Source organism: Electrophorus electricus, chromosome 1, assembly GCF_013358815.1.
Source record: "Electrophorus electricus isolate fEleEle1 chromosome 1, fEleEle1.pri, whole genome shotgun sequence".
Taxonomy (NCBI): Eukaryota; Metazoa; Chordata; class Actinopteri; order Gymnotiformes; family Gymnotidae; genus Electrophorus; species Electrophorus electricus.
In genome coordinates, this window is record NC_049535.1 from 19875924 (window position 1) to 20102626 (window position 226703).

Genomic DNA, 226703 nt, shown 5'->3' on the forward strand with positions numbered 1-226703 from the left:
ACCAGTATTCTTCTACACAAAGTTCAGGACTCATTAACAGGACTGGAGCTGTTCTGAAGATAGAAGTTGGCCCAGTTTTTTAACTAGCCATTGGAAATTATACCTCTTTTCTAGCCTTTGTTTCATTTTCTTCTCCAGCTAGCTCACCTTTACACTGACCTGCTGTCAGGCCCCAGTTGGAATCCAGCCAATGCTCAGAAACCACACCTACCAATCACAGCACTCATTCTCTTCCTTGGTCTCAATCACCCATTTACTGAGCCATCACCTACACCTGTTCCTCAGGTGCCAAAGCTCAGTGCTTTGCTTTGAAGGCATAGAGACTTTGCTGAACCTGTTTCCTGCATCTGTTAAGACCAAGCCTTTGTTTCTCTACTTTATTTGCTTTCGCTAATAAAGTACTTATAATAAATTCACAATGTCACACCTGCTAATTCCTGACATTGTGGCCTTTTCTATTCGCACAAAAAACCCCAGTAACTCTTAAGTCCTACATTAAGAATTGGCCCTTTTTTTCTTCTTTTTTTAAACACCAAGAATCAGTTGTCTTTGGTGAGGTGTGTCTCCTCTAATGCTAAGAAAGTGTTTGCAGTGGGAAAGTCTTGGGGTTTATTCATATAAGGCTTCAGAGAATCACATCAAGGTAGTGGTATAGTGCGTGTTTCCAGGAAATAAGGAGACGACGGGGTTCTGTGTGGGTTTACCCTCTAAACCCACACAGCAACATCATCACTGTAAAATATACTCAACCAGTGCTGGACTGGGTGAACTCCCACTGAAGTTAATTTGAGTAGGCCCTTGTGAACTCTGCATTGGACATTTTTTGTTGTTTTTTTGTGTGTGTGTGTGTGTGTGTGTGCGCGCGCGCGCACACACACACACACACACACACACACACACACACACAAAATCTCTCTCTATATAGATATAGGTTTCCAGAGAAACAGGACATTTAGGACAGAGGTCCTTCATCGGTTGTACAAAAAATATAGAAAATATAGATATATGGCATACATAGATTTATTCTTAACATTCTTTGCAGCCCCCACTGAAAATCGTTCAATATTGTTGGAGTTTCTTGTGTGTGTGTGTGTGTGTGTGTGTGTGTGTGTGTGTGTGTGAAACATTATACCTTTATATTATATTAAAGAGTTATTACAGACATAAAAGTTATTAAAAATATCTCTTAAGATATGTGCATTTGTGGGGCTTATATATACTTACATTATTATTTGCATTATACGCATATATATGACTATACTTTTTTGATTAGTAGTGATGGCAAAATAAACAGTTCTCTTTTTTAGTTTCTCAAGTTTTTTACCTCTTGTTTAATATAATTCATATGTCTTGTCAGTGTAGATAAATGACTGTGTGGAAGAACTACAACTGTGTCAGGAGAGCTATGACTGGCTCAGGCAACAGGGCCCATCACTGGGTGTCTCTTGTGTGACAAAAGCCTCTCAGGACTTTCCAGGTAGAAAGTTCATAGTAGAAACAGGGTTTTTGTGGTCCACCCACGAGCAGCGTTAGCGTCAGCCGCCTTCTACTTGCAGTTTAAATGAGTGGGTGGGTACACAAACAGGATGAGTACAGTAACTATCAGAACAGCTCTTCTGAGTGTCACCCAGCCACCTTCATCTCACCTTACAGTCACAGTGTCTCCCTCGCCAGCACAGGCTGAGTGTAAGCTATGTCTCTCCCAGCTGGCGATGGCCATGTGGAAGTCTCACTGCCTGCTCTGCTGCCAGAGAAGGAATGCAGGCTTGGATGTGGACAGATGAGTGGATAGGAAGTGTTTCCTCATTCAGAGTGAGACCATCAACTTTTGTTTTGGCCTTTAAGTGTTGTTTATGTCTCTCCTGAATAACTTCATGCTCTGCGAGAAACAACACAGGTTTCAATAAACCACTAGAAAATTATATTAATTCCAACATGAATGGTCTTAGTTGCAGTTTCCCCATATTTCATTATAGCACAGAGGATGCCTGACAGCTGTTGAGGACACCTCACTGGGTCAGGCTGAGTGGAGCTCCATAAATGCATGTGTTGCAAATGGCTTCCTGTAGGACACTGGCACTGGTACACCTGCCAGCTCCATGGCTGTCCCAGCCAGCTCTGGAGTGGACTACGTCATTTCACGTGAGAGAGAAGGACCCCAGCTGCCTGTGATGAAGCGCAGATTACAAGCATCCTTTCAAGGGTTTCCTGATAACTCCAGTGAGTCACATTTCTGCCAGAACACTAATGCTTCCTAGAATAGCTGTTACAAGGGAATGCTGCTCCTCTCCCCCTTGACAACACCTGTTAGACAATTTACAAGCACCCCCACCCACCTACAAGCTCCACTCTCCCATATACCCACACCCCCACTCACCTGGCCACACCCCCCAACCATCCACCCAATAGCCCCCCCCCCACACACATTCCCAACAGCATTGTTCACAAAAATTTTTGTGAGACTGTTGACAAAAACACACTATTATTTGGCAGTCATAGAGCTCTAATCGATCAGCCATCATGTTCTCATAAAAATGACCTCTGGAGTTTGGTTTTAAAATCTGAAAGAATTAATTCCAAATTTGTCACACATAGCAAGCGCAATACAGAACATTCAGACCTACCAAAGAGAAAACAATTTGACCCTTTTCCTGGTAAACAGGAATGGTTGGTTTATTTGTTCTGTCCCCAAACCTGCTGGTTCTCCCCTCTCACTGCACAACATATGCTGGGAAGTGTCCAACATGCAGCCCCTCCCCTGCAGATTCCCATCTTCACCTCAGTGTACAGAGGAGCACAGTGATGGGGGCCACTCCTATCCCTGGGCCCCCAGGGCCCCTGCCTCGGGCGTCTGTTTGTCAGCGCAGCTGTGCTTCCAGGAAAAGAAGTTGAAGAGTCAGAGAGGAAGTGGCGGTAGGCAGGTGCTGCGGTAGTGCTCTAGCACCTCGGCTGGGTTTGCTGTGCAGAGCAGCATATGGGAGTGTGAGGGTGAGCTGTACAGTAAGGGTTAGTGGTGAGAATGTTTCAAAGGCTGCATCAGACAGCATGACTAAAGGTGGGGAAGTGAGGGGGAGGGGAGCATAAGGACCTCCCTAGGCTGACTGCCGATCATTCGCTTTTTCCAGGGGGTTCCTGTCTTTCTTAATCTTTAATCTGTCTTTGTTTACTGGTAGTGTGAAGTTTTCTCAATACAGAACAACAGTGAGAGTAAAATGCTGGGAGATCATTAATTTATTAAGGGAAAAATGAAAGCCTTATGTATATGGGGCATTCCTGAAAAGTGTGTGTGTGTGTGTGTGTGTGTGTGTGTGTGTGTGTGTGTGTGTGTGTGTGTTTATTTATATAAATTTCCATGACAAAAATGTCCTGACGTAGAAAAAAAGAGGCAATATACCTTGTTTTGTTGTTTTTTACAAAGTCTACATGTTATATTTTTGGTTCCTGTTGTTAGGGTTAGGATTAGGTTTCATATTAGGTTAAGATTATGATTAGTTTTAGAACATTTTTATTACGTATATGTTGTTACACATATATTAAGTAAACAACATACATATGATCCCCGTGTCTGAAAACATACAACAAACATGTGTGAGAAAGAGACACACATGGGTATGTGTGTGTGTGTGTGTGTGTGTGTGTGTGTGTGTGTGTGTGTGTGTGTGTGTGTGTGTGTGTGTGTGTGTGTGTGTGTGAAATCAAGGCAATGGGAGTCTTGGCATTATTATGATCAGGATAACTGAAGGATATTTGTTCATACACTCACACACATGCAGACACACACACACACACAAACAACGCCTACTAACTATAACACCAAGCCCACCTGTATTTGTAGTTCCTGTATTTGAAACTGACAGGTTGCTAAATCCGGTAAGGTTGCAGTTCTCTAGGTGGTCGACTCATGCGTTGTTGCAGGAAGCAGTCTGGGTCTTTGTGGCGTAATGGCTAATGAGTGTGTCAGTATGACATGTTCTAAGAAAGAAGAAGTTTGGCCACACCAGTCGAGATATGGGAACCATATGACACTCCTTTAACAAGAAATTCACAGTCTAAAGCCACATTCTTTTCTGCCTTTCTCTGAAAACAGAGTTTAAAATAGTAGCACTTCACACTCTTAGCTTGTTCATTAGTGGAAACAGCTTCAACTAAGTAGCACAAAATGAAAATTAGACACTCTTCAAAAAAAAAGACCAAGCAATTATAACATGGCTAAATCTTGGGCAATCGCTTTCTGTGACAAAATGATATGCTATGACCAGAAGTGTTCCCTTGCGTCTGATTAAGCAATGCTGTTTCATCCATACCCGCTTGATGGGTACTGTATTGCTTCACGGGATTTACACACTTTACACATTGTCTAAGATGTTGTGTCTTAACCCAAACACTGACATACTGTGAGTCCCTTTATTTGGAAACCATGAGCCAGCAGAGAGAAAGAGGACCCTTTCCTTTCTCTGCTCTATAGAGAGGAGAGGAGAGTGGGAAAGGGAGGGTCAGCCAAGTAAAGTGCTGTCCATCAGTGCAGACACACTTATGTTCAGCACTTTGCGCTGCAGCTGCACCTCATGTTGGTATTGGCAGGGCAGCTTGAGGATGCAGATAGCTACACATTCCTGTAGGGGGCAGCATTCAAGGCTTCTCTCTCTCTCTTCCCCCACCTCTCCAAACATGATTCTAGCCAGAAGACACATCAAAGGAGTCAACAGCATTGGTTCATACATTTATCAGACTGTTTTCATACAATTATCATAAAGATTAGTATACAACTGTATTACATACCAGAAATCTAGTTTAAGGGGCAGTTGTAATAGTAATTATTTTAATGTTCAGAGAACAGCTGCCAGTTTGTGACAAGGTAATTGGTAACAGCACCTAGAACTAGCTGTCCTAGAAATGAAAAAGCTTTTTTTGGCAATAGCGTCATAATGCTCCCCTCAGTGTTTCCTGGAACTGGCGCTCCCAGTTGGAATGCCTCATTCAGACATTTACGGGCATGTTCAGTCTTTTTTGTTGTTGTGGTTCCTTTTTCAAAACATAAACATGTATCTCTCTGGTAACCAGCAGAGAGACCAATAATCCCTGTCATTCTTAGAATTCCCTCAGGCTCACTATGCAGCATTTCGATATCGTCATCTGATTGCAACTTTGATTAAATAGTGTGGTTTATGGAATTTAAAACCTACGTTATATTACCCTTTCAACTATTTGATTAAAGGCTTTACATGTGATCATTCTTAACCAAGCACATCAAAGCAAATTGAATTCTAGTAACTGCTAACAGTGAACCTGTATTAGCTCGTTTCTGCTAAGTCACACCCCTCTTTTATGTGTGGTTTCCAGGCAACAGTACAGTGTGTACTGAAAGGGTTTTCCACCCTAGCTTGCCTGGGTTACCATGGAAGCATGGCTTGAACTTGATGTCAACGCTTTGGTTGTTCTCTGCAGTGGTTGCTATGGAAGCAGAGGGTTTTTTTCTTTTCTCCCATGTCTGGGAGTGCTTCCAACTTATTTTCAACTTTCCTTTTTTTCTGTGAGTTCTGGGAGTGCTTCCAACTTTTTTTTCTGTTTCCGCGGACTGATTCTGAGTGTAAAAGCTTGTTTCATTGTTAATTAATTTTTTAACAAGGCTCCATGCCTTCAGTATTGAAGGCAGGTTTTTGTTGGTGGTCATTTTGTGCTGCCATTGTGTAAACATCTTCAGTCACAAGGAGAATAAAAGAATCTGCTGAGCTATTCAGAGCACTTACCAGCTTAATATCCTTTCAAGGTGATTCCAGAATACTAACTAGATCTTCAGCTGTCTGTATGGAAATCAGTTCTGAAGATGTACATGTGTTCCAGTGAATAATGGAAACTAAAGCTCAGGAAACGGGTGTATCGCAGAGATGTGTATCATAAATAGAACAGCATAGCAACGTAACATCTGATGACCTCTCTATTAGTCCTGCTCTGATGCAGGCTAATGGGATACATACAAAAAGTTTTGGCATGTTTATTTTTAATATCTCTAATGTTTGCATGTCTCTCATGTTTGTATGTCTCTCTTCTTTATAACCGTGTCTACTTTGCTTCAGGCCCATTTACAGTAAATGTTTTCCCTGTGGCTTCAAATCAAAAATGAAAGCGCTGACATGCACGGCCATGGAAAGGTGTCTGCTGCAGTGATCTTGTTCAGTTAGGCTGTGAGTGGTTTGTGACTGGAGTTCTGCACTGCCTAGTTCTCTAGTGTTTCGCCAGGAACTGGGGTCTGTGGGTGGAGATGGACAAGAGCACTTCATTTGGCCTCAGAGAGGTTGCATCAGAACACACTCTGTCCTGGATGCAGGAAAAGGATGCAGAGAACTGATTTGTTATGAGAGCCACATTTAATCTCATTCAAAGAGCACTGTGATAGTGCGAGAAATGCAAAATGTTTTTAAAATGCTGCTGGGGTAAGATGACCCAACAGGTTACTAGTATCAGTGTGTTCTTGGTAGCGAAGGCATATGGAAGTGAGATCCTTATTCAAAGCAAGTGAAAAGTGGATTCCTTCTGCAATTTGTCCGTATTTTGCTATCAATCCTAGAAGGAATTAGTGTACTGCATATCACAGACTCAGCCTGACCAATCAGAACAATTTCACATGACTGTAGACATTCCAACCCTGCTTCCTTGACCTGGTTACGTAGCACTGACATCATCTGTGAGATCTACAAAGGTGTGTGTGTGTGTATGTATTTCCTTGTCTGCCTCCGTGCCTGAGCTTTTGCAGTGCTGCTGATTTCTAGTCCTGTCCGGACAAGTCTGCTGGCATAAGAATGACACTAACTTTCGTTCATCTAATAGACTTCATCAAGAAGACCCACCGGCAGAAGGGTAGCACAAGTAGACATTTAAATACTTACATATGTGCTTCCATTGTCATTTCATGTATAACATTGTCTTCACAATTAAAGCGATAAAACGCCCGAAGAACAACAAATATACTCGGAAATACATTTTCTGGGATAGGTGATTAGCAAAACATTTAACCTAACCTTCGACTTTAATTAGACTTTAATTAGACAAGAATGACTGCAAAGCATAGTGTCTCACATATTAAATGTTCCCTTACGTACAGATTATTCATGGCATAAAGGTATGATGGCTGGAGTACAAACTAACAAGTTTGCAAATTTGAGCCATAACTGCTTTAATTGATGTGAAAGCATCCACACTGTCCCCGTCATACGCTTCCTTCAGTTATAAAGAACTAATTAGTCAGCTAAGTTGCTTTATTGTCAATTTCGTTTATAAACCCATAAGCTGCAGTTCCCATTACAAGTGAAATAGCTCTGCTGTGCTATTCGACTTCGATGCTTTCCAATAAATTCTGGAAGCCCGTTTGGTTGCTAGGACTCAGAGGCAAGAAAAGAATGCAGAACAGTAAGCAGCATTTCAGGATCAGGACTGGACATTCTCTCAGATTCCCTGTGTAATTCTTCTGAATAAGGCTGCTCTGTGGATAAGGACAGTTCTTTTGAAAAGCATTCAATAGGAACCACCTACTTTACAAATACCTTTCTCCTTCTTCTTTCTTTTTTGCACACAAACTGTACAAAAAGTCATGCTTACCTTGGCATTCCACAGTAAAGAAACTGTGACCTTGTGAATCAGATGTAGAGAATGTTTAAGGAACAATATGTAATAGTTATGTAACTGTTGGCAGTACTACAAAATGGCATTCAGTGTGTGATCATAAGCGTACCAATTCTATGTTGTGGAACATGCTTTTCAAATGTGTATAGGCCAGCTCAGTGTCTAGGCAGCTGTGGAGCGGCGAGGACGCGATAAGCTCTTACATAACAAGATGTGTGTAGATGCAAGTCATGTGGTGCACAGAGCTGTGGTTTCTGGGGTTTTTTGTCCCTTTCATTTCTTTGTTACTACCTTGACATTTTCCAGTCTACAGACCAATCAGTGGGTGTGTTGTCCGTGCTCCTCTGGATGCTTTTGAGGTTAACTGGATCAGACCCAGATCTGAACGCTACTGAGCTTTTATCAAACTTTTGAAAGGGTCCCTTTTGCACCTTGCTGGCATTAAAGGTATTAATGATGGCACCATAGTTTTTCCACCCATAGTTACTAAGCTTAAAGGAAAGACTGCTGGTGCTTGCAAGCGCCCGGGTGTCGTGTGATTGTGCATACCATCGTGAGCTGCGCCAGGCGGAGGGAGAGTAAGGGGTCGTGAACCCCTGTGGAGGGTGTTACTGTAGCCTCTGGAGCAAGGCAAACCATGGCAGCAAAAGTACATTGCCTGGGTACTTTCTGGGAAAGCATTGTCCACTGAACCGGCTTAAAAGGTCTGCTAGTGAAATACTTGAGTAAATACCTGCAGGGATAATGTCTGTTTCTCAATACAGAACACTACTGTAGTATTAGCTAATCCTTAGTTATGTTTTAAGTAGCATGATTCTAAACTTGCGAAATACAGGAGCAAACAGTTGTAGTATGCCAATAGTAATGTGGCATAAATTACCCTGGACACTGGACATATTCCATCGAATTTCATATCCTCTATAAGAGGAAAATGTTGGTCTCATTACAGATGATTACAGCACCACCTCATAGACCATTCATTTGTCACTTTGTTAAACAACCTACATATCTAACTTCTCACAGTGTTCAATGAGGGGTTCTCACTTATGTCTGTTTATGGTAAGGGTCTGTGTTTGAATCAACAGGGAGACAGACAGACTAGTATTTAGAGGCCTGTGGAGTATTTTACAGTGAAGATGTCAGCTCCACACGGTGGGCATATTCAACTGTTTGAACATATGCAAACAAAGTGGGAGTGGGGCAGCTCCAGGCAGTGGGGGCATGTCCACTGACATACTGTCAGCTCCACTTACTGCTACAAAGGAACCAGTCTGAAGGTGACTAGTCAGTACTGCAGAGTAAAACACTCAGCACGTTTCCCTATTGTCACCACTGTTTCCCCGTGTCAGCCCTGAGGTGTTAATTACTGACCCCCTGACCGATCCATCTCCTGATCTCTATCTCCATCACTCCTGATCTCTCCATCTCCTGATCAATCCATTCTGGCAGTGAGGTTGGAGGTCCTTCTACTAGACACAGTTACATTTACGGCATTTAGTTGACGCTTTTATAAAAAAAGAAAAAAAAAAGCAACTTACAATTATGATTGAGTACAACTTGAGCAATTAAGGGTTAAGGGGCCCAACAGCAGCAAGTTGGCAGTGAGGGGGCTTGAACCAGCAACCTTCCAATTACAAGTCAAGTACCTTAACCACTGAGCTACAGTTCACACATTCTGTCTTAGCATGTTGAACAGACTATTAGATACCTGGATATAAGTGGATAGAAAGCAGAGGACAGTTCAATATGTCCTCAATCGATTAAAGGTCTTCTCCTTTAATCTCTGTGTTGCTGCTGTTTACAGCAAAGTTCCTGAAGTCCTACATAATGAGAGTCTCTGTGTGTGTGTGTGTGTGTGTGTGTGTGTGTGTGTGTGTGTGTGTGTGTGTGTGTGTGTGTGTGTGTGTGTGTGTGTGTGTGAGTTAAAGAAAGAGAGAAAGATAGTGAGATAGAGGGTGAGCCTCCTCTCTCTTGGTCAGGGTCAGAACTGCAAGACAATGATATCTGTGACACCCAAGGAAGCAGCCAGTATGCTATGCTCGTCATAAGTTCACAGAAACACATTCACCATAGCAACAATCTCCAAGGTTTGGCGCCATCTCCCCATGTTTCCCTCATTTTTAACAGCTTGCGTAATTTCCTTAGACATATGCAGAGACCGCATGCCACAGATGCAAATGACGTCACATAATGACAGGCCACTTGTTTTGCTGGGGAGAACCCTTCACTGAGGTGAATGTTGCTTCTTCACATTTCTGACCTTTTTTATCACAAAAGTCTCACAGAAGTCAGAGATAAGCTTCCGAGAAGCTGTCGTTTAGGAAAACTCTCAGATCTGTATTATAAGATGAGATGAAAGCACCCAAGAACTGGACATCTGTTTCCACTGCTAGTCTTATCCTTCTCCAGGTTATCATGGCAAGAATTTTAGATATTGATGTAATTCGCGGAAAAGTGTTTGATCCTCTGATACCATGGCCATAAGATCAAATTTGCTTGTCTGCTAGTCATATCAAATCTGTTCACGGAAAATTATATTTTGCAAAGGTGGTATTTCGGGTAGCATGAGTTCACCATTAGTTTTAATTTAGAACAGCTGTCATGTTACCAGTGTACACACAGCAGTTCTTCAGAAGAAACCCGACCGAGGGTGGTGTGTTTGTGTGTCTCTTAACAAAAGCAATGTGGGTTCTCAAAGAGGAGGGGGGCGGGGGGAGTAGAGAGAATCATGCTCACAACAGCTTGTGTCATTACAGAATCTCCTCACTTCTATGGAATGTTACGTGGTTACTTCGGAATTTCGCTGTAGTTGATGGATAGATACCGAGGAACAATATATCTTGCACACAGTGCTGCCGTGATACTGTGAACAGTACTGATTCCAGAGATGTCAAACTTAAACTAAATCTTTCTTTAAACTAACATCTTTCTTTAAGCTATGTAACTGTATAAATACTTCACAAAATAAAGGTAAACGGAATAAACGGAAAAGAATTCAGGTGAAGAATAGCTCCATGGTATTGTTTTTATCGTATACGTGTAATTAATATTATCGCTTATATACATGTAATCAACATGATCACATTTTAAGATTAATATTAGTGACGTTTAGTACACTTATAAGTAAAATTACTGTTGTGTGAAGAGACGTGAAGTGAATAGCCTGTGTATTTCAGCCGGTCCATTTTCACAACAAAGAACTCGCATCCCAGTCTTTCATGCTACGCCAACCTCTCTAGACTGTCTCCGTGATAAAGGAGAAGTCCCAGTGCACGTGAATTTCGCTGTAATGGGAGCGGGAAAAAAAGCCTTCAAATCAACAACTGTCTCAACTGTCGCAGCGTGACTGCCACGATTCAGCTTTTTTTTTTTTTTTTTTTGCGAATCTGGTTGTAGTAGGAATGCAAGCCCGTTGGTGCTACACCTGTTTCCTGATGAGAGAAGCTCACGTGGTTTTTGACACGGACTATTTATGTATGTCTGTTTTTCTTTTGGTTTACTGTAAACTACAGCAACAGAAAGAGCCCACCGAGTGCAAAGCATGTGTAAGGAAGAGCCTGAAGGAATACACATTCCTGTGCAGCGAAACGGCCTTCACATAAGTCTGCACGCAGATGTTAAACATACTACAATGTACAGAACTAGCTGCTCTCACAAAGATGCATGTTCTAAGAGATCAGTATTTTGTCTCCCAAAAATACGTCAGCTGACACACGTGTTGCGCATTGATTACAAAAAAGCTTTGTGCACTCAAAACGGAACAGCAAGTGGTAAATTCATCCTCTGTTAAATGTCATGCAGTAAATAAAATTTTGCTGATGCCCACAGGGAGAATACGATACTTAAATTTAGATGTTATTTACATAGTTGTGTGCACCTGCGTATACACGTTTCCAGAGGGTCTCAATGGCTCGCGTACACACGACTGAGCACGTGAGCGTACATTCTGTTCGCCCAGACGTCAAAGCCACACCTCGTGAAACACTCCGGCAGCGTCACGTGGTTGTGGACACCCGGATCACTCGTGCAGTCTAACGAATGTACACGAGCCAAGCAATTCTCCTACTGGCGGGCGGACGAGGTTCGCACGCCGCCCTGTCCCCGCCCCTTGGGGTGTGGGATGGGTTTGTTTACCTCTCTTTTTTTTTATAGCATTTCCAGTTTAGTGCTGAAGGACAGGGTGCAGTTAATGAGAAGTCTATTATAAAGAAGGCAGTTCTGTCTCAGTGGTAAGAGTCATGGGCAGTGAGTATAAATGTATAACCTTACAGACCAGCATTACATTTTAATATATAAACCATTAAATATTGCGAGCAGTTTATTGTGTATGTACTATTTTGTCCATCTTCATATTAATAGGCAAGAGTTTGCCCTGATGATAATCCTGTTTAAATAATCGGTTAGTCATGAATGTCAAAGTCTTACTGGAAATGCCAACTCAGAGACATGGGGGGGCGGCGGGTACAATTCCCACTCTTAAGAATGAATATCACTGAATCAACCAGTTCCGGCTCAGGGATATTCTGATTCATCCCAGCAGGATGTGCTACTTTGGGATTACGCATGTCCCCTGTCCAAATATGTTCACAAATATGCTCCAGACAGGAGTTCAGTTTTGGTGAGTGATGTGTGTGTGTATGTTTGTTCATCTTATTTTGACACATTTCACATAAAAAAGGCTATTACGGTTACGAGTGGATGAGCCAGTCAGCCCTCGTGTCCATGACAACGGGCCTAACCTAGCTTTAATTCACTGTTACTGAGGTTTGTGCTTATAGTTCCCATTCCCATATGTTGAAGGAATCACCACGAATACACAAGGATGTTGTTTTTATAAAAAATAGTGCTCTTTAATATAAATTACTGAAATGATTTATAAATATAAATATGTGCAAAGTATTTTCAGTCTGCTTGCTTTTGATAGTTTCTTGTTTTGTTTAGTTTCATCTTCAAGCTTTTTCAGTGGGTCATATGAGCAGACATAAGATTGAAACATCTTTACAAAAGACAGCAGATAAAAAATTATCTTCACACATGTAAACGGTGTGTTGTTAAAGTACAAGAATAAGATGGGGGTTGAAACTTGGGCCCTTCCTTTGACAGACAGGAGGGTTAGGTTCCCCTATCTAAATACATTCATAAATGGCCACCTTCTGCTACTCTGTACCTCACACAAAGGCACCCCTCCTTCAGAATTAAGGGAGGCTTCTGATTAGCTGTCTCACATCCTCAGAACACACTCTCAACAAAGATGTTACTCTTCAAGTAAAAACAACAACAAACATCATTGATTCTTGCCATCTTGGATATTTTTTGTTTTCTCTATACCTTTTTGATCTATACCAGTTTATGGAATAAAAAACAAGAAACAACAACGATCAGGTTCTGTTTGCTTGTGTTATTTCTTTTTCTCATGCCCTGTTGTCACTTTCCCTGAAGTAATTTCTCAGAACTATCTCTGCCCCTGGGCAATGCTATTACTCACTGTTTTCCATGAAAGGCACTAATGATTACTTGGAAGAAGACAGTGGCAGGTTCCCATTTGCAGGAAATGTGGGCTCTCTGCTCCCTGAAGCGGGTGGGTGTGGTCGGGAGGGGCCCACGGTGGGGCCTGTGAGTACAGGTGGAGTTGATCCCTGGCTCCCAAGGCAAGCAAAGGTGTGGGGCAGCCAGACGTCCACAGCCGGATGGTCACTGTTCTGATGACAAGTCATGGTGCAAATAAGACTGTTCAGTTGAGATCCACTAGTCCATGGCTCCAAGGCCAACCTGGTCAGTGGGACCAGTAGCAGCACTTAGTTCATGTTGTTTTGTCTAAAACTGACATTGAGCTTCTCTCCAAAACTGTACTCTCTGTGGCCTGAAGCTTGGAGAGCAAGAGAAGTGAAGCAATAACTGTCCGTGTGCACGCTTGCCCGTCCCATAGTCTCGCTGCAGCAAACTCCCTGCTTTACTTCATTTTATTCAGTTCAGCAGCTCTACCCACAATCCTCTGGGGCAGCACACCTGCACTGAGCTGACACAGTGCTCTAAATGGCAGCGTCGTACTCCTGGAGGAAGTGGCTGAGGTTCTGGGGCAGCTGCTCCCTGGCGCTGGAGATGTCCAGGTGGCTGTTCACGGCCTTCCTGCACAGGTGCTGCAGGGAGGACATGGTGCAGGAAAACGGTCGCAGCAGCTCCAGCGGGATCTTCTCGCCACCCGAGTAAATGTAGTAGGCACAGCGGGCATTCCCGGCGCCCGCTGGCGCCCTTGGCGACAACATGTAGTGGTGCACGAGCTTCAGAACGCAGTCGAAGCGCGGCACTGACTGGGAGCTCTTAGGGTCCGTCTGGAGGAAGAAGGACCTGTTGTCGCATTGCACACGCAGGTTCTTGGTTCCTGAGTCGGTCTTGACACTCAGCGTGAAGAAGTGGCGGTTGTCAGAGCTGTCACGGATCAGGAAGGTCCCACTGGGCTCCGGCGCCAGCATGGCATTGGCCTCTTTGCCACTGATCGAGGCCCAGTAGAAGCCGCTCTCCTGTAGCTTCCGGACAGCGAGCTGCACCAGTTGGTACTGCACCTTGGAGCTGAAAGTCTTGAAACGGTGAGGAGCCAGCCGCACGTTGGCATCCAAGGGGCAGCTGCTCATGGCGGTGTCAAACTTGCTGTGTGTTACCATGGCGCTGCACACGCACCCTGAACTGGCATAAGATGGGTCCAAGTGTCACTCAAACACAACAGGTACCTAAGGGGGACAGGGAGATAGATGTATTAGAATTATAATTATACACAGTCTAAGATGTCAAATATCCTGTGCGAAATCATTACTACAGCGTTCAACAGTACAAACAGTGTTTGGAAATATTAGGAATTTCTTGAACACACCGATATTTTTAATAGGTTTCCCAAACCGTTAAGTAAATATGGTGAACATTTATCTGCATTAAACTAAACCACAGGCTCACCGTTACAAAGGGACAAACTTTCTGACAAGAGCATTTTCTATCGTTCTAACGTATATTTTGTAATCACCGGTATATTTGATATATGGCATAAATAATAGACTACTATATGGGAAATAACCTATCCGCTTTATCTGTAAAGTTAGACTTTATTCATTTTAGGTAGTTTTTTTTTTTCTCCAATTTCAGCTAGATCTGTCTTAAAAACGGCCGATGACATGCGCACGTTTAGGTCAATATTTGTGCATTCGATGCCTCGGTTCCTTCCTCTAGTCGATATAATGTATAGTATATGAATCCGAATGTATGAAATACTAGTTAGACATTCCTTATCTCTATTACCTTTATAGGTCCTTCTGCCAGACAAAGAGCTTTGCTATATCCACAGCAACCGTGAACGCAGACAGATCCGTTGGTCGGGCGTTCCCAGTGTCATACGGCTGTCTAAAAGAAGCAGCAGAAGTACATTCCCTCTTGCAAACTTTGTATTCCTCCGTGCGCGTCGGTGTACGCTGCTCGGCGCACGTTCTCGTTGTCTGGCTGTGCCCTGCAGTAAGCGCCGAGGCTCCGTGCCGTGTATAATGTAGCCCGCGGAAGCTCCACCCCCACCGCACGCCACACCCGAAGCCATTCCAGTAAGGGTAGGCTGTCAGTAACTTCTTTTAAAGCACGATTCCTGGTATTCGCACTAGCCCTCCCCTCCCCCTCCCTGCCTTTGTTCTTCCAACGAGGAGAAGTTATTTACAGTAAGTTTGTGTCGCGCGAGACCGCTCCTAAACTGATAACAAGACGTTATTACTAATCCTACGTCGTCTTTTCACATTTGGGAATCCGTTCGTAGTACAAACATAAATTAGTAGGTAACATTTGGTCAATGCAATTTGTCGGTATGTAGTTAAAATTCTCTGCGGTTAACAAAGAGGTACAGTTGCTATCCTGATTGCGGCAAATCGTTAATATTTGTCAGGGATACTCTTATTTTACCTTGTTTTACTCGCAACTTTAACATCAAAACCCCAAAGAAACCTTGACCAGATTAAAACGTGCATTTTTAAACACAGGAAACCAAAAACGCAGCAGTGACTCCTATGCTGCTCATGCACATGGGAGTGATAAGTCATTGGTACTACGCTGAATCGGTTTGGCTTGTCATCAGTCATAAACACGAATTCGGGGACACCTCCCTCTTACTCTGAACCGTCTTAACATCATCGAGGAGGCCAATAACAGCTATCGCTATTAATGCACAACTTTCCTGAAATTGCACTTTAGTTTCGAAAAACCGCACATAAATCACGAGCCGCTTTGGGAAAACTCCAGAAGTCTGTATTTAGTGCGTGTAACTGAGCTTGTCGAAAGAATTCAGGTTTGAATGTTGAGTGAACTGCAGCGTGTGTGGTCGATTGTGGACGAGCGGTTATACGCGGGGACAAGCAGCTGTGCTCGGAAAGGCGCGAGGAGCCTGGGAATGACGAAAGAGGCTCAGGCTCGGGCGCTGACGCCACAGGTGTGAAAAAGTGCGTGCTGCTAATTTCAGGAAAGCGGAGCGTTATTGTGATGAAACACGATCACTCTTGGTGTTGTCACAACGCGATACTCTGTGGAATTACCAGTTTTTAAAAATAAAATAAAATTAGCACGGACGCGGAAGCGGAACCGAAACACGGTCTGTAGCGATTGACACTGAAGAAAACAGTGAGAATAGTTATAAGCGAAATCCTCTAGCAAGGATTCCGTCCACCCACTCAGGGAAAGTTACACTCTGTTCGGCAGAGCTGAGCTGGACTTTCCGTAACAATTTTACAGATAGTGACTTTAAAACTCTCAGATACTCTTAAGGTCCCAACCCGAAACTTGTTGACCAGTGACCCATACTGCCTTTGGGACCTGTATGCTTTTGACCTACCTTTGCTATTAAAAAGATTTCAAGTCAGTCTCTCTCTCTCTCTCTCTCTCTCTCTCTCTCTCTCTCTCTCTCTCTCTCTCTCTCTCTCTCTCTCTCTCTCTCTCTCTCACCCTCTCATGTATGGAATTTTTTTCTGGAGATCTACATTATAGAAAACACACACACACACACACACACACACAGAGAAAGAGAGAAAGAGAGAGAGAAACAAATATTTATAACACCCCTGAGACAGCTCTTCCCATATTTCTAAATGAAATGAGTAACTCATTTACTGATTGCATGAATAAAGCAAACATCCAGTAAGATGTAGTCTTTCCCAGACTTGCTGCTTAGCATTATTTAACTGTAACCTATTTGCTTTAGATAAATGTATATTATTTGCCATGGGAAACAGGAAGGGTGTGTATCACAATTATTCAAGGCAGTTCACAGAATTGGAATTTATCAAAGAAATCATGTACATGCACAAACACACAAGCATTTTTAACAATATGACATACCATTGCATTTATAACAATGAGATAATGAACTGAAATCACCAATAGCGGCTTCTGAAATATCTATAAGATGTTCATCTGTGATGTTTGCAACTGATGTTTGAAAGTGCTTTTTTTAATTAAAAAATAATTCTACCTGCAAGTAAATGAGTGAAAAATATGCTCTGTCTCTCATTCATGGATCCCTTTGTGATGACCCGTTGGGGAAATAATGACCCCCACTGAAACAGCCAATGAATGTGTAGCAATGATCTAATCCTTGCCCCAAACAAAAGAAAAGCGAATGATCCAGGTTCTTCCTCATTAGCTGTAAGTGTTCTGACACCTCAGGAAGCGGCATAGTGCCACATTTTGGGGCCCCAATGCAAGAGGCAGGGTGGGGGCCTTTTTAAAAATTTGTATTATTAAAAAAAAAAAAAAATTAGAATCCCATCTTTGGGGTTTGGGGGTGCGTTCGAGTCTATCCCCAGAGTGTGTGGCCTGTATGCCCCTCGCCTATGTCACTTATCCTGGGAGCTCATTGGGCTCTTATTTCCTGCTCCATTCCACTTGTTTACTCAGGTTATCAGCTTTTTTCCCCTGTAAACCGATTCCCAACCATTACAGGAACAGGAGAAGAACACGCATCCACAGCAGTATTACTACTCTGCAAACGAGAACAGTCATGATCAGGGCATCTCCTGTCTTTGGGTTCCTGTAATGAGAGGTGTTCTGACAGGCCCAAGTCAGCTATTGTACACCTGCTCAGAGTTTCTCCTGGTTCTTTCTCCTGTACTTCTAAGCCGCCTGCCCGTGCCTCTTATGTCGAAGTTCCCACAGATCGTCTACTGTTACAAATCAACCTGCTTTAAACGGTTTTGGTCTGGATGCTTATGGCGACTCAGCAGTTTTGAGAATGAAGAGCAATTTGTGCCAGGGCAGTTTACTGAATCTGTAGAGGACAAAGGCAGACCTCAGTGTGGCCAGCCTGACTTGGCAGGAAAGGAATTTTGTCTTTCCAAATGAAATAACATACTGCACTGCATACCCAGCTGTGTTTGGCTTATCATGTTAGCATCTTCTATGAATGGAAAATAAAGACTTGGGTTCAGCAGCCAAGGATAAACAAAAACAGATGCTGGGCATTGTGAGAGCGGAATATCAAGAGCTTTTCTTACCAGGCCATGCGTCATCTTAGTTCCTCTTGGAGAAATTCCGCTTCTCGCTTGCTTAGAGTTTATACTGCTTATTTTGTTTTTTTAAATTTGTTTGACCTTCTGCTTGACTGACTGGTTTGTTCCTTCATGGGTGCTTGATCTCCTCAAAAGTAAATCCTACCACTGGGAGTCATGAATGAAGTCAAGTTTTCCATAACACTACATGTGTCTCTGTTTTCCCTAAAGTATGAACCAAGAGCCTGGATGGCACTGTATTCAGCTAAAAGTGCTAACCAATATCTTCATGGGCACTGTTACAATCAGTTCAATCAAATATATGCACATATGTAGAACCAGGACATTTTACACAGACAGCAGTGAATATCTCTAATCAAATAGAGACTTTCTCCCTATTTACATTTTCAGACCCTGAAGCTTGTTTTCCAAGTTTGTGGAAATTACTTTGTCTTTTCTGTCCCTTGAAATGTCAATAACGATGTTTCCCTAGGCAACACATGCAATTACACACCTACCCACACATACAGGCTGTTTTCCTGTAGATTTACTGTAGAAGATGCCTGTGTGGGTCTTTTATAACAGGTACTATGAAAGCACAGCAGAAACAAAACCTTGTGAAAGCTTCCCACACCAACAGACATTTTAAACTGGAAATGTAATCCAATTACTAGACTGCCGGCTGCATGACACTTGTTATGAAGAACATTTTCACCCTAAACCAGTTACATGGCATAAAACACGTCACCATAATTCACTTATTCCTTTGCATTGAGCCAGCTGCTAAGAAAATAGAAGTCTGATTTATCATAGTTTTCCCATAATCGCAGTCTAGAGAGTTCTGATGAACATGTCCTCTAGTGTTGATTAACATTACAGATATTACTGATATTCTTATTGTTTTGCTTCAGATTTGATATACTTTGGTGATAAATGCACCACAACAGTAGTTACAGAAAATGCTGGTTTTATAAAAAAAAAAAAAAAAAGACATCTGGAAAAGAGTTGTAATGGAAGTTTCCATTTAAAAGATCAGCAGAAAAAAAAAAGATCATTAAAAGATCGTTAGATCATTAGATTTGTTGTTTTAGGAATAGTATGATGACCATATATAATTATTTCTGTCTCATTATTAAGATATAAACAGAAAAAAATGGAAATACATACCCCCAAAAATTGTGTTTAAAATTAAATTAAATTGTGTTAAATTAAAGGACACAATTTCCAGAACAAAATGGCTTCTATAGGCAAAATTTTGTATTTAGTGTGACATCCTTTGGCAAGTACTTGAACTCTTTTGGCAAGACTGTCCTGAATGTTTGTTATACCAGGCTTCTTTTGGGATTTTTTCAGTTGTTCGTTAGATTTAGTGTGTCTTTTCCTGCTATTTCTCAAGTACTTGCCAAAGGAGGTCACACTAAATACAAATTTTTGCCTATAGAAGCCATTTTGTTTTGGAAATTTCTCAAGTGTTAGGGGAGGTCAGCCTGTAGAAACTGTTCCTTCTGATTTTTTTTCTGTTTTTTTTTAATATGCATACTGGCTAGACAAGAATCAATGACCATACCTCATTTTAAGTCACTCAAATCACTCAAATTTCCCATTATTATGAGAATTCCCATGATGAAACTTATTAATATTTTATTTACACATTGACTTGTGTGTGTGTGTGTGTGTGTGTGTGTGTGTGTATATATATATATATATATATATATATATATGAGAGAGAGAGGGAAAAAGAGAGAGATATTCAAAATTGTAATGAAGTGAATAAGGTTTCCAGAGAAACAGGATGTTTCAGACAGAGGTCCTTCATCGGCTGTGCAAAATGACGAAGGACCTCTGTCCGAAACATCCTGTTTCTCTGGAAGCCTTGTACATTTCATTACAGTTTTGAATATCTCTACATCTCTTACTAGAGCCTAGCCTTTATGGGGTAATACATCTTAGGAATGTTCTAATGCTTTTCTCTTTTTGTTTCTATATTTTTTTTAAAAGATTGTATTAAATTCATATTTCTGTTTCATATTTTTGTCTCATATCTGTTTCTTATTTTCTCATTAGTAAAGCACTTTGAGTGAAAGCAATATATGAAAGGTGCTATATAAAAAAAATTATAAACGTTCCTTGCCTTACAGTACACTGCAGTTTAAGATTCACCTGGAATCTTCTTTGATGCATACACCAGGATACACCATAGCAAAAATGCAAGCTGGCAGAGGTAGTGTGATGTTCTGATGCTCTAGACAAGGTTCTGCTTGGAAATCTTGGGTTCTGGCATTCATGTGACTGATACTTTGACATACACCACCTATCTAAACATTGTTGCCACTGGCTTGCTCATTAGGGATCCAGAGCAAAACATTTGTAAAGCTGCTCTCTAATCAAGTTTAATCGAGCACCGGTGAGAGGTGATACCACAGGACATCTGAACTCTGTGATTTATATATATATATATATATATATATATATATATATATATATATATATATATATATATATATATATATATATATATATATATATATATATATACACACATATATATATATAAATAAAATATCTCTACATCTCTTACTACAGGCTAGGAATGTTCTTTTTGTTTCAATATTTTAAAACAAATTCTATTAAATTCATATTTCTGTTTCATATTTTTGTCTCCTATCATTTTATTTGAAAGTTCTTTTTTAAAGATTATAGATTATAAATTATGTAAGAATCACAAACAGTTTACGAGGTACTTAACCGTGCGCATTCATAAGTATTACTGTAAATCCTCTACTGTACATCTGTTTCACTGACCTAAATAAACATTTTTCTTGGTTGAAAAATATGGTGGAAGAATTATGTCTGTCATGAATTATGTTCTGAATTATGTTCTGTCATGTTTTCTAATGTAGGCAGCCCACAAAAAAACCTTTTCACAATAATGTTTGTGGATCAGTACTCCAGATATATACATGTATGTGCACAAGGACGGGGAAAAAAAAATAATAATAATTTTTCATAACATGTCCCCTTTCATGCCTGCTAATTACAGAAAAATTAATTTATTTTAAGTGCCATGGTGTATGATGCCACTAGACATGTACATATTCCTTTGCATACTAAATACAGAATGTCATTGTTTATTGTTCTTTGTGGTTTTACAATATGCTATTAAATGGTCTCTACTGCAACCATAAAAGTGTCGCTGAGGGGAGAGACCGACGACATGGGTGGAACTCCCCCAACCCCAACCACCCCCCCACCCCAACACTGGGCTGTGCACGAACCATGAAGGTGCACAGAGCCCTTCAACCTCCTCACGGTTGGCTCGTGAAAACGGAAGCGGTGTTGTGTTTCGTTTTGGTGCTTTCTGCTCAGTGGATCTGATACTGTCCTCAGCTGAGATGTGAGAGCTGAAATGAGAAAAACTACACTAGAAAAACATAATTGAGAAACTGAGAATATCTCAGAGTTTCAGAGTTTAATCATATGAGTTGAGGTACTGATCACTCACTGTAGAGTGTGGCCTGATCCACTTCTTAGCAGGGCCTTATTGTTATTATTGCTGGAAGGAAGTGAATATAACCAGTCACGCCTTGTCATTATCATTATTTTCCATTGTATTACTTCAGGATGTAGTAAATGCAGTAAGAGCAGATGAATTGTAATTATCTTTAATAAATAAGATGTCTTTGGCTGATTTTATCGGTCTGTAATGATGATAAAGCGTATTATGAAATAAAGTAAGAAAGACAAAAAGAATTACTTACTTTCCTATTTATGAATACATTTGCTTGTGTGGAATGAAGACAGTTGGTTGTGGGTTTCTTCAAACCTCAATAAGAATAATCAAATTTAATGACCACTGAAAGGGAAATTAAACTAGCTTAGGAGGCACCTGGACTTTGATCTTAACAGAACCCAGCAAGTCTAATGATATTACCTAGCAGATGGTAGCTACCCACTCCAATCACTATAATAGCAGTCTGTACATTTCTCATACGGTTTGGCAGCTTGTAGTCTACCTAGCCACCCCTTTCCTCTCAGCAAGCAGAACTGCAGCCTTGGAAACTGTTGGTGTTCAGGCCCAGTGACATGTTTGTGTTGCCATAGTGACCCAGGTTCATCTGCTCAGCTCTGGAGGTCTGGGCTTCTGCCCAGTGGAAGCTTCCAATACCTGTTGAGGCTGCCTTGTAGTTTTTGGCAGCTGCCATTTCCTGGTTCTGCCCCCACGGCCCCAGAGAACAGCGCAGTAGTGTTCAGTGGGCTGGCCTGATGTTCTCCCTGTGGAGAAGCCCTCTCCCTTCCAGAGTGAGCCTTTCTTCTCCCCAACTCCATCCTCTAGCATGGGTAGGACAAGTGCCGGAGCCTCTTGCTGCTGTTCGCCAGTTCCTTATTTGTTTTAGCAACATCTTACCTGCAGGACATTCCCCTGGAGGGCATTTGTCTCACTCTCCACGCTCCCCTGTGCCATAACTCCCAGCATCCCCTTGGTACAGAACAGTGTGTCCTAGTCTCACTCTAATAAAAACAGCCCATGTAGTCCTTCCAAAGAACATTCTCTACCTTGTTATTACTGCTGGTGTTGCTTCAGTAGGTTTACAGCATCAGCCAGGGTTGGTTTGGGGTATTACAATTACAGCAAAGAAATTGTTAAAGGCCAAAAACCATCAAGGAGTGACAAAGATATTAGAATTTTGTTTTCTGAATTTTAGTTACCTACATAGAAATGGTTCCCATACCAGGATTATGGGCTACAATGGTGTATGAGACCAGTATTTGTGTCAAGTAAATTCCGCAAAACGTATCAACATATATAACATTTTCTAGCTGAATTCAGCATCTGTTCACTACCTTTCAGATGTTTTGTAGTGGCAATTTCATATTTAGGGCTTTATCTTGTGTTTAGGCCCCATATTGTGTTTAGGCCTTAATGTCATGTGTAGGCCCCTGTAATGTCTTTAGGCTCCAGTATTGTGTCTAGTCTCAGAGCATGTACAAGCTTCTGATGCATACAGACCTGCCCAGTATTTATGATTTAGCGAGTACAAGCAAGTGTTGTCAGCACTGATGTTTTACAACTGTTTGTCAAAGCTCGTGCTAAATATGCGTTACTGTGGTATTATAGGCCAATTTCATTCCTCTTCCTGGTTGAAGAAATTTTGTTTGTAGGTTTGTAGGTCTTATGTGCATTCCGGGAAAACTATTTCAGATGACTGTGTCCTCATCATCCCATATATGTAAATATAGGTCAATATTGAGCAACCCATTCACTGAGCTAACCTCTTTTATGGTGTACAGTAAACATTTACTCAGTTTCCAAATGTGTTTAAGGGTGAGTGTTATTAAACACAGCTGATCTGTGCTTTTTACTGTGTTATCGGGTGTTTGTACACGTTATGTTTCCAAAGTGATAGTTAAGTGGTACTTTTCAAAAGTATTAACTACTAGAGCCAGAATGGTTTTGTCATCTTAAACTCTCTCTCTCTCTCTCTCTCTCTCTCTCTCTCTCTGTGTGTGTGTGTGTGTGTGTGTGTGTGTGTGTGTGTGTGTGTGCGTGCGTGTGTGCGCAAGCGCGGAGAGCGGCGCAGGTGCTATTTAGCGATGAGGGTTCTGTTGTCGTCGAGCTGTTTAGCTGATGGCTCTCACTGCTGGAGTTCCTGCCCAAGTTTGTTTTCTTTCAACTGAAATGACTCGGACAGAATGGAAAAAGCTACAGGTCCCTCCTACATGGTCAAATTACAAATGCAAAACAAAGACTTCTTCCAGGCATTCTCTCTCCCTCTCTCTTTCACGCTCTCTCTCTCTCTCTCTCTCTTTCATGCTCTCTCTTTCTCGCACCCTCTCCCTCCTCCTCTTCCTCTCTCTCCCTCTGCTCCTGCAGACTTAGTGGAGGTGATCCCCCCCCCCCCCCCCCCCCCCAACCCACATCTTGATTTCTCGAAAATCATCCAAATGCCCTTGTCTTGTGTAAACAAAGCCATACAATCCTCTCCAGCCTCACAGCCCGAATGTAAATACAGGAATGTGGGCAGTGATGTTCAGCTCGTTCACAGCTAGGTCGAGCATGAAGCCATGCTCATTTCAGTGGCATCTCCTAAAACCAGCTCTACGCAATGGATTATTTTCCTTTAATACAAAAGCAAACCAACAGCCTCATCTCAGTGTGACATATTGTTACAATCCTGTTAAGATTACACCGAGACAACGAGAGGCGGCAGAGGACAGGAAGTCGTGGCATTTCGTTCTGTGGTTACTTAGCTAGAACCTATCTCTGAGCAGAATCTGTAATATCTGTAATGTTAATCAACACTAGAGGACATGTTCATCAGAACTCTCTAGACTGCGCTCATGGGAAAACTATGATAAATCAGACTTGTTTTTTCTTAGCAGCTGGCTCAATGCAAAGTTAGAATTTGCATTTTTTCCCCCCCTTTTGCTATCATAGATATTCCTCTCTGGTCAGTTATAGCTAATCAGTCTGTACTGTTCATCATCTGTCCATGTCATGTTCCATGGAAGAAAACCTCATTTTCCATGAAACTGCTCATGGTTGTGAATTATCATCCAGTAGTCATGATGGTGTTGTCAGCAAGGATGAGAGTTTATCTGTTTCTACTGCTGTGACCTCCAGGTAGCAGAGTCTTGTGTAGTCCTGAGACTCGGTATGAGCTCCAGTTAGTATTGCCTAGACCTGAGACTCGCTATGGCCTCCAGTTAGCAGAGTCTCACGTAGCACTTAGACTCGTTTGAGAGGCAGAGGGCCTCTCCTTATCAATCCTTATCAAACCCTTCAAATCAATTCTGGTTTGCTGGCTTACAGCTTCTCCTGCATAAACAAAGTGTGTCACCTCAGTAGTTTACTGGCATTATGTTGGCAAGAGCAGTTATATGTAGACTTCAGAGAGCATTTAAATGTTCTGCATCCTGAGCTTGCAATAAAAATGTGTGTGTGTGTGTGGGGGGGGGGGGGGGGGGAGGCAGGGGTTATCAGTTAGGTTTCTTATAAATGAGCTTTTATAGTGGAATGGACTTTTTGTTCTCTGTCTTCTGCTATGTCTCTGCCCTTAACCAACACCAGAGCTTAGGTATCTTAAAACTAACTTGTCACGCAATGACACTGCCACCTCTTGGCAGGTTTTAATATTGCATAATGTAGCATGATGTTATACAGTATGATGTTATACAGTAGTAAATGCCTTGGGAAATGCTGTTGTTGCTTAGGTAATTAAAATACAATATATGGATTTTAGTATCATTTTAGCTCATTTAACCAGATTTTGTTCTAATAACGGTGGACAGCCACATTGATCAGGTACCAAATACACAGACATTAAAAGTAGATTTTTTTTTAAATATACTGTAATATTTATTTTAGTATGAATTTTTAAACACTTTAAACAAAAAAAAAGAAATTGGCACTCAGCTAATATATTTGCTACATACACATTTATATAAAATGGAGAAAGATATTTGCTATACAGTTTAGTATATACATCCTTGATAAATAAACCAATACTGCTCAGATTTAACGTTTTGTTCAGAGAAGTGAATATATTGAAATCGCTCACGTTGAGAAAAGCTCAAAGGCAGGGGCAAAGCCAGGTCAAAGAAACAGTGATGTGTAGCTGATGCATTCGTGGATATGGAACTCAACCTTAAAGCTGGAAGAAAATGTAAACGATCTCCCTACCATTCTGTCTTAGTCACATTTTCACCAGCTCTGAGCGCTAAAAGGCCTCAGGCAGGAAGGCAGATTGGAGCTGCCTCCAGTTCTCGAATCCGGTCTTGCCTCATAAGAACACAATAGTGGGTTTAAGGGACACTTCAACGTCCTAGTGTCACTCCTCAACAAAAGCTAGCTAGCATTACACAACATGAGCTCTCTCAGGTGTTCCTGTAAACCTAATCCTAATCTGAACCTAATCCTAGAGTTGGCTTTTCACTGGAGTTGGTGTAACGCAGCCTGAGTTTGGGCTTTTGTGCATGTCCGCAAAAAGCTTGCTTTCTGCTGCATTCGTTCATGATGTGAGTCAGAGCATCTCAGACATGCAGATTCTCCAGAACAGAAGGAGCACGACAGGGCAACTCCTGCGAATTGAACTCCACTGCAGATGTTTGAACGGGTATGGCACAGCTTGCTAGACGAACCCTGGTAAGTCCCTGGCCCTGTGTGTTTTTTTTTTCCTAAGTACTTTGATGTTGAGTCGTAAATGTTTGTGATGATAACCCCTAGTACACCTGAAGTTGGAGTCTTATTTCAGAATGTCTGGGGTTTTTTTTTAATTAAAAACAATAACTTTTTGGAACTCGATATCATGTATGCTTACTTGAGAAATTTATGGTGGGAAAACTTTATGTTCAGTAAAAAAAAGGGCAAAAGGTAACCAATACAAAAAGCAGTAAGACACATGACTAGGTATCACCACAAACTTCCAGCATGAGTGGTTATTTAAATAGTTAAGCCCAGAACTATGGGTAAACTCCGGGATTTTTCAGAACAGGTCATAGCATTGCTGAAAAACATATTTGGCAAACACTTCTATGCAGTTAAATACATGAACAGCTTTGCAATATTCATGTCATTCAGCACAAAATACACGGTAGCATTCATGGAGAGTCTCACAGTAGGACTGCCGTTTCTGCAACAGTTTGGCCTTTTACCACACAGTAAGGGGGACCAGCACAGATGCTGGGGCATCTGATCCCAGATCAGAGAGGCAATGCACTTTTGAATCTGGCCATGTATTAAACATCACATGCACAGACACTGTCTTTTTCATCCCTTATGCAAACAATGTAGCAGTTTACACTAGAGAAAAAGAGAATATACAGAGAATAAAAATGTAAAAATCCACTTATTGCCTGTACACGTTAAAGCATAAAAAGAAGTCTCTGAATGGCAGGAAAACATTTTTGGTAAGCCACATTCTGTCAGACCCGCTGATTAAACGAGAATGCATGTTTGCGTATGTTTAAGACAGTGGGGGGGGGGGGGGGGGGGGGTTACAGAGAGGGGAAGAGAAAGAGAGCGAGAGTTCTATGAAAGGAACAGGAGACAGAAACAGAGGCCATGGTTTGGTTTAGTATGAGGACAGAATTGACTCTTTGGGGGTTTGAAGAGGGGAGAACGAAATGCCCTCACCCTCCTCAACAACACACACACACACACACACACACACACACACACACACACACACACACACACACACACACACACACACACACACACACACACACACACACACACACACACACACACACACACACACACTGAACTGAGGGAGAAGACATTCAAACAGAGGGGGTACAGTCCAGACCTTTTTTTCTCTATCCAACTTTATCCTCAACCCTCTTCCGCCCCAAATAAGAACACCCCACATTCATCCTCTTCATATTCCAGTCCTCTCCACTAAGGAGCACTTTCACACAGCCCTGAATCTCCAGAGTGCAGCACCCTGAGCAAATCTAATGCCTCTTCATGGAGGAGACCTTCTTCTTCCTGGCAGCCAGCATCTCGTAGAAGGGGTCTCGGCTGATTGCTGCCCTGCAGGCAAGATGGGACAAAATACTATATGATAAATAAAGTGTCACAAGCTCTGGGACCACCCATCTCTTCATGTTTAAGCATTTTGGTAAACTATTTAAGATACTATAAAGGCCAACATCAGAAATGACCAAAATCAAGGGCGGAAATGCCTATAGCCTATATAAAATACATTTAAAGCCAGAACACACTGAAAAACTGCTGCCAATCAAGACTGTTCAGGTGCTTTAGTTCAAACAAGAGCAGGCATTATACACTGCAAATGGACGTGGATCTGATTTTCAATTCCATATGTGTCTCATTCACTGAACCTCTGGGACATTTTTTTGTTTGTCTCTCAGAACAAGTATCTGTGTTGTCTTATTTGATGTTTCAGGCTTCTTAGTTCCTGAGGTGTTTAGTGCAGGTAGCAGCAGAAGGTGTGTATTTCTGATGTCCAGGGACGGGCTGTCCTGGCTGGCTCCGCCCCTTACTTGATGCTGTTTATCCACTCGTCCTTCTCCTCTGTGGTGGGGGCAGAGATGCGGTAGAACGTGTGATTGCCCTCCACCACCCGCCCATCCGCCTCCGTCTTGCACGCCTTAATCACCTGGTCCTTGTTGTCTGGTATGAAGAGCTCAAAGCAGTTCTGAAGAACACATGCATGAATGGTCACATATTCAGCCACAAGGGGGAGTCAGTTCTGCTATTGGCACGAGGTCAGGAAGAAAAGGAGTCTCACCGGCTTCTTATCTTCCACTTCCCGAATACTCAAGTTTTCCAAAGGAATGATTCCTCTGGGCTCTTTATCCTACAAAGAGAGAAAAATGTTTTTTTTAAAACAGACATAATACATCAATCACTGGGGCCAAGTGACTAAAGGCGATTAAGATAATGTGTAGATCAAAGGTTCTCATTTCCCATGGTGAATGGGACATGGCCAATACAAGTCCTTCATAAACACAGCCATATGCTGTAAATACTAACCTGGACTGGCACTAGGAACACCAGGGTTATAAAAATATCATAATAAGTTCATTTTAATGATCTGGACACATCAAATGTGATTGCAGAGTTAACATTCCATCAAGGACGCCGGTGGTGGAATTGCACTTACAGTAGTGTACTCGAAGTAGTAAAGGCAGTTATCTGTGAGAATGAACCACCGTCTCTTCCAGGTTTTGACACGTCCACCTACAGGCAGAAGGTGCAGAGAGTTAGTGTTAGGCGTAGCCCAGGGCAGGGCTCAGCGCGTCCTCCAGGAACCACGCAGTCAGAAGGTGGAACGGCCGGCAAGCAAGACAGACGAATGAGCGGGCAGATGATGGGGGCGCTTCTAAATGACTCCACTTCCCATGATCCTCCCCCAAGCACAGCATTCCTCTCCAGCCCCGCACCATGCTTCCAGCAAGCTTAGCAGCATTCTGCCATTTATCCGGACTAAACTAAGAATTACTGATACGCCTAACCTAGGGCAAAGAAATCCCACTCCAGGTTCTCTAAGCATTTGCACTGACACCAACACCAGGTTACACAGTGCCTTAGCCTTACCTTAAAGGAATTGTGGGGGCTACAGCCTTGCCTTAAGGGCATTGTAGTCCTATAGTCTAGGCTTAAGAGCCCTGTAGTACTTTAGCCTTGCCTTAAAGGCATTGTAGTACTTTAGACTGACCTTTAAAGCATTGTATTGCTTCAGCCTTGTCTTAAGGACATTAGAGTACTTTAGTCACTGTTAAAGATAGACCTGCCAAAGAGCATATACTGTGCTGTGATGAAGTTCTCGGTGAAGTAGTGCTAAAAAAGCAACCTTGGAGTTTTACAGCATTCGATTTTATGCTTCAATAAAACTGTCGTTTCCTCGTCACGTACCAACAGTTGCTATCCCACTGATACTTCTAGTTTCAACAAGCCTGCATGTCTGCATTTGGGTCACTGGGCTTGAATACAGACCTAAAAGGCGATTGTTTACACCTTCAAACACACCAAGGTGTCATACTCATACTGTGATCACACGTGTTTGTTTGTTCAGAATCTTCAGTCAGGATGTATCCAAGAGAATGGATTTCTGAAGTCATTTAAAACTTCACAGTAAGCAAGCTTTGCAGAATGTCTTTGGTAGACTACCCAAAGATTTGGGAAAAAACATGTATTGGGGATTATTATAAGAGCCTAAGAGGCAGCCCAGCTGTGCGATGTTTATTGGTGATTATTCTAAAAGACTGAGAGGCAGCCCAGCTGTGTGATGTTTATTGGGGATTATTCTAAAAGCCTGAGAGGCACCCCAGCTGTATGATGTTTATTGGGGATTATTCTAAAAGACTGAGAGGCAGCCCAGCTGTGTGATGTTTATTGGGGATTATTCTAAAAGCCTGAGAGGCACCCCAGCTGTGTTATATTTTGTCACAGTATGGCCCTTGCCCCCCATTAATGAATGTCTGTTTCAACGTGCTTCATCCCCAAATCCTGTACACAGTAACTGTGCCGACCGAGAACTAATAACAGGATAACAAAGCCAGTGGCTTGTATAACTGACCTGAGACCAGCTAAAGTGCAGCAACTGTGACAAGCACTCTTCATGGGCTGTAAATACCCGTTCTGTTCCTAGAGCTGCTCATTTATACAGTGCACCCTCAAGAGTGGAATGCCCTGTGCTCTCTGCAGGGATTCAGAGGCTAACACGGGTGCTCAGTGGTCTGGAAGTGACCTCTGACCTCTGGCTTGCCTGCTTCCTCAGTTGGAAACCTGATCTGGGTTGAATGCACATTCCCTATGGTGTTGGGAGTCCCGAATGCTGAGGACTGGAAACAGACCACACATCCTATACCAGCACTGAAATGTGCCGCATTGAGCACATGCTGGCAACCCAGGGGTCTTTTGATCAACTACCCTAAGCAGACCTAAAACTGAATACATGTAAACACTTTCTTGTCTATCTTTCTTTAAATGTATATATTTATTCAATTTTTTGTTTTACACTATTGTTATAACAGGGGGAAAAAACTTCTTACAATCTTAGAGGCTGGTAGCAAATAGTCTTGACCTCATAACACTCCCTCGGAGACTACAGCACTGCATCCGCTTCCAGGCTCCTCTGTTCCTCAATTCTCTTACAGTAGAAGTGTTTAGGTGAGCAGCAGACAAACACACGCAGGCATCAAATCAACAAAGAATTGCCAGTTCCCTGAGCGAGATGATTGGTTGATTGTAGTGGTGACCAGGATTAATGATCACTTAAAAGCACGGCAATCGACGGGCAGAGCCTGAGGGCGTCTGTGAAGGGGTTGAGGTGGTGCTGGGGCCAGAAAGGAAGCCAAAGCACTGGCTAAGTGATGGACAGACACAGGCACAGGGGACATTTTATACCGGAAAATTTTCTCCACTACACAGCAGGCACATATGCAGACCGCCGAGAAGGAGCTGCTAAAATATGAACCTTACTGGTAAAATATAGCCAGTAATGATAACCTGTCCCTGTATACTAGTGATGAGTCCACTCAACCTGCCCCAACACACACACGCACGCGCTCGTTAACTCCCACTTCCACATGCTCTTAATGCAACTACACTGCAGTCCAAAACCACAGCTCATCAGACCACAGAAACACACATGAACATGTGAACACAGGCACACACAAGTGGGCATATGAACACACACACACACACACACACACACACACACACACAGCGACACAACTGGACATGCGCAAACACACACACACACTTGTGCGCACACACACACACACACACACACACACACACACACACACACACACACACACACACCCCTCTGCTTTATTCAAAGCATGAAGCAGAGCAGCCCAAGCCCATTGGTCCAGGTGCAGTACTCCGCATCAGTCCAAACCAACCACCAAACACCTCAGAATGCACATCCCACCCCCCCATCCAATCACACAGCATGACGACCTCAAAAACAGTACATGTTTTTGTGATAACCTTGTAATAATCTCCCTGTCACTCCTACACGCACATTATACAGTTTTGTTTGTTTGTTTGTTTGTTTTTTTTGCTGTTGATTTATTGGTTTGTTTTGACTCATTTTTGGTGTTTGTTGGTACATATCCAGACTAATGATTAACACAGAATACTGCAGCTTCCAACATGAAAAAACAAAACAGATCCCCATCTGAACACCACAGCAAACAGTGAGAAGGAAAACTTCCACTACGGTGGTCACATGGAACCCCAAACCCAAGCACCCGGCAACCGCCCAGCAACCACAAAGAGAGAGCGTCAGACAGACAAACCACCCGCTACATGGAAGACATTACAACAGACAAACAAAGATGTATAAATATGTATATATGCATATAAATAAACTAGACCAAACAGATGGGTGGACAAGCTCAGCTGAGAACAGAAGCCCAGAGAGGCCCATAAGAAGAGAAGTGGGACGATGCACGGCAGACCACCAGAAGCACCTGACAGTGGAGAAATGGGCTAGTCTGGGGGTTTGGGGAAGAAAGAGCAAGTGTACATACCTCCTGAGGGAAAGACAACAGCCAAAATCATGGGAACAAACAAACAAACGAGGAAGAACAGAACACAAAAAGAATCAAATTAAATGGTAAGAAATCATATGGACGCTGCTGATCAAAGGAGTTGCATAATTGTTTCCCCTTTCGGAACGAATCGGACTGCTGGTGAGTTTAAGTTTTGTATTCGTGCCGAAAGGGAAAACGTTTCGGTGTACATAAAATCATTCTGACCACCGGAGGGCGCTCGTGTGTTATAACAGATGACGGCATCTTGGCTCAAAAGGCACACAAGCGAGGATAGATGGCCAAATTACGATCCATCTCTGCACTCCTCATCTCAGCGGCAGGATTCTGATTGACAGCCCAACCGATTGAGGGGATCAGTTACTCCACTCAATCAGCTTACACCATGACAGAACAAAATCATTGCCCTGTGATTTACTTTAAGCTTGAACTGCTTTCAGGGTAATCCAGGACACCGGGTTAAATCAGCCTTAGTGATCTGTGTTCTACTGTATGTCAATAAAAAGATGTTCACTTCACACACAGCAGAGCACAGCTCTGGAATCCCACATATTGTGTGTGTATGTGTGTGTGTGTGGAGAGTTAGAAAGACAGAGAGTAGATACAGTACCAGTCAAAAATGTGGATATATTTGAATGAAAATGTACCTTATTGTTTATATTTGTGTTTTCCCTGATTAAATTACATTTAAATTTTCCTGATTAAATCCGTATTTCCTTTCATTTCTAAAGTGTGAAAACTGTCACTAGAGCTGTTCTGCCACATTCTCTCATTAAACTGAGGAAGCTGAACTCAGAGCCTGTACTGATCACACGCCAGGCAAGACTTATTGCGCAACAGAAAATAAGGGCATATCACGTTCCAGGATGCAAAACCGGGCCATTTGCGGTTGTTGGCCATTGTTGATCATATATAAAGTATGGTTCATTGGTAACTAGAAATCCCAGTCGGACTGAGACTGGTCGGACAGCTATGACTGCTGGTGTTAGTTAGGTGGGTGGATTTGCTACTGGCTAGCGGACCAGATCATGTAAGTCGGTAATTAATCTCACCACCGTCACACTTCCCAGCAGTAGCTGGTTGAGGCTCAAACAGTGGCTCTATACACCAATTTGCCAGTGGAGGGGGCGGGCACATGTAGTGTTAGGTGCGTTGCCGATTTGCATATTCATAATTTTATTATTATTATTATTCATGTTATGGTCCACTACACCGATTTGCATATTCATAAATTTTTTATTATTATTATTTTTAAATGTTATGGTCCACAACATGTAGTTATTTTCTAAACCTAAGGCCCTCAGCCAGCTAGAACCTTCACGAGGCTGACTAAGGGAATGCCAAGAGTGGGATAAACTATCAAGAAAGGCAACCAGTGTTTATAAAGAATCTAAAATCTAAGATTTTACATTTCAACACCTTTTTAGTTAATTTTTGTATGCATTATTTTAATGTTTTGATTAATTCAAATTTCTAAAAATAAAAACAGTAAAAATAAAGGTGCTTTGTCCACACTTTTGACTGGTACTATATGTGCTGTGTCTCTGTGAATACAATATACATTCATGTAGATCGGTAAACAAGCTTCCATTTGAATGTCTATGCAGTACATCATCTCTCACACATGACCGTATAACAGACCCACATATAGTTAATTCAGTCAATTCAGTCAAATCCTAAAATCAGTGACACATCACAACATATCATTAACCCATGAATAACCACTGATGTCTCTGGCTCACTTCCAAATCTCTTCAGGTAGAAATAAATGGTGATAATACAGATATGTAAATTATTCACAACCCCATGTAAACGGCTGCCATACCCTTAGATAGAAATGGTAGAATCCATACTACATGACGCCGGACGTCACCGAGACAACTCACCTTCCCTCCAGAAAGGATATTTTGAAGGGATACTCCATCTAAAGATGCTAATGTGTCTTCCAATGAGCAACAATTGAGTAGGGTGCAGTTACTGTGGCTTCCAGACATGTGTAGTGAGATTAGCGCTCTTGGCTGGAGTGTTCTGGTGTGAACGTGAGGAACGTGCAGGCCACTGGACCTGAGCTGGCACTAGCCGTAAGCATTGGACTCACCCAGCTTGAGAAGCCAGCCCTCTCGGTCCGGGTTAAAGAACGTGTGTGTGAGGTCATTCCCGTCATCCTCAGGGATCTTGAACGGCTCGTTCTTGATGCTCTCGTACAGATTCTGTCAGGGCATCAGATGAGGAAGATGAGGGATCCCAGAGGGGGAAAGGTAAAAACCATTAGGGATGCACCCATGGAAGAAACCTGCTCCTGATATCGAACTGATATCAGCACTGATGCCAGCACCAGCACCAACACCAACACTGACAGCAACACTGACTCCAACACTGACACCAGCACCGACGCCAGTACCGACACGAACACTGACACCAGCACAGTGATTCCAAACAGCTGCCAGTGGTGAACACATTTAGCCAAGACGAAGGCGATCTGTGGGGGGGGAACAGTGGGGAGGTGGAGGGAGGGATGGAGAGAGGGATGGAGGGAAGGGTGAAGGGAGGGGGACAAACCCGGAGCAGCTCCTCGGGGAGGTCTCCACCATCGTTGATACCCCGGTTCATGGAGATGAAGCGCTCCACTGCAGGCTTGTCCCTCACGTTGGGGTTGTGGAGGCTGGTGTTCAGCATAATGATGGCGAATGACAGGATGTAGCATGTGTCTGCATGGAGAGGGAAACGCGTCACTTCCTCAGGCTCTCGGCCAATCCCACGATAGTCAATGCAGGTATAAGACGGCAGGAGGAATGCATTAGGAATGTACTGACGTTAATGGACCTGTAATGGGCTGTAACTGGATTGCTTTATGAAAGTAAGCTGTCGCTGGAGACTATGCCCTAAACTATATACAAACCATACAGAAGGTTTTCATATGCTTCCAAGTGTTATAGCTCTTGGTATGCTTCAGAATGACCTTAAATTCAAAACATTTCAAAAACCTGTTTTTGTTGTGCTGTGCTGTTGTGGCCTGATGTGAAAAAAAGAGGTGCAGCTATTTTAAGATGAGTCTGAAAAACATCACGGAGTGGAAAACTTGAAATGGCCGGGACAATTTCTGTATTTTCCCTGACTGTCAGCTATGATGACACTTCCTGTCAGACTGTTTAGTAGAGCTGCATTTTGCCTGTACTTAGTTTGCAGTTTAAATGGATGCAAATCACTTCAAGCTGTATTGAGAGAAAAGAGTGAGAAAAATGTGATGTGAGACTGAAGAGGTCTGGGTCATATTTGCATGTATTGAGTGTGTGTCTGTCTGTGTGTGTGTGTGTGTGTGTGTGTGTGAAGCTGACACAGCAGGAATTTACTTGGCCTGTGTGTTTCAGTTGAAAGCACATAAATAATGCACATCAATCTGTCCCCTTGTAGGCCTGTCAGCCATAAACACTCAGACCTAATCAGACACAACAAACTGTAAGCATACACACATGCACACACACATGCACACCCATGCACATGCATGCACACACCCACCACATGCACACACACATAAAAGATAAACAGATGAACAGCACTGCACTAAAATCATAAACATATTGCAGGCCTTAAACATATGTTCCCATAAATAACTCAAAGGGTTCAGCTTAATTAACAACAATAGCAAATGTCTGGAGGTCTGACGCCCATCTCACCCACCGGTGGACTGGAAGACTCCAGGGTTGCACTGGCAGTAGCGCTGGGCAAAAGCCTCCATCATCCTATCGATCTTCTGCGCCTCACCCGGAAGCCTGAAGCTCCACAGAAACTGCCTACACACACATCACAACATCAGTCAGACCAGTGTGTGTGTGTGTGCATGTGCAATGCAATAGGTTAACTGGATGGGTGCTGGGCGCAGATCCCAGAGACCGGGTGAGGATGGGTTTGTGCCTCACCTAAGTGCCTGGACCAGGTTCAGGTCTGTGAACTCATGCAGCTCCACGAATGCATGCAGAACCTGGATGTTGAAATCGTCCCTGTCGACCGGGGGGAGAAAACAGAAACCCTCCATCATATTCCGGTTCTGCCGGGAAAGTCATTAGCTGGGCACCAAGAAGCCTGTTGGCCACCAGCATCCACCTTTCTATGCTTCACCAGCCAGCTCCAACCACACACCAACTGCGTTTATGAGCATCGACATCCATCTCTAGAATTCTTGCTGGGGGTTTGTCCTCCTCGTTTACTCTGTATCTCTCATATGAGTAGTTGATACGAGTGGAACTAGCCTGGTAGTTAAAAACACACAAATCCGACTAAACAATGGTCCAGGAAAGAGGGCTAGGCTGGAGTCCCAGCACTTGAATGAGTGAAAGCTTGTGAGATTCAGATCAGGGCTTTTGGTTCCAGGACAACAATAGCTCTCATTTAGGAGCAACACTGCTGTAAACCTTTTAAAAGTGCAAAGCGAATGAAACCATCCATGCCCTCAGCCCCTTTAACAAAAAACATGACATCATATTTGACCTTTGCTGTGATATTCCCCCAGGGCATTGTGGGAAGCCACAGTGTCACATGTTGTGTTAAGGTCCCGGCTCTCAGTGGACACCCCCCCCCCACCAAAAGCCCCCCATTTCTGCTCGTATCAGAGGTGCACGTCTGCTCTCAGAGTAATCAAGGCAGAGCTCTCACTCCACCTGTCATGCCTGATATATATCTGATCTGCTCTGGAAATTAAAAGAGAGAGGGATGGAGAGGAACAGAGGGAGCAACATGGAGAGAGATGGAGGGATAGAGAGAGATAAAGAGAGCGACAATCAATAATGTATGTAACCTACGATCCTCACAATTCTCAGATGTTGCTGAAATAAGACTTAAAAAACCCCAGAAACAACCAGACAATAACTAAAAATGAAAAACAAACAAACCCCCCCCCCCCCCCCCACACACACACACACACCTCTCTCCAAGGTAGTCCCCTATGGCTGTCTTGTTCAGGCCCTCGCCCTTGTAGAGGAACTGAGCGATATCATCGCTGGTGTTCTTCAGAAGGTCATTTTCAATCAGGAACTGGATCCCCTGTGAATGGACACACAGTTTGCACAGTGCAGCCTGGTCCACAGCTACAGAGAGTCTACCATAATATAATCAATAACCAGCGCAGACTGGTCCACAGCTACACAAAATCTACCATAATATAATCAATAACCAGTACGGCCTGGTCCACAGCTACAGAATCCACCATAATCAATAATCACAATAATCAATAAGCGGCATAGCCTGGTACATAGCTAAAGAGTCTACCACAGAGTCTACCACAATCAATAATCAATATAATCAATAACCAGCATGGCCTCGTCCACAGCTACACAGTCTACCATAATCAATAATCTCTATAATCAATAACTGGCATGGCCCGGGCCACCGCTACACAGAGCCTGTACCCAGAGTGCCACCCACCTTCTTGGGGTCCATGTTGAACTTCTTGCGGCCCATGGCTACCTGCTTATTTCTCTGCATGTTTTTTCTGCCAACAAGGAAGAGATTCAACAAAAAACATCAAAGTTTTGCACAAAAGATGGTCCAAACGGGCTCCTCGAGTCAGATGTGAAGAGTGTCATGTGGAGTGTGACAGGCAGAGAGAGGCTCGGTCCGAGACAAACATGAAAGTGACTCGGGTCATAACTCCGCACACAGCTTTCTCACGCAGGCTGCTAGCGTACAGAAAGCGGCTCACAACGGCATAGAGGGTCAGATCTGCATGAAGAGACCCTGAAAAATGGACAGGGCTGCAAGGATCTGCACTCTCGACCTGCACTCGCTGTCCCTAGAGGCCACCACTGGTCATTTTACCAAAAACCAGTATGGATTATACACTGGGTTCCCATGGGCTGATGAAAGATTCCGCAGGTCCTAAATGTATGTCAGAATCCAGGTCCGCTCGAAGCAGAGCTGGAGACACTTATGGTTTGACGTTTAAACATTAAGGAGGCGCTTGGAGATGACAAATTGGGGTAAATGAACTGAGAATTAGGTGGGATGGTGTTGGGGTGGGTTTGTGATGGAGAAGTGGTGGCATTGCGTTGCGGTGTGTGAGTAAGATCGGGGTGGGGAGGGGGTGTTGCCGTGGGTGTGTGTGTGATGGGGGCAGTCCTCCACCTCTCCTCCGTTGAACCCAGGTTCTCGATCTCGCTGGTAACCTCGGCTATCTCATCCTTCAGGCGCTGTGGGGAGGAGAGGGAAGATGATTATTCTAGAGAACATGGCTGAGGGACACACACACACACGTGCAACAAAATGGGTGGCCGGTTGTCAGTGTGTTTGAGACAAAAGGGTATTGTGCAAAAGATGGAGGAGCTAACAAACTCCAATCACACATTCCATCATCCCTGGAACTATTTCATGAGGCCCTGCTACCATATAAACCCGTCATGGTGTAGCCATCATATCATATTGTACTGTATAAATGTGTCATAGTGTAGCCATCAGGATGACTTAGGTAAGCAGTGGTTGCGGGTTTATGAAAGAGAACGGTAATTCCGTCACAGACCTGGGAGTTATAATGGTTTTGAGAAATGACTCCTTAATCAATAAGCTATTATCAGAGTAGGGGAGGAGCTGGGCGGAGGGGGTTACTGAGCAAGATATTATGATGTCGTTATTATTTAGGAAGACCGAACACTCGGCTGTTCCTGCTGGTTTTGCACCAACTCCTTTCAGCTCTTCCAGCCCTAAGCCGCAGTTTCCACCCACTTCCAGATCCATCTTGGGCTTTCCAGCTTCATACTAAAGTCCTTGAATCTAATGTCAGACGGCTGGATATCTGGCCCCTCCACCAGACTCCCTCCTTCAGATGTCATTTACATTATCATGAGGACGACTGCCAAAAGCCCCAGATTAAACATAAGAGACAAGGAAATTGGATTTGTGTATGTGTGTGTGTGTGTGTGTGTGTGTGTGGGGGGGGGGGGGGGTCTTTTCAGAAATCAGATAGTTCTGTTACAGACTGAGTCACATGATGCAGCAAGACCTCCCTGTAACTGTTACATTTTATAGATGCCTGATCTAGAATTATTGTGAATTAAAACTCTACAACATAACTTTCTTATTTTTCACGCAGATTTGTTTACAGAACAATAACAGAAGGAAAAACAGCTGTTTTTTTTCTGCTTCTTTGGCTCAAGGTCACAACAATCACAGCAAATTCCTCGGATGTTTGTCCCTGCAAACAAAAGCCGTGGTGGTAAAGGAAGACCTTGAATGCAGAGGGGAGGGGGATGGGGTTTCTGGGGTGAGGGGGATGGAGAGAGGGAGGGGTTTCTAGGATGGGGGGGAAAACAATGAAGATGGAGTTTAGAGCTAGTAAGGGAAAAGTTAACCCTTCAGGCACCTCATAACCCTCGTGACTAAATGAATGCATGGTTTTGACGGATTCTATCAAGCAGCAAGGAACATAAGGTTCAGGCTAAAATATGCAAGGGATTTCATATTGGATCGAGATGGTGAAAAACCAGGATTTTGTGTGTGGGCGAGTCTGATGGAGTGTGAGCAGGTCTACAGAGGGCAGAGCTGATGGAGTGTGAGCAGTTCTATGGTGGGCGCAGCTGATGGAGTGTGAGCAGCTCTACGGTGGGCGGAACTGATGCAGTATGAGCAGCTCTACGGTGGGCGGAGCTAATAGAGTGTGAGCAGCTTTATGGTGGGTGGAGCTGAAGGAGTTTGAGCAGCTCTAGGGTGGGAGGAGCTGAGGGGATGTGGGCAGTTCAGGGTTGGGTGGAGCTGACGGAGTGTGGGGAGTTCTAGGGTGAACGGAGCTGAACGAGTGTTGGCAGCTCTGTTGTGGGAAGTGGTCGGAGCTGACAGAGTGTGAGGAGCTCTACAGTGGGTACAGTGAGGACTGGTACCTGAATGTCCTCTAGGAGCTCCTGCTTACGCCGGCGGATGTTCTCCAACTCCTGCTGCTCCTCAGGCGTCAAGTCGTCTGGCACTGGGGAAACAGGAAAGAGACACACGCCATCATTAGCAAAATGGCCCAACACATCCATCAGGCCTAAAGGAATCACCACTGACACTAAAGACAGATGACTCCTGAAATCCGACCTAGCAAATCTGACCTATCCTGAGTAAAGAAAAATGGTTGCTTCCTACATTCAGACTCCAGGCTCTTTATTTTGCTGTTTCCAAAGCATTTTATTTGCACTATAAATTACTCAATAGTTAAAAATATAAGTCTAAAACCTTGCACATGTAACTGGTGTGTAAGTGGTTGAAATGGTCCATTCTCACAGAAGGATCACTGTCTTCCATTCTTGCCATTTCAGTAGGTTTCTTGTGTAATGGATTGCGGGTCACATCACCACTACACAAGCACCAGTGCTACCATGCCTCACCATTCCTCACTTTGGTGCTGCTGTACATTACTTTGATACGTCACTGTATTAACGGTGCGGTTCCATCGCAATGGACCTTGTTAACTATATCTGTATACAATCTCTAATAAAACTGGATGTACTGCAGGCATACCTCTAATAAAACTGGATGTACCTTTGGGGAAAATCCACAGATCCAGCTATCATACCATTTTCTGTTTGTTTGTGAATGTTGCTGCTCTATTTGGGGCTCGAGGTGGCAATGGCCAGTTGTACTTGATCTAAAAAATGGGTGAGCACTATACAAACCAACAGGCAATAGCACAAACCAGAACACGCTAAATGTAGGACATGGTGGTAATGAAGTCCAAGCCCTGTCAGTAATTTATTCCTGTATAATCCTGTTTATCTTTTTATTAAGACTTATGTTTCATTAGTAAGGCAAATTAAGTCATCCTACAGGTCTGCTAGAACATCTTTGCTTCATGTTTGTACAATATTACCAGCAACATGCTGCTGCAACAGTGCACAATTCCCTGAAAATGCCAAAACCAATAGAACATGCTTTCAGTTATACAATATGCCAGATATCCCTTAGTCATCACAAACCCTTCATATGGGACACACATGATTATAAGTGCGATGACTTATGGTTTTAAGTGTGATGATTTATGCGTCTGTCCTTCCAATGACCGTCTCTTGCTAACTGTTCACAAGAAACCTTCCTGCCATTTCAGTAGGCAAATTACAGCCAGAGGTCAGATATCTGTCCAGCAATTTGGCCATCTACTCAGAGGGGATAGATGTGGCCAGATGTGAAGGTGGAGGCACATGAGTGTGGAGGAATGTATGGGTGGATAAATGTTTGGGTGGAGGAAAGTGTGAACACCACAGTGAATCATAGGCCACTCATGAATCATATCCCACAGCCTCCCGGAACAATCTGAGAATGGTATGTATCCCAACACTCCATTACTGACCCTCGCTCTCCCAGAGGGAGTGGACCCTTCACCCACGCACATGGAATTTCCTGATGGCTACACACTCTGCCCTTTTCCACGGTGCACAGTGCAGAGCTGTAAGAGATGGTCGGAGGAACGTGGGTCCTTGGTGGCCTGGGGTTGAAAACTGGCACGGAACTGCGGATTACTCAACTGCTCAGTTAATTGTGGATTAATTTTCAAATCCATTTTATTTTCACTTGGCCATGAAAGACATAGCTGACAACCATAGGCCACATGCAGTGGTGAGACCACATCTATGGTGTTAGGCTCTTGCAATACAAGTCAGTGACTCTGGGAGAACCTGGCAACCTACCAGATTAAGCATCTGTTCCCTGAGGACCAAACAGACTGGATTACACAAAGTTTCAGGAAACATCTAAATGATGTTGCATTACAGGCCAACTTCAGTTAGAAGTGCTCCCCCTCAGCTCAAAGGAAACAGTTTGGTCACAGAGGGAAGAGCTGCTCTGACTCTGGTGCATGTCTCGCCCACGGACCTTTTTTGAGACCCTGCTGGTGCTGATGGACTGCAGGCTGTAACTAATGAAGGAGTGTAGCCAGCTCCTTGCCGAAACTGATTCGCACGCCCCAGAGTTCTTCATAGCTCTCTCGGGAAGGTGCTGATATCTTTGGCCCAATCCCACATCACAGCTCCATATCACAGCCCGGTCACAACTCCACATCACAGCCCCATATCACAATCCCATGTCACAGTCCCTTGTCATATCTCCACACTACATCCCCACATCACAACCCTACATCACAACACCATATCACAACCCCACATAGCAGACCCTCATCACACCACAACACCATATCACAACCCCACATCACAGACCTTCACCACACCACAACACCATATCACAACTCCACATCACAACCCCACATCACAGCACCAAACCACATGTCCACATCACAAAAATAAGTGTAAATGTCTATCTGAGAATATAGGAGGACACCTACATGAAGCAAGACGGCTTTTGGACAAGATATCACACTAGGGCTTCTTAAAGAGTTAGAACTTCTCTGTCGTCAAGATGAAACTAACCAAACAGCAAAATCTTGGGTATAGATTATGTGAATTGACTATGTAAATTATGTAAATGAAAGTGATGGAATATTTAGAGACTGGAACTGGTTTCAATATCTTTTTTTCTCATATAGTGCTCATATGTTCTCAGGCATTCTACGTTACAGCTCATGGGCAGATGTACATCACTTCTAGTAACTGATTTAGCTTATAGTAACTTCTAGATATGTGCTTAGATGGAAATCCCCATAGAAGCAAAACACACATCAATCTTCTTTTAGCCATCTTTCTTTTTTCAGTGTGTCACCAATGTGGTAAACACCTACGGACCTCAACCTCAATGCTTTTTCTGCCTAACACAGTGAGCCTCAAGAAAAGGATCTGAAAACTCCTGCGTCACAGTCAGCCAGGCATTCCCCTGTGTCTCTGCTGAAGATCTTTAAGCATTGGCTAGTTTCAGTGTCAATCATCAAGATCTAACATTTTCACTGGCCAGTTAAGGTGTCTTTTTAAGCCTTATGGCATAGTCAAAAGTCTGACTTTAAGAGAACTGATAAAGTTGTCTTTCCAGTGAATAGCATAAAACCACACAAAAATTAATATTTGTTACACATATTTGTAGAAAAGTTAGTCAAAGCTAGTACCAGAACATTCTCCACTGGTTCTGAAACCCAAACTGAAACAGCAGGAAATTCAGCAGAACACAGAACATATTTTTTAGCATACACAAATAAACACACACACACACAATCACTACATCCATTAATTAATATCTTATCCATTGTTCCATGTCCCTGAAACTTTGGACAATAAACTAACATTTGTAGATAAGTGACAATAATGTTGGAAGTTTCTGAAGTTAAAATGAAATTCCATGTACAGTTATAAATATCTGAATACCAAAATCATACAACTTGTATCAGGTTATCAGGTTATAAGAGTTATAAGTGATTTCTATGAAAAGGACATGAATAAATGAAGAGGAAAAAAAAAACATGGAGAAATTATGAGCATCACTGTGGCACCCAAAGCTACATTCAATGTTTGGAGGGCTTTCTTCATCACATAATGACCACTCCATCAGCTTCTAGAGCCCCAGAGTTCTCTGCTCTCTCACACTGTCCAAGGTCTCACACACAACCAACAGACCATCCCATACTCCGAGAGTAGGGACACGATCCCGACATTCCCTAAACTGTTAGAAAACCTTTTGTTATTAATCACTTTCCTTCAGTCTACTACTGTTTTGTTCTACAGATGATTGATAACTACACTTACACTTTATTTTCAGTTTTATATTGACCTATTTTTAACTGTGTCCTATAAAGTTATTTGGTGTATGGGTTGCACTGATAATCAAACCCGCTAGAGAGAGAGAGTGCTCAGCGTTGGTCAGTGGTTGTGTAGGCTGGCCTGACTGGTGAACACACACACGGTAGGCGGATCAGAGCCAGAGAGGGTGGCAGCCTGAACAGCACTGATCACTATATTCATTACAGTCAGTGAAGGAAGGCGAGACCTGGCCTTTTGACCCCACCTCCTGGCCCTTTGACACCCGCCCCCCCCACACACACACACACACATCGACAGCACCTACATGCTACACACTGCAGTCTCTTACAGAGAAACCTCAGTCAAAAATGGGAATAACTGAATAAGAGTCCTTTCATAACAGTCGGCTATGAACCTCCCACTTGGTCACACAACATATCTTATGCAACTATTTTAAAGGCATACTAAACTACTTTAAAGGCATGCTAAACTGTTTAAACATATACTAAACTACTTTAAGGGTATACTAAACTATTTTAATAGTATACTAAACTACTTTAAAACGCATGCTAAACTGTTTAAAGGTATACTAATCTACTTTAAAGGTATACTAAACTATTTTAAAGGCATACTATACTACTTTAAAAGGTATACTGATGCTATACTAAACTATTTTAAAGGCATACTAAACTACTTTAAAGGCATGCTAATCTACTTTAAAGGTAAATTAAAGTACTTTAAACGTATACTAAACTACTTTAAAGGCATGCTAAACTATTTAAAGGTATACTATACTACTTTAAAAGGTATACTGATGCTATACTAAACTATTTTAAAGGCATACTAAACTACTTTAAAGGCATGCTAATCTACTTTAAAGGTAAACTAAAGTACTTTAAACGTATACTAAACTACTTTAAAGGCATGCTAAACTATTTAAAGGTATACTAACTACTTTAAAGGTATACTAAACTATTTTAATGGTATATTAACTACTTTAATGGTACACTAAACTACTTGAAAGGATTTACCCGACTATTGGTCATTAGATGGCATCAGGCTTTTGCAAGTTGTCTGACAGTCATAGTGCAGTGTGTTCCACACCACTGATTTTAGTTGGTCACCATAAGCGCTGGTTTGGCCGATGTTGAATCAGCGTCAGCAGTCAGACATGAGGGAGAATTCTGTTATTTGCTATTCAGTCTAAATTTGACTCGAAACAAGATAATATAACTGCATGTTTTTTTGTGGCATTGTGGCGTGATCTACCGAGGCAGTGTGCTAGGCTAACATTATATTTTGCTATATGAATAGTAGTTTTGCTAACTTTCTAGAGAGATTTAGTACAAATAGATTTGGAAAAAACAAAACAGAAAGTTTTAGTGCTGAAACATCCTGGCCATTAGGTGTCGGCATAATTGCTGTTTCATAATGTGAACAAGAATCATTTAATAAATTACTTCTCGCGCCTGTAACTGGTATCCATTAACGCTGTTGTCTGCCATTGTTGACTACCCTGCCCCTTATTTGCTGCCTTTAAAATGAAGTGGCATGCAGCCACTGTGTAAATAACAAACATGTGGCTCGCAATGGCTGCGGTTCACAGATCTCAGCTACAGCTTGGATCGTTTTACAGAGCAGCCATAAACTCACAGCCAGTCTGCCTAGTGGTTCTTGCATTATTACCTGAGCATGAGCCTATGTAGTCAAAATAAACACACACACAAAGTCACAAAAACCCCTCCCCATCACACATATATGCACAAACATATGCACACAGGCCCAAACACATGCACATAAATACACAAACACACACATATGAGCAAACAAACACATATATAACAGCACATACACCCACGCGCGCACACGGGTCCAAATACACCTGGATGCACACACACACATACACACACACACCTCATATTAGAATGAAAAAACATGTTCTGGACCAAAGCCCTATTACCTGCCACAATAATAAAATTTCAAATGTAAAAAAAGTTGCAAAATCAGCATCGACAGAAAGAAGCCACTGAGTCTGTCTCCACAGACAGAGCAAACTGTCCAAAAGCCAAATATCATAGAACTGACCTGCTTCTGATATCCCTGGAGAACCCGCCTGCTCACCCTGAGCTCCAGCGAGGGTGGGTTTGACACTTGAGACGCACCAGAGAGAGGGCAAGGGCGCATGTCAGAGGAAGAGTGCAGACGCAGGCGGACAGTGAGGAAGAGGAGGGTGATACAGCCCGGCACCACAAAGCTGTCGCTTAGAGGCTCACAGCAAGCAAACTGCTTCAGCCCATCTGGAGACAGCATTTCCTCTGTTCTTCTCCTTCACTGTCTCTCCCCTCCCTCTCTCTCTCTGTCCCCCCTCTTTTACCTTCCCTCTCTCTCCCTCTTTTTTCCACTCTCTTGCCCTCTCTCTGCCCCTTCTCTCACCTTTCTGCCTGGTCCTGAGGTCTCTCTGTTCCTCTGTCATTAGCATGGGGGCTCCCCCCAGTGGCCACTGTCTGTCATTCTTCTTTCAGCCCACACTATTCTTTCAGACAAAGCATATTTTACCTTTATGAGTCTTTATTGTAAAGAGCCCTTTGTGTTCAAGGCTACTTGACAAGGAAATGAAGCAGATTCTGCCTGAATACCATTTGTTGTCCCCAGTTTGTGTGTGTGTGTGTGTGTGTGTGTGTGTGTGTGTGTGTGTGTGTGTGTGTGTGTGTGTGTGTGTGCGTGTGCGTGTGTATGCATTTGTGTGTGTTTAAGTAGAGGAAATGCCATCAAGATTCACTCAGATCACTGAGTCATAAACACATAAGCTCTCTTTCAGCTGCGGGTCCTCTAGCCATTCTGTCCCCTGAGGTTTCTCTCCCACCATTTTCCCCAACACACACCTAAACACACACTTAATATGACACTCATCAATAACACTAATGCACAAAATCCCAAAAGTCAAGGGATCACTCCAGCCCAAATGAGCCAGCATGGGCTGACATCAGAGCGACACATGGGAGGGTGACTACAGCCAGAGGTCACCATAGGAACAGCGTCCATGGAGGATGACACACTTCTTAGTCATTTGCTGTCCCTTCCTCAATCAACCTCTTAGGCCCATAACACACTGCTATGTTGGGCTAAGAGAAGGGTGTGTGTGCCTGTGTGAGCAGAGCAAAGCTGTGAGGGTCAGGTAGAGATGATGTTGTGTAGGTATCACGGACTTTCTCACAAGCGCCATTCACTCAGATCTCTACTTTACTCACACCATCAAATGACCATCAGTGGAAAAAGGAAAAATTCTCTAGAGGTGTTACATGTAAGATTATACCATCACATCATGAGTAACATTACTGCTTTTTCTGCAGTCTCTGCTGCTGCCATCTTTAATCTATAGTCAACTACCTGTGGACACTGACCAGAGTGTCCTGTCACTTGTCCCTGTGTGCTCAGACCACCCGTGGACACTCCTAAGAGGAAGGACACTGCCCCTCACTGTTTTATGATAAACCAAAAGCTGAAAACCTCAGCAATTTTTATTTATTAACATGAACTTCATGCTGGTGTATAACTCTCATCTAATGTATTCGAACTCACTTATGGCAGTCTTACACTAATTATTCAATCAATATAAATGTAGAAATTATATAAATGTATGTATAAAATATAAATTTCACCTGTACGTTCTTATAGCAGTGAGGCCTACTACATAAAGCAGAAAAGACTAAATATTAAACACCAGTGTTCTGGGTAACAGAAAGTGTTGGGTTAGTCTGTGAAAATTACTTTTTCAGGAGTCTCCATACTGTGTATCTATCATCACATTGTCCACAGCAGAATCGTAAGAAACCCTCCAAACCGAACACACATCTGAAAGGGTCCTCATCCACATGCTAGCAGAGCGCCAACAGAAAAAAAGTCAGCGGAAGTCATAATACCACAACAGAGTACGAACATACATACACACACCCACACCCACACACAGAGAACAGAGTATGACACACAACATGCACGTCAGACACACACACAGGCTCTCCTACCCACAAACACTTTCTCACACACACAACACTAAACAGAGGACAAACATCAGACACACTCTCACACACACACACACGTTCACCTAAACACACACATAGAGATACATGCATACCCTTCCCCCTACACAATCAATCCTATCTTATCCCCCAGATGGCATGTCTCTACAGCAACACTGTTTGGCAAAATCAGCGCCCATCCCCCACAATCCCTTGCCGCACTGTGGAGTTTTTTTCAGGGTGCTGAGGGGCAGTACTTCCTGGCCCAGATGAAATACAAGGCATTACTTCCTGTTGAGGCTTTCCGCTGTGTTGTGCTGGGTAACAGACCAAAGTCCACAGCAGGCATATGACGACAGCACGTCACCAAGCATCCTGATTCTTGCCAGGCCCAGAGCAACTGAAGGCCGCTCTCCTTGAAATATCAATCATTACCATCCTCTCCTAGTTCAATACTGTATTAATACATCAATCTGGCAAACAGTCCTAGTGGCATTTCAGTTCACTTAGACAAGCACAAGCTCTATAGTGCTGTGTGACATGGAAACAGGTTTTAGAAAGAGCTTCTAGGTGGGGGAAAAAAAGGAACCTAATCAGCCTGCTGAACTCTTTAATTTTGTTACAGATGACATGCTATTGGTGTGATGTAGACTCTCTGGTGCGTTATTAGTGTGATCTAGACTCTGTGGTGCATTACTAGTGTGATCTAGACTCTGGTGCATTACTAGTGTGATGTAGACTCTCTGGTGCATTACTAGTGTGATGTAGACTCTCTGGTGCATTACTAGTGTGATGTAGACTCTGGCACGTTATTGGCCAAATGTAGACTCTCGAGTCCTTTTCAGAGGCTTTCTTCCACCTCGTCCCTGTCACAGACAGCTGTGCTCTCGTGCTCTTACTCTCTCTGAAGAGAGCACAAAGGCGGAGCTCTTACCCTTGAACCAACCCTCTTCCCCCCCCAAAGTCCAGACAGGCTCCACCCTTGTACTATGGGAATGTTCCCAAGCTTTTCACAGCACAGGCAACCCTCTTGTTACACAACACATGTCCCTGACACCTTAGGATGCTTTATCCTTAGTATGGTACTGTGTATTTATTTTGTGAACATAACTGTGTACTTATGTTGGCACTGGTGAGATTACAGGTGAGTGAAGGCAGCACAGTTACAGAGTATTATAACATACCCTGTTGCACTCTATAATACTTTTTTAATGCATTTTCATTCTGGTGATACATAATTCTCAAAAAAGCTCTCGACCAATCTGGTATCGCGATAAAAATACCACATCGTCATATTACCCAGCCCCAAGAAGGACGGCTTTTTAAGAAAAGAAACCACAGATCCAGGCCAACCCTTTTCCAGCTGCTTCCTGCTTTGCACTCACACAAATGATGTGCAAACTATGCTCCTGGGAACCTGAGCCTGGCCTGGTGCCTCTCAGTTCATGTCAACGTGAGTGCATATCAAGCCAAACCCAGAGGCAGTGAGCAGGGTTGGATACAATGCTCTTACTGTTGTGATCGCTAGGTTTCACTCGGTAGGGAAGCTGAGTGAGTTGGGACTTGCTGCTAGCGGCTTTGGGCCTCGATGTTAAAATTCGGCTGAGGACGAGTTTTTCGGCTGAACAGGGAGAGTGAGGTAAGGGGGGAAGTGAGGGATAGACAATATGAGCAAGGAATTAAAGAAAGTGATCAGTAGACGGAGAGACTCTCACACCATGCAAGCAGAGATCAAAGATCTCTCGATCGCCAGCCAGTCTCAAGCTCTGCAAGCAGGAAACGAGAGTGAGTGGTGGAGCAGCCAACGGGCCCGTGTCTACCAAAACAAGCGACTAACAGCATGAGGGGGACACGCGGAGAAAATGAGTGTCTCCGCCAGAGTGGGCACATCAGGCCAGAGCAGAACACAGTACTGGGCGGTACCGATCCTCACCAGGCTCGGTCACTCCAGGCTGCACACCACCTCAACGCTGAGCCACTTGGCCACGGCAGCTAACCGTCTGAATCACGCGCTTCACGCCCAGAAGGTGGCACGGCAGCTTTCGCAAGCTGATCTGAGTCATAACTGTTTCCCAGTGGACAAACTCGCACTTTTACATTCACAACTAACCGATCATTAACCAGCGAGATGCAGCAACAGAGAGCCTGGCCCCAGCGCACCAAACGAGATTACAAAGTCTGTCCAAACAAAGCACTTTGCGCACTTCAAACGCCAATATACTGTGGCGTACAGCATATTACGTATTATGTTAATATATAAGAAATTACATGCTATATTCAGCATGATTTCTTTCAGTATGGTTTAGTCTGACTGACTCTTATTTATACTAATCTGAATCACAGGCACACCAAACAGGAGTTCTATGCGCGCGAGAAAAACAAGGGACCACGCAGGCACGACAGCTCGACGCAATTTACGACCATTACCTTCCAAGACCTTGTTCACTGGAAAACAGCGATTTGTTTCATTGGTTCGATTCTGTTAAGACCATGCCCTAAGGATGGACTAAAAAACGAATGTATGTTAAAGCATTAATGTATGCCATTAAAAACAAATGTATGTTAACGCATAAAAAAAAACATACATTGTGCACTCTACACAAATTCATAATTGCACCCAGTAATTAGGTTCGAAACCATACACATGTTGTTGGAGCATGCATCTCCCTGTGTACTTCATAACACTTGGCCAACGTGCCTATAAATAATTAAGTTGTGTTGAACGAATGATAAAACGGAACTGGTGAGCCTGCTTCAGAAGCAGTTTGAAATAATTTAATATACAAATTTAAAAATCTAAAAATACAAAAACAATAATGTAAAAAGTAGAAAAGATAACAAATCCTGTATGTCTTACATTTCAACAATAAAATGTCCAGATTAGTAATGATATTAGTGATTAGTATGATATTAGTGATTACTAACAGGGAGTAGACAACTAAGCACTTATGCAACTAATGCAACTTCTTAACTAAAATGTCATCCACCAAGCAAAGGGCCTTTTCTTTGGTAACCGGAAATTAGACGACGCGACCAATGACAATTAAGTGAACCAGACATCACAAAGCAGACAATTAGACAATACTTTACTGTTTTGACCAGCCAGCCAAGTCTGACGTAATGAATAAGGCATAAGACCATAATTAAAGCAATGCCCGGGTGCAGAGGAGTTTTAAACTTCTAGATGGCTGCGTTTTAAAAATGAAAAGTGCAAGCCTCGCAGCTCATTCAACATCTGAATACCTTGGATAATTTACGTTGACGTGGAAAATGAATCATCTAAAAAACAGGCAATATAACTGTGTTCCAACAATGCACTTGATTTCAGCTGTGCCGCTGGTCATTTCAGTCCAAGAATATTCATGGTATCTGCCACTCTATTAGTGAAACGATGTTATTAGCTTTGAATTGCCTGTTTTCTCCTGGCTCGAGTGAAATAGGTCCCTGGGTATGCAGCAGACTACAGTGGAAACCAGAAGGTAATATTCCCAGAAACATAAAGGCCCTAACAATGAGTGGTCCGACATAAAGGCTGGTGCTACACAAACAACCTTTTCTCGGTTCAGCTTTGTGGTATTCCGAGGTAGGTTCTCCGGCTTGTTTTGTGTAGAGCACATAAAATATTTGCTTCAGTTGCTCTAGTTTGCTCCACGGACCCCGCAAATGTTTCAGAAACCGTTAAACCTATGTTACTTTAGAACATTTTAAAGATAGTTTTAACAATCTTTACTGGTTGATCATTTTAAGATGGGCGGCTAAGGTAGCTTTAAGGGTTAAGTTGACAGTCCACACTTACCGACACCGTCCTCTGATTTCAGCACCATAGCGTATTGTGTGGTAACCTTCCGACTGTAAATAATCACAAACGTTTAAATGGGTATACAGAGAGATACTGCTCAACTTTTGAACAACTTTTGTAGACTAAAAATCTGCTTTACATAATACACAACACCGGATGAGTATCTGTTAAGGAAGGGTTGTCGTCGGTGCATAAGGGCGTGGCCTCGTGGCCTTAGCACGGGCCTCGCGGACCAATCACGTGCGTTGCAGGAAAGTGAGTCTTGGGCCAAATGGCTCCGCTCAAATGACGCGCTTGCACCCTGCGTGATTTTAACTCAGTCCTAAACCTCTACCGGTATTCTGTTTCACAAGAACATAACACACCCTGTTGCACATAAAACAGACAGAGAGAGGGGGCAGGGAGAATGGTTGACAAACACGGTGCGCAAAAACTTCACCGCACCCCCTGCTGAATTTTACGCTAGCTCTGACGCGTAATTAAAGAAGAAAATATACGGGCATTATTCAAATCTTTATTCAAATTTAGACCAAAATAAATACTTTTAATAAATGTGAGAACGTTATAATGCATCGCTATTTTGTCTGTCGTGGTAGTCTTTTTTTTCATTTGGCAGTTTAAATAGGTTAAAAGCGATAGGACGTTATGGATTTAAATCTGTCTCAGTAAAACTTGATCCCGTCAAATGGTTCTTTGATATAAAAGCAGTACTGTCCACAGGTTATCCGTATAGAAGCGTGTCCCTGCCAAAACAATCCTCTACTCAGATGGGACAACTGGAGAGAGGGTAGGGGCGAGAGAAGGGGAGGGGCTTGAGGAGGGGAGCGGCGGAGAGGGCGAGGCTGAGGAGGTTTCTAATTAAGTTGTTGTTACATTGTGATTATGCGGCACAGCAGCAAATTTGATTTGGTAAATCATGAAAAATCAGTCAAATGTTATTTGTTATCACTGTTATTGCATAGAGCAGGCTCATATACAAAGTACAATATCATTAAATTCACCCTGAGGAAAAAATATTTCAAGGCCATTTCGTGAGGAGGAAAATAATTCGATTGATTCTCTCTCTTTCACATACACACACACACACACGGGTCTAAAAGGGTGCAAAATAATACATTACACCCCAGCTGAGCTCTGGAGAAATGCAGGCAAGTAGCCTCTAGGCATAAGATAAAAATGAGTTTCATAGCATGCACGCTTTTTACATGCCTCAAACACTTCGTATCTCCGTGGATCCTTGCGCCATCTAGCCTCTGGCAAACCCAGCACAAGTGAAAGTAGTGCGCACGCGTAGCAGCAGTCCTGCCCTATTAAATGGCGCTGCTATATTTAAGCCTTTACTTGATCATGAGCCGCCCACTTTGCGCGTTAGCTGCACATAACCAGTGAAAAGCAACACCTATATATGTGCTTCACAATGCAAACGTCCAAGTGCAGAAAACAATAAAAAAAATACACTGTGTGTTTCAAAATGTGTTGTTAGAGGTCACCAGTAATTTAAACTCAGTTTGGCTAATAGGTTTTGTGGATTTTTTGTTGTTTTTGGTTTGTGCTTGTGTACAACACTCACTGTGACGACGTTTGCATGGTCATTTTTTCCTGACTCTGACCTAGACCTGCGCGCACACACAGGCCACACAACTGGACTTCGCTTTATACTTACTTGCTGTCCTTTCAGCTCCAGCACTTCGGATTTTAATTACGTAAAGATGGACCGTTTTGTTGCACCATAAAGCGTTTGCCGCAGCCATGCATGACAGCTTGCTTTCTGAGTAGATAAAAACCATTCCAAACTCCGGCCTGATCACAGCAGACCTGTGGGAAATGAGGGGTCATGTCTGCTCACACTGAAACCAGAGCGTTTCCTGCCCACTGTACATGTAAGTGCTCAAACCAACGGAACGGGGCCGTCCAGAGAACTACTCAAGAAGAAGAAAAGCACGACTTTAACGAGCACATTAAGACAATTTCGTGTGGTTCACAAAAGCGAGCTTTCTGCTTCCCTAGGGGCGCTCTTACAATGAGCCCTCTGTGGAGGAGGCGAGGACTACAACAGTTCCCGCAGGATTCTTAACCCCCGCAATACACCCACTGACCCATATACTGAATGGATGTAGACCACACTGGGACAAGACTTCCTAAGATCCGTCTAAAGTCATGCTTGCGCCGTTACCCACTTCGTGCGACATATGTAAATCTGAGCCTTCGACTGCATCTGTTTACGCAAATATCACGCAAACGTAGCTGTCATTCATGGCGTGTGTTTAAACAGGTTACATTCACAGATAGCTCGTGTGATGTTATACAAAAGATTCCTCCAGTGTACCGTAGAAAAGTGCCTGCTTAGTATAGTCTGTTTGTCATTGAGTAAAATATTAAACACCAGTATTTAACCCAGTAATATTAACATTATCGCCATTGATGCATAAAGGTTGTAAGGCATAGTGGAAATAATCACGCTAACGCTCTAATAGCCTGTTGTGTTACCTATGTCAGCATTTAGTATTAGCATTAAGTGTTTGCATTGCTGCTGCCAAAAATGTTTTTTATGACCAAATGTTAGTAATCCAAATCTTCTTAAACATTCCTCTCACTGGTCTTTGCTTTCTTCTCATTACGGTGCACACATGCCCATGGCTATTTCATGGCTGTGTTATTATTTTGATGTTCCTCGTGGCAGTGTTAGTATTGTGCACTCATGAACTGCACTCTGGCGTACAGTACGCTCGCGTATGCTCCCGTACTGGTGTGGAGAGTTTTGGAGAATCATCAAAACTTATCACACTTCAGAAACATGGCACAGCTCAACAAAACAAAATACCATCCATATATGCTGCAAAATAATTCTAATAGCTCCAGGGTACAATTTTTTTAAAAAGTCTGATTTCAGTCAAGTATATCATTGATATACGTGTTATCATTCACAGTAGGTAGGTGACTTGTATGATTGTAAGAAGAGATTTAAATATCCTTATGTGATTCGAACACTGATATTAAGAGTTACAGAAGGCTAAATACACTGGACAACAAAATCAGAACTTTTATTTTTAATAACCGGACATTACATGATGTTTTGTATTGAATTTGGATCTGTTTTTAGAATATTTCTATAATGTATGGTTTTTAAGTATGTAAACTCTCTCTCTCTCTCTCCGGTGTGTGTGTGTGTGTGTGTGTGTGTGTGTGTGTGTGTGTGAATATATATATATATATATATATATATATATATATATATATATATATATATATATATATATATATATATGACCTATTCATAAATAAGGCTGTTATTACACTGTTATTACACTTAGTTTTGCCTATATATATATATATATATATATATATATATATATATATATATATATATATATATATATATATAAAATGTAACGGTGAGCGGTTAACAAACGAAGGCTCTGAAACAGACGGGTTTTCAAACAGCCACCAAACACATAAACGCAACCATTCAAATACATTAAACAAAACACAATAAACAGCCAAGACAAAGAAACCACAACAGGGTTTAAATATATAGACTTAACAAGGGGCAAAGAAAACGAAACTGCGGCATGGAACTAAAATACACAAGACAGGGAAAACACGGAACACGGAAGATGTGAGGGACTAACTGTGACAATTTGGCGTCAGGAACGTCCCTCTTCAGTGTCCAGCAGTGCTCTGCCAACATAGAGCGCATCCACTTTCCTTGGTACCGTTTTACTATTTTCTATACTATACAAGTATACACAAAAAAAAAATATATATATATGGCTGATAGATAAATTCTGAAAGCATAGTATTTGTTTTGCAGGAAGCAAAATCAAATAGATTTAAAGTGGGCAAGAGCTCTCAGTAAGAGAGTAATTTGAATCATTTTTAGCTCCTTAAGAGAAGGAAAATGACAAATAGATTCGTTTCTAAAGTTTGGCCAGACGAATATGATTTAATCATAAAGCCAAACAAAGGCCATTTTCATTGTAAAACGTTAGAGACATCATTCTTGAAAACCCCCCCAGTGGTTAATTGAAATCACTGCAATTAAATTGGTATAAATATAAATCAGTACTTTGAGTTGCTGTAGAACCTTTTAGTACAAACAGATCCTCTTTTTGTGATACGTTTGGATTCAAATAAAATGCAATACATATAAATATAGGTATGAACAGAAGCAAAGAAGTCTAGCTGTTGTTCATTCATTCATCTTCTAAACCTACTTATTCTGATTCAGAGTTGCAGTGTGATAGAGCATATTCTTGCAGCACAAGACGCAAATCAGGGAGCCCAGATGCTGTCATCAATAAAATATGTTGAACATAAAAAAAGAAACTAGCAAATATAATTGGCTAAAGTACACCTGACTAAAACAGTTTTCACACAAGCGTATTGGACTATAAGTAAAAGAGTTAGAATTTGCAAATACTAAAAAAAGTAAAAATTTTGCAGCATATGTAAACAGATACTTTCCACATCTGACAAAGGATGCAGCATTAGCAGGGACTCCAGCTGAGGCCGTCCCTGCCATGCGCAGGACATCAATGATAATGTGAAGTGGCACAATAATAACAGAACAGCCAATGCCTATCTGCAGCTGAACGAGGCACAACATCTCCCTTCCTGTCCCAGCAGCCCTCGGTTGGAGCATTACTCAGCCCTCAGCCCGTGTTGGGTGGGGCATATCTCGGCCCTCGGCCCGTTGGGCGGGGCATATCTCGGCCCTCGGCTCCTGTTGAGCGGGGCATGTCTCGACCCTCGGCCCCTGTTGGGCGGGGCATGTCTCGGCCCTCGGCCCCTGTTGGGCGGGGCATATCTCGGCCCCTGTTGGGCGGGGCATGTCTTGGCCCTCCGCCCCTGTTGGGCGGAGCATATCTCAGCCCCTGTTGGGCGGGGTAAATCTCTGTCCTCGGCCTCTGTTGGGCGGGGCATCTCTCGGCCCTCAGCTCTGTTGGGCAGGGCATCTCTCATCCCTTGCCTCTGTTGGGCAGGGCATCTCTTGGCCTCTGATGGGCTGGGCATCTCTCAGCCCTCAGCCCTGATAGGCGGGGCATCGCTCAGGATAGTGTAATGACATAACAGTGTAATGACTGGGTTCAGTGCTAATACAGAGGACAAGTAAGCATAGCGAATTCAGTTCTTCTAGCCAGAAAAGAGAAGGAGCATCTGCAGTGTGGGAAGAACTCAGTTCAAGGAACTATATGACTACCAACCAAATCATATGTATATTGCATTAAGTTAAAGTTAAATTACTTAATTGTCATTACAAAGTTGATCTGATCCAACAGATCCTGATACTCCTTATGAATTTCACTGAATACAAGCCTATGCTTTAACCCTAACCAACATTAAGATGTTGTTTTTCACCATTACCATTACTAAGATGCATCTAATATCCAGCCAGATTCCACAGAGTCAACAGGACCATACTAGTACATGAACAGCAGCCCATGAGGCAGAATGACTAAGATAATAGCAGTTGAGAGGTTTAGATAGGTGTTCTGTGTTTGTGGCAGTGATGTACTGAGGCATGTGTGTGTTCTGCCCTCCTCACTGTCTCTGACAGTTAAGCAGTGAGAACGTTCAGACCTCTTCACTGTCTTATATATCTTATAAATAGACATTTTCATATATTTTAATGGAATTACTTTCATGTTTTAGCATTTTAGAGTTATAAATAATGAGCATATCAAGTATGAACGATGAGTTTAAAAACAATTGTCGGTTTGTCAAGCGCAAATGTGAGTGTGTCTGTGCATAAGTGTGTCTATGTGAAGTTGTCTGTGTGAGTGTGTCTGTGCATGAGTGCGTCTATGTGATTGCATGAGTGCGTCTGTGAAAGTGTTTGTGTAAGTGTGTTTGTGTGTGTGTCTGTGTGAGTATGTCTGTGTGATTGTGTCTGTGTAAGAGTGTGTCTGTATGTGAGTGTGTCTGTGCGTGAGTGTGTCTGTGTGAGTGTGACCCAGTTGATCAAGGCTTTAGGCAATGGAGTGTAGAATACGGTGTTCTGATGAAGAGGGCATAACCCATCCCAGCCAGAGACCAACAGTTGTCCAAAATTCTACACCACAGTTTCATCATACACATACGCTACCCAATGGTTACAACAAAAGCCTACCCAATGGTTACAACAAATGTCTATACAGTGATACCCACCCTTTCTCTACACCTATCTGTTATCAACCAACACTCTTTCTTCAGTTCACACTGCTCACACTGATCCTAAACAATGGACAAAGAAATGACAAAGATAATAAGGTTATAGACCACTGACCTATAATAAATCTTTATTCTAGAGCAGTGGTCCAGACGCAGTTACCATCATAAGAGTATAGACCACTGATCTATATGAGATCTTTATTCTAGAGCAGTGGTCCAGACTCAGTTACCACAGTAAGAGTACAGAACACTGATGTGTAACAGAGCCTTATTCTTGATCATTGATTCAGATGCAGTTAGTAAACAGACATCATAGTTGCCGGAAAGATGGTGAATGCATGCATGTGACCATCATTCAAACTGACAGGATGACACGCCAACTGGTCAGCACCCTTTCTGAATGTCAGGACACTTCTGGACTGTGTCAAATAAATCACACTCTCATTTGGTGAAGGTAAAGAGGGAGCGCCTGATATTCTTTAATTCCCAACACTTGAAAGAGGGGCAGGAAGAGGGGGGCAGCGTTTGGAGTCGAGGCAGACTCCAAACAGCCTCGCCTTTGAAAAAGTCGGCTTTGAGGGTCCCCGTCTGGACCTCCCACTAGTGGAGTCCCTTTGAAGTGGCTGTCATAGCGACTGCACCCCACAACACCACCCCAGCCATCCCTTCAGCACACCCTCACACAACCCCATACAGTTCACGCCATCTTTCCTCCACCAGACAGTTTCTATTTTGATAGGTCTGAAGGTTGCAGGTTTGAATGGATTCAAAAAGTGGCTGTTTCACATTGGGCATTTGGTGTTTTCGGAGATGGATGCTTTTGTGGATAACAGCAGGGTCGGAAGGGCCGGGGGGGGGGGGGTGATTGTTGGGGGTGTGTTGCCTGACACCAGCGTCTACACATCGTGGAGCAGCTGGAGGCAGTCAGTACCGTGACATTCCTGCTGTCGAATACAAGCATGTCTGACTGCTGCTCTTCCTTAGGGCCGTTTGTAGTAAACACACCTCCTCCCGCTGTTTCTAATAAAGCTGTGCAGACAATATTGACACTAGAAAGCAGTGGATGGCAGTGGATGGCAGGGAGTAGCAGTTATGCTGGCATTTCTGTTCTGCCCTGCCCTGAGTGGTGAGGAATTCCATACAGGTGCCTAATTGATCTGCTAATTACTCCAACAGATAGATAGGGGATCAGCCAACTGGGAAGCGGATGACCCAGTTCAGGTGTCCCCTTGTACTGAATCAAAGTCCCTGCTTCACTTCAAAAAGGGACCTGGAGAAATCAACTTCACCGAAACTGAAATACCATGGAAAGTTCAGCATATCACGCCTCAACTCAATACGCCTTAATATTGGTCCCTGTAGCACCCCACTACCCAAGGCCTTCAAACCCTCCATAGCCAGTTCTATTGTGCTCTGGCCAATCAGATGAGATTGACTCTGTGAGTGCAGGAGCATTTGAGATAATTCTAGATCAGACATGCCTGTTCTTGGTCTCATAAACACCCCCTGCGTAAGTATTGCACTCTTCAGACCCAAACCAAACCCCTTATCAACACACAACACAAGCAAAGCAATCACACTGGCCCTAAATTACCACTCTCCGAGGAACGGTGCCTCCGCTCCCGTCTGAAAACCCTCCGCCACCTGCTAACCTCCCTCCACTGCCTCTGTGCTTATTCCACTCCCCCCTCAATTGCCTGCGTCGCCATTAACTCCCAGCTTGTTCGTCTGCACAGCATTGGTGTCGGCTTTCAAACTGTGAACGCAAAACTATGGCAGCAGCTCACCCGCTTGCGCCAACAGACCACTTCCTCTATTATTTGCTGTGGAAAAGGAGCCATTTTCGTTTCAGTTGAGCAGGTGATGGGCAGTAAACGCCCCATGCCTTTTTTTCGCAAATCTGAAACAGCAGGCATCACACATGCAAAGTGAGAAAAAATAAGCAGGTCTTCAGATTAAAGGTAAGATAAGGAGGTCTTCTGATTAAAGGTAAGATAAGTAAGTCTTCTGACCGTAGGCATCAGCAAAGAGTCTGAAAGGATTTCTTGACTGCTCTTCAGGAGTCACAGTACTTTCAAGGCAAAGAAGTGAAAGCACGCATCAGAGACAGAGACCACCTGGACAACCTTTACCGCTATCCTGTGAGAGGAGGAAGAATTGTAGCTGACCAAGGTGAGAACAAGTTCATTAGGTAGGACAAGCTTGCACTGGTGCTGCTATCATGTTGTTTCCCCAGATTTGTATATCTCTCACCATCTCTTTAGCTCTCACTCAACTCCTTTTTCTCTCTCTCTCTCTCTCTCTCTCTCTCTCTCTCTCTCTCTCTCTCTCTCTCTCTCTCTCTCTCTCTCTCTCTCTCTCACACACACACACACACACACACACACACACATCTCACACATTTGGCTGCCTGACAGTAGCCGTAACACACACTAATATACCATATTGTTATGATTAATTATACACCATCAAGACCCACTTGATAAAGTAGAAGACACTGTGGAGTGCTCTCAAAGGGATGGAGTCACACTATAATAGAACTGAATATATGCTAAAGAGACACTTGTTAGATTAAACATCTACTCGTATGCTTAAGGAAGAGCTTTGTACGTCACTAACATCCTGTGTTCACTATTTCTTAATCAGCCTTATGTTCGCCATGTTCCAGCATTCAAAATGCATGCAAGATTACCATACATGATTATCAAGATTATCATTTAAAACTTCAGCTGCTTTGTTTTACATGTGTGTGTATGTTTGTGTGTGTGTGTTTTTATAGGTGACATCATATATTTCTGATCTGTCCAGTCCACAGGATTTTAAGAAGACCAACTAGCCCTGGAAGGCGTTAATTTTGGTCTGCCACTAGTAGCCCAGTTTCATCGATATATATCGCATTAATAGGATGACATGAGATGAACTACATCTAATCTAGCTTTAAAACAGAGCAGAAGTAACATCACATAGGCTCTATAGTGTGGATGATCAGCAGAAGACATCCTCAGCAGACCCCCCAACCCCGATCCGGACGGTCGTACCTTGAGCGGTGCTGGGCACAGCCGGACACAGGAAAGCCTGGAGAGTTGACACACACAGCTCGTTTACAGTCCCCATCGCTGCGCTTTCAGAGCGCTCTGACGGCTGGCACCAAACCCCTAGCGTCTTGCCTCTCCTGCCACTTCCTCTCTTTCCCCCACAGTTTCAGAGCGACAGAAGATGAGCATATGTCCAAGCCAACCCAGGAGGCATTCCTGGGGCTTTCAGGGCAGCGATCTGCAGGGTGGCATCTGGGGCTATTCCTAATGCCCCATGTATGTGAGAGTGTGGGTGTGTGGGAGAAGGGGAGAGGGAGAGAGAAAGAGAAAAAGAGAGAAAGAGAGAGAGAGAGAGAGAGAGAGAGAACAGGTCTCCTGTAGCAATCCCAGCACGTCTCTGTAGCAATTTTCTGAGACATTGCAAACGCAGTCAGGTTTCCTCATGTGTTGCACTAGTGTTTTAAAGTCAACACTGCAAACCCCATTCCTCCTTTTCTACCGGTATGTTTTTGACCTTCTACCACCCTCCCCCCCCCCTCTCTCTCTCTCTCTCTCTTTCTTTCTCTCTCTCTCTCTCTCTTTCTCACTTCTCTGCTATTTTTCCTTGGTGACTATATAAGGTTTTAATAGATCTAACAGACCGCAAAAACAAATACAAAGTCATCATAAAAATCTTACAGAAACAATTGTTTTTACACATATTCCACTGTTGTTTGGATTATTCTAGTCTTTCACTGAAATTTTAAAAAATTTGATTCTAATTTTTGATTTCAGTGTTCTTAAATAGTTCTTTCCACAGTTTGGACTCTACATAATAATTCTACATATTAATCAAGATGTTATTGTTGCTTAGCAACAAGGTGCAGAGGTGATTTGCAGCTGTGCCATAATAGATGACGTTTTTTTCAGGTTTATGTCTGTTATTGAATTTCCTGAATGGCACACTAACATTTGGTGAATTGCTGCATATGGAAGCAATTATCTCTACGTTTCTCACAAACACACACACAAACTTTCTGACACATACACATGTTGACACATAAAACACTTAGTCACACATACCCACGCACAGCATACAAGCTCTCTCTAGCTGTCCTGCTTCTCTCATACTCATACACACAGTGAATTCTACAGCCTTCTATTCCAGTAAATAAATTATGTGCACTGTAGAAATACTCCCCTCCGGTTCTGTATACTAGAGGAATACTCTCCTCAGACTCTTCACACTGGAGGAATACTCCCCTCAGTATCTGTATGCTGTAGGAATTCTCTCCTCAGACTATGCACACTGGAAGAATACTCCCTTCAGACTTTGTATACTGGAGGAGTACTCTCCTCAAATAACACAAGGCCTGAATAGCCAAGAACTCAGAAAATTCAGTGCACTTCTCTGTTTAGTACACACTTCCACTTCTGTACGAGCTCCTGTGCTATTTTAGGCATCTGTCTGCATCACAGTACACAAAATTTGACCAAACAGTATTTACAGTATATGTAAATAAGTTTATAGAGAATAAATATTAAAAAATAAACAAAAAATTACTAGAACATCAGTAAGAACCAAATACACACACACACACACACACACACACATTTATATATATATAAATGTGTTATTTCAGACATTAGATTATAATCTAAATAATTGTGAATGTATGTGTTATAGCATTTTCTCTGATCTTACAGTAGTTCTGTATAAACTGCCCTGTTAAATCTGGTGTTTCTGTGTTTTCCCAAAGTAATATTTTCAGTTTTTCTGTACTGGTCAGTGTGTTGAAGGTGGGGATTTTGTTAGTAATTCTGTGCAGAAAAGACAGTTGGACATGAAAGAACTGACTCTCAGTTTCAGTCTCTCCTGACAAGCAGTGGGTGCAGACTCTGTCATCTCTGGCCATTCTGGCTATTTCTGTCTTCCTGTTTCATTGGCCATCTTATGGTCAGTTATTCTGTATTTTGCTAGTAGTTTGCGATCTTTAATTTTGATGTAAATTTACAATTAAGTTGCTAATTTGTATTTGTGATCAAGAAATTCATTACCTTTTATTTTGCTCTCATGTGTAATTTCATATTTCCAGTACAGGGTATAATTTGCATTGTTATTGGCTTCAGTTTCTTTCAGTGTAGAGGGTTGAGTTGGGCAATTCTCCAGGTTTTCTTCTTGACTAGAAGATCCAGTGGGTCATGCGGATCCTGTTTATTGCTGATAGTCCCCCCCCCCCTCTCTTTTTCTTATTCTCTCCCCATCAATTCAACTCAGCTGATCAATGCATTATTTCCATGATTGAATACAATTTGCATTATTGCCAATCCAAATCTATATAAACAAAATAAAAAGTGTAGGGTTAAGAATAGAACAGAAGAAAGTACTTTTTTTCTTCTTTTTTTTATACAAATAATTAACATTTATTAATTTAAAAAATAATCAGATTAAAAAACAAAAACATTTGTGATATGGTGCTACGAATCTAGCTGCCTGCCTGATCAGTTTATATATCTCCACATACAGAGCACTTTCTCTTTATTACTGCACACTAGAAACTCGGCAGATGCTGCAAATGTTTGTTTAGATTAGGATTAGGATTCTTTAGTATTTGGAACACTCGGTTCGGAAGTTCAGCTCGGTCTCCACCTCTCTCAGGTGGCACTGGGAGCATAGCATGTCCTCTCTGGGCAGCCAGGCCTGCCTACGTGCTCACTGAGTCACTTGCCAAGGTTTTTCAGACTCTCTCAGAATTTTTTTGTGGTAGGGCCCTGCCAGCCCCTCAGTGACACTGACCAAAAGGTAAAAACTGCTGTCTCACTAATGCAGCTGACGAATTGATATGAGTTCTTCACCCACCATGCTTAGACCATGTCAGTGTTAATTCTGTGTTGAGAACTGTCCCTCACCTGAATAGTATCCAAGCAGCTGTTTTGTTAACCAGTCATGATGAACTGTACATGCTAATAGACTGGCTACAGTCTGTAATCACACAATGATGAACTGAACATCAGTGTAGTTCTTATGGGCTATGACACACATAATTTAAAAGGCACAGGAAATTATTGCATTAAAAACTGTGGTATAGGCTATTTGGTTTAACACTTAGATTTTCTAGGTGCTTACATTTCTTTTGGAACTGGGTTAATCTGACAGCCAAAACTATACTATAGTCACCCCCTAGTGGTCATTTAATGTAACATCACAATGCATTCATCGGCATCTTCCACGACTCTCACAAGAGAAGGCAAGTGCAGCCAACGAAACTGGACGAAAATGAGCCTGCACGAGAGATAATTAAAGAAGCGCCTGACCAGACGTCAGTTGTCTTCTTGTTGTTCACACACAACCACTCCGAAGAACAAGTGACTGGTAGCATTTCTGTTTCTTACCTGGGGGAGAGAGGAGACTTTCACTGTGCTTGTGCTATTGAAAGACCTACCCAGCCTCTCCTCAGCTCACTTACCCAGCCAGTGTGTGAAAGCCTCTAAAGTCTCTCATCTCACCACACTGGTGATAAACAGGAGCTTTATTACATTATAGTTAGTCCAAGTAGCCACTTCAGTGTAGATGTAGGAGTCTCAGCTACTCTGGTGGGTCTAGGGGGGATGAACTGTTTCTGCATCCATTAGAGTGACTAGATGGATCACACACACACCCTACTGCTTCTCTCCATTTCCTCACACTCTCACACACACACACACACTTGCTTGAAGGAAATGTTTAACCTCCGCTGTACATCCCAAGGAATGTAATCCTGGTAAGGCTTTGCTATAATGGTAATTCACAGAAATGTTAAATAGGCTCATTTGTTTAGAATGTTATTTACCCTTTTAAACATTTTTCCTTACTAAATACTAAAAAACATGCTAAGCATACTAAAACATAATAATGTGAAAGTTACTGCTGTGTATTGCTGATCCTGGTGCTGAACCTGCATGTGGAAACAACAGAAATTTGACTGTGTCACCTGCTTTGATAAACAGGCCTTCAGATACAGAAAAGGTCTGAGTGCAAATGACAGGGCTTCTTCCCTTTAAGTGAGTTCACTGCATGTCTCAGTACTTTAGTGTGAGCTGTACGTAGGAGTGTGAGAGCTCACAACATCAGAAGCACAGGTGGTTCACACTCACAGCCCACACCCTCGCAGGACGTCTCTCTCACACTCACACACTTCCAAAGAAACCGTGCAGCCTCATGAAAAACAAGAGCTCAGACTTGCAGCATTATTTCTGAAATTAGCGCTGCACTGAGGTTCAGACGCTTGCGCTGGGATTAGCTGCTGTGAGTCAAAGAGTAAGATCCTTGGTCAGCTCTGACACTTTCGGGAACGCTGAGATGACTTCAGCGACCTCACAGGTGAATTCTCCACTTGCCCATGCTTTTAGTGAGCAGGCAGCAGGAGGAAGACCTCCCATCACTCAGACACTAAAGCTGAGCATCCAGTAGTGTTCAACATACAATCTTTCATTTCCAGTGTCTCTTCATACTCCCCCACACATCAAAACATTCTAACCAGCAAATTGCCTTTATGGGAGTTGGTAACGGATAATAAACACACTAAAACAGTCCATACTATCTGTTCACCATCAGCCACATTGGCACTTTTTGGGTGAGCTGCTCCATTAAACCAGAAAAATAGGGTACCCACCAAAGAGCAGGTCTCTGAGCTAAATGATGTTTGTGCTAAACGAAGGCCATGTTCCATGGAGTAATGTGCCTCAGGAGATTACAGCCTGTCTGTAACAGAGTGCTGGCTAACACATAAAGGCTTAGAAAAGCTCAGACAAAGGAAGTCAAAGGTCCATCTGATGAGACAAGCAGAGTGTTCAGCACACTGCTCAGATCAAAAGGCTTTTGGAGAGTTCAAGACATTACTGCTGGAGTGATTTCTAATGGTTGAAACGCATTGGATTTCAACTGGTCTGATTCCTGATGTCTGTGTCACATCCAATTCCTACAGGACTAATTTGTAATATCTGTATCACATTGGTTAAGATGCAGTACACTTGCTTGACTTGCAGTGTTGACGTGGAATGTCTTCTGCCAGGCCCAAGCGGGGACGCGATTTGTCCATGTGCAGAACCAGAGACCCTGAAGCACTGCTGTGTGAAGTGCATGGTTGTCAGTACCACTCATCAAGCTCATTACTACAGCTACTTACAGTCTCTCTCCCTCTCTATCTTCCACCTTTTGCTTACTGTTTCACTCACTCACATGCAAATTACTTCCAGTCAATGTTTTCTTTATGCAAAATTTCCATCAAACTGCTAATCAAACATAAACACTGTAATTTCTTTTTTAAGGTCCTGTGACAGGTGCTGTCCTGCAGCGGGGATATCATGACCACGGCTCTATTCTGAGATGCATCATGCACTTAGCTGAACGATGAATAATTAAAAGAGGCTTTCCATCGTCCTGAGCAAGACCTGTACAATAGGTCTCCGCTGTCGTAACATTACGAAAGAAGCCCTGGCTACAGAATGATCTCATCACGTGTAATGCTATGGACAAATGGCATGCATTTGCAAGGGATTCCTGTTTATAACCCGTCAAAGATAACGACTTGCATGGAGTACTTCCAAAAAGTTCAAATGGTCCTGACTAACAAAGCGAAGTAGACGCAATACGCAGGAAATCGACACGTTCGACTCTATGCTATAAATGATCAGTTATCAAAAGTGTGAATAAAACAGAACTAGGGAATCAGACAGAACTAGGGATTAACACGGTCACGAAGGAACGGCCTCGACGGTGCAGCGCTTTAGGCTACAGCTGTGAATGATTCATAGCTTGCGCGTTTTCATAAGCGACGAGATCCAACGCTACCTGTTCATCGCGCGGAGGCTTACCGCCCCAAACTTGCACGCGTCACGCGCTCCGTAGGGACGTCGGATGCGTTTCGCCTACCCAGGAGATTTCACCAGAATGACAGCGCGCCTCGCTACAAAAATGATGCTGAGGCAGTGCCAGTTGGGCCAACGCACGGTACTATTTCGCATCGCAAATGACTTCAAATATGCTGCAAAGGAAGTGTTCCGAGTAAATGTCTATCCTACCGTATCTTTCTTCGTTCATGTCGAAAGACGGACAACGCAGGGATATTCTCCGCAAAACCGTTCCCACTCTCGGTCCACCGAATGGCTGGGAGCAGTGCCTCCCCCCCGCCCCCGACGGCTCAGAGAGCCCTGCCTCTCATTGCCCTGCCTCGGCTGTTGTCGGCCACAGATACGGTCAGCCCCTGCGGCAGTTCTGATAGGGAATCTTTATGGGTCCTGGGTTGGGCACACGCGCCGCTGACAAGACTCCTCCTTTGCGATATGATGTCACGCCCTAAGTATTAGGATATGCATTGCAGAATGTGAAACCCTTCTTTCAACAGTGGTCCTACAAACACTGGGAGTCAAATACACCTCCAGTAACATAAAGCCTAAACTCTAGGCTGTCTGACAAATGTCCCTGTTCAACCCGCATCCTGGAATACGTGTGGTTACATGTATTCGAAGACTGGTCACTTACGCTGGGTGACGCTATTGATGCTATAATTGATTATTCCAATTTAAGTTCCGGAAAATGCACAAAACCAACGTAAACAATGGGCTACTGTTCCCTCTTTTATTCGTTTTCATGGCTCGTGCAGTGTCAAACACAAAAAAATGAAAATAAAAACGAAAGAAACTTCTTTAGAGAATTCGAAACTCGAAATTCGTTAAATGCCGTCGTTCGGTATGTCGTAAAGCAAAGATAATTATGAGCAGTGTATTGTTTCAATATTTATTTTCAATAAAAATGTCTTGGACGCACCACAGCCCCGCCAAACAGTTACTTTTTGAAAACTAGCATATATTTGTTCAGTTTATAGATACTATGAACAGACTGAAGGAGACCCTTTTTTTTTTTTCACAAAATCACAACTTTATTGCACCAGTATATTTATATCCATGTATGCTCAATACTGAACGTCTCATCTTAGTCTTGAAAATACGGCATAAAGTTAAAGAACTAGGCGCTCAAACCATGACGTGAACAGACGTATCCTTTGGCGTCTGATTGGACCGCGAAGTGACATCACTAACAGAACAAACACACACTACGCAACTCGCGTTTTTTTTTTGCGCCCTCTGACGTCACGTACCACCCATCACAAAATATAAAAGTCTGGCTTGAGAAGAGCACGCGCTCTCTTGCGCAACATTCACACATCTATCCGCTGAGAAGCTTTTCCTCTTCAACTACCCTTAAATATATAAGGTTTCATTTGTGACTCTTAAAATGCATTTCTTTTACATTCTAAAGTAACTTCAGAGATATTATTATTTTGCAAAATCAATTCAAGGCAACTTTTCTAAAATGGAAGTATCATCAAGGGGAAATCATTCTTGACTACTAGGACACTAGGAAGTCACACAGAACACAAGTGGGACTGTACGATGTTCTATTTCAGGGAAACGTCAAGTCTTACTCTCACTAACTATTTGTCCGTGGTCAAATATCTGTAGTAAAATTATTTTGTCCCAAAGCATTATAGTACAGTTCCAGAGACATTTTAATCTCTGCATCATGAATGACTGCTGAAGATGACAGGGTGAAGGGGGGGCATAGCTCAGGCTGCTCAGGAGGTTGCGTAGAAGACAGAGGTGCGACATTCTCCCACAGTCAGCTTCTGCAGGTGGACCTCCAGAGGGGAACCCCAGTAGCAGATGGGGCCTGTGACACTTGCATAGAGAGTAGGAACACTGGCATCAACGTGTGATGTGGGATTTGCACTCCGACCTTCCCTGCAGAAGTCCGGGGGCCGGAGCGCAGCCCCTCTCAGTGAAACGGGCGGACGCTTGTTCGCAAGGTGTACTGTCCCTGATGCGCGTCTCGCTCACGGTGCAGACAGACCAACCGTTTACCCCATCTGAGGGGAGACCCAATAAAAGGTGCATTAAATGTGTAACCTTTGGGTATGCATTGCTCTTAGAGGGAACGGACATAAACAAAAACATAAGCGACTATCCCATAAAGGTTGCTCCCATAAAGGTTGCATAAAGGTTGCAAGCATATTGTCATAATATGCTTGCTGAACGAATGCTGTAAACTCACAGTAAAACACTCAGGGGCTTGACGTGACGCTAAGGCCACTGCTCTGAACAAGGCTGGCTGTTACATTTCAATGCCGAACATTCCATTTGGTGCAGAACTGTCACAAAGTCTGAAAAAATAAAGAAATAAAAAAAATAAAACAAAAAGCCAGCACAAGCGCAGTGTTCAGAGCGCCACCACTGGAACTACACAGCATGGATCCTGGCTTCACATGTCTGGCATGATCATTACTCAGATCAGCTATTTGAGGGCTGAATTAAACTAGCCTCTCTTATAACCTGGGCCATGGTCTCCTAAATGTCCAGTGTTGTACTTAAAAAAACAACAAACAAACAAAACAAAAAAAACACCACCACACCTAAAAAGTCTTTAAGAAGGAAAAATAGAACTAAAATACAATTTCATTCTGAGAATATGGTTTAGCTTCCGTGGGAGGCAGTATGATAGAGTGGTTTCTGGATCAGTGGGCCGCTAACCCAGAGTGGCCCCATTGCCTTGCAGTGTGTGTCAGTGTTCATTTTACAATGTGTCTGTCCTGATCCATACCGGTGTAGGTTCTGTAGGGCAGTAGCTCTCGTCACAGACATTAAACCATTAACGCGGACCAGTGTGGCTAAGGCCATTTATTACGCTGATTAGAACCCAATGCCACAACGAACACAGAGTGGGTTCAGATTTCAAAACCTGAAACCAAGAGATGCCCAAAGCCACCCCTGGCCCTGCCCCCCAACCCCTGCCCTACACCCAGCCTCGCCCCCAGCCAGCCTATTGCTTCACAGTGCTTCAGATGGTGCACTAGATACTCCAGAACATTCTTGGGGAAACCATGCAGATCCTTGTCCAACAAGTTGAGCGGTCTAGCCCAGGAGCGCACACACAAGATCACCATCTCGAAACTGCAAGAGAGAGACAAGGCAAGTTATAAATACAGCTTTCTATTCTTTGACATGGCCTAGTTACGAGGTGCTGTCCTGATAAGAGTGGCAGGTCTGGCAGCTGCCAAAGGGGAGGGGCTTTCCAACCAGTCTGTTCTGCAGCATCATGGTGCAGTGATGGAGTCAGATTTCTCTGGCTTGCACAGCAATAGCTTGGCAGGCTCACACTCTCCTGTTGATGTATACACATGCATGTCTGATGTCTGCCTGTGCGTGTGAGTGCATTTGTGAATGTGTTCATGCATGCGTGTGTGTGAGAATAGCCTGAAGGCCACTTTACTCCCACAAGGCCCAATAATAGTGACTTCAACAGAACAAAAGCATTGGTTCTTCAGATTTCTCTCAATGCCTCCACCCTTCTAAGATACACAAGTTCAGGTTTATTAGTCAGGACGATGAATACAAAAGCACAACAGAGCATGTAAAAGATGATTAAGCCACAAATAACCTTCCTTGAGAGGCCATCATCTTAATTATGCCTAGAATGTCCGTTGATACGGAAGCAACCAACCTTTGACCCCACCATGACCAAAAACCTCACCTGTCAGTATCAGTAGCGATATCCGAGACTGCTCCGCCTTCCTCCGGGGGTGACGGACCACATGTTGCGGTGGTCCTGGATCTTCTGGAAGACATTGACGCTTCTCTTTCTCTCTCTCCTGAACTTCATTTTCTTCACCTATTCATTGGGCAAGGGAGAGAATGTTGGTGTACGATGAGCCGGCAGGTCGCATAGCAGTCAGCCGCACGTGTACATTGCTCGCGGCAGTGGCGGATTGAAAATCGGGTTTGGGCGCGCACCTTGCCGCGGTCGAACTCTTCGTCCCACTCATCGATGACTGTGTGGTGCTTGGAGCTGGCTGTGTCCTCGATGGCATCTCTACTGACTGCAGAATGCTCTCCCTCCCAAGTGAGCACTGATCAGAAGACGCATCAGTGAACAAACACTACTAATCCCTCATCAAGCCATCAAACTTCAAAACAGGCTTGTTAAATGAATACTGCATGCACTCTGAACCAGAGGATGGCTTGGAGGGAAAGGTGTTTCCAAGTCCTTGTGGTTCTGCTTGCATTGCGCAGTGTCATAGCTGCTTTAACACACAGGACTTAATTATGATTTATTAATGGCTTAATTACGTTTATTTCTCAGCACTTCATGAGATGAGCCGAACTAGAGCACAAGCTGTGGCAAGAAACACATGAATGAATGAATGAATGAATGAATGAATGAATGAATGAATGAAGTTATATTTTTCTAACAGCTTTCAAGGAACCCAAGGTCAATTCATAATTATCTCACACAGCTTTTACATCATGACACACACCGGTGAGAAACAACCAATTGTGCCCTGGGGTACTGAATCTGGTGCAGGGAGGGGAGAGAGGACAGCCTGGATAGATCATCATGCACCACTGGGCATGCAGACACACGCAGACACACACACTAGGACAACTTTATTAGGGTAGCCATCACTGAGCATTCACACACAGGACAATTTATCATTAAGATGGCCAATTGAATTAATCTACATGTATTTGGACTGTGGGAGGAAACTGGAGAGCCTAAAGGAAACCCACACAGACACAGGGAGAACACAGAAACTCCATCCAGATAGACACAAACCTGAGACCCTAGCGCTGAGAAGCAAACGTGCTAACCACCAAGCCACCTGAAAATCACTCTCATCTGTCACACAAATCATCATATGGGTGTTGATCATTTCGTGAGGGCGTCTGCATTCTTATTGGACAATGTCTCCTCATACGGTTGAATACCAGTGCTTTAATTTGGGTTAAGTTCCTACTCCTAGGTTAAGCTAACCAAAAGCTGAGAATTGTGTGTAACATTCTATATATTAGAACAATTAAATAAGGCCTATAAATGTCAATAAAACAATAAATAAACATCAAGATAAACAGTTGATAATGCAAAATGTTTCAACTGAAATGCAACAGTAGTAGTTATGTATATAGAGAAGTATAAGTTTATTTGTGATGGTCAAATTTAACTTTGAGATGATGGATGTTTTGCGATGGTTGTTTTCTGAACCACTCTAATACACTGATTTACTGTGAGAAATGCTTGATAATTGGACTTTGTTAAACTGTACCACAAAGCACTGGGTCTCAATTTTGTACTCAAACAAAAGTTAAATTTTGCCCCCTTTTTCAGGGGTTGTGCTCGACATTTTTAAAAGTGGGGTTAAGGTAACGGCCACCTTTGTGTGAACAGCAAGCTTCGGGTGGTCTCTTATCCATTCTATGTTGTTTAGTGTTTTGGAAAAAAGTAAATTGTGAAAAATGGGAGCTTCAGCAAATAATGCACACCAGCGATGGCAGTATAAACAATGAGGCCAGGAAACACTAAGCAGCTAATGAAAGGAAACCATGCCGTCAACAATGCTAGCCAGGACTGGAGGACCCTGAAGGGGAAAGGTCACCTGTGACCTTATAGGGCTTCTGCGATAAGCAATGAAATATCTGATGTACAAAGAAATCAAAAGGGACGAAGACTTACTCAGATAATCTAGTGGAGACTAGCATTAGAGAACATGCATTTAGAGTAGGAACGTAACGAAGATATCTATCACCATTTGGAATACCTTGCGAGATGTTAAACACTGCTGAACTCTTGATGCAACAATATATCTAGCTTTAGTTTGTGCAAAGTTATTTACAACATGACGATTGTGAGAATAGTGTCATTCACCAGAATATCAGAATATCCCTCTGGAAAGCCTGCGATTGGTCAAGATCTTTTATATTGCGATAATAATTAACAAATGACATATCGTACAGGCCCTGCAGCAGCTCAAGCTCACCTTCAGCTCCATATGCTTTATCTGTGGCGTTCTTGAGGAGCTCTTCCACCACACTGGAGCTTTTCCTGCCATCCCAGGCCACGGGGGCAGGACGAGGACCGCTCCTGGCCACCTCCTCTGACTCACACAAGGCCTTGCCCCTCTTGCAGCCATCCCGAACCTGACCGTCCCAGACTACCACTGCAGCTGCAGCAGGTTGCCACGAGACAGTGCAAACAAACGTCATGACTTCAAAAGTGACCAGAGCATTACATACAACTGCAACATTGCTAGCAGTTTAAAACAGCTGAAATGTTGTAGGCACGTGTGGGTGGTATATGGGCTGTAAACAAACGCCACTTGTACTGGTACCTGTACTTGCTTTGCAGGCCTTCCCTGTCTCAGCGTCATTGGTGTGACAGGGCTGCTCATCACCACTAGGGTCCTCGGGAGTGCCACTGGGTCCTTTACTCTGTGCATCCTCTCTTTTCCTTTTCTTAGCTTTCTTCTTCAGCTCCTTGTCAGGCGGCGTCACGTTATTCAGCTTGGCGCTACTGGACAGGTGGCAGAGAGGGGAAAAAAAAAACAATTATTTTCTACTGTGCCAATGACGGGAAAAGAAACCCAAGCTGTGAATATGAACAGAAAGGCAAAAGAGTGTGTATCCAACCTGCTGGAGATGCCAAGTTTGCTCTTGGGCTCATCCAGCTGTTCTCTGAGCTTCTTCTTCTTGCTCTTTTTTGGGGCGCAGTCTTGCTGGCCTCCTCCAGCCTCTGGCTGTGGTGGGACAGGCGGTGGCTGAAGCTGAGCCCCGGGGTGAGGTGGCCGAGACTCTGCAGATACTTCGGGCTGCTTTTTGGCCCACCCTGCACTGCCTTTAGCATCCGGACTAACGCTCCACAGCTCCGAGAGGCCCCAGTCTTCATTGGGAGGGAGTGCCTTAAGGTGTGATGACACGGCCTCTCCCCGAGGGTCGAGGCCTTTGGCTTCCTCCTCCCTCGCCCTCTTCCTCTTCTTCCTCTTGTTCCTCTTCTCGCAGCTGTACTCCAGCTCTGCTGTCAGGTTGGTGGTAATCGGCTCGCCGCCGCCGGCCGCCTCGCCCTCAGACCACCGCCGCTTCTTCTTCTTTTTCTTCTTCTTCTTCACACTGGGACAGACGGGTTCCTCGGCCAATACTGTGCCAGAACCTAAGGACTGCTGACTTGGAATTGGTTTAGGGCCACTGGAAGGGTGGGGTTGAATCCCGTCAACTGACGGAGAGCGCATGGGATTCTTTGAGGCATTAGAGGGCTCTTTGAGAGGACTTGCGTTTTTAAAGAGATGACTGGTTGGTGGAGGCTGCAGCTTGGGTGGATGGAATGGAACCCTGAGAGAAGATGAACAGCCATTGGAAGGAGGTGAGAAATAACCACCAGCACCGGCAGAGTGAACCTTTATTTAATATTAGAAAGTAATTCTTAACCAAAAACCACTAATGCGACTGGAGATACATAAAAGCCAGTGAGCACACTATTTCATAAGTGCATTAAGCGAAATCGTGCAAGCATTTTGAAGTGAGAATTCCTTTAAGCGTTGTAGCCATGGAATCAACAACTTCTGTCTCCCACAAAGACCATGAACAAATGTAGACTGAAGACTAAGATTGTTTTGAAACGTAACAAATGTTGCCTTCTGAGGCAGTGTTCGGACGCAGGAAGTTAGTCCTGTCCAGACCAGTTGATAAAAGGCTGGCTGCCAAGACACCGCAATTAAAGTGTGGTTGTGTCCTTTGCTGCCTTACATTTCCTATGCGAGCACCAGCAGTTTTGTGGATTGTGATTTGCATCTTTACAAACACAAGTTGTCTGTGAATGTTTTAGCCACATTTATTTCTGAGAAATAAATCATATTCAGATCACCTTTCACCATGTTTTTGCCAACGGTTTTCTGACTAACTTGGCTAACGTTAATGTAGCCTAGCTGAAATTAGTTTGTAACATTGTTCTACACAGTTGCCATTTAAAAGTGCAGTAGCCCAGATCTGAAGTTAGCATGTAGTGCTATTCTTATTTTAAGAAACTCAACCAATAGCCAGTCATATCCTGTTAATGTGAAGATGAAATGCAGCAGTCGATGCATTTCACTAATGTGGTTAAGTTGCAGGAACCTGCCCTGTAAGCTCAACAGCAGCAGCAGAGTAGTACGGCAGTACCTGTGGTGCTGGGGAGGTGTGGCAGGGGGAGGCAGATGAAGCTGAGCTGGATGGGTGGGGTCACGGGACTGATGATGCGATGAGGAAGGCGGAGCCTCAGGGCTGCTGCTGCTCGGGCTCCGGCTGGGCCTGGCCTGCAGTTATTGACATAAATAAAAACTTGGTGGTCGAAAAAAAAGAAATTAAAAAAACAAAAAAACCAAAAAAAAAAAAAAAACCAAAAAAAAAAAAACCCATAGCCAACGGAATGTGACGAGGATAAAGGGGTCCCAACAGGAAAATCAAGGCCAGAACACAACAAAAACAGGGAGGGGGTGGGGGAAGGAGAGTATGGCAGAGAAGAATTAGAAATGGTTAGAAATAAAGAATCAAAGCAAAGGAAGACAACGAAATTCTAAAAAGGACAGCAGTGGCAACTGGAGTCAACGGTACAGACAAGAGAGCAGATAGAGAGACCCCACGGTAGCACTCCAAGTAGCAGAAGTGCCAGTAATGAAGATCTGCCAGAAAAGAATGAAAAGGAAGGCAGCAGGCAAACACAGTTCAGGGCTGGGCAAGGAGACCCACACCCTTATCGCAATACGGAGATCAAAGTTTCTGGGTCCTAGGCCTGCTTCAGTTGCATACTGATGGCCCTGGCTATTACTAACTCTATGTGATTGTTGAATATGCATAAATGTTGTTTGAAGTTTGTTTTTCTATCGTCAGTCGTACATTATAGGTGTTTTTGAGATATTGAAACCATAGAAAATATTCAGACCACATTGCCCAGCCCTGTGCCAAACCCACAGCTCTACCGGACATGCAGCTGTGCAAAGGCACTGCGCAGCACTCACCTTCTTGGCGGACAGGGCCAGCCTCTTGGCAGGAGGGGGCGACATGGTGCTGGTGGGTTCAAGCGTAATGTTGGTGAGGGCCGGGGGCTTCAGTTTCGTCGACTTTGTGTCCTCCGCAGCACCCCGATCTGCGCTTTTGGCCGGGGAGGAGGTGCCGTTCACAGCATTCCGGCCGGGGACGGACACATCTCCCACAGGAGCGCTCCTACTGCCATTCGACTCCTTGGGGTGAGAGGTGGGAAACTTTCACCATTGTGTTGTAATCCACACAGTTTACAATGAGACGACGGCAAACACAAAGGTCAGTGTTTCCCACAGGCTGAGAATTTTCTTGTGGTGGTAGGTGGCACAGCATGTGTCCAGCTCATGCAGTATAGAGCAGAAGAGTGCAACCCTATTGATTTTCTGTAGCTACAATTCACAGAAGTCCCCTATACACCTCACAGTAGACTTTACAGTTTACGCACGGTCCTATAACACCTCCCGTCACGTTGGCTAGGTGGCTACACGCAGAGAAGCTTCCAGTCCCCACTCAGTTGCAGCAACGTGTGTAACTTGGACAAATATTAGTTTAGAAAGAGTGAAAAGGCATCCTCATGCAAGACTTACCCAAGTTCAGATTTTATCTACCTGGGGAGGCCACTCAAGTAGATTCTATGTATGGGAAATGTGGAACGTTGAACAATTTCCCAGACTTTGTTTACATGACTGTGTGCATTTGGTCTGCATTTTGAATAGGTCTATTTATTTTGATGGGCAATAAGTCAGCAGATGAAATATAAATAATTGAACTAAACATGTTCAGAAACAGCAGGCCAAGTTAAGCAATGACCTTTCTCCTCACTAACACACTGCATTTTAAAGGGTTGGCGTTTCCCACAGGCTGAAAATTTTCTTGTGTTTGTGGGCGTTTGTGTCAAGTTTAGGGTCATTCAAAACCCTACAGGCCAACAGCCACCAAAGCTGTTTGTGCACATGGAGAAGGTCATACCTTGGACTCGGAGGAGACGTCCACAGACGAGGAGTCAGACAGGGACTTAAGTGAGGTAGACGGCGCAAGTCTGCGGCCCTCGCCGATGCTCTTCCTGTCGGGGTCGGGCTTGGTGAGCCCGTTTGAGACGGGCGCATTGGCACGGGCCTGGGGCTGAGACACAGGCTTCTTCGGCTTCTTCAAGGGCTCATCGATGGTCGTGGGGCCGGCGGACGTCCTGGGCGGGACGGGCGTGCCGTTGGCCATCTTGGGCGACTGAATCCCCGAGCCATTTCGGGACACTGGCATGCCGAGACCACTATCCACAGACTGGATCTTCCTCAGCTGTGCCGTGTCCAGCTTCTGAAGGACAAAAACCAAAACCAAAGTCACGATCATTACCATCAGAATCATGTCACATTTTATTTAATACCATTTCATTAAAAACAGATACAATGTAGATCTAAATAATGTAATCCAGATTCTAAAAGGGTATTTACATTTTGTTATAATTTCATTATAATTTCTTCTCAAAGCATCAGTCTTAAGATTTGATCTCAAATTTTCAAAAACAACTCATTATTCTTAATCACCCCTTCAGGAGTCAGTGTCATACATCATTCTAGAGACATCTAAAGTTTTATTTATACAGAATCCTACATTGATTCGAAGTGTATGAAGTTGTACAGTTATATTTATATTATTTACACACACACACACACACAAAGTATCTGCAATCTACTTCTGCATCATCATCAAAATGGATTTGGTATGGCAGTGCACATCACTGTTTCTCAGAGTTCTTGGGACGCACCTGGGTTGAGGCAAAAATGCGCTCCAACACACCTGAGCCAATTAGGAACACTGAATACATTTACAGCCGTTGCATTTTGCAACCACACTTCTGCAGAGTGACTTACCAAAGTGCCCTTCAGTCCTGCCTGGTGCAGATGTGCTATGAACTGCGTTAGAGCAAAAGAATCTGCACCATCACATGGGCCCACAGGACTGGGCAGAGAAACACAGATGCACGTCGCTCATAGTCAACACTCAAAGTCACAAACGCTGCGGACTCTGAAGATACACCAAGCCGAGTTGCAAATTTTGAGTTCGAAGCATCTGCTGAACAGTTTCATGTAGGACAGTGAAGTGCGAGAACATTCTGGAAAGCTCTTGTGGCTCAGATAGTCACGAGGCTGTGCCTGCAGAGCCATTAGCTCACCAGCAGGGGGCAGCATGCCTACCTTCATCACTTGGGGAGAAGACAATGGCCCGTTCAGCAGAGTTTTCTTCACTTGCTCAGGGGTCACATGACTTCTCGCCGAATGCATCACGTTCTGCTTGACGTTTGGACCATCTGTGTTCTTTTTTTCAGGGATCCTGCAACACAAGGACATGTTGTTCTTCTCCGCTGAAGCACGTGGGAGACGACATGAGGGGAGAGCCCTCATCGTACCTCAGGTAAAAGAGAACGTAGGCCTGCTGATTCAGCACCACCTTGATGTTACTGGAATGAACCATCGAGTCGTTCATCTGGTACCACTGCCCATTGCTGGCCTGCATAGATAAATGGCATAAACAAGGAAGAAAGGAAAGAGGGGAAAAAAAAAAAGACCCCCCCCCCACGATTAAAATTCTTGTAAATATCAATTACGTTTTGGCTATAGATATAATGTAATATAGATATAAATGTTATGACAATAATGGAATTAATCTACTCAAATTAGGCTATTTAATGAAATAAAATGTGGTTGCAAATGTTTCAAATTCACGCGTGCACGTAACATTTTTATAGAACTTTTACAACTTGGGGTGGGTATGTACACAGAGGAGGATATAAAATTGCACTGAAGTACACAAGGTTTCCAGAGAAACAGGACGTTTTGGACAGAGGTCCTTTATCTGATGTGCAAGCAAAGTACTTCTGGAAAGCAAAGTGCTTGCTTGCACAGCTGATGGGGGACTTTGTGTACTTCACTGTAATTTTGATTGCATCTACAGCTTTTACTATAGGACACTGCAGTTACTCCCTTTATCATCTGCAGAGATATTTATAATATATACATTTTTTATTTTATATATCTGTCTATATATCTATAACGATTACAAAAAAGCCTATGATTCAAAGGCCCTCACAAGGACCGTGGAATGCTTGAGGTTCTATAGCTGTATAGACTCTAAGAGCCTTCATCAAGAACTCAATGGGGCTGTGGAAGACAACCCTAGAGACCATCTTCAGACCAAGTTCAGACTAACAGCATGAGTCACCATCAAGTACAGGATTTACCAAGGAGATGCACTGTCCTTGTTGTGGTTCTGTACAAACCCAAACCCCTTCAGTGAAAATCACCACCAAGACTGGCTACAGATACCAGCTATGGAATGGAGCAACCATCAGCCACCTCCTCTACAAGGATGACACCAAATTGTATGCCAGCAGCAAACGAGGCATCGACTCACTTATCCCATCTCACCACGAAATACAGCAACATCAGAATGTCGTTCGAACTAGATAAGTGTGGTCGGATTGTCATGAGGAGAGGGAAGGTAGCTGACTGAAGGGATCGTACCACAGAAGGTAACAGCAGATGTTGCAGCCAGCAACAAGTACCGTGGAATTCCACAGGCAAATGGGAATCAAAAAGAAACTACGAGGAAAGCAGCTACAGCCCACTTCTTACAAAGAGCGAGGGAAATACTGAGAAGTCAGGTAACGGAAAGACTCAGCCATCAACACCTATGCTCTACCAGTCATCACAGACCTGCTGGCATAATAAGCTGGCCTAAGGAGAAGACAGAAAACGCTGACATCAAGACAAGGAAACTTCTTAAAATGCACTGGGGGTTTCATCCTAAATCCAGCACTCCGAGACTGTACACTAAGCGGAAGGAGTGAGGGGCCAAGGACTAGTGAGCATCAGAGTCACTATTCAGGATGAATAGAGTACACCAGGATGATGGCCCCCAGTGATGAAGTGCTTAATGAATACCTCAGACAGCAGGAACCTGAGTATGGGAATGGGGAGGAGCAGGAACCATAACAGGAGGATAAACCCTTGCGCGGTATTGTACAACTGGCAAATAGTGGAAGTGACTGATATGGAGAAATCTTACCGATGGCTGGAAAAGGCTGGACTGAATGATAGTTCGGAGGCACTAATTATGGCACCACAGGAACAAGCTCTGAATAAAAGGTAAATAGAGGCTGATATCCAAGCAGAAGCCCAGATGCAGGCTGTACAAAGATGCCCCTGAGACAATCCAGCACATAACAGCAGGTTGCAAGATGCTAGCGGGCAGAGTGGAACTCCATAATCAAGTGGTTGGCACAGTATACAGAAACATCTGTGCCAAGTTCCAAGGTCTAAGATCCCCAAAGGTGGGATCCTGTGGGACTTCCAGATATAGACAAACAAAATGGTAATGGTTAAACCAACCAGATATAGTAGTGATGGATGAATAGCAAAAGAGGGCCGTAGAGATAGATGTAGCAGCCCCAAATAAGAGCAACATCAGCAACAAGGAGTATGAAAAGTTTGAGAAATACCAATGGTTGAAAGAAGAACTAGAAAAGATGTGGAAGGTGATAGCAACAGTGGTTCCCATGGTAACTGGACCACTAGGGGCTGTGACCCCCAAACTGGGAGAGAGGCTCCAGCAGATCCCAGAAACAACATCCGAGATCTCTGTCCGGAAGAGCGCAGTGCTGGGAACAGCAAAGATACCACGCAGGACCCTCTAGTAGAGGACCTGAGCTTGATGGAAGAAGACTATCTGGAGGAGGTGGGGAAATTGTAAAAAAACCAAACAAAACAAAATAAAAAACAACAACAACAACAACAACACACACTATCTATCTATATTATTTATATATATATATATATATATATATATATATATATATATATATATATATATATATATATATATATATATATATATATACACACACACACACACACACACACACACACACACAATATTATATAACAAATATAAATCACCTTGACATAGCAGTAGTAGTGACCAGCATGGCAGCTGTACCCAGAATGCACTAGGACCGCATAGAGGCCATACATCACTGGGTCTCCTGAGCTCTGAGACATGTACGGACGAAGGTTCAGGAATTCTGGGTAGCCAACATCCTGTAAGGGAAAGCTAAGGGTTCATTGCCTGTTATAGCTTTTCAAAAGCCACGTGTGCGTGTTCGGTGCGGTACGAATGCCAACCTTGGTGATCTTTCCCCCACTGAAGTTGGCGAACCGTTTAAGGGACAGTGTGAGCACATTCGATGCTCGATGGACCGTGAACCGCTTTGTCGCTGGCACTTTCTTCATACACCTAAAAAACAAACAAAAAAACCCCCCAAAAAACACCTTACATTAGAAAACGTTGCTAAATTAAGCCTTTAAATCTTAGACAAGCAAAGTTTCACACTGAGCACTGTACACTTGAGACACCAGAAAAATTACTTTCCTAGGAAAGATTTTCATGGGAAAGGCAAAGCTCACTTGGCACACATGTAGGCGTTCTCGCCGCTCAGGACGTCAGGCTTGACGAAGAGTTCTAGAGCTCGAACGATGTTAACTGCTTGCTGTGTGAACAAGACACAAGAGAGTCTCAGAGGCCAGTACAGACAAAACCCACAACCAGCATTGGTGCACTGAGCCACCGGAGAACTTGGAAGGGCCAACTTCAGAGCCCAGCCAAAGAGCACTCACCCGGATTTCCACTGCTATGTCCAGGTAGGGGTCATATGTGTCTGACACACTTTTACAAATAGAACACTTCACTGCAGGAAGGAATGGGAGAGAACAAGTGGGGGGGGGGGGGGTCAAAAAAAGTTACTTAGACAATGCCTTTAAAACAATTTATAATTTTTTTTTTAAATCAATCAGTCATTTCATGCTGACTGTATCATGCTGGCCATCTAGAATGTTAGACACTGATTATTACTATTTGATTACCAACTCCTGACACCACCAGGCTGTAAGTGACAGCCTTAAATATCCTCACAATCTGATCATGGTCTGTGGCTACAGCTCAGATTCCACTCCACTGTACCCTGGGTCGATATGGATGCAGCTATTGCCCGCCCTCCGACACGCTACAGTGCACTGGTAACCTCCCTGACATGAGAGGCTGGTAAACAGACTTACCTCTGGACCTCAAGTAACCGCCGAAGATTTGATGCACCAGTGTGGTGGCCTGTGTCTGCCTGTCCAGCCTGGTAACCAAAGGAGGAAAGGTCAGCATCATAACAGGCACAGCAGAGATCTTCTTATACCACGACCTCAGAAAGTACTTGCTTCCAATTGGCCGGCAGGTGTCTTACATTCTAATAATGGGACACATAGCAATACCCTCTGGGACATTACCATAACAGTGGCATAAATGGTAGCCTATTAACAGACGGGGGTGGAGAACCATGAAATAAAATCATGTTCTGCTTATGTGTAACAAAACATTTTAAACAGTGTTAAGCAGCACTGGTATGAACTTCGCTGAGCAAGGTCTCCTTTAATGGATGGGACATATATAAGGATGGTGGCTGGTCTTACTTTGGGTATCCATTAAGACATGCTTTCTGCATGGCGTCGATGGTGTAGCGCAGAAACTCGTGAGCGTCCTCCTGGCTTCCAAAGCGAAAGTGCCGGGCAATTTCTGCAGGATGAAGAAAAATTAAGTTACACAGGAGGGAGAACTAACAGAATAAAGCGAGAAATTAATATAAACACACACACACACACACACACACACACACACACACACACACACACACACACACACGCACGCTTTCACAGAGGGCTGAGTAACCACAGTGAGTCGCATTTACTTGCAAGCAAAAGCCACTTCCCCTCGTGTGCACCTGCAGAGGAGCAGTGGGGTCTTACTTTTCAGGTCGCGGATGAAGGACACAGGCTTGATGGCGTTGCCTGTGTTGGCGAAGGCCTGGATGATATGGTTCTGCATGACGCAGATCATACAGAAGCCTGACTGGTGACCTGGAGAAGACCAGAAGGATCACATTAGGCACTCTTGTGGGCTAACTGTTTGGTTTTCCAAGAATATGAAGAAAATAGCATTCCTGGTTGAATTAAACATTAAAGCAATGTTTACCAGGAACACTGGTAAACATCGGTATGAGTATTGGCTGAGCATCTGGACCCATACATCTATAAAGAACTAAATGAATAAACTTGACTTTACTTGACTATATGGGGTATTTGGCTGGCATGTGGGCATTGGAAGAGTATACACGAGTATCAGCCAGATCCTGTGGGACTTACAGGCACGGCTGTGCTCCTTGGACAGCAGGTAGTTGGCCAGTGGTGGTGTGTAAGTGAGACACTGCACGGTAGAGTTGAGGAAGCAGGTGTTTCCCAGGTTGTGGAGGCCTGCTCCAACCCGGTACACCCGCTCCCACTTCATGGAGAGCTTGTTCCCTGGGAAGAGCAGCTTCTGCGGTGCGGGGATGCCGTCGCCCTGGCCTCCGCCAAGGCCTTCTGACCCTGGAGAACAGAAGAGCCGATCTGTTTACCGGCGTGTCTGCTGTCTGCTGTCTGCAAACGCAGGCACAAGACCAGAGATGACAGCCTGAAAGGGTGGGGGACGGGGACGGTGGGACACGCACACGCACACACACACGCACGCACGCACGCACACGCGCGCAGCAGAGGGGACACATGCACACGGCCGACAGGGACGGACACGCACACGGCCGACAGGGACACACACGCGGCGGCCGGGAAGGACACACCCATGGCAGACGGGGACAGACACACGCACACGGCTGACGGGGACGGTGGGACACGCACACACACGGCGGACAGGAGACGCACACCTCGGCGGACAGGAGACGCACACACACGCGGCGGACGGGAGACGCACACACGCGGCGGACGGGAGACGCACACACGCGGCGGACGGGAGACGCACACACGCGGCGGACGGGAGACGCACACACGCGGCGGACGGGAGACGCACACACGCGCGGCGGACGGGAGACGCACACACGCGCGGCGGACGGGAGACGCACACACGCGCGGCGGACGGGAGACGCACACACGCGCGGCGGACGGGAGACGCACACACGCGGCGGACGGGAGACGCACACACACGGCGGACGGGAGACGCACACACACGGCGGACGGGAGACGCACACACGCGCGCACGGCGGATGGGGACGGACGCACACACAGCTGACGGGGACGGACACAAGCACACGGCTGACGGGGACGGTGGACGGGGGGACACGCACACACACATGGCAGATGACACACACACACGCACGCACGCGCGGCGGAGAGGACACATGTACACAGCAGACGGGGACGGACACGCACACGGCCGACAGGACACACATGGCGAACGGGGGGAGGGGGACACACGTGGCGGAGGGGGGACACACACACACGGCAGACGGGGACAGACACACACACACACACACACACGGCAGACGGGGACAGACACACACACACACGGACGGACAGACGGACAGGGACACACACAACATACCCTGCCGTTTTATCGGAGCGGGTTCAGCGGGCCTCTGGACCACCACACCGTCGCCCTTGGGGTTCAGGAGCACATACTTGGTCTTGAGCGTCTCCAGTTGGTAGTTGAAGCCCTTGCTGGCCGGCTCAAACTCTATCTTCTGCAGTAGCACCTTCTTGGCGGAGGCAGCCAGCAGCTTGTTCAGGTCACCCTCCTCACCCGAGTCCCTGCGGCCCGGTTTCAGGGCCTCCTTCAGCTTGTCCACTATGGGCATCGTGCATCACTGTGGGCAACAAAACAGGCCACCATCAGTCACCAGCCCCATTCTGATTAAATCACCGGACTCTACAAGCCTGACAGAGACCAACACCCCTTGGTGCATTTAATAGTTGATCTCAGCTGAGAAGTAGTGCTATTTAAGAGAAATTCTGCAAAGGTCTACCAGCGACTTGGGACACAGGTGATTTTATCCATTCCGTTTTTAGTCATCTGAACAGCATGCTTTACAAAGGATGGCAGTAGTAGAGTGCCTGTCGGCTAAACACACCAGGTAGCGGCGTAGAACCCGTCTCCTCCAGTTAGGTAAGGAAGTAGCCAACAAGCACAGGGCTCAAGTGCTCATCCACGGTCATGAACATCAAACTGAAGGAATAAAAACCTGCCACACCAGAGAACAATGACCTGAAGACAACTGCTGTGCCTGTGACCCAGTTATCACTGCCCATTCAACTGAAAACAGATGAGCACAACAGACTTAGGCTGTTTATGGAAAGAAAAACCCAGAAACGAGCACAGCTTGCCCACGATTCTCACTGCCGTTTGGAAGACTCATCACACAGGTCATTTCCTGTGCTGGGAAATGAGCAATCAGCTAATTCGTTCTCGGGAAAAGCGATGACTTTTTTTTTTAGTGGTGGACGACACTGCCTCATAACTACATTGCAATAAAATTTGGACAATCAAACATACCTCAAATCAAATACCATTGGCAGTCCGATTTAGAATGAAATATCTAAAACTTGACCTTATACAGACCATTATTACTTATAAGAATATTTCAAATTTATATGAAGAAGTGGAAGTTTGAAAGGCATCAGCAGAGCCAAGGAGGAACAGGAGGAACTGTCACCAGCCACAAGGGTGTTCTGCCATCTCCTCCATCAAAATGACATCATCTGTGTTGCCACAAGTAAACTGAGAACACATTCTTTTACAGAATCAACTTGTGCAAGTAAGAATATTACTGGCTTCTACTAATCAATGTCTCTTGCAAGCTTTGTTTCCAATAACCCTTTTGCCTTAGTCTAAGTGCATGAACATGGATATCATCTGTGACGAGGCAAATACATTCCTTCCCCCTTAACAGTTTTGTAGTAATAAAATCTGTAAAGCGAAGAAGAGAAGTTCAAACTGGGCTCCACAAAATTCAGACATATGGCGGGATTGCAGCTGCCGCCAAAGCCCTTCCCCAGCGTTACATCATTACAAAGCATCTCCCATGATTTTTTTTTAAAGTCCCTCAGCATGCGAGCGCGCTCGAGTCAGAAGTCCCTCTGGGGACAGAGGAGTGAGCTATAGCACAGACCGCAGGCTGGCTCGTCAGCTGCGGTGGTGACGCGCGGAGCTGCAAGGAGACCGCACATGCATCAAACGCCACAAGGGCAGCCTAACCTTCACGTGCAGCTACCGAAGCGACCGATCGCGACATCGGGCCCACAGCCGAGCGCGGACGCGGTATCCGTTCTTCCGATAGGATGGATTCTGCATGTCGGTCTGTGAGATGACCGAGTAAGCTTGTAATGTTGCCGATAATCTTGCGATAAAACGGGAGTACAAACTTTTCATATTTTGTTTTTGAGGACACGTTGAGAAACCGTGACGTTTCCGAGGTTACACCGATCACTACATCGAATGCGACTTAATATGCATAAAAACATATCCGTCATGCACTACATTGGTCATCGATATATCGAAACTTCTCCACCAAAGCAAACATTTCAAAATCATTAACGCAACACTGTCTAATCCATCATAGACAATTTACTGAAGCCCCGGACGACACGTGACGGCTGCACTTTGAGGGCACGTGCCAAAAACGGATAACTTTCCGTGAGCTGGCAAGGATAACTTACTTCAGGACAATAAATGAGCCACTATAAGAGATAAATCATGCGATGAAAAAAACAAACAAAACGAAGCCACTAACAGGGAATCGAGTTTTCAACATTCTGTAAGGTTGGTCATTACCACGACGTTCTCGAGGCAACACGGGTTACATCACATCACTGCAATGGTAGCGGTAATCTAACCCTGTCATTGGAAGAAATGTCATTTGTTGGCGATTAGATACCCCCTTAATCATCGGAACGACGATGCATACACTAGCTACACAACTGTAAATAAGATCAGTGTTTAAAGTAATCCGCAGTGGTAGTTGTATTTACTTCGTGTAAACACGTCAGTGCGGGTAGCCTTGGTAGCTACCTCGCTAGTACGGACAGCTAACCTAGCGCTAGATAATTTCATCTGCTCTTAAATAATACAACTGAAACGTGGATAAATTTATTATAAAGTCATAGGTTGCATACCGGACACACAAAATAGATATCACAGGATTCTGAATACAACAACTAGTAAAAAGTGACTACGTTGCCATGCAGCTAACTTGAACCCGACCACGTTTACTACAGATAATGTAGCTAGCTGGGTAAGCTACCTCGGATAAGAGTTAGCTAGTTAAATTTAGTCATGTAGGGGTTTTAACATGTACTGAACTAACGATCTTAGCTAGCTGGATGTGTTACGTGTATGCAATCAAAAGACAGCAATCTAACGAACTCACCGACTACCATGCATACCAATCTATAGCACATTGGTAGATGGCTACTCAACTACATAACAGTAGATTAGACAAATCACTAGCTAGTATATAATCTTAAAACGTCCAACAAGCTCTCCAGTTAGCCACGGTCGTTATCGTCTGTACACTTCCATTTGTTGTATAGGCAGTTTATGATAATATGTATGTTAAACGCTGATATAAACAATGTAATATTTTAGATGTTGGCCTTGTACGTTAACCCAAGTGAGTCGTATTGCATTTTACTCTGCTGCAATATCACCACCCTAAATCTTACGATTTCCAAATAATTATACATGTGATACAAACTGGTAAGTGGCACTAATACATTTAATTCACATAAAAGATATAATGTATATACTCACCCGTGAATCATTACAAATAGTTTAATGTACTTCGCTTTAAAGACCCTCGATTGCCACGAAGTCCTTCATTTTGTTACATTCTATCCTCCATGCTGCATTATCAGAGGGCGTGAACACGAGTGACGAACTGCACCGAGAACCAATCAGCTCTCACCAAAAGACTGACGACACACTTCAGACAACCAGTCAGATGGCAAAAACAAATCCTTCTAACGTAGCTTTTTTATTCACGTTTTGTTTACAATTTCTAAGGTCAGAATTCGTAGAATTGTTAAGGAGATGCCTTGATTAAATATAATGTTATTGCAGTTACGCTTTAAATATTAATTATTTTAAATGCTAAGCGTAAGATAAGTGTCCACGAGTATTTTGGCAACTTATTTTATTAATGAACATACATGGAATCCTGATCATGTTATTAAAACCGCATTTTACCAATTTAACGCTGGCGCAGTATATCTGTATATATAGGTTGCAATGCAAAAAAGACCGTAGCACATTATGTCCGTAGCACATTAATCCATGCATTCGCTAAGTGAGTGCTGTTAATCTTTTGAAAAATCTCCACTCTCGAGCCACTTTATTAGAAACACCTACCCTGTACTTATGCTCAATGGACACTTCCTTTGGTATTCATAACTTAGGTATACCCATCAGCTGCTTTTTAGAAGTATACAACCACAGAGGTTAACATATTGGCATACACAATCTGTCAGCAAGCCTCTAACCATTCACAACACAGAACTAAAGCTCACATGGGAGTGGCAGGGTTGCTAGTTGAGTTGGAGCAATCCTATCAGGTAAAGCACTTTTGCAGTTGTTTGTAGGTGCTTTTAGTAATGTTTCTGGAAAGTAGGCTTTGTGTGACCTTGAATGAATGGTTAGTTTCTTGTAAGAAGCAATAAAGATGATCAGAAGAGTTTAGTAAGAAACAAAGCAAATGTCTACACAGAGCCAACATCACACAGACACCCAGGGCAGGAAGACACAGCTGGACTGCGTTTCTCCTCCTTTATTTATGAATACTGAACCGTTACAACAGTATGAATAATTCAGGAGTATGGAAGACATGCACAGTGGTTCCAGCACTGAAAATCTCATACTGCTTCTTTCCTGCTCATGACACATATAAAAAGGTATTTCATGAAAAAAAAAAGAACCTCAGACACACAACCACACAAAACAGGTTATCATACAAAATGACTATTTTAAATGTAAGACTTCATGATCTTTTCTACATGTAGTAGGTGAATAACCAATTTCATGATTCCAAAGGTCAGGAATACAGGGATCTATAGTGCAAAACACCATAGTCATAAATTTGCTTCAAATCTTTGCGCCAAAGCATTAGGAAAAAAGTAAATCCAAATAAAAATAAATGCACTTTCTCTCCTTTTTTGTGACACTAGTATGGTATACTTAGATATAAATTAAAAATGTCTGTATATATTACAATATACATAAATTATTTCAATACGCTATTAGTCTATCAACAAGACCTGGGATAGTTTTTTTTTTTTTTTTTAATTGCTAATAATTCCTCAATTCCAGCAAAACTGGACTCATTCATTCATTACATCATTCCTTATTTTCAACATAAGTGGCCAATGCTCCCATGTGGAGGTGAAGTCATGTTTTATTTAGCTAAGCCTCAAACTAGGAAAATTAACAGTGGTAAGAAGGCTGTAAACTTCTTTCTTTGTGTTTCATAAAGAGCAAGGGTCACAGCTAGGTGCTATTGGGATTCAAAGTGCTTAAGAAAGTCAGACTTCACCTCTGCTGTATTCTTTCTTGGTCAGACATCACCAGAAGCACACTATGGCGTGCAGAATGCAGGTGAGTAATGGAGCAAAAGCTTTGGGGGTCTGGAACAGTGTTAGGAGGCCTTTTGCAGGGGGGCAGTGAAGTCAGACACATGCAGATTTAGGGGTCTTCGATGTCCATGAAGTCTTTCTTAGGTGGGACAGCCCCGCGGTACCAGGCACAGGAGCTGTCACTCCGCTGGATGCAGGCATAGTTCTGGGCCTGTGGGCCATACACTGTGCTCTCCACGATCCAGTCAGTCCACAGACACTCCATGGGATGGTTAACCTCACAGGGGACGGAGGGGCAACGGACAATCTGGATAAACACATGTTGCAGGCGCGAGAGAGACATCCAAGACATTAGTAATCAAGACTGATCCTGGAGCAGTGACATTCTTCATGTGTGGGTGATCAAGAGTAGGTGAGATATTACTGGTCATGATCTTAGAGCAGCCATTTGGATGTATGCTTATATAATGATCAAACACATACCCGGCACTGGCAGCCCATGTCATAGCGTGACTCCAGTCCCTTCTTCTGAGTGATGGACAGTGATTGCCATGGCTCAATGAAGTCGCACAGTGTCACGTGTGTGGTGCCATCAGACTCCAGCTTACCTATACACGGCAAGTGTACATGGGCAAATCAGTGGATGTAGGCAATCTTGGTACTGGGGGAAAACCCAAAATGCAGTGTGGCTTAGTGCATCACCACCATCATACAGTCACTATACCTGTGATGAGGTATTCCTTTTGACCACTGCTCTCAAGGTTCACCCCGCACACAGCAGAGGAGTCACCAGTGAAGATAACATCAATCTCCTCTTTAGGTCCCTTGTACATCTAATGGTTGAAATGTATTGAGATGTCATGGTACATTAAATGTTACTTCTTGAATGCAAGATAACATAATTTAGTTAATAATACAATAATGCCATTGTAGGTTCTTTATTACTAGGAGTTCTTTAAATAGTGTTTTAATTATTAAGAATCTATCACCATTATGCCTAGTAAGTAATAAACTAAAACCCATTCACTTTGTGTCTATTATTGTCTATTAAATGCATGAAACATCAAACAAATGTATATATCTACATCCTCTATTGATCAGTTACTGACTTTGAGTCAGTTAAATAGATATACACTAAAAAGGTGCATAAAAATATACCACCACCCCAACAACAAAAATAAAATACCTTGATCTGTTTAATATCATACTGGATCCTCTTGATTGGATTGCCATAGTTGTCGTTGCCTGTGACTACCTGTTTCTGACCAATCACTTTGGCTCTGAGAACTACAGAGAGACAAAGGAAGACTTATGAGACGAAGAAAATCTGGATCTGACCCTGAATGAAATGGCCCTGGTGATTCCCATTTCATATATGACCATTTCCTCTTAATCAATTAGCATCTTCAATCCTGCGCTGAAGAAGTGCCTCATAAAGAGATCCCGACCTGATACTCAGGAAGTCCTTTCTGTTTTATTAAAAGAAAAAAAAAAAAAAAAAAAAAAAAAAAAGGCCGCTCTTGCTCCTCAGAGCTGCACTTTAACTATAACATATGTCAGTTCACTACATCCAACTCCATGAAGGGAGAGTGACGTACCCTTACACCCTCAGTGATCTCTCTGTCCTTCTAACACATTCCTCTGGAGGTAGTGGCAGTGTGTTCAACAAGAGAGTGCACATATCCCCTTCCCAAAACATGCTCCCTGAGCACAGAGCGCCTTTTCTCTGGACCACACACGCAAGCATGGGACGCCAGCCATGCCCGCAGGAGCCCCAGTGATTAAACACACACACAATCACATCCACACACCCCAATATACACAAGGCTGCAATGTTTCGTTCATGTGCAGCTTCTCGTTTCAGCTCACACATTCCGGGCCAGGTAGAGGTGAAGGGTACAGAGCAGCTGCTGTTTTCTGCCCAGATGAGTGGGTTTGGATGGCAGTGTAGATAAGAGGGTTTGGGTGGGGTTGTAGGTGGGTTTGGGTAGGGGTGTGAGTGGGAGTTTAGGCGGGTTCAGGCATCTGGCAGACAGGGAAGCCTAAATGAGGGAATTCCACATTGCCTGAGAACTCATTTCACTGTCGTAAGACACAGGCATAGTCTGAACTATGTTAAATACTGCATATCTATGTAAGGGGTAAATCTAGGAGGTATCCCTAGATATGGAAGGTCTATTGCAATTGGTTATGAATATAATTAACTAAAAAGACAGATAAAGAAAGCCCTGCATGCTGTGTAAAATTCTAGGCAGCAGTGTGCTCATCCATGAGAGGGGGCTGAACCAAACTCCTGTGGTTTCAGCAGACAGAAGGCCGGATGAGGGCTAGACATTTCCAGTTTACACTGCAAAACAAGGATATCGGAATAGCTTGTGGAACAATTTGTATTTCAACTTTCATCCCAAGCTGATATATTAAAAAAGGCCACTGTAATAGTGGCCTTTAGTATACATTAATAACAAATACATAATTCATTCATAAACCCTATAGATATATACAAACAGGTCACATGCTTTTGCCTGTGGTTTTGTATATAACCACAGGCAAAATATATGCATTAAGAAGTTATTCAAACTAAATGTAAAACTAGTATTGTATTAGTAACAAAAACTAGTTTAGAAATGAAAAGTTTACTTTGTGTGTCATAATAGGGAACATATGAGTCTGTTCATGTTCCTCTTTTATCTATTAGTGAAATTCAGTACGTGATTGGAGATTAGCTGCTTACATCATTGTAACCACAGAAAAGCATGATAATGAGGCAACCCTTCCATATCTCAGGTCACATAGGGACATATGGCAGATAACCCAGTCATAGCAACTAAAGCAGCCAGAGTGGGGTCTGTGTGTGTGTATATATACATACATACATACATACATACATACACGCACACGCACTTGAACAGCAGTTTTCATTTGATCGACCCTGCACCGAAAGCCCTACAAGCTAAAACACCCATGTTATTTTTTAAGATAGTTCGAGCATCTAAACCAAGACACAGCCTTTCAAATGTAATAGCAAAATCTTACCAACATCCGCGTTGCAATAGGCTTGTTGGGGATGTGCAGGCGAACAGCTGCAAGCTTCTGCGACCTCTCCCATCCGCCAGACAAGCAACACCAACACTGAAGCCGAAAAACTACCCAGCTTGGTCATTTTGCAAAAATAAGTATACAGAAGGTCCAAAATAAAGGAATCTAAATACGGCGACTGAATTAACGGATAATGTGGGTGTTTTCCTACAGCGCAGCTGGAACGGAGCAAACTTTCTTCAAGCCAGAGGTTTTAAAACAGCGAAAAGTACAGCGATGGAGCAGTTCTTGTTCCAACTCTCACTTTCTAGAACAGGAACAGCCGCGTTTTATTGGCAACCAAGCTCCTCCTTTTAATGCAATATGTGAGCACCCATGACCTCCCGCCATGTCATGTAAGTGGGCTTTCATATTTTTACACACATTTCACACTAAATTCAGGCTAAATGCAGTGGGATAATGCCACGTCTAAGCATTTGCGGGAATTCCTTGCGGAAGCCCGATGAGCAAATTTATTTAATATAGGCCTTGTCAGAGTAATGACGTAACGTTTTGCGGGTATAGCGCATGCGTGGGGGTTACTACAACAGCACGGAAACGATATATTTAAAGTGACATACAGTGAGACTGCGGGAAGTGGCGGTAATTTACACACCCTGTAAGCTTCGAGCATATACTTAAGTATATATAATTATAAATTATATAATTTATAGAGATCATTTATTTGCCATAAAGCTGTCAATACATGTACCCGTGGAGTAGTATCTAGTAAACGTTTTTTTTTCTATTTTACTCTGAATATATAGAGCGTAACTGGTTTGCATAAACAATCAGGATAAGTATAGCCAGCTGGTGTCCTATCGCCGAAACTTGGCAATAAGTTTAAGCCTAGACATAAACAAGCCATTTAAAACTGATGCAGGGCAGGCAGCCACAATAATTTCTTACTGAAGCATTACTTGGCCCAAATGTACGGTAACTGAATGACAGAGCTTGTGCGTAGGCAGAGGATCTGATCTCCACCCACAATTAATTTATAAACAATGAATAAACAGACATTTACAAAAGGAAAATATCATGAGTTAATACATTGACGCTTTAATAGCTTATGGGAAAAGAGGATTCCGGGTCGCAAAACTTATCCAAACAGTTTCCTGTTTGAGTATATTAGCCATATGTTGTTCCTCTTTCTCTGGCATGATCTAGACTCTGCGTACCCCGCCACAACTGACTTCCTGGGTCTCGTGAATGGATTTTAATTAAACTGGAATGGAAAAATTTGAAGAACACACCCACAAAATAAGCAAATAAATAAACTAAAACTAAAAAGCACTTAAATAGATTTACTGCCAATACAAAGTCATGTCCATATACATAACATTTTTTTGGAATTACTATTGGTAGGCAGTGGGGGAGTTACTTGCATTTAAGATTGCACTATAATTACTGACTTTTTAACTGCTAGTGACAATAGACCCTGGTGACAAGCTTTTCTGTTTAATGTCTGGTTTTCCTTGCTTTCCAAAAGTTACAATGGGTTTTACCTGTAATGGTCCACCCATATTTAAACTATCTTTGGAACCATCAAGTTATTAGTTGAAGTTTCCTGCAGAAAATAAATGTCTTCTAAAGAAATTACTGAAGCACTGGCTGGATAAGAAATTGCCTGAGGTCAGAGGACTGTCTGGTGTATGAGTAAGCCACTTAATTCCTACAAGTCACTCGTGGAGTGGTTACTACTTAGACAATGATGCACAGTAAGAGATACAGTAAAAGCAATACACACTGGATTGTTGCGTGCTGGAAGTGACAAACGTTCAAATCACATGTGATATGAAGAAATGTGAGATCCCTGTAGAAAACAAAACAGAAGACTGAGTAATTATCTACACAAGGGAGAGCACAGTGTTGCACAAGCAGTGAAACGTCTCGCTGAGGACTGGCCTCATAATGGATTTCACTGCTTTGGGATCACATTAAGCATGCTGAGGCAAGAAGAGATGATTGAGAAGGTCGATCTCTGTCTTAACATCAAAGCAGATGACCTGAATGAGGGAGATTTAATGTTCATTCCGGTATGCTCTGAATTCGTTGTTCCCTCCTCTGACCTAAAGTATCATCAGCGACATTCCTTAGGTTTCAGTCATGGTCTGTAACAGGCTAATCCACCTATCTGAGGCCTGCTCCCTGCCTAAGATAAAGAGCTCCCAGATGTGGCACATGCCAGCGAACATGGAGAAGTGATTCTGTGCAAGACCAGACTTGATGCTTTGACCCTAAGACTTACGTCTGTAATTGTGAAACGCATGTAGTCATACACACCTTCACGCATGTGTAACTTCCCCAACAGTGGTAATGTCACCACACAGTCCAGGGCAATTCGTGTGTCTTACTAATTGCTATTTGATACATTGATTCAGCCTGAACCCCTACAATACTGACACCTTAAAATAAGTCTACACATTGTCTTTCACTATGTGTTCTGAAAACTGTCAGAACAAGACAGGTTTTCTTCTTATCCTATTCCAAGCATGTTATTCCTGGATTCTGTATTATGGCATTAAAAGACCACAGGAAGCGGACCTTTTCATTTACGACTTCTTTAAGCACTCCAACATATCCCCACTGGTAGTAAGATGGTAATTTCACCTGTTGGATAAGAAGCACAAAATACACACAATTTCACAGTTAAAAATTCAGTATTTTAGCTGCACTGGCATATATCAAAACAACAAAACAAATCAAATTAAATCAAGTCAAATTTATTTATATAGTGCTTTTTACAACAGATGTTGTCACAAAGCAACTTTACAAATGTCCAAGTCCAAGCCCCCAGTGAGCAAGCCAAAGGTGACAGGGGCAAGGAAAAACTCCCTAGAGCATGAACATCAGCACTCCACCACTCTTAGTCAACAAACTTGAGTGACAAAAGAGAGGTGAGGTGACAGCATCATAACATCCAAGTTTACCAGAACTCTCAATGCCCATGGACCCCCCGAGCTACACCTTTACCCAAGATGGGAAGTAGTTAATAAAATGCCTGACTGTAAAGGTGTTCAGCCTAGCCTTAAATATTGAGACTGTGTCTGAGTCTCAAACATTTACAGGAAGGTTATTCCATAGAGTGGGAGCTTTACAGGAAAAGGCTCTGCTCCCTGTGGTAGATTTTCTTTTTCTTGGTACTTGTAAAGAGCTGCACCTTTTGATCTAAGCAGACATGGTGGGTAGTAATGCACTAGGAGTTCTCTAAGGTATGTGTCAGATGTGACCACAGATCACGGATATGAAAGGTTACAATACATTTAAAACATACTTTAATAAATGGTTTGAACTCTTCTGAAGAGAAATGTTAAAGCCTCATGGTCAACATAATATGCCTTTTGTTTTCTATTTGAAGTTTGCTGTATTGACTTGAATGTAGTTCTATACCATCCCAGTAGAGGGCCGACAAACCTCAGATGACAGTTCAGCTGTTTCCTATTTCAGGCAGCAAGCAGTGAAATTTCTGATGTGGAATTTCTTATTTCTAATTGCATGGATTGTTGCAATATCAAAAAATGTAGAACTATGATATATATGTATAACTTTGAACTGTATACTTCTGGAACCTCTCTAGGTCATTCATCCAGATGACATCAAACCGCCCAAGGGGACACTGGTTGAACAGTGATACGTACGTAGGTCATTTTGCTACTTTATTTGACTTTTTACTTTTTGGTTACTTTTTCAAGCTGTACTTCAGTGAACACATGTTCCCCCTCATGTAACAAATTACAGTAAGCAAATAACTACACTACTAAAATGTACTACACTTCACTACACACCTACAATATATTACAATACTACACCACAACACCACATTACACTACTACAATATACTACAGTACTACACTGCAACAATGCTTTACAGTTATTCAGTACTGCACTACTGCTCACAACTATATAATGGGCCAGTGTTTGTCTATATGTATCTTATATAGACAAATCTACTACAACAACTCAGTTTATATCATGGACATTATGTTAAGAGTTTTCTGTAATGTAATACTACATCTGTGAGTGATTTCATATGAATTCCTGTAGGCCTTCTCTGAATACCTAAGTGTCGGGGCTTCATGTTATGGGTAATCAAAAAGAGAAGTGAAGCCAAGGGAGTCGTGTTGTGGTAATCCTAAAGAATAGTGAAAACCAAACCTCCTTCCCATGCCACTCTTCACTCAGCGTTTCATGCGTGCCTGGACTGACCCTTTTGGCATGTGTTTTGCTGACACGTGAAAAACTGACTTCAGAACTGGATAGAAACCCACAGTAATGACAGAGGTCAGACAAGAGATCAGCGTTTTTGTGAAAAGAGGAACAAGAAACTTTCTATGAAGAACTTCAGAACTAAAAGGCTTCAGATTAAAAGTGAAATATTAAATAATGTAACATTTTGTCTTTCTTTGATGTTTATGCAAAAACGTACAACTATAGCATAAAATCCTATGTATCAATTGATAACCTATGCGTACACCTGTAGAGTAGTTGTGGCTAATAAAATGGTCACTCAGGATATGTATTAGCCAATCCTATGAAAGAGTGTTTGTTTCCTTGAACCCAGACTTGGTGTGGAACTAAAACTGTGCAATAGGACACGTCAGACAAGAAGTCGGTGCAACAGGACGTCAAGCAGACAGAGTCTACAGAAGATAGGCAGCCTGAAAAGTTTGAATATGAAGCTGAAGAATAAGATAAATTAAGATAACTCTGTCCATAGATTTTTTGGCTAGACAGAATAACCATCTTGGAATCAGATTAAGTTTCTGTTGGTTGTAAGTGAGAAGAGACTTGTAGTACATATTGCCTCTCTCTGTCTGCTCTCACAGTGCCTGGTGTGTTTGGTGTGTAGTGGGTAGAACAGCAATATACTCCTGAAATTCACAAGAACAGCAATTTTAAGCTGATATTGAGTTACAGTTGCATTCAGTAATGAGGAAAAAAATGCAGCCAAGCTATAATGTAAATTTCAGGAGTCATTAACCTTGGCCAATTTGAAAAAGGCCTTGAGTTGCTTAGAAGGTTTCTTTGTTATCTCGTGGATTGTTACATGCCTTGCTCTTGACGTGATCTTTGTTGGTTGACTACTCCTGGGAAGGGTAATAATGGTCTTGAATTTCCCCTATTTGTACACAATCTATCTGACTATATGATACAATCTATCTCCCCCCCGAACGTCTCCTCTTTTGTGTGTATGTGTGTGTGTGTGTGTGTGTGTTCGTCAATATGGCCATGCCCTCCCTGTGTCTCACACCTGCTCCTCATTGTGCGTTGTCATACATGTATAAAATTTGTGTTGTCTGTGTTTAACCCCATTAGTCTGTGTATGTTATATGTGCAATAAAATGTATTCTTATGTTCAACACGACTCGTCCCCGCATCCTTCAATAACTCCTCAGGTGACAGCAACACAATAAGAACTACATTGAATGCTTGGTGGAATTCAAACAAAATTCTTAATTTCAGCTATTCTCCGTCTGATCAGACTGTCCCATGATTTTATTAAATGACAGACCCTTTATAGTTTCCACATGGAGGCAGAGCGGTATAACCAGCCTGGCTCTGGCAGCTTGTTCATGACCAGATAACTTAAACCTCAGAAAATGTTATTACAAATATATAAACTCATCGCAATGAATAAACACACTATCTCACTCCCAGTTGAATAACAGACCTCAGATGTGAAAGAAACATGTTATCTTAACTGGCAAGTGATACGCAACAACATCTCTATGACCAGCAATTCAAACCTCCAGCTATTACAGTACAAAACACTGCACAGAACTCTAAACCACACCACATGTGGTTTAGTCACAGAACCTACATCACATCCTGTAAACAATACAGTATGGGGTTTAGCCACAGTGATACATGCCCACATTGCCCAGCTTTAACAGACAATTATCATCATGCTTTCTGGACAGGTCACCCTACCCAGCAGTTTTGGTCAGAGTTCATGCGCAAGCTGTTAGAGAATTTGGGTCTTGTCATCCTTTTCTGTCCTATTATTGCTCTAGTTCATGATCTCTCGTCATTCTCAGCACCCAGTCCCCTATAATCCTTTATATTAATATCACTCACAATTGCAAAAAAAAAAAAGTTATACTGTTGAATTGGAAGGACGGAACCCAGAATTCAATAAACCATTAGTTTAACCTCCTTACAGATAATTCTAAATGAGAAACTCACAGTGAACCTCAAAAAGAGGACAAAATAATTTGAGGAAACCTGGTCTCACTTTTTACAATACATTGAAAGCTGACTCCTCTTTCCACCCTTTTTAATGGATGGTTTCACATTTACATTGAATTTAAGCAACACTTCTAATCTTAGCATGCAAAAATGACAGGGGGATGTGGGAATGTTATTACTTGTTGTCCAGTGTATTTGCATGTCTGTCCTGTCTTATCCAATTTGTCTATTGTCTGTATGTTTTTTCAGTTCTCTTTTTCTTTCCTTTCACAAGCTGGGTGAGATGGGAGAGACAGAGGTGTAGGAGGGTGCAATAGAAGAAGGGGGTGGAGGGGAGGAGAGTTGGGTGGTTGTGGTTCCTCATTACCTTTATGTCTGTATACAAACAATGAACTGTGTGACATTAGTAATGAAAAGGCAAAAATAAAATATGAAGTCAATGTCTCCATACATGTGGGGTGGGGGAGGCTGGACATTAATTTAAATAAATAAATAAGAAAAACAGGATGCCCACTCACACCTGATTGTCATCCCATTGATTGACAACACCTGACTGAAATTTAATCTTTTTTTCTAATCCTAAATGTTCACATTTTGCTACTCACAGATATGTAATATTCGGTCATTGCATTTTCCTCAATAAATAAATGATAGTCTAATATTTTTGTCTCATTTGTTTGTTTGGTTATCTTTATCTACTTTTAATGTAGAAACTTCTAATGGGTTCACAAATTTTCAAGCACCACTGTATGTTGTTTTCCAGTTAAAAGATAAATGCAGTCAATGAACACAATGAAAAGCAATGAACACAAGATTATATTGTGTAACAAGAACAGTGACATATGCCTGATTGCCTATCAGAAAAACAGTACATGTGAATTTGTATTTAATGAATGAAATGCTGAACTTTATTGCAGTATAACTCCACTGCATGCTGCTGTGAATGTGCTAATACAAAACACATCTTTAAAAAAATCAGGTTTAAACCTAATTACTCTAAAGCTGCTTTGCTTTGAATAATGCTGTCATTGTTTGCAGCTCATCATAAATACGCCTGGAAATAAAGAACACAGCAACCACTGCACTTGCAAAGAAATTTGTAACATGTTTATTATTGTTCAAGTCAAAGTTTTAGTTTGTTAGTAATGTGATTATGACATGTATAAAAATAATCAAAGGGAATTAAAGTGTCATCTAAATGACTATCAACATATCAAGTGTTCTAGGATTTATTTTGTAGGAATTAAGATGGCAGCTATTTCAAGAGAAGTGCAAAAGGACGTGGTCACTTGTACTCTGGGCGCACCACAAAGGTAAAGGTGTAGTCATCCGGGCAGGGACTGGGCAGGAACATGGTGCTGTTGGTTGGAATTATCGCCTTGTCATCTTTGAAATCTTGGACGTGAAACACAATATTTTCAGCCTTGCACGTGAGAATGAGCCGGTTGCTAAAGCGAACGGTGTTCAGATAGGGTGGATAGTATGGATTGTTAACGGTACGTAGCCAAGCCATAGGGAGAGAGTTGCAGCGGAAACCCTGATTGGAGCACTCCTCAGAGCGCAGAAAAATCTGCGCTTGCCAATTTATTGTTTTCTCCTTGAAGATCACACTGTTGTGAACAGGAGTCGTGAACATTTGGCTTCTGTCATTACTATAGTAATTGTATTTGTAGTTGTAATTGGACGAGGAAGTGTAATTGATGACTGTGCTCCAAGGAGCTGCAGTATAGATCCGAGGCAGATATGCTTCGCTCTGGTTAAAATGCTGCTTGGTTGTTGAGAAAGCCAGAGTGTTGAACTGAAAGCCTTTTAGTATAGCTCCTTGATAAAATGCCTCATTGCTCTGGTACAGATCTGATTTGAATTGAATGTCATAAAGTTTTTCCACCGATATCATAGGAAAGCGGATTTGATTTAGAAAGGTGAAGTGTTGTTCCGGACTAACCGCGTCTCCTTTCTCTTTAATCCAGTCCTCCAGTGTGACAAGCAAATATGCCTCATCCATCACTACCAGGTCTGAGCGAGACAGCAGAGCCTCCAGCATGTGTGTAGAGATGCTTTTCCATGCCGGGGAGATGGTGAGGAGCTCAAAATTCCAGGACAGGTACTGCAAGACGCTGTCCTGCAGCTGTAGGTCCTCTGTGCGGACACCATACTCATACAGGGACACCTGGGTATGGAAGGTGCTGTCCTGAGGAAGCAGCAGGGTGAAGACCCTGCCTACCTCCTCTAGAACCTCCTGAAACTCAAAGATATAGGCCAGCTGGTGAATGCACTGGGCTGACAAGACAGTGATGTCGATCTTGCGTGTGTACAGATACCTGGAGGAAAAGTGCATGGTATGTGGTCAAAATAAATACAAATTCCAGTTAGAGGTATTGAGATGCCTTATATAGTTTCAGGTTTCCCCTGCCCCACACTTGATCCAGGTCATGCAGGGCTTGATGGGAAGCCCATAAATTGGCCCAGGTGTGCTGGAGCACAGAAAGTGTGCATAAAGTGTGCAGTCCTCCAGATAGGAGTAGCACTCCCAAACTAGTGCAACCATTACCTTAAGAAACTAGAGACCTGGGGATGACAGGTGTGGCTGATCTCAACAGAGAGGTTTTTCGATGTTTCAGTGATGTTGAGCTGAGGGTAAAGAGAGAGGATCAGCTTGTGGACGCAGATTGCTTGCTGCCCGACCTGCTTTTCATTGGGGTCGTGGACGGTGACGTTGAAATCGCAGCTCTCGTGGCTCTCAAAAAGAGTTCCCAGCCCTTCAGACAGTCCCAGGCTGTGGTCCAATGAAAACGTTCGGTCGCTGTCAACACTTTTGCCTGCATAGGATTGAACTGATTTAGAGCAGATAATGCGGCCAGCTTATTCACATGCAGGAAATTAAATGCAAACAGTGCACTCTCGAAGAGGGAAAAAACAAATGCACATTTAAGACTAGGAACAGGGCTTACCACTCTCACACACTACCCCTGCGTCCTCTTTATGGGAACAGTCAGTTACACCCCATCCCTTAAAATGGCAGCCGGACAAAGAGCTCTCAGATCCTTTACAGCTGACATCATCAAGCCAAATAGGACCGGAGCCTAAAACATTTCAACACACCCTGGGTTATGTTCATGGTTTCAAACAGGTTTAAACATGATGTAATGCTCTTCTGTGTGTGTGTGTGTGTGTGTGTGTGTGTGTGTGTGTGTGTGTGTGTGTGTGTGTGTGTGTGTGTGTGTGTGTGTGTGTGTGTGTGTGTGTGTGTGTGTGTGTGTGTGTGTGTGTACTTGCCTTCCCCGTTGATCCCTCCTATAGTAGCAGACGCAGCACCAGGGAATCCCAGCTGCCGACACACCACCTGAGCATGAACCTGGGCCCAGCCATCATCGCAAACCGTTCCCCACTGCCCATCATGGTACACCTCCACACGGCCTGCAGAGGGCTGGCCACTCCCAACCAGTCTTAGTGTGCCCTCCTGGGGTGGCCCCTTAGACTGCAGATCTGGAAATTGATTAAAAAACAATAAGTCAATAGCATATGGAAAATAATATTTCAAAATAAGATGGAAAATAATGTTTAATATGGAAATAATAATGATGTGTAAAATAATGTTCTCTGTGATACATATTCAAACATAAAAAAGTGTTTGTTAAATATGTGTATTTGCCAACTAAAGAAAATAAAATTACATACACTGCCCAAGTGAAAGAAGACTAGAAATACTGACCAAATGAACTCCAGCAGTATGTGAAGCCATGAAAGAGAAATAGAGGCCAAACGATTGAAGTGATTCTAGACACCAACATTTCCTGGAGAGCTGAGGGACTAGATCGCAATAAATTTCAGCAATAAGATAAGCATGTACATATATATCTGTATTAAAAGAACATGATCTTTCATGCAGAGCAACATGAAGTGCTGTGAAACCTCTTTTATATGAGTCCAGCAGTATCCAATCAGAGCACCAAGCCGTTCTAAGTTTCATTTCATGTGAAACCTAAATAAGGAAGTGAGCCATGTGATAACATTATATTCTACTACTGAAACACAGGCATCAAGCCATGGTAAATCTCAGCATATCCAAACAAAGGCCATTGATTCTCACTTCATAAAACAGTTCGACAGCAGAGTTTCCAGATGTTACATAAATATTATTATATATACTGAGGAACCAAATGTAGCCTACTCTATATACACTACTGAAAACTAAACCAAATATAGGGGTAAAGATTGTCCTTTTCGGTGATCTAAGTGAGTCAGTCATAGTCCAACAATGTCTTGGCACACGAGAAGAGGATCAGTATTTGCAAAGCACAATTGACAAAGGTGGCAGTACCATAGATTCTTTACAAGTAAAAGCCCAGTATCAGGGAACATGCCAGCACCTGGACTACCATGGCTAAATCTAAAATCTCCCATTCCAGTGCAACAGTGGGCTTTTTCCTAGTCCTCTGAGTCTGTCCTGACATGATTAAGGCCTTATAAATTTCCCCTTTGTATTAATTTACCTGTGTGCACTGTTGCTCAGTGTGCATTTTGCCATTTAGTTTTGGGGCGTGAAATGATATTGCACCTACCTAAAACCAGGCTTTATAGTGTGGCATCTGTCCAGTGTGATGGATTTGTCTGGTCCAACATGAATAAGGTCTTCAGTATGCCTCTGAAATTTTCCCCCTTTGCCCATTTACCCACGTGCACCATTCCTCAATGTGCCATGATGCCAATTAGTTTTTAGGTATATCAAGTTTTTCTTACAGGAAGGAGTCTCTTATATTTTCTTAACCTCTTACTTGTCGGGTCTAGTATCATTAAAGTCCACAAAATGATCTGCAATTTCATCTTATTTCGCTACTTTGCTTTAATTGCTTAATGTGCAATGTTGTCACTTAGTTTGGCAGTGTAAAATGATCCCAGGCCAGCCTAAAGGCAGAGTTTTCTTGCAGGATGTGACATCTTCTCTTTGCTTTATCTTCTATTTGCCTGCAATAGGGTCATTAAAGTTCTCAGTATTGATCCAGAATTTCACCTGTTTATTCAACTGCCATTGTGCCATATTGCTCCATGTTGCCATTTAGTTTTGAGGGGTGAAATGATCATGAACCAGTCCAACACCAGGTTTTTCTTACATGGAGTGACCAGTTCTGTATGATGGATTTCTTATTTGTCTGTCCAAAGATGACTAAGGCAATTACTATGCCTTTGAAATTTTCCCTTTGCATTCATTTAACCATGCGCCATGTTATCGGTTGTGAGGTATGAAAATCAGACTAAAATCAAAGTCTCCTCACATGAATATACTTGTTCCCCATTGAAATATTAACTTTTCTCTGTCCCGTGGTTATTAAAACTCAAAGCGGATCTGATTTTTCTTCTTCTTTACTTGTGTACTAAGTGGCACTACTGAATGTGCCATTTCCTGTTAGTTGGGCTAATTATTCATATACTTATTCTTCTTACTCTTATTCTTATTTTAATCTCAATATAGGATGAAAATCAATTTGACTAATTTATGATCACACCTTCATTATTAGTTGATCTGTGTGTGCAGCATATCTATGTGAACATTCCCTTTACGAATACCACGTTCAGCCACCAAATAAGAATAAGTATGTGAATAATTAGCCAAACGAGCTGGAAACTTTGAATATTGGAACCATACACCAGAAGACTTAGATAAAACTGTGAAAAGACTTGCTCTCACTCCTTATACCATGCTTCCTAGAATGGTGTGCTCCAGCTCTCACTCTTTAGACAATGCCTCCTGGACTGGTGCACTCCTGTTCTTGGTCTTCAGACGGCGTGCTCCACCTCTCAGACCTCAGCCTGCCCAGCACGTGTTCTTCCAAAGAAGGGGCCTCACCAAAACTGTGCTATGCGATTTTCTTAAATTCTCAGTTTATATTTTTCTGTAGGCCACAGGGAACGTGGCTTTCACTGACAGAGACATTGTTAATATGGCATGATGAAGACAAAATGTGGCACCACACACAGCCTAAACAGGAAACCTCCTAACTGTCTTCTGTTGTTGCACCTGGGTCAGTACCTTTGCAAGGTTAGGTTGGATCAGGGAACCAGGGAAGCTTAGGATGCAGGTGTGGGTCACGGTGATGCTGCTGGTAGTAGCAGCTTCTGCGGTGGAGGGCGGCTGGAATCTACAGTCTGCACTTCCTGGATCCCTCCAATATAATGCCCCAGTCCTTCAGCTGTTGTTGAACTGGAAAACTTTGGCAAACTCTGATGTATCAACGACGTATGAGTTTTTATAATGGCACACTGCCTTCAATGCAGCGGAAGGTACAAGAAAACAACACACTCCCTCCTAGCTGCCTTAGCCTAACAACCTCAAGCTTAGTTAGCCAGATAATTATATTACTGACTTTAGCTAGCTAGCATTCACAACAGACTAAACGTTAGGGTTTTTTTTCATTATAAACATTAAACGTTATAAACATGAATTGGTACGTAGTGTACGGTACTTGTTATTATTTGTTATGCCAGAGTTAGCTAGGTTAGCTACTTAGAAAATATAGGCAAACTAAAGAACGGCAGGTTTCGAATGTGTTTTATCAGATTGCCAGGTTTATTCGCGTGTTTCACACATTTCTATGAACACTGAGTGATACATACTTACAGGAAAACACGCTATATCGCTATATAATATACATACACGCTATATCGCTACACATAGAAGACGGTGGGACTTTCTCGCGCTCACTTTGAAAACAGGTCTTAAGTAACCGTGACTGCAGTATTTTCTTTTCCTATTACATCTTCATAGACTTTATGCCAGGTAGACAGCATTTTAACATTTTCCCAATCTTCTATTGTCCTATTTTGGTGGGCCAGTGCAAATTGTAGTCTCAGTTGCCTGTTCTTAGCGGTGTGGTCTTCTGCTGTTGTAACCCATCTGCTTAAAGGTTTAACATGTGTGTCCAGAGATGCTCTTCTGCAGTTGAATTACTGTTGCCTTTCTATCAGCTCAAACCAGCCTGGCCATTCTCCTCTGATCTCTTGCATCAACAAAGCAAATTTGCCCAGAGAACTGCCGCTCGCTGGATAGTTTCTCTTTTTCTGACCTTTCTGTGTAAACCCTAGAAATGTCTGTATGTGAAAATCCCAGTAGCAGTTTCTGAAATACTCAGACCAGCCCGTGTAGCACCAACAATCATGTCACGTTTAAAGTCACTTCAATTACGGTTTGAACTTCAGCAGATTCTTTCACGTCTGGCACATTTGCTCATCTGTGAATAGCACGGGGTGCCACTGGCTGACTAATTCTGGTGAGGATGTGCCATCTTGGACGAGCTGTGAAATCTGAATGGGCTGCAGGTACAGCCTCATGTCCTGAACACTGACACAGACCAGTTGAATGTCTTAAACACTCGTACAGAGGAATTGCCTGAAGACTGGTACAGACGGACAGCAAATTTATAGTTTGATATTATAAAACTACTTTTTAAAAATTACTAGTTATTTCCAATTTTATTATACAGTTCAGCCAATTCATGGAATTCTGATCATACAATAATATCACTATTTTAGGTATTTTAGTGGATCAACCCGTTTATCACACACTTGGATGTGATACGGGTTTGTAGTTTTACTCTAAGAATACTGAGTAGCAAGCACTTTGATAGGACTGTGAACGGCGTTTGTGCTGTGAGACAATGGCACCACCTAGTGGTAATGGCACAGGCAACAAGATGAACAATACTGGGTACACATACTTAGTACAGATGTTCAAAAGGTCCTTCAGTGTAGTCTTGAATAAGTAAAGCTAGATCCTTATACCAACATTACAGTCATATTTAGTGAAGTAGTCATATTAATTTAACAAATGTTATAGTGAGATATTTTAGCCTTAATTTATTGACTCCAATTAACTGTCTAATCTTAGATCTAATTATATATACTTTATTAGTGGAATTGTTTTCAGATTATTAGTAGATTACTTTGTGAATTCCAGTGTGTCCTCTGTCTCAAGACCAGGAAATATGATGTCCCTGTTGCACACTCAACCCCTCTTAAACACTTTTTAAAGAGGTGTTCACTGAACGTAGGTACTATATGTTGAAGTGTCCCTCTATCTTACGTAGGAGATATAGCAACACCAAGATGGGTTCCATTCCAAGGGACAACATGCACTGTCGTCAATAATTATATTTAAGCAACTCTTGATAAGAGTGTTTGTCAAATGGGTGTTGTGAGTCCACCCATAATGATGAATGTTGAGTGTTCCGTGTGCTGAGGAGGGATCTGATCTTAGACGGAGGTGTGAACACTGTTTGGGCATTAGCTGAATGGGTCTCAATATGGTTGCATGCTTGTGTGTGTAAAGTGCTCAGTCTGTGAGACAGCTGATGATGTGGGAGTGGAACAGGATCAGAGCAGACATGGACACCACACTCAGAGTGTGATCCACATGCAGATGTGTGTGTGTGTGTGTGTGTGTGTGTGTGTGTGTGTGTGTGAGCCCATTACTGGTTTAGCTGCTTTTGTTTAAACACTTATTTTATTCAGAATTTCATAAAGTAAGATTTATTTCTCACCTGGTTCTTCTAACCTTTAAATCTGTTTAGATATACAATTAATCAAGAATGGTTCTTGTTTTAACATTGTTTGATAGTCCTTATACAGACATATGTGTGTCACTTTCGAGGAAGGGGAAGGGGAGGACTTATGCAAGTGGTCCCTATGTAGCTGCTCCACTGATTTGGTTTTGCTTTATTTTCAAGCCTATCTGAGCAGTTAATCATTTCTGCATTCTAATACTATACTCTAAATATATGTGTAACCAAATTTAACAGAATTTGGTGGGATGAAAGTCTTCAAGATGAATTCTTATCCATTATGTTTTTTTACCCAAAAGAAAAAGCAGAAATAAAAGCAAAACAAATCGCACCATTCGCTTGTTCACAGTGAATGTAGTATGTATTATACACACAGTGGAATAAGATTGTGGCTAGATAATCTTATTCCTCTCCAGTCAGAGCTGTTCCTTATAAATAAAATAGGCTACATTTTTAAAAACCTATAAATATAGTAAAAAAACAAACAAATAAATAAATAATAAAACATATATATATATATATATATATATATATATTATGATCACAGAATAAATGAAAATGAATTGTCATAAAAATCCACTACTTTACTAGACACTTTTCAGTAGTTCTGTAGTTCTGCCACGTATACTTTCCCGAAGATCAATCTGTTTTAGATGTTTGTGTGCGATTCGTTTTAGAACATGACGTTGTAAGAGGGCATAAATCCATCCACATGTGAGAATCAAGTCTAATACAGATTTTCCATGCAAACTCTTGCAACTTCACATTCACCTCTATAATTCTTTCAGATTTATTTTAATGACTGTTTTTTAAGATTTACAGGCCTAAAAAGCCATTTATTCGAAGTGTAGGTAATGGGGTCTGAGCGGAAGGAGACATGAATACTGTATACGGACAAAAAATAATTCTCAGAGCATCACTGACAGGCATCATAAAATCATATAGCCTGTAAACTAGAAAGTAACATGTATCGTGTTTGGCCATATGTTTCTGTGAAGCAGCTACACACACACACAAGTGCGCTCAGAAGTAGTCTGACCAATGGTTGGGTGCAGGTTGCTGTTGGCTGCGAGAAGGCAGGACCTTTAACGAATGGTCAAAACAGCCCCACAGTGTATGACTACAGTAGACAGGAAATGTCAACATGAAAGGAAAGCCAGATCCTGGACATTTCAGAAATGTTAGAAATCTCGGACACACACATATTTAAGTCACAAAAAGAGGAAAAAAGGAAGTATGGTTACTGTAGTTAAAGTAAGCTCATCTGATTGTAATCCGAGTAATATGTGATTTATCGTCAACTAAACAAAAGAAAGTTTTTTCATTATGACTCATAGGAAACATATTGTGTTCACGAAAAACAAATCTCATGCTGATAGTGGGAAAAAAAACTATTTTCACTCAAACTGTGTTGTGCGTTAATGAAAGCAAAGAGACATGAACTTCACCAGAAAGATCTCACAAATACACATTTGGTTCCATTTACATATTGGAAGCAAATGGGAAAAAAATACCAAACATGCATCATGGCTAAGAAAAAACACATGGTACATACTTTACACATTTAAATAAATGCAGGCTACTGCTGTCACGGGAACCATTCAGCCGATTAAAAACATTTAAAAGGGGAATAAATAAAATCAGAAAGAAAAAGGAGTCATTCTTGTTTTCATTGTAATGTTATCCTTAACATATTTTTAAAATGAACCAGTAATGTAATTGCAGCCTTTTTCTGTAACCTTATCAAAATAGATATCTTTATCCTATCATGATTACGCAATTGCATGTGTTCCGTTACTAACCACCCCTGACCATAGATAACCACTTGGGGTTCCTAACATTACTTAGTGGGAGTAGTACTCTGAATACATGGCTAACTGCAGAAATAATAATGACGTACAGTAAAAGCCTTTAAATAATATAACAAACTGCCCCAGTAGTAAAGTGTCCTGAAATCTGGAACGTTTGTTTTGCAGTTAACAGGTGTCCATAATGTTAAGGTTGGTCTGTCCAGTGGCCCAATGAGACCTTGTTCCACTGGATCCTGTTGAGCAGGCTTGCGGTAAAGAGCAGCATGAGAATCTGGAGTGCCAGCAGGGTGATGGCCACCGTGCCTATGAGGCCGGAGTGGTGCTCTATCCAGCGGGAGACAGCGCCCAGGCAGCCCCCCAGGAAGACTACCCTGTGGGCAGTGAGTTCGTCCAGCCGGCGGGCGCCCGCCCCACACTGTGAGTTCCACACGCTGCCGTTCTCCAGTGGGTCCACACAGCAGGATGGGGGCACGCTGCACGCCCACATGCCAGGGGCTGTGCAGTTGAAGTAACTGTTGGGGTAAAAGAGACTGGCTTTCAGACACAAAACATGGGACAGCATTCAGACACAAGACTGATCGCATTGTGGGTTTACATTATATTAAGTTTACATTATATGGTTTGCTACTCTAATACAATCTAATAGACAGCATAATGTTATGGAGCAATGACGATTTTAAAACTAGAGGGTGCAAAAACAAAAAGTGTTAAAAATATTAACCTATAGGCCTGTATAAAAAGTTTGAATATTTCTCGTGTGTAGATATCTGACTCACGAGCCAGCACATATAGAATAATTGTGTGCACGTTTATCGTAATATATGGTCTTTTTCCATTCGCAAATGTTTTTTGTTTCTTGGTTTGACAGTTGTCCTCATGCGCCAAGTACATTACTTTAGGTTGCTTTGTGCTGGAGTTTTGACAAGGGGGTGCTTTTGACAGTTTGGGTCTGGCTCATGGGAGTTCTGTCAGCAAATGCTATTGATGGCTCCTGGTTTTGTGACTGACCACACTCTATGAAAAGCCTTCTCCAGAAGACAAGGATGGTGGACGAAGAGGAATGCAGACAGTTGGCATAGGTTTGAGAAAGAAAACATTTGAGAATGATAAAAGACAAAATGTTAAAACCCGAAGATTTATGTTTTTCATCTTGTGTTTTTGCGGCCTATAGTTTTGACATTGTCATGGCTCCATAACATTATGCTGTCTATCAAAGTTTATTAGAGTAGGAAATCAGGGCACTAAGGGTACTGTTTTCACAATGTGTGAAGCTTACATAAATGGTTACACAAGGCTTGGAGTGTTGCCTTCTGGAAGAAGGACAGTGCATTACATCAGCTCTTTTCTGTTCAGTTTTGTGCTGCTGTAGTCTCATCTCGCACAGTCGACTGTTTCTGATATTCTGTTTAATCCATATTTAATCACCACTCCCATTTTATACAATATTTAATCACCAATGCCTCACCTGTTGATCTCCCAGTCTTGATAGTTTTCCGCCCCGCAGCATTGAAGTCCCACCTGAATCTCGTCTATGATGAACCTGAGGTCTGTGTCGTCCTGGTAGCGGGCAACGGCTCCTAGCATGGCGGCACGCAGCACGCCTGTGATCCAATCTTGCAGGCCATAGGCCACGATGATAGCCAGCACCTGAGAAGCAAGCACAGCGAGCAGGGCGGTACAGAAGGTACGCATTAGGCAGCTGTTCTCCCGCAGGGCTCCAGCACAGCCCACCAGACACAACAGGGTGAGCGCCAGGCCACTGGTGGCCAGTGTCAACATGGGGTCCGTGCCCAGGCTCTCGAGCCTCTCCTGGGTGAGGGACTCCTTCTCTAGCAGACCCCAGAGCCCCAGGCCGAGGACACACAGGCCCAGTGCCCAGAAGAGCAGGTTGGTGGTGACCAGGACGTATTTCAGAAGGCAATCGCTGGGACCGCAGGGTTGGTGGTGGCGGGTGGACTGGCTGAGAAACATCCAGGAGGGGTGTCTGCTTCGCTCCCTATGATTGGAGGAACTTGACTCAGTTTTGCCCTCTGTACTGTCATCTGTGTCCAGGTTTGGAGGAGCAGAGGTGTCCTTCTGAAGGTTCCCATGGCAATGTGAAGAAAATAAAACAACCGTTAATGATTCATTTCTTTCAACCCCACTTTGATTCATTTCTATATTCTTATGCAAGAATAAGGTAACCGTCCTCAACTTTAAGATAAGATGGCCGAAGCGAACCAAGCAGAACATTGGCTGATAACCAGAGACAGAAGATATCTTACCCTTTGTATGAGTGGTCTGCTCTCATCATCCTGTTTGCTTGTTCTCTGCTCCCATAGGAAAGGAAACCTTGAAAGTGAAAAACGGCCCATCTCATATTGTTTGGAGACTCTTCACCGACTAAGGCGGTTAGGGAGAGATGCCAGCTGACTGCAAAGGCAAGCAAGAAAGAGGCAAATATGTTCACGATGGATGCTTGGAACGCAGCAGATTGAGCCAAACTGCAAAGGTGAGAAAGAGGCAGAGAGGCAGAGAAAGTCACGAGAGACGCCCCAAACACAGCACCCGAACTGAATGGAGAACATTTAGCTGGAAGCAGGGATGCTGCCCCGTCATGTGAGAGTCACACTGCTGGGATTAGAGTGTGTGTGTGTGTGTGTGTGTGTGTGTGTGTGTGTGTATGAGCCTGGTGGTGGTGATAACAAGGTCTAAAGAGGTTGGGCAGACCCATCTAACAAAATGCATGACAGTGTGTTACAGAGTAACAATATGCACATTGTAATGCTTCAAAGAATTCAAGGTGCAATATGATGCGAATCTCAGCAAAAACAAGGAATTTTTCAGTCTATTAAAACATTCAATAATATGATGTATTATCAGACCTGTTTCAATAATTAGAGTGCATTAGTTATTGGTAAATGTTTCTTGAGGGCTGACTTATTGTAAACTATGCAATAATGTAAAGGTAATGACTCCGAGACTAGATTTCAGATTTCTGTAAGACCTGACTTTGTAAGAGCTAAGAGTGTCATGTGTTAAGCTAAGATTGTTAAAAGTGTTGTAGTTTATCCTATATTTCATCTCTGTTAGTAGACCAGTGCTGATTTATCAGCTTCTGGATGTACAGCCCACTTTGGCAACAGTGGAGAGTAAAATTCCAGACAACAATGAACTCTGAAGTCGCACCAGTAAATCTGTCACACCCCGAGCTGAGAGGAATCCTCTATGAAATTAGCAGAACTTGCAGGACTGGATTCTCTTCCAACAGGAACAGCACTTCTTCACCCAGCTGAACAGCACTGAGGCAAATGGACTCTGCACCATATGAAGCATTCATCATATAGTCAGAACCCCTGAACCCTCTTAAGTGTCCTTCTTCTGTCCTTCTGTCCATAATTGTATGTAGGTTTGGATAAGAGGCATGAATGGTCATGTGAGGTGTAAAACATCTTGGTAAATACAAGGTTAAATTTGACAGCACTGTCAAAGTGTCCACAAAGGAACACTAGAAAATGAACCAGCAACAAAAAATATCCATGAACTACACTCAGACACAGAGCCATGAGCTCAGGCATGCAGTAAAGGCTGTCTGTGTTTGACAGTTCTTAGTTGTAATGTTCTGAGTGTGAACAGAGATGGAGTCACACGCAGTATGGTGAATGCAGTTTAATGGAGAATACAATTAGTCCACAGTCGTAATCCAAATATACTTGTGCAGGTCAAAATCCAGAAGAGCAGTCCATGAAGCAACCAGAACAGACAGGGAACAGGCAAATAGGGTAAGCCAATGAAACATGCGGTGATCCAATAAACCAGAAGAAATAGACACGATAACAAACAGCTCAGAAACATAACACAAGTGGACGAGACTTTGTGAAGACTGAATACAAACATGGGGTTTAAATACAAAGATTTAGCTAACAAGATACATGTGAAGGCAATAACAAGTAATGGAAACAAAATCAGGAAGTAAATAAACATAGCGGTGTTGCCGTTAGTTCTAACGTTTTGAAGCAAAACTCTGTACTAATCTTTAAAATAAAAGTCATAACATTTAAAAACATAACTCATTTGTAACCATTTAAAATAAAACTCAAACCTAACCTTTTAAAATGAAACTCAGTCATAACCTTTAGGACAAAACTGACACCTAATCATTCAAAATAAAACTCAGTAATAACCTTTTAAAAATATACCTCAGTTCTAAACTTTTATAACAAAACTCCTAATGTTTAAAAGATAAAGTCCTAATCTTTAAAAATTAAGCTCTGTCCTCATCTTTTAAATTAAAATTAAGATCCGGCCTTTTAAAATTAACACCAGTTCCACTAATTAAAGCTTTTTACAGTAACACCTGCAGTCTGCCCTATAAGAGCGTGATGTTGGTGTGGCCTCATTCCTTTAGTGGGTACCTCATTCACACATTCCAAGTAGGACTTTAGTGAACTTCACTACCTTTCGAAAATATTTAGGGAATACACACATCAAGAGCATGATTTTATCAGTCAAAAAAACAGAATTACACAGTTAATTTGGCTTTTGTGTGGAAAGCTACCATCCCCCCCCTCCCCGTTTTACTCACACAAATGAAATCCACATGCTGCTTCTGGCAAAGTAGCAGAGTAATTTGATCATATTAACCTTGATTCACTTCACTGACGCACCAGGTCAGGTGCTAAACTGCGAGAAATATGCCAAAAATATTCATTATGTACATTCCATGGAATAACTATTTAACATTCCTTTTTTTTTCCACAGGAAAAAATAGAAGAACTCACAGCAAAGCTTTGCATATGTCTTTTACTATCTTGAATACATGCATATGCAAGCACACACACACACACACACACACACACACCCCAATACATAGACAGAGAGAGGAAAAAAGGAGAGAATCAATCTGACAGTAATTAGTTCACCTGCCTCTCCAGAGGAGTGTGAACTTCCTGCACTGAAGCTCAGGGTCTGGAACGTCTCTCATCTCCTCGTAATTCAGAGCCTTTTTTATGTTGCTGGCGCTGAAATAAAATCTCCACATTTTTCTTTCACTTTCTTGTGCTCAAGCTTAGGGTGCTTTCCTCTGTACCAAGGCATTCTTTGCACTATCACCAAATTATTCATGCAATTCTCTTTAAGATTTGATATGGTCTACTGCCCTGTTGAGTTGCTGTCATGTAGCAGATGACTCCTGCCTTGCATATGCTTACCACACACCTCATCAGCTAAATAACAAGTCCATAATGAGGTCAGAATATAGTGCTAATTACAGTAAGACTAACTATAGTAATGTTAATTACCATAAGACTAATTGTGATTTTTGAATGGTATCACTTTACTGCTACATTCAGGCCATGTTTTGGTTCCTTGTTAACCATGATCTTAATTATGGATCATAAAACCAGTTCAATAGGACTATGTCCGATTTAATAGTGTCTGTGTGGAGAATGCACATCAAGCTCCTCTATTGGTATTATCACTGTTATCACTTCTCCCACACATTAATGATTTCTTCTATAAAGGTCTAACTTCTTTTTTTCTTATTTCTTATTCAAACATGGTTTTGAGCCGATGGGACAGACTTGATGACTTGGAACAAATTGAATCTTAGCACATACAAACCATCTCTGTAGTTTCTGCAGTTAGAACCTTTTTCGGGTAATCTCTCCATGGAAAAAGGGGGATTACAGGACTAATACAGAGATCTTTACTCCTGCTGAACCTTCTACGTTGGAGAATGGAGAGACAGCTAACTGCAAAACTGTGGACGTGGAGCTGATTTTCCTTCTCGCTGGCATCCGCAGCTTGAGTATGCCGTCATCCTTTCCAGGGTCCTGGGCCGATCTGCTCTGTGGAGAACCCCTAGCCCAGTGGGAACCTTGTTGAGCCTGGTGTGGGCGGGACTAGGGTGGACATTGGGGTAAGAAACTATGGTGTGAGAGCCATGACCCCTGGGTTTGGCCCTGGCCCTCTGTGTTAGATCATTCTTCACCCAGAGCTCCTCTCCAGTTCTGCCTCAGGTGTGAGACTCCTCGCCAGAAAATTAGACATCAACTGAAATAACAGGCACTGTACTGTTACCTTGAGTTAGGATGATTAATGTCCAGTGTGATTTCTAGATTGGATGAACATCCTGGAATAAGAGATAGTCTGCCTCAAAATGGATAAACACATACAGGAGTCGTGTCTTGTGCACATATCTCTGAGATCATTCACAGTTTATACAGGTCACGTGGACTAATTAAGAGTCATGCTCTCAGATAAAGAGAAGAGTACCTGGATACAAATTTACTATCCAGATAGACAGAGGACCAAGATACAGATACCATACTCAGATACCAGGAAACAGTTTGTAGATACAGGGCCCAGTTACAGATATAGTATCCAGATACAGGTATTCAGTTGGCATTCAGTCTTGAATAAGCATTAACTCTAAACAATAACAATGACATTATCAGGCCCATAAAAATGCTGGTAGATTCTACATCTTCTTTATCACTGATTATAACTCTAGATACTTGTAATCGGAAGGTTGCTGGTTCAAACCTCAACACTGCCAAGTTGCCCCTGAGCAAGGCTCTTAACCCTCAATTGATCAGGTTGTACTCAGTTATAATTGTAAGTCGCTTTGGATAAAAACGTCAGCTAAATGCCATAAATGTAAATGTAGATACTGCATCCTTTTCATCATTTGTAAACCCTTCTTTAGGTATATGTCTTATCACTTAGTCTTCACAGTTACACTGGCTCATTTATTCCTCAAACTCTACATAGCTTTGGTCCTTTAAGGATTTAGGAGATCACCTTCACACATAAACCCATATCCTGTGTTTTGCCATTGTTTATATCTGTACAACTTTTATACAGCTGAGTGGCTAGTCAGCCAAATCAAGCCAAATGCAATGTTATTTATATTCTTATAAATTCACTTTAGGCTTTATATTTGTAAGCCATTCTACATCATCCCTGTCATCTTCTGTCTTGTTAGACTTAAATGAGATTACAACTGTTTGCTAGTTTTATAGCCTGTCATTAAGGTCATTCTTCATACTGTACTTTATCACATAATGTGTCCCCTAATATTTTTTCTCACGCCTGTAACGCTGAGTCATGTCACTCCCTGCCTTTGACTACCTTCCCCATCAGCTTCATTACTCTACCTGTTTTGACCAGTTGCAGCCAACTCCTTCAATCTGCATCCCCTGATTATTGAATATTTCCATCTGTTCCCTATTTGTGTCTGCCTATTTAACCTGTCTGTTTCTGTTTCCACTTACCCACTGTGCAGTAGTGCCATGTATTGTCCATGTGTACTGAATGTTTCCTGTGTTTCTCTCTGGTTACTGACCTGTTTTAACTTCTGGTCAATGTCTCTGCCTGTTCTCACTCCAGTTTGTTCACTTTCTCTGACTGCTCTTTGGTTTCGTATACTTTGGACTAATATCTCATTTCCCCTGTGCTTGTCCCATTTTTTTGGGGTACCCTCTAGATTCTGACCTACACGTGTTTAGCTACTATGGTGCTGGATTATCCCTGTCTGAATAAATCTAATTTGTCTGCTCTTATCTGCGAGCGTCTGGGTTCAGTTTATTGTGTTACATCATGGCTTATCCTGTAATGTGTGAGTTATGGCTATGTGTTGCCAAAAGTTCCATGTTTTCCATTACTGCTTTCAAAGTTGACAACAGGAGCAGCTCCATCAACAACACTTGTGTTTGCCACACTAGATGCTAGTGGAGGTCATTTAGCTGCAGCTGCATGTAAACTTGTTTCTATCACCTTAGCAACACTACTTAGAAACACTAACATTTTTGAGCCAAGAACCCAAAATTAGGACGTGGTGATGAGATCAGAATTACAGGAAAACTGACTTTTGTGACACTGACAATGAGATTTTATTTTGTCTAATACACCTTGCCTGATTATAAAGTTTGATTGGATTACATCATTAAAACAACTTTATCAAGTTTTAAATGGTGCCAGACATCTGGTTTTAAAACAAATTTTAAAGTGTTTAAGTAAATTTTGTACTGGAATATTTGCCTGTTGTTGAGCTGCCAAGACACTGAAAACTTGCAGTTTTATGGATCCTTGAAATAAATTACTATAATATATTTATAACAGAGAAAAAACGGAATGTTTTTAGAATGTTTCTTTTTTTTCGAATAAAACAACAACTGGAAATGTTATTTCCTGTGCTGAATTGCATAAGCACAATGGTTTTTCACAAATCTTTTCTACAGCTCACCTCCTGTGGGATTAATAGCATCCAGAACAGATCCAATGCACGTTCAGAGCATTAACATTACGTAATTTAGGCTCCAAAAGTACACATCTGTACAAAGCCAAGCGGAACCTGTTTCAAAGCAAAACACTTGTTTCTATTTCAGCTTCACTTTATGAATCATGTTTCTTGTGCCAACAAATTGAGTCTTCACTATATGAGATGCCAAAAAATCAATCATTAATATGAATGGTGCCATTAATACACCCAAACACAGTATAATGTGCCAAGCACTTGGGCAAAATATACACATACAAAATACACACCCCTCCCCCCCTCTATAACAGCTCTACACTCAGCCATTCAGTCTCTTCTTCATGAACTGTCCAGGTCCCGTCTGTCTAGCACATGCGTTTTAATCCAGGCCAGACATCGATGTAACCTATTGCTCTTTCGACTGCCTGAATAAAAATATCCTGATTATATATTTTGATGTGGCTGCAGAGCACGTGAGGGGTGCATAGGTCTTGGTTTACCATAGCTCTTGGTTGCCTTCGTTACGGAGTGTGGTGGTGGCTGCTTCAAAGAGTCCAGATGTTCAGCAGACCATTACAGTGGGAAACAAGAATGCCACGCTGGAGCAAAGCTGTTACTTCAGACGCCTCTGCCCTGGAGCGGCGCCGTATCTCGGGGAGCTGCCGAGAGAGGTGTGTCTCCAATGGTGAGACATTCTGGGGTGGCTTAGTCAGTCAGGCTCTGCCTCCAGCCAGCGGTAAGACGTTTTTGGGTGAGTTAGTCAGTCAGGCCCCGCCTGCAGCCACCAGTGAATTGTTCTTGGTTGAATTAGTCAGTCAGGCCCCACCTCCAGCCAGCGGTGAGACGTTCTTGGTTGGGTTACTTGGCTAGGCCCCACCTCCAGGCAATGGGGAGATATTTTTGGGCAGGTTGCAGCAATGCTGCTGACAAGAGTAATGAGGCACAGTGTGGAACCATTAAACAACAGCCTCACCACTTGAATGGCCAACTATCTCAATGCTTACTTTGCTCATTATAAATTTTGAAGTTTGACCAATAACTTAAAACATGAATGACTAATGATTGGGTAACGTCTTAGATATGTTATAAACAAGATTTTTTGTGACTATAAATTCATTTAAACCAGATTTATATTTTAATCTTAATTTGTATTTTAATTTGACTGCTTATAGATTTCTGTTAACCTAAAACAATACATTGTAGTATCTACACAGTATGCACAATTCTGCATTCTGTAATTCTGCATCAGTATTTTAAACCCCAACTTTTCACTTTCTCTCTCTCTGTTCACTGTCTAACTTGTTTTTCAGTCTCTCTGTTTTTCTCTCTATCCTTCTGTTTCTCTCTGTCCCTCTGTTTCTCTTTTTCTCTCTCTTTGTCCCTCTCTACCTGTCTCTTGTCCCTCTCTCTGTAACTATCTGTTTCTCTCTCTATGTCTCTCTCTCTCTCTCTCTCTCTCTCTCTCTCTCTAGAGGCGGGAGCAGACTGAGGGATGGCTTTGGCTTCTGTGGCTTTGGATACTGATATAAGGCAGTAGACTTGACATGTTTCCTCAATGTAACCACACAGCTGGATCAGTCTAAGGCTTGGATATCAGGAACCAGAGGAACACAAACCAATCAACAGCCAGGTATTTGATTGCAACCCGTTGTCTGATTATAGTACTAACAGGGATAACTATATGATTAAGCTGATAAGGCAGGTTTACAGAGAGTCCAACACATGCTTCAAGAATTCTGCAGAAAAAAAATCTATGATACTAGTGCATCGCACAGAAATGAGCTCCAGATATCTGATTACAAGACAAATCACCGAACTTCTTTATCAGACTCCCTTTACAGTGTTTGGTCAGAAAATCCAGCATGAAAGCTCCTTTTCTCTCTAGGCTGTTTAGATCAGTAGCTATAGAGTTTGTTCTGACTGCATGTGTGAGATGTTAAATGACATCATTGTTGTTTTGCTAGCGACGATGACTATGGAGATAAGGAAGGCTCTGGCTCTGCTGACGCTGGTCTCACTGTGTGCTGCTCAGAAAAGGTGGAGCCAGGAAACACTGGAGCATAGAGGTAAAAGCTCTTGTGACACACGTAACAGTTGGGCAGTCAGCTAGGATGGCATGTTGAAGCATTCTGTAGCATCTCTCACTCCTGTGTTCTGCAATGCTTCGGTGCCACACTCGGACTCTAATGTGGTGCAGCAGGAGTGTTTTAAAGTTCTGGGCGAGGTCTAAAACAGCACTTTTCTGTAGTTGTTCATTAAGCAGCAGATGTGTAGCTTCGTTTTCTTATCGAAAGTGATCAGTTATAAGAAAACCATTTCATAGTATATTTATACAAAATGCAGCAGATGAAATGACTGTCACAAATCCTGCTGGCCATGCTAGTAGTCACTGAACCCCAGTTTAAAGTTCAGTGTGATTAATCATGTACTGAAACTGAAAATGGTTGGTATAGTTGGCTTGAATAGCCAGCAGCTAAGTTCAGACATTGACCTGCTCACTCTTTACAGACAAAGCAAACAACAAGGTTTGCTCCAACCTGACCCAGGTCCTGGACAACTGGAAATATGCTATTATGTACCAGGTGAAGGATCTGCTAGTCAATGACTATGCATCTGTCTTACCTGAATATGTCCGGTAAGTGACTGGTTGTACAGCAGAATTAACAGTGAAAACACAATGAAACAATGAAAGCATGTCAGCCCTATTTTAGTAGTATGGTGTCTGTTTATTAGCTGTTTAATCAAGTAAGAAAGTGTATCCATGGTTTGCTAGGAGTCAACTGTTTATTCAGCAAAATTAGACTCAATACTTTCTCATGGATACAGTGAAGTTATGTTGATGGACTGCTTTACCAGGGCCAGTAGACCTTTTTGTCCTGTGGATAGTTTCTTGCATGTAAATAGTTCATGCAGAAAATAGCAGTGTGTTTGTGTGTGTGTCATGTGGATATGTATGTCGCAGACATGCTACCAGTTGATAAAGTCTTATTAAACTAATGTTGCCATGCCCATGAGAAAGAAAACTGTATACTCTGACTTATGTAGCCCCTGACATGACATGGCATGGTACCTACAACTGTAGAAGTTTTTACATTTTGCCATTTCTGCAACGATATGTTTAGGATACAGCCACTGTCTGAAGCATTGAGTGATCTCTACAAGCAGTTCAACACTTTGAAGGAGAACCTGGCAAAACTCACAGAGAAATTTGACAAGGTGGAGACCTTTGTGGACGAGATCCAAGCCGGAAAAGTTCCCAAGTCCTCACTATGGATGGTTCCACAGCATTCCATCATAAGAGTCGGCGTTCCATCAGCTCGAACGCCTGTGAGGGCTTCCGTGAGAGTTCCTAACGCAGGACAGTGGGTCCGGAGGGCAAGAGTCAGAAAAGGCCCTGCCTCTTAGTGACTCTAGAATTTTAATAAGAATTTTGAAGCTACAGAATGGGAACCTAGTGAGAATATAAATAATTACAGGCATACTTCACCCAAAAATGCTAATGCTGCCAATAAGGAATAATCACTAGGAGCAGGTGGTCAGTACCATACTTACTGCTTGGTACTATGCTCACTGGTCAGTACCATAACTGGCCAGTATCATGCTCTCTGGTCAGTACCATACTCACTGGTCAATACTATACTCACTGGTCAATAAAGTGCTCAGTTTAGTACAATACTCACTGACTAGTCAGTATAGTACTCAATGGTCAGTACCGTGCTTACTGGTCAGTACAGTGGTCAGTGGTCAGGTCCGTACTCACCGGTCAGTGCCATACTCATGCCAGACACAGCAGCAGTTTTGGGGTGATGTATTTATTTTTTTAAAATGCTGGGAGTAATAGTAAAACTTTACCTACATTATCTTCTTTGCAAAAACGATTCCTAATCAGCAGTGCTGACAACACTTATAATTAATTATTTCATGGCAATGCTTAAATTTACTATGACATTTATGTGAATTGATGTAACTGCATCAGTCATGACTGGTATATCAGATAAAATGTAGAGTCTTTATAAGCTGTTATTTGTACAACATAATGGGTATGTTAATGCACTTTGAGGTCCTGCCGTCACCGAACACACAAGCTACAATGATGATGATGGTGATTATTATTATTAATATTTACATTTATATAGCACCTTTCTAATAGTCAAGGACATTTTACAGATATATATTAGCTTTTACAATCACTCACACACTGATGAGAATTGGCAGCCAATTTCCACATAGTGTACTCTCAATGGAAGCCTCCTGGGGGACTGGGGTGCAGGGGAAGGGGAGGAGCTTAAGACCAGGACAGCACCAATGCCATGAAGAAAACAGTGGGAATTTATGTGAATGTGGAATATATGTGAATGGTCTGTGTGTGAAAATCCCCAAGCATGGCATCTACAAACTATAAAAATTATAATATTATGTTAATGCTGATTAATTAATGCTGATAAATTAATTAATGCATTAATTAATTATTTATTATGGCTGCAAGACTATAGATTATAGTTTAATGGAATAAATGAATTTGTATTTGTAGGGCTTTTTGGACAAAGACTTATTTTTATTCATAGTAACACTTATACCATGACTGGGATTACTTCTGTTTAAAAAGGCACCCCATCTATATTTATATACACATATGAACACGTATCACTTTCAAACAATAAGCAAATGATGTTTATGCCATTTTAATCCAGGTTAGGGTTAATGTTAGTTCTGAAGACTGGGATTAGTATTAAGGCAAAGTTTGCATAGCTCCTTACATTGTTTCCTTAAATATCTGCTAGTTGGCATCATTAACGACCCCACACGAGATATATGAGAGTAAAATGAAATGAGTGGAGGGGCTTCGTGGAGTGGCTTTCCACCCACCCCATGACCTGAGTAGCACAGAGTTTGTGGCTACACTTATATTCGACATTTTCTGCAGGGACCTTAAAAGTTGTCTGATTTTCGGACAGATACTTTTGTCTGTGGTTTTCATCCCTTGATCACACGTCACATGCCCACAATGCGTAACCATAAATCCCACATCTATACTGAAGTGGCTACTTGGACTGAAGATAATGTAATCAAGCATGGACTGTTTATTAGCTGGGCCATTCAAGGAGGGTGGATTCCCTCTTGAGTCTTGACCTTCCCAAGGTTTCTTCCTTAATCTGACCATGGAATTTTCCTGTGACACTGTTGCCTCTGGCTCGCTCATTAGGGATCTATAAATTTGACTTGATCTAGAAATCTGTAACATACATATTTTACTCACCAAACTTAGCACCTACTTGTAGTATTTACATAGTGTGCAGTGACATCTTTTCCATTCTCCAATAGGAAAGCATGTGCTGACCACTGAGAACTGAATCTGTTAAACCAACGAGATACAATGTATTTGCTTTGACATGTATGTGACCCAGTAACATGCCAAAATAATATTGATCAATGAAAAGCAACCAGCAATTCAGGATGACAGGTAGGTGTCTGCCCAGGCATACAGCCAGAGAGGACGGGGAACAAAAAAGCAGGCCTAAAAGCGGATGCCTGGCAACTCTATATAAAACTAATCTTCAGTGTGTTCAACTGTATGTAAAACCAATCTTCAGTGTGTTCAACTCTATGTAAAACTAATCTTCAGTGTGTTCAACTCTATGTAAAACTAATCTTCAGTGTGTTCTTGGTATCTATGAAGTGGATTCTCATCCACATATTTTTTAATATACCAACATGAGATGCTGGCTTTTAATCTTTCTTCAATCACAAAGTCCAGTGCTGCCTGTGGAAGGGAAAGAGATGCTTACTTACACACGGTTCACACTTAACCATACCCCAGGATCACTGGACAAGTGAGAAATAGTTAAACCTTAACTAAAATAGACTTCACCTTTGCTAGATGTGCTGCTACACCTTTACCTCTGAAGGGCCCTGGAACCACAGTTGACAGTAAGTGAACGTGACCGTCGTTCTTATACGTGTATTTTAGCATCGCGCTGTCCACGGTACCTGCAGAAGATCACAAGCAATGAGGGAAAATGGCGATTTTAAAATAGATTTATTTTACTATGAGTGTCTACGAGACGTCCACAAAAAATACATATATAATAATTCAGGTCACCTTCGTGTTCCAGTCTGACGGTGAAACACCGCCGTTGTCTGTCGTGAATCACGCGATATGGTTCGTTGTTCAAAGCACAAAAAGGAGACTTCGACATTCTAAATTGTATTAGCGAAAGAATGCATATACAAAAGTTGTTTTGCGACAGCGGTCTGTGCAGTCCCATATTTGTATGTAGGAAGTTAGCTCGTGAATGTAATTTAACACCTGACCTTGAGTAGGCTTTCGCCGTCTTCTAGAAGCACATTCACGAGAACGTTCAAATAAATTAAGCAAACTGCCACCAGGTGGCGTAGTAACTTCACAAATCAGGGGCGCATAACTTATTTTTAACAAGGGTTTGTTTCACACACACACACACACACACACACACACACACACACACACACACACACACACACACAACAGAGAGACACAAATATTTACATTACAGGTTTATAGACTTCTCCACGCAATTATTATCATATAGTACACTACAAAAATATTATATAACATTAGTTACTTAGTTACTTACAAGAAATATCTTGCATCAAAGTATTACAAATATTTTCGTTTATTCAGCTTCATTAGGAGAAGCATTTGTTCATATATATATATATATATATATATATATATATATATATATATATATATATATATATATATATATATATATTAAAACCTGCATTTACATATAGATTTGGAAACTGTTCCTGGTAAAACTAAAACTAAACTTCTCAGTGCAGTGTTGCAGAGCTGTGATTCACCAGATACTGTTTTAGTACCTACTGAGAATCTGCTAGTTTTAATGCAGCCTGTTCATGTCATGAATTTCTCTTCAAGCAGACAGCTGTATCGGCTGTATGTTGGAAAACGCTGCTCGGGATGTTGGAAAATGTGTCAAATTCCCTTTCCCTAACTGGGCTGCAAAAAGGTTCATTTTCATTTCGTTTTCTATTCTTTTTCTCATTTCATTTCTTTTTACTCGTACTTGGTTCTTTGATTGAGAAGACAAGCTTTAAAATAAGGTTCTGCTTATAACCGTTGTGTTTCGGTTTTATGTTGCCTCGGGTTTTGGCGACAGACAATCAAGAGAAAACCATGGGAATAGGTTGGAGAACGATTCAAATGATTGAAAGTAATCACTAGGTGGCACTCTTTCGCTTTTTTATTAAATGTGAACGTCTCATTGAATTTGTGGTATATTGAACTCATACATCATTTTGTTATTTATTTGAGACAGTAGCCGTGTGGACTTCGAGCCGCGAGTTATGTTCCCCTGCCAAAAACGTTCTCAATCAAACAAAAAACGTGTATAATGCAAAATGATCAAGCGTTGATTTATTATTTTCAAGGTTTTAATGATCTCTGATATAATCAATTTTATACAAAGGGAATTGTAGTACCTTATTCTACTTTTTAAATCTGACTTACCAACAGGTCTTTGTATTAAAAATACAATAACTGGGAATTGTACAAATTAAACTGTCCACTGAATCATTATAATTGTACCACAATTTGTACAAATTTCAGCAAATTATTATGACAAATACAATTTGTTCTCAAAACTTTCAAACAAGGCAATTTTCCCTCAGTGCTCATACTTAGTAGGTGTACCACTCCTCACTCCTGCAGCCATTACAGAGAAGAAGAAGTTGGGGAGGAGAGACCTGGCATAGATGGCTGCTTTAGAGACAGAGTGTGCCATGATGACCTCACTCTTTTTGCTGCTCAGAGTTTTCAGAAGTTCACTGGCCATCTCCTCCGGTGAAATGCCATGATGTTTCTGTCTGGTGAAGGCTGGAGTGTCCAAGGAGGACCCATTTGACCCAAGTGGGCACGTCGGGAAGGGGTAAGGGTGATGGAATGGGAGAACGGACCACACACAAATCAAAAGGGTAAATTAAGTGAAGGGTAATTCAGGTAAAGGGTGAATCAGGTGTTTTTAGTGTTATAACTTGATGGTGAAGTGGACTTACCAGACCAGATAGAGTTTGTTTTCGGGGTCGGGTGGGGTGAGGTCGTGGCTTTAATGAAGGTGTGGCTGACGGTGCTAATGGAGATGCCGTACTCCTGGACTTCAGCCCTCAGGCAGTCGAAGAAGGCCTGGATCGCATGTTTTGAGGCAGCATCTGAAAGGATAGGTGTCCCAGACAAAGAATGCAAATCATCTTTGCTTTAACCATGCAGTGCCATTCACACTGTAAGGACTAAAACACTCTTATTCTGAAACATTTGAAAAAACATTATAATTACCTAATAATTACATAAATGCTATGCTTTACCTAAACCAATGCTTGCAGTGGTTTTACAGTTACTTTTGAGGTTCAGTATCCAAGATTTGTATGCTAAATATCATAAAGTTCTACTAAAGGCTCTCTTTATTGTTTCTTAATTATTGCATCTCAGTTTACACTAATCAGAACACTGCAATGAAAAGGAAGAGCTTTTGGGATCCAGACAGTATGTGACAGAGAAAGTGAAAATGAAGCAATCATACTGGAGAGTGTTAGCCAAACTCACAACTGGTGCGGAAAGGCACAGCCAGTTTCCCCTGGATGCTGTTCACCAGAACCATGTGACCAGCCCTTCTGGATATCATAGAGGGCAGGACTCCTGGGATCAGAAGACATGTTACAGAAGGGAACCCTGGTCTTAATCAACATACGTGGCCAATGTGATGCAGATGATGCAAGATCTGTTCTTGGAGCTCATATCATGCCTTTGGCCAGTGTGATGGGCCCAAAATAGTTGGCGTCCATGACCGTCTTGTCCAGCTCCAGAGACAGGGACTGCACGGGTGCCTTCACTTTCACACTGCTGTTGAAGATAAGCACATCCAGGCAGCCATAGGCATCCAGCACATCTGACACCACGTCAGGCATTGTCTCCACGTCACTGAAGTCTAACTCCATTAGCTTTGGTGGGAATGTCTGGGAATATTTGATTGAACAGATAGATTCAACAGATTATTACTTCAATATTTTAAAGCTGAGCATGTGGACATGTTGTAGACTTAGTGATGTCTACATTACTGTATAGGTCTTTATTACCACAAGGGGCAAGTTAATTGCTAAGTAATACTCTGGTTTAGTCATTATACAGACCAAGGCTGTAGGGCTGTAACGCTAATGACTCTACTTCCACATTTGTACTAGTGGAATTACCAACTCTTGAATTGGGGTCAAACTATCAGAACCAACTATTACTTACTAAAGTACGGTCAGAGCCATTCATCAGCTGCTCTGAAAGTGACTCCAACTTTTCCCAGTTCTTCCCACAAAGGATCAGCCGGGCACCTCCCCTGTGGAAGAGCTTGGCGCACTCTAAAAAAGACAGAGGAACAGCATAGGGCCAGCGAAAAAGAATCCTGCTAAAAATGAGTTGCAGTCCCAAAAACGCACTCTCAAAAATGCAAATAAAAAAGGAATTACCTTTGCCAAGTGCTGATAACGAATCTGTTATCAGTACTACTTTGTTTCGAACGGTTGCTTTGCTCAGAAGTTGGAGTATCGCACCGTACAGATAAAATATTCCGGCTGTGATCACTGCCACAGCAGGCACCAGCAAAACTGTGCTCATGCCTGTCTTCTGCAAGATATGACACAACAGAATGTGAAAAAACACTCTAAAAACTCTCTGAAATGCTACTATGGATCATATCAATGTTTCAGTGCGCCATTGCATAAATTCATCGGATTCCTACCACACTGTTTTCCAGATCCATAGTGTTGGAAAATTTAAATCTTCATTATCTACAGAGAATAGTATCAGTCATCAGTCATTAGTCAAATCCATAATTTTTGTAATGAAAACAGAATAAAAGAAATGCAGCATATTTACAAAGATTCAGTACAGTGGTAAATTGAAACAAGATTAAGAACTCTAAATGTTGGAATCTGTGGAGGACAGATTTATATACATGCATGAAGTGTATACATTTACTTTCTAAACTACACAAACTGCAAACCATAGTACCTTGTTTGATATCCAGTAATACCGTGGAATATGTCTCACAAGAGCATGTGTATGAACTCTCCTCACCCCAAGCGTATCCACACCATGTACAGTTTTTGTGTTTAGAAATGTGCTAAATATATTCTTCCAAATATATTCCATATATATTCCAAACTGCAAATTCCAGATATTAATTTACTTCCACTGAGACACAAACAAAATAGTTTCCAGCAATAATGGGCAGAATGAAGCATAACACTTTGCAAGCAGTGCCACAATAACCTTATTTGCCTTTGATAGCAAAGGAGACAGAAAACTTCCATTCCAGCATAGCCCAACATGCAACTTGACTGGAACATAACAATGCACAGATGCACCAACATACTGCAGAAATAATTTGCTCTGTGCAACTTACAGAAAGCATAAGTTAGATGTGTGATCTTGATGCGAGAGTTTCAGCTTGTTTGTCCTGTGTTGAAGGTATCAGTGATTGGAATCTTACCCACTAGGTCCTCCTCCAGCTATGAAACAGCAGCTCCACCAGCCAGTGCACAGGGATTTTGTGTGCTTTTAATAGCACACAGCTGAAGCTGCCATTTGTCACGTATGTTGTATATATAGCAGCAGTGTGTAACAGTCAAGGCTCAGGGACAGCTTACTTCTGGAGGCTTACTTTAAATGGGTCAGTGGTTTTACGGTATATGGCAGTACCACCCTCACTGCATGAACAAAAACAGACAAACAATCACAATAAGCTATCATACCCTGGCTTTGTTAAATATTAGCCTAATTATCATTTATTAACAATGACCTCTGTAGCACTGAAACAAGGAAACAGGTAAAACCATTCTTTTACATGAACCAATATCAGCAACCAAATTTTGTTCTTTTCCATAGGCATTTCACAGACATTTATATATCTGGATTACGCTCCATACTTGCCATCCAAATTATCTTGCATACACAGCATACATCATATACATATCGACACAAGAGGCAGGCTATTATATGCTGTTCATGCCATTCTAGTATTCGCTTACATGTGACAGCAGGTCTATGCTCACTGTGACAGAGAATCTGCATTAAAGAGGATAAGTATTGCAGAGCACTAAACTATGTGCCTCTCCATTTGAGTATTTTAACTTCCATATAACATCGCAGTAGCTCCAACTGTAACCCCACACATTAAAAATCCCGTCTGGATGATGAAGCCATAACAACTGAATCCCACCGACCCATTTCATGTTCTGTGCGCATGTGCGCGCAGGCGGCACACTGCACGGCATTACTACACTGCTCACATGTTAGGGGTGGCTCATGTTGGCGCAGCGCAGGTAATGGTCTGCAAATGCCTGCATCTGCGCAGGATCAGTCAGTACCTTCGCAGCCACGACGCTCTGTGCGTGTGACCTCAGTGAGGCGCGTGTGACCGGCACTCTGAGCGGTTGGTTTTCTTTACCTCTTTAGAGGTTGGCGTTAATCCCTCACGTTAATTTGGCGTTAGTCCGCCCCCGGCTCAGTTTGACTGCACTCCTGGTGCGGCTACTGGTTAGTGGCTGAAACTAACTGGAACGACGAATATATATATATCTTTTTAATATTTATTTTATTTTATTTTATTTTTTTTTTTAGAAATGTCGGATTTTGAAGAGTTCGAGAAACAATTAAATGAGAACAGACAAGGTAACGTTAGTCCGTTTATCTCCGCCCAAACGGATTTATGTTGACACTGCATTTAGGTGTGCCATTTTAACCTATAGGTTATGTGTTTACGCGTAAATTAACCAGCTGCAACGAGCTAATATAAAGTTTATAATTAGCTATAATTAAAATGGTTATTTGCTCCTTTACGTTAGCTAGCTAGCTAGTTATTAGCGTCGAAGCCAGTGTAATAGGAGAATCTGTCATTGGTTAGCTAAAATATAACCTCAATCAAAACGCATTTAGGATATCACCGTTTTATGCAAAACTGTGCATTTTATCTGTTTATCTGCCATCTGACATTGACTAGTTTGCTACTATGGCCAGAACCAAACTTGACAATCCACCTAAAGTTATCTGACCCAGCTAGCTGTCTTGGGACAAGCATCAATCAGTTGCTAAACAGATCTATGTCTTTTCGAAAAGTCTATCTAGACTGTAACCTACAGGAATGTAACCATGGATGGACACATACATTAAGAAGAATCTTGTAACAAATACTTGCTCCACAAATTAATCAAAATAAAATACAAAATAGTACGAGAAAAAATTAAATACAAGTAATTTGTAATTTGAAAGTATAAAAATACATTATAGATCAGATTATGTCATTTTATTCATTTTTAATCCATTTAGCGTCGATATTGGACTGATCTTAATCAACCTACATTGAAAAGATGAGCTCTGCTAAAGTACAACATTATAGATGTGAAGTGGCCAGTCAAGATATCTTGATGGTGGTTGAATGGTGGGTGGTTTCTGTCAGTCAAAGTGACCACTCACTGACTGAGTGCTTGAACAGACATTTGATATGCGACTGGTGGAGCGGAACGGTTAAGCCACGGTGATGCACTAGTCATCAAGACTGGGATTCACCAGATGCCTTATTCAAAAGAAATTAAATATACGTATAGCAAGTAAATCTCTGCACAGTAAGTAGCCCTCTAAGATCTTCATAAGCATCCAAATGAATGAGTGTGAAAGACTCCAAACAGTACCCTTGAAGCAGATTATGAGATCAGGCCTACTCTGCCACTGATTGAATTTGTTGCCTTCATTTGTTAGGTTTGATAGGTTTTAGACATGAGAGGAGTGAGATGGTAGGTAACTGTCAGGGTCAGAACCAAGAAGAGTAGGGATGAATCTTTGCAGAATACAGATGGGGGGGGGGACAATGCTTACTGGACTCAGTAGGACATGTCATGTGATTCAGTTGCATTTAACCAAAAACTGATTGGCTAATTGTAATATATATTTTTACAGTTAAAACCTAGAGATAGAAATGTGTATTATTTGAAAATAAAATTAAATACATTTTAGGTATTACAAATACACAAATATATGCTTTTAAATTATTTTGGTAAAATTACCTCAACTTTTTCTGTCCAGCAAATTACAAAACATTCAAAAGTAATTAATTTCATATTGTAAATGCATGTAATTGAAATACTGCCTATGTTGTAGCAACTGCAAGCTGGACTTTTAAGTAGCGTATTGTCATTGTCAAGGCTGTAGTCAGATATAAGAGCTCTGGATACAGTTGTGCTGCAAATATTTGTGCTTGTCAGAGTATTGGGGTCTACCATACAGTTCTATTGCCCTCACATATGCCCTCCTTTTTGCATCTAGTGACCTGTTTGTAAAACAGTCACATGATGTCATGTAATATTTCATGTATATCTTGCTTTTTTGCCTGTGTTATCCATGTGTCTGTCCCTCACTCCTGCTTGGCGGCTATAGAAAGAGAGAGGGAGAGGCACAGGACATGCAGTGGCTTGCTGGGAAGAGGAGAGAAGCATCGCAGCCGGGACTGCCGGAGCCAGGACCACCGGAGCCGGGACTGCCGGAGCCGCTCCAGGGACCACAAGAAACATAGGTGCCTACAAGACCCACGGAGAGCTGAGCTCTCCAAAGCAGACCACCTGATCTGTACAGTGACCACTGGCAGTAGTCGAGCTCCTCTGCTTTTAGCTGTGTTGATGAAAATGAGTAGGTGTGCACACAGTGCTCCTGTTGTGTCATCTGCTTGACATTTTCTGAAACGTAGACTTGGCTAGGCTGCTGCAACAGAACAGGCCTCTTGGAGAATGCCTGGTTCAGCCGCCTGACTGAGCCTTTTCTCAGTAAGCCGCTGGCCTACGCTTCTTCACTTTCTGTTTGCCCAGTTATTCTCCACGACAAACGAGAAAGAAAAGGATCTACAGATACTGGGATGTCCCACCTCCCGGCTTCGAGAACATCACCCCGATGCAGTACAAAGCCATGCAAGGTACAGCAACTGTCCTACTTTACCCATGAACTCTATAGGCACATTCAAAGCCAGCATATCTGCCCTAATATCACATGACATCATGTGACTTTTACAAACAGGACACTAGGCTGCCCTTTAGAAACTCTCTTACTGTTAGGCAATGTGAACTTTTTGTGTGAACCCCATTTGACACACTTTGATTTTGTATTTGTTTTAGTTGTACTGTTCCTCCTGGGCTTTAGTTCCTATTCTTTATCATAGCAGTAATCTTAATGCTGTGATCAGGTGCCAAACGTTTATCTGACACTTAGAATTATGACTGAGTACAACTTGAGCAGTTAAGGGTCTTGCTCAGGGCCCCAACAGTGACAACTTGGCAGCAGTGGAACTTGAACTAGCAACCTTCTGATTACATGTCAAGTACCTTAACCATTGAGCTACTACTGCCACAAGTATGGTACACTGATTCTTTGGTTGACTTGCAGTGTAAGTCTTTAATATGCTTTTAATATGCTATGATATGTCTGTCATAGCTGCCGGCCAGATCCCCACTGTAGCACTGCTGGCTACGTCCACTACAGCCGGAGTTCCCGCAGCAACGGTGCAGGTGCCTCTCGGCGGCAGCCAGATGACCAGACAAGCTCGCCGCCTTTACATTGGAAACATCCCATTTGGAGTGACTGAGGTAGACATCATGCGACCCGAGAGCTTGCCCGGTATCCACGGTTTCTTTGCACTTTTCCACTGGCATGGTGTTTGTGTCAAAGTCTGTGATGCAAATAGCACCAGATCCAGCAAAAACACTGGATTGTTGGAATAGTGCTAACTGAGTCTAGGGCATTAAATAGAGATATTGTGTTAAGGAAGCCTTTCGATCAGATTACTCGTTCAACACCACTTGTTGAAAATGCCACCCCAGTATCCGGTGTTACATTTCTATGCAGTGGCAGGGAACTACCTTTGCATCCTCCACACATGACAAATAAGTAATCATGCTTCATATTCCTAGAAGTACCCTGCAGGAACTTACCTGCTTTTGCCATGTTCCCTGTAGGAATCAATGGCTGAGTTTTTCAATGCCCAGATGAGGCTGGCCAGGCTCATCCAAGCCCCCAGTAATCCAGTGCTTGCAGTGCAGATCAACCAGGATAAGAACTTTGCTTTTCTTGAGGTGAGAATGCTTCTGTGTTAGCTCATTAATCTGTCCATCTGATGCTTAAGAGGTACTAAGTACATGGCACTGAGGTGCCAAGCTTTTGACCAATAAAGTCATGGAAAAAAACCAACAACCAAACAACTGATGAAATTCCCGAGGTGTGCAAATTTACATAGAGAACATTACAATTGTGGCTTATCACGGCAGCACAGAAGTTGCTGTAATATCAATTTTATCTTTGCATTTCATATTTTATTATCAGTTTGCATCACTTAAGATGTGCATTTTTCTATTGCAGCATTAAATCTTTGAAGCAAAATATGTACTTTGACTTTCATGAGATTTGATACAGAGTGAATTTCTTAATTGTACTTTTAATATGCTGGTTGTTTATGCTGCATTTAGGTTGTTGCATGTTCTCAGGGTTGCAGTGCAAGAATTTTAGAAAGACAGGAATATAAAGTGGTGCTTTTACTTTTGTTTTAGAAAACAACCTAAAATGTTAATTTTATAATTCACAAGTACATAATTTTTGTTTTTGTCTTTATATAAAACTGGGCGTAAATGTGAAAACATTGCAGTCAAGGTTAGTTGGCTCTATACTGCTCCCCATTGGGGACACTTGTTTTTGAAGCCATAAAGTCGCACTAACACACAGGACTTTGTGAGCAAGCCCATTCAACTTTATCAGTTTTGAGTGACGGTTCATGCCTGCTGGTCGTGGTGGGTGAGGGACGGCTGTATTTTTCCTTCAGTTTAGGTCTGTGGATGAGACCACGCAGGCCATGGCATTTGACGGAATCATCTTCCAGGGGCAGTCACTGAAGATCAGACGCCCTCACGACTACCGGCCCCTGCCCGGCATCTCTGAGCAGCCCACCTTTCACGTCCCAGGTTCAGATTACCCAACAGCAGTAGTTCTGCACTTCTAAACTGATGAGCAATGTCTCTACCAGTACTACAAGCATGTAGTTTAGTATTGAAAAAAGATTGTAATGAGAGAATTTTAGTTATCAAAATGTAAAAATTTGGTTGAAGTGCCTTCTGGTTAGAATTCTGAGTCGCCAGATAGTCTTTTTTTGGTCCACCAGGAGTTGTGTCCACTGTTGTCCCAGACTCCCCGCATAAACTCTTCATTGGCGGTTTGCCAAACTATCTCGGCGATGATCAGGTATTTCTTAGCTCTTGTATAAAGTGTCCGTTCAAGTTGTTTTAAACTCACTCCATCTGTCGAAATGCAGCAGTAACAGGAATGCATGGTTTCCCATTTGTCGCAAGAAGGTCTTTCATTCCTGTATGTCATACTGATGACATAGTATTCTCAATGCCCTGTGTACACATGGAGAGGAGGGCAGTCATGGCCTTTGAACATACAATATGTGTGAGCAATATCTTAGTTATACGTCCGCATAATTCTAAAACAAATCTATGCATTTTTTAAATCTCTGTTCTTATCTTATGACTCTGCTCTAATAATATGACAAATAAGATAACAGGGTGATTCGAACAGTGTTTCTCAATCCAGTCCTCTGGATGTTCCACATTTTGCTTTCTATTGCTAACACACACAAACTAAGCAACCAAGGACACTGAATACCTACAACAGGTATTCTGGAAGTGCACCAAATCCCTGCCACGGGTGTACTGGGAGAACATTGAATACCTGCTTCGGGTGTATTGAGTGAAAAATGAATACCTGTAACGGGTTTACTGGGAGAACACTGAATACCTGAAACAACTGTACTTGGAAATCACTGGGTACCTGGTACAGGTGTACAGGGAGAACACTGAGTACCTGGTACAGGTGTGCTGAGAGAACACTGAGTACCTGGTACAGGTATACTGGGAGAACATTGACTGTCTTCCACAGGTATCTGATTTGGAGCAAAAAAAAGAATCTGATGTAGACCATCTGGTGGGCCCCGGGAACTAGGTTGAAAAACACTGGATTAGATGTCTAATCTAAATTCCCCATCAAACTACGTCTTTGAAAATGATAACTGTGGGATTCTATTTTAAAAGTGACCAGGTCTTTGTGTTTTATACCCTGGTAATTTTGAATTGTGTCTGTTCAGAGGACCAGTATATTTGAATATAATTTACAACATAAGATGATTTAGCATTAACAACCCAGGTCAGAGCAGTTCCTACTCTTTACAGCGTTGGTTGTGTAGATGTATCGGCTTTTCCCAGTCTTGGTGCTGATTTCAATGGTTCGTCAACACACTTGCCCATGCTGAGTGTCATTTGCTCAATGAGTGTCATTCAAAGTTCGTTTTTTTTTTTTTTTTTTTAAAGGAAAAGTCCCACATTTAGTCCACAACATAGATAAACAATTTTCTAGTAACCCCATAGATGCATGCTGACATGCGGACTGGGTCAAAAAATGTTTGTTATAACACTTACCTTTTTCATCTTTTCTCATGCGTTTCACTCGCTGTGTTTGTAACTTTGGATGGATGAGGTGATGTTGGAGGCGGTGAGGTTATTTGCATTGCTGGGCCTATACCAATGTTCCCTTCATAGATAAAACGGCTGAAAACCACTAAATTACACAAAACTATAACATATTCTACTCTAATTTGTAATTGGAAAGGGGGAATAACATTGCTCCTCAGTGATGTTTATCTTACTGGATTATAACTGCCAAGCCAAACTACAAGAGTCAAATGGATGTAAATGTACCCTGTGTCCTGATATTCTTTTCTTTCTCTTCTCCTACTTTTCATGCAGTCTCCGTTACTGCTCTGAAACTCACAGTTCTTTCATTTCTGTTCCCCCCCACTTTGTCCCCAGCTAGGGGCCGGTAAGATCGTTAAGTCTGCGCTCATAATTTGTTCAGTAGTACTGACCTACTGCTGCCATGCCAACATATAATACAAGGCAAGTAAGACATTCCGCTCCTCGCACGGATTCATTTCCCGCCAGTGGGCTCGTTTGCCCCTCCCCTCCCCCACAACTGCTCTCTTTCTGCCATCACTCTTTTGAGCGCGCAAACCCACTAAGGGGTTTCTGGGTAGCGGGGTGGGACGGGTGGAGGATGGCTAATTGTGGTACGTTAATTTTTAAAAAAGGCATGACACATGGATGTAATGATGGTGGTTTTAATACACGTAGATGGAACGTGTTGACTGAGGCAATAGTTTTCACTGTTTTGTATTTAAGTGTAAATTATCCCATAGCACTGTTCTGCACTCATTTGTGTCATAAAAGAACATACAGATATAAACTGATTAGATTTTATTACTTCGAATTGTTAAGCTTGTTATAATTTTTTTTTTTTTAAACAATGCCAGCAGAGCATTTTCTGTAAACATGACCTCCTGCAAAACAGATTCAGTTTGAAGCCAAAAGGTTTTTTATTTTTGGTTTCCTTCAGCCACTACAGCCACCATGGGAGTAAAAAAATGCACTTTCTCGGGTTTTATTCAATAAAATGTTAAAACTGACACTTGGGTGTTGGGGTTGATTAATTATGCCTCGGTATGTTCATAATGTTGTAATACTACAACTGCAGTAACAATGGAGTAAGGGGATGTCTTATGTTTGACTGATGTGTTACTCCAGTCATTCCACCTCTTAATTTATTCCCCCACAAGTCTTAGAGTGGAACAGTTAAGATGTCGTTCACTCACCTCTTGTCAAAGCCAATGTTATGCAAACAGCTGTTTGTCCCCTCCTCTGTTGTGCAGGTGAAGGAGCTCTTGACATCATTTGGGCCACTAAAAGCTTTCAACCTTGTCAAAGACAGTGCCACGTCACTGTCAAAGGGTTATGCTTTCTGCGAATATGCGGACATCTGTGCCACTGACCAGGTGTGGGACCTTTCTTTCGATCAAAATCTCAATATGTTGTAGGTTTGGTGTGGCTCATGGATTTAGCAGGTGATGTCATCATTGTGTATCCTTGTATCCTTTCCTTTCCACTCTCAGTTTTACAAATAAAGGGAATTGCTGAGTAAATAGTAATTAATTCATTTTTGCATTCTTACTTCAGTCAATGTCTGTTTGTTAGCAGAAGAGCACATTAAAGTAACACTCATGCTAAGAGATTGGCCTGTATGCCATATGGGCTCTATTTCAGATGTGCTGTCCAAGGCTAATCAGATTAATTTGTTACGTGTCACATGGGCTCTCCGGGGCCAATCAGATGTATTTGTTGCATGCCATATGGGCTCACAGGGGCTAATCAGATGTAGTTGTTGCATGCAGTACAGGCTGTCCGAAGTTAACCAGATGTATTTATTGCATGCCATTCGGGCTGTCCGGGGCTAAACAGATGTATTTATTGCATACCATTAGGGCTATCCAGGGCTAATCAGATGGGTTTGCTGTGTGCAGGCAGTGGCTGGTCTGAATGGCATGCAGCTGGGTGATAAGAAGCTGATTGTGCAGCGGGCCAGCGTGGGGGCGAAGAACGCCAACTCAGTAAGTGGCAGCAGCAGAAATTGTCATGCCCACACTGGGCTCAGGGAGGGAGAGGGGGTGTTATCGCTTTGCACAGGATAACTCTGCAGTGTGTGTCCTTTTCATCAAAGCAGTAGCGTTCAAACATACACCCACTGCTTGTTGCCATAGTCAGAACTTGGTAAAAGCATTTTCACTTATATCAGTGCTTAGGTGTGTTTACATTGGTTGTGGCACACACTGAGTAGCTGTATATGATTTAGTGTACCATTATCAGAGAAAAATACTATTACTCTTTTCTCAATTGCTTATATATGCTGTAAATATAAAACAGATGTGACTGGTAACTTTTGTATTCAACACTTTCTATATTTTCAGAGGTGAACAAATACCAGCCCATTGCTCTCATTTTTTAAAAAGTCTACTCGCTGTTGTGAAAATTCCCTTCATACTTTGCATGAAACATCTCAAATTAATCCACAAGTGCCAATGACAGCACCAACATGGAGCGTGTGTGTGGCATACTTGTGCTCCCAGCAGATGGCTGCAACCGAGGCGTCCTTGAGCCTCCTGCTGCCAGTTCTGCCGAGGCTGCCAATCATGAGCCTGCCCACCGAGGTGCTGTGTCTCCTCAACATGGTGATGCCCGAGGAGCTGCTGGACGATGAGGACTACGAGGAGATCCTGGAGGACATCCGTCAGGAGTGCTGCAAGCACGGATGCGTGCGCTCCATTGAAATCCCTCGGCCTGTTGATGGCGTGGACGTGCCGGGCTGCGGCAAGGTAGGTCCGCTGAGGAGGGGAGTGGACGGAGAGTGAGGGGTGGAGTGAGTGGAAGAGCAGATGAAGGAGCTAGGTGGGGGCAAGGGCTCCTCTGCATTCCTCTGCAGCGGGATGATTCTGTGGTGTGGCTATGTGAAACGGGATGCAGCTCATCATTTGACATGCGGAACTTTAGTCTAGTTTCATCGTGGAATTGTACATAACAGTGTCAGTAGCTGTTCTGTTTATTAAAAGTAAGCATATATGTGCAGAGAGAGATGAATGAATGAATTCTGTGTGCATGCTGTTGATTTAGGTGGTGGTGGTGGTGAGGATGCTACATGTACTCTCACAGCTGGATTCTGAGTATATGGCCTGATGATGCTGTGGTTGCCTTGGTGACGAAGTGCAGCTTTGTTTCAGATCTTTGTGGAATATGAGTCAGCGGCAGACTGTCAGAAGGCCATGCAGGCACTGACCGGCCGGAAGTTTGCCAACCGTGTCGTGGTCACCAAGTACTACGACCCGGACATGTACCACAGACATGAATTCTGAAGGTCATGGGCTGCTCACCAGATGGAAGAATGCTGCACAGAATGATGAGAAGGAAAGTGTTGTGACCTGGGTTATTTATTTGTTTCATGAAGATTCTTGTCTTTATTTCATTATATGAGTAGACCAGCTTATTTACTTAAGCTCCTTGGTAGAAAATGTATGATTGTTGTTCAACTGAGAAGCAAAGTATGTCCACAAAATGAACAGGGAAAGCTCATCTAACTGTCTTTGTAGTAATACAATTTTAAGAATCGCAGTCAGAATTTAAGGCAGTGTTTTGTAAATGATGTACTTTAATTTGATCTAATTTTAAGTACAGCTTTTGCATTTAACAGCACAAAACCTGATGCTGTGACATTATGTTCTTAGCCTTGCAAGGGTTTGCTGTGCTACCTGGCCTTTGACTGCCAGTGTTTTGAGTTTTATTTTAGAATAAAAATTAAATGAGATTTATTTGTAGTTTGATTAGGAAGAAGGGTGCCATACCAGAAAAATGTGATTGGTGTTATTCTATATGTATAATTAGCAATTCCTTAATCGTATTGTAAGGAAAGTGTATTTAAGATGATGTAATATAACATAGTACACATATGTAATGTAAAGAGTGTGTGTGTGAGTGAAGGAGAGAGAGTTTGTCTATTCATATATAAAGTGTTCCTGTCCTCTATTTATGCAGATGGTTGTATTTATTTTTGAGACTATTTCCTTACATTTTAACCTACAGGATTTCAGTATGTAAGTCATACAAGCAACAGCAATGGTTTGGTTGTCTAACTGAAGTTGTGATGAAATTAGTTCACATGTTTTTGTTCCCATTAGAATAAGCTGTTATATCCTTTACATCAGGTCAGAATTTCCCTTGAGGCTAGTCATGCTAGCAAGTTTTGTTTCAAATATCCAAGACAAAGCCTCACTTCTAGGCCAAAAATGTAAATAATTAAGTCCAGAAACTGCCATAAATGTACAATGTATGCGTGCAAATATTTAGCAATACTTGGTTTTGTAAGTTCAAACTCACTGCCTTGCCTGCAATAAACGACAGTGTACAATACTAGAGTATTTTCCTGTTTTCATCCATTATACCAGATACTGTTCATAAGCACCCAGTATCCTCACCCCAGTACCCTTCCCCAGCACACAAGACCCTTACCCCAGTACCCAGCATCCTTCCCCAGCTGTTGCTCCGTGGAGCCAGGGAAAACATTCTTCCCCATAAACTGTCCACGTGTCTGGAATTTTTCCTCTGTACATAGAAAGGCAACTGCCTCAATGTTTCAAAGTCTTAATGTTTGTGGTGACCACTGAGATGTCAGCATCACAAACTATCAGACATTTTACCTCAGTGGGGCCTGAGGATTGCCCCCTTATTTAAGTGTAAATGATTTCAGTAATGTGTAAACCAAAGCTCTGGCCAATGTTTCAACAATGACGGCCCGGTTGCCGCAGGGCAAAGAACAAGATGCAGCAGCAATGGACAGACATTTATTGACGAAACACGCGTTATAAAATGAACACTAAACATTAACGGCACTCGCATATAACAAACCAGTTGAAACCGTAATTCAAACAATGACCGAGTACAGAACCGTGAGCACGAATACTGACCGACAAACATGTTACAAAATACCTTGGTTTAAATAATGACCCAAGTAACAAGGTGGAGGTGTGTGATAAGGTGCGTGGGTACAAATAAAGGGACGTCACAGTAGGAACATCAACGGAGACGACCCCACCAGCACGTGGCGGACCGTACCACGTGATGTGTGAGAAGGTGATCGTACATTAACTTACGAAACACCCTTTAAGAACTATAACCCAACTAACCACATCTTCACTGTACTCATTTTACTAAGCCATATTCTCATCTTAATAAGAACACAGGTAGAAAAAAACACAACAAGCTGTAATTATTTATCTGGCCTTTTCTTGCAAATAATGTATTTGGATGGATTAAATGTATGAATGGATTAGGGGGAGGGCTGTGCTACTCACCAGATGGTTGTGTGGCAAGATCCTGTTCTCTGTTTGCTCAAATTGTAATGCGGTAGTATGAATCAACTTCAGATACAGTCACAATATACACCGATCAGTCACAACATTCAAACTGCTGACAGATGAAGTGAATGAAATCTTGTTACAATGACACCGGTTAATGACACCGAGTAGGAATATATCACACAGAAAGTGTACAGTCAGCTCTTGAATTTAGTGTGTTGGAAGCAGGAAAAAATGGACAAATGTAAGGATCTGAGTGACTTAAAAGGACCACGCTGTGATGCTTGTGATTGACTGGGTCAAACCATTTCTAATATGACAGATCTTGTTGGGTGTGTTTGGTATGCAAAAAGGACAACCGGTGACAGACAAAACATTTATTGGCAATGACATTAATTGTTTGCCTGGTTGGTCAAAGGATTTGGGCTCCTAATAGCTAAAAATCAGTTTGGTGTTATTAATGTATGCTATTAAATAGGCAAAGACTTAAATATTTGTATTTATCACCAGTTCAAATTAGAGGGTCTGCTTTCATCCAAAAAGGGGAATGGAATTACATAAGGAAAATGATCTGGATACATTGCTCTTGTCTATGTGAGTGAGATACAATTTAGGTCCCTGGTGTGCATCCTTCACATCTAAAAATCATGTGGCGAAAACTCTCAGAGCCTTTCTAAAACAGGAAAATAAAACCTTTACAAATGGAGACCATAAAAAGACAACACATATTACATATTACAGCAAATTCAGCTCAGTGTGCTGTGTTGGTGAGATTCAAAAATTTTCCCATCCTAACCTAAATGAGGCTTCAAAGTGTGAAAAACAAGCCCTTTAGCTAAAATTAAGACACACAAAGTGCATTTTTAACATGAAACAAAGGTTATACGAATATTATATTGTAATGTTAAAGTAATTTATTAATTAAGTAATTTATTGATGATTAAGTAATTTATTGTCAAATTAATAATTTCAGTAATTTTTTAAACCACGGCTGTTTACTCCAAACCATTTAGCGGCGCTAGAGAACGTTATTGCATTTATTGTCAACTTAATTCTCGAGGAAGAAGAGAAAGCTGACAGTTATTAAGAAGCAAATTGAGTTGTCTAATGTTTATATGGGTTTGCTAGCATTTTGTTCTCTTTATTTTAGCTCTTTTGTACATATTTCGACATTAGACTCTTTACATTTAATGACCTTTCCGTAAAAAAGTCAAACGGACGAACTCTCTTATTATACGGTTGCCAGACAGGTGACATTGCTTCTAAACTTCACTTCACAATGAATGTTCCGAAAACTGGTTATCGAGTATTCTCCGCCAACTCCAGCTCAGCATGTACCGAACTGGCAAAGAAGATTACAGAGTATGTTTTCTGTTAATAGCATATTTACCTGTACATTTGTTGGTCTTCTTAACTTTTGTTATTGGTAATCTTGAAGTTATTTTAGTTTTTTGGAGCTAGATATTACTAGCTAGCTAACCCTAGCAATATGTAAGTTAGCTAGACTAGCAGTTGAGGTACCTAGGTTAGCTTGCTTACTATCCAGCTGTCTTGTAATCCATGTAGGTAGTTGTTTAACGTAGCTAGCTAGCTAGCTAGTTGGTGATGGGTATGACTTGCTAGTTAGCTAGCTAGCATTAACTGTCTTTGTCCAGTCGGTGTGACCCTTTTACTGTCTGCTAGGTGTTGACGTTTTTCTCTACTTAAAAACCAACCGCGTGTAAATAGCTTTGTTAGTCATACAATCCTCAACGTAATGTTGTTATATAATGTTAAATCCCGCTTGATCTCAGGTTCCGCAGGTTGTCAGTGAAAACTGACAAATTACAAAACACCCTACAGATGTGCATATAAATATCATTAACGTTCAACAGTCTTGGTTTACTGGAAATCAATAGAACAGTGATTGACGTAGTTACGAAATTGGCCTGCGTTAATAATCCTATATTGGATCGATCCGCTTATGGGAAGATATGTTATCTTCCCAAGGCAAATTATGTTCGTCTACCAGTTGCAACAACTGTGGTAATTGAACATGATTTAGTTTTTTTCTGTACCATTATTCAGGCAGCTTTTCTTTTTGACACTCTAGGCGCCTTGGGGTGGAGTTGGGGAAATCCATTGTTTACCAGGAATCTAACAGAGGTGAAAATACTGCATCTTGCTAAATTAAGATGTTATATAGCCATATAGCCATACTGAGTGACATTAATTTATTGTGATTTATTCCCTTAAACATCACAGAGACCCGAATCGATGTCAAAGAGTCTGTTAGAGGCCAAACAATCTTCATCATTCAAACCATTCCCAGGTAATACAGATTTTTCAACGTGGCAACAGTGTGCCAATGATAAGAGACATGATTATCAAATAAACTAGAACAAATCATTAACCTAGCTAACAGGTGGACTTTTGATCTGTCTGAACTGTTTCCTATACAGCAGTTTTGCAGAGTGGACTTCCTTGATAACTCTAAACCCTGCCTTCATAAACAGAAGTGTAACGTTTGAGCGCTGCCTCCTGAAGTAGCCTGATATCCCAGTTTTGCTATTTTTCCATGACGCTTCTCCTACTTTGTTCGTTACATATGCCTATTTACCAGAGACGTTAACACTGCCATTATGGAGTTGCTGGTAATGGCGTATGCACTCAAGACCTCCTGTGCCAAAAACATCATCGGAGTCATCCCGTACTTCCCCTACAGCAAACAGTGCAAGATGAGGAAGCGGGGCTCCATAGTGTGTAAGCTGTTGGCGTCCATGCTAGCCAAAGCAGGTATCGCTTTATTGATATTTTTTTTTTTTTTTTTTTTTTTTTTTAATGTTTTAAGGTATTTGTAAGAAGCATTGGATGGTCACTATCAAGCCTTCAGCAACATTTTCCATTAATCAGGTTTGTCTCACATCATCACTATGGATCTGCATCAGAAAGAGATTCAGGGTTTCTTCAGCTTTCCTGTGGACAACCTACGTGCCTCCCCATTTCTTACACAGTACATCCAAGAGGAGGTGGGTGGCTTCCACTCCCAGCTTTAGATTTCCTGTCTGTGTGACATCTCAGCGTTGATGAGGCTGTTTGTATGACTTTAGAGTATTTGCTGTGGTTTGTCTCAGGTTCCTGACTACAGAAATGCCATCATCGTGGCAAAATCCCCCTCTGCTGCAAAAAGGTATTGGTGCCATGTTTCCTAAAACTGATTTGAAAGTGTAAATAGTTTTATGAGCAATTTAAGGCTTTTTTTCCCCTCATGTTCTTGTGGTTTTTTTAAGTTGGTGTGTATTCACCACAGAGCTGTCTGTCCAGTGGCGGATTACCAAATAGGCAGAGTGGGTACTAGTCTATGGCCCCATGATTTTTAGGTGCCCTGTGACAACGGATCAAAAAAGAAAAAAAAAGTATTGGAAGTAATTTGCGAGGGGGGCCCTGAGATTGACTACCTTGGTGCCTCCACAGGGTTTAATCTGGCACTGTGTGTGTATGTGCTTGTAAATGTGTGTGTGTGCGTGCGTGCTTGCTACCCACAGGGCTCAGTCCTATGCGGAGCGTCTGCGTCTGGGCCTGGCCGTCATCCATGGGGAAGCCCAGTGCGCCGAGTCTGACATGGCTGATGGCCGACACTCTCCTCCCTGTGTGCGCAACACCTCTGGCCACCCTGGCTTGGAGCTACCATGTAAGACCAACTTCTGTTTCCACATGTTTGAGCAAATTTGCACACTTGCAGATTCCTCAGTATAGACCCGTATACTGAAGACACTGGATGTACACCCGCTGGATGGCATGTAACATTTAGATTGATTGTAGACTCTGACAGTATTAGTTTAATTTGGTACACCTGCTTTTCAGTCGAACTGTGGGGTGGTACAGTAATAAGTACATGCTGTCTGCGGGGCTCACTACACAGGTTTACTAGGTAGTGCAACATACACAGGCTGACAGAGGTGCTCACTAAACCTAGGTTTTCAGTTGTTGCATGGCAGGTTTTAAATTTTGTGGTACCTTGACTAATTTTTTTATGTGCAGTTGCTTTACTCAGATCAAGCTCTTACTAAAAAGATGGCCATGTTCTGCTAAAAATAAAACTAAAATAATTAACAAAAGGTCATTTAAATGACTCCTGGATCCCTTTTGCGTAATTAATGACCCGACAGATATTTATTCTACTTTAATTCTGTTCTCATTTGTGTGTTTTTTATATCTCATGGGGACTTTTAACACTCCTCAGGGAGGATATTCAGAGCCATGCATTAGTGTCTCTTAAGAGTTATCTCTTAAGACTTGTAATTTGATTTAGTCAAAGAGTTATATTTTTTATATAACCTCATTCCCCTCTTTAGAAGACCCTACCTTGCACTCCCACCCTTTGGTCCTTCTTTTGAGTACACCTGTGCATCAATCTGTATATGTTGTTTTAGGCATTGTTTGTGTCTTTTATGAGCTAGCGGTTTTGACCATAGGGCCAACTGAGTGTTTGTTTTTACTATGCATCGAATCTGTCAAAGCACTTATAAGTACTATATAAGCAAACACTTATGAACGCATACAGCATAGACTTGGAAGTTAATTAGGAGCCTACAAGTAAACCTATAGAGTAGGTTGGCCCAATAAACTGACACATCCATCTTTTTTTTTTTTTTTTTTTTTTTTTTTAATAAAGGTACACATTTGATAGCTGTTTTCTCTTACAGTGCATCAGTAAGCTGATCATGTAATTTCTTGGAATGTTTAATAAGGAAAAAAAAAGTAAAACAAATATGCATTTTGCCTACTTAGCTCATATCTGAGTGAATCCTGAGGGTTGTTGAAGTCCCTGCTCTCATTTCTCTGTTTTGAGTTGTATGTGGATGGTGTTTAATGTGGTGTTTATTTGTTGGTAATAGGCAAGCAGCAAGCTCCGTTCCCAGGCATCGAGCTCCCAAGTACGCTGATTAACTTTCTCTGCTTCTGATCCCAGCAGTCACCGCACTGAATTGGCTCCCTGTGTGTGCATGCCTCACCCATGGCTCTCAGCTCCTGCAGACAGCACTCTGGCACTCGCACATTCAAACCGAGTCTATGGTTCTCATGTTCACACTAGCCATTCAGACTGTAGCCATCTGTGGCTGGATATGTCATTTTTTTAAAGAGCAGACCTTATTTTACAGTCTGAATATCGCGGGTTATCTGAGCTGTGCGGGTGTTCAGAGTGCTTATATACAGGACTAAAAGACCTCACCTGAAGTACTTTTTTTTCTTGAAAATTTATAGTCCCTGCAAAATATCTGTCTGAGATGTATACACGTGCTCGGTTTGATCAGAGCCCATTTTGCCAATCAACACATCTTGCCTGCTTGTGCAAAATTCCGCAGACTATAGAGTTTGAGCGGTTGCCTGGTAGCTGCTTGATGTCAAGGCCTCTGTTAGGTCTTGGAAACACATGACCTTCAGGAATAAGAAATCTGAGAACTGTGTTGGTCTACACACTCCTGTCTGAACCACTGGACACAACACAAACTAAAAATACCTCTAGGTAGTTGTTAATACCTTTTAACAAACATTAATGTATACTGGTGTGATTTGTGTTTTGTTTGCCTATAAACACAGCAAGTTCATCTCTTGCTTTTTAATATAAATGTGACTGTGGATTAAAACAAATGCTCTAACAAAGCATCAACATCTTAAGCTTGTCTTCATCTGTCGTGCCTTAAAGGTGCTATTTTTATGGTTTTATTTGAGAGTGGCAGCATTTAAAACTTGTTTTACTGAGTGCAGCTCTAAGTGAAGAACCCATTATAACCCATATCTTCCCATTAGTAGAAGTGTGTATTTTGCTCTGCAGATGAAAGGCATGTGTTGAAAGCATGTTTAAGCCCTCAGAACCTGAGTTCTGCCCTGTCTGATAAACTGTATACAAGCGTGTATGCAAGTGTGTATGTTTGCTGGAAGTGTGTTTTGTGTATTGCCTTTCCTGTGACTGAAGACTTGGCTGTTAAATTAGAACAGCCATGCAATCTTGCCCCCCCACTATTCCAGTCACTAACCCCGTCTTTGAGGACAAGATTGTGTGTTCTGTGCAGTTGGTCTGCACATATTGTGTTGAAACCTCTTAGCCATTCTCCTTCATGATTGGGTATGTTGGGCAAAAAAAGATGCTTTGGTTTCTGCATGGCATGTGCTGCAATGAGTTTGCAATTCCAAACTGAATTGTAGGTGGGGTAAAATGGGGAAACATCGAAGACTTAAAGACTTGCTTGCAGGACTCCTCTGATGACTTACTCATTATTTAACGATGGCTAGGGATTGTTCTGGTTATTATATGCCTTTGAACCCATCTTACCCAGTCTACACTGACAGAAAACGCTTAAATGGTTTAATGGTATCCCTCTTCAGAAGCTCATGTGACATGTTTATGACTTACCAGCTGTAACCTCTCTTTATAGTGATGATGGCCAAGGAGAAACCACCCATCACGGTGGTGGGGGATGTCGGAGGACGCATTGCTATTATTGTTGTAAGAAATATAATTCTTGATTTATACGTTACCAGTTTCACTACCATAGCAGGCACTGTGAAACAAGTCCTGCTTTTAATATTGCGAGTCATGGCTTGTGCATCTCTATAGATACAAAGGCTTTAAAATAATCTTTTCATAGCCTTGAGAGTGAGCTATACTGTACCAAGGCAAAGGAAACCCTCTAAAGGTGTTCGGTGCATCTTATTTACATTAACCTGCTTCCAGGATGACATCATAGATGACGTAGAGGACTTTGTGGCAGCTGCGGAGATCCTGAAGGAGAGAGGAGCCTATAAAATCTACATCATGGCCACGCACGGGCTGCTGTCCGCAGATGCTCCACGCCTCATCGAGGAGTCTGCCATAGATGAGGTAGAGTACCCGCACTGCCCAGGTCACCCAGGACTCGCACCAACACACAAAACTATGGCTCCTAAGCTGTCAGCAGCTAATGCTGTACTCTTCTTCAGTTTAAACATATATTTAAAAGCATTTGTCTTTGTCCAAATACTTATAGGTTGCTGTTAATAGGCGTGTTTCTCAGTCGATGTGGCACAGTGCTGGATGGCCGTCTTTCCTTGCAGGTGGTGGTGACCAACACCGTTCCACATGAGGTGCAGAAGCTGCAGTGTCCCAAGATCAAGACGGTGGACGTCAGTATGATCCTGGCTGAGGCCATCCGACGCATCCACAACGGCGAGTCCATGGCCTACCTGTTCCGCAACATCGCTGTGGATGACTGAGGCAGCGAGTGCCATCCGGCTCGCTCCGAACGCCAGCAGTCCCCGGGTCGGAATGCCACCCCTTCAGCATGTGCCAAGTGTTCTAAAACCCAATTATTTAAGACAATTAAATGAACTTATTTAAATATGCGTCTCTCTAGATGTGCGTGATGGGAGGTTAAAAATGTAGCTTTATGTTAAATCTGAGGAACAGACCTTACAGTTGTCAGTGTGGAATGTTCCTGTTTGCTTCAATACAGTCAGTTAAACTACGCAGCTTTGACTTGCTGCAACTGTGATGCATATATGCAAGAGTTAGGAATGTTAGTGATGCATATATGCAAGTTATGAGTGTTAGTGACGCATGTTTGTAAGAGTTATGAATGTTCGTGTTGCTCTAGTCATTTGCACTTCTGTAGTCCATCTATTAACTGTATGCCGTATTGGACGTTTGGTATTTGTCTGCTTGAATAGGTTGCCAGATGAAGTCTGAGTCCAAACTGATATCCGTACAGAAGACTGAGGGTGTACGTGAAGGATCCTAAATGTGTGAGAAGCTGCATGCTCGTGCTTAGTCACGCAGCACTTTAATAGTATTATGTCTGATACAACCAGCCTGTCCAAAATGCCCTAAAGCTGTGGACAAATGTGGAGAACAACATATTGTTTTGTGTTTTTTGTTTGTCTCACCTGTCTGGGCTCAGTTATGTGGTGCTCATCTTGATGTTCTAGGGTACACCTTGTTCTCAGATTTTTAAAGGGAGATGCACACAAACACGAAACATCCCTCAACATTTACAGTATGAGGTCAGTTAATGTAGCTGGTGCTCATATTGTCAGACACTGACCTCTGCTCTAGTGAATGCTTGTTAGCTTTCATGTCAGATGGTTGCAGTATTATTTCCATCTTGTTTCTTGAATGTATATACTTTTGTGTAAATTCATAAAGCAGCACAATTTCATGGCAGGAGTTCACCTCTTTATTTCACACCTGGCAACTGATCCAGTAAAAATAACAGCTTTTCCTTAAAGGTACAATTCCACAAAATAAACTCCACAATTTTCCACTTGCTACAAATACAGTAAACTTGTCAAGACAGTTAATCAAGGCCAATTAAGTGTGCACTGGGAATATTGGTCTAATGTTGCTAGTTAGCAAGCATTAAAATTAAGTACACCAAAATATCTTTTCCATAATTGAATTCACAACACACACAATAGGCTACTGGTGACAAGCTAAACAGTTACAGTACATTGCAGTTTCTCTTCAATATAGAGTTTTTAAAAAGCAGCTTTGATTCACTAATTCACCAACCACTCGTCCCTTGCAAAGGAGAACAACAGCTGAGCATGTGATTTCTCCCTCAGTTTCTGCGACATCCAGCCCCTACGTTATGAGAATGTTGGTACAAAACCAATAAAGGAAACGCTGGTTGTCAACCATATCTTGGCTGATGGACTGTAGCCGGCCTGGTTATGTGGGTGGAAAATTGTGTAAATGTATTATTTTGCTGATCTGTTCCTTTAAGGGATTCCTCCATGTTAACAAGGCAAAAGACACGCAAGGCAAGTTTATGTCGTCTAATCATCAATAGCACACCAGGTCTATTTCTGATATTACTGAGCTCAAGCGGTTGCAGCGTTGCTCAGCTGAAGAGCGACCGTGCGCTGTGTTCACGTGTTGATACCCGTAGTTTTTGTTCTTCGCATTGTTAGTAGTTGGTACGAAATTGCGTCTCTGTGCACGTGTGGATTCACATCATCTCTCCACACCTCGCCCGCCATGTCCACTTCTTGTTTTGAATTATGTTATGACAGGTGCCGTTAAGCCAGACAATGCACGTTTGGCGTTATTTTACTCACCAGTCTCTACGAGAGCGACAATGGTTGCTATAGCGACCGTATTCAGAGCCGTATTGAACTATTTTCAAAAAAAATGTTCGAAACAGTGATTTGTTCATGATGTATGTTACAGTTTTTGATTTGCAGTCATATTTTTAAAATAAACATGCATTTTTTGCTTTATTGAGTTAAATATGAATTGACTACTTTATAATGTAATAGTCTTCAAGTATAATATTGTGTAATAGAATAACTTGTAAACCCCGCCCCTTACCCCCAGCTTTCGGCCAGGTGGCAGCAATCTGATGCATTAAAAAGCCAGGAGTATTAGTAGCGATTGTTCATAGATCCAGACTGCTTGTAATTCTAACATTTACAGCCGCTGATCAGTCTTGTTGGGTGTAATCTGAATCTTCAAAACGGATTTCTTTGAAATCCATATTGAGCTTCATTAAACCAGTCGGTCTAATTCTGATCGCTCACTATTTGCACTACTGTTTCACTTGGTCGCAGACCCTGTACTTGCTCAGAACTCCTCAGGCTAACTCAGATGACACTGAGGCGCATAGACCAAGTCCAGGGGCAAAGACATTGATTCACCCAAAATCTTCATATTACAATCACACTTTACTGTAATGCTTCCGGTTCAGCTCATGAGGTAAACAGGCTATAACTCTTCCCAAATGAGTCTGGATAGGGAGAAAGGAGATTCCTCACCTGTACACTGCTGTGCTCCCCCAGGGCTAGAAAATGATGTTCAAAGGCCTTATAACAGCAGTTAGAGATGCACTGAAAGGGTTAAACAGGCACCAAAACTTCTTTTCTCTTCAATAAATATATATTCAGGAACTAAAGGTTGCAGCATAAATGTTAACGGCACTTTTCTGAAGTATTTTAAGACACTTAAATTGTGAATAGATTTTTATTAAATACATTGATGGTGACTCACCTCAGTTTGTCAGAAATTCGTGTGTTCAGGGTATTTTGATATGTGGTAGATGCATTAGGTAGTTGTGTGCTTTAGCCTGTCTTATAAGAGGAACTAAGGCATACCCAGTCATGTCTCTTCCTCTTTGAGCTCAGGGAAACAATACACCTTGTCTCCCAAAAGGGGAAAATTGTGTGTGTGAGTGAGAGAATGTAGAATATGTACTGCTGGATCCTATGGTAATTTCCAGTCTGGCTGAGGAATATATATTATGTTCAATATAATACATGTTAGTGTCACAAGCCACATAGAAAGCATTAACTGACTTGGTAATTGTTACTAAGGGAATTGGTTTCAACTGTTGTCTGTTTTCACAACAAATGCAGATATATTTTGAATTCATCGTGATTTAACATGATTTTGTTGGATAATATTATTAATAAATGCTTGATATTCTATCTCTGTCCAATGATTGGCCCCCTGAGTAGCTGTTCTTATTCAAAAGGCCATTCAGTTTAAGGACTCTAATTTCTGACATCCCATAGTACCCAATAAGAAGAGAAAGTAGACATTTGCAAACAAGAGCTTCCCTATCATTTTATTTCTGCTTTGGCTACTGTACTAATGTACAATTGCACTATTGTACTGATCAAGGTGAGAAGATACAAGCAGGCTGAATCACCACTAGAGGGCAGAAGACTACTAGACGGTCTCTTCACTCTGTCCATTTCATACTCATTTAGAAAATATTATTTAGTAAATGTAAATTCCCCACCCCCCGACCCCCGTTTCCAGTTTAGACTAAATTTACATATGAGATTGATGCTATGAAACCCTGGTGTAGTTTCACCTACCTTTTAGTTTGTTCATTAGGTTAAACTGATTTATATTTACTACTGTTAAATGAAAAATACATTTTTTAGAGAAAAAAATCTATATTTTAAAAACACTTGCATAATTATGTTTACAGCATATCTATGATTACCACTTTATATATTTCACTCAAACATGTTTGAACAATTAAATATTTATTTGTTGATAACATTGGAAGTGCAATGTATTTCTTACATGACATTAGACTATGAAAAGTCTATGCTTAAGCCTGGCTTTCAACAAGGTTAAGGCTCTGGCTCGGTACTTTTTGGCAATGACTTTTTAAACCAATGCAAACATCATGCAAACAATGAATTAAAACAATGTATTAAATAGGCATGTTAATGCTTTAGCCCACACCACTTGACTATAGTCAGAATACTTGTACACTATTTAAACAGGGCTTAAAACTTAAATTTACACATGTTGATCTTGCATCAAAGCTTGAGAAGCTCAAATCAACTTCGAAAACTGCCATAACATTCGGTTTACTTTATACACGACCTGCAGCTGGTTTACATTTCTTTCACAGAGCAATACCAGTATGTTTAGCCATGCTCCATCCACTCTACACCAGCTGGCAGTTCCCTTCTTTATAAACCTCTGCCTCTGTCTGTACTTGGAGGCTGCTATTGGTGCTCAACTGGGAACATTCAAAAGGTTGTGAGAAGTTTGCGACGCTTCTTTCTGCATCTTCACAACTTTATGCACCCCCCCACAAACTCCACCCCCCTTCCATGTCCCCACTGCCCCTCTGCTGCTTGCTTTAGGAGATGGTGCAGCTGTTGGTCTTGTTCATCGGTGGGCGCGCCCCGCTGTTCTTGGGGAAGGTCTCCCTGCGGCGACAGAGGGCGGGGCTCAGGCGGCTGGGCAGGTTGGCCTGCTGCAGCAGTTCCCTGAACACCTCCATCACATTGGCGTTCTCCTTTGCCGAGGCCTCCAAGAAGCAGCTGTTGCAGTCCAGCTCCACGGTGGCCAGCACATCTTCGGCGGACACCTGCCGCTCGCCATCCCGGTCTGCCTTGTTGCCAACCACCACGATGGGCGTGAGCTTGTCCTCCTTGATCTCCAGAATCTCCTTACGAAGGCTCTTCACGGCTTCGAGTGACTCGGGGTCGTCCACGGAGTAGACCAGGGCGAAGGCATCACCGTTCTGGATGGAGAGCTTGCGCATGGCGGGGAAAGCGTAGCTACCGCTTGTGTCCATGATGTGGACGGTCACCTTGACGCCAGCCACCTCATACTCCCTGCTGTGGAGCTCCTCCACAGTGCGACGGTGTTTCGGCTCGAAGCTGTCCTGCAGGAATCGCTGGATCAGAGCTGTTTTCCCCACTCCGGCAGCTCCCATGAACACCAGACGCACCTCGGTCTTCTCCTTCACATCCACAGACATCCTGGATTTTCTCCTCTACCCTAATGGACTAGACAGTTGCTCTGTAGATCTTAGAACTTAGAACTTAAATAAAGTTTGCAGAAAGTGACATTGGTGTGCGTTCAGCCAGAAACTTCTGGAGCTTTTTAGTAATTATCAGGAATCGTAGAGGATACTAGACAGACACTAGAGTATGTGAAAAGACAGTAACATAAGCAGCAGTAGTGCACCATACACGGCTGACAGGTGCTTTTGTGTCTTGTGTGCCTGCGCGTCCTATTTATAGATTTTCTCAATCACAGCAGATCCATGCCTACCCAGAACTCTCAGCCAATCGCTTTGAGGCAGCACTCCTTATTGTCATCTCAGCGACCAATTGAAAAGGAGTATGCAGATGAGAAATGTTATCATACCTTCAAATAAGAGGTATAAATAAGGGGTATACAGTTAAAGAAGTGTTTTGTGCAGAATGATGCGAGCGTCATTGTCACCTGGCTTCTCCATTGCTATGTATAAAGTGAGAACAAAAATAATGAACACTTTATTAATCACATATATAATAATGAATTTCATGTTTTGTTATTTAGATTTGCACAATGTTCATAATTTTGGAACTCATTAAAATTTAAAAAATCTTTTAAAAGTTGTTTAGTTTTTCGATTTTCCTGCCTTTCTCAGGTCTTCTGATAAAATTATATATACAAAAATAGTAATATATATATATATATATATATATATATATATATATATATATATATATATATATGACAACAAACATGTGTACATATGCTCTGTAAAAATCATACTTGATTGCCTAATTTAGTGTTGAAATAGGTAGAGTATAAATGTGATCTCCAGAAGTTGACAAATTTTCGAACACACATTAAAATGTAGTGAGGTTGACCTAGAGCCTCATAAGGAGTTGATGCCATTTCCGAATGAGGGCTGTAGCCGTCAGGGCAGAAGAGCCTATATTTAGACATTTGCCAGCATGTGCTGACATGTGAGGTGGCTCTGGAGATATTTCCTGTGTCGGGGTAATTACAGTCAGACTACTCCTCATCATATAGCTGTTCTGTCAGCTTCCAGCCTGTATTGAGCTTCTGCATTTAAAGTGAAACATAAGGATGCTATGAATGTATGTGTGCATTTGTTTGTGTATGTGTCTGTGAATGAGACATAGGCTTCATACCATGTACAGTTTCTTTAATCAGTAGCACTGTCTGTGTGTTTGTGTGTGTGTGTGTGTGTGTGTGTGTGAGAGAGAGAGAGAGAGAGAGAGAGAGAGAGAGAGAGAGAGAGAGAGAGAGAGAGAGAGAGAGAGAGAGAGACAGAGTGCTTGCTTTACTCTTTCCATTGCTTCTGGTTGTCCTCATCTCTGCAACTGTTCTTTGGCTTTAAATTGGAGGGCTAGATTTCTAAACTCATCTTTGAGTCACTGGTTCAGCCAGAGGAAGGCCAGCAGGTTGGACTATGCCACACCAAAATAGGCAGCAGCTTCTACAGAAAGAGTGCCTTCAACCTCTAAGAAGCTGCATTTTCATGGCAAGTGCCGAGAATCTGATGCTGGTCCCACTGAGGCAGATCTTAGTGGTTGGCTCAAACTGCACAGTTTGACAAAAGCAGTGGCTGCCTGTGTCAGCCATAATCTGGATTAGTGGATTATTTTTCATGGCCAGTGTAGTTCTGCTTTATTTTCTGTGAGTATCTTAGCTCATCAGAAGGCTCTCTGCACTGGTCTTGGACTGCTTCCTGCATTGTTTCATTTAGGCTCTATTCTCAAGGCAAAGCCAAAATCAGTCCACTAATTAGAACACAGAGTCAAGTGGTATGTCACAACTCTTCCTTTTGCTCTTCTGCTCTCGTCTGGGGAGCCTCTACTTTTCCTTGTCTTCCATGACACTTGAAAGATGGTCGGTCAAATTGGGCGGTTCATAAATCTTGAAGGGCTCAAGGTCCTTTGTAGTTAAGCATCAGGGTTTTAAAGCATCAGTGCTCCTTCTCTCTCTGCCCCCCCGCTTTCTCTCCCACCCCGCTACAGCACCCCATTTCTCTTGGGTTTGCTCTCTCCACACACCTCTCTGACCCTCCCCCCGCCCCCCATCTTTCTCTCTCTCTCTCTCTCTCTCTCTCTCTCTCATGAGTGTTTATGAGGGTAACAGCACATGTTTTGTTCTTAACTCTCCTCTACTTTTTTCAAACTTATTTCAGTTCTTAATTCCCATTCAAATCAAAATATATCTGTCTAGAGCTTTTTGCAACATATGTTGCTGTATGTTGCACGGCAAGGGTTGCTGCACTTCTAGAAGGATTTGTAATTTTTCATTTTGGGTCATATGCTTGATATGTGGAATTAGGATTTATATTTCTAATGTGAACATCTCCTGTAGGCTTTCACAGTTGATGAAAAAGTGCATCTTAATCTCACCTGTCTTCTTGCGGTCTTAACCTCACCTGTCATAGCACAGTGACTAGTAATAATTTCCTCTTTTGGCAGTCAGATCTTTCTGTATCTGCCCTGTGGTCACTGAGCCTGTACTTGGTTTGGATCTGTCTCTGCTTTGTATCTCTGACAGTAAGGAGATACCCTGCCAATTCATACTCTGTTTAGGGCCCATAACACTCTAATTTACTTTTTTACTTTCATAGTCCCAATGTTCCGAATATTTGTTTCTACTTTGGTATATTATTTTGTTTATGTATAGATATGGTGGTAAAGCAGTGCTGGTCAGAGGCTGGTCTGTGTCAATGGTTGTTACAGAGATAGTAAACCTCACAACCAGCTGACATGGAGCGATCGGGAGGCAGAAGCATACGCTGAGAAGAGTAAGATTTATTAAGGGCAAATCCATAATCAGAGTCATAGTCCTGGTCTAGGGTCATAGAGTCAATACGAAGAGTACAGGAATACATAATAAACAACAAGAAACAAAACACGATGCAAGAAGGGGACGCAGGCTATAACAACAATACAAGCTACAGAAAGAACAAACAACAAACATAAACGATAACATGAACAACATGCAAAGGAAATATGAGGCATGGAATACAGAAGGCTAGGAATAACAATAAACAACAAACTAACAGTGAACTAGATGGGGTTTAAATACATGTATAAAAAGAGTTAACAAGACACAGGCGATACAAAAGAGAGTGAAAACCAAAACAACATTGACTGGAAAGGGAATGGGGAAAATGAACCAATGACAAGACAGGGAAACCAGGGAGACAGGAATGCGAAGAGGGGCCAGCAGTGACACTGACTAAGGGGACTCTCTTCAGAATTTGGTTCTTGGGATTGGTCTTGGCGTGGTCTTTAAAGTGGTCTTTGGACTAGTCTTCAAATGCAGCATTTCTATTGGACTGGTCTTTAAGTGCATCCAGAAATATAGGGATCTTTTTTGGATGTTTATTGACAGTGAGAACTGGCTTTCTCACTGTCTCACAGGTACTGGTGGGTGCTTTAATTTGGCTTTTGAGATTAATTCAGTGAAATTCTGCATGCAGGGTTTCTATTGTATGCTTATCCCATTTAGTGTAACCATGGTGACTGTAAGCTGAGTGGACCCAATATCTCACTTCTATTAGACTATCAAATAATTCTGTGCCTATTTAAAATGGATGATCTATAAACTCCTCTTTATTGCATATAGTGCTTTGTGAGTTTTTTTCCTTTAGTGAATTCACTGCCTTGCTGAAACTACCTGATTCAGTAATGATAAGGCTGGGGTAAGTGTACTGCATTGTGTACTCTAAGGTAGCATTGTCTAAAGTGAGCTGTTGTCTGTGTTCATGGCATCTGGGCTTTTTTTGGAAGATTTGTTTTTGAGGTGTTGAGGTTTTTTTTTGAGGCCAGGGCCCAGTTCTGGCAGTAGATCTTCAGCAGGTCTGGGTGCTGCTGTAACCTCTGTGCAGTGGATGACAGCAGCACCAGGTCATCTGCACAGAGCCATAATTTAACTTCCTGTCTTGTAGGATGAATCCAAGGGTGACATATTGTTCCAACTGCACCACTAACTCATTAATGTTTGAACAGTGTTGGACTAAGGCTGCATCCCTGACTCACTCCTCTTTCCTGAGTGAAGAACTCTGTATGTTTGATGCCAATTCTTACCCCACACATGTTTCCCAAATAATATCACAATAAAACAGGCAAAAGTTTTTTTCTTCCGTTTTTGGTTTGATCAGTTCTGAAAGAACGGATGTGCCGATGCATAGAGATGCACAGACATACACAGAGGTGCGCATAGACTGCGGATATTAGCATGCAGCTCTAAACTCATTTCCCACTGGACCCTTCAGCTGTGCCAGATAATGTTGCCTATGCCACATACCCTCCTGATGAGGCCAAAACCTGCAGATGGGTGTGATGGAGGCTTTAGTGAATTGCTCATCACAACCCGTCTCAGTTTTCTTGTTAGACTGTGTTTAGATGATGCCTGCGCAGATGGAGTAGAGCATATCTTCGGTTTTCACAGATTAATCTAAATACCTCTGCCAAATAAATGTTAATAATTTCTTAAGTTACTACTAAATAAACAACTGTATTCGTTATATGTTTAGTTTGTAATCCAGTTTGTCATCTAGTTTCTCTTCTGAGCCTTGGTTCCTCTCAATGATTGTTCCTCTTGCTCTCAGAGAGTTTTTCATTAGGGGTCTGGATCAAGATACTCTGGATTTTCTTTCAGTAATTGCAAGTGGAAGTGCAGTAGTCCAGTTATGTTTTCCACTGCCCAGCTGTGCTTCCAATACAAATATCTATTCCTTCCCCTCTACTTTCTTCAAATCTGGTAGACTGAGAAGTCTATAGGTTTTGAAGTGTTAAAATCTATAAAAATTGTGAGGTCCTGTTCAAACTACAGTATGTAAATTTATCCTTTAGGGATGGCTCGTGCAGGTTATGCTGAATATGTTTTACTGTTTTTGCATATTGGAGCTCACCCAGTGTGTCTGGCAGGACCAGATGTGAACAAATAGCCTAAAACTAATACATATATCACATAAAATATTGTTTTTTTCTATAAAATAAACAGAAATAAAAGTACCCTACTGATTATTACCCACCTCTTCGCTGAGGTTTTGTTTGATCTGAAGAGTATCTCATGTTTTGCTGAAATCTGTCATTAGTATTAATGTAATTCCAGGTTAGCAGTGGGTTTAATGAGAGAGTGTGTGTGCAAATGTGTATTTCATTTTTTTCTGGCAGTGACTCAACCCTCACAGACAGAGCATTATGTGCCTCCAGCTTGTGTCCATCCTGTACCCTCATTTACATGAGCCGTCTCCCTTCTGGGCCCTCTCTCTCTTTCTCCATCTGCCACCCTGGCAATCCCAAGATACTGATAAGACATCGGAAAGGCCTGGAACTGGCTCCGCTTTGTCACAATGAGTGAGACAGAGGTCAGTGCCCCAGTCCTGGGGAAGATGCAGTAGTCAGGTAGGTTCAGTCCTCATCCTGTTCTGCTTGTTGAAGACATGTTTGCCTCCCACACTGCCAGACCTGGCTGAAAAGAGACCTTAATGTGCTCCTAAAGTTACCTTGTCTAATATGTGAAGAGATGTCTCTCCAAATCTCTTTCCCATAAGTTAGACCACAACAAAATATCGACTTTACCCCCGTGTAACCAAACAGACCAATGACAAAAGTCCACTGACTATATAGTTCATTTAACTTAAGTTTCAAAGAGAATTTTGTTGGCCCTAGAAGTTGATACTACAGGACATTTTATATGTTTAGCAGGATCAGGCAATTTTAGTTGAACACACCTACTCAGCTCTGGATCTCCCCTGGAAGTTACACTCTAATGCACCCAGTTCTGGTTCTCACCCCGGAAGAACTCTGTAAGGCACCCTACTGGTTCTCACTCAACTTTGAAGGGTCCTTATCCTGCTTTTTCTGAAGTATGTTATAATAGACTTGGTTCCTCATACTTTACTGGAAATATACATTCAAAACAGCCACAGCAAAACAAACTCCAGATTATGACACTGAGAGCACCATACATAGACTTCTAAAAGACTTTTAAGTCCAGTCTTATTATTCAAGTCTTTATTCTTAAGAGATGTTTTTAAGAAACAACTGTGAATTATTCAGCATCTATGTTGAAATGAAACTAAACATCATATAGTTACAAAGAAATGTAATGAAAGTCTAGACCCACTGACAGGCTCTTGGAGAATGAGGGGGAAGCCTGATCTATGACCTCCTGTTGAAAGTGTACTGTTAGAAACATCTTCATGTGAAGGATGTCCCAAATCATTTTCTGACCTAAGAGCTGAGTTTGCAATTGAAAAATAAATAATTTTGGTCTTAGTTGCCTCTCACTTAGATGGAGGCTGGCTAGCCCTACAAGATAAGAAGATAATGATTCTGGATAAGAAAATGGAACTTACTGAAAAGGAGCATTCCTGAGATATCCGGTGCATGGCTGGATCTGTGACTACATGCTCCCGGAAAATAACTCAAATCTGATTTACATGTTGAACAATTTAAATGGGTGGAATGAAAACAAGCAAAATGTCTTGCTTTTGTAGCAATACAATTATTGAATAGAACTGTAAGTACATACAGAAAGCAGTGTAATTGATTCTAGTTGATATTGGGAAAACGTGTCCAGATGAAGGGAAAACATGCAGTCTTTTTGTGATGATTTTGTAGAAAGTGAGATGCTTCTGGAAAGCTATGAATGACTTAAAGCATTTGTTTATGGGAAATGCAGTATCCACATCTCAGAATTCTGTAGCAGATAGTGAAAGCAGAAAATGTCACTTTAATCAATTCATAATTGTATAGCCCTTTTTACAACACATGACAAAACATCTTTTTTAGAAATCATATACACTGAGAGCAAGAGGAAGAATACTTGTGAGGAGCCAGGGCTCAGAAGGGAAACCCATCCTACTCTCATCAACACTGGACAGCTTTGACTTTAACTTATAAAACTTACATGAGTAACAAAATAAGACTTAAGAAACGATTAACAAATGTTTGGCAGCGATACTCAGATTATTCAGTGAGAACCAATTAGTAGTTTATATTCAGAGCCTGCACAGTAAACAGCTAAACACAGACTAGCAAGAGAGCTAATGGCGGTGATGGGCTCTAAAGTTTCCATGGCACCCAGGAACAGTTTTTGATCTCTTCAGGTGAGTGGGCGAAACATGCAGATTAGCTGGTCAGGTGTAGTTGGATGGTCAGTGGTGGTCAGGCTGGTCCAAAAGCAGAAAATCAGAAACTCTCTTTCAGGGTCGGGCTTGCATCAGCATCAGAAGAGATGAGAGGTAGTCTTACAGCTTGGCAGAGTAAAAGAAGCAGAGAGTTAGTTAGCTGTGTTTGGAAGGCACCGGATAGTATATGATTAAGAGAGATTCCATCAGAATGAGATATAACAACTTATCTTAAAAGGGAGAGTCAGAAAGGAGCTGATCTCATCCTATTATAGATATAGACTGTATAAAACAAGCCCTGGATAACATTTCTTTATGACTTTAAATCTTTCATCTTGACTTGAATAATAAGACAGATGTTTTCTTTAGTGTTTGATTTCTATTTACAGATTTGTCTTAATATAATGTACTGCAGTGTGCTCTTTCACATTTTCAGATAGCACTGACATTAGCAATATTACAAACATTTAGTTCTGCCACATTCAGAGGACATTATTCAGTTAAATTAATTATGCATATTATTAATTTATTAACACTTGTGGTGATGTTCCTCCAAGTACAGTCCCACCTTCTCTCTTCCTGCTGTTTAATTCCAACATTTAGAAAAAATGTCCTCTGAAATGTGATTTTTGATCAAATCACATGTTACTTATTTTGCAGATTGACAGTGTCTTTTGCTGTTGAGGGAGCATGTCTTGTGTCACAGCACGGCCCCCTCCTCCTAGACTATGTCTTGTGATGTCATTGGGTGTGCGTGTGAGTGTCTACATGGCCACACCCCTCCTTTGTTATTCAATTATGCGTTACACCTGTCCCTAGTTAGAATCATCATTAAATTTACAAGTTCTTGTGTGTTAGTCATTCTTTGTTGCTGTTTGACACCATGTGTCTGCTGCTTTGTTGTATGTTGGACTGCCTGTTACTTTCTGAGTGTTGTTATTGTTCTTCGTGTTTTGTGTAAAATAAACGTCGAGTCATCATTATCACATCATGCAGGGTTATGCAACAGTCATAAGATTTCCCTTACCTGAAATTTCAGAACTTGCGATTAGTCAAACTCAAATTGAAAAATCTAATGCCCATGAGTTAATATCTGCCAGAAACACCACTTGCCTTAAGATGAAGTGTCATTCTATTTGCGAAGGTTACAGAAGGATGATTAGCATAAATTATGTGATTATTTTCAAGGGAATCAACCCTTCACTCTGGTGCCCAGAGCAGTAATTTTCTATTTAACTTCAATTAGTACATTTAAAACACTTTTCATTAACATAATTCAGTCATGCCAATTTCTGCACAAAATTAAAATAAAAAAGATAAAAATAAAATTAAAAAGCTGTTAAACTAAACAGCATGAAGCTAATGTCTTAGCCTTAATAAATCTTAATGTATTAATGTCTGATATTATAAATATATGATTTGTGTGTGTACATGTATATATGCACTTTGTTTCCATAGCTGATGAAGGACCTCTGATCAAAATGTTCTGTTTCTCTGGAAACTGTGTACTCCACTTTTGTATTTCTCTCTCTCCCTCTCCAAATGGTGGGAAAATACAAACATAAGATTAACAGAAACAAAAACAAAGCCACATGGGGCTCGTGCCATGGGAACTGCAACATTGGAGATGGGAATTCTGATAGTTCCACATATTGTGCTCACAGTGCGCACACATAATTCATGCCCTGCTGTGGGACATTAGGAAGAGGTTTGGACTTCAGGAAGTCTTTGCACTTGGTCTTCATATCTGAGAATAATCTCTTTCGATTGTTGCTTAATTGAAACTCAACTATTTGGGAAAAAATCTGCCTCCATTTATCCACCTTCCTCACTGAAGAGCATACATTTTTTTCCCATGAGCTCAAAGTCAGATCAGCAGGCCTGGATTTGACACTCTCTAGTGGTTGCATTATATGGCAAGAAACTTGCTGTCAAAAGTGTTGGTTCATTCTACCAACATTTTTCATTTCACAGGTTTGAAGGACAAGGGCTCTCCTTCCAGGTTATTTTTACTGGCATCCAATCTCAAGTTGTTTGAGACACTTTATACTACTAAAACATTAACATTTATACTTTGTGTTTAACAAAACAACAAAAATGCTGCTAGTCTCACAATGCTTTACTGCTGTGTTTCACGATATATTGAAATGATTGCGTATAGACAGTTATCCAGAATGTGATTGCCTATATCAAAAGCTGGCAAGACTGGTCATAGGAGTGACCGCTTGCTACAAGTTAAGCAAGGTAAAAAGTAACTATACTCATTATCTATGTTTAATGAGCCATTCCTCTTCCTCCTAGGAGCTCTAGCCTTTGTCTGGATCCAAATGGAGATGAGTGGTTGAGCTCTGGCTTTCTTAAGAATGCCATAGAAGAACACAGAGGCTTTGATGACCCAGTCAGTCTTCTGTAACAGAGCAAACAGCAGTAAGGTTTTTAATATGTGTATAATACGTGTTTAATATGTAGGAACTTAAACCACGGCCATCGTGACTACAATGCCCTCATCATCTATAAAGTGCAGTATTGATCAACGTCAGCTTGATGTAATTGCCGAGAGCCTAATTACTGAGCTCCACCTTCACATAATTGCTGAGAGTCTAATTACTGAGCTCCACCTTCACATGATTGCCTAAAACCTAATTACTGTGCTCCACCTTCACGTAATTGACTAATGCCTAATTACCGAGCTCCTCCTCCACATAACTGCCTAATTACTGAGCTCAAGGTTCATGTAATTGCCTACAATACAATTACTCACAGAGAACATTTCTTTCAAAAGCTGTTGCATGCAGAATAGAAAAGCTGGTATCCATTTAATCATTTACTGTAGTGCCTCCTCAACACTCTTCTCTGAGCCCTTCGGAGAGTCCCCAGGTCTTTAGTGTCTGTTTGAGCTCAGTGTGCTTAAGCCGTGCCTTCTCACAGTAAACTCAAACACTCCCCAGATCCCTCAGAGTCACTTGAAATGCAGGGTCTGTTGCATGTTATAAATCAAACATGAGTTGGGGAATTTGACAGCTTCCCTGTGGTACTGAAAGCAGCTCCATGCAGCTTTGTTTGTAGTGGATCGTCATTAACTCACTGATCCTGAATCTGGCAAGATGTCAGATTCTTTTCACTCCAGGCATAGGTAAAGACAATAGGTTAACTGTCACTATTACTGATAAGAGTAGTCACATCATGCATAATGTTATGGTTTAGCGAGTCAGCCTGTCACCATGCCACTGGAATAGCAATCTGGCCAGGGAATAAATTCTGCTTCCAATTCAAATGGTTTTACCCTGGTGCCTTTGTCTAGATCCCCTCTCCATGAATATCTATGAGATGTTAGCAGGGTGGTGGTGGTGGGTGAGTTTGCTAAGGCACTGAAGATCATGAAGATAATATATTTTGCACTTGAATCTTCCATTTCACGGCATTGGTTCCATCTGGAGCTACCCCAAATGGCTATAAGGCTTTTTAAAGTATGGTGAATGTAAATATATTCAGCCTTCTGAATCAAAGTATGATATAGCCAAATCAAGGTGTGCTATAGCTAGAGAGGATTTTATGTCACACTGAGAAGGATAACCAACTGCTCCTCTTACTGATCACTCAGTTACACTGCGGCCCAGTCATCTGACACTTGCGATTGATCAGTACTGGTGACCTATATTGGACACCATAACAGATTATTTCTGCTCCGCTGCAGGCTATAAATCTGTACAGCAGAATGAAATGAAGCACATTTGTGTAAGGGCATTGATTTGGCTGCCTTTTATGGACTTCCATGTGCAGTCATTAAAGAATAAAGATTAAAAAAAAGCTGCAAATAGTGTAAAAGTATGCACCCCTTCCCACTCATCACATGGTATGTCCCGCCATGTGCTGGTCGTGTTGGCTTTGTTTACTGTTCTCTCTGTGACTGTCCCCTTGTTTGTAACCATGTCCCCCTTGTTATCATTGTAAGTTGTTACAGGTGCACCTTGTTATGGCATTTATGCATGTATTTAAACCCCTGTGTTCGTGGCGTCATTTTTTGGTCATTGTTTTCAGGTTTATATTCATCTACATGGTTCTGTTTATGTTCCTGTTTCTGCTTATAATTCTGTTCCCGTTCATCATTTGTATCGTGGTGTTTACTGGTTTGTTATATGTGAGTGCTATTAACGTTTAATGTTCGTGTTTATAATCTGTGCTTTGTCTTGTATAAATAAATGTTTGTCCACATAGAGAGATGCTGCGGAATCCTGCTTCTTGCCCTCCGGCACTCGAGACATCACAGACTGATCAATGATGATTTGAAAATGTCAAGCCAGCCATGTCATCTTAATGGCTTCATAGATGGTCATATGGATATAAGCATGCTGATATCTTTCCATGCCCTATTAACTGCATTGCCTAATGATACTCTTGTTTTCATTGGTGAGTAAATATTAGTTTATGCATAATGTGTGTTCTGATGGGGGCTTATACTGGTGGTTAGGTGAATTGCAAGCTTTGGGTGGGTGGTGGGTGTAGAGTAGCCAGAAGCATGCTTTATTAGCAGTCTGTGTCAAATGGTGTTTACTTCCTTTCACTGGTCCTTCTATGTGGTCTGTCACCATGGAGACCCCAGATAGCTTTATCTAATTTAGGGAAATGGTGAGATAGAATCACTTGCACACAAATGGTCACACTAACCTACAGATGTGCTTTAACTCTCTCTCGCGCATGCACACGCACAAGTGTGGGAAATATTTTACTATGGCATGCCACATTACCATGAATCAGTCCTTCAGTGACTTTTGTCCACATGATGGAAATGCAGCCATGGCAATCAATGTACCTCTGGCATGAGCGGATTTTAGCAAAAAAGCATAAAGGAGATTAAAATATATATTTATTTATCATTAAATGAAACATCTCTTTTGAGGGATATTCCTTTAGGATCCACTCGAAAAACAGTTCCACACTCGATATTTGCATATGGAAGATCTGAACAGTTAGCTGGGCAGAGCAAGTAGAGCTGAATGGCAAACTGTTAGAGTATGGATACAAAACTGGAGACAGTGGTGGATGAAGTGCAGAAATCCAGTACCCAAGAGAACATGGAGATAACCCTGGTAAAATATTACTGGAGTAAAGTAGCCCTACTCCATTTACATTTTAGTTAAAGTGCATACTTTAACTATGTACAATGTACTCAAGTATCAAAAGTAATAGAACTATCTTTATTTAGATATAGCATAACCAGGGGTGGGAGATTAATTCAGTGTAATATCACAGTGGTTTAAAAAGTATCATCAAAACTCAGAGGACCTGACTACCTGGTACCCTCCAATAGCCTTGGAAATTGATTTATTTTGGTTTTTAATTTTTATACCTTGTTACTATAGAGAAGTAATACCTGGAGAATAAACTGGTTCATTTGTGGAAAACAAAGCAATTTGATCTTTAAACATATGAGCTGCACTTTATAGAAAGAAATATGTAAAAGTAATAAATAATTACTTTCATAAATATTGTTTGCTACTTTTGGTGGTAAATTCACTTATTGCCCCCTTAAATGAATAAGCATGAATGAATAGAAATCATGTATAACAGCTTTACATGATTACATGAGTTTTTCAGAGGTCTCTGAAGATATTGTTATTGTTATTTATACATATGCCATCTCCTCTTTGTTATTACTGCACATATTACTGCACACAAGAATGATCAGAATACATTAAAGTCTGTTCACTCACTCTTTTTATTTGGGTGTTTTTGAAAAATAACTTATGACACGTATATAAGTTTTGTAGTCATGTACATTTAAATTTACATTTACGGCATCTGGCAGATGCTCTTATCCAGAGCAACTTACAAATGTGTTTTGTCATTTACTCATAGAATGTATCCTAGCCAGTACAGTAGGTTAGAGATCAAAATACCATTGAACTAGAATGCTGTTGAAATACAGGGGTCAATGTTATTGCTAAGAAGTTCAAAACACGTATAAGCTCTATCTCAGACAGCGATAATTGCAAGAACAAACAATACCCTACAATAACTACTAGAGTTTCAGTTACTCAACATAGGTGCAGTATCAGTGGTCATTTAAATGGGTCTGCATTTGAAGACTGCTAGGGACTGTTGAAAAGGACTGCTGTCCGGACAGCCATAGAAAATTTGTTCCACCATCTGGGAGAGAATAGTCTCAATGCTTGTCTTCCATGAGACTTGAAGCATGTTTTTTCAAACCGAGCCATACTTCAGGATTGAAGTACTTAATATATGGCTCAGGCTTTGGTCATTGACATCATGTATGAAAGTCCATTTGGTCCATTTTTGCCAATGTAGATTATAACGTCATGCCTAAAACTGCACAAAAGAAGAACCCACCTGTTAGTGACGCTGTAAAGTAGCCTGCATTAATATGGTTTGGCATAATAATTTTTTTTCCCCACACCGTTTTGCTCAGTTGCTATTTTCATCGGCAAAAATAAATGCTTCTTCGCTGACGTGGGTGGAATGGAACCATCAGAAATGCTGGACACGTTACACTTAAGCTTAAAGAAAGTATATAGAAATTGATTGTTCTGTATTTATTTATTCTAATTTATCTATTTAGTCGAATTTATTCTTATTCTAGATGAGTAACTGCAGTTTACTGTAGTAAGAGATGTAAAGATATTCAACATTGTAGTAAAGTACACAGAGAAACAGAACGTTTTGGAAAGAGGTTTTTCCATCAGCTGTGCAAGCTGTGCAAAGTGCTTCTGAATTAGTAGTAGGGGAGCCAGTTTATATGAAAAAGTAGATGGGGTTCTAAAGTTTCAAGAGTGTAAATTAGTTTCCTCATTTCATTGCTGCCATAGCAACAACTGGCAATGCAAACAGATATATCATTAATGCAATGTATAGTATTAAAATGCATGCCACTCAAAGCGATTTATCTTTAATTCTGATGGTCTGAAGGTGTTCAACAAACTGATCAGCAAGCCTTCTCTTGGTTTCTCCAATATAAAGCTTATTACATCTTCTACAAGTAATACAGCAGGCAACCCATATACACTCTTCGATTGAGCTGCTTTGTAGGATTGTAAGATATCTACTCATGCTTTCGATGGAAAGTCGTACCACGCGCGCTCCTGGGAAAGGGACATATCTCATGGCAGGGGTGCTGAATTCGGCACAACGCCGGCAATTGGGATCACATGATAGACCGTAACCTCTACCTAGCAACCAATTTGCTTTTTTTGACAGTATTTGGGCCAATAATTCTGAATAAATAGAAAAAGAGGTCCTCATTCTGCATACATGGTTCCAAATGAAAGCTTTTATGTAATTGGCCTGTTAATTCTTATGTAAAGCATAGGTGTTAATTGACCACACTTAAAAAAAATTATGTATGACATTGCATGAGACTGCTGCAGAAAAATGTCTAATAAAGTGAGAGTGGTGTGGTGCTGTTGCTGACCGTCTCTCTGCGCATGTGCACAAATGCAAAGGGAAACTATGTCTTGGTTACCAAAGCTCGTTCACCCTGGGAAATGTTATGTCTCAAGTAATAATATGTCTGGTATAATGAGTGGAATGTGAAAGGTTTACCATAGAATAGGCATTAAATATAAATAAAATATTTTAATATAAATTTATAATAATGACATTTCAGACAGAGATCCTTCATCAGCTGGGGAAGTAAAGTGCTTCTTATATAATGTATTGTGTATTTAAATTTTCAATTTAATCCTGACAGTATAAATTACAACAAGATCAAGTTTTACCTTGTTGAGTAAACAAAACCCTGGTCCTACTCTCAAGATCTGGTAGATGCAATCAAAACAGGCAGGCAGTTTACACACACACACACACACACACACACACACACACACACACACACACACACACACACACACACATGCACATCAGATACTAAACACAAGTAGCACTCAAACAAACTGGTGGGGTCTCTGAAGTCAGGTTCCTTTTAGTCATGCTTTTGCGTTACTGTAAACACAGAGTGGGTGGGGGGCACAGCTGGCTCTGTGTTTGGGTTTGAGGCCGCTGTGTTTGTGTGTGTAATGGGCTGTGTGAATGGTCTGTAAATGGGGTGAAATCCATGACGTCCTGCACCAAGGCCATATACGGTCCCATGATAAAGCATACTCTGTGTTACAATGACTACGTAATGGAGTCTGACCAGCTCTGAGGACATAAGAGCTCCAGTTAAAATATGTATAGAACAAGCTTTATACTACTCTAATACAGTAAAAGACAATGTTGAAATATAGTTTGAATGTCATATAATGGTCATATAAGGTTAGAGGATATAACCAATGTTTTTACTGCTGAGACTGTTAAATTAAATTGAAACTATAAAATACAGGTGTCACGGAACGCTTGCCTCCTGCGAGGCACGTGGTTTGGCCAGCCACGTGCAGTGGAAGGACTTTCATTTGTGGCCACGCCTGCACACACCTGTACTTCGTTTCGTCTGTGTGTATTTAAACTCATGTTAGGTTGTGCAGTGTTGTTGGTCATTGTTGACATAGCGTGTGGATGTAATATAGTAAATGTTCAGCTATAATGTTTTTTGTCAATGTTCATTGTATTAGTGTTCACTGTATGTGTTTAATGTTAACCGTTTCTTGTTTGTATCAATCGTGAGTGATTTTTGTGAGTGCCCTTAGTGTTTTATGTTAAATGTAAATAAATGTACGTCCCAGACGTTGGAGTCTGTGCATCCTGCCCCTCGCCCTGCGGCACTTGGGCCACCACGCGTTACAACAGTACAACTCCATTACAAAACTTCTCTTTTGGCCAGATCTAAAATCCAAAATGCACAGAAATCAGCTCTGAGCTTTGAAAAATAAATCACTATCAGCTCTGATCTTTGAAAAATAAATCATCATCAGCTCTGAGCTTTGAAAAAAATAAATCACCATCAGCTCTGACCTTTGACTGAGAAATCAACATCAACTCTGAGCTTCAGAAGAGCAATCTACATCAACTCTAAGCTCTGAAAGAGAAATCACCATCAGCTCTGAGGTCTGAAAGAGAAGTCATAATCAGCTGAGTTTCAGAAGAGAAGTGTCACTGTACCACTGCCCAAGAGGAAAACCTGGATATTCTCCTTTCTGATCAGCTGGGAGATGTCTGGTGACTGACTCCACAAATAATGGGGAAGGTTTTCCAGACTTGTGCAAGAATGCTAAAATCCCTAGCTGCAAAGTGAGAAAAAAATGTGCTAAGAATTTACATTAGAGGGTTATTAAGAAATAGTGATAAGACATTAGATCAAGGTTCGTTTTCTAAACCCTAGTGATGTAGAAATATTACATTCCAGGTTTCCATGGATCATGCCCGCTTTCATTCTCCCCCACTTCAATTTCTTTTCACATTCTCACCCATCTTTGGGGTGTCTGCTGGTTTTGCAACAAGAAGCTGTGTCTTTGCATATGAATTGTATATGAATTGCACATGAATGACACCTTATTTGATGTTAAAGGTATATTTACTTAAAAATTATGCAGAGGTAGGTGAGAAACCAGATATAAGATATTAGATAGCCTCCAATTGATGAGTGACCAATGGCATTTGAGGATCAAACAACACTAATCTATATAACGACAAAAACCCACGACTAAGCACACAATGACGCTTGCACTGACGATGTCACCTTGACTGGTGATGAAACATTTGTAACCAAAATGTCAAGCTCAGAGAACCCCACAACATCAAACCAATCAACCTGAGCTACCAATATTTGTTTTGATTTCTAAGATATTAGATAATTATTTGCTTTCTTACATGCTTTCAGCATATTGAATTAGTTGCAATAATAATAATGATAACAACAACAACAATTATTATTATTATTATTATTATTATTATTATTATTATTATTAATAGTAGTAGTAGCATACATAACATTATATAGGAAAGAGAAGAATTTGTGTGAGGGGCATGTGGGATCATCCAGGATGCTGGTAGCATTGCGAAAGCAGTGTGTGGGGTAAATGTCCTTGATAGAGGTGGGAGAGACCCTGGCAATCTTCTCGGCTATTCTCTGCAGGGTCCTGTGGTCTGAGATGGGGCAATTCCCAAACCAGGCAGTGGTGCACCTGCTCAGGATTCTCTCTATTGTCGTTCTATAGAACATGGTAAGGATGGTGGGAGGGAGATGAGATTTCTTCATCTTAATCAGGAAACAGGGTCACTGCTGGTCTTTCTTGGCTATGGAGCTTGAGGGTCCAGATGAGGTTTTCTGCTAGGTGGACACCCAGAAACTTCATGCTTCTGATGGTTCGCTGTCAGTGTTAAGTGGAGAGTGATAACCTCATACTGTCCTAAAGTCAACTGCCATCTCCTTTGTTTCAGAACATCAAAACAGGGCAATAATACAGGTAGACAACCTTAACACAGACATAGAGCGGGCAATAAAAAAAAAAAGCATGCTCGTGGAAACTTTGAAGGTTGTATGGAGTAGTGATGAGGAACCCAACCGAAAAAGACCTGAGAGTGAGAGTGGGTTTGTCAAGAAGAACATCAGACAGAGAAGAAGGTGTAAGGTTGTTGAGGGCCTAATATAAAGGCAAAAGGATTCTGAATGATATGTGGTACTTGTGCACTTAGGGTTAGATTGCTGGAACCATACATAAGTGTAGATGCATTTGAAATCTGGGCCAAACAATCTGTCAAAAAAGCAAGCACAAGAAGACACAAAATAAAAACGAAATGTCAGGAGCAGCTTTCAGCTGCCTAACCTTTTAAACTTATCTTTTTAAACTGGGAAAAAAAGACATGATGTCCTGCAATTGCCACTTCAAAAGCCATTTGATGAAAAAAATGGGATGCTTTACAAGAGCTGACCTCAGGCCCCACGACCACTATTTAAATTCAGTCAAAACACATTCTGCAATATGGACTGTTCTATGAAGGTTAATCACAAATCGAGATAAGTAAATAGTTTAGAAAGCTGCTCTATATGTCAGCGTGACTGCTCTGCACTAGTGGTCTGTTTCCATAGCACCATGCTACTATAGTAATGCAATCGTAATAAATCCCTGCAACATTTCCTTTTACATTACATCTAAAGACAAATTGTTCATGCAAACACTGCTAGAGCAGCACGTGGATATGCTGTATGCTGTCCATGTACATGCTGATTTCTGAGCTTTGGAATTATTATTCTGATTACTACTTTTGCCATGTTATACAGGACCAGGTATTTACAAAAATGGCGAGTGAGGGAGCCATGATTGGCTGGTTTGTCACTGAGGACCATGTTCAAACTGTTTATTATGGCATGTGGCAAACCTAGAGTTGGGTATGTGACTTGAATGATGAAACTGAACTATGTAGGGGGTACTGAACCACAGTGACTTCACTTCAAAGTGCTCAGAGAATATCATTATTAGCATTCAAAAGAAGTATTGCATTTCTGGTTTACATGGATCATATTTGCTTTCATTCTCCTACATGGGAACTTCAATTTCTTTTCATGTTCTCACCCATCTGGGACGCATCTGTTGGTTTTGCAATAGGAAGCTGCATCACTGTGCCTGAATTCTTGCCTATATATTAATTTGAAGATCAGTTCTTCATCTTTAAATGAACAGGAATGGCATCTGATTCATTGTTAAAGGTTAATTACAAATTACCCAAATCAACTACAAATTACCCAAATCAGCATCAGGGCACAATCTTATTGTCATTGCTGGTTGGCCACTGAGTACATAACAGAAAACAAGACTTCAGTCATGCCTGTTTTAAAATGCATCTGAGCAGTGCATTCACCTGCTGAATATACATTTTTCAAGACCTCTACAGGACAATCTCTTATTGCTTAAATACTAAAAAAACAGAGGGAAAGGAAATATATAGGGTAAAGGCAATAAAACCTCTTAAAATCTATTTCGGGCTCAAGCGAACAAGCATGGTCTAGTATTGTGAATTAAATACTTTATTCTACACATTGTCTAACTGTCTATCTTATCTACTTTATGTGATGGATTTATTTATTTATTTGCTGGATTATTATCCTGTATTATCCATCATCTGTTTGGTCTCAAGTATTTAGTTGGATTTGTTTCAGGTGGAGGAGTGAAGCCAGTTCTGAATGTGTTAATGCAGGGTGAGGCAGAAGAGTGAAATCAGTTCTGAATGTGATAATGGAAGGTGAGGCAGAGGACTGAAGCCAGTTCTGAATGTGTTAATGCAGGGTGAGGCAGAGGAGTGAAGCCAGTTCTGAATGTGTTAATGCAGGGTGAGGCAGAGGAGTGAAGAACGTTCTGAATGTGTTAATGCAGAGTGAGGCAGAGGAGTGAAGTCAGTTCTGAATGTGTTAATGCAGGGTGAGGCAGAGGAGTGAAGCCAGTTCTGAATGTGTTAATGCAGGGTGAGGCAGAGGAGTGAAGTCAGTTCTGAATGTGTTAATGCAGGGTGAGGCAGAGGAGTGAAGTCAGTTCTGAATGTGTTAATGCAGGGTGAGGCAGAGGACTGAAGCCAGTTCTGAATGTGTTAATGCAGGGTGAGGCAGAGGAGTGAAGTCAGTTCTGAATGTGTTAATGCAGGGTGAGGCAGAGGAGTGAAGCCAGTTCTGAATGTGTTAATGCAGGGTGAGGCAGAGGAGTGAAGTCAGTTCTGAATGTGTTAATGCAGGGTGAGGCAGAGGACTGAAGCCAGTTCTGAATGTGTTAATGCAGGGTGAGGCAGAGGAGTGAAGTCAGTTCTGAATGTGTTAATGCAGGGTGAGGGAGAGGAGTGAAGCCAGTTCTGAATGTGTTAATGCAGGGTGAGGCAGAGGAGTGAAGTCAGTTCTGAATGTGTTAATGCAGGGTGAGGCAGAGGAGTGAAGTCAGTTCTGAATGTGTTAATGCAGGGTGAGGCAGAGGAGTGAAGTCAGTTCTGAATGTGTTAATGCAGGGTGAGGCAGAGGACTGAAGCCAGTTCTGAATGTGTTAATGCAGGGTGAGGCAGAGGAGTGAAGTCAGTTCTGAATGTGTTAATGCAGGGTGAGGCAGAGGAGTGAAGTCAGTTCTGAATGTGTTAATGCAGGGTGAGGCAGAGGACTGAAGCCAGTTCTGAATGTGTTAATGCAGGGTGAGGCAGAGGAGTGAAGCCAGTTCTGAATGTGTTAATGCAGGGTGAGGCAGAGGAGTGAAGTCAGTTCTGAATGTGTTAATGCAGGGTGAGGCAGAGGAGTGAAGCCAGTTCTGAATGTGTTAATGCAGGGTGAGGCAGAGGAGTGAAGCCAGTTCTGAATGTGTTAATGCAGGGTGAGGCAGAGGAGTGAAGCCAGTTCTGAATGTGTTAATGCAGGGTGAGGCAGAGGAGTGAAGCCAGTTCTGAATGTGTTAATGCAGGGTGAGGCAGAGGAGTGAAGCCAGTTCTGAATGTGTTAATGCAGGGTGAGGCAGAGGAGTGAAGCCAGTTCTGAGTGTGTTAATGCAGGGTGAGGCAGAGGAGTGAAGCCAGTTCTGAATGTGTTAATGCAGGGTGAGGCAGAGGAGTGAAGCCAGTTCTGAATGTGTTAATGCAGGGTGAGGCAGAGGAGTGAAGCCAGTTCTGAATGTGTTAATGCAGGGTGAGGCAGAGGAGTGAAGTCAGTTCTGAATGTGTTAATGCAGGGTGAGGCAGAGGAGTGAAGTCAGTTCTGAATGTGTTAATGCAGGGTGAGGCAGAGGAGTGAAGCCAGTTCTGAATGTGTTAATGCAGGGTGAGGCAGAGGAGTGAAGCCAGTTCTGAATGTGTTGAGGCTGAAAGGGGACTGCTGGTGATGGTCTAGAATGGGAAGGCAGGTGACTGGTGGTAAACTGTGCCTACATCATCTCCCACGTAAATAAATCTAGCCCAGCGGGAGGAGTACTACTAAGTGGATTGCTGTCCTCCACAGTGGCATAGCAGTAGCTGTCCGCTGGTCTTAAAGCCATTTACACCATCAACAGTGTTGACTTTTGCCACATTGTGCAATTTGGCAAAAAGGGAAGGTCAAGCCAATGAACAAAGCACTGTGTTTATAGCTGAGTGTTCAGTGTAAATGAAGGGAAAATTATCCTCTCCAGACTCAAAGGCTCAATCTCAAAGACTGAGTTGATACAGAATTAAATGTTTTTTCCCATACATGGGTTGAGGTTGAACATCAGGCAAAGTGGCTGAGTTAATGTTTTAATATTTTTCTGTGACAGCATAGTGCTTCTGTGGTAAGAGTCCTAAGACTTTCTTTGTTAAATCATTAACCAGATGACAATAATGCAGGTTTGGTCTGAAGGAGCAGTCCCCCCAGGCCAGCGTAGAGACATATTCCAAAGCCAAAATAAATCATGTTACAGCTTAATAACTTATTAAGTTAACATTTATTGACATGAAAAAGACAGTTTATTTCTTGGTTTATGAAAATAGTGAAAGGAAGTTGACATTCTGTTAAATAAAAAAATGATGGGAATTGATGTAAAAATAAATAGAACTTCACTGTCACATTTCATTGAACTCAGGTGGCCTGACACACATGTTGGATCACAAACATTTATAAGGGAAGACCTCTTTTCGTCTTGGAAAACCGGTCCTGTGGCAGGTGAAGTACAGATGGAGAACAATTCCCATTTTTCCTTTGCTCGTAGACACACTCATAGAGCACGGCTCTTCCTCCTGCATGAGACAAACTCCATCCTGAGTGCTTGGGTCTATTAGACTGGAGACTGGAGCATGGTTCAAAGAGGATCATAATTACTGACTTTAAAAAATATTTATTTTCTGTATTATTCTGTAGACCTAACAAGCATTTTCTAGCAGATTTTGCCGGGTTACTTTATGAGAAAAATATCACACAAAGAACCCAATAACCTCCAGGCAGTCTAATGTACGCACTCACTACACCTTCCGAGATCCACCCAACCTCATCTGCTGGACGTCCACGCCTCAGCAAGGAGAATGTCCTATTTCACCAGTTATGCCTGGCCCAATGTAATGACAGATGAGTGTAGGGCAAAATAAATGTTTCTAAAGTGGTTGCTGAGTGTAACTCTATAATGTGATGTGCCTGTGGCGTATTACCTACCCTTTGTCTAGACCGTTCATGAATGCGGATAGGAAAGGAGAAGGAGACTCACGCAGGCTGAATAGAAACAGGCCAGTGGAGTGCAGTATTTTGCAGAACACTGTGCAACCATAGCGACCATTCAAAGAAATCCACATGTACTCTACTAGTAAAGCGCTTAACTAGTGTTGGGAAAAACCCCACGTTTTGAAGACATTTTGAATTAAATGGCAATAGCAGATTACCTTTTCAGTGTAGCAGAGACATGCATGTAAACGCTCTTTAATATTCCTGTAGATGTAGTGTTCACCAAGAAGAGAACAGTTTTCGTAACGCTTTATTTGTGTTTGAGCAGGAGGCTGGCAGCTGGGTACCTGTCAGTCCTCTGATCTGTCTTTTTGATCTTTATGATGGCACTTGTTCGCATAATTGTCAGTCTGTCATCCTTCACTGCAGGTACATGCTGAAAGATACTTGGGAAAATGCCTCAGAAAATACCTTGGAAAGGCTTGGTGATAGAGAGCCTTAAGCACATGGACCAGGTGCCGATAGATCAGGTTTTGCCTCCACAAGAGAATAGAGGAGGTTTCTGTGCTGTTTTCCAATGGCATGCCTGGCTAATTAGCATGTATGTTTGGTGAGAACAGAATAACTGAAGTTAAGCTAATCAGGTGAACCATATAATAGGTACAGAACCCACCCTCCAGCCGTTTCCATGTGAGCAAGAGGCATTGGCAGCCTGGCGTCACCATGGTAACACAGGCTTTGGAAGCAGATGCGCGGAGGGCCTGGAGGCAGGTCATCGAGTGCTGGGTGCCTCACTCCTGCCTCTCCGTCCTCTGTCTCACTGCTGTCTCCTCTTCAGGATCACTGCTGTCCTCAGTCTTACTGCTACCACTTCATCCACCATCACACTGCTGTCTCCTCTACTATCTTACTGCTGTCTTCTTCTCAGTCTCACTGCTGACACTTGGTCCAACACCCCCTTCTGTCTCCTCTACCATCTCACTGCTGTCACACCCTCTACCATTTCAGTGCTGTCTGCTCCTCAAACTCACTGCTGCACCTCCACCATCTCACTGCTATCTCCTCCTCCATCTCACTGCTATCTCCTCCTCCATCTCACTGCTATCATCTCCACTGTCCCACTGCTGTCACCTCCTCCATCTCCATGCTGTCACGTCCTGTCTCACTGCTGCCTCATCCAATATGTTTTTATTATAAGTTGCATTTATGTAACGCCTTTCTCAAACTCAAGGACACTCTACAAATCTCTTTGTTGGGTCCTTCTCCGTCTTACTGCTCCCTCCTCCACCCATCTCACTGAGAACATCTGCAAGGCATATATACCCCAGATGGTGGTGTAAGTGTAGGTATCGACACAGTGTATATACCCCAGATAGGTTTCCCTTCCGTGCCATGTGTCTTGGCTTTTTGGATTCTTTGCTCCTGAGTGCCACCTTCAGGAGCTCCGCGCTAGGTGGAGGGTATGACAGAGCTCAGTTTACCACTCTCCACCTGCATGCTTTTGGCCACATGCATATTACATGGACGGTGTTTGAATGACAAAGTGATATGAGGAAGTCTCTGTGTCATTTGGAGGAATAGATTCCTTTGGGCCTGTTTTATAGCTCATTGCTATGCTGTGTGCTTATGGTAATACCTTTCGTCTTTGAAATAATTATATTGGAATGTATCATTTTTCATAGGCCTGTGATTTTCACAATTTCAGAGAACAGGCTTTCTTTTTAGGCCTGTTCTACTTCCTTAATCTGAAAATAGATAGCTCAATAATGCCCCTTGGTGGAAATATGCTGAATTGCATGAAGTGAACCAATAAATGGTACCAGTGACGGTAATGAGATATGTAAAGCATGTTTGATTTCATTTGCATATATGTATATTTATGCACATTCTATATATGTTCTTTAATTTGCTATGATGTTCCACATTTGAAATAATTTGTAGATGCTAACATGTCAAAGGTTTAAGAGTACTAAAATCTCCGATAAACTGACTCTTTTGGTAGGGTAATAATGCTGAGACATTAAGGAGAATAAAGATATTATTGTTTTTTGCTTGCCTTTGTGAAAATGGAGGGTTCTGGTAGTCATTAGTGGTCAGTAGGGAAACTGCCTTTATTGGAAGCACATCAGTGAGCACATCTGAACTGCTTTGAGTGAGTAGAACATGATGTTGATTAGAACACCATCCGTGTCCTCCAGGCTCCTGTTGTTTATGAGTTGGAGGTCACGCTTATGTTGCCATGGCTCCAGTGTCCCAAGCGTTCTGGATAAATGGAGTTGGAAGTGTAGTATAACAGCTTCCCCTGAGGGCAAAGCTAGCACTACCCTCTGTCGTCAACAGTGATGTCACTGATTCACGCCATGGATAATCAATGAAAGATGAATAATATTTTGTGTATATAGACATTACAACTAATTTGCATATAAAATATGATGCATTTTCCTATAGAACAGTTATAAAAACTCATTCAATTATAAAATGTAGTAAAAAAATGAATGGGAAAAGATTATTCTGGTTTTAAAAGAATGTAGTGGTGTCCATGCTATTTGACTGGCTATGATGCCAAAGAAAGTGGCTTAGATGCTGCCACTCTTATGCACTGCCAGATCTCTTCAACACCTCACACTCTAAAACACCTCCATAATAGCAACCATAAGCCCTAGAACACCTCTTCCACAGGGACTGGGATTATGATGGACTTCCTAAAGCATGATTCCCACATGTTTAAGAAGCTCATCATAATCCCAGTCCCTAAGAAACTTGTCTGGATGATTACTTCTCTGTGGCCCCAACGCCTACAATCATGCACTGCTTGGAGCAGCAAATTCAAACCCATGTCTGTTCCCACTTTCCCACCACCATGGACCCTCTCAAATTTGGACACAGAACAAACAGATCAATGGACCATAGCCATAGCTTTAGTGATGCTCACACACCTGGATAAGAAAAACACTTATGTGAGAATGCTGTTCATCGACCACAACTCTGCTTTCAAGACAAACCCAGCACAAAGCTCAAGGGCTTAGGGCTGAACACTCATAAGGTAAACTGGATTACAGGCTTCCTGACAAACAGAACTCAGGTGGTGAAGATCGGTAGCTGAACATCCTCTGCACGGTCTCTGAACGCAGGCCATCCTCAGGAATGTGTTCTCAGCCCCCTCCTATAGCCCCTGTTCACACGTGACTTTGTGTGAAAGATTTCAGAAAGATTTCTCGAGATCAGTTTCTCAGAGGTACACCAAAGGTTCCACCAAAAATGCTTTTAAATTAAATTTGTATAGAGGAAATGTTTATTACCACTATAAATTATTACCCTTATTAACACTATAAATATAAATTAATAGGTGAATAACTTAAGGGTTATACCAGCATTTTCAAATGTTTTAAATTATAAATAATTATATTAAATATATTTCTTTGCCCTATTTATTCTGCACTTTTCTACATTTTCTTCATATTTGGTACTGCATATTGCACAGCTGTAGAGCACCAGAACATCACACAAACATTTCAATGTACAGCTTGTCAGGACACATGACAAATAAACCTGAACTTTGAAACCTGAACTTTCACTATCAGGAGCGCAGATTGGGAAGCGGGGGATACATCCTCCTCAGGAACCACCACAGGATTTTATTTAATTAGCAGTAGATATTTGTTGCGAATTTTTACATTGCCCTAGTTGTAGACACCATTTCCTCATGGCTTATATTTTCAGGGAATTTCTGATGACAATGAGACAGGCCCACGTCAGTTTGACCACAGAGTGTATCAGATGAAAGGCAGTTGAGACAGAAGAGAAAGACAACATGAAGAGAGAGCTATAGAAGTAGAGGAAGTGGAAAAAGTCAGTATCCCATCATGACTTTTAAAGTGTTAAAACATTAGCCCAATTTAAACAACTTATCAAACATATTTGTATAAGCTTAAAGGTTGAAATCTTTTGCAGTTTGGTTCCCTGCACTTCAAAAATCACCTGGATCCATGTAAACTAAAGCCAATGTACACAAATGCAATGAGGCTTTTAGCATAGAGGACTTGAAAACCTAGGGGCCCAGGGACCTTCCTGTTGCTAGACAGCTAACAAAGGCCCTGGAGAGCTTGGGTCACATTGCCATTAGCAGCGATCACTGATTGTACATTAAAATTGTACAATCAATTGTACAATCAAATTTGCTAGTAGCAAAGAAAACTGATTAAAGAACTGCACACACAAAGACACACAGGCAAACATATACTTTATCTTCATACTTCATCTGTTACAGATCACAACTGTAAAAATGCTGTAAAAAATAGAACCTGCCTCTCAATTCATCTTAATACCAGGAAAATCCCAGTTTCTGCTCTGATGTCTTCAGCTGGCCAACAGCACTGCTGTGGTGTTCTCTGCTGTTGTGATCTTGAGGAAGTGCTCTCTGCTGTTGTGACCTTGGGGAAGTCCTCTCCACTGGTGTGACCTCAGTGGTGCTCTTTTAAAAGAATACAGCCATCATATTATTCAGCTCTCTGACAAACTGTTTTGAGTAATAATAAAGTTTGACCTAACTTTCTTCATCAACATCTCCAAGCCATATAAAATGCCCTGTTGGCATTTAATATGAATCATCATGTAACATTGAAAGGCAAGCATTATCTAACATCTAGCACGCTACAGTTTTATTGCACACAGTCAACAGAGAAAACACAACAAAAAATGTAAAATGATGGGCCAACCAACATGCTCATACTTGCTGTACCCCAGGGAAAAGTGGAACAAAAAGTGGAACAGTATTTGCCTTCAATGAAAGTTTTGTGGCAATTTTATTTTAATTTTATTATTATTATTATTATTATTATTATTAAAATACAATTTTCAAAACTGTAAAATGGGAACTGCAAACTGGAGTTTTCTCTGGAAGTGTGGTTGAGTTTGTTTTCCAAATAAACGGCACCTGTTTCTGATTTTCAGATCCTTAGGAAGTAAATGAAAGCTTTGCAACAGAAAATGACATTTTTGGTGTCACTTCTAAAATAATCAAATTTACAATATATAATATATAATATTGCAAAATACAATAGCTACTAAACCTGCCATCTCCTCTGACACCCCTCTCATCATTGTAGTATTATGCTGATGATATGAAAAGCCTGAAGTCCTCAGCCATGCTTATTTCACTCCTAGTTTGTCTTCTCACATGGACACAATAACAAGTTTAAAACCTCAGTTTTCACTGGCAGGAGTCTTTAAAATGAGTATTATAAGGCTCAGAAAGGTGTCTCTTCTATCCACATTGAAGCAAATAGAAGTTCAACAACACAGGACATGCAGTGACCTGTTGTAAGTAGGGGCATGTTTTGATGTGTGCAGGATAAGCTTCTAGTAAAATTCTTCTCTCTCTCTCTCTCTCTCTCTCTCTCTCTCTCTCTCTCTCTCTCTCTCTCTCTCTCTCTCTCTCTCCTTGTTGCACCCTCTCTAAACTCTCATTCTTACATACAACTATTCACATGCCCAGTTTTAAGTCCTTGGACATTATGGCATTTTCTTTTGTGCTGTTGTGTTTTGAGGTTTGTTTTTACAGTTTATCCACATGAGGGCGCTCCATGAGGGTACTTTACGAGGAGCTCTTTAAATAGCTACATTGCTCATGTGATGGTGCCCTGTGGTGTCTTGATCAGTAGTTTCCACGTTGTCATGGAGTTGTATTAGGGAGTTTGAAAGTAGTATTGGAACAAGCGACCTGCTATATAAAGTTCAGATTAAGATAAGAAATCTATCAATAGGAGTTAAAACGGCCTAATTTGGTTCATGGTTATCATGTTAACCCATTTTACATTGAGTTAAGGAAACAGGAAATACATACAGACACACTTCACCTTCACCTTTACAGACTTTGCACAACTGCAAAGAAGGAGTTTCCATTCTATGCACACAGAATATGTTTCAGTTTCTTTTGCACTCACAAACCTGTAGTGTGTTTATGTAAAAGATAGATGAAGGAAAAACTATACATCCTTAAATGGGTTGTTATTCTTCTTGGATGAGATTGACTTAATGTGATGATTACTAAACTGTTTAAACACTGGCAATGACTATGATTTGTGTATGGACATTTCATTTTCTTTTTCAAATAAGTTTGTTCACAAATTTTTTTCTTTTATTTTTTTCCTTTAAGTCTGTGCTTATAGCTCAAGTTTATAGCTCCCCTTGTGGAACTAGGATAAATTGCAAACAAAACTGAGGATGTGCTGAAAGTGAGACACGTTTTGGATACTTAGTTTCTATGCTTTATTTCTCTGTGTGCATGTGTTTCTGTGATACCTTGAATATTCCATTGCTGAATATTTTTCCCTTGCTGTGTGACCTTATGAGAACACTGTGTACTTTATAACAATAATTAAAACTTTGGTGCTTCTCTTTAGAAGGGGAGAATGAAATTAGCTTTTGCTTTTGTAACGTCACTTTTAATTAGCATCTATTATTCCCTCAAAAAAGCAGTTCATCCAGTGTCTCCATGGTTACTGACTTTAGTTAATTTATGTAAGATGAAAACATTTTAAAAAATCCAACAGGAGTGAGGTGTATTTTGTTGCTGTTGTTGTCTGTTAATTCTGTTGATTATTGTTAAATGAAATAAATGAAATTTAATTGCAGTTGTATATGTTTATACAATTTTTCTTATATCTGGTTCTGGTCATGTCTAGTTCAGTAATTAATATAGCAGCTACTGTTTGCTAGCCTAGAGTTACATGTTGCAGCAGGTTAAAGATATGCCAACTGGAAGGACAAACAGGTTCTTTCTGCCCTTAATCACTTTTCACATGCTTTTGTTCCTTGACAATATGTCTCACCAAGAATTTATAACAAGTTTTAACAACACCTGACTCATTAATTTGCAGAATTTATTTATTGAAAAAGAATGTCCCTGATTCCATTGACTTTAATAACATTACCACTGTTGCCTTAGAGAATGTGTGTCATTTTGTAGGTATTTTCTACATATCAATGACTGCAGCTCTAAATTTTCTACATGGTGCCTGACCAAAAGCCTGACCTTTAAGATAAAATGTAGCTGAGGAGGATGAGGAAGATGAAGAAGAGCCACAGCAACCTGCTTTTGTTCATGAAATGGGAGAAGATCCCTGATTGTTGACTATTATTAGGTAACCACAGGGAGCAATAATATTGATCTGCATCTTCCTGGATGGGAAGATCACTACTGATCTTGAGATGTCCATTGGGAGTCTTCCACTGTCTGTTGTTAGTGGCCTTGGAGGTCACATTGTTGTTGCCATGGAACCAGTTCACTTGACCTTTGGAGTCATTTACACAGAAGACACAATGCTTCTGGTTGGCCTGAACACTCACTAGGGAAATGTCTTTGCAGTCTGCAGTGGGAAGAAAAGTGTGAATCAGAGACTGAAGAGACCCTATCCTTCCATCCAATACACTTTCTGCTAAACCATATTATCTAGGGGTATAGATATATGTGCACAGGAGCTACATCACTAGTGAACTCACCTTCTACAGTAATGCTAATATTTTTTATTGCATGTCCATTGTCTGTCTGCACGGCGCAGAAGTACTCCTGTTTGTCCTTCAAGTTGTTACATGATGGGATAGTGAGATTTAGGGATTCATTTTTTCTGTATTTACACTGTGGGCCAAGAGCAGAGAGGTTACAAAACTCGACCCATTCCATTCTAATGACATTGTAGTTCTCTGCTGAAGAAATGGAGCACTCTAGGACAATGGGAACCTCGCAGTTCATGAGCCTGTGGAGAGTGATGGTGAGATCCACTGGTTTTGAAGATTCAGCGAAACTTGCTGCTCTTCCCCCTGGGAAGCGACACACGGTGTATTGTGAAGTAAACATAACAGATCTTGGCACATGGAAACTGCATAAACCATTAGTGTAGGAACAGCTAAATGTCAAAATGTATCCTGCCACTCCCTCTCACACACACACACACACACACACACACACACACACTGCTGATTATATTTAACTGTTAATGTACACCTTGACATCTCATCAGCTCACCTAATCTAAATGTGTCAATTTCATTATAATTTGTGATATTTAATATTTCCTTTCATTTACTGGATAATCTTGTAGTTATCTTATAACAATTCTCATTAGCTCATGTTTCTCTAGTGAAATAACAGGCATATTGTGATGGGTCGGGCAAAATCAGATGCTTTCGGATATGAAACAACAAATTGGTTTCTTTTTTGTTCAAAAGTTGTGCAATAATCCAGTGTGACGACAAAAAGAGAATATAAAAGGATAATCCAAATCGTAGAGAGCATAATAGTCCGAGTAAGAAACCAGAAGATCAATCACAATATTACCAGGCAGACAATCCAAAAGGGTCAGGCGAAAATACAACAACGAGGAATTCTAAGAAAAGGTACGGTACACTAAAAGACAATCCAAAATAACACTCGGTATGCTTCCAGAAAACTAAAGGCAATACTTCGCAATGACTTAGATTTTGAAACAGTCTTACATAATCCAATAATCAGGACATACAGGCGAGGTCAATATTCTGGTGACGCTGTTCTGATTGGACGCCTCTGATTGGTTGAGTCGTTGACTGGGTGATAAACGGGTTGCTGGGTATTGCAGTCTGCTTGGGGATCTGGCGGTATGACCACCTATCATGATGTGTGTAATTTTAATTCAAATTCACGTTCCCTTCAAAAAAGGAAAAGCACGAACATCATCTGATTATGTAATTAGTAACCTAATGCATTTCGTTTTATTGACTAAAACAATTACAGTATGGCTGGAATGATTACAGAATAAATATAGCAAATACTGCTTGTACACGAAACGCTAATATTTCCAGAGTAGTCTACGCTTTAAACAGTGGTGGGAACAAAATCAGCCATTTCAAAAAGAAAGTGGTGGGGACTTGTCCCATCGTAAATTACGTCTATGTATAGCATTAACATAATAGCGCATGGATAGACCAGGGTGATTTAATTAACATAGTCAAACACTGTAAAACAACACCAGCAATGCACTTTAGTTGTTTATGTTTTAAACTACTTAGTAGTTCTTGGTGGTTTATCTAAAAACAAAAGGTAACCAGTGTTGCACAAGTTCCTGCTGTCTGAAACATATTTTAAGTTTGTGTAGACACAAGCTGGCTTTCTTTTATAGCTTCTGAACTGGTTGTTGCGATACACAAAATAAACGATGAAATTAAATAATGTTTGATTTCCCAAACCGGAGGGCTTGCATTCAGGTTTTTTTTTTTTTTTTTTTTGTGAATAGGTCTGTTACTTTCCTGGTACATGTCCGCTCAGGATAACTTTCAGAAAGTCATGCCCATCATGCATTGCTGTGATATATTTGGAGTATGAAAAGATATGATATTTGGAGTAGTAAAAGAGAAAGAGGGAGAAAAACATGAATAATATGAAGAATATCATTCGTCAAGAACAGATGTCAGTTAGCATACAAGGTAGCTTTGCCTGTTTTTATTTTCAATCTTTATTTCTGTTCCATTAGTTAGAACAGTGAACTAGGTTAGTACATAGACTAGTACATGTGAATTTGGGTAGGCCTTTTTACAGTGACTGTTTCTGTTATACCTACTGATATATTAATAAATGCTTTAAAAAGGTTTGTAGATGGTACACAGATACATCTGGCTTTCTCACATGATAATAAATAACACACACACAAAACGCGATCCCAGTCCCCTAGATTATAAAGTATTTATTACTTTCATCTGTTGCTCGCGTCTCTTAATTATTCTCTCTATTAAAGACCACAACGCTTTGCATTCACATCGCGCCCGAACAGAAGCCTGCATGTTTCAGTCTGAAACACTGCTGTTGGTGCTGATGTGTCGTTTTCTTGTTGACGTTCGTCATTTCTTTCGTTCGCTGTTTTGTAATAAAGCACTCGTTTTGGCTTCGCGCTCTCCAGTTAAGTTATTATTCTGCTGTCTGTGTAACGCTCATTGAATTGCCATGTGCTAAACAAATAATCTTGCCTTGTCTTGATTTAACGTTCTTTAAAGGAAGGGGAATTTTAAAAAAGTGCAAGAAATAAGTTATTGTTGTCATATTGTAGTTATTTTTTAAATATTATATTTATTGACTGAATAATGTATTAAAAATCATTATTAGTAGGAGTAGGATAGCATATTGGTGCAGAACCAAGGTTTGTCTTTTTAGCTGCTTCAGTTCTTTTCAGTAAAACATGTTTGGAATTCATTTCTTACGTTCACTGAAGATGGCAGACGAGACCCAGAAGATGGTAAAATAAGTAGCAGTCGGTCTCATTTTGGCTGAGAACCTGGAAATGTGACAAGACCTCCCCTAAATGAGTCATGTAGTATTTAAAAACCTCTGTTACTTTTAGCAATTTTGCTTTGCATTTAGGACGACCAGCCAGGCTGTTAAGAGGAAGATTATAAGGTTCAAAAAAAGCATCTCTTCCGTCTACACTGAAGTAGACAGAGGATGGTTAGAATTTACGCCAGCAAAGTTCAACAATATACATGGAATGGCATACTGCAGCTAAGGGCATAAGTGTATATACGTGTTTTTTGTGTCTATAAAGTGAGAGAGAGAGAGAGAGAGAGAGAGAGAGATAGAGAGAGAGAGAGAGAAGAAGAATGAATGTTTCAGAGTTCCTTCATCAGCTGTTCCTTTTTTGGAAGCCTTGTGTACTTCACTGCAATTTTGACTAGAATTTTGACTAATCTCTCCATCTTTTACTACAGTACACTGCAGTTACTCATCTGGAATCTTCTTCAGATATCACTGTAGGAGCAAAATCCCTGGAGGGCACAGAGTGCCTGTGCCTTGCAAATTAATCAAAAGTGTTAGGAAGGTTCTGTATTGTTTATGTGGAGAGAGGGCACCACATAAGGAACTTTCTCTATCTGAGTGTGGATGACCTTGATTGACCTGGCTGTCTGGTACAAACTGGTATATTCACTCTGCTGACCCTGCTGAAATGCAATTTCTTTAACAATACTGAAATTGAAGTTTCACAAAACATTCATAGTATCCTGTGACAGGTCATTTATTATTTGTGTAATGATGTGTTGCACAAAAGTATAATTCATTCCTTTTTTCCTGAATTGTTTGTGAAAAATACAATATATCATCATGATTAATCTAGAATAATATTTGAAATTCTACTTGAAAAAATGATTTTCAAAGATGTATCATACACCAGTTACATTGTAAGGATGAGAAATGAAGTCATGTGCAGTTACCAAAGAATAGGCTACCACTGCTGCTGGAAGGACCAATCAACATGGAGGACCAGATATGATGGGGATATGGACTCTGCCGACCTCTACACACCTATACATAACAGCACCCTCATATTTCAGGCTGGAACTGAACATTTTAGGCCTTTTGGTCTCTGATCAGCAATTTCAGAGCAACCTCTTAGCTGATACAGCTTTAAATTCAGTATGTGTCTAGTCTAGTCAAGAGACACATACTGCATGAAACAATCTGGAATAAGTGCACAAGGGCCTATTTCTGCAATTCCCAGGGGACATCTGCTTCTGCCTAGGCCTCTCAGTTAACAAGGACTATGCTGAATGTAAATATAAGATCGATTCCTTGCTTTTCCTCCCCAGTGATAACATGGTGTTCTAGTCTTGACACTGTGACATTACAGAGCAAAGGAAAGTTCTAGCATTGTCTGTTGCAATCTTTCCTCGTAAATACTGTGTCATTCGAGTGCAAGTTTGTGCAGAGTCACTTTAAATTAAAAATGAATCTAAATAACAACATGCATCTATACACGGATAAGGTCAATGACATGAGCAAGAATATGAATACAATACTAATAACTCGCACCACTGACAGGAGACAGGAGGAATATATATGAGGAGACATTAGAGAAGGAAATGAGGAACAAATGGGGAGAATGACAAGAAAAGGAGGGACACCCATGTAAGACATTGAGCGCAGGGAATGGTTGAAAGAATGAGAGAGAGCATGATACAGATGACACAGCACTGTCACAAGTAGCCTATTTCAGTTTGATGATTTTACTGGTGCACCCTGAGGTTTGTATTTCCGATATAAATATTATATTTTTATGCATCTTACACTATTACTTTTCCAATTGCTTTGCTATTAAACTTTGTTAATGTTTTACCCATTTTTGTGCATCTCTTGTCAACCACCAAGTGGGTGACCATTCTGACAATCATATGATAATAATAATAACCTCTAACATATTGATTAAGAGTAATAATTCACTCAGATCCCTTTCATATTCCAAGGCCTGCTATTATTTAGCACAGTCGAGACAAAAACCTAAAAGTCATGTTGTCAAGAAGGAGATAAATCACCATTCAGATAATAACTGTGGTACTGTACCCTGCAGGCACTCTAGAGGTGCTACATATGAATTTATTAACACAGCCACTAAAATAAACATAATTTAAGGATCAGTTGTTATTACCCATTCCTGCTCCTCTATTACTACAGGAGTTGTCTGTTAAATTTAATGTAAGAGCTTTATATTGGAGAAACCAAGATAAGACTTGCTGATCATTGGCAAGGAACTTTAATACTAATGGACATTGCATTAATGACATATCTGTTTGCATTGCCAGTTGTTATGATAGCAATGAAGTTAGGAAACAACAAAAAAGAACTTTCAACTAATTTTTCATATATAAGCTGATTTCTCCTCCTAAAACTTCAGAAGCACATCGGTTGCACAGCTGATGAAGGATCTCTATCTGAAATGTCCTGTTTCTTTGGAAAACCTTGTGTGTGTGTGTGTGTGTGTGTGTGTGTGTGTGTGTGTGTGTATATATATATATATATATATATATATATATATATATATATATATATATATATATATATATATATAAGCGCAACAATACATACATATATAAGCGCAACAAACAACAAACAATACAACACAACTTACTTACCTAAAAATATCTTATACAACGGCAATGAAGAAACTCATCCAGGTTTAGCTGTGTAACTTTGAAAGTGATATTGCAACAGGAATCCTGCTTTATACAGTTCAGGTTAACAAACATATCAAGGGGTTAACATGTTTTCACTTGTCCTGGGTTAAAAGGAATGTGTGAGCTGAGGGAATATGACACATGCACACACCACTGAAAACTTGACAAGTGAAAGTATGGCATGAAAGCAATTAATGCTGAATGCAGAGGAACTCAGGTGGCCTGCACAATTATCCACCCTTTATTTTTAAACATGTTTTTTTAAACACAAGTTTAAGGGAAACTTCAGCAGTTTGGAATGTATTTAAAATATTACTCCTTTCTTACCTAAAATTGTACTTAAAATTACCTCCAGCTTGGTTTTGAAAATGCTCAGTGAGATTTATTTCTCACTGCAGCAATTTGATGGAAATTACCCTCCATTCAATCACACAAAAGTAATTAGATGTTTCCAAGTGTGATAGCTAACCTTAGCTAACCTTCAAACTAGTTCCAATCAGCCCCCTGCTGACTGATTTAACAATCATTGTGTCCATCACTGAGCCAAAAGGTGATTTGTATTCATAAGGATTTGTATATTATCACATGTTGAGTGAATCTAGTTATTCATATCATTTGTGCTAATGAACAATCTTTTTCTTTCTTTCTTTCTTTCTTTCTTTCTTTCATTGCTCTGCACATATGAATGAGTATAGAGGGTGTCTGAGTGAAGGCAGAAGAAAAGAAAAATGGAAAAATGAAGGAAAGAAAGAAAGAAAATGAAAATAAGGCCAAATGTGAGTGGTTTGTGCAACTTGATCTAAAAAAGAATTTTCAGGAGTTTTAAGATCAACCCAAACCCTAATTATGGCTAATCACGATAATCTGATGAGAGCAAGAAGAGCCGTGCATGTAATCTTAATTTTCCTCTTTCAGCACTCACTACATTGTAAGCCGTTTTTGCTGGTTAGCCTCACTGACAAGTGGTTTTTTTAAGGCTACACAGCCGTTCAGTCCCAATCCCTTGAGTTCCCTTTCTCATTGTGCATGTAGAAATGCTTTTACTTTCACTATTAAACATATCCCTCAGTTCTACTGTTGTTTTTCTATGATTTGATTTCACCACACGTTTAAGTGATCGCGGATCACGATCATTCAAATTTTTTTTCCGACCACATTCCTTCCTCAAAGATGATGTTTCCCACTGTGCTTCCGCTTTTTAATAATGCGTTGGACAGTTCTTAACCTGATTTTAGCATGCCAATAATTTGATACTTCTGAAACAGATTAACATCTTTTGGTTGTTTAACAAATGAGAAGCTACTCACTGCATCAGTTAGGGTTAAATAACTTGTTGCCAGCTGAAACATTATCACCCATGCAGTAATTATCCAATGGGAGGCTCTTACCTATTTGCTTAGGTAAATCCAGGTGGTGACCAAAGAAGATTCCAGGTGAGTAACTGCAGTATACTTTAGTAAGAGATGTAGATATATTCAAAACTGTAATAAAGTATTCAGAGTTTCCAAAGAAACAAAACATTTCAGACAGAGGTCCTTCAAGGTCACCTTGCTTGCACAGCTGATGAAGGTCCTCTGTCTGAAATGTGTTTCTCACACCATTAGATGCCATCCACTAAGTTTTACAATAGAGATGAGGTTTTGGTGTTGGTATAGTATTTCTATTCCAAATGATATTTACATGGACCAAAGACGCTCACACTCATAGTAGATCTGGTGGCCATGTGGTATTCAGACTTGAGGGGATGGAGATGGAAACAGAGACAGAGAAGGCACACAATGTCAAGCACAAATGAAGGAATGACAGAAAGAGAAGAGAAACTTATTATCAGAAGAAGAGGTTTATGCCTGTTAGAGGGCTTCAGTTCATGTGATTTTTCCTTTTTGAGGGACATAGTGCCAGGATACTCAACAACTCCCAAGTCACCATAATGAAGTGTCATGTTCCGAGCACGTACAGAGACAGAGTCGAGTGCAGTATAGTGGATGCAGTTTATTAGAGAAGAAGGGTAGTCCACACACATAATCCAATGAACAAGCGAAAGTTGTAATCCAGAAAAGCCATCAACAAGGTAAACCAAAACAGACAGGGAACAGCCAAAGAGGGTAAGCCAAAAGTCCATGTGAAAATCCAAACAACAAGAAGTAACACACATGATAACACATGGCTCAGACATATACCACAAGATGACGTCGCCCACGACGCCAGGGTGGGCGAACCTGATATGAAGAAATTAAAGAAATACAAGAAATCAATACAAAACATTGGGCTTAAGAATCCATGAACTCTAGCTTTAATAAAGTTAAGTCAAATATATTTATATAGTACTTTTTACAGCAGCCATTATCACAAAGCAGCTTTACAGATGTCTGAGTCCAAACCCACAGTAATCAAGCCAAAGGCAACATGAAGAAACCTTGAGAGGAACCAATATTTTTTGACATAACATAAATAACATACAACAAGGTAATAAGAACAAGATAGCTAATATGAACAACTAAGCAATAGAGAGCTATTCTGGGTTCCTAAATGACCTAATAAATGCCCAGACCAAATTTCCTGTAATTAAATAATATTTGCTTCTGACTAGAGACTGCTATGCAAAATTACACAAAATTGTAATTATACACAGGATAAGATGTAAAATATCAAGCCATTAAAGATTCACTAGATCTTTAGCTGTTAAACACTTAGCTGTGAAACTGGGAGACCAATGTTTTTTTTTAAAAAAAAAGTTTTAATTAGAGAGCTTATTCCTGGTTGCCTGTGGGCCTAATAAGAGCACTTTTGATTTGTGAAAAGCACTTTTGATTTTGATTAAGTGAGAGCAAATATTCCCAACTTCCAGTGTCTGATGTCCTTTACACATGCCTCAGAAATGCTAAGCTGATATTTAGCCTCTGGTTTAGCTGAGACATATAACTGGAGTGTCATCTGAATAGCATAGTGTTTGCAAGTAATGTGTCCACAGGTAGCATATATAAAGAGAAAACAAAATGCAGGGGCCCTAGAACAGAAATTTGTGTGACATCAAAATTTTACTTTCTAAGAAGACAGAAAAGCCAACATGCCCCAGCAGCTGCTAGTGTCCTAACATGGCTCCATTGAGAGTGTTCTGACTTGTGGGATCTTACTGTAATATGGCAACAGCTCTGCTAAGATAGAGAGATGCTAAGATGTTGCTAAGATGGCAGTGCAAAGACATAAACATATCCCAGAAGATCTCTAACACACATCTGCCTGCTCTTGAGGATATTTACAGCTCTCCATGCCTGCAGATCCTGCATCATAAAAGGCCCATCTCATACTGCCTATCACCTGGTTGACCTTCTGACCTCAGGACAAAGATACAGGTCCATCAAAGTGTGCACCACATGAGGAGGGAACAGTTTCTACCCCAGGATTATCACCACACTGAACCTGGCACTGAAAATCTGAACTTGTAAAATACTGAACTGGACTCCATAAAGAATTGAACTGAACTCTATACACTAAATAAATTACTCCTAGTGAACACAGATACTGTGCAATAACTATCTCTGTGCATTATTCATTCTACAGTACAATAGCTACCCTTGTGCAATATCCATGCAATATATCCTGTTGAATAACTGTGCAATACCTATTCCATTTGTGTAATAATTATTCTGTAAAATAATTATCTTGTAAATATATATACAATATTTATGATAACAAAAAAACCTTTGGCCTTATTAGCAGACAAGATGTACGTGTAGACACCCACATTAGGAATTGTGTGTATTGTGTGTTTGTGTACATGTATGTCATAGTGCAAAGTTTCAGTAGGATTCAGTAGGAGCTCAGGACATTGATGTGGCCATTCTTATGTTTTTCTCTTTACTCCTGTTTTGGTTCATCATCACCTTCTGAAACTGCTCTGAGATGACTTTGTAGCTCCTCTGCCAAGGTAAAGGGCCAAAATTAGCTTCATTAATTCAGGAAAAATCCCTAACCGCTGCAAAATTCCTAACCGTTTGAATGCTGTTCCAAGCACTTGAAGTGAAGTCTTGCACAGCTGAAGGACCTTTGACCAATACATTCTATTCCTCTGGAAAGTCTATGTACTTGTCACGGTATGGCCCCTCCCCCTGAACGCCTCCAAGTGTGTGTGTGTGTGTGTGTGTGTGTGTGTGTGTTTGTCAAAGTGGCCACGCCATCCCTGTGTCTCACACTTGCTCCTCATTGTGTCATTAGCGTACATGTATAAAAGTCTATCATTTACGTGTTTGTGTTGTTGGTGTTTGATCATGATAGTCTGTGTGTTATGTCTTTGGTGTGTTGTGTACAAATAAATATATGTGTTTGTTTAACATTACTCATCCCCGCATCCTGCTTAGCCTCCTAATGTCACAGTACTTTACTATAGTTTACCTTAATTTCATTGTATATATAGTACAATGACAATAAAGACAAATCTAAAATCATATCCACGTAGATGAGTCAGCATTAGGAATACTATGAGTCTAAAGATCTGGCTACATTGGAGAAGACAATAAAAGTCATAACATGTACTTTTTATAAAATATTAGTGCATATTTTGATGTCTAGTAATTCACTGGGGAGGTGAGCATTCAGTGTTCATTTGAAGAGAACCAGTGATTCAGCTGTATGGACAGCCAGTAGAAATTCATTCCACCAACTGGGTCCCAGGACAGAGACAAGGGTTGATGCATGTAGATGGCTAAAGTGTCAAGTGAGGACTTTTTCAGGATGGGTATCACCCTTGCTGTTTCACAATGAAAAAGAACCAGAATTTCACTCATATGGATAGTGGCCCAGACCCAGGGCAGGGGTGCTAGTGATATTCATCTATACTTGGCTTCTGTATCAGGGTCTTCCACTGTGCATTGTAAAGAAAATATATTATTTTTACCAGAACACTGTAGAGTGCAGTGCATAAGCTGGTACCTCTTCTGGATACACCCCCTTCACAAACAACAACAACAACAACAACAACAACAACAACAACAACAACAACAACAACAACAAATCAAAAACAAACCCAAAAACAAAAACAATCCAAAAATTCAGTGTGACTTTAATTTATTGTTGGGATTTAAAAACAGATTTTAGCAATCATAAAAATGCAACTACAGATGGAAGAAAAATACCTTACTTAAACTTACATAAATTACATTGTTTATGTAAGTTCTTATATAAACTACATAGCTACATAATTTTACAGTGATGTCGATTTCTCTTGTAGTTGCCACATGACTTTACCTGGCTAAGGTAGCATGTACACAGATTGTGAGTTTTGCAAATGTTGGAATTGCCCCTTCTTCAGAACACTGAGAGGCTGCTATAAATCTGCCCCCATAGTGAAAATCAAACATTTCTTTGGTGAGATTATGCTAACAGAAGTATTCACTGTTCAGTGATGGGAAATCACTACTGCACTGAACTAGTGATTTTCCAGATGTAGCCTTATTTACTGAGATACAACATTAATATGCGGCCACTTTTGAGGCACATTAGTAACACATTAGTAACACATTAGTTACACATTAGTAACACATTAGTGTGACGACTACAGAGGTGTGAGTTCAGGAGTCACGTTACATTTAATGATAGAAACAAAAATGAAGAAGATTCTCGATTTTAGAAAAGATGTTCTCCTTAGAAAGATGACGACAGCTAAGTATTAGTCTTCAAGACTAATGTGATACATCGGACAGAGGGAGCCTGTGGGAATAAATAGGGAAGGTGAAATGAAAAACAGATGTGCTCAGTGATTACTAAGTGGGTGATTGGGAACTGGGAAGTGATTGGCTGCTGTGATTGGTGGATGAGTGTGTGCTCTTGACTGGGTGATGACCAAGGCATGACAATTAGTATAAATGTATAAAGAACTTACAAATCAAAACTGTTGCTAATCATTTGTACTGTGTTTATGATAATGTGTGCTATAATAATTATTGTGCATTTTGATAGACACAGATCAGCACAAACACAACAAAAATAAATGATGGTAATTTGGTTTGATTTCTCAGCTGTATGTGGTTTAATGTCCTGTAATATAATTTCTGATCATTAACTTATACTGAAATATAACATTATAATATCTAAAAATTACACTGGCACAAACAATAGTTTATATAGCACAAATCAGCACAGCCTTGTAGAGTTCGCGTTCTCAAAGGACATTGTGCTTAGGGCCTGTTGGTACAAATGCCACATTTAACACCAATATAATGCTAGAAAAGCCACAGCTTTAGCCAAACCATCCAAAAGATTCTAACCGCCTTTCAAAGAACGGTTTTGACTTCATGACAAACGTTCCAATCACAATCAAATCTTGTGTTGGATTATAACTAATACTTATGTCATTACTACAACTGTTTCAAGTATTGTATTGTTTGAAAATGTTTAGGACTTTTAAAGATTTTTTAATTAGCAAATACAATCCAAACCATGCTTATATTTTCTTGATATTCGCAATATCTGTGAAATATATCATGATTATTTGCCTGCAAAGGGGTCTGCAGTTAAACTGGGTGGAAAATTAAGTAACAAAATTGATTAGTGTTTTTCTGGATTATTCAATAAATAATTTTTATTCTGATTTATTGACCCAACTAAATTCAAAATATCAAACAATATATCAGACAATGTATTGTACAGGCCCGACTGCCTTTGTGCTCTAACTGCCTTCATTTAGGAGAGCCTCTGAATCATCACTGGAGCAGAGGAAGTGATGCAGAAGCATATGAGTTGCCTCAGTGACTTTGTCTATTTCACTGCCCTTAGTTACTCTTACAGCTATAGTTCTGCCATCCTAATTTCCCTGGACCAGAAAACCAATTTGGGGAAGATGGTGCAGATTTGTGGGTTAGTGGATAAAATCTGCTGTGTAGTTTGGAGGGATGGTGGAGAGGGCATTGAGAGCTTTCACCTCCTTCAAATGCATGACTCAAAATGATGTGAATCTACGGAAAAAGTCACTCAGAGCTGCTCCTCAACTACTACACAGAGCTGTGTGACTCCTGCTGTCTCAATGCTCTAGTAGCACCTTGAAGATTTCAACAAATCTAGAGATGAAACCTGGAAAAAGGTTTTGTGGGTCTGTAGCTGTGGACACACACACACACACACACACACACACACACACACACACACACACACACACACACACACACACACACACACACACACACACACAGACACAAACAAACAGATGCATGCCTTCATAAGAAGAGGTGAAAGTGGAATCAGATCTCTGCTCTCATACACTGAGACTGAGATTATGCGTTTATATCTGTTTTGTAGATATACTCGATATGACTTCTGAGAAAGATCATATTAATACACAAATAAGATCTCAAATAAGAGCTCAATTAAAGCTCAGTGTGGTGCATGACTGACCCCTGCTCTACAGCTGTCTCAATGCGAGCTCACAGAGAGTTCAATGTCCGACTCTACTCTGCTCCAGTGAATAGACTTGGAGCTCAGCATGTGCATGGAACATTATAGACGAGCGGTGAAACCTCTGGAGATGGGTTAGCGAAGAGAGAGAGAGACAAACAGAGAGAGACAGATAGAGACAGAGAGAAAAAAACATATAGAGTGGGGAGAAAGACAGACATACAGATAGAGACAGACAGAAAGAAAAAACAGAGAGTGGCAGAGAGAGAGAGAGAGAGAGAGAGAGAGAGAGAGAGAGAGAGAGAGAGAGAGAGAGAGCAAGAAGTGATGACCACAGAGCTACTGGTTGTCATGGGAGCTGGATGTGTATGTTGTGTATGACGAGTGAGCAGATTCACCTGCTTTCCTGTTTCCTGTTGACTGGAATGTTTCCAATGTGTCCAGTTTGTCCAGTGTGTCTAGTTAATCCCTAGTGTCCAGTTCATCCAGTGTGTCCAGTGCATTCAGTGTGTCTAGTGCATCCACTTTGTCCAGTGCCTCCAGTTCATTCAGTGTGTCTAGTGCAGCCACTAAAGTAAAGCTGGTGTGATGGAGCAATGCTTTAGTTTGGGGAGGGAAAATTTTCAATTTGTGTGTGTTTTTTTTGTCCATGTATCTGGGGAACTTTGACTATAACTGCATCTAAGTTAAAAAGTGCCTGATTTCTTTATAGTACTGTATTCATCTCTTAAACCTCATGTATCTGTACGACTTAAAAACAAATAAAACCAGCAGGGGGTGCCCTTGGACTGGCATAAACATGACTTGAGCATCAGAAGGTTGAAGTGATTATGGTGCTAATACACGTGAATGATATTGCATGTGGTCCATTCATTTTGTTTCCAGGATTGAGTTCACATGACCTCGGCTCTCACCTGGCTGTTCAGGTCTTGTAGGCTTTCCTGCCATCTGGAATTAGAAGGTGATTCTTCAGCATATATTGTTCGCTCTCATAAGTGCTTTACTTTCTGCTTCCATGACAGAACTTTGTATTATGCATGTATTAGTTATTTACATTCTCATATTCCTAAGGTAGGATGTTTTGACAAGCAGATATTAGCATTGCAATCTCTCTCTCTCTCTCTCTCTCTCTCTCTCTCTCTCTCTCTCTCTCTCTCTCTCTCTCTCTCTCTCTTAATATACTATGATTGCTTGCTGAACACCTACTGGGTCATGCCTGGGCAATCCACTTAATGTCTGCTCAACTCATCAAATATTGATTTTAAAATGCCTCACTTGAGATGATGACACAGTGGTTCATTTTATAGTAGATCCTATGAGCACAGAGACAGGTCTGTTCAACACAGCCACCCTTACTGCATGCACAGTTTCTCTAATTGACTCAACACAGTTTCCTTGAATTGTATTCAGAATTCAAAATACAATGTGATTTACTGGGAGGGAAAAATACAGAGAGCCAAAATCAAATGCAATTTTCAAAGCCTTATGATTTCTTTCCCTGATGCAAAATTAATAGTCCCGTCGCGGTGCTGTCTAAAAACCTCTTTAAGGTACCTCTGCACAGGAGAATCCCTGTCTCTGAGGGGTTGGAAGGCAGCGTGAGCCAGATTTGCATTCTGAGGGAAAGACAACAGCTCAGCTTTTGTCACCTATGGAGCTGTTTTTAGTGCAAAGAGCATCAGAGCTTCAGGTATTTCATCTGCCTGTCAGTGTCCCTGTCATGCAATTAGAATAAAGAACCCTAAAGAGAACAGGCAGCGTGCGGATGAAAGCCGATGCCGAATGAGCCGGATGTGCAGAGAAAAGCACTCACTTTTTGTTTAGTGTGCTCAACGCCGAATTAAGTGGCGAGTCAAAATAGTGAGGGTTCATTTAATGGTCCACAGAGAGCTTTCTCTGTTTTGGCAGAGTCATTAATAAGCAAGATCTTGCCAGGTGAAGGGACCTGAACTGGAGGCTGATGGAAGGCTAGAGCAGACTGTGGAAGGCTACGGGTGCAGCCCATACACTGATGAAATGCAAGCCACATATAAGAGGAAATATGTCACTAAATATAGGCACCTGATGAGACCACTCGGTGCTGATGAATAAGTGGTCACATTGTCCACAGAAACAAAAACCCATTAAAAAAAAGGAATATGAAGAGCATGTTGTTCTAATTAGGATTATGTCTGTTTTCTATCACTTGTTCCTCCCATATTTGTTCCTTTTCAGTAAACATGTGTTATTTCGTAATGCTTTCACTAATGCTTACCAAATGTATTCAGAGAACCAAGGGAAATTATGTTAACTTAGAAGTTTTAAGTGCTGCGTCTTTCCACTCAGGCACTCTATTGGTTCTCTCCTTAGTCCCTGAACTGTCCCAATGGAACCAAAATTGATTGGATAATGTAAGTGGCATTTCTGATTCATGCACCATGGTTACTGCACACCAGGTAAAAGGTGGAGCAGGCACTGATCACCCTGTTGGTATCGCTCTGCCTGACTTTCTCTTCACCTCCATCCATGGGACCTTGTGGGACATAGTGGGGCCCTGTGGCTGGTTTGGAAAATTAAATGTTGACTGGTGCATGTGCTACCTTTCCCAATGTAAAAGTTCAAGCTCTTTTAACAACATAACTGTCTGCACTGAGTGCAATTTCTTTCTACTAACTGGTTTTGTTCCTGCTTGCTCTTTGGTCAGAGTAAGGTTTACTGAGCCTCGACACTGCTATCCTGTGCCAGTAATACTAATCTATTCAGCCCTCTATATGTTTTTTCCTACGGACTGACTATTTTCACCTGCCTACTTACAGTGTGGGATAAATCATTACTTAACATTGCATGCTTCTTTACAGTGTGGGATTAATGTTTATTTTACCTTTCATTTTGTTTACCGTGTGGGATTAATGAGCATTTCAACATGCCTGTTTATTTGTAGTGTGAGATTAATGATCATTTAACTTTGACTAAGTTATAGTCTGGGATTAATAATTACCTGTAAGGGGCAAAAGGATGGAATGTTTTCCTAGACAGGACTTCTCAAGACAAGAGAAATCTTAACACTGAGTACTTCTCAAACATAGGATCCAGTTTCCTGACCAGATGGGAAACTGGAATTTGTTTGCAAGTCTGTCCAAGTGTGCCAGCTGTCATGGGATGCTCCCTCACCACAAGTCACATGGTACGGCCTGCCACATGCTGGGGGGGGGGGTGTTCTTACTCTTGTATGTGGCCACACCCCCTTGAGGGTACACACCTGTACGGGGTTAAGCGTTAATGTTCGTTAGGCTATTTAAACCCCAGTCAGTGCACCCCTCACTGTTGGTCATTGTTTGCTTGTCAGTCAGAACATATGTTAATGTCTGTGTTTGTATAGCCTGCGTTTGTTACATATTTATCGTCAGTGTTAAGTGTGTCTATGTTCATTGCTGATGTTGTGTGAGTGCCACCATTATCTGTTACATGTTGTATCATTAAATGTTTCACAATGTCCAGGGAGTCTGTGCGTCATGTTCCACGCCCTGCGGCACTCGGGCAATGTTACACCAGCCCACTTCTATTAGCATAAGGGATGGATAATTCTTCCATGATGTAGTGATCTCTCCGCTTAATTTTTCAATTGGTGTGTAATTAATTTTTTAATTACAGTCTTTAAAGCAGCTGCCTCCTCCTCATTAAACGTTGTTTCCTGCTTGAGCAGAGATGGGGAAGTCTGTCCGTTTCATTTTCTTCAGTTTGTCTTTAACATTCCTATGTATACTCATGCTCTTCTACTCTCTCTCCATTTCTCTTTCTTTTTCCCTCTCACTCTCTTTCCTCTCTCTCACAATGTGTGTCTTGTACAGTTTGGAGAAGTGGTTAAGTGTGTCATATATTGCACTGCAGGAGTCAGGTGGTCTGAAATGAGTTCATCTGGTTGCAGAGGTACATTAGCGTGGGCAAGGAGAAAGATATCAATTCCAAAGAAAAGCCAAACGTACCTCCTCTTTTTACCCACAGTGGAAGTTTGTCAACCCAAAATCCCACATGTTAAAATCAACTCTCTGATCTCATTTGACAGCAAGTTTGAAGAAAATTGAAATAAAAGGAGATTGTGAAAATGTACCATTGCGGTTTATTTTAACATTTCGCTATGTACATGAAAAGTTCCAGGTTTCCCTTAAAAGTACTCAGCAGATGAATTCTGGTAATTGTATTTGTTGTGTCAGTGTAGAGGGTTACAATAAGTGAAAAGGGAACATAAAAATACCAAATAAGGGAACATACAGTAGCACTGTGTAATGCGTCTGGCTCTGGAGCTCTCTTAGAGTCCTGATGGTCCTGCTGGTTTCATGGAAACCTTTGGTAAGCAGCAGTGCTAAAACAAACTTCAAAGCTCTCTCCATGCTGAGCTGAACTACATTACACCACCTGTCCATTAGGCTCAGTGTGACACTACATTGCTCTCTGTTATGAGGCAAATGGTCTGTCTCTGCTTAATTTTATTGGTGAACAAATAATGGTGTCAGCTGGTACTGCATGTTTATTTCACATCAAGATAGAATGTTGAAAAAAAATGAGATTTGTCTTTCTTAGAAATGCAGTTCATCTTCAATTCAGTTATTAGGCAACTTTTAGTGTGCCCAATTATTACAATTATTTACAGTTATTACATTTCATATTTTTACTTGTGTAAAATATTTTTACTTTAGTCTTAAAGTGCTTTTTAACAATTAAATAACAAAATAGTATAACAATGAACTAAAATCAATTTTGGCCCTTCAGAACTATTCTGTGGTGAATATAGCAGCCCTTGTGTTCAGTAATCTTCATAAGCCTTCCAGCATTTGAATCTATCACTTCTGTGATGTGTTCGTGATCACTTTTAGCTGAGGCAGCCACCACAGCCTCCCAAATTCTGTTCAGAGAGGTGAATCGTCTTCCTTCACTGTAAATCTCACACTTGTGGATGGTCCAGAAGTTCTCAGCAGGATTTGTCAGGTGAGGAAGGGGGGCTGGGTCATCATCCTGTCATCTGTGATACCTTCGCTGGCTAACCAGGCAGCGTTGTACCTTGATGGAGCACTCTGCTGCATGAAGATCATGGTTGCTGTCTTCTTTCTGCACCACCGCTTGAAGAAAGTGACTGGAAATTGGCAGTAAGAAAACAAGAAAAGAGGTACACAAAGAAGTCAGCAATGAAACCTGAAGTCACTAATGATACCAGACCACAGCAGCAGCCCTCCCCAACTCCACTGGTGCCTCGTTTGAACTGGTGCTCAGTGTCCATTTGTGGTCCACCCACAGAACCATCCATCTGGTCCAACTAGAGCAACTCTCATTCCATCTGTCCATAAAACCTTTGCGTAATCAGTCTTCATTTATTTCTTGTCCCAGTCATGATGCTTCAGCTTGTGAGTCTTAGTGGTGGTGGTGTCCTTCCTTACCTCCGCCAGGTCTCTGAGCACTCGACATCTGTACATCAGGACACACCTGATAGGGTGCTGATCTGAAATATTGTGGCAATCGAGGCTAACAATTTCCTGGTAACCACATTTTATTCTTCTTTTGCAGACTTCTTGCACCTTTTCTCGTTTTTTTTTTTGCACCCCTGTTGAGTATTTATAAAGCGTTTGACCGTCCAGTAGTCACGCCTCAGTAGTTGTGCAGCCTGCAGTGTACTGAATCCCTCTGATAGGCAATTGATGAAGTACTTGACTTTTCAGTCTCAGTTAAATCTCTTTCCTGAGCTGGAGAAGCTGTCTAATAATTATGCATGCCTTATATAAGGTCTTAACTACTTTAGGCCACATCCCCTCCCCCATTAAACAATTAAACTTCACCTGAAAATAATTATACCAAGATAGCATTCAGGTTTACATGCTTAAGAGTTGGGTAATGTGCATAGAACTGATGATCAGATCATAAGCCTGACTTGCCTAATGTGACATTTTGACACAGGAGCCAGACATGAGTGGGAGAAAAAAGGCAATGTTAAAATGCTTAAACAATGGAAAATGAAAAAATGGCATTAAAAAGGTTTGATATAGTGTGACATTTCTCTGAAGCGTTAAGCAGCAGCTTGGCTATAGATGGAGCAGTCTATAATGCGAAGCGCTGGAGTTCGGCACCTGTGATGTTTAAATAGGAGAAAGGGTAAGCGGCGACAGGTGAATGGGATAAATAATAATAAAGCAGGGGAGTGGCTGAAGATGATGACTGACAGGGATTCATGGGTGTGTGTGTGCACATGTGTGTACAAACCAGGTCTTGCTGAGCCTTGCTGAAGGTATTTTGTACATTTAAACCAATGAACTTATGATGTTTTTTTGTTTTTTTTTGTGACGATCCTTTTTTAAACCTACAGATGAGTTTTACATTAATCTAATGTTGATCCAGGTTTACTTTGCACGTTGTGCATTCTGTGTGATGCAGCGACTCTGAAAACACTGTGGCCTGAACAATGAGTCTGGAAACAGCTTGCTCTTTAGACGGGTCATCCTGTGTAGTACAGCCTTCGAGCCCTGAATGATGAGGGACTGTTTATCGAGTGAGCTTGTGCTTCTGCATGCTGATCTCTGTCTTGCTGCTGGAGTGTCAGTTTCCACTCATGCCTGGGCTCTCTGAGTTTAGTTAAGAGTGCCTGAAATGGCCAAAAAGCACTAGACTCAAGGGTTTGGGCATAGGAAGATGTTTATGTCTCACATGATGACGTATACATCTCATACAACATGTACGTGTCACAGGAGGATGTGTACGTGTCAGGAGGACATGTATGTCTTACGGGAGGATGTGTATGTGTCACAGAAGCCCATGCACCTGTCATGAGAGTATGTGCATGTGTCATAGGAGACTGTGCACATGTCTCAGGAGAACATGCATATGTCATAGGAGGATGTACAATGTCACAGGAAGACGTGAATATAGTACATTACAGCCCCTCGGCCACTGTAAAATTTTCATCATCTTGAGAGAATGATGGGATTTTTTGTGAAATATGTCTAATGTTTTCATAAAAAAGTCTTAAAAAAAAAAAGTAAGCCATTAGGGCTGTTCAGATCTGTCTGAGATACTGATATTGATGGAAATTTAAAATGCTTTCAATGCGGTATTGATTTTTGTGGTTCTCAATAGCCACTGCACTTTGGATACGGGGCCCAGGTTTCTCTATGTGAGAGATGGCTTTGTGTAGCTATGGGCAATTTGATTTGTCTGTGAGTTTCAATGGGCTTATAAAGATGTCCATTTTTACAATTATGCATAAACATAAAAATAAATAACTCTCTGTGAGCTAACTCATGATCATGATCAGTCTTTCCTCAGCCTTATTCTCTGCTTTTGTCTTTATGTTTCTCTTTTAATCCTTGTCTCACTCTCCCTCCTTGTCTCACTCTAATTCTGTTTCTTTGTTTTGCAGTCATACACACACAACTGCTGAAGAAAGAGACTTATAAAGAAGTCTCCAGCCACAAAATATGATATTTGTTTATTTGTTTTTGTTTTGCTCCCAGGTACAGCACATTTATTATATCATCTCCCCATTGAACTGTGTTGGGGATTAAAACAGATTAGCATTGTATAGTGGGATTAGCAAATTCAACTCTTAAATTGGTTTTTAATAGGTCTTTGTCTGGTTTCTTTCTCCACCTTCTAAACTACACAGATATTGATCAATTCCAAACACTTAATCACTGCTGCCCTGTAAAATCAGTGGCACTGAGACACTGAGGCTTCTCCAGCCATCTCCATCTGATCAGGGCTAGTGATGTTTCCAAGGTGCTCTGCAGCAGAGCTAATGTCAACATCATCACCCTTTTGACCGAGGTAACACTATATTTAAAGAGCATTGTCAGTCATACACTGTTAAATTGCCTAGTGAAAATCTATAAATGCAATGTTGTAGGTCCAAATCCCCTTTAGACCAAGGATATGAAATGAAATTTCCAAGGTTTTTAATATCTGTCCTCTCACTGAACTCCCCTGCTGTAACTGTGACTTCCCAGTCCCCAAGTTCTGACAAAAGGCATTATTTTGTTATTGATATTCCTTTGCAGCACCTCCATAAAATGGATTCTATCTGACAGCAAAGAATTCCCTACCCAGACAAGCTACACAACACTGCATGATTCGGAGCCACTTTTCTCTTCCCGTCCCAATGCCTGCATCAACGTGATGGCCTATATGTCCACAGATTCGCTCCCTTAAGCACACACTCTCTGGGTGATTTGGCAACTCACTTGGCTCTGCTGGTCCCCAACATGAATCAGTGGCGAACATTTTTCATCGCTGGTTGGAGACAGCATCCTAGCATGGTACTGTCTGCCAAGGCACTTTTGACCCGACCTCTTAGTATGAGACCAGACGCAATCAGCTCTTTTCATTATAGGGGAAGAAGATGGTGGCTCTGATTTACTGACTCACTGTCCTCTGGAGTTCCCACAGACATGGTGGACTCTGCGTTCAACCTCAGAAAACGTGTACACACCCAAGGAATGCAGGTTTGCTAGGGGTAGTGCTACACTAGAATAACACACAAAGACAGCAAGTGTAACTCACAGACTGGGAACTGAGGGTCTAATTTTAGGGTCTGCTGTGTTTCAGTTCCACTGATTAATAAACATTGCTACTAAAGTTTATATATATATATATATATATATATATATATATATATATATATATATATAAATAAAATCATCTAATTTATAAATAGATCTTTATAAAACACTTTTCAATTTCAGTGCAAAGTCCCAAAGTATATTAAGCAGAGATGAATAAACAATGCAGGTAGAAGGGAGATTTAAGGAGCACTGAGGAGATAAAAAGTGAGATTTAAGCTGCCCCGGGGAGGTAGAAAGGAAAATTGGGTCTTTTTATTAATCCCCCATCTTGTCTCTTACCCACATCCATCCATCCTGAGGAATCAGCAAATGCACACAACGCTTCATAGCTCAGCAGTTAACAATTGACAAATATAACCAAGGCCTTATTCACTCTACATGTGTACATAACAACAGTGTCATTAAACCAACAACCTGAGACAGAAAAGGTTAAATTAGTTTTAATTTGTGTATCATGGTGTCTGCCAAGGACTGTGTGCCAGTGGACAAGGGGTGAGGGCCATGGGGAGAACTCCTCATGTGTGCCTCTCCGCAATTCTTATTTAGTTCAATGTGTCACGCAGCTGCCCTCTGCCAGCAGCGGACCCGACCCTAACTCTCAGTTTCCCAAGTTCAGCCTTACACGATACTCTTCACTGGACTAATGATTTCACCTGTTGCTCATTATATGTGTACCTATTTAATCACTTCTGTTTTATTCACTCTCTGCAAAGTATCGCCGCTACTCAGTTGTGCATATCGAGCGGTTGTCCTGTTATTGTTGTATATTCTAGTTGCTGACACACTTTGTTAACTCCTAGGCCCACTGTGTTCTTTCCTCTTTCCTTGGTTTTGTTTGCCTTATCTTGTCATCTTTCTGTTGTTGACCTGGACTGTGTTTTTCACGGTTTTTCCGAAGTCTCCTGGATTTGGTAATCTATCATCTCTGCTTTTGACGCTTGCTTTTTTTATTGCTTCAATTCTGGATTGCACCACTATAAATAAAAGCTTGTGTTTTTAGGACTGCCAGCGTCTGATTACTTCTGTAATGTCACAAATGTAATGTTTATTGTTTGTGATTATGGATGTTTATTACTGTATATGTGTTAGTTTAGCCCAGTCGTGTTCGTTTAGGTTAGTTAATATATTGGCTTGTTTTTTTGTTGTTGCTGTATCTGTCTTGTTATGGAATCAATGTTGTATTAAAGAGCTTGTTCCATGAACTAAAATACCTTTTGACTCTTGACAGACATTAGATGTCATCCTCTTCCATCACGCTTTATGTGTCCACATAATTTAAAGCCTAATTAATGTAATACCAACTTTCCTTACATAAAATTGTATGTCAAAAATGTTCATTTTTTGTAGCAGAACACACACTTCACATGCCTCATTGGAGTCACACTCCTGTTTCACTCTGCTGGAATTATTCGTTCCAGCTGGTTTGGCTAGAAGCCTGTCAAACCTAAAAAGCCATTACAGTGTCCTAATATGCTGAACGATGAGGGTCACTCACAGCAGTCAAAGTCCCTCCTTGTGTTCAGTAGCTCTCAGTCAGCATCAAAGAGACTTTATTTAGCCCATATATGCTTCAGTGTGTCTCGATTGGGTCCTTTACTGTTGTGCTTTGTGGACATTATAACCGATTATAACAATAACCTGAGTATAACCCTAACAAACATGCACACAGTGGAACACTAATTATAGTCAGTTATTTTAAACAGACCTCATGAAAACAATTAGGTTCGTTCCCTGCTCTCAAACCCAGAGTTCAGTTCTTGAAGGGTTTCAGTGAACCAGGAGCAGGCAAACACATGAGCAGTGTATGGGACTGTGAAGCACACAAAAGGAGGCACTCTGTGCAGAACAGTGTGGGTTTAAATATATATATGCTTGGAAGTTGCCTTTTTGTGCCAAACCATGAGCAACAGCAGAGTCTCTGTTTGCTTCTACTGTGGCATGATGGGTTATGTGCTCCCCTGCAAGGCATGGAAATGCGCCCAAGACAGACACACCAGTGGTGGCTAGCAAGCCGTTAACACTGGCATGTGTTTTTCATGCTGGTGCATATGGTGACAGGCGGGCAGAATTCCTAGCATCACTCAGGCAGAGAGCTAATAGCATCCTGTTTGCTGTCTTCTCTTCTATCTCAGACATGAACACGTCTCAGAACTACAGCACATCCAAGCATGTCCTCTTAAAGCTACCATGTACATGTATGTTTTCTCTGAGCTACAGTACGTACATTGATGTCCTCTTTGAGCTGTTGGTAGAATTTTTCAATCATGTATGGATTTGAAGTGACAGGGCAATTATGTTTTACATTAAGAATATATTACTTATTCATAAATATGTCTGTTATTACTCTTAAAATATGTACAAATGTGCTTCTAAAATGCACAGTGTATGATTTATCCATCTTCAATGTCTAGCAATAGTCTGCCAACATAGAGGGGATCCACTTTCCTTAGTGTCTGTAAACTATACATAATAATATATAATGGAACAAACATTGTGTGTGTGTGTGTGTGTGTGTGTGTGTGTGTGTGTGTGTGTGTATCTACCCGGCCATGCCCCTCATTGTTTATTGATTATGTGTTTGTCAAAGTGTTTGTCTGAGTCATCATTAGCATGTATATTTAAGTGCTTGCATGTTAGTCTTTGTTGGTGTTTGACCCCGTGTGTTCCACACATTGTATTTAAAGGTTTGTGCTGTTTGCTACATTGGTTTAGTCTAGTGTGTTTTGTTCTTGTTTTTTGTGTATTGTTTTGGGTTTTTTTGTGTAAATGTTTTTTTTTTTACAGAGACTTGCCTCAGCACCCCACTTCCTCATCACAGCTCATCTTCACAGCTAATAAATATGGCAAGAGGCCAAATATTACACAGGGTAGGGTTTAAGCTGAATATTACACTCTATTCAATCCATAATTGAAGAATTAAAAGGTACTATACAGGAGAGAGATGTAAAGTTGTGCTAGGCTACACTGATGGTGCAGTAAGTACTCTCCTGTCTTGACTGAATGGCTGTGGTAGACTACAACAGCCGCCTGCAGGGCAAGCTGCTGGCTGTCTAAAAGACCTTTAGCTATAATGCATCATAACATTGTAACAGCGCAATGTTATTTTTGCACACTCCCCGCTGCTGGCTCAAAGCTGCCACAGAGCTTCTTCAGAGGACCCAAGATGTATCACTCATAAAGATGAGCCAGATGTCACTTGCCTCAAGAAGACCTGGTTCCTGCTGCTTTCTACTTAGAGCTGGGCAGACATGTGCAGGGCCTAATGTCAGTAATACAGCACAGAAAGTGCCTTCCTGAAGGCCCTCGGACTGCAGAGTGGTGTTATTTTCTTTAAAACCCTATTACAACTTTGTTCACTTAAAGACCTTGGCTCGACAAAATAATAATCTGTTCTATCCTTCTATTTTAAATTAAACATGCTGTTCTAATGAGCTCCAGCTCAGCAGTGTTTTCCCTTACTGAATGAATGAGGCTATTCAAATAGTGCTTACTTCACTCTGAACAAGCAGCCTAGTTTTGTAGGCTTCTCCCATGAGTCTTTTCCCCATTTCAGTGAAGTACTCATGAGGCCTCACTGAGTACAAACAGTTCTAGAAATTGCTTTGCCATTATGTTAAAAAAAAACCCAATTTTGAGTTCCCTTAAATAAAATGACGCATCGATTAATGTTTATACTCAACCAAACATCATGTCAGCATCCCGAAAAGAAGGCGAGGACTAAGAAATGTTAGTGGCTGATTGTAAAAAGCCATATTAAAAAAGCCCATCTAAGAGAGAAGCGTTCACTACCCAGTGGACTTTATTAAAATAAAGAAGTTCAGAGTTGCCTTGTGTGCAAGTTTTTTTTTATTATTTTGTATGCTCTTTTTGCACAGTCCACAATCAACCTTTCATTTGTAATGGGTTTTTATTTTGTCAGAACACTAAGTGTCCCTAAACAAATACTGCCCCCCCCCTCCCCACTCACTTGAATGCATGCCTGATGGGAAGGTGATGCGATGGGGAGCTGAAAGGGAGAGAGGTAATCACATCGATTTCGTCCTCATTACTGTTCTGGCTCCAGATTAAACATGTTTACAGGTGGGAGTCTAATTTTGGATGACCTATTCTCTAATGAATGGGTAAATGTTCATGGACAAACTTTCCTTTCACTACTAGCTTTCACCTGCTTGATGGCTTAGCCATGGGAACGAGACAGCCGAGACCTCTCACCGCAATCCCGTTTGGAAGAGTTCAGCTATCAGTGGCAAGCGCAGCGTAAACATAGAGAGTGAGGTGTTTTTGTGGGTGTGCGGAACATGAACACTGCACATACCGGGGTGCTTTCTGCACTCAGGAAATTATCTTCCATCACACCGGCTGTTCTTGTTGACAAAGCACATAAGTCAAAGCAATGGCAAACAGCAACACAGAATAAAGCTGACTGGCAAACCTCCAGACCTCTTTGTGATTTCAAGCAAAGTTATCCATCTCTCATACCTGGCAATTGCATTTAAGAATTGACCATAACTGAAGTGATGTCGAGCAAAAATAAACTTCTGGTAAAGTTAAAAGACTGACTTTTGCTTAAAATAGTTAATAGCCTAATTTTAGGAACATATTCTATTGTTTACCATTTAAATTATTGCTAAAACCACATTACTGGACATTTGAATAGATTTTTGTTAGTAGCCCACTGAGTCCTTCATGAATAAATAAAGACTAAAATCAGATGATTTCTGCCTGTGGTGCTCTGGGATTCCCTGGTGGCCTGAAGAATGGACCTGGTTGCATCTTAATTGGCCTGGTGAAACGTGTTCTCCTCACTTCAGCTTACCTCTCCTCAGCCCTCAGCAAATTGGAGCCCTGAGAGCATTTTGAAAAACTGAGCCTGCCGCCTAATTTGTGTCCCTCCTGGTTTTTGTGCTGTTTAGGTGCTGACTTATTAATGCTGGTAATAAGAGAAGAAATAGAAGTAACAGAGAGAGATAGGAGAATGATTAAAGGTGGCTACAGTGATGAGATGCTGTTTAGGATCAAAGCACAGGATGCATTTGTCTGTTATGTTAAAGTACACCTGCTATACAAGCCCATGGTTGTTGATGAGTGTTTATTCAGGACGTCATTCAATCATTGATTAGTGGTTTTGAGGGGTGGTAAAGGGACTAGATCCAAGACCTCTTGCTCTCTAGTTAAATTTCTCTGGTTTCTTTGGCATTGAATGACCTAGGCTCCATCTTGAATGACCCAGGCCCCACCTTGAATGACCCAGGTCCTGCCCTGATTCACCAGACCCAGCCCTGAAGGCTGTTTTTACATTTTATGTGCAGCATTAAAAGGTGAAGTACACCCATATATTTTCACATAGCTGAAAAAGTGGCATAGGTGTAAAAATTATGCCAAAGTTATACTTTCAGTGTTTGACCGATTCAGCTCCAAAACTTCAATCCAATGAGACAACGAGGGACTGGACAAGCAACTGACTTGCTTCTCTGAAAGAAATGACAGAATTCTCCTGATGTTACATAAGAGACACCTGCATTCTGGGACATGTTGGTAACATGAGCAGAGAATGATAGCTGGTTTGTCCATGACCACACCTTGATTTCTTGCATTTTCAGACAGCAGGATAAGTGAGTTCTCAAAGGAAATGGCCAGATTTTGGTGCGGCGAAAAATCACCAGGAATATGTAATAGCTCTGCCTTGCTAGGATTCAGTTTCATGTGATGGGCAGTTATTCTGCAGCATTATGTCACAGAGCAAGTGAGCAAGAGAATGAGGGAGAGAGAGAGAGAGGAGAAAAAGAGACACACAGAAAGAGAGACTTCTGGTCCACTTGAGGTTAGTTTTCCAGAGTTTGCACCATAATCTCCATGGTAACAGGCACCCCCTCACATCAGGGGTTGGAATGCTTCCTGGTATCATAAATTCACCTTGGTTTCACTTTATGATGAGAAGATGTTTGTGTACTCAGAGAAGAAACACATTAACATGGCTTTGCCAGTGTGTTTTAATACAGAGGAATATATATTTATATACAATATATATTCAAAACATAATTTTTACTTATATAAATAGTTACATTTAGTAATCTTTACTAGTAGTTAAAACAGTGAGTTGGACAAAATGATAAATAAATGCATAAACATCATTGTCTCTCACAGAGATAAAGGTGATCAAGTCACAATGGTCACATTCATTCTGCCACATGACAAATGGTCAGCTTTTACTCAGGGCTGTTAATCAATATCAAATCAATACCAGATGCAAGTTATTGTGGCTGTGATTCCTGACTGTTATCCTATGGTGGGAGTGATACAAGTATGGGGTCATTTTTGATTGGTCAAAGTCAAGGGCAAGTTTTTTTTTAGTGCGATGGAGGCAAAGAAAAACTACCTAAATGGGGATTAGGAAGAAACCTTGGGAGCACCAAGACTCAAGAGAGGATCCATCTCCATTGGGTGGCCTAGCTAAGTACCAGTTCATACTTCAATATAATATTTTTTTGGTCATTGTTGGGTCAGCCCTGTTCTTGGTCAATTTAGGAAGGAAGGATTTCTGAGCTTTAGCGGTAAATAGAGTGGGGCAGAGCTGTTGGACTGAAGAGGTACATTTGAGAAATCTCTCCCTGGGACTGGCTCTCTTTCTCTTTTCTTCTCTCACTCTATTTCTTTCTCTTTCTCCTGCACTATTTTCTACCCCCCCTCCCTCCCTTCCTCTTTCTCTCTCTCTCTCTCTCTCTCTCTCTCTCTCTCTCTCCCTTTCAATTCAGCTAGTACATTTCTATTGCTTCATTATAATATATAACTAATTGTAATGTGTAACTAATTGGTTTGTATTAAGCTAATAAATCCTGAAGCTCTCAGCTCTTTAGATATATGCACCTAATGTAATTGCTTAAATTCTCACTAGCTAGAATGATGAACCAATTATAGTTTTATAGATTGCCAACACCAATTCTGTGTAGAGTATCCAATCTCTGCAGTACATGTTTCATAGCTGGATACAGAAACAGCTAGCCCACAATAGACCCACTGGAGCAGCTGAGACACTGAATTTGACTGGCTACATGGACTATATATAGTGGAACATAGCATGTTTGTAAGCTGGGCCTGCCCAAGAAGGGTGGGTTCCCTCTTGAGTCTTGGTCTTCTCAAGGTTCCTTCCTTAATTCCACCCAGGGAATTTTTCCTTGGACCTGATGCCTCTGGCTTGCTTATTACAGAAATGGACCCAAAAACTTGCAAAGCTGTTTTGTGACTATGTGTGTTACAAAAAGCACTATATGAATTAATTTGAGTATCACTTAGTTTAAATTACAGTATAAATTAGGCTATCCAAACAGTAATCTTGTGACAAAGCATCTATTTTAGCCTTAAGGAACTTTATAAAGTCTCATGATTTACACTGTACAATAGAACTTTCTTGTTCATGTCATGCTCTCTAACAACCCTGTCTCTCATCACTCCATTTCCCCTGTATGGCCCTCTTCTTGTTGCTGACCTATGCCTGTTTTGTGAAGCCCACAGTATTTATATTTTTACTGCAGATCTCTCACCCAGTTGTGTAGTATTACAGTTCTAATATATTTTGTAATTATAATTTGGATTGGAAACATTTATTAACAAGTTTTACACACATTAAACCTTTGTGTGCACCCATTTCCATCATTGGTTCTAGTAGGTAAGCAGGGTAGGATTAAATAAATGCAGTAATAAAACCTACATTTCTCTTTCTCTTTGTGTTTTGAATGTAACAGGAGACATTGTGGAGTTCAATGTATTGTGTGTTTATTGTTTGCAGCTGATCCGGCCCCAGGAACAGAGCAGAGCAGATTTCTGGGCCTGAGCACTGCATCTCTCTGATTGGCCCGAAGGGCTGTGTCTTCTACAGTCTGTTCATCTGAGCAACTTCTACTTCTGTTATTCCTTTCAACACTTTAAGCCCTCCACATGCACCTTGAAACCCCAACTTACAAGCCAGACTGAATCCTTGGCAAACATCATGCACTACACTGACACAGTAAATGTTGAAAAATCGATTAGACCTCAATCATACAGGGTATCATGAAACTGAGTCACCCAATCTAATGCCAGTAATCTTGTAAAGCAAATCTGTTATTGATTTTAGCTGAGTTAAGAGAGCATGATGATGTTAAAAATATATATACTTTTCAGTCTGTTGTTTCCTGTATTCGTGCCTTGCTTCTTGTGCAACAGTGAATGTCACTCACTTAAATGTGGTACCATCTGTCTTTGACAGGAAGCTCTTTGATCTTCATCCAACACCACTCTCTGCTTGAGGGCTAAATCTGCAAAACTACTGTGTATTAACAACAGCTGTCCAAGTTAACCCTTAATTTAACAAGCAAAGTCCATTATTTTTAGTTTTAATGCATGCTGTTAAGGTTAAAAAGGATAGCACAAAATTAATCTTGTCCCATTTCTCATCAATGGGGTTTAGAGGTTTTAATGTGTGTATTATCACCAGGATTTGTGAGGGATTACAGCACTCGATAGGGTGATCTTGAGTCCTGCGAGTGAGGCATTGACGCATCCCCCTATTGAGGATTAGCCCACAGCACCTGAGAAAACATGATGTTTTAGATCCAGACCAGTGCGGAGCACTGGTGTCAATGTCAATCTTTGTATAGTAGAAGGAGGACTACCAGGCAAGGTGGACATATTTTACCATCACCATGACATTGTATAGCCTGTTAGTTCCATAGAATTGTAATTTAAAATTTGATGGCTTAAATGGTTTGATTTATCATGCCAGGATTTTATCATCAAACAGCTGTCTTAGAGAAGAAGCCTGAGCAGGACAAGAGAAATCAGATAGAGAGAGAGACTCTAGAAGATCAGGCAACTACAGGCACAGTCTGTCCTTCCCTGATGGCTGTCTGAGAGACCAGTTCCATGACATGTCATATTGCACAGGCCAACATTCGGAGACAGGCAGGGCTCACTTGCTCAAACAGTCAGCAGAGCTTAATAACACAATCCGAATGGAAAAAGAGGGAAAGATGGTAGATGCTGCCTTGGAAATTACACCTTGGTTCCAGTAGCAGTTCCATTAGAATGAAGCAGCTAGAAAGGGGAGACATGCCTGAAGATCCCGGTACCTGAGTAGTTACTAACAATGAAAGCATGGTAGATGAATGAGGGATCAGCGAGGGCAGTTTAAAGCCATATTCCTCCTTGTCGCCTGTCTTGTGTGGAGGAGATCAGGCGGCCAGGATCGGTGGGAACAGCAGCGAGATGCAAACCCCCCTGTGCCTTGGCTCCAGCAGGCAGCTGTCCTGGAAGGTGAGATAGGCTGCATTACACTCATTCAAGGGCCTTGGAGGAAGTCAGTCAAGAGAGCACTGAGGACCTTCAATATGATTAGCCCAGAAGACATTTAAAAGTATGTTGACTGGTTTTATTAACAAAAGAGGCCAATGTATGTTTTGGTATATTTAGTAGGTAAACAGCATATATGTATGTATGCATTTTAATGTTATATTTTAATCTCACTATTTTGGTTACTGATGCAACAGAGATTTAAGAGATTTGTTCTAACGTATTGTGAATCTTAAATGACATCCTCTCTTCTTGGAGAATCATTTGGATGGTCACCACATTTCCAAGCAGCTAGTCAGTAGCAGAGGTTATATAGGATTCAAGAGTCTCCCAAAAACCTTCTCTACAACACTGGGATGCTGGAAACATTGTGTATAATCCAAATAGATCATTATTTTGTTTAGAATCTGCTTAGGTTTGTACTATTCGCATTCTTTTTTTCCAGTCAAATAAATCAATAAATATACAAATAAATTTAAAAAATACATACATCTGAAGGACTTAGCAGTATAAGACTCTGAGGTCAACTGCAAAATGCACTGTGGCCTTCCGCTGGCCTTCCCAAGGCCCTGTGCCTGTCATGTTCTTTGTTTTGGTCCCTGTACATGTCAGTTCGTCTGTCCCTGTCCCATGACCATGTTTGTGTTTGTTCAGTGTCCTCTCCATCAGGCATCACAGTTCCCACAGCATAACTTGTCCATGAGTTCTTTGTGTTTGTTTTGCTCCTGGTTTCATTCTCGTCCACATCATGTTTTGCGCCGCCTTGATTATTATCAGCTGTGTTATTTCCCCTCACCATTTAAACCCCAGGTTTCCTAGTTTTAGTCGCTGGTCAGTGTTGAAGTTGAATGTATGTATGCTGTATATTCTTGGTACTACATTTGATGTATCTTGTTCTATGTTCTGGCTCCCTGTTCTCATTTTCCACATTTGTTTTTCCATTTAGTGGTTATTCTAGTTTCTTGCCAGTTTAATTTCTAGCCTGTTTGTTTTTGTTTAGCCTTTGTGTTGCTCTTCGTAGTTTATGTATTCTGGTGTTATTTCTCTGTCTGACACTGCTCGATTCGCTTATCATTACAAAGACTGAAAAATAAACTGTTACACCCTGGGCTACACAATTACACACACACACACACACACACACACACACACACACACACACACACACACACACACACACACACACACACACACACACACACACACACACACACACACACACACACACACACACACACACACACACCCCTCCACACTCTCTTGATCGTCCCAGTCACCCACCTATTGAGTCAGAACTACTTTGTTTCCCTGTCTATTTAAGCCCCATAGGTACCATTTTTCAGTGCTCGGCATTAACCCACTCTGGTCCACAGAAGCCTGCGTTTGTTCCCATATAGGTTACTATTAGAGACTTTGCTTATTGTCTTCATTTCATATTCATTGTTTTATTTAACTTAAATAAAACTTTGGATAACTGCACTCACACTTTGCCCCGTGCATGGAACTGTCATAGAACAAATACTGAAAGTGAACTTGAAAGGAAAGAAACTCTTGAAAGGAAAGAAACTCATTCTCATTTCCAGGACCCTGGTGTTGCCCATCAAAAACCACACACACACAAAAAATGCAGACATCTGAAACTCCAAATTGTTCTCTATATACAGACCTAAAGAAACAATGTGTTTATTTTGTAGATTTCAGATAACAACTACGAGAAAATGACGGTGCAATGACATGTTTGAGCCTAATTAATAAGCTGAATTGTTTTGCTATGGCAGCAAAATAAAAATTCATTGGGAACACTGAAGGCATCAGCAAAACAAGATAATGGAGCTGATGCTCTTATTGCTGGTTGGATGACCTTTTTTTTTTATCATAGTTTGTTTCCCTAAGTTTGTGTTTATGTTTACGTTTCCCATCCTGTGTCAATTTTGCCTAAATTTAATTCTCAGGGACATTCCCAGTGGTGCATTTGGTCCTGAGAGTCTCGAAGAATAACAGACACATCTCCAAATGAATACCACAGACTTACCACCTGACTAGAACTGACCACCTGCCTTGGCAGGCCAAACTTTGCCCCTCTGATTCTGTAGACATCTGTAAATGCCTACATACACACTAACTAAGAGCAAAGAACCACCTATAGTTAAATAGACTGCAGCATTAATCTCTTGTAAAGTTTTCAATCTTTTGTAAGCACTGTGGAGTCATGGAATAACTCCTCCATGGTACCCGTACTTCTCACCTTTCTGGGGGGAACTGGCTTCTGGTACCTATGGAGGCCAACAAATCACTTTCCTGCCTTTATGGAAGGTGTCATTCGCAGTTGCAAATACTAAATATTGTAAATATTGTAACAAGACACTACATCTTGTTTTGTAATTCCCAGCTGTATGTTAGACATTTTTACAAAACATTCTTTGTACTGTTTATACTATCTGCTGACTGTGCTGTAAACTCTAAAGATATGAAAATCTCATGAGAGCCGCAGTTTCTAAAACACTCAAACCAGCACGTCTGGCACTAACAGCAATGTCACCTTCAAAGTCACTCAGGTCATGTTCTCTCCCCTATCTGATGTCTGATGCAAACATTATCTGAAGCTCATGACCCATATCTTAATGTCATGCTTTACTTTTATGCATTTAGATGTTTTCACATTGCTTGACCTAAGAAACAGTGTGCGGGGATTAACATTTAAAGAATGAAATGCTGAATTTGTAATGGGAATAGATGTAATGCACCTGTGTAATCTGTTCAGCTGTATTATGACTGCCTGCATGCTGCCTCGAACAAGCCAATAACAAAGGTCAAATACCTCATTGGATTTCTCTGAATGCTATTGTCTTCTAAAATGTTGTTATAGTTCTAATCACATTTTATCCTAATATAAACACCCGAGTTTGCTTACCAGACCCTATAAGACATGCTTAATAGTGCTCCATTACAAACCAGCTACTCAACCACACCCTTTAGTTCTGTAGAGGACTGTTATTTGACAATGATTTTGTTATGTTTTGGAATAATTCCTGAACTTTTGTTTGAAATGCAGAGTACTGGAGATATATGCTAAGGCATGGAACACTGAGTTTAATAACTTTCAAAGCACAATGTAACATATAAGTATGACATGACTCTGGTTTTGCTTTTACGCTTGAGTATGCTTTTTTCATCTCATTTTAAAGTGTATTGTCACATGTGCATTTTCATGTTTTTCCACTTTATTGCTTGTCTTAAAATGTGACACATATTCTACTCCATGGCAGTAGTGTTCCTACATAATGACCAGATTTTATCAATAACACTGCTAAATGACGAGTGTCTAAGAGCTGATAAATTGTTACAGCTACAGATTTCTATGCACATAAGCAAATTCATATGAAAAGCAACTTAACCTGGGGATTGTCGTTAAAATATTAATTCTTAATAAATTTCCTCAGTACATCAGTGTGCTATAATGTGCTGAGGTATACATTGTGATAGGCTTGTGTGACAGGCATTTGAGCTAATTAGGAGAATATTGAAGCCCTGTATGTTCACTACATAGAGTAAAATCTCTATGGGTTGGACAATAGTCATTATTTTCTCTCTAGCTCATTGGTTTGGAAGAATAGGAGACTGTGGTAAGAGGTGTCCTAGAGTGGCAGTGACCATGTCATTATCATTCAGAGAATCAATAAAGTCAGACTGATCTATATGCATGATGCAAATGATTTATGGGGAGAGAGAGACAGCGAGAGAGAGAGAGAGAGAGAGAGAGAGAGAGAGAGAAGAGGACAGAGGGAATTTCTCACATGAGCCAATAGTTCACACCACCTTTTACATTGTATATTGCTAAAGCACAGCTCTTAATCCCCTTAATCATTATGAATTTAATTATTCAACATCGAACCTCCTTGGGCACTGTATCTGGAGAGCAAAACACACACAGTGTACAGTTCCAATGTGAGGCCCATTTATCTTCCACTTTATTTAGTGGCCTGCTGTTACAGCTGTGCTGGAGAGCGAGAGCTGTAGCAGAGAGAGAGAGAGAGAGAGAGAGCGAGAGCGAGAGAGAGACTCAGCATATGGTGCACTTCACTTCTTCATCACAAGACAGATACATCTGCATTATGCTGATGTCAGTGTGGGCAGTGGTAGCTCAGGGGTTAAGATGCTTGAATAATAATCATAAGGTTGCCAATACAAGACCCACCACTGCCAAGTTGTCAATGTTTGGCCTCTGAACAAGGCCCTTAACCCTCAATTGCTCAAGCTGTACTCAGTCATAATTGTAAGTTGCTTTGGAAAAAAGTGTCAGCCAGATGCCGTGACTATATGCACAAGAAGCTTTATTCTAAAAAGTAACATTAACAACTAAGTCAAATTGTTTTGCATTACACTTCACTTTATTTACTGGCACTGTTGGTATGACCAAAAAAGCAAGCAAACAAGCAAACAAAAAACAAACAAACATAATTGCATGAAAAATGTTTTCAACAGAATTTAGGACAGGGCACAGATATGGCCAGTGCAAAAGCTTGATTCTGTGGTCAGTGAACCAGTTTTGTGTGGATTTGAAAGTTTGTTTTGCATCATTACTCTACTGTGCGATTTAACCCTGACCCAGTCTTAGCCTCCTGGCAGGAACAGCTTCTTGTACAAAACAATCAGAAGTCCAGCAGGTCATGTTTCCAAAGAAGACTCCCAGATTGTTTGGAAGAAATACAGATCCACCACTACACTTCACATTGAGGATTACATCACACATCTGATATTACACTTCACATTGAGGATTACATCACACATCTGATATTACACTTCACATTGAGGATTACATCACACATCTGATATTACACTTCACATTGAGGATTACATCACACATCTGATATTACACTTCACATTGAGGATTACATCACATATCTGCTATTACACTTCACACTGAGGATTACATCACGGGTCTGCAAATACACTTCACATTGAGGATTACATCACAGATCTGCTATTACCCTTCATGTTTGCTGTTGATGAACACAGTATTCAATATTCATGTGTATTCATGTGTTTTTGAACATAGCACCTGCTTCTAATCAAAGTCCCAATAATTAGAAGTGAAACCCTTAATCATTAAGTCCTAATATTTGTTTTCTTCTGCCAGTCCTTCCAAATAGGCAGCTGGGTTGGAGGTGGTTGGGTTGGAGGTGGTATCTGGTTTGTATGAAGTTGCTTTGGGCATTATGAAAATATACTTGAATTAAGTTGAATGAATTGTCCAGCTGCTTTTGAGTTTTCTTTTCTGCTTGAAACTTTGTAATTATTTTCCCTTATATTTAAGACTGTTCAGTGTTTATATGAGCCTAACTGAATTTTTTATTTCTTAATTTCTGAAGGTCAGTATGCCTTTTATCTGTTTTACTTCTGTAGTCTTTGATTGTCTCCAAATTAATAGGTGAATGTGTTTGACCACATATTTACAAAAATGAAATTATTGACCACTTTAGAGTCCCTAAAGATTAGATCTGCACAATATGTAATTTGTGAACTGATATTGTGATTTTAGTCTCCACATCTTCATCAAGTGTGCCAATAATTCTATAGGGCACAGTATTCTAGTATAATTCTGCAAGGTACGGTGTTCTAATATAATTCTACAGAACACATTATTCTAGCATAATTCTACAGGGCACAGTATTCTATCATAGTTCTTCTGGACACAGTGTTCTAGCATAATTCTGTAGGGAACAGTATTCTAGCAGAACTGAAAGACTAACAGCTTACAGTTTCCCATAATGAGCCTCTTTAAACAAACACATTAAACAGCATCCAGTACTGAGGCAGTATTTCTTTGCAACTCTGAATCTTAGCAAAATGATATGGGAGATATGCCAGTTCATTGTTCATGTTATTGGTCTCTAAATAGCTTCCTTTTTTGTTGCCATGGTGTTTGAAAGATTGATGAAGATCTGCTATAGACCCAAGGGCTAGAAATGAAATGAAAAATGGAAAGGGCACTCATCTGCAATTTCTCACCTGTCAATCAAGGTTAAAAATGCCCTCCCACTCAAATTATTCAACCTAATGGATCAAGGAAGCAGGCCTTGCTTAGCTAGATAATACAGGTGAGAGATTAGAACAGCTGCTTCTGTCCCCAGACACAGGCCCACCAGCTGAAAGCCTGATATTGCTCACACAGTAGAATGACACTGTTGACTCACACATTACAGTCACACAGTAGGGTCACACATTAGACTCACACTGTAGAATCACACAGTAGAGTCACACTGTAGTCACACAACAGTCACACCATAGACTCACAGTGTACACTCAACCTGTAGTCACTCAGTAGACTCACACTGTAGACTAACAATAATGTGTTGAACTGGAAGACTGATCTTAATTTCTTAAATTATTTTAAGCTTATATTAAATGTGATAATGTAAAAGTCAGTTATAAAAAGTTTTTGTATGTAAGTTATAAAAACTATTTTGATTCATACCAGTTATAAGTTACAAAAGGATATGTGATTTTATGTTTGTGATGTATCTCAGTTATAAAAGCATGTGATGTACTTTAGTTATAAAAGCATGATACATATCCCAGTTATCAAAGCATGTAATATATATCAGCTATAAAGTCATATGTGATTTATATCAGTTATAAAAAGGGCCTATGATTTATATCTGTTATAATAGCATGTGTGATTTGTTTGGACTGCTCTTGAATGGTTCAGCATGTTTTACATTTCTACATACTGTCTACATTTATTTAACCATAAGTTACAAAACTAAAATTAGTCTCCACTCTACATTAGGTCCAAAAATCAAACATTGGCTGTTGTGGCATTGGTCACCATAGTTTACCTGGACGCATTGGATCATGAGTTTAAATCCCAAAGAGCTCATACTAATGAACATATACATATGTTTATCGTTCTTGATAAGAGTGTCTGTAAAATTCTGTAAATACAATTATTTTCCATCTCAATCAACTGGGCTGATTGTATATTAAAATGTTTCCCGTGTTCAAAGTGTTTTGGATTGTTTCAGTGTCGATTCAGTAAGCCCATTAGGAAATGCATGACTGAATAAGGAGCTTTATGATTTCAAACACATTTTCTGCTTGTGTGCCTCCCATAGCTGTTTGAAACACATTTTTGTAGTACATTACACAAAGTACACTCATCTAAATGCACCCAATCATCAAAATAAATGTCTGGAACAAATAGTGCTATGCCACAGATAAAGTTTTATCTTAATAGAGTTTATTATAGTTTTTCGTTCAGAAAGTTTTTATCTTTTAATACAAAATAAAAGTAAGTAATTCACATGGTCAGTAAGTCTACATTACATTTCAAATCTACCTTTGCAAGTCAAATTGCAAGAGTTAATTTACCTCAGACGAACAAGTAAAATGACAAAGGATGCGAACCATAAAATTGGAAGGAGGGACAATCTACAATTGAAGTAGTCTTTGTGCAAAACAAATAAGTCCAACAATGAATTTCTCCTGTGAGCATGAACACTCAGAGTGTCTGTCACAGGAGTAGATAGTCCAGAGTTCTCTCTCAGAGACTGAACGTGCACTGAAGCATCATAATCAGAGAGGAGAAGTAAAGAACACAAACCCCTGCTCTTTCCCCCCTCTCTCTTTTCTTCACTCTTTCTCCCTGACCACTCAGTCCTGTTTTTCTTCTTGATATACTAACAGGAGTGTAAAACTGCTAAGCCTTAATTAACAGCAGTTAAAGTTTAAAGTTTGCTACTGATGATGTGAACGCCCTGATGTGTACTCTGCAAAGTAGGATACTTTCAGAGTAGAATTCTTTCAGAACAGAAACACAGTGATGTGATAGAGTCAGTTCAATAAGAACTCGTGCACCTCTACAAAATCCATGAAATTTCTTTGTATTGGCAAACCATGGTGTAATAAAGAATGATCTTCTCTGTGCAGAGGGGAACCTTAAACAGTGGTGGACATATGGCATTTTATAAGACTGATATAAGACTGCTGAATATGAGCTTTGAGCTGTCATCAGGAAAGCAAAGTCTAATTTCACATCTTTACTGAATTACAGAGTTTGCTGCCAATATCAGCAGAACAGTCTGGAAAAAGCCGCAGGAAATAAACTGCAAGCCAAGGTCCTCTCCACCTATAGATTGTTTGCCAGACAAACTCAATCAGGTTCCATTGGCTCATTTTTAAAAGAACACTATAACTCTCTGTTCCTCTCCTCCCCCGCCACCTGTCTTCACTCTCTACCATAAAAAAAAAAAGAAAAACTACTTTCAGAAAAGCAAAGCAGCTGGTCCAGATCACCCCACCGGTTCAGCTGCTCCTGGTCTTCACACAAGTCCTCAACACCTTTCAAAATGTAACACTTCCCAGTGTTCAAAGACGCATTCCTGTTCCAAAATGACAACATGTACCAAAGATTTCAGACCTGCTGCCCTGAAATCTGCTGACCATAAAGGTACATGAGCCTGCTTCTGGTCAGCTGAAACTGTGTACATCTCCACATGTGGGTTGATTGTAGTTTGCCTACTGTACCAACAGGACTGTTATTAATGCCTGGCACTATTCTGTAACCATTCTTCCAACAACTGTTTATATATTTGAGTTCAGCATTTAATGCAGATATGCTTGTAATGTGTATTTTTTTAATTATTATTTCAGGTCTTTGAATTTATCTGCATAATCTTAGAACAGCCAGTACTGGGCATCGATTGAAGAAAATGAAATGATTGATTCCTCAGTACTCAGTAGCTATAGACCAAGCAACATTCTATTTCTTGGTGAAATTACTCACCAGGAAGTTTCCATTCAGTTAAATGAGTATCATAATTCCAACAACATTAATGCATTTTTATTGCAAGTGTGGTTGTTAGGTTTCCCACAGCTCGCAAACAACATATCTTAGTTTTAAATGATTTGTGAGTTATCATTGACTCAGCTGCACTCTCTGTCATATTTCTTCAAGATCTCACACTACCTTTGATAAAAGACATGAGGCACCATTACTGTCACTTTACAATTACAACGAGATATTGTTTGATGCAATGCTATAGATGCATGAAGAAAGTATTATAATACAAGAGGAAACACAAATTCATTCATTCATTCATTCATTTATTCATTCATTCATCCATCTTCCAAATCCACTTAACTCAATCATGGTTGGGGGCGGGGGTGGGGGGTGCTATCCCAGCAGCACAGGGCACAAGGTGTAAATCAACCCCAGATGGGGCACCAGTCCATCACAGGGCAGAATACAAATGCTAATGTAAATTACACAGTACAGAGATGCAAAAGTGTTAAATTAATAAAAGGGGAAACTTCTACCTGAGTGTGTATAAGTAGCAGCATTTGTAATAGTCATAGCAGTACTGGAAGGATCACAGGAGAAATAGCTGTATATGCACAAGTGTAAATGTAGGTGTGATATAAAGTACTGCAAAAATAAAACCTTAAGACATTGCAATCAGAAATAAAAAAATAATATTTGAACAAACTGCACTCATGAGATATCAATGGATCATGGATTAATATGTGCTGAAGTTTGTTGGTACATTACAGAACATTGTGAAGTGTTATTATAAAGATGGGAGTGAGCGAAATGGCAGTGTTAAGAAATGTAACAGCTCTGGGAAAGATGATGCTTTACAATCTGGCTCTGCAGGCATACATGGTTCTATAATATTTTCCAGAAGACAGGAGGATAGAAATTCTGTACCTGGGTGAGATGTGTCCTTGGAGATGTTATTGGCTTTGTGGTTTGATGGATCTGCAATCCACTGATTCTTTGTACAGTATTGATGATGCACTAGGGTACCTTCCTGTAACAGTGTTGTACAGTAATTATAGATTGAATCATAGCCCAGTAGAAGTTAACAAGATGTTATCAGAGTTGTGCTTTACTTAGTCTTCTTAATACATTTTTTTTCACCATTTTCACCATTGATACTGATCTGGTGGTGATCACTGTGCTTCTGATTTCTGAAGTCCAGGTTCAGTTCTTTGATTTAAAACCTAGGTTGTTGTCATGACTCCATGTTCTTGACATCCTCTCTATAGGCTGATTCATTAATGTCTGAAATTAGTACTCTGACAGGTGCATTATCTGCAAACTTTATTATGGATGTTCAACTTCTGGACGAGCTTGTAGTTGTGTTTGTAGAGTGAGTATAACAGAGGCACTCAAGTGTTCAGTGTAAAGGGGCGGTTGCTTACATAGACTAAATGTTTGTAGGTCAGCAATGCTAGATGGTACATATTTAAGGTCTTAGCCTTTGTCTTTCAAAACTTGCACATTGTTTTATGTAGACTAGATTAACGTGAAACTCTCTAAGGGCCATCCAAAGGGCTAATTTGGAATGAGGTCACAATGCCTATGTCAGAAAAATCACATTTAAACAGCCTTCAAATACCTTTGTAATGGTGAGTGGTTAGGAGGCAGGCGCATGTGCAGAGAAGAGCGAAAAATCCAAAAACACAAACACAATGAGGTCAACACAATGAGGTCAACACAAACACACAGATTCATAGAAACACTGAACAGCCAAGACCAAGGCAACAAGGAATGGTTTAAATACATGAACTAAATGAGGGACAGGTGTGGAAAATCAAACGAGGGGTGGAGAAAATAAAGCTATGGCATGGAACTAAAATACACAAGACAGGGCAAACATGGAACACGGAAGCTGGGAGGGACTAATAGTGAAAACCTTCATGAGCTACTTATGTATTTTAGATAGATTTCAGGTTGTTTTATTAGACCTTAAAATGTATTCATGGTCTTTACATTGCTGGATATGCTGATGATTGCTGGATATGCTCCTGCTGGATCAAACAGGAATCTACTCAAACCCAAGAACCTGCTCAACCCAGAAACCCTGGAATCTACTCAATCCAGAAATCTTTGTGGCACCTTTGTGAAATCTAAATGACACCATGTCCAACCCAGCTGGAGATAAAAGCATGCCTGAGATTTGCAAAGTATTGTTGGGACATAAAGCTTCCGATTCTATTGATATTTTTAAGAGCATAGAAGGCTATTTTGGTGATAATTAGGTTAGATCTTAGTGAAGTAAAATGCCAAGATTTCTGATTAGGTCTTTAGTACTTATAGTCAAATATCATAACCTCTGTTTTGTCCTGAAGAAAATTCTTTCTTATCCAGTTATTTTTGTGTTCCAGACATAAACAGAGTGTGTCTTTTGTTTTGTAATCATGAGATGAGAGACAATTATATTTGCATGTCATCTGCATAACTGTAATAAGACATTTTGATGTCTTGTAGAACTTGGCCTAGTGAGCGCATAAATGCATTGAATAAAAATAGACAGAGAATGGATTCTGCATGTTACAGCCATTCCATCAAATTTAACGTTACATCATCCCGTTAAATTCCGCATATTACAGCCATCATATTCATAATTGCTGAGCTGAACCAACCGCTGGCTTTATAAATTGAAATTGAGTCATTTGAGGACAGTTTCTTATAGAAGTGTCTAAAAGTGTTCTAGTAGTATTATGTGTTGTTCAGTGTCAAATGAAGCATTGAAGTCTAGTAATACCAGAATTGACATTTTACAAGAGTTGATATGCAGGCATATGTTAATACCTTTATAAGAGCAGTCCTGGGACTTTGGTGGGGCTGTAAAAAAAAGTTGCAGAATTGCAGTTTTTTTCTAGAGTGGCTTATTTAAGACACTCTCCACTTGTCCGTGTGGTGAGGATCGCCACGTGGCTTTATGTTTTTGTTTCACTACTGTGCTGACTTTTCCCTTGTCCATGTGTTTATCCACACCACCCTTAATAGCTTGTTCTGTGTTTTCACCTGTGCCTTGTTCTCTCCACAATTAGCTCATGTGTTTAACATGTGAGTTGTCAGATGTCTGTATTGTCTGCACCGTTTGGATGCGAACATTCATATAGTAGAGTGCATTATTGGCTTTAACGTATTTGCTGTTTGTGTTTTAATTTAGTTCTCAGTTAAACGTCTTGTGCCTGTATTCTACCATTTTTAGTTGCTTGCACCGCATTACAGCTTAAAGTTTTTTTTAAAGGCAGTTGAAGGATAAAAGTCGAAAGGCTCTGTTTAGTAATGTAGTGGATTTGATGTTTATTTTATTTTCTCTGCTTAGCTTTTCTGCACTCTGTCTTTGGGGCTTTTACTGTTATGCTCTTTCAGCTTAGAGTTTTCCGTTTGACCAAAGTTGTCTTTGTCTTTACCAGCTAAGCGACACGGACAGCCATAATGTCAAATTGAAATGATTCACTAGTGCATAAACAAAGGCTTTACTTATGGTGATATAGCCTTCATAAACTGATCAATAATTTTTGCACACTTATTTATCAGAAACAGTTTATTTGAATATTTTGAGAAATCGGCACAAGTGATATGAAAGTGCCAGCTACGGGTTCGGGCAGCATGGAGACCCTCACGGGCTTGGCGGACTTGTGAGGGGATGCGTAGACTCTGGGGTGGTGCATGCCGGATGACACCTGTACCTTCCTAAAAAAGCATACCAAAAGCACACAGGCATTTGAGTGGCGTGTGCCTTTCGTAGGCTTTGGCACAGTTGAGGCTTCCACCTCCATTCGGGAGTCCACTGAATACTCTGACTCCACCTCTGAGAGAGCCTCCAGGGGAAGCTCCTCCATGCTGTGGTGAGAGGAGATGGTGTGCTCGGATCCTGCCTCTGAGCGCAAGTCGTAGTAGAACTCCTGCCCCTCATTATAGCTCTCAACATCCTGGTCTATGGCGGGCTGGTCGACCACCATTGTGTGACCTTGAATCCCCTAGATCCTCTGTTAACCCCTCAGGACGACCCTTCTCCTCTAAGTAAGGACAGAGCACACCGATAAGTGCCAGCTCCGTTTCTGAGCAGAAGCATGGCGGCTCCTCTGGGCTCAAAGGCTCTGCTGTACAAGAGGAGTCTGGGGGAGCACAGTCTCTCTTCTTTTTCCTCTTTTTCCTCCCCTTAGAAGGAGTAGGGGAGTTGATACCCTCCCTTTTTAAGTTTTGGGTAAGGTATATAACCCTTTCATCCCCCATAATAACCGTGTTACTCCCGAGAAATGCGTCCATCATATCGGCAAACGTGTGAACCACTCTTTTCTTGTCCTTACGCACTTGCTCAGTATCCTCTGTAAGTAACGCCAAGTACTTTGCTTCCACTTATCATGGTACGCCCCCCCCACCCAAATGTCTCTGTGTGTGTGTGTGTGTTTGTCTGTATTGCCATGCCCTCTTGTGCCATTCACCTGATCCTTGTTTTGTGTAATTGTGTGTCATGCATGTATATAAGTCTTGTGTCTTATCGCTGAGGTGGTCAGTGTTTGAAACTATAGCCTGCGTGCTACATCTTGTTGTTATATGTCATAATAAACATCTGCATCAACGTGCCTCATCCCCGCATCCTACTTAAAACCTCCGAATGTCACAGAAACATAACCGATGAAAGATGCCTGGGAAAGGCAAAAAGAAGAAGGGAAAGAAGGGAAGTCAACGCCCTTCCACTACCCATGCAGGGAAGCCCCCTGTATTCTTGGGCAACCTCCTGAGTCCCACAATAGGGGAGAGTGGTCCAGGTAAGCATGGTCCAGGTGCGGAAGCAGGGGAGTTTTGGGGGTGCCCTGTGTATGGTCTGGGGTCGGACTCTCTAGACTATGAGAACCGGCACTTGGAGGTGGACTCCGGTGGGTCCTACGACCCCTGCCTAGATGATTACTGGGGCTATGCTGATTATGGAGAGAAAGGGGAGTGTAGTGATGTCAGTCTGCGGTCGGACATGAGGTCCGATCGTGAGGAGGACACACTAATGAAGGTGGACGAGGACCCTCATAGGGATCTTCCCTCCCACAGTGATGCTAAAGGCTCAGAGAATGATGAGCCCCCAGCACCCAAGGCTCCACCTAAGGCTTCGCCCAGGGCACGCCGTGCCGGTGCAAGCAAGCTGCCCCGGGTGGCTAGCAGGGAGGCACTCCTCCGCCTAAGGCGAAGGCCCCTGAACACATACGCTTATGCCTAAGCCTTGTGGAGGCAAAAAGGCAGTGGCACCAGTGCCTGCAACACAGCTGGTGCGTTCCAGATGCATATGCCAAAACCAGAACAGCCTCTGATACCCAAGCTGGCAAAGGACAATCCCCCCAGCCGACAACTGGGGGACTGGCTGGGGTTCCTTCCCCCTTCTCTGGACCCGTTTAATAT

At 41.4% G+C, this 226703-nt stretch overlaps 12 protein-coding genes and 1 long non-coding RNA gene across 22 annotated transcripts; 4 read left to right on the forward strand and 9 right to left on the reverse strand.

Annotated features, from left to right (window-relative positions):
- Positions 1-12442: 12442 nt before the first annotated feature.
- On the reverse strand, positions 12443-15099 carry socs3a (suppressor of cytokine signaling 3a). Its single transcript, XM_027000391.2, has 2 exons — positions 14902-15099; positions 12443-14342 (listed from the first exon to the last, which is right to left on the reverse strand). Exon 2 carries the CDS (start codon positions 14274-14276, stop codon positions 13647-13649), a length of 630 nt encoding a protein of 209 aa, XP_026856192.1. The 5' UTR covers positions 14277-14342; positions 14902-15099; the 3' UTR covers positions 12443-13646.
- A 12416-nt stretch (positions 15100-27515) lies between these two features.
- On the reverse strand, positions 27516-66960 carry cyth1a (cytohesin 1a). 3 transcript variants are annotated; one of them, XM_027000325.2, is made up of 13 exons: positions 66823-66960; positions 40013-40095; positions 38268-38332; positions 37569-37635; positions 37069-37187; positions 36068-36148; positions 35829-35941; positions 34710-34858; positions 34248-34360; positions 28748-28826; positions 28373-28441; positions 28125-28279; positions 27516-27651 (listed from the first exon to the last, which is right to left on the reverse strand). In XM_027000325.2, the coding sequence occupies exons 1-13, from the start codon at positions 66839-66841 to the stop codon at positions 27573-27575; spliced, it is 1191 nt and encodes a 396-aa protein (XP_026856126.2). In that variant the 5' UTR covers positions 66842-66960; the 3' UTR covers positions 27516-27572. The 3 variants fall into 3 exon arrangements, with proteins under 3 accessions (XP_026856126.2, XP_026856124.2, XP_026856125.2); XM_027000323.2 differs by lacking the exon at positions 66823-66960 and adding an exon at positions 60787-60862 and having other exon boundaries at positions 28748-28824; positions 34249-34360; XM_027000324.2 differs by lacking the exon at positions 66823-66960 and adding an exon at positions 51596-51792.
- LOC113571410 lies at positions 59661-60548 on the forward strand. Its single transcript, XR_003409998.2, has 3 exons — positions 59661-59709; positions 59809-59920; positions 60528-60548. It is a non-coding gene; the product is annotated as an uncharacterized LOC113571410 (long non-coding RNA).
- Positions 66961-67867: 907 nt separating the features above from the next.
- usp36 (ubiquitin specific peptidase 36) lies at positions 67868-87419 on the reverse strand. 3 transcript variants are annotated; one of them, XR_004775426.1, is made up of 22 exons: positions 87307-87419; positions 84103-84364; positions 82875-83096; positions 82479-82589; positions 82146-82248; positions 81744-81811; positions 81306-81376; positions 81096-81178; positions 80814-80925; positions 80589-80729; positions 78041-78141; positions 77829-77964; positions 76606-76947; positions 75615-75836; positions 74779-74912; positions 73258-73953; positions 72960-73141; positions 72609-72794; positions 70588-70703; positions 70328-70465; positions 68852-69747; positions 67868-68666 (listed from the first exon to the last, which is right to left on the reverse strand). XR_004775426.1 is itself a non-coding variant. In XM_035521076.1 (21 exons), exons 2-20 carry the CDS (start codon positions 84353-84355, stop codon positions 70337-70339), a joined length of 3405 nt encoding a protein of 1134 aa, XP_035376969.1. In that variant the 5' UTR covers positions 84356-84364; positions 87307-87419; the 3' UTR covers positions 67868-69747; positions 70328-70336. The 3 variants fall into 3 exon arrangements, 2 of the variants coding, with proteins under 2 accessions (XP_035376969.1, XP_035376895.1); XM_035521076.1 differs by having other exon boundaries at positions 67868-69747; positions 72960-73138; XM_035521002.1 differs by having other exon boundaries at positions 67868-69747.
- Positions 87420-88298: 879 nt separating this feature from the next.
- On the reverse strand, positions 88299-92465 carry timp2b (TIMP metallopeptidase inhibitor 2b). Its single transcript, XM_027000310.2, has 5 exons — positions 92154-92465; positions 90307-90407; positions 89845-89953; positions 89604-89728; positions 88299-89427 (listed from the first exon to the last, which is right to left on the reverse strand). Exons 1-5 carry the CDS (start codon positions 92278-92280, stop codon positions 89230-89232), a joined length of 660 nt encoding a protein of 219 aa, XP_026856111.2. The 5' UTR covers positions 92281-92465; the 3' UTR covers positions 88299-89229.
- Positions 92466-99469: 7004 nt separating this feature from the next.
- Positions 99470-102292, reverse strand: LOC113571390 (galectin-3-binding protein A). Its single transcript, XM_027000291.2, has 5 exons — positions 102097-102292; positions 101661-101870; positions 101336-101467; positions 100936-101203; positions 99470-100705 (listed from the first exon to the last, which is right to left on the reverse strand). The coding sequence occupies exons 1-5, from the start codon at positions 102173-102175 to the stop codon at positions 99670-99672; spliced, it is 1725 nt and encodes a 574-aa protein (XP_026856092.2). The 5' UTR covers positions 102176-102292; the 3' UTR covers positions 99470-99669.
- Positions 102293-108209: 5917 nt separating this feature from the next.
- On the reverse strand, positions 108210-117640 carry LOC113571432 (tetraspanin-10). The gene is made up of 4 exons (XM_027000370.2): positions 117490-117640; positions 111015-111162; positions 110216-110826; positions 108210-109262 (listed from the first exon to the last, which is right to left on the reverse strand). The coding sequence occupies exons 2-4, from the start codon at positions 111102-111104 to the stop codon at positions 108935-108937; spliced, it is 1029 nt and encodes a 342-aa protein (XP_026856171.2). The 5' UTR covers positions 111105-111162; positions 117490-117640; the 3' UTR covers positions 108210-108934.
- Positions 117641-118520: 880 nt separating this feature from the next.
- On the forward strand, positions 118521-121000 carry si:dkey-282h22.5 (uncharacterized protein LOC107988040 homolog). Its single transcript, XM_035525740.1, has 4 exons — positions 118521-118619; positions 118954-119055; positions 119498-119624; positions 120112-121000. Exons 2-4 carry the CDS (start codon positions 118959-118961, stop codon positions 120392-120394), a joined length of 507 nt encoding a protein of 168 aa, XP_035381633.1. The 5' UTR covers positions 118521-118619; positions 118954-118958; the 3' UTR covers positions 120395-121000.
- On the reverse strand, positions 120648-123283 carry LOC113571392 (protein NATD1-like). The gene is made up of 4 exons (XM_027000295.2): positions 123090-123283; positions 122859-122977; positions 122702-122750; positions 120648-122342 (listed from the first exon to the last, which is right to left on the reverse strand). The coding sequence occupies exons 1-4, from the start codon at positions 123253-123255 to the stop codon at positions 122272-122274; spliced, it is 405 nt and encodes a 134-aa protein (XP_026856096.2). The 5' UTR covers positions 123256-123283; the 3' UTR covers positions 120648-122271.
- Positions 123284-124394: 1111 nt separating this feature from the next.
- Positions 124395-128281, reverse strand: dhrs7ca (dehydrogenase/reductase (SDR family) member 7Ca). 4 transcript variants are annotated; one of them, XM_027000301.2, is made up of 10 exons: positions 128066-128280; positions 127441-127744; positions 127047-127199; positions 126775-126823; positions 126503-126659; positions 126282-126394; positions 125791-126001; positions 125592-125684; positions 125048-125200; positions 124395-124868 (listed from the first exon to the last, which is right to left on the reverse strand). In XM_027000301.2, the coding sequence occupies exons 4-10, from the start codon at positions 126793-126795 to the stop codon at positions 124660-124662; spliced, it is 957 nt and encodes a 318-aa protein (XP_026856102.2). In that variant the 5' UTR covers positions 126796-126823; positions 127047-127199; positions 127441-127744; positions 128066-128280; the 3' UTR covers positions 124395-124659. The 4 variants fall into 4 exon arrangements, with proteins under 4 accessions (XP_026856102.2, XP_026856101.2, XP_026856099.2 ...); XM_027000300.2 differs by lacking the exon at positions 127047-127199 and having other exon boundaries at positions 127528-127744; XM_027000298.2 differs by lacking the exon at positions 127047-127199.
- Positions 128282-128635: 354 nt separating this feature from the next.
- On the forward strand, positions 128636-138887 carry LOC113571425 (splicing factor U2AF 65 kDa subunit-like). Its single transcript, XM_027000350.2, has 11 exons — positions 128636-128708; positions 130467-130602; positions 130892-130995; positions 131511-131662; positions 132032-132148; positions 132889-133027; positions 133225-133304; positions 135826-135948; positions 136474-136560; positions 137080-137322; positions 137725-138887. Exons 1-11 carry the CDS (start codon positions 128660-128662, stop codon positions 137854-137856), a joined length of 1362 nt encoding a protein of 453 aa, XP_026856151.2. The 5' UTR covers positions 128636-128659; the 3' UTR covers positions 137857-138887.
- Positions 138888-140904: 2017 nt separating this feature from the next.
- prpsap1 (phosphoribosyl pyrophosphate synthetase-associated protein 1) lies at positions 140905-149098 on the forward strand. 3 transcript variants are annotated; one of them, XM_027000362.2, is made up of 12 exons: positions 140905-141213; positions 141944-141996; positions 142096-142162; positions 142454-142626; positions 142744-142859; positions 142965-143020; positions 143376-143521; positions 144729-144767; positions 146268-146338; positions 146567-146713; positions 146926-147130; positions 147538-149098. In XM_027000362.2, the coding sequence occupies exons 1-11, from the start codon at positions 141131-141133 to the stop codon at positions 147082-147084; spliced, it is 1110 nt and encodes a 369-aa protein (XP_026856163.1). In that variant the 5' UTR covers positions 140905-141130; the 3' UTR covers positions 147085-147130; positions 147538-149098. The 3 variants fall into 3 exon arrangements, with proteins under 3 accessions (XP_026856163.1, XP_026856162.1, XP_026856164.1); XM_027000361.2 differs by having other exon boundaries at positions 146926-149098; XM_027000363.2 differs by lacking the exon at positions 144729-144767 and having other exon boundaries at positions 146926-149098.
- A 1756-nt stretch (positions 149099-150854) lies between these two features.
- On the reverse strand, positions 150855-152316 carry rasd4 (rasd family member 4). The gene has a single exon (XM_027000373.2). The coding sequence runs from the start codon at positions 152097-152099 to the stop codon at positions 151473-151475; it is 627 nt and encodes a 208-aa protein (XP_026856174.2). The 5' UTR covers positions 152100-152316; the 3' UTR covers positions 150855-151472.
- Between the last annotated feature and the right edge of the window lie 74387 nt (positions 152317-226703).

Bases quoted from the DNA above. Each gene is read 5' to 3' on its own strand.
- LOC113571432 (XM_027000370.2), bottom strand. From the start codon at position 111,104: ATGGGCCGTTTTTCACTTTCAAGGTTTCCTTTCCTATGGGAGCAGAGA. The intron at 110,827-111,014 runs GTAAGATATCTT...GGGAACCTTCAG, and splicing joins GCAGACCACTCATACAAAGG to AAGGACACCTCTGCTCCTCC. The intron at 109,263-110,215 runs GTGAGGCATTGG...TTACCCCAACAG, and splicing joins CAAGACTGGGAGATCAACAG to TTACTTCAACTGCACAGCCC.
- usp36 (XM_035521002.1), bottom strand. From the start codon at position 84,355: ATGCCCATAGTGGACAAGCTGAAGGAGGCCCTGAAACCGGGCCGCAGG. The intron at 82,249-82,478 runs GTAAGACCCCAC...TTCATCCTGCAG, and splicing joins CTTCATCCGCGACCTGAAAA to AAATTGCCCGGCACTTTCGC. The intron at 81,812-82,145 runs GTAAGACCAGCC...TTTGGTTACCAG, and splicing joins TGTCTTAATGGATACCCAAA to GCTGGACAGGCAGACACAGG.
- socs3a (XM_027000391.2), bottom strand. From the start codon at position 14,276: ATGGTAACACACAGCAAGTTTGACACCGCCATGAGCAGCTGCCCCTTG.
- LOC113571392 (XM_027000295.2), bottom strand. From the start codon at position 123,255: ATGGGACTGCACAGACCGCTGTCGCAAAACAACTTTTGTATATGCATT. The intron at 122,751-122,858 runs GTGAAGTCTATT...TCCCTTCCACAG, and splicing joins TAGCAGCACATCTAGCAAAG to GCAGCACTGGACTTTGTGAT. The intron at 122,343-122,701 runs GTTGGTATATTA...TTGGTTTAACAG, and splicing joins ATTAAAAGCCAGCATCTCAT to ATTCAGTTCTCAGTGGTCAG.
- prpsap1 (XM_027000361.2), top strand. From the start codon at position 141,131: ATGAATGTTCCGAAAACTGGTTATCGAGTATTCTCCGCCAACTCCAGC. The intron at 142,627-142,743 runs GTATCGCTTTAT...TCCATTAATCAG, and splicing joins GTCCATGCTAGCCAAAGCAG to GTTTGTCTCACATCATCACT. The intron at 143,021-143,375 runs GTATTGGTGCCA...TGCTACCCACAG, and splicing joins TCCCCCTCTGCTGCAAAAAG to GGCTCAGTCCTATGCGGAGC.
- dhrs7ca (XM_027000300.2), bottom strand. From the start codon at position 126,795: ATGGATCTGGAAAACAGTGTG. The intron at 126,395-126,502 runs GTAATTCCTTTT...TGTCTTTTTTAG, and splicing joins GTTATCAGCACTTGGCAAAG to AGTGCGCCAAGCTCTTCCAC. The intron at 125,685-125,790 runs GCATGATATGAG...TTCTGATCCCAG, and splicing joins GCCCATCACACTGGCCAAAG to GAGTCCTGCCCTCTATGATA.
- LOC113571390 (XM_027000291.2), bottom strand. From the start codon at position 102,175: ATGTTGGTGTCTAGAATCACTTCAATCGTTTGGCCTCTATTTCTCTTT. The intron at 101,204-101,335 runs GTAAGCCCTGTT...AATCCTATGCAG, and splicing joins AGGGGTAGTGTGTGAGAGTG to GCAAAAGTGTTGACAGCGAC. The intron at 100,706-100,935 runs GTAATGGTTGCA...CTTTTCCTCCAG, and splicing joins CAGGTCTCTAGTTTCTTAAG to GTATCTGTACACACGCAAGA.
- timp2b (XM_027000310.2), bottom strand. From the start codon at position 92,280: ATGACCAAGCTGGGTAGTTTTTCGGCTTCAGTGTTGGTGTTGCTTGTC. The intron at 90,408-92,153 runs GTAAGATTTTGC...GTCTCTCTGTAG, and splicing joins CTATTGCAACGCGGATGTTG to TTCTCAGAGCCAAAGTGATT. The intron at 89,954-90,306 runs GTATTTTATTTT...TTCAACCATTAG, and splicing joins ATGATATTAAACAGATCAAG to ATGTACAAGGGACCTAAAGA.
- si:dkey-282h22.5 (XM_035525740.1), top strand. From the start codon at position 118,959: ATGACTATGGAGATAAGGAAGGCTCTGGCTCTGCTGACGCTGGTCTCA. The intron at 119,056-119,497 runs GTAAAAGCTCTT...CACTCTTTACAG, and splicing joins GGAAACACTGGAGCATAGAG to ACAAAGCAAACAACAAGGTT. The intron at 119,625-120,111 runs GTAAGTGACTGG...CGATATGTTTAG, and splicing joins GTCTTACCTGAATATGTCCG to GATACAGCCACTGTCTGAAG.
- LOC113571425 (XM_027000350.2), top strand. From the start codon at position 128,660: ATGTCGGATTTTGAAGAGTTCGAGAAACAATTAAATGAGAACAGACAA. The intron at 131,663-132,031 runs GTAGACATCATG...TGTTCCCTGTAG, and splicing joins TCCCATTTGGAGTGACTGAG to GAATCAATGGCTGAGTTTTT. The intron at 133,305-135,825 runs GTATTTCTTAGC...TCTGTTGTGCAG, and splicing joins ACTATCTCGGCGATGATCAG to GTGAAGGAGCTCTTGACATC.
- cyth1a (XM_027000323.2), bottom strand. From the start codon at position 60,862: ATGGGGACTGTAAACGAGCTGTGTGTGTCAACTCTCCAGGCTTTCCTG. The intron at 34,361-34,709 runs GTTTGTCCCCCT...ATGCCCTGACAG, and splicing joins TCCCCGAGGAGCTGCTCCGG to AATCTGTACGAGAGCATCAA. The intron at 28,442-28,747 runs GTAAGTGCAATT...CTCTCTTTGTAG, and splicing joins ACTACTTCGAGTACACTACT to GATAAAGAGCCCAGAGGAAT.
- rasd4 (XM_027000373.2), bottom strand. From the start codon at position 152,099: ATGTCTGTGGATGTGAAGGAGAAGACCGAGGTGCGTCTGGTGTTCATG.